Below are 288,358 nucleotides of genomic sequence, written 5' to 3'. Positions count from 1 at the left end.
AAATTATTACAGTATCACCTGTACTGCAATGCTATTAAACCTTTTTGACAAGGCATCTGAGGGATTTCATAATACAGCTGTTGAGGGCAAGAGCCTCTTTCTTTATCTGGCCTTATTAATACCCGTCTTCAAATGGTTAAGGGAGCAGAACCTCTGCTTGGGTCAAACGTTGTTCCCTGGAAGAGGCTATAGCAAAACCAACACTAAGCATGCTTGGACCTCATTGTGATTTCAAGTCCTGCTACATTTGGACAACCTTTGTTTTGTCTGTTACTCTTCTGAGATCCACAGGAGCTCTGTTCTGGCATTTTCCTGAGAGCAAGGAGCACCACAGGATGGACGGGGGTAAAATGCAGTCTGCTTCCAACTTTTTCCCTCCCTATCAGAGAAGCAAAGCAAGTATCAGTAATATTGCTGCTGTCTTGGACACAGGTTATGGCTACTAGAGCATGACGAAATGAACTGGAGATGAGAAAGGCTAAGCCCAAATGCAGTGGACTGAGCAGAACAAGGCACAGCACTAGTACTTCTACAGAGGATGCAGCAATGTAGTAAGGATGTTGAGGTGCTGGAGCGTGTCCAGAGAAAGGCAACGAAGCTGGTGAGGGGTCTGGAGCACAAGTCTTATGAGGAGAGGCTGAGGGAACTGGGGTTGTTTAGTCTGGAGAAGAAGAGGCTGAGAGGAGACCTTACCGCTCTCTACAACTACCTGAAAGGGGGTTGTGGCGACGAGGGTGTTGGTCTCTTCTCCCAAGTAACTAGTGATAGGACAAGAGGAAATGGCCTCAAGTTGCGCCAGGGGAGGTTTAGATTGCATATTAGGAAAAATTTCTTCACTGAGAGGGTGGTCAGGCATTGGAACAGGCTGCCCAGGGAGGTGGTGGAGTCGCCATCTCTGGAAGTGTTCAAAAAATGTGTGGATGTGGCGCTTCAGGACATGGTTTAGGGGACATGGTGGTGCTGGATTAATGGTTGGACTTGATGATCTTAAAGGTCCTTTCCAACCTAGTGATTCTGTGATTCTGTGATTCTGTAATATCAGCACCTAATAATTGGTGTCACAGGCATCTAGATATACAGTATTATGACATAGGTATGTTAGCTATTACTGTACCATGATAAGATATACCTTTGAAACTGTTAATTTAATCTCTTGGGCTTCTGTTTTATTTGTTTTAGTTTAATTATTTGCCCCTTTAATAAGTAGATCTCTAGCTACACTACTTGCAATTAGCTTACAAAATCCTGTCTTTCTAACAATTAGATTGTACCATTTTGGTTGCTTACAATAAGAGACAATGAATTTACGAAAAGTAAAGGCAACTTAATGAGCATATCACTACCATATCTCTGTCAAGAGAGCGGTACATTTTACTCCTTATTCTTGCATGCAACAAGATATTTGAGCTAGTAACTAGATATCCCTTCTGGGACACAGTGCTCCCTTGTAATCTTGAAATTGTCCCTAGTTCTGTCTGCCATTCCATTCAATCTACATGTGAGCTATGCAAGAAACTTTCCCACTGGCTCCCTAAAAAGCTGTACAAAATTGCCCTCACCATCATATATGGCGAGACATAGCAGGGTGACCTAGTGTGTTATTTCTGAGGAACTGCCTCTTAACTTTTGAAAATCCTTTTCTTTTGTTGTACAGCTGGTATATCAACAGTAGCAAAAACCCAAAACAATCCTTCTACCCCAAGAAGTCAACCCTCCAACAGCTGAGCAAATGCCAATAATATGATATTTAAAGTTTTTGCATATTTTTGTTGGTTTTTTTTTTCTTTCTAATCTATTGCAGGATTTTCATTTTGTTGCTCAAATTGGACACATAGATAATTATAGCTCTTGGTAGCTCATTAACAGCTCTGCCTTTAAATCAAAACGTTTAAATAATGAGTTGGTCTAATTTGATTTCCCTGTTGATTGTCAACAATTGCTTTTCTTCCCTCTCTTAATGAATGATTCTGTTCTTTAGTTGGGAAACTAGTTCCTGGGCTAGTCCAAGAGGTAGATCTTTCATGATTGCATATGCTTATGCACTTTTTTTTAGATTTGTCATAAATCATTATTTTATGTTATCTTAATACGTTATTCCATTGTAAGCTTTACGGAACTGAAATTTCTATCTATACTTACATATTTCCATGGATGTGTGTTCCATATGTTTATTGGGAAACTTATTCTAAATAGAGGGGCCTATAACAACCTTTTAAAACTGTATCTGAGGTGAAACATAATGTTGGTTTGCAATATATAGGAGTCACAGCAGTGATTAGTAATTTTATTTCAAATTATGCATAAACTGTATTTTTACAAGCATTGTATTTTTTAAGCTAATTTCTGAAATTTCTCAAGACCTCTTTCTCTTTGTAAAATATGAAGACATCCTTTGATACTTACTAGTGAGGTGAGCGAAAAGATGGAGCGATGACTCAGCAGCCATGCATGTTTAGATGTTTTAGAATGTTGTGGTACAAATACTTTCAGTTTGCCTCTTTCTGACTGAGGCTGCCGGAAATATAGACCACAATCCAGTAAATCTTGCTGCAAGGATTAGAGATGTTGTGGTTTGCCGTTGTCTGTCCTGTCTCACTTCTGAAAATTATTACCTGCATCACAGAAGGGGCAAAATGTTGTGCCTGAGCCATTTCAAGCTGTCTTTTCAGTGTCTAAACTTAAGCCATAGATGATTGTGAGTTTGAACTGAAACAGTAGGCTTAGCAGTGGGTAAGGTACAGTTACCTTTCTGCTGCCTTTGCTAGAAGAGCTGCTACTAGGGATGTGTAGGCAAGCCATAGCTATAGCAGGGATTGTTGGTGCTTGTCTACCACCACCAGTAGAACTGATTTCTATTGTTAATTTCTGCCAAGATGGCAAAGGTGTGGGGAAGGAAAGCATATGCTCTACTTAATGCAACTATGCCTTCAAAACTCTTGATGTCGGTACAGCTTTACTGAATGCAGACCGCTTCTGTTGGTTTAACTGTTTATACCATTTCAGGAAGATTATATAGCTGAGCTGGCAAGACAACTAGAAGCACATATTTCCTCTCCACTAAGAGGAACTCTGGTGAGACCTATCTTATAGTCTGCAGTGTAGTCATGTATACTTTCAAGAAGCTGTTGTATGTTCTTCTGTCTGTAGGTATCAGAAAAACTTGTATAGAAATGGAATTAATAGCAAAATTAAAATTAAAAAAAAAGTAAAAGTGCCTATGGTATTATCTGATAGCAACCTACTCATGTGAGAGAAATCACAGCAGCAAGGAGTAAAATGGAAAAAATACTTAGTCTCTCTCATCTGTTTAACTGAATCATGGTTTTGAGAATTTTGTCTGTAGGTAAAATAACTGGTTGAAGGTGCCCATTAATGCTCTCTATTATGACAATATCTGTTTCTCTATGTATTTCTTAAAGTTGTTTCTGGCCAGTGCGACTTAACAGGTTGACAAATTATCCTCTCTCTACAAGAAAGAAGAATAGAGTAAGGAGGAAAACAATGTAAATGGGAGATAAGGAACTGCATGTAGCCTTGAGTTGGGATATGGAGAAGTGCAAAGGAAAAGGTTGGAGAAATGTGGAACTGAAGAGAGGTCTCATACTACTTCACTGTAGTATGTGAAGAATGGAGGAAGAAATGGAACATGTGCCACAAATAGAACTGATGTGTATACTGGCACTTACATACACATTCATGTTTGGCAATAAAATGGTGGAAGGCACATAAAACTCTTTGTAGAAGGCTCCAGATGTTACAGATCTCTGAGAATAAGGACCAACAAATCATTATCCAGTGTTTTTTAACAGCAATGTAAGAAGAATTACAAAGACATTAAAAAAACCCCAACCAACCGACAAAAGACACCTTAATATAAGAGTTGGGAGTGGCTTTCAGGAAAATGTTTGCTTTGTAACTAAATAAAAGGGAAAGTAAGAGAACAAGTGTTGTTGATGAACTGCCTTTGGATTTGCCTAGACCTGGAGACAGGTTGTAAAAAGCCATTGGGAATCCACACAGGTTGTTTTTAATGAAGCACTAGAAACATTTTTTCCTATTTTTTACCAGTGCTAAATGCAACTCTAAGGGGTAGGTCTTCCAAGCTTCTCTGGTTCATGCGAAAGAAATACAATGGCAGTTTTATGCTTTGTGCTACTCATTGCCATTTAATGGGTATGCCCAGGCTGTGTAACTTCCAGTGGAGCTGCCGAAAATGTGATCATCAGGCCCACCTGCAGCATATACTAATATAAGACAAGCAAAACCTGTGTGAGTTAGAGACAGAATCATAGAATCATTATAGATGCTTTAATCTGCTCTTTCTCTTTAGTTCTTCATCAACTACAGTTCTGTTGAATTTGGTATACAGCTTAAATTACCATGGCTGATAGAATTGAAAAATGTCTAATAGTATCAAATTCCTTAAAATGGTTTGCTGTATCAGTGCAGAGGACTTTATCTTTTTACACTATTTCAGGAAACTTTGGAGAGTAGTTAAATACATGCTATCATACTCCCCTCAGAGAGAGCAGAAGCTTTTATTTACACTTCTCAATTCTTAGTGCTTTTGATGGGAAGGAAGGGTTGTTTCTCAGTAGCAGTTACTGTAAACCCTTTTGAGACCATCAATACTTTAATAAGTCATGGGTTCTAATAGGTTCTAATGAATAAAGCATTTTGCACTGTTTCCTATGATGTGCTGTACAAGCATGTCTGTTGTAGCTTTTGCAGAATTACTTTTTCATAGGTTAGATAAGCAAAACCAGTCCAAATGTTATTGTCACATTAAATTTCACACCACTATTTCTTCAAAAAATTATGAAGTTTAAATTCTTTGTACATTTCATTAATTTTATTAGCACTGAAAGGTACAGTTTTATAACTTTGGTCAGTATGATCAGGCAGATACAAGTTGGTGCAGAATTGTTTCCAAATGTTCAGTGCTCAGGCTAAAAGACACTTAACAAAAGCACAATTCCTGGAGAATGCAAATGGTTAGAGTGCTTTTATTGTTCATATACTATAGCGTTTGCCTTTTTCTGAAAATGCCATGTGCAAATACTGATTCAGTCTCAGTTAGGTTGGCCTGGTTTGTACTTTGAATCCTAAATTCTTACTGAGGGGCCTGGTGAAGAGGAAAATAATTTTCCTTAGGCTTGTGCAAATCAATTAAAAGTCAAAAAGGAAGACCTATGTTCTGTGGCATGTTCTCCTTCACAAAGGTACAGCTGTTTCACATGAAAAACAAGAGAGTAAATAGTGCTGCCCAGATAATCTGACTTCTGTGCACAAAGCAAAATGCCTATGAGTGTGATATGAGTAAGCTTTTCCAGGGTTAAAAAAAAGACAGATATATATGAAGATAGAGGAGATACAGATATATGTTTTTCTGTATGAAAGACAGAGATACTATTGTGTCCAGGACCTGACATCCCATCTAAGTATGAAGAAAAGCTTTGAGCAGAATCATTTATGCCTACTAGAGGGAGAAAAAGAATAAGAGAAACAGATTTTTTTAAAAAGAAAGAGTAATTTGTTCCTCTGTCAGGATTAGCAAATAAGTATTTCTCTAATACTAGACTGACCTTTAGAACTGTTAATTTTTAATCTAGTTCTTCACTTAGGGATACACGTTAGGCTGAGAATTAAATTTTTTTTTTTTAAATCAACCTCCAAAAGAAATTATTACATTTGAGCTCTTTGAGCTCTTCTATAGGCATGAAATAATGAGGGAGAAAATGTCTGTCCTTCCACAGCCTGTATAGTAAAGTTTTTCTATTTAACACAGTACTTGTCCTTGTATAGTCACTTCTACTAATTTTCCAGGGTAGAGATATAATGGAATTGCTACTAAAAGTGGGGTGAGAGCAGGGCAAGACAGGAGAGACAACTTGTTTGAGATGTGGATAATTTGGCTTAGTTCTAAGGGGTGGAGAGTTTTAAATGCTGAGACCCTTAAAATTCAGTGGCCTTGTAAATATTTGTCTAACTCAAAGTCTTGTAAAGAAAATTGCTTATATCTGATGAGGTCCAAAATGAATAAAATGAGAGACGGCCTTCAGAGAATAGCCTGCTAAGAAATAAATGTAGTCTGGTAAATTATTATATTGAGATAGTAGCTTAAAGTCATGCCTAAAGAAATGCAACTTTTACTTCAACTTTCCTTTCTCTTTCCTCTTTATTACGTTATTTACTCTCATTTGCTGACTGGACATAGTCCTGTAGGTGGCCCTGCTTGAACAGGGGTGTTGGACAAGATGACCGCCAGAGGTCCTTCCAACCTCAACTGTTCTGTAATTCTGTGATCATTTGATGTCCAGTACCATGTGCCTGTGATGCCCATTTGTCACCAGAACTCTCCTAGCATTCACCAGCTTCAGGTGATGATTAGTCCAGGCTTGTGGTCCTCAAAGACATTTTCTGTCTTATTTTCCCCTTCCAGAGGTGGCTGTTTTCTGCTTTGAGTGGGCGTTCTGGAGTTTTCTGCCTGTATTTATTATTTGTTTTCCTCTCTCAATCAGACCGGATGCCTTGTGTAGTAAGTAAGAAAATGGCAATCAGCCTCAATACAGTTCACTGAAATGGGTCTTTAACTTTCCCCCCCACCCTTTCCTACTTACTTTGTTGTATTTTTAATTCGTAATTCTTTTTAAATTTTTATTTTTTAATTTCATTTCTTTATCCTTTTTATATTCTCATCTGTGACTCAGACATTAGAAGACTTTGACAGTCTTGCTTAGCCTTACTTTGCATGTCTCATTTGTTCTGTCCCAATTGTTCCAGAGATTTGAAGCTCACTACTATCTTGCTATTATAGCTCTAACTGTTGAGACAGGAGCAGGTGTCTTGGCCGTCGTGCTTGCTGAAAACAGGCTGAAATGGGAATGTGGAGCTGAGAGAGATAATGGTTAGTATGTGAAGACATAAGTTTCAGTAGGTCTCTTCGTCCAAATACTAACAACATACAGATGCCATGACGTTTCTCTGATTTAATGGAGGGTAAGATTGCTACTTTCCCATCAGGTACTTGCATTATGATTGAGCTCTTCAAACTTGACCTGAGGATTTAGCCACACAACATTCATTAATTTTAATAGGAGTTAACTCCCATAAACTCATCCTGTCTCTCTGGGGTTAAATTTTGTCTTCAGTTACATACGTATAGTGTCACTGTATAGTTTCTAAAGTATTCTCAAGAAGAGAAAATTGTGTATCCAAGGCCAGGTTTTGGTTTAAAGACTGACTCTAGCTGACAAGGGTCCTTAACTGCAAGTGAACTGGCAGTGTACTGTGTAATATCTTTAATTTGTTGACAGAAGTAAATTTGCTTACTGAAAACAGAAATACAAATTAGATTATTTATGTGTAGTTGCTGCTTAAGACGGAAAAATGTATATTAACTTACTTTGTTCTTTCTTTTCTGATGCAAAGCAGAGGGATCATTTTCCAAAGTGAAACAAGCAATGTACAAACCTGTCTATGTAATCACTGTAATGATGTTGCTGTGACTAGGATTTAATTTAGACACTTTCTAGACACCTTGCAGAACTTCATTTATCTTAAATGTTTACTTTTTCCTAGATGCTTAAGGAAAACAATTTAACGTATAAAAGGGTACCATCAAGAAAGAAGTCTCTATTTGAATTCAATTAAATGTCAGCTTGTCATATAGTAAGTAGCACTGTGGGAGGACTGCTTTGTTGTGTAATTAAAATGGTTCATTATTAAGAATAAATATTTACAGAGATATTGAAATACTAGCTGGGATTTAAACATGTTTATGAACTGGTCTCTTGATACCTTCTCGAAGTTACTCCCTCCAGCAGCTGTATTAATTCCTACAAATTTCATTCAGATAGCTAAAATCAGTATTTTCAGAGAAACATGGATCACCCTGGCCTAAATAAAAATGTGTTTACTTACTCCAGTTTCAAAATTGGGTATTCATCTGGCATTTTATCTATAACATCAATAACAAAACAACACAGCTTTCCAAACCTTTGGGATATTGGAAACCAATTAGAATCTCTAGAGCCATCCAAAGTGTTGCCCCAAAATCTATCTGTAACAAAGACATGTCTAACTAGAAAGAGAAATGGAACGAACTCCTAAATCTGTCTGACACATAAAAGCATACTTATTTGCTCAATTTCTGTGAGCAAATGCAGATACTTACTTCAGTCTTGGGAAGAACAGATGTGGCAAAAACCAAAACAGACCAGAATGTGTCAGGGTTATTTTCGGTTGTATACAAGATGACAGTGAGGTCCTGGATGAACCTTCTGCATATCACAGGAAATACTTTAATATAAAAAGTCATAATCAGTGTCATAAGCATGGAAAAATCTATCTAATATATAGATAGGAGATACAGACCTTACAATATCTAAGAAAATATGTCTAACAAAACCAGGAAATTTGTTCCACTTTCTATTGGCAAGCCACCATTATTTCTGTTTTCTCAGGCTATATTCTGAGATCATATCCGTACCTTAACATTTGACTCTACTTGTTCTTGCAGAAGAAAATCCCTTCATTTAGGTGTGAACATGACCACATTAGCTTTGCAGAAAATAACTGTTGCAATATTATTTCTGTCACTGAATGCTGAATGAGATACTTAGTGCACTTATGGAAGTGCTGTAATGCTTGAGACCATGTTACTCTTAGACATTACCAAAGGAATTAGGAAATGCATGCAATTAATTTTCAGCTTCTTAAACAAATGCCCTAGTTCATCAGAAAAGACATGTCAGCTTTGTACCTCGATTTGTGCTATGTTGCTTAGAGATATTGTAAAATGTGTCAGGAAAGAAAAGTCCTTGAATTTCTTCTGCTTCAGTTGCAAGTCTATTACTAGAATGGGCAGAGAATTGTAATGCTTCATTGCTTTTGGCTGATGGAAGGGAATACAAGGACCTTCCTACTTTCAAAGTGGCTTTGAAATAGTATTACCAGCAACAAGGCATCAGTGGAGTTCAGCACTGTAAAGTAAAAATGATATTTAAAAAAATAATATAAAAAAGCAATTTTCTCCTTACTTTTACTTTATCAGCAGGAAACTCAGGTAACTAGCTCTCATTTTCCTCCTCATCTTCTGCAGCTTTAAATGAATGGGGTCATAAAGATACACTAATAAGCATAAAATTTAATAGTAAAAGCTTTATGGTAATCATCTGATTAAAGCAGACACTGCATGACCCTGTAGAATCATCATGATGAGTTACTAGCCTAGTGACTAGGAATAAACAGCTGATTACATCATTACACAAAGCTTCAAAACTTTCATGGCAGCTGAAAGTTTTTCATGGCAGTCTATCTGAAATACTTGGCCTGACCTTGTGTGAGATATTATACAGTGCCATTCCTGTGGGCTGCTAATGTCCTGCGGTTTTCCATTAAGCTAAATGAGAAAGTCTTGACCATCACAGTTTGCACCGTTGGGTCCATTATTTTTGCCCTACCGGTGATTTCCTATGTGCTTTATTACAGAAGACAGAACAGTTGAGAGGGTATTGTCCTGCAGGCAGCAATGACAAAGCTTATGCATTTACAGGTACAATGATACTTTCCAAGTTATGCAGTAGAGAGTGTTGTATGATTCCTGTTAACTTTGGTAGCACGTACATAATTTAATATTAAAAAATTACTCTGAAAAGGAGTTAGTATTATTTTATTGATGAAACAAAACATAAAACAGCATGCAGACATTTTTAGTTGCTTTAACACAATGTCTTTGACCCTAAAAGAAGAAAGCAGGTCTGTTATAGCTAGTCACATAAAATATACTGGCATGTGCTGGCAGACTAAAATGTTCATGCAAGTATAGCCAATATATTAAAACGGCTGCAACTATACAGAGTTCCTCAGAGCAGATCTGAACAGCATTTCGACAGGCATACTTCCTTCTTTTCTTCTGACAGGTACTAAGCATCTCAGTATTCACTGATGAACTGCTACCCTGTGAAAAATGTTGACATGTGACTAGCCTCATGTAGCTCGCTCTGACTTAATTCTGTGCATTTGTGTAGCAGCGGCAGGGCTGATACTGGGCGAGGTGAGGAATGTCTGGTAGTTCATCTCCTCAATAGCCAGCAGGGGAAGCTGCTGCATTGGTTTTCAGTGTGACTCACAACTATAAATGCTGGTTATTTTTAAATCCACAGATGAAAAGGTGAGGTTATCTTAAAATGAAAGACAGAATATGTATGTTTGCATGAAGGAGTTTTTGTCAGGCTACGCTTGGGATGACTAAACTACTCACAAGTGAGAAAGGAGGGAACGAGTGGTGCACGATGGAACAAACAGGTGCTATTTAATGTCTAAACTTAGTATGTCCTATATATTTACTTAGACTACCAAATAAAAGAGACTTCAAAAGCTGTCTTAATATAGATTCAGTGATTTAAGCAATTAGATGATTGCAGTCCTTCCTCCATGTGCATAAGAAAAGTAGAAAAGATGCTGGACTGAGCAAGCACAGGTTCTGTTCTCGGGCTCATAAGGACAGTGTCAGAAATTCATCTGGGCTCTGTTCAAAATATTTTTCTTAAGTGCATGCTTATGGGCTTCACCAAATTTGGCTTTTAATCCATCTGATGTTCAGTCTTTCATCTTTAAACAACAATACAATATTTTGCACTTCCCATCTCTTTCTTCATATTAAAAAGAGGTATGTTTTGATGGTCAAAAAGCTATAGTCCTCCAACTGGTCTGAAGTAAAAACAAAGTCTTAGCACATACTTTTACTTTATCCTTAAAGCATTATTGGGACCTTATGAGACTTCCAAGTTACAAGGACCTATAGCATGAAATTGATTATCAAAGAGAGCTGGAGACCAAGAGATTTTTGCCAAATTTGTCAGCTGAATTTCAACTGTGTATATGATCCTAAAAACAATACTTTAACTATTAGTACATCTTCTCAGTTTCTACCAGGACAGGATTTGTTATGAGTGTTATCACACTGGTAAACTGGCAATATTCCCTTCATGCCTTATTAATAATAGATGTGTCAGTGTGGTAGAAAAGAGGTTTTAATTGGGTATGTATAGAAGCTCTGCAATTAGAAAGGCCATTGTCAATTCTAGTATGAACCTTGCCTTGAGGTTATATTAATGACCCATGAAGAAAGTTTTCTTGTGAAATCTAATACTCTTGGTTTTGTCCAAAATAATGATATAGTCCTAGTTCGAAGTTAATTCTAATTCTAATGTTTCTGCTGGCATAAAAGTCCCTCAGTAGGAACCTGCACGATTGCTAGACATCTGAATGAAAATTATTTACTAGTTTAGGACTGACTCTTTCCTGTCTTTAGTTTCAAACAAATGCATTTTGTTCTCCAAATGGAAATTTGTTCTGGAGGTGCTTATAGATCTATAGAGGGGATTTACTTGTGGTTCTTTCCAAACTAATGCACTTGTGTAGCAAACAACAAAATACTCTGTACTCAGAGATTATGATGCTCATGACCATAAATAGCAAATGGCCATACATATTTATAAGTTCAATTCTACCCTGGTAGAAGCTGAGGGAATGGCCACAGTTTATCTCTCAAGGTGCTAGAATCAGTTGGTAACTTATGAGTAGTAAAGGGAAATTCCTACCCCATAGGCAATTATTTTCATGTTGCAAGCCCTTATAAGAATAAAGATGACTTGTATTACTCTTTTATATTCAAGGAGATTAAACCTTACTTTAGAAATTGATTCAACATGTATTTCAGATCTAAGAAAGACTGCATACTTATGTTTCCAGAGTATTCAAGGCACCCAGAAGTACTGCTGTAAAAAGCTTAAACATTTGTCTGTTGGGGAAAGCTTAACCAAAAAGGCTGAAAAACAAACCAGCAAACATTCAGCTGGTACAGCTTGAGAGTCTACTTGACACAAGTCATTGCATCTGTATCTTCTAAACTCTTTGCTCTTGTTCAAAATGCTGGAAGCAGGGAAATACTAGATGCAGGATGGTGGCAGGGATTTCTCCCTAGGAAAATATGGATACCATTGTTGGAACACTGAGTTATGGGATGGGCTCAATGTCCAGGCTTCAGAATTAAAGGCTACTTTAGAGGAACCATAATTATGGTGAAAATACCTTTATGCAAACTATTTAAGAAATTCAGCCTCTTTAGTTTATTACAAAGAAATGACCAAGATGTATGTCTTGATTACAGCCCATAAGGACCTCTAATGGAGGAAAGATTTTTTGACCGTTTATGTCTCTAAATTTAGCAAGTAGTAGCACAAAAGAACTAAACCTGCCATACAAACCTTGACACAACCAGGGTAAAAATAAGGGGTACAATGTCTTAAACTGCATATACACCCACAAGATAGCATGGTTCCCAGCTCCAAGTTGTTCTGTGAACTTCTCAGAATTTTTCTCCCAGTCATTTTTGGTTTGACAGTAGTGTTATAGGTTGGTAGAGCCTAATCTATTTTATATAGAAAATCAGAGAAGTGTAGTAATTCCTTCTTTCTGTTCTTAAGAGCCTCTGAACATAACACTCTGAACTAGCAAAAATTTTAGCATTAGCCAAATGATGTTTAGAAACAATCCTGTCACTAATTCCTTACAGATATTCCTAGTTCCCCATTCTAAAACAAAAATTGGTATTCATTTTTCTATCATATTATAAAATTTCTAGTTTCCAATCTCCTTTGCAGTATTCATCCACTTTCTATCAACTTTCTAATGAACTATCTGTCCAACACTTCCAACACACATATGGATGTGCCAGCTCACTATCTTGGATGGCTTCAGACAAACAGCCAGAAGTATTGCTTTGAATTCACTTTTTTAACTTCCGTGTTATGCCATATTTTATTTATAACTATTGTGTGCACTCCAAAGCCAACTACTTATATCCATTTCATATTGCTTACAGGAATATACTAGCCTTTCTTATTTTACCCCAGAATTCATCTGTTTCCTCCATGTGCTTCTTTCTACATCTTCTGTAACTGAAATTTCTCCAGCATATAAAAATGTTGAAGTACTCAGCTACACATTATACTTAGAAAAAAATTGTTTTTCACGTAGCCTTGCATAATTCTTATCCTTTTAATTTTTTTTTTTTAAACATTTTACTTTTTTTTCTAGGTAGTTCAAGCCACTGCCTGTTTTAGAGGAATACTGAAGGTGGTTTCTAAAACATCATATATGTAGTCAAGCTAGGTTAAATATGCATCCTTTCTTCACATTCTTCAGCTGTTCTCTTTCTATCTTCTGACTCTTTTGACATGAAGATTTTATTAGAAGAAATTTGTAAACTCATTTTAAATAAATCATGAATGGTTCCATTTACAGACCAAATGTTTAGCCGAAGGCTGAAAGCTTTAAGCAATAAGTTTTCCTTTGGAGAAAGAAGACCAAATGTCTCACAGGGAAGAAAAAGAATTGTTTAATTTCAGAAAAGATAGTGCTCAAAGGAACTTGAATCTTTCTGCTAAGTTCTAGCATTTCATATCTATAGGTTTCTTTAAAAAGCCTCAAATTCTCACCATTTGACTATTATAATTGATCCCAGCTATGCCTCTGGGATTAGTTCCTATAGACTTGATTTGGACGAATCACATGACTAGAAGCAGGACTGCACCCAGAGTCAGTAAATACCAGATGGTAAAATAGCCAAATACATTTGCAAACAGCTCCCTAGGCTAAATCTCTGCCTCAACAGCTGGAAGAGGGTATTCAATACGGTTACTGTATTTTTCTGTGTGAATACCAACTGCTACTGGACATTTGCTGTGTTTAGTGAATACTGGGAAGAACCTCAATGCGTATGAGTCTTGATATATATTTTTTAGCTTTTCATACATAGCAGATGTTGGCTGAAAACAATTAGGCAAAAAGCAAGTAGATTAAAAACTTCTTCAATAAATCATAATATAATTTAAATGAGAAAATTTACATTAGACATCTTCTCAGAATAATTATGAAACAATTACCTAATAATGAAGCTTCCAAGCTTTTTCTAACAGATGGTCAGAAGCTGAAATATATTGGATCATAGATAATCAGCAAATTTAATATGCAGGATAAATGCAGCAATCTATCATCCTGCTATAACCCACTGCACTATAATGTACTTGTTATAACTCCAAGATCAGAGGAACATTCCAGGGTCTCTAATTTAATATAGGAGTGACACAGGGATTCAGAGAAAGCATTTCAGAAACTTGTCTAAACTTGTAGCTTTACAGCAGCTACATTTTTTACTTATCCCACACTTAGTTACATCACCTTAAAAACAGTCTTAAGACAACTTCAGGACTCATTATGTTTCACATCCAATTTCTATGTATGTTGACATTCTAGACAGTGCTACCTACTTCTTGTTTTATATGAATTTTATACTAACTAACTCCTTTATAAAAGGCTAAATAAAAAGTAGGATTATGTATTATGTGTTAGCCAAATAAAGTATAGAATGTCATGGTGATGGGTTGACCTTGGCTGGACAACAGGTGCCCACCAAAGCTGCTCCATCACTTCCCTCTCCTCATCTGGACAGGGGAGAGAAAATATAAAAAAAAGCTCAGGGGTTGAGATAAGGACGGGGAGAGATGACTCACCAATTACCATCACTGGCAAAACAGACTCATCTTGGGGAAAATGCATTTAATTTTTTACCAATGAAATCAGAGTAGCGTAATGAAAAATAAAAACTAAATCTTAAAACACCTTCCCTGCACCCCTCTGTTCTTCTCAGGCTCATCTTTACTCCCGAGTTCTCTACCTTCTCCTCGCTGAGAGGCACAGGGGGATGGGGAATGTGGGTTGTGGTCAGTTCATCACACGTTGCCTTTGTCACTCCTTCCTCCTCAGGAAGAGGACTCCTCACACTCTTCCCCTGCTCCAGCGTGGGGTCCCTGCTATGGGAGACAGTTCTCTACAAACTTCTCCAGCATGGGTCCTTCCCACAGGCTGCAGTTCTTCACAAACTGCTCCAGCCTGGGTCCCTTCCATGAGGTGCCGTCCTTCAGGAACAGGCTGCATCAGCCTGGGTCCCCCACAGGATCACAAGTCCTGCCAGCAAACCTGCTCCAGCCTGGGCTCCTCTCTCCACAGGTCCTGCCAGGACCCTGCTCCAGCACAGGCTTCCCATGGGGTCACAGCCTCCTCTGGGTGCATCCAACTGCCCCAACATAGGGTCTTCCACAGGCCACAGGTGGAGATCTGCTCCAGTGTGGAGCTCCATGGGCTGCAGGGGCACAGCCGGCCTCACTATGGTCTTCACCACGGGCTGCAGGGGAACCTCTTCTCTGGCGCCTGGAGCACCTCCTGCCCCCCCTTCTTCACTGACCTTGGTGTCTGCAAAGTTGCTTTTTTTACATATTCTCACTCCTCTCTCTGGCTGCAGTTGCTGTGTGCTGGTTTCTTTTTCCCTTCTTAACTCTGTTATCCCAGAGGCGCTACCACTGTCGCTGATGGGCTCGGCCTTGGCCAGTGGCGGGTGTGTCTTGGAACTGGCTGGCACTGGCTCCAATAGACATGGTGGAAGCTTCTAGCAGCTTCTCACAGAAGCCACCCCTGCAGCTCCCCCCCTCACCCCCTGCTGCTACCAAAACCTTGCCACACAAACCTAATACAGTGTATAACAAAGTAATTTTCAGACTCAACTACTGATCACCTCATACAAATGAGGAGTTCTTATGCCTTCAGTATGTCTCATGAATGAACAGGATATTGCAGGAGTGTTTAGCTAGTCACTACCTATAAGTAAGAATACTTGAGCCAACTTCTATTTCATTTTATAGTCCTAGTCAGTACCAAGCTGAAGTTAATGTGGTAATGTTATTCTTTTACCTTCTGTATGCTAGCATCTTGATTTGATATAGTTTATACTTGTTATGACTAGCAAGCAGTTTGAATTTCCATGTCTGATTCTGCACTCAAAGCTGATAGTAGCAGTGTGTGAGTGAAGACAGCAATACATTACAACTTCATGAGCAACTGTTCTTACTCTGAATCATGCTAAGAACCACAGAAGGCAGAAACTAGTATGAAGAAAGATGAAAAACAAAATTCAAACTAAAGGGCTTTTAATTCAGTATCGGTAGCATTTCTGAGAGAAAGTTAAAAGTACATTTTTGTTAATTTGAGTTTTATCTTTAGTTTTGGCCATTTTAAATAGATTTGGTTTTCCCAGCTCAGCTATACAGTTTAAGAGTAACTACACAGTGTCAACCAGAAAATCTGAATAGCTTAGTCAAGTGAGCTGACATGGTGTTGCTGGAAGGCATGCCATATATTTCAATGGCAGTTTCTGATGCAGAACTGAAACAACCACAACTTTTACAGACAAATTTAAAAAACATTTAAAACCAAACTTAGAAATTCAGTTGTGGTTATCATTCCAGCAATGAGCTATTAAATATTGCAAAAAATCCAATAAAACTACCCTTGTCCTTAATGTGACCAGACTACATATGGTTGTATTATGGAATCTTAATGAGCAATGGGGACTAATTCCATCTGTGAATAAAGTAGAAAGAGTGCATTCTGGACAAGATAAAAGCCTTTGTAAAATCAAGGCCATGTAAAGATGATCTACTATTTCGTAAAGTTTACTTTCCTGTAAAACATAGTCAGAAACCTCAGCATGATCCTTGATGCATCTCCTGCATATACTGATAAAGCTTCAAGCCTACTCTTGAGGATCTACTAAATCTGAAGTCAGAATAATCCATTACTTACCAGTAAGAATAGAGTCAAATTAGCAGGGTGAGCATATAGTAGTGTCTATCTATATTCAGGTAATACTAGAGCTTGATCCCCTTGAACAGGGCAGCAGGGGAGGGCATAAGCAATCTGAAGTGTAGTAGGACAGCAGTGCTAGTAACTAGTATCTTCTGTTTAAGACCTGCTCATAGGATGTATAAATAGATCAGGACTAAAATAAGATATTCAGTCATGGTCTAATATTAGATGAAAATCATAAATACTTCATTACATTGATTTATTATCAATGAAAATATGTTGTTTACTCAATTGTGTTTTATTAATATTTATTCTAATCATGTGCTATTTATATAATATAAAATTATACACATAAAAATCTGTCATTTACTGATGGGAAAGTAAGTAGTTTTATGTCATCTGCATTATGCAAGGTGCTATTCTACTCCAGCTGTACAGTTACATAGTAAAGCCAAAAGCATAATCTAGACTTTTAATTTCCGTATTTACTAAAAAAGTGACTCTTGGTAAATCCTTGATTTTATTTTCTTGGTAAACTACATTTATTTGTTACATGGTATTATAATCACTTCTAGCAGGCATCATACATCATTGTGTTTGTAGGGTTTTTTTATAATATCTTAGGTCTATGAAAAGCAGATGCAGAAGTCACACTTCCTAAATGGTGTTTTTTAATGCATATGTAATGGACAATCAGCAAATAAGATGTTTAATGCACAGAATTATAGATGGCTTCAGAAAGGAGAAACCGCAGTCAAAATAATGATGTGGGTGTCTTAATCAGAACATGGGTTGGCTTTAAGCATGTACATCCAAAAAACATCTAAAAAAAGTCTCTTTTACTATATCCCTACAAGTATCCAAAATTTGTGGGTATCTTATGTTCACCTTTGGTATATTCTCTGGAAGCTAGCAATTTTCATTGCTTGCCCTGAACTTCCTTGATGTGAGCAATGAGATGCCTCTTCTGATGTTGAAATCCAGGAACCAGGGAGAATGAAGTCTAAGTCTCCTGAGAGCATCTAGTGAATGCATTCAAAGCATACCTAGCACAAGCTATTTAGATAGGGCTCCCTGAAAATGCCATTAGAATGACTTCATGTTTTTCAGGTGAAGATGGTACATAACTTCTGTAGTGGAGAAATCATGTGGTTCAGGAGGTGAGTGGTCTACCTTGCAGTTCAGTAACTAGGACACCTAGTAGATGAGTCCTGGTTTCCCAGGACTATGGTTGCTTTAGCCTGGTAATGCTTTAAGAGAAAATGATCATATCTATACATAGGTGAGTATCCCAACCATAATGATACATAATTATTTTGCTCTATATCTTTCTGATAGCATGAATGTTGCCTTTCTTTTTTAAAACTGGCCTAGCAAAGAAAACAATGAATAACATACTTCTGCTGTGACAGCTGTTTCAGCTTCATGAGCTTCCTTTCACGTCTTCAGAGGCAAAGATGTATATATACAAAGTGCTGCTTTTCCATGTAAGTCCTCAGGCATGAAAGTGTATGTTCTTAATTTTGAGATGATATGTCACTGCTTTTGTATAACAGCACTGCCATCTACACAGCTGCAAGATTGTTTCATGTTACTGCCTCACTTGACTGATACAGTCAAAAATACAGTCCAGCTTTTCCATACACTTTCTGACAGTTTTAAACATGCTGGAAAAGCACTACTGAAGGACCTCTATTGTATATTCTGATGAATGTCACCACTTCAGGCTAGTCTGGGCTTTGGAGCTCTTCTTTTCTTGCTTAATGCCTCGCGAGACAGCTAGCTTTTGGCACAGTACTCCTTGCAGCCCATAACCTTGCAGCATCTCTGACAGCTCCTTTTCTAAGTGCCTCGTACTGTATCCCATTCAGCTGCCAGTCACTTCTCTCTTCTGCAGTCTGTCAGCACGAAGCAATCCCAAGCACAGGTTAGCAATGACCAGTCCTGGGCCTGATCACTTTCTTCACAGTCAGAAATCCATTTGCTTCACGTAGGCATCTTGGGCCAAGGCCTAAGCCATGCTGGGGCAAAGTCTTTCTACTGGTCATGTAAAATTTTCAACAGATGTCCTATTACAGCCATGTGTCAAGGACAAATCCTGACTGCAACCAGTCTGGCACAGTTGGGTAACATCCAGATCAACATTTCTGTGCATTTTCATCCTCGAGGTGGTAGGTCTCATGACTCTGAAGACAGCAGAGGCAGGAGGAGACACAGATGAGAGGATTTCAGGAGAGGAAATGTCGGGCCCTCGCCCCCACCAAAGGCACACAAGCACACCCAGAGGTGCTGCAGTGTGTGCAGAGCAGCAGCCCATGGAGCCAGGAGTGAAGCAACGTCCCGCAGGAGCAGGCAGGGACAGAGGAACCAGCTGAGGAGCAGTCACACATGAGCCTCAGAAGAGTGTGGAAACCCCCTGGCCCTTCTGGGGTGCTGGTGCCAGTGCCCACACTGAGGTCTACATTCCTGTAGGCCCCTCGCAGCAGGAGTTCCCTGGTTCCTGGGGCTGGTGACCACCCCCTTGACTGCAAGGACTTGCCTGTGGTGCCCAGCAGGAGGGTGTCAGGGCAGCTCCTGGGCTGGCATCATGCAGGGCCTGTGTGAGGGTTTGCCACCCAGGGACAGGCCTAGCACAGCAGCAGTGTCTGGGGAGTACCCAGCCCTGCATGTATCCCTGGGATCCCTGGTGCCTTCCTCACCCTGTGGCCCCCAGCCCTGATTACACCACTGGCTCCCCAGTTAGAGAAACAGTAAGAATGGTAGGCTGGCCAAGAAGTTTTTACATAAATAGAGACATCCTCAGCAGACGTCATCTAGCTTAGCTCCTACACGGTCACTGGAAAGAGATACCCTGGCTTGTGTCAAGTACGGATGACTGGATCCTGCTTCAAAATACCATTTACAATGGAAATAATCTCACCCCATGGGGGAAATGTTAGAAAGGAACTTTACAAGGCCAGTGTAGGTTACATTTGAATAGGAACCTGAGTAGAGTGTTTAGTTAATATTAGCTTATCTAAACTAATTCCAACTGCTTGATGGTCCTCCCCATCACTGTATTTCTAAGCAGTGGCAGCACTGAGCTTAGTTCTGCAGCACTGAGCACTCAGCACAAAGTTCTCTTGAGACTCTGTGGTTGGCCTTGCCTTTGGAGTCCTAGGAGTGAGCATCACGATTGCTCATATCCTTGAACAGTAAAGTTTCACTCCTATATTGATTTATATGTATTCTGCTGAGGTGTTGTGACGGAAGTGAAAAGATGCAGGGGTAAAAACATGCTAACGTGGAGTTTCCAATTTCCAGATGTCATTGCATGGGTATGTTCAAATCTGTCAAATAACAAAATGAGACCTGTAAAGATTAATTACTAAAAGGCAGCAGTGGCAAAAAATTGTGCTGCTGTTTTGTATTTCTTACATAGGTTATGGCCAGCTGTTCAGAGGTTTGCCATGGCCTCAGTGTTTTCATTCCTTGTCTTCCCTGTACATCATTACTCCTGTAAGAATGAGGAATATAATACAGATGATTTAATGCTATTACCTGCTTCTTAACTGAGGGGGAAAAAAAAGGAAAATATTTACATAGATAATGAAGTTCAACTATTCAATTAAACCTAGCTGTAGCAGCAGAGGCAAATGAATTGGGTAGCAGGAACTGCTGCTGCATGAGAGGAAATCTGGAGGGAAGGGGATGAGCATGATGGGTTGAGCACTGCAGAAGCAAGCTTGGTACACCACCTGCAGGGTTTGAGAAGAGGAGGGGAGAGAGACATCTGTACATAGCAAAGGTTGACAGTTTTTATGAACTGGTAGAGTACTATCTGAGGAATGACCATGAAAGAATAGCATTTAAATTAGAGAAGAAACTGCATATTCAGGGACATACCCATTTGTGCATGGAAAAGCAAGTGTTAAGTGTTCAGTTAACACTGGAGGAGGTACTTATGTTACTGCAAGGCATGAGAAAACAAACATTTTGTTGCAGAAGCGGTAGCTTCTTCAAGTCAAGTAGCATTGTGAAACTAATGTAAAATGTAAAACACCTTCCTCTGTATGTGTACGGAGAGATAAAGTATATGTAGCTGCATGCAATTGTGCTTTACTTGATAATCTAAAAATTGTAAGACACATATTCTCATTATTTCAAGTGCTGCTTTTGTTTTTAAACAATTATTATAAATTTTGTACTGAACATTTTTTTTAAATAGAAATTCCAAAATGTTCTGGTTCATGATAGTTTAAATGCTTCAGGTTGCCTTTTGTACTATGCTGCTGAAAACATGTTTATATAGCTCAAAGATCAAGTCAGGACTTTAATAAATACATATTTCATATTAATGAAAATATTATATTCAATACAAATATAGGTATATCAGAATACAACATTTAGATGCTTTCACAAAAAAAATTTCTTTTTTGCCCCTTTTTCCACAAAACCTTTCAGTACTATGAAAATCACATTATTGCCACAAAACAGTACCTTGCAGACCTTTCTTTGTCTGCTCTTACAACTTCTGATCCTTCATTGTTCAAGAATAGTTACTTATGATCCTTTTTCATAATATGCAATATGAAATTGTGCAAAAGTTGTAAACTTCTTATAAGAATGATCTCAAGAATCAGCATGCATTAATAAATACTCCTTCATGATGTACCATATATTGACATTGAATGCAGAAAAATCAAAAGATTCTCTTTTACTCTCCTTCCTCAAGAAGGAGAAGTGCCTCTGTGAACTGCTGTAGATACTAATATCCTTCTATGCATCCTTAAATAACCGTGACTATAAAAAGCCACAGCCTAATCCTCTAGGTAATTTGCAGAAGATAGTGAAGGGCACTTCAACAGCAGCCGTATGCCAAATCATAGCACTTAGGAAATCTTTTCCCGATGTTTTTTAATAAAAAGGATGCATTCAGGTGTTTATTTTGTTTAATATAAAGCTTTAAAAACAGTGATACTGAAATGCTAAAGTTTCTGTTAAATTACTTAAATACATCCCATTGAGTTCAGAAGCAGGTTTGCAAGACACATCAAAAGTACAGTTAAAAAACAAAAAAACACCCTCTGAAAAATGGGATTCATTCCACTGCTTCACAGCATCATTTTATTTCATTTTTTGTGTTTTGTCTTTTTTATGGATCTTTGCTTGAAGCAAGCAGGAACTGTAATTAGCTAATTAAGATTCTAAGGCTCAAATATTATTGACCTTTTCTTTTTTGCAGTATTGGTTGGCAAGCATAAAAAAATTGTCTTCTCATCTACTTGAGGCTCTCCGGGGTGTGACTTCTAATTGCATTCTCAGAAATCATCACCCCTAGTAATCTGAATATAGGGCACATACCAGTTATTTCCTCCTTGCATGGTGTTTGCTGAGCTAGCAAGCTGAATGACACAGAACTGGGGAGGCTTGTGAATGAATACTAATTGCATAGGGACACATCTTTGTACTTACTCTCCCGACTGGTGTATGCAGGGGAGGAAAACTGCATTTGGTATTCCTGATACTTTGAGACGCATGCAACCTTTTCTTAAACGAACCAACCACCTCCCACCCTCTAAAGAAACACTCAAATATACATAAAAAACAAAGTAGAGACACAGACTGATGTTTTTCTCCCTGTACAGATCATCTTTGAAGAACCACTTTCATTATGACTACTTCATTTGCATTTTTTATAAGACAGTATTAAAATCAAGTGTTATATTACTGATGAAAGCTCAATGGCATACAGCTCAGACTGGTGTTTAGAGACTGCATTACCTCTGAGGCAAGCAGGCTGTTCCTACTTAAGAGAGTGCCTAACTTGTTGCAGAACCACCTGTAAATGTATAGTAAACCCATGGAGCTCAAATCATTTTCTTATCTATTCTATTGCCCCCAGGAGAGTCATTACTGCGGTATTTAGAGCTGTCACAATAGTTAATATGATCTAGGCATAGCTACTTGTTTACTCATTGATGTGATGTGACAGTTTAATAATAACCATCATAATCACGGGTATATAAGACCAGAAATATTTTTTTACTCCTATGGAGATGTTGTTTTCATCTTCTAACAAAGTCATTGTATCCAGTCCTTTAATTTATTACACTTCACTGGAGGCATTATAGGATATTTTTAGCTTTATCAGTAACTTAAAACCACACTGCTTTGTCTGTTTCCCCAAACAGGAAGAAAAAAATGGTAAAGATTTTTGTTTTTTCAGATGAAATGGGGTATTCAGTGGTAAAAAGTAAAAATGAAAATTCTCCCAAAAGGTGAAAAACAAATAAAATCAAGTATAAGGTTGTTAAAACCTAGAATAGGAATGAAAAAAATCTATAACACATAGATTCACTGTGACAAAAGCAGAACAGTTTCCAGCATACTCAAATGCACTCATTTACTGCAACATTTACTTAGCATTTTGTCTGTTTTCTATCAGGTTTTGATTAAATGGATGATTTTTAGACCCAGTCTGAAAAGACGGCACTTTGGTGGCCAAAGGACAAGGTTCCTATGGGTACAGATTTGGACAGTTTGTATGACTGATCCCAAACCTCCTCACCCCACCTGTCTTTTAATCACATACAACACTCAAGAGATGAGAAACTGTTAGACAGTCAGACAGTCCTTCATTTCTCTTTCATAGCACGGTGAAGCAAGAAACTCTCGAATGGTAACAGAGCAGACCATTGCATTTGTTAAGCTCTTAATCTTAGTGTCAACCAAAGCCTCACCAGATGAAATGAAGTTTGTCTCTTGCAGTTATGTGAACATTTGTACTGTAGAAGCTCACTTGAGATACTGCAGTTGGATCTTATGTCTATCCGTGACTGGCACATTAAAAAGCCAGAAATAAAGCCCTTGTGTGGCTACTCAGTGTGAATGAATTGACAGATCCATCCAGGAAAGAATTAAACTGAAGTCTTTAAATGAAAAGGCAATGAATTTATAACAGGATTATACAGCAGCTTGAATCAAGTTTGTACAATGCTGAGCTCAGAATTCAAAGAACAACAAGAGAGGGCACAAAGTACTGGCATTTATAATTGGCCAACCAGACTTCAGCAACACAGGAATTTTGCAACAGCAGCAGATTTCTTACATAGTGACAAAGACCGAAGAGGATTTTAGTTCCTGTGCTTCACCAGTTAGCTTTACTAAAAGACAAGTCCCCAAACTACGTCTAGTTTTTTCTGCTCCTCAGAACTTGCAGATGTTTTTAGTCAGAGTATTTTTTTTGGCTGTTCATGCGCATCAAGTCTGGCCTAAGGTTTGTGACAGTTTTAGACCAGTAGGATAAAGGCTATTAGCTGATCAATAAGCTGTAGTGTAAAGTTTTCAGAACTTTCCTAAATTAGGGGGGGTTTCATACCCAGAATGTTTACTTCCTTGTGCTTAGTCTATTTTAAAAGTGGGTTTGGGGCTTTTTTCACAATGGTAGGAATAGATTTTTAAATAGAATATTTTATATAGAACTTTGCATACAAACCATATCCCAGATGGTGCAATTACCAAGTTCACTGGGAAAATACAGCAAAGGGAGACAGAAATTAAGAAGTACAAGTTAGGAAGGAAAAAAGCACTTTCAGACAGGTTATGAAATGAGAGGTTGATGAGGCAAAAAGATACAGGAAAGCTGTCATTTCAGGTACAAGGTACACACTGCTCCAATTAAAAAAGAAAAAAGTCACATTTTATTGCACAAGCTTTCAATCAGAAGTGTTTACCCTTCATCTGTCATCTCAACGGACTATTCACATACTGTACTAGGCTATAAAATCAGCTCCCTAATGCTATAGAACATCTTACTAGAGATTAGACCTTGGGGAAGTACTCTCTTTGGTTGTTTCAAACAAATACTGCATACAAAAAGCTTTCCATTGTAATAATTAATGTAATAATTTTTGGATTTTCTATTGTAAATACATATATATTTGCAGATATATATCGATATAGACATTGAGTAACTGACCCTCTGCTTTTGGAAATGTCACTGTCACACCAGTCAAAAATGTGGTTTGGAAAATAGTAGTAGTTGCATCCCTAGAAAGTTTGCATTCATCCATAAGCATCCTGAAGAAGATCCATCTTTGACTACTTTTGAGTAGCCCTCACAGCAGGCATCTTTGACATGTCATTTCCCACAGTCTGGGATGCATCACAGGGTTCTTCTCAAACTTTATGTTCCCTACGGGCAGTTGCATTTGCTCAGGTCGTTTGAGAGGTGTTTGGAAGAAGGAGGAGGGATTGAACATCCTGGGCTTTGCAGAACAATCTCCTGTGTCCCAGGTGTCTGCTGTCCCAGAGGTAAACCTCTCCTCTTTCCTTTAAGAGCCTGGGCCACAGGCAAATCCAGAACTCCAGTGTCACCACCACCTTCTCCAAACTGACGTCCACCTTCATTAGTGCTTCCTAGACCACCCTCTCCTCCTCTAACAAGTCACATAATGGTTGTTTCATACAGCAGTTTTAGAGCACATACCCCATATTTTCCTCCACTATGAGTCCAGCTTGATCCATTTCACCATTTTATCTTCATTTGACCCCGGCCCCAAGCAACCGTGGTCTTATTCCTCATCCTTTCTTACTAGCACTTTCTTTCACAACATGCTTTTGGTCTTCAGTGGAATTCCTGGTCCGGGCAGCAGCTGCAGATCTAACTCTCTCATTACAGTAAATTGGAAGTAATCAAACCTGGTAAATGGAAACATATGCTATTATATTCTGAAAATACATGTCATTCAAAACGCTGGAATAACCTCACCACCATACAGTTTTTGGGAAGCTGAGGAGAGAGTACAGGTATTATTATATATTATTAAAGCTGTGGCCAGTTTTTCCTCTGTCCTCTCCCATACTTCCAATTTTTCAGAGAATTTGTGTTGATTTGAAAAAATGGCAATCTCAAAACCTGGGCATAGGGAGTACATAAATGTTCTGTTCTGTTCTGAGAGGAACATTCAGCCAAGGAAGTTAAGGCTGTGTTTTGAAACTATTAAATCTGTCACTTTAAACTGTACCTAGCCTCACTTTGACACTGATGAGGAAACTCCTGCTGCCTAAGTGTTTAAAGGAAATTATTCTCTTGAAGAATGTCAGACCCACTGCTTTAAATGTTGCTTCCCACTGCAGTGTTAATGAAAAGTCTGTTTGCCAGGATTATAAAAAAAAATCCATGTAATTCCTTTTCTGATGGACATATATGTCTTGAAATCTACCTGTATTTGCAGTTACCATATTAAAAATAGTAAGTGATGCTTTTCTTTCACTGACGACTGCATCAAACTTGTATGTGGTGGCACACCAGCAAATAAGCTTCAGTGAAACCAGTGGCATGTTTCTGATAATTCAGTGGCATGTTTCTGATAATTCAGTGACATGAGATTGAGCTTCAGTAATTTTATTCTGTGTCAGGCCTAAATGTTTAACAATTTTCACAGCAGTCAATCAAGCCTGTTTCTTTTTAGCTTGTTCTTTCTTTCTCTCTCTCTGGTGTAAATTGGGAACAGTCCTTTCTGAATTCAGAGGAGTTATAATAGTCTAAGGAGAGAATAAGACCACTTTTGTGCTAGCTTTGCTCTCTGACAACTGCCTTAAAATAAGCAAGTAAAGAATCAAAAAAAAACCCCAAAAACCCTCAACAATACTGACAGGGTATGATGGAGGCAGCCAAACTACTGAAAGTCAGAAATGCTGCCAGTCAGTGTGATGACAACTGTGAATATTTTTTTTTTCTTTGGCCTGATATATGGTCATTTTATCATGACTTCAGGTTACAGTTCTTGTCTAACATTATACAGTAGCCAGAGGTATTCACATGCCTGTTCTATATCCCCTTCACATACATAATTCTCACCAAGTTATTTGGGGAATTATTTTTTAGAATTTTGGTGGATTATGACTACTAATTTTGAAAAACAACGACTTGGCACTCATATTTTTGCAAATAAGTTAGTATTATGAGATAACATTAAACTTTCCTCATAATTTTTGGTATGGTGTCTCCTTGTTTATTTTTTATTGTACCATGGGCGCTTTTTCTTCGTGTGCATGGCAGACATGTAATGTATTTTGCCATTTTGTGATAGGGAAATGGAATAGGTGACCTTTCAGGGTACCTTTTTTTCATGCTTCCCTATTCAAAACAAAGGGAGCTTCTCAGTATATGCAATACACTTGCATGCTGTCTTCACTGTGTCTGCATTAAGATGAGGTACTACAGATAAAACAAGAATTTAAGAAGAAATTCATAAATATATGTACTGCAAATCTTTGTGGAAAAAATTGTGAATGTTGCAATATGTAGGTGTTACTCGTGTAACATAGCTGAATTTTAACTGGCTTCATTTCTCCTCTTCAAAAGTAGATATATGGGATCTTCAATTACATCTTTTAAATTTTCTAATTTATTTTCTAATTTGACAGTGCAAGTGCTTTAATTCTTTAATTAAAGTATATTTTTTATTAGATTTTATTGGCTTGTAAGACATTTTTCATTGTTAATCTCAGTTAAATGGATTTATTAAATGCTCCTTTGGAGAATATTCATACTCTCCAGGTTCTGCTCTTCCTCAGTGCATTAGAAATTGAGTTGGTCATTTAAATTACCTAGTGTACTGAAAAGAAAGAACGTTTCCAGAAAACTGATGGAGTGCATAAGCCACTTGCCTATGAAGTTTAGTCTTCTTTTTGTTACAACAGTGTCTCTTTTTGTACTATAAAAAGATAGTATGGTAAAAATGTCATGATGTATCTGATTCTGATATACTACTTAGGTATATGTAACTGGAACTTGATCCTCTTTTAACTGAAATCTGCTCTATTTTGTCAATCTTCTGTGCTGCTGCAGGCAAAGGAAGGAACATAAAGATAACCCCTCCATGTTGCTTTTTAAATTCCTGACTTTTCTCTAGGTTTTAAACTTCAATGTGAAATCTGCAGCACAACATCTTTTCAGCAAAAAGTCAGTGTCAGTTCACTATGAGGAGTAAATGAAAGTGTAATTGTTAAGTGAAAAAAAATTGCAAGTTTTTATTAGTGTGAGTGTTAGTATTCCAGAATTCCATGTCTCTCAAATCTGATTTTTTTTTTCTCTATTCTTGAAAAACTTGGAAAAGTAGCAGAAAATTCAGGACTGTCATAAAGTTTTTGACCAATTCTATTTCAATTACTATTTAGAATATCTTTTTTTTTCCAGTGATCAAAAGACTTTTGTTTTCAAACTGTATAAAATAAAGAACAAGTGATGCAAATTCCCCTGTGACTCTTGAGCTCACTGCACTCAGATTAATACTGGAATTAGAAGCACAGGAGATAAATTTTAAGTGACAGGATACAGAATCAGTATACAGGTCTGTGCTCCAGACATGTGCAAAATGGGCATATTAATCTGGGTTAGTACATGCTTCATTTTACTGAATATTTCAGTCTCTGTAGTTCAGTAATCAAACATTAAGTTTATGAATACTCAAAAAATACTGAAAACTTGAGAACTATTACCTTAATATCAGAATTTGTTAAAAAACTTTTATTACATTTTATACAAACCTGTTGCATCATCATTTTATGTCAAAGGATAATAATTAAAGTTACAAATAACTCTAGTTTAAACTCTTGAAACCAATACATCACATTAGCGTTTGTAATTAATTTCATAAAAAGTGCCATACAATGCCATTTCTTGAACTCTAATATAACCCTGCTTGGTTACCTGTTCAGATATCTCCTTCCATTTTCCATCAGTCAGGGGAAATATTCAAATATTACTTACAATAGCTAGAATAGTAGATGTTATTGTCCTGGTTTCAGCCAGGATAGAGTTAATTTTCTTCATAGAAGCTAGCATGAGGCTATGTTTTGGATTTGGGATGAGAAAATGTTGATAAGGTGCTGATGTTTTGAGTTGTTGCTAAGTACTCAAGGACAGTCCAGCTTCTCGTGCTGGCCTGCAGCGAGCAGGCTGGGGGTGCACGGGAAGCTGGGAGGGGACACAGCTGGGACAGCTGACCCAGGCTGGCCAAAGAGATATTCCATACCATATAACGTCATGCTCAGTATATAAAGCTGGGACAAAGAAGAAGGAAGGGGTGGAGGGACGTTCGGCGTTATGGCGTCTGTCTTCCCAAGAAACCATTACGTGTGACGGAGCCCTGCTTCCCTGGAGATGGCTGAACACCTGCCTGCCCGTGGGGAGTGGTGAACAAATTCCTTGCTTTGCTTTGCTTGCGTGCGCGGCTTTTGCTTTACTTATTAAACTGTCTTTATCTCAAACCATGAGTTTCCTCACTTTTACTCTTCCAATTCTCTCCCCCGTGCCACCGTGGGGGAGTGAGCGAGCGGCTGCGTGGTGCGTAGTTGCTGGCTGGGGCTAAACCGCGACAGTTATAATAGCACAGAATAAAAATGTCTTTCCAGATTACTCATTCTCTGTCCTAGCTTTAAACTGTTTTGATTTGGATCTGAGTTTGTTGTAGCTTCTGAACTTGCTTCCAGGATCCATATTTCAAAGGCAATGTGTACCAGAACCTGTACACAGGGGCAGAAATAAGTAACCCATTCATATTAAAACAAATCCGATGAAATGAATTTTATGTAGATTAATCTTGTTAGGTAAACCACCCTCAGACTGACAGATTTAGGAGTTTGTGATGGTGGTGGTGGGTGAGTGGGAAGTGTTCACAAGTATTTCAGTCAGTAAAAGCGAAGATATATTTCTGTATAATACCATTATATGTGAGACTAAAATGAATTATGGTACTAGAAAGCAAATAGTGAAAGTGGGTCATTCCGAGGTGCAACTGCTTAGCACCTTTGTTGCTCGCTTCTAAAAGCAGTAGAAATAATCAACTTTTATCTTGGTTTTATATTAGCATTTTTATGTTTAACATTAATTCCTCTGTTTTACAGAGAAGGAATAATATAATCTAGATACATTTTAAGAGACTATCTTCATCCTGTTGGCTTTTTATGTATTCTTGGTTTACAAGTAATCAGTTTATCACTGCTCTGAACAGTGAGGGTTCATGCCAGATCATCAGTGTACAAATGAGTTTAAAAGAGATGATTTCAAAACTGTCATATTGCATATTTAGTTCAGAAAAATGGCAATGGAAGCTGCAGAGAAGAGTAACAGCCCTATCACAGAGTGACCAATTGTGAAGCTGCTTTAACATTTCAAAGTAATAACATATTATGGGATTAATTTAAAATCACAGGCAAAATTTATAGGAGCTTACAGAAGCCTACATCAGATCAGACAGATAGATTTAATTTACTCTATTTATGACATATCTATATAAATTCTCCATATAAAATATTCTATCTAGCTTAGAAAAATGAATGTACTGGAGTATAGCGATATATGTCTATCTGTGGGTACAATATATTATGTGTGTACAAATAATTGCAATTTCAGATGTACTAGTCAAGACTGCTAATACAACATCCTGTCACATTAATAAGATGGTTTCAGCTAGCAGAGCTCCATTTTAAACAATTAAAAGGATGATTCCAAGACACATAGGATTTGTGCTCATGCGTTTTAGTAATCAAATGAAGACCTGAAGTTAGTAGACTAATTCCTCTTGAATTCTTTTACAGTCCAGGGGACCACTTCCATTTTGGGAATGGAAGGACCACCAGAAGTGGAAGTTAGGTGAATTGCCAGTTGGAGTTCTGTATTTCTTGAATTACTTGTAGAAGTAGATAAGGTAACTAGGGTCCTAACTTGGGTATCTTATTTAAAGTTGCTTAGAGTTCAGCTTGCAGAGCACAGCCACCAAACGCAGTTGTCTGTACAGCATTTTGTGCAAGAGTGTATAGAAGGGGCCAGCAGCTCTGCTGGAAACGACGTCGCTGGCTCCACAATGGGGTGATGTGCCATGGCCCAGCACCAACTGGAGGAACTTACCCTCTAACATCAGAGGCCATGGCTCAAATTGAGCTCCTGAGAGAAGTCTGCAGATCTGGGGCTGAAGTGGTGCCTGGGGCAGCAGGAGGTGATCCCATATGCAGGAGGTGCGTGTTGTGTCACCAAGTAATGGAGCTGAAGGGGGAAGTCAGCAGACTGCAGGAGGAAGGCAAGTGACACAAGTGGGAAACTCTCTGCTGCAGGGGATGAAAGCCCCCATCTGCTGACCTGACTGACTTGTCATCTAGGGAGGTTTGCTGCTTGCTAGGGCCTTGAATCTGGGATGTTGTAAAAAGACTGCTGAGGCTTGTCTGGCCCTCAGACTACTATGCCCTGCTACCCTTCCATGTCTGTACCAATGAAACTGCCAGGTGAGACCTGGAACACATCAAATATAACTACAGGGCACTGGGGGTGAGGGTGAAGGGCATGGGGGCCCCAGGGGTTTTCTTCTTGATCCTGGCAGTTATGGGGAAGAGCTTGAGGAAAAATGGATGGATGCTGTGGGTCAGCAGCTCTTTGCACAGCTGGTGTCAACAGCAGAGGTTTGTTTTTTATGACTGTGGAACCCTCTTCTAAGGATCAAGGACTGCCAGGAAGGACAGGATCTACCTGTTTAGGTGAGGAAGAAGCATTTCTGCTAACTGGTGGGTGTAGATGGTGAGGAGAACTTTAAATAAGGAACAGTGTAGGAGGGAGAGGATGACCTGCAGTCAAGTGAGAAAGTGGTGAACTAGGTTGATAAGCAAAGTGTGCAGTATGATGTGGAGAAGACAGGCCTCATAACCAATTAAACGGGGCTGAAGGGGCCCCAGTTCAAGTGTTGCAGGCTTTCAGAGCAAAGAAAGCCAACAGCATCCTGGGCTGCATTAAGAAGAACACTGCCAGCAAGCAAAGGGGCATGATCTGCTTAACCCTGGTGAGACACATCTGGAGTGCTGGGTCCAGGCCTGGACTTAAGTACAAGACAGGTATGGACTTTGGGAGTGAGTCCAGCGAAGGGCTGCAAAGATGATTAAAGGTCTGGAGCATCTGACAAATGATGGGAGACTAAGAAACTTGGGACTGTTCAGCCTGGAAAAGAGAAGGTTTGAGGGGATCTTACCAAAGCATACAAATACCTGATGAGGGGAGTAGGGGAAATGGAGCAAGATTCTTCTCAGTGGAGCCCAGTGACAGGAGAAGAGGCAATGGGAACAAACTAAAATACAAGAAATTCCATTTAAACATAAGAAAAAAAACTTTTTTTTTTTTTTTTTTATGGTAAGGGTGTTCAAACACTGGAACAGGTGGTCCAGAGAGGTTGTAGAGTTCCTATCCTCAGAGATGTTCAAAACCTGACAGGACATGGTCTTGAAGAACCTTTCCTAGCTGGCCCTGCTTTGAGCATGGATGTTGGACTAGATGACCTTTAGCGGTGCCTTCCAACCTCAACAGTGATTTTGTGAATGCCTGAAGCTGAACGGGATAGATTGGAGCCTCTGACAAAAAGATATTAAGAGTAAAAGGAGGCAAGAGACCACAGTATGTACTCCTTTTCACAAATTTACCAAATATCTTAAAAAATAAATAATTTGAGGGGTTTTTCCCCTCAATATATATCAATATATAAGGAAATTACAGAAACTATTCTAGATAGCACCTCCTGGAATTTTTCATTTTTAAATGAAAAAAAAAAAAAATTAAGCCGAAACCTCCTACTGAATGGTCTTCTGTTTTTATGGCCTTCTGAAGAAAACAAAGAGATGGCTCTGACATATCTAACACACAGATTTCTGACAGAAACTTGCCTAGTTTCTAGCTAATTCACGGTGGGATTCACAATTCCCACACTTCTAAATCCACAGCTACAGCACAACAACATCACATAACGTTGCACATCCCTTGTGCAAGAAACAGTAGTTTGGACTGCCTTCACAGATGAGAGGGATACAGGTTAGTAATCCTGAAACCCTGTCTTAGACCTCAAGTCCTGAACTGGGGCTTGCTATGACTACATTGAAACATCTATGGGCTGTCCTCTGGAAGAAAAGACATACAAGAAAAGTCTCAAGCAATGTTTTCCAGAGGAAATTTATCATGTTTTGTGAAATGCAGGTTTGATATAAGACTAATTAATGTTGGTTTTGCAAAAAATGACATTTTTCATAGTTTTTAAATGATAAAGACCTTTTAGTTTACCACATCTCACATAAATAACAGATTTATTTACTTATCAATTTGTATTTATCAAATAGTCTAGCTGAATAACACAGATAAATTCTACATAGTTGTGTTGTTTCTAGGTGGCTATCATTCAGTATATGACAAAAATTAAACTGTAGTCCATTCCTGCTCAAAAACATCTTAAAGAGGAGGAGAATGCAAAAAGGGCCATTGGAAAGGCTTACAGTATTCTTATGTTACGTATGTTACTATATTTTGTTGAGAAGCTTATAATGAAGCAGAGAAAAAATGGTAAGAATATGACTCTTGGACAACTAACTATAGTTTAAACTTTCTTGGAGTGAACAGTCATGTTAAGCTGTAGCAATAGTTTTGACATTTGAAGAAGAAATTAAAGAACAGAAGAAATTTAAGAAATGTGAAGAAGAAATTTAATGAACCGAGGATTTTAAGACATTAATGTACATAGAAAAACAGAAGTGTTTGGCTGTCGAAGCTAACAGAAGATCTGTTAAAAATTCTCTAATATATAGAAGATCGTGTCAGCTCTGAAGTACCGTGTTTCATTCGAGTAGAGAACTGAATTAACAAGAACTGTTACCAAACCTACACATAGAACTTTCTAACTATCTTTGAATCACTTTGTTCATACAGCTGGAGCCCAGCCTTAGGGTGGGGGAAGGCTGCAGTTTGGGCGTGGAACAGAACATACTGAGGAAGTACTCGGAAGTGGAGCAGGCACAGCTTGCACTGCAGGCTGAGCAGCAGATTGAAACCTAGCCTTGCTGATAGAGGCTTAAAAATCCCTGTTTTGTGAGGTGTAGCTAGAGGAAGAGTGAAGCAACTACCTGACAAAGAAATTACCTTGGATATATGAAACAGAACTGTGATTTAATTAAAGTTATACTTCAGGAATTAGGAATTGGATGGTATCATTTTTCTGTTTGATTGTCTATCTTCTTTTCTCCCTCCATAAAATGCTGTTAGGTAAGCTAATTGATCAGTATTTGTGAACAGACAAAATTAGCTCACCAAGTACCAGAAGGTTTAGCTTAAGTTTTTGCTCAGCTTCTGGTTCAAGCCACTGTTTTGTCAGCAGACTTTTAGTTAAAACTTAGGCTAAGTTTCTGCCAATCCAAATCTGAGAGGTGAGTAATATATCTGGATCTTCTGCAAATCGCTTAGCTCTTTGGTTCCCATTAAAACTGATGATGAATCCTGCTCCCTTTAGAACTTTTGGAACAGTGGGCACAATTGCAGAGAAATCCCATGAACAGGACCTAGTTACCTCACTTCTACCAAAATGAATGGGAGGTAAGAGTTTTTAAAAATCTCCCTGATGTTTATTTGTGTCTTTAGGCATGTAAGTGCCTAGCAAAGTTTATCTTACAGAATCTTAAAATCATTAAAAAACTCCAAAGATATACTTTTCTTCTGATAAATAACCAGCAAGCGTCTTTGAAGTAAGATGAGGAAATGTCCCCAAAAACTGAAATTATCTGTATACCCCTAAAAAGATAGACATTTATCCAATATTATGACAAGTAATAAAGAAGGGAAGAATAAGGGGAGGGAGGAGAGGAAGTGTTAATTGTAAAATTAGTAATTTTTCATTGAGGGAGTCTACCTGCAGTCTTGCCTGGATTACTGTTGAATCAAAAATTCCAAACAGGGTAAGTTTGGACCCTCTAGTATGCAAATACTCTCCTGGGGCAACTGCACTTGCACATGTTATGCCTTTTCAATGAAATGGGTAACTGGTTTAATTTAGTGAACAGGCTGATGCTTTAGGCATACTGCTCCGCTGGTTTGCACATGATTCCAGCTTTAATACTTTTCTCAAGTTTAAATTAGAATTTTGACTGCTGCTGAACTTTTGAAATTACTTTATCTGATATATAATTCCAGTAGCTCAATGCCAGTAAAAACGCTAATTATTACTTAAGTCCAAATGTAAGTTGAGTTTGTGAAATGCAATAAAGTCAGATTTTTCTAAGTATTTTTATAATGTCCTTTTGCAAATGTCATAAAATTTTAAGATACTAATAATTCTACTACTTGACAGCATTATGAATTATGAACAAAGCATATTCTCCTTTGATTCCTTTTTGAAGGGTGTTTTTAATGCAAGTAATAAGCAAAAGTTTCAAGTTCTTAAAATACAGTTTCCTTGGTCAAACTGGCTTTATTAAAAACAAGGCAAGTCGACCCTGAGCTTCCACAGAGTCATACATTCAACATAAATGAAAAAAATTAAATTGACAGAGAGACGATGAAAGTAAGAAGGGTATATGTTTTTAATTAAAGACAATTTTACTGTTGCTGTAGTTTGCAAGAAACAAGCAAAAAAGGGAATCAAAAAGCAGATGATCTAAATGTGATTCATAGTGGTTTTGTTGTTAGCTTTTTTAAAATTTGATACCAAAATAGTTTACCAAACACCTGAACTATGACAGTGATTGTATTAATGCCTTCTGATGTCTGTATTCAGCTATTTATTTCATTTAGACCTGGGCTGGATAGGGGCTCATGCTGGTGTATTTCTGTGTGCACTCTTCTGGTTTTCTCAAAAAGTAAACTAAAATGCAAAGCATTTATGCATCACAAAGAATGCTAATAATCAATGGTGAAGAGGTTGGCATTTTTCTCTCTGGTCTGAGAAAAGTGGTAACATCTGCCTCAGATCTTAGGCCAATATTGACTACATTTTAAAATAAATTTGTATTCTTTTTATTTCTATCTGAAAACCTACCTGAGTTAAATCTGTGCATTTGGCCAATTTGATTCAAGTATTCCTCATCTTCTTCCACACTAAAAAAAGCATTGTAATTGCAAGTGTTTCTAAGTTACCTGCCTTGCATTGGTAACTAATCATTCTGTCTCTTTCTGGGACTTGAGACATACTGTCAGATTCGGTGTAAAACAATGCTTTTTCTTGGGGTAAGGCACTCGGCAATCTCTTTAACCTCCCATCACACAAAAGCCTCTGGCCTTCTTTTCTCTCTCCAGTAATTTATCACCATTTTCCCCACCAACAACTTTTGGGCACTCTAGACTTTTCCTTCAATCCTGAGGTGACATGGCAGAAAGCAAGGAACAAAAACTTAGCAAAAGAAACTTTTCATCATGTACCCATTTCACTTTAATCTCTTGAGAATTAGCCAACTGACTGACCCTTCCTATCCCTCATTCAATCTTCTCAGCGTTTCATTTCAGAAAGAAGTCTGTATGTTCACTTCCCTCACTTCTACTCTGCTCTTGTGAGACCCCACCTGGAGTACTGTGTTCAGCTCTGGGGCCCCAACATAAGAATGACATGGACCTGTTGGAGAGAGTCCAGAGGAGGGCCACGAAGATGATCAAGAGGGCTGGAGCACCTCTCCTATGAAGGCAGCCTGAGAGAGTTGGGGTTGTTCGGCCTGGAGAAGGGAAGGCTCTGGGAAGACCTTGTAGCAGCCTTCTAGTACCTGAAGGAGGCCTACAAGAAAGCTTGTAGGGAGAGGGACATTCTAGAAGGGCAGGTAGTGATAGGACAAGGTGTAATGGCTTCAACCTGAAAGAGGGTAAATTTAGATTAGATGTAAGGAAGAAATTCTGCACTCTGAGGGTGGTAAGGCACTGGCACAGGTTGCCCAGAGAAGCTGTGGATGCCCCTTCCCTGGAAGTGTTCAAGGCCAGGTTGTATGGGGCGTTGGGCAACCCGGTCTAGCTGAAGGTGTTCTTGCCTATGGAAGGAGGGTTGGAACTAGATGTTCTTTAAGGTCCCTTCCAACCCAAACTATTCTGTGATTCTATGATACAGCCTTCTGCTATACCACCCAGCAACCCAAGCCATGAATCAAAGCTCTGTTGCACACGGTGCTGTAAAAACATATATCTAAAAGATTATTTCTAACCCCACAAAAAAGATAAGGCGACAAACAGCCAACAGACTTTTGTAGACGTTTTACTTGGTTTTGGTGCTTTGTAGGAGCACATCTTTTGTACTTTGGAGACAATAAATTAAACCTTTTACTTGAAATGGGGCCCAAAAAGATATTCAGGAAATAAGAATGAAAGGAAGTGATAATTAAGAAACTGTAAAAGGAGTGTCCTTTTGACTGAAATAGCTTGAACTGATCACAGACAAAAAAAACAGACTACTTTAGAAAACAGCCTGGTAACAAAATTAGACTAAAATTTTGACCTAATCTTCCCAAAGACATGCAACAAGTTGCAGATATCCATTTTTCCTTTAATATCAAAGAAGACTTATTTTAGTGATTTGATAATAAAAGCATGACTCACATAATGTTCCTCATATTCACTCCAAGGTTTCCACCTGAAGAAGCAATGATACCTTTAATGTTTTGCATGTTAACATGTAAAACTTGGGTAAGACGTTAAGAAAGAAATCATCAATTTGTGGTTTTCGGAACTCAGCATTAAGAATCCTTTCTTTCTGTTAAATCTGTAATATTGTATTTTATTTTGTGTTTCTATTGTGTGGTCATTTGTTGTATTATATAATTAATATTTTCAGAAACCTTTGAAAGTATTTCTTTGGAGAACTTGGCTTCTTTGGATAAATTCCTTGAGCTCCTGATACGCAATTCATGTCAATAAATCAGCAATGTGCTGCTTCTATATGATGACAACTGTCTTTCCTTTCAAGTGCTATGTTCTAATCTTCTCCCTGACATGGATGATTTGAGTCTCTCCCTGTTATTTTTGGGGGCTTTGAAGAAGGAGAAACATCCACAGGCTGGGTTTGTAGTCAAGAGAAACTGCTGAGGCACTAGATCGGTTGACATTTTCCCAGTGAATAGTGTAGAAGGGTTTATCAACAATAAGCGTGCAATGTAAATCTGTATTGTTTATATTTAAATATGTATTAATCATGAAGTTCAAAATGGACAGTTTAGGACAAAATGAAGTTCCCAGCGTGATACACGCTGATCACAGTCTGTCACAGCAATTAATGGCAGTCAGATGCAAAGGGTCTTAATTACTTAGTCAACTTTCAGGAGAATTCCTGAAAGAGGAAAAATTAAATCAATGCCTGGCAATAGTCAGAATAAGCTTTAACAATAAAGAGTAAATTATCTTGACATGGGTAATGTGAAGCTTAGAGGAAGATGGATTAGTAGTAAATTAGTAATTAAAAAATTTCTTTTCATATTTAAAGTGTTATTGAAGTTTTTTGTTGTTTTGATACAGAATGAGGTTGTTGACGTATCTCTTATGAAAAATTAGTCATAAATATTATAACTTTCAGTTCAAGAGTGGTATGAATTTGACTGTTAACCTTCCTTTCAGATTTACTCATAAATGCTCTTTAAAATATTTATTCCTATCAACATCTTTCAGGGCCACAGGGATTAAGCTTAGGTCAAGTAAAAGATTTGAGTTTTTGATGTGGTTATCATGAAAGCTGCTTAATTTCTGATAACCTGTATTAGATCTAACACAGTTTCATAATCCCTCAGCCTGTGACAAGGTAAATTGAAAGTTATGATTTAATGACCTGATAAATGCACAAAAATATTAGTTTCTATTTTCATTACTGGAAGAACAAACAGCTATTTGTCTACTTTGTTTTGGAATACTTAAGATGTTTATGAACTCCAGCAGACTATGTATGCCCCAGCTAATATTGTTTTAATACCATAAAGCTGCCCTGGAGTGAAAATAACCATTTCCATGGCAGCTTACTGGAAAATTCTATTTAAAACCAATTATCTATGGTTATTTTCAAGCTTGTAGATCATTCATTATTAATGGATGAGTTAATTAAATTAATTTCAGTGAAAATGTTGAGACAGAGTGATTCCTGTTGAGATGATATGCCAGGATATGCCAGGAGATGTCTGCTTCTTCATTAATTTTGTCTTGACTGAGGTTAGGTGAATCCTCTGAGAGTCTCTTAGCAAGCTTTAGTCCTTTAGGTGAGAATCAATTTCTACTAAAGGCAGTCTTGTGTGTAACGGTGATTTGTTTTTCTCTAAGCACGAACAAGAAATTAAGAGTTACATTAAGCCTTCCTATATACTAGCTGCTTTTAATTTGTTAAGCATGAAGATTAAAGTTGCCTCCTTGTGCAAAATGTATCAGGAGCTGCTGCCCTTGTGTTTTCTGGTGAGTAGAATAGATTTTATGACCTTGAGTTAGGTTTGTCCACTGGGTGCATATTTTAAGATTTTCAGTTGCTTCTGTTTCAAGAACAGGTAAGTAGAAGCAATGCAAATTTTTATTAATAGGAGAGGAATTCCCCTGAGCTCCAGCTGCTCCAGGCTGTCAGAAAGGTCTGAGCAGCGCTGTGCAGATATCTCACGATACCTATTAGAGAGCTTTCACCATTCAAATTTCTCAGCTTGCCTTGTACAGCTGGACAACATGACCTAATTATTTTTTCATATGTTTCTCTGTTCATCAGGAAAGACACACTGACAGCAATTTAATTAGGTGTTGAAATACTTTTCAGTAGTGACCAGAACTGGAGATGTGCACAGTGGCAGCGATCTTCTGCCCTCCTTCGTGGGCTCAGTCTGTGTATGGATTGGGATCACATGAATTTTTATTTTTATTTCTTTCTTTTATTTCTTTTTTTTAGTGAATGAAGCTTTTCACAGAGCATGCTGGAAGTCTGACTGTGTGCCAGACAGAACTTAAGACTATGTGGTCTTGTTCTATGGTTGTGAGAGTCAATACAAGTACTTTTAACTCTTGTTTGTCAACAGAGGGGATGGAGGAAGTTCCTTTATTCTGAGCTTCCTCCAGCATACAGCCTGCTGGAGAAATATGGCCAAGCAGGCTACACACTAAAATCAGTTTTGGAAGCATAATTCCTTTGTATCACAGAATCACAGCACGGCTGAGGTTGGAAAGGACCTCTGAAAGTCATCTTGTCCAAACCCCCCCACCTCAAGCAGGGCTACCTAAAGCTGGTAGGTGGTCCTAATTCCCAGGACCATGTCCAGATAACTTCTGAGTATCTCCAAGGAGGGACACGCCATAACCTCTCTGGGCAGTCTGTGCTAGTGCTCAGTCACCCTCAGTAAAAAATTCATAGAATCATAGTAACATTAAGGTTGAAAAAGACCTCTAAGATCATCAGGTCAACCCAATACCACCATGTCCATTAAACCATGTCACGAAGTGCCACATCTACATGTTTTTTGAACACTTCCAGTGATGGTGACTCTACCACTTCCCTGGGCAGTCTGTTCCAATGTTTGACCACTCTTTCAGTAGAGAAATTTTTCCTAATATCTAGTTTAAATCTCCCCTGGTGCAACTCAAGGCCATTTCCCTCTCATTCTATCGCTAGTTACTTGGAAGAAGAGACCAACATTACAACGTCTTTTCAGGTAGTTGTAGAGAGCGATAAGGTCTCCCCTCAGCCTCCTCCAGACTAAACAGCCCCAGTTCCCTCATAAGACTTGTCCTCCAGACCCCTCACCAGTTTCGTTGCCCTTCTTTGGATGTGCTCCAGCACCTCGCTGGCGACACTATTTCTGATCCAGGCCAGGATACTGTTGGCCGCCTTGGCCACCTGGGCACACTGCTGGCTCATGTTCAGCCGGCTGCCAACCAGCACCCCCAGGTCCTTTCCTACCAGGCAGCTTTCCAACCACTCTCCCTCAAGCCTGTAGCGTTGCATGGGGTTGTTGTGGCCGAAGTGCAGGACTTGTTAAACCTCATACAGTTGACTTCAGCCCATCAATCCAGCCTGTCCAGATCCCTCTGCAGAGCCCTCCTACCCTCCAGCAGATCAACACTCCCACCCAGCTTGGTGTTATCGGCAAACTTAGTGAGGGAGCACTCGATCCCCTCATCCAGATCATCAATAAAGATATTGAACAAGACCGGCCACAGTACTGAGCCCTGGGGAACACCGCTTGTGACCGGCCACCAGCTGTATTTAACTTCATTTCACCACAACTCTCTGGGCTCAGCTGTCTGGCCAGTTTTTTTATCCAGAGAACAGTACACCTGTCTAAGCCATGAGCTGCCAGTTTCCCCAGGAAAATGCTGTGGGAGACAGTGTCAAAGGCTTTGGTAAAGTCCAGGTAGACAACGTCCATAGTCTTTCCCTCATCCACTAGAGGAGCCACCTGGTCATAGAAGGACATCAGGTTGTTTCTTGATGTTCAGGAGGAACCTCCTGTGTTTTTCTACTTCTTCAGAAACCTAGCAAGTTTCTGTAGAAGCCATTTATCTGTTTAACAGCATGCTACAGCAGAAGTGGTTATAGAGTTAAGTGAACTCTTCTACTTGTATTAGCCTGAGGAATTTCACTGCAGTTTTAAACAGTGTGACATATCTCTATGTTCACTTTGAATTACATATAGATGAGCTCTTTTCACATAACTGTGAAAGTAGTACATAATGCCGTAATATTAATTCACTGAAGAGGCGGACTTCACATCTGCTTTTGAATACTGTTGCCACATGCTTAATTAATACAGAAGGATTGTAAACATGGAAGGTAACCATGAAATGGAAGGCATATAAATGTGTCAGGTTTTGAGATCTTCATTGTGAGAACATGTGCTGCTGCTTTAAATTGCAGTCAAAATCTCTGCAATTAAGGTATGACATACTTTTCTAGCAATGACGTTATGAATAATAATAATAGTAATGTTAGAAGAATATGATTCTCCTACAGAATCACATGATTTTTGGGTCCACCATATAGATCATGAAGTATCATGCTTGAATTACAGGCTGTTAATTTCACTTTAATTAGAAAATCACCTTAATGTTCAGGTCCAGTTTTAATGACAAGGAGCTTTTAAAGCTTCCATTCATTTGGTTTTACTTATTCAGTAGTCAGATGCATTTAGTTTTAAAGCTTATTCATCTATTATCACTTAGGGACAGCAATATAAATCAGTTAAAATCTACTGTATATATTAAAAGCATTTGCTCATTCAGATTTTTTAGTGTTTTATTAAAATCTATTTTAAACTGATTAACAGGAATTTATGTATGAATTTGTTAATGTGAATGGAGATAACATTTAATGAAAATAAAGCTCCCAAACATTTAACTTAGATAAGGAGTCATTTAATGAGCTTCTTATAAAACCCAAGCTACTTAGCATAAATAATCACATTATGATTTATTGCACTTTTGCATAGTTAAGGAAGCAACTCAAGAAGTGATTAATTTATGTTCTTAACTTTAATTTCTTCGCAAAGTAAATATTTTCTCATTTTAAAAAAACCCACTGTTTTCTTACATTGATTGTTGTAGTTATTTTTCATAATAGAGTCACAAATTCCAACCAGTCTTCTATCTTGGCCTTTAAAATAAATGACTTCAATAGATAAAAGCACTTAACTGCACTGGAGTAACGGATGTTATGAAAAAAAATAGAAACAGTCACATCCATTTAGAGAAACTATGCTAGTAGCCGGAGCACAAAAATAAGAAATCTGCCCAAGTAATTTGTTCTCATGGGTATGTGATACATTAATAGCCAGCTTAAAGTATCTGAAAGACATCCACCTCCTGCAGAAAACTATGCTTGTGGTAGCTGGAAGTGTTTCTTGATTGCATTCTCCTACCTATAGCAACTTCACATTTCACAGAGGCTTCTTATGCAAACTGGAAAGCTTAATACAAATTCATCCCTAGAGATTTCACAGTCACAGAATAGTTGTTGAGTTTGGAAAGCACCTGTGGAGATCATCCAGTCCAAACCTCCTGCTCAAAGTAGGGCCAACTAGGGAGCAGATTGCTCAGGATCGTGCTCTGTTATGTTTTTACCATCTCCAAGGATGGAGTCTCCAAACCTCTCTGGACAACCTGTTCCCGTGTTTGACTCTCTCATAGTAAAAGTGTTTTCTTGTGTTTAGAGGGAATTTTCTGTATTTCAGTTTTTGCCCCTTGCCTCTTGCTCTTTCACTAGGCATGACTGAGAAGAGTCTGCCTAAGAGTCTGCCTCTCTTCTCTTTGCTCCCCTCTAACTGATACGACTGCATTAATGAGATGCCCCTGAACCTTTTCTTCCTGAGGCTAAACAGTCCCAGCTCTCTTAACCTTTCCTCATCTATCAGATGCTTGAATACTTTTTACACCTTCATGGTCCTTCACTGGATCTGCTAGAAGTATGTAGAGGGCTTGCCATTGTCTATCCTTTGTACCAAAATCCATCAATATTGTACAGGCATTTTGTGTTTCCTCATTTTCAACCATTTGAGTCTGAAGTAGCATATTGAATTTTTCAAAGTTTAGGTTTTGTTGCATGTGATGCTTTCTGAAGGCAAAAATTACCAGAGCCAACTTCAAATCTTCATAAGCACCTTTATTTTGGTATTATTATTATTTAATAGATTATTAATGGGTTTAAATAATAGCATTTAGTTTATATAGTGTAATTTAGAAATGTATATAGATTCATACCTCTGTAGGTTACTGACTTGACCTGGAAAACCTCTTAAGTCCCACCACTGTTTTAAATCACCTATCTTCTACTAGAGATAGTGAAAGAGTGAAATAGACTGTTGTAACAGGAAATAACAAACATGTTAAAAACTGTGATAACAATCCTACACTGTCAAATAGCTGTAATTGACCTGTGATGTCTTTTCTTTTACCAAATGTACTTGCTATGTCCAATGTTGCTTTTACTTAAATTATTCAGTAGTTGAAGGCGTATCTCTAGTGAGTTAAAATTCCAAATCCCCAAATATTAATTTATGACAAGGATCATCAACTTTAGCTCAATTTAATTTCAAATCCCAAAGTGTGCATTGAAATTTCAATGAATATTTCTAGTGGTAATTACTCAATTTCTATATTTATAAGGGAACTGGCACCTCATAAATATCACATTGTGCTATTATCTCCATATGTTCCTGTTCCCTCTAAATATAGAAAATCAGCAATTAGCACCAGAAAGATTCATTAAAGTTTGAAGGTAGATAAATAGCAAGTAGGAATGCCATTTATTTATTGTAATTTACAAAGCAAAGAACATCTAACTGCTTCTCATTTGATTAATGTGCCCCATACCACCAGTTACACTAAATACTTAATATGACTGAACTACCACTAGATAAAATTCATACGAGTTAGTAAGACAATATGCTAAATAGCTTGTCAGTTTTGGCATGGCACAATACCTTCTTAAGATTTGATTAGCCTCACCTCTAACATCAGGACTGCAAAAGTGTCTTAGAGGAACCTTTTTTCCCCCCATGACTAGGACTTGATTTTTTCAAATAGACAACAAAACACGAAGTGCACCAGGGGTATACTTTAGATCAGGAATGTTGTTTCTTCCTTTTTTTGAGAAGCTGTCTGTCAACCTCTGGAAGAAGGGGCAGGAAACTCACGAAGAGTACAAGGATCTCGTTAGGTCAAGCAGGGACAAAATGAGAAAGGCAAAAGCCCAGCTAGAGCTCAGTCTGGCCACAGTTGTAAAGGATAATAAAAAATGCTTCTACAAATATATTAACAACAAAAAGAGAGGCAAGGAGAATCTCCATCCCTTACTGGATACGGCGGGGAACATTGTCTCCAAGGACGAGGACAAGGTTGAGGTACTTAATGCCTTCTTTGCCTCAGTCTTTAATAGCCAGTCCAGGTATCCTCAGGGTATTCAGCCCCCTGAACTGGAAGATGGGGATGGTGAGAACAATAACCCACCCATAATGCAGGAGGAAGCAGTTAAGGACCTGTTAAGCCACCTGGACACACACAAATCTATGGGGCCTGATGGGATCCACCCAAGAGTACTGAGAGAGCTGGCAGAGGAGCTTGCCAAGCTACTCTCCATCATTTATCAGCAGTCCTGGATAACAGAGGAGGTCCCAGAAGACTGGAGGCTTGCCAATGTGACACCCATCTACAAGAAAGGCCAGAAGGAGGATCCTGGGAACTACAGGCCTGTCAGCCTGACCTCTGTACCAGGGAAGATTATGGAGCCGTTGGTCTTGAGAGTGCTCACAGGGCATGTGCAGGACAACCAAGGGGTCAGGCCCAGCCAGCATGGGTTCACGAAGGGCAGGTCCTGCTTGACCAACCTGATCTCCTTCTATGACCAGGTGACCCGCCTAGTGGATGAGGGAAAGACTATGCACGTTGTCTACCTGGACTTTACTAAAGCCTTTGACAGCATCTCCCACAGCATTCTCCTGGAGAAACTGGCGGCTCATGGCTTAGACAGGTTTATTCTTCGCTGGATGAGGAACTGGATGGATGGCTGGGCCCAGAGAGTTGTAGTGAATGGTTTTAAATCCGGCTGGCGGCCGGTCACAAGAGGTGTTCCCCAGGGCTCGGTTCTTTATTGATGATCTGGATGAGAGGATAGAGTGCTCCCTCAGTAAGTTTGCAGACGACACGAAGCTGGGTGGGAGTGTTGATCTGCTGCAGGGTAGGAGGGCTCTGCAGAGGGATGGATCTGGACAGGCTGGATTGATGGGCAGAGGTCAACTGTGTGAGGTTTAATAAGGCCAAGTGCAGGGTCCTGCACTTCGGCCACAACAACCCCATGCAACGCTACAGTCTTGGGGAGGAGTGGCTGGAGAGCTGCCTGATGGAAAGGGACCTGAGAGTGCTGGTTGACAGCCGGCTGAACATGAGCCAGCAGTGTGCCCATGTGGCCAAGAAGGCCAACAGTGTCCTGGCCTGTATCAGAAATAGTATGGCCAGCAGGAATAGGGAAGTGATCGTTCCCCTGTACTCGGCACTGGTGAGGCCGCATCTTGAATCCTGTGTTCAGTTTTGGGCCCCTCACTACAAGAAGGATGCTGAGGTGCTGGAGCATGTCCAGAGAAGGGCAACGAAGATGGTGAGGAGTCTGGAGCACAAGTCTTATGAGGAGCGGCTGAGGGTACGGGTGTTTTTCAGTCTGGAGAAGAGGAGGCTGAGGGGAGAGGTTATCGCTCTCTACAACTACCCGAAAAGGGGTTGTGGCGACAAGGGTGTTGATCTCTTCTCCCAAGTAACTAGGACGAGATAGGAAATGGTCTCAAGTTGTGCCAGGGGAGGTTTAGATTGGATATTAGGAAAAATTTCTTCACCGAGAGGGTGGTCAAGCATTGGAACGGGCTGCCCAGGGAGGTGGTGGAGTCACCATCACTGGAAGTGTTCAAAAAACATGTGGATGTGGCGCTTCAGGACATGGTTTAGGGGACACGGTGGTGCTGGATTAATGGTTGGACTTGATGATCTTGAAGGTCCTTTCCAACTTCAGTGATTCTGTGATTCCGTGAAATCATCAAATCAGTGAGCCACCTTTACTGAGAGATGAGTCAAACTGGAAGGTACAAAACTGAGAAAATTGGATTCATTATACAACATAATCTCTCCAAAACACCCTTTGCACATACTGTTGCTCTGCACTGCTTGCTATGTAGAGCAGATGATATGAAAAGTTTGCAATACCCATCCAGATAGTGTTAAGTATAAAGATGATTGAGTACAAAGCTTTAATTTTCTCTAAGAGTATTCATGACTCCCTTTGCACCAAAGCTGAGGGCAGGTGATAAGTCTAAGCAGCATGTGTAAAATAACGTATAAGCAAGGGAATCTTAGGGTTAATAAGCTGCCTTTCCTACTCTTTAGCCTTTCTTTGACAGTGCTTTGATTTATGATTTGGAAGTCTTTCCACACAGCCTCCACTATTAGTGATGAATTTGAAATATAAAATTATTCTTCCCTAAGCAATTAATTTGACTTTAAGCAATACACTCAACAGAAAATATTAAAAAGAAATATTGATTATATAGGTTCTTGGAAATTACTTTTTTTTTAAATGAAAATAAGTATAAAGAAACATTTAGAAAATCCTACTGTAATCTCAGACTGATTTTCATACTGTCTTAAGGTTTGTTTTCTTTTTTGCCAGTGTTAAGGCTTAACATGCACATATTCATGTGTTTCTGAGGAAATCATTCAAAATTAAGATGAGTTTCACATCTCATATAAGACTGTACATTTAAGTGGTATATGGCTGCTTTATTTACATTAGACCTCACTTTTTTTCCTCTGTGTGTGTAAAATTACTATATATACTAATTATTGTGTGTGTTGTAAATTACTATAACAGGTACCATGTATGAAAAGTTCTACATTTGCATCTTTAAAAATGTGGTGTGTTGACCCTGACTAGATGCCGGGTGCCCACCGCAGCCACCCTATCACTCCGCACCTCAGCTGAACAGGGGAGAGAAAGTATAATCACAGAATCATTAAGGTTGGAAAGGACCTTCAAGATCATCAAGTCCAACCGTTAATGAGACACTTGTGGGTTGAGATAAGGACAGAGGGAGATCATTCAGCAGTTACCATCACGGGCAGAACAGACTCGACTTGGGGAAAAAATTAATTTATTACGAATCAAATCAGATGAGGATAATAAGAACCAAAACCAAATCTTAAAACACCTTCCCCCCTGCCCCCCAGGCTTAACTTCACTCTCTCAATTTTCTCTACCTCCTCGACCCACAGCAGTGCAGGGGGACAGGGGAATGGGGTTTGTCATCAATTCATCACACCTTGTCTCTGACGCTCCTTCCTCCTCAGGGGGAGGACTCCTCACTCTCTTTCCCTGCTCCAGCCTGGGTCCCCTCCATGCTGGGTCCCCTCCATGGGGTGCAGTCCGTCAGGAACAGTCTGCTCTAGCCTGAGTCCCCCACAGGGTCACAAGTCCTCACAGCAAACCTGTTCCAGCCTGGGCTCTTCTCTCCACAGGGCCACAGGTCCTGGCAGAAAACTTGCTTCAGCGTGGGCTTCCCATGGGGTCACAGCCTCCTTCGGGCATCCATCTGCTCTGGTGTGGGGTCCTAAATGGGCTGCAGGTGGAGATCTGCTCCAGCATGGAGCTCCATGGGCTGCAGGGGGACAGGCTGCCTCACCATGGTCTTCACCATGGGCTGCAGGGGAATCCCTGCTCCAGTGCCTGGAGCACCTCCTGCCCCTCCTTCTGCACTGACCTGGGTGTCTACAGGGTTGTTTGAGAAGCTTTGTGACAGCTTCTTTCACATATTCTCACTCCTCTCTTCTGAGTGCTGTAGGTGTTGTGCAGTTTTTTTCCCTTCTTAAATCTCTTATTGCAGAGGTGCTACCAACGTTGCTGACGGGCTCAGCCTTGGCCAGCAGCAATGTCTGTCTTGGAGCCTGCTGGCATCTGCTCTATCGGACATAGGGGAAGCTTCTGGCATCTCCTCACAGAAGCCCCCCCCTTGCAGCCCCCCTGCTACCAAAACCTTGCCATGCAAACCCAACATATTTTAAAAAATAATCTTTTTGGAATAAGAGGATCTTCCAGATAACATGCTTATCTGTGCTGAACACAAATGATACTACTTATGGCTGGAAGTACAGAAAATATTACCCACTGATTATTATAACAAACTTCTTTACCCAAATGAGCCTGACTGCAAATGTCTGTAATGGTAAAACAGACTAGAGTTTGGGAAGAATGGGAATTGAACCAAAGTGCTTTTGTAATAGGGGATGCCGGTGTGTGAAAACTTTGCCTAACTGGAGTTAGTTAGGTTTTTAGGCACCATTGTCAGCCATCTTACACCAGGAAAATCTCTGGTATGTTACTGAATATTTTGTTGTCCTTCATTCTGTGCAAGAATCCATTTTAGGACAATTACACTGAGAATGTTTGTACCACAAAACCATAGTAAAACAACATCAGCACTCACTCTAATTTTATCTGGCTAATTCGTGTGTAAAACAATATGGGAAATAAGGGCATATTTTCATGACTCATTAATGATATGAGACACCTAACTCTGCCTCCAGTTTTTGATGGAAACAGATAGCCTGGCTATCTCCCAGTTCAGGAGGCAGTCAGTGTGCTCCAAAGACCACACAAAGAACCTCGATGAACAGAGAGATTCACCAAAGGGGAATCCATGACTGTTGCTTATTACATAGGAAGGAAGAGGATGATTTGCCAATAGCAAAAAAGAACGCAGCATCTGCGACCAGAATTCTAAAGGGAACAGACATTATGATGGTTTGAATAGGTCACAGCAGCAGCTCAAACTTAATTTTTATATAATGCTTAAGAATAATACAAGCTTTGTTACAGATGTCTGTATTAAATTTATCTGCATTTTATTTGTAATTAACTTTTGCTTTCTGAAGTGACACTTTATGGCACATATTTGATAAAGCATAATACTTGCATAACATAAACATTTCCACACAATAATTTTATTTCTATGACTTATCAACGTTGTTCATGCATGCTTAATATTCTCAACAGATATTCTCACCTCAGCTTTTGAGAAGGTGTAATACACTTAGCATTTTAAAGTAGAATAAGCAGAAAAACTTATAAAATGGAGGAAATTTAAGCATTTAGTACCAGACTGTGAAGCTAATCATATTTAAAGCAGGTGGTGACAATAAATACAATTTTGCTGGATAAACTAAGAGTAGAGTCTACTCCAAAGGAATTGGTACATTGTATATGCTTCCAGAAGCTTTGGAGTGTGTAATGATGTATGGACCCATAATGTACTGCAGCACTCCTCAAAATAAGGATAAATCTTGATATAACTTAACATTACAACTTGAAAGGGAGTAAATACTTAGAACCATTGTATAACTTTCATCCTTACATGTAAATCATGCTTTTGGCATTAGAGTATTTTATTGTGCATCAGATAAGACTGCCCCTTTACTTTGCTTTAAATTTACTGTCTTTTTTTAATGCACTGCTGAAGGTGAATAGCTGTCAAGAATGATACATTAGCTAATGTCTAAACGTATTCATACTGAGAAATTGAAAGACAGTTAGTTAAATGCAGCTGGACGGCAGAAAATAAATGACAGAGTTCTCAGAGTGTCACTTAGAATTTCATGGTTGTCAGTCATCAGAATAAATTCCAGTGTGCCTATAATTGGGACTCTAATTATATACATAAGAGGAAAGCTGGTTTTCTATTTTGGCTCTTAAATTTTAAAAAAATAAATATCTTTCAGTATTAACTCTTCTTATAACATTCATATATGTATGAGTCATCTGTACTAAGCTTATCATATCTGAGTGCTTTAAGGATGAATGCTCATATTTAAAATACTGCTTCAAGTCCATTATAGTTTAATTACTATTAATTGGTGTATTGTCTGGTAGTAGATGATGAATTAGACTTGTTTATTCATGATTCTGTAGGAAGATTAAATTAAATCTTTTAATTTTCAATCTCTTACCAGTAAACGTGGTTATATTATTACTGGCAGATACCAGATACTGTTTCTACTCTAGGTGCAATGCTAATTGCATTAGATCTCACAGATGGCTGCAGTGCTACAGAGTAGAAGTGTTGGAAGTTCCTGAGAAGTCAGAGGATTCAGCAGTAGTTATTAACCTAAATGTCTCTAGCTGAAGTGACTTAACACGTGATGAACTGCTGGTTACAAAATGTTATGCAGCCTTACCTCTGTTTCTGATGATTATTACCTTTGTCAGGATCTACTGCACTTTCCTCCACTGTGTCCCCGTCCTGTTTCATTGCAACCTGTGCTGGGTGCCCAGGTGCCGGCAGAGGGGCCGCAGGGCGGCCCCTGCGCGGCTGGGCCGCGGCTGCCCGGTGCCCGACGCGGCCGGTCCCAGCCGGCTCCGGCGGCCCCAGCGCAGGGCCCAGCTGAGCCCCTCAGCCCCGGGCGGGCGCCGCGGGGAAAGCCTGGGGCAGAAAGGGCACAACGCTGCCCGGCAGCCAGGGCTGAGGGAAAGGCTGTGAGAAACAGCCCCGCCAGCCCCGAGGGGAGAGCGGGAGGAGGGCAGGGGCTGCTCCGGGCGCCCCGGCAGAGACGCCCCCGCGGCCTCGGGAGAGGCCCCGGCGGGGCGGGCGTTTCCCGGCAGCCCCGGGAAGGGCCCACGCTGGAGCGGGGGAAGGCGTGAGGGGGAAGGGGCGTTAGAGAGGGGCTGCTACGGGCTGACCGTAGCCCCCTGTTCCCCATCCGCTGTGCCCTTGCTTTCTCAGGGGAAAAAGGTAAAGGAGCTGGGTGTGGAATAGTGAAGTTGAAAAAGGGTATATGGGGAGGAAGATGTTTCAGGTTTTGTCTTTTTTTCTTACTATCCAACGCTGTTTTATTTGGCAATAAATTAATGTTTCCTCAAGTCCGGTCTGTTTTGCCTGCAAAGGTAACTTATAAGTGATCTCACTGTACTTATCTTGACCCCGATGAGCTTTTACATCCTACTTAACTACCGACCACACAAACTAAACCATTTTCATGTCTGGGGCCCTTCAGAGTTTCCTCCAATGCAGAAGCTTGACTACGCTGCCTGTTTCAAGGCTGTGAGAACCTGCAAGCTCAGCTGCCAATGCTTCACTAAGCAACCATACTCACACAGGTATTGTTGCTGAAGTGGGATATGATGCAGTAGCAAGCCATTAGTCTGCTCTTGTGGCCAGTGGTCGAACTGCTGGTGTCATGTTAGGTTGGCCAGGTATTTTTTGTGCCCCTGGTCCTACCTCTATAGCAGCTCCTGCCCATACTTACCTTCCAAGCAGAGAGGTCATTCAAGGAACTGCTTCACTTGGGTCTCCTGGGTTCCTTCTCAGTCCCCTCATGAGTTGGTTCCTCCACAGACCAGTCGCAGTCATGATGGATCTGCACAGCATTGGCCAGAAGGATTGTGCAGCTTTCTGTGGCAGAGGTGGCAGCAGGTAGCAGGGACTGCACTGCTCCTCTTGCCTTTTCTGTCATGTTCTGTAAAGAAGGTGGGAACGAAATGGCCACTCCTACCGTCAACACTTGCATGATCTGTGGGGAACTGTGGAAGATTTGAAGGTAGGTGGTTGTTGGGCATATGCTATTTAACAGTACACCCTGATCTAGCTGCAGGCACAAGTGACAAGTGATTTTTTTCACTGACATCCTCACAGCAATTTTGTCAGGTCAGAAATGTAGGGGCTTCCTTAATCTAAGATTTGTGTGACTGTAATGCTGTTTTTCTATGCACTAATTCCCATGTGTTAATTTTACTAGGTGTTGACAACCTTGTGGTGGTATGAATTTTTTAAGAGTGTGACAAGATACATTATAAGTTGTCTAGTCCTAGGGTGGGGAAGTAATTTGGGGCCTATCCCTGACTGGCAATGAAACAGTATTATAAATGAGGAGGTGGTATATCATTTTGTGGCATAGTGGTTTTTGTAGAAGAATTTTATGTGTGAATGCAAAGGAGGAGAAAGATGTTGTATGAGTCAATGCTGAAAAATGTATCAGAAGGCCTGTACTGCTTCAGGAAAACATCTATGCTTATTTCAGCTACCCGAAGTGGGTGCTGTGGAAAGGCACAGACTTGAGAAGTCCTGAGACCCTGAACGGTCAGATTAATAGAAAGCCCGTAACTTTCTACCAGTGGTGGAAAAATAAATGTATTGGTGTTCAACCCTTATCACACGCAACAGCCTCTTTCTACCCAACGGCTTATGACTTAAGTACCTTGGGTTTTTTTCAGTGCTCTTGATGGTTATGACTATGTAAACAGACACAATTGAGCTAATGCTCTTAGAGGGCAATGTCAATAAAGATATTTAGGCCTATACAAAAATTGTATAATAATTCTGTTTAGAATTCCACAGCTTCTTTCTAGCGCAACAAATTTATAACAGGAAGTTCTTCAGCACTATTAATGTAGAACTCTTGAAAAAATATTTTAAGCCTTAATTAGAGCTTTGAAAAATTACATCTTTAAGTTAAATATGCTTAGCTTTCATCTTCCTAAAGAAATGTTCAGCTCTGAAGTAATTTGGTTGATTTACAGTGCACATTTTAATAGCAAATCTATTATCCTGTCAATCAGGACTTTCCATGTTTTCTTTTCTTTGAAGCAAATAAAACATTCCAAATTAGGTCTACTTAAAATATTGGCAATAAAAGGTGGGATAAAACTTTGAACAACTGCAGTTACTACTAAAAGGCTTCTCGTACAGTTTTCCAAAGGTATTGTTCAAAAAAACTTAACTACTTCATCTGAGCACTTCTGAGGTTGTATGGAATACAGTGTTGAACTATTCCTTCCCTGTAAAATTAAAAGACAAATAAAAAACTTGATTATTTTTACTTCATTGACATTAGAGTCAATACTCCTCCCCCGTTGGGGGGGGGTGTTATACTATCCTGTCAAAGTAAATGCACACATTTTATCAAACAGTCTAATAAAATGCAGAAAATTGTACTACTGTACTCTTGGTAGTAGTACCTTTTTTAGTACTGTTTCACAATTTTGTACAACTAACTTTGCATGGTATGTACAGGGTAAACTCAGAGGTGTGCCTCAGCATAAGTCAGTAGGGGATCATGTCCTAACCATGTGTTGAACTTCATTTTGAAAGACAGTGGACAGTCTAACCTGGGTCTAGCCAAGAGTTTAGACAGATGATTAAGACAATAGATTTGCTAATTTTTCAAATGTAAGTATATGTTTACATTCTGTGCTGTTTTGGATCCCAGCAACTGGAAAACTGTCAAAACTTTACAGTAGCTAGTCCTTTAATATTCTGTGCTCAACGTAAGATTTTGTTGCCAAAAAATTTGATTTGATTTTTAGATACAATATTCACTGTGTGCTGCTTTTATATTCAAGTGGGGAAAAAAATATATGTTAAAAGTTAATGGACATCCTGGATATGCTTTTAAATTTTAATTTTCCTCATCTGTGCCCCTTGGGCTCACCATGACTTTGGCAAACATAGTTCTGTTTTGCATTTTGCTTTTGTTTGCTACAGTAAACTTTTAGTAAAATTAGTGGTTGACCGAAGAATGCAAACCGATACATGCCAGCTCATTGCAGATGTAAAATGTTTTACAAAATGTGAACTCAGATGTTATGATCTGATCTTGTTTTCTAATTGCAAGGAACAATTTTAGTGGAAGAAAAATGTGCTCTGTTTGGCTGAAAGAAAAAAGTAATACATAGTAAGGCTTAATATAAACACATGCTTAATTCTGCTCACATGGATGACCATTCTAAATTTTTTATCACTGACAGTGGTCAGTAGTAAACACCTAAGGAAAAAAGAGACAGAGAAATTGCATGGTAATAGTTTCCTAGGACCCAGTTGTGCAGATGGAAGCACTTTCTGACTTAAGAACTTCCTGAGGTCATATCCCTGTTGCTGTTCTAATATCATTAGTAAGTTTGTTTCCCTCGCTGAATGTATTGGGTTGAAACTCCCAATGGTTTCAAAAGGTTATGGCTCAAAGGCATGGTCAAAGAATTTACATAATAAGCACACACACATATTTTGTCTAAGTGTGTCAACCTAGGAGTTTTCCTGGATTATTAGTGACAAAGTTAGATTTGAAACAAAAAAAAATACCTAATCTTATCAAAAGAAAAACATTGCTTTTGTTCAACACTGTAATTTAGAGCTAAGAATCAAACAGCTGGTGCATAATATGCTAGTTATAATTTGAATTTCTTTTACCTGACAAGATGGTGGAGGGGGAGAGAAATTTAGCTGTTCTTTTCTACATAGTCTCAGTGGAATCCAGAGCAAAATGGAAATGGGGACATTTAGCTGGAAGATTTTTGCATACAAAATAAATGGCAAAGTTTTAAGGGCACATGCATTTGAATACTATAATCAAAATGTCATTTAATGCAAATTCCAAAAGTAGTATCAACACAGAATTATAAATTTGACAGTGAAGTGCGTTTCATGAATAAATAGTTAAAGAAAGGTTAGGAAATTGCTGTCTCTATCATGCTTCTGTTTGCTCTTCAATGTTCCTGCTTTTTCCATTTGGTAAAAAGTAGGTGGTGTTGTAATACTTCTTTTTTTTAGCTACAGGCCACAAGTTTTCAGTATTCTACAGATATTCCAACACATCATTGTCCTCTTAAAAGGGAGAAATAACTATACATGTAAAAATATGCAATCAAGAAATTACACTTAGCCATTAAAAGAATATTCAGTAAAATCTCTTGTAACTGGGAAGTGAAAGGGGTTTTATTTTTAAGCTTGATAAAGTGTGTATTTTAAGATGTGAAAAGCAAAGTAGACCCATCTTAATTTCATGGTAATACATTCACTGGAAAAGGGCAACATTTTAAGGTATATTTATATGTTCCATCTGTGTTGAATTTTTCTCATTGGATAAAAGACAAAAATAAATGAATCATAGAACCATAGAAACATTTAGGTTGGAGAAGACTCTTAGGATCATTGAGTCCAACCGTTAATCTAACACTGCCAAGTCCACCACTAAACCATGTCCCTAAGCACCACATCTACATGTCTTTTAAATACATGCAGGGATGGTGACTCAACCACTTCCCTGGACAGCCTGTTCCAATGCTTGACAACCTTTTTGATGAAGAAATTTTTCCCAATATCCATTCCAAACCTCCCCTTGCGCAACTTGAGGCCATTTCCTCTTGTCCTATCACTTGTTACTTGGGAGAGGAGACCAACACCCACCTCACTACAACCCCCTTTCAGGTAGCTTTAGAAAGACATAAGGTCTCCCCTGAGCCTTCTTTCCTTCAGGCTAAACAACCCCAGTTCCCTCAGCTGCTCCTCATAAGACTTGTGCTCTAGACCCTTCATCTGCTTCGTTGATCTTTGGACATGCTCCAGCACCTCAATGTCTTTCTTGTAGTGAGGGGCCCAAAACTGAACACAGGATTTGAAGTACGGCCTCACTAGTGCCGAATAGAGGGGAACAATCACTTCCCTACTCCTGCTGGCCATACTATTGCTGATACAGGCCAGGATGCTGTTGGCCTTCAGGCTCATATTCAGCTGCCTGTCAACCAACACTTGCAGGTCCTTTTCTCCCAGGCAGCTCTCCAGCCACTCTTCCGCAAGCCTGTAGCATTGCATGGGATTGTTGTGACGCAAGTGCAGGCCTTGGGTCACACTGACCCAGCACTTGGCCTTGTTGAACCTCATACAGATGGCCTTGGCCCATCGATCCATCTTGTCCAGATCCCTCTGTAGAGACTTCCTACCCTCAAACAGATCAACACTCCCGCACAACTTGCTGTCATCTGCAGACTTACTAAGGGTGCACTTGATCCCCTCACCCAGATCATTGATAAAGATATTAAATAGACCTGGCCCCAAAACTGAGCCCTGGGGAACACCACTTGTGACTGGTTGCCAACTAGATTTAACTCCATTCACCACAACTCTTTGGGCCTGGCCATCCAGCCAGTTTTTTACCCGTTAAAGGGTATGCCCATCCAAGCCATGAGCAGCCAGTTTCTCCAGGAGAATGCTGTGGGAAGTGGTGTTCAAAGGCTTTACTACAGTCCAAGTAGACAACATCCACAGCTTTTCCCTCACCCACTAGGTGGGTCATAGAGCCTGTCATAGAAGGAGATCAGGTTAATTAAGCAGGACCTGCTTTTCATGAACCCATGCTAACTGGGCCTGATCACCTGCTTGTCCTGTACATGACGGCTCTCAAGATGAACTACTCCATAACCTTCTGTGGCACCGAGGTCAGGCTGACAGGCCTGTAGTTCCCTGGATCCTCCTTCTGGCCCTTCTTGAAGATGGACTTCACATTTGGTAACTTCCAGTCAACCTCCCCAGTTAGCCAGGACTGCTGATAAATGATGGAAGGTGGCTTGGTGAGCACTTCTGCCAGCTCCATCAGTACCCTTGAGTGGATCCCATTTAGCCCTATAGACTCGTAGTGTAGCATATCACTAACCATTTCCCCTTAGATTAGGGGACGTCATTCTGCTCCCTTCCCTGTCTTTCAGCTCAGGGGTCTGGGTACCCTGAGAACAACTGGTGTTACTCTTAAACACTGAGGTGAAGAAGGCGTTAAGTACCTCAGCCTTTTCCTCATCCTTTGTCATTATGTTTCCCCTGCATCCAATAAAGGATGGAAATTCTCCTTAGCCCTCCTTTTATTGCTAATGTATTTACAGAAACATTTTTTATTGTCTTTTACAGCAGTAGTCAGATTAAGTTCTAGTTGGGCTTTGGCTCTTCTAATTTTCTCCCTGCGTAGCCTCAGAACATCCTTGTAGTCTCCTGAGTTACCTGCCCCTTCTTCCAAAGCTCATAAACTCTCTTCTTTTTCCTGAGTTCCAGACAAAGTTCTCTGTTCAACCAGACCAATCTTCTTCAAAAGATGCTGGCTCATCTTTTGGCACATGGGGGCTGCCTGCTCCTGCACCTTTAAGACTTTGCTCTCGAAGAACGTCCAGGCTTCCTGGACTCCTTTGCCCTTCACGACTGCCTCCCTAGGAATTCTGTCAGCCAGACCCCTAAACAGGCCAAAGTCTGCCCTCCAGAAGTCCAAGGTAGCAGTTCTGCCGACACCCCTCCTTACTTTTTCAAGAATTGAAAACTTTATCATTTTGTGATCGCTGTGCCCAAGACAGCCTCCAGCCATCACATCACTCACAAGTCTTTCCTCTGTTCACAACAGGTCCCGCAGGGCGCCTTCCTGAGGTGTCTCACACACCAGCTGTGTCAGGAAGTTATCTTCCACACATTCCAGGAACCTCCTTGACTATTTCCTGTCTGTTCTATTGTATTTCCAGCAGACATCTGGTTAAGTTGTTGAAGTCCCCCAACAAGAACAAAGGCTAGTGATGGTAAGACTTCTGCCAGCTGCTTGTAGAATATTTCATCTGCCTCCATCCTGGTTGGGTGGCCTATAACACAGTCCCACCATGATATCTGCCTTGTTGGCCTTCCCCCTCTTCCTTACCCATAAGCACTTGACTTGGTCATCACAATGGTTGATTTCTATACAATCAAAACACTTGCTAGCATACAGGGCTACCCCACTGCTTCTCCTTCCTTGCATATCTGTTCTGAAGATTTTACAGCCATCCATTGCAGCACTCCAGTTGTGCAAGTCATCCCACCATGTTTCTGTGATGGCAGCTATACCATAGTTTTCCTGCTGCACAATGGCTTCCAGCTCCTCCTGTTTGTTGCCCTTGCTGCATGCATACATGCACTTCAGTTGGCTATTGATCCTGCCATCTTTTTTGGGGGTGAAGCCCTAATTCCTATGTGACTATTCTCAGGTGCTTCCATGGTTTCTAACACATTGTCAGTCCTTACATCTTTGCTACTGCGTGGATATCCATCCCCTACCTCCACTGAAATGGCAAAGGTGCTGCACACATGAATACAGGGGCATTTCAAATGTGCCCCAGTGTACTCAGCACATCATCGGGCATGACCTCACAAGCACACCATCTCACAAACATTGGTGTGCCGCCCCATGACTTACCTCTAGCAAGCCTGCTTTTATCCCCTTCCCCCTTCAAATCTACTTTAAAGCTCTTTCAATGAGCCCTAACTCTTGTGCAAAGATTTTTTTCCCCTTTGAGAAAGGTGTACCCTGTCTGTTGTCAACAGGCATGGTGTCATATAGAACGCCCTGTAATCAAAACCGAAAATTCTGCTGGTGACACCAGTAATAGAGCGAAGTATTGATTTGCTGGCTATTCTCGTTTATGCCCTCATTATTCCCTGCAACTGGAAAGATAGAGGAGAACACTACTTGTGTTCGTGATCCCTTAACCAGTTGTCCTAAGGCCCTGAAGTGTCTCTTGATTTCCCTCGGACTTCTTGTTGCAACTTCATTACTACCTACATGAAAAAGCAATAATGGATAATAATCCGAGGGCTGTACCAGGGTAGGAAGTTTTCTCCTGACATCTTTAACCTGGGCCCCAGGTAGGCAGCAGAATTCCCTAAGAAGTGGGTCAGGTCTGCATACTGGGCTTTCTGTTCACCTCAGGAGAAAGTCTTCTATGAAAATGACCCATCTTTTTTTCTTTATGGAAGTGGTTTTAACACAGGGTGTAGGCCCACTTAACCTTGGCAACACCTCCGACCTAGATGGACCATCATCCTTGTCATTGCTTGGTTCCACTTGCAGAGCCTTGTACCTATTGTACAAGGGCACCTGGGAAGGGGGGTAGTCACAGAGGAGATGCGCCTGCTGCGCCGGGCAGGAACTTGTCGCCATTGCCCCCTGTCCCTTAGGTCACTGCGTTCAGCCAGGTGGAGAGAGGATGGGGGATCCTCCGTATCTTGTGTCCTGTCTGCCTGACAGGCCTGTCCCAGGGATGGCAGGGTGCAGTTCCAGTAGTCTGTTTCTCTTTAACTGTCCCTGATACTCGTCAACCTACTCACCTCCTCCTGGAGCTCCATCGCTCCCACAGGTGTGCTCCCTGCTGCCGTCTGGTCCTGCTGTAAGAGCAGGGCACAGGCTGCAGCCTGGCACCTGGGTGGCAGCGTGTTCCCACCGGAGCTCTGCCTGCGGAGCTGCGTCACTCACAGACGTGGCTTTCTGCTGGGTAGATACCATTGCTCCCCGGTGGAGCCGGTAGACTTACAGCACTCCTGCACGAACTGACACCCCCTGCTTGTTCACGCTCCCCAGGGGTTTCTTTTACAGGTGTGGGGGCTTGGCCAGTGTTGCTCCTGGTCCCGCCCAGGTCTCGTCAACCACTGTCACACGAGCTGGAGGCTCCTGGTGGCTCTATCGTCTCCCCTGGGGTTTCCCTGGTTCAGGAAATGCCCTGTGCACTGTGCTGGAGTGCTCCTCTGGCACCGGAGTTGCTCCTCAGGGGAGCTCTTATTGAAAGTTCACTTGATGGTGGTGTTGGTATTTATTTAAGGTTGAACTAAGTTTGGGTAGCACAGAGCAGGTGCATGTGGATAACCTCTGCAGCCTTTTCCCCCTCCCCTTTCTGTGATATGAGTGTGATCAGTGAGTGTGTGTGGGACATGCAGAACTGCCTGAGGGGACATTTGCTCCAAAATATAACGCTGTTATTTAACAGTTACAAAGTTTGATTAAGATGACTGTCAGCCAGCTAAAACGCTATCCAGGGAACTACCAAAGAGCTTTTGGAAAAAAAAGGAGTCAACTTGAAAAGCACTATAAAAGAAGCATGGTAATTTGTAATGGGAATGGAGAGAGAAGAGGTTAATAGAGCAGCAGTCACACCCTGCTTTGAAACTGCCGGCAGCCGCCCAGCAGGCATCGAGATCTGTGCCTGGGGCTGACGATGCAGCCTCCCTGTGGGGTGCCAGGAGCAGCCTGCACCCAGCTAGGGCGGTGAGTGTGGGGTGCAGCAAGCGAGAACCCACACCTTAGGGGGTGTGTGGGCACTCGTGGGGTGCTCCCTCGCCAGCATGTGTGTTAGCTGGTGGTAGGAAGCAGCAGAAGTACACACAGAGCTGGAGCACCCACATCTCCCACAGGAAGGGCGTGCAGTCATGGAAGCCATACTGTTCCCCAGTAAGGGTGTATGCTGGTAGACCACAGTACCAGGTGAAGGCTGTACACCTGTAACTGCATGTGTGGGACTAAACCTGTTTGGGGTGAGCTACAGAAGGGTGTTGAGGCAAACAATGACACAAAGATCAAAACAAATAAGAATTTGCTGCTGTGTAGGTGTATTTTTAGATGTAACTCATGTATGTATGCAAGAGCTGGATAGTGTTGAAATCTTTCTAAGGACAAAGCATTCATTACTGTTGTAGAGGCAGTGATGAGATTTTTAACCCCATTGAATATGTAGCCTTCTGGACTTTAAATCTCCTACACAGCTGTCTGTGAGAATGTGGACTCCACAAAGTAGGTGCTTATTGAGTAAGGAAGGCAAATTACCTCACCTGCTACCTCTTCTAAATATGCATTTTATTTACTACTTAGCAGGAGGTGGTAATAATACATCACCCACCAGAGAGGTGGGTAAGGTGGGTTAGCTTTGATCAGCAATTGCAAACTGTTAGACTCTAGCATTAGAGCTTTGCAAGTACTCTGGTTCCAGGAAGGGTGTTTCAGTGCCTCTGGTTGTACTGGCTGACTTCTGGTAAATGCATGGGTAAAAGAACACAGACAAAACACCTAGAACATATACAAATCGTGCTTTCAATTGTGTATTTAATGTAGTACATTATTTTTGCAAATCTCCATGACACAATGCATAAAAGAACAATGGAAGGAAGTAAACAAACAGGAACAATGGAAAATGAAATGGTAAAGTTTTGGATGGGCAAATCATGATAGTATGTGATATGAATGAGACTTACAAAAGAGTAGTATCAGTAATGCCCATCTACAAGAAAGGCTGGAAGGACGATCCTGGGAACTACAGGTCTGTCAGCCTGACCTCCGTGCCGGGGAAGATCATGGAGCGATTCATCCTGAGAGTGCTCACAGGGCATATGAAGAACAACCAAGGGATCAGGTCCAGCCAGCATAGGTTCATGAAAGGCAGGTCCTGCTTGACCAACCTGATTTCCTTCTATGACCAGGTGACCTGCCTAGTGGATGAGGGAAAGGCTGTGGATGTTGTCTACCTGGACTTTAGTAAAGCCTTTGACAGCATCTCCCACAGCATTCTCCTGGAGAAACTGGTGGCTCGTGGCTTAGACAGGTTTACTCTTTGCTGGGTGAAGAACTGGCTGGATGGCTGAGCCCAGAGAGTTGTGGTGAATGGAGTTAAATCCGGCTGGCGGCCGGTCACAAGAGGTGTTCCCCAGGGCTCGGTTCTGGGGCCGGTCTTGTGGTCTTGTTCAATATCTTTATTGATGATCTGGATGAGGGGATCGAGTGCTCCCTCAATAAGTTTGCAGATGACACCAAGTTGGGTGGGAGTGTTGATCTGCTGCAGGGTAGGAGGGCTCTGCAGAGGGATGGATCTGGACAGGCTGGATTGATGGGCAGAGGTCAACTGTATGAGATTTAAAAAGGCCAAGTGCCAGGTCCTGCACTTGGGTCACAACAACCCCATGCAACGCTACAGTCTTGGGGAGGAGTGGCTGGAGAGCTGCCTGATGGAAAGGGACCTGAGAGTGCTGGTTGACAGCCGGCTGAACATAAGCCAGCAGTGTGCCCATGTGGCCAAGAAGGCCAACAGCATCCTGGCCTGTATCAGGAATAGTGTGGCCAGCAGGAGTAGGGAAGTGATTGTGCCCCTGTACTCGGGGCACAATCACAAACACCATCTCTGGAAGTGTTCAAAAAACGTGTGGATGTGGTGCTTCAGGACATGGTTTAGGGGACATGGTGGCGCTGGATTAATGGTTGGACTTGATGATCTTGAAGGTCCTTTCCAACCTAGTGATTTTGTGATTCTGTGAGAAATAGTGTGGCCAGCAGGAGTAGGGAAGTGATCGTGCCCCTGTACTCGGCCCTGGTGAGGCCGCACCTTGAATCCTGTGTTCAATTCTGGGCCCTTCACTACAAGAATGACGTTGAGGTGCTTGAGCATGTCCAAAGAAGGGCAAGAAAGCTGGTGAGGGGTCTGGAGAACAAGTCTTACGAGGAGTGGCTGAGGGAACTGAGGTTGTTTAGTCTGGAGAAGAGGAAGCTGACGGGAGACCTTATCGCTCTCTACAACTACCGGAAAGGGGGTTGTGGCGATGAGGGTGCTGGTCTTTTCTCCCAACTAACTAGTGATAGGACAAGAGGAAATGGTCTCAAGTTGTGCCAGGGGAGGTTTAGATTGGATATTAGGAAAAATTTCTTCACCGAGAGGGTGATCAAGCATTGGAACAGGCTGCCCAGGGAGGTGGTGGAGTCACCATCTCTGGAAGTGTTCAAAAAACATGTGGATGTGGCGCTTCAGGACATGGTTTAGGGGACACGATGGTGTTGGATTAATGGTTGGACTTGATGATCTTGAAGGTCCTTTCCAACCTTAGTGATTCTGTGATTCTGTAAATTAAGGAATATTACAAAAGTGAGAATTAATTTTACTGTATCTATGCTGAAAAAATTACTTAATATTCTATAATGTGTCATGCTTAAAAATTCCTTTTAAGTTGACCTTAGCTGAAGTCAAAGACTAATCTCACTAAATTTTCAATTAGTTCCTGCACACCGACAGTACAGTTACATAGAAGAAAAACAAGCCTAAAAATCTGAACTTCCACAGGTGTTTTTAACTAACAGCTGTTTGAGGTAACTGCTTTGTTAAATGCTTTCCACATTAAAACATGTGGTTCTTTTTGACTTTTTTCACCCATCACTCTGTATTTCTTATGATCTGTACAATTTTTTTTTTTTTTTGTTCCAGTGTACTCCCTTTAAATGCTTTGAAGCATATAACACTTTTTCTATTATTCTTCAAAGAAGACAATTTTTGAATGGCCAACAACCAGCATGGACTAAGGTCATAGAAAACTTTCCATTTGCTTCACAATGCTACTGTGAGTCTTGCACCACAATGAGTGAGTCTCAAACTTTCAAGTTCTGATTTTATTGTTGGCTTTGGGGACTATGCTCCTTTCATCATAACTTTATAATGAGGTTTTTGTGTGTGTGCATGTCTCTAACCTTTTAATACTGAACAGTAACTGCTTCATACTAGTTAATATGATTCTTCTGTGTTATCAGCTGTTTCTAATAGAACATGTCATGAGTGGTCCTGCTTCCACTGAGAAATGAACATCTCAAAAAGTCAGAATTTATTGGGTTTTCACAAGAGCCATGCTAGAATTTTTTTATTGGCAACTTTTTTTTTTTCTGTTAATACTATGATGCAGTCTACTTTTATATCTTGAAGTATACATTTTCCTTGCAAAAGATGTGATAGATGGTGATTGCATCAGTATTTTTTCTGGTCAAACTAATAATACTAACACCTAAACATGCATGACTGCAGGGCCAGGGATGCTTTAGTTTCTGTTCTTTTTAACATTCCATAGCAACAAGCTAAACATTTTTCAAATGCTGGTGAGGTAAGATGAGGGAAGTATTTGAGGGTGTTGTATCTCTAAAAGAACATAAAATGAATTATTGAGAGAGTCTTAGTGTTGGAGGCATAGAAAGCCAGAGAGAAAGTGAATATCGAGGTTTGGTCCTTTGATCAGTCCTGGCAATTGAGCAGTTTGTAAATTATACCGATATCATAATTAAGTGCCATACCGTAGAGAGTTTGGTATCTTTCAAGATAATGAAGTGTTTGAAAAAAGTCAGAAAAATGAAATTTCATAATTTCTGTAGTAGTCTGTGTCTTAGAACAAGCCTAGGTCACTCAGAAATACAGTTTGCAGGAAAGATAACAGCAAGGGCCAACTAACTGGGGTGATCTTCCCATCACACTATAAAGCACAGCCAGTGTCGGAGACTGAGGTAAACAGTGAAAGAAACATCATTTACTAATCTGTCCTTTCTCCTTTCTTCTCCATAAAGAGCAAAACAACAGAAGGCCTTATGATTCTAAGAGGGATTGTAGAATAACTGACAAAATGCTTTTGACAGAATTTAAAAAATTAAGTAAATGTTTTCAAAATAACTTTACATATTTCTGTAGATCACACTATGTAAGAAATACCCAGACCTCTTCTCTATACAAAACCAAAACCAGTGAAAAATCTACATTCTAAGAGTTATTTTGGTCTGTTTGAAGTTGTAGGAAAAAAACAAACAAATGTAAAAATGTTATATATTCTGCTATGAGATGCTGTCCCAAGAGGTTTTGAGCTTCATGAAGAGATTGAAGCATTTTGAGTAAGTCTGAATAGCTTAAAAATAATGAAGTTTAAATCTTTACGTTTATTTACAGCTTTTCATTATCGCTTCATTATCTTAAAAAAGTAAACTTAAAACCCAAAATGTGAGAATTTTGTTGCCCATACTTATGTAAGTGTAGCCTGCTCATGGCTCCTCTACTTAAGTATTATAAACCACAATTCTGTTTGAAGATGAATGTGCTATCTGTAGTTACTGAATGATATTACATTAATCAGAAAATCGAAAGCAATTTTTTTCCACCAATGGCATATATTTCTCTGGAGACAAGATACAGGAAATATGCTTTGACAGTGATGAGAATATGGAATTCACCTTTATCTTAACACACATTCAGCTTGGCCACTCAGTTCTCATCTTGCCATATTCTTATCTTGTTTTGCTTTTGTTGAACCCTTTCAACTCCTCCAGCTTGCAGGAGAATGTGATTTTACTTTTATGCAGCCAGACAGAGCACACAGATGTCATGCAAACAGGAAAATACAGTTTAGATATTCCCAGAGCATGTGTGATGAAAGGAGGGCTAAGAGAACCCTGAAATTCTTGATAGATGTTTTAGGAAGTCATGCTCATTAAAACTTGGTATAACACAAAAATGTCAGTCTTTCTTCATGCTTTAGCAAAACTTTAATACCAGAATTCCTTGCTAAGGATTCATCGTGAGATTTTTTTTTTCCTAACATTGCATAGTTCAGCTTGTTTAAAGAAAGTAGTCGCCCATGCAGCTTATACCAATATCTTCAGTCCTTACAAACCTGAATATAATTTGTGGTAGAGGAGCTGATAATTCTTACAAAAACTATCATTGTTAGTGATTATTTACGACAAACTATTTTCAACATAATATCACCAAGGAATCACAGTTGTAGATTGGGGCTGTACTGTAGTAGTTACTGTGAACAAAACCTAGACTAAGTGGACAGTCAAATGTAGAGATAAAGTGATACATACAACTGAATTTACAACATTAGTTCTTTTAATGTTCATCTAGACTCATATCCTTATCCCACTGTAGATGATGATAAAACTCTGATATAACTGAGGAACTGATCTTTGCTTACTGGTTAGTCAACTTCATTACTTATGGTGGAGTATTTGATTCTGTTAGAGAGGTCAAAGGGTTTAATCATGGCAACTGTATGTATCTTGGGGTTTGGGGGCCCAGTCTGTATGGCAAGCCTACTCTGTATCTCTGTCTTAGTGTATAGAACTTTAAAAAAGACTATAACATACAATTAAAATGAAACAGCATTTATCAAAATAAATGGAAAGTAAGTTTTTTTTTAATATCCTGTTGAAGAGGATGTCTGTTTACCATGCTCTTCTTCCTAGTTTTTCTGAAAAGAAGAAATTTTCCTAGCAGTTAGCTAATAGCTTCAAATTACTGAAGGGAGAAGTGATTGGAATGATCTATCCACCATTTGGTTGGTCTTGATGATCTTAAAGGTCTTTTCCAACCGTAACAATTCTGTGTATTCTGTGATTTATGCACAGGACTTGCATGTACTCTGTTGGTGAGTTTGGAAATGTAGAGGCACTAGAAGGCATACAAAAAATGAGAAATTTAATGTTGGTGTAGTAGGATAAGGGATGTTCAAGGAAATGTTTAGAAATTCCACCTCAGTATGCCTTTGTAATTTTTCTTTTCCTGGCAGTGAGTTTTCAAAAGAACCTAAACAATTTAAATACTTAGCTACAACTGGCATATAATAAAACATGAGAATCTTGTTTACCAAGATTGCTTTAAAATATCTTTCCTAATAATTTTAACTGGTAGTGTTTAATGGTCCTTTCTTGATGCTTGTACATTACTGGCATGCCTTGAAGATGGTATTTTCAAACTCTGGAATTTTCCTTTCATTAGTTAACACAATTTTCTGTATGTACATTTTAAAGATCAATAGCAATAATAGCCTGTCTTGAAGCCTGATTTGAAGATGATGGAGCCCCCATTCAAATTACAGACAAATATATCCTGTGCCATCTTTCCAGATAACTTATATCCTGGATGCCGTTGACAGCATTTGTCCAAAGAAATGCTGGTCAGAAGCTTATATATTTATGTAAACTTATATAATTAATACATCTAGTTTTATTCCACTTTTCAAATTGCATGGGGTAGTGCAGTTTGTCACATTCTACTGGATAGTTAATAGTAGCAAATCTTGGCTTTTAAAAGTAACAATTCTGTGATTATTGAAAAAATAAAAGGGATCACTAATAAAACATTGTCAGTATTCCACTTCAACACACAAACTAGAAACTTGTGAAAAGTGCAACAGAATATAAGAAAATGTGGTGGCTGTCTTATGCATTCATATACGTGTTTCACAAAAAAATTGGCTGAAAGGAAGTAGTTACAATATATCTGTGGAGAGTGAATCAATATCAAACTGTGGCTCTAACTAGGCAAGACTGCTGCAATTCAGAGTACTAGAAGTCCACAAAATCAAAGGAATCAAAATGTGTCCATGTTTTATATTATGGTATGTTAACTGGTAAAACCATAACTGAATAATTCAATATTTCTATGTTGAAAATAAATGAATAATTATTAAGTTTATATTTCTTGACTCCTATACCTGACATAAAACAACTCTCTATCACTGGTATATTCAAATCCAGTAAATGATGGATTTAACGCGAACAATAAAATTGTTGGATTTAGATCTGTAAGTGTTACTCAGCTCAAAAGTCATCAGTATATTTTCAGCTGAAATAATAAATGAGATGATAGACTCATTTATTTTATCAAAGTTAGAAAGTATATTCATGTATATGCTGCAGGAGAAGAAACAGAAGTATATAAAGGTCCGATTTCCACATGATTCAGAGAGAAGTGGATGTTTAGTGACTTATCACAAGCTATATATAAAGACTACAGCAACACCAGAAATGTGAATGCATTTCCTGCCTCACAACATGGTTCAAGTTGCATGCCATCAAACTTATTGACCTAAAACTAACTCAGACAATAAATAAATCACAAACCTAAACCACATTCCAGCTACAAGCCAAGGAGCATGTAAAATAAACTTGACTGCAGTTATTAAACTTCAAGTCTGTTTCAATAATTAATATTAATTAACAGATTAACTACGCTTTAATTCCAAATGGAACATGTTAAGCCTGTTTAGGACACTTAATGTGTTTATCTAACTGAATCACTATACCAGTACTGGTACCAAGCCAGTCTCCAAGTGTAAGGAATTCAGAGAAGGAGACTAAGAGTGCTTTATGGATAAAGACAAAACTTAGCAGCAGGATTTGAGGATTTGTTCAAAGCTCATGGTGCTTCCATACTCAACGTCCTTATCTTGGAGGCAGATTGGTTGGTTGGCAGATCCTGGTTCCATTCTTCCAGAGGTACCTAAGCAACTGCATCACACATTTCTATTGAGCTACATGATTAATTTGAAGAAGAGTCTTTGAGCCCTTCTCAACATTCCCTAAGGGGCAGGAAATATTTCTCTATAAAACATTTAAAAACTTTCCAGGATGATGGGTGTGGCATTCACATAAAGGTAGGATGTCTGGGTTTAGTAGAAAATTCTGAAAGCAAAACAAGACCAAGGGATATCTGCCCCATCTTCACAAGCACGTATACTGGAGTACACCATGGTCTGATGGTTGAGGAGCTGCCCTACAAGGGATGTATGTGTGTTTAAACCTTCTCAGGTGGAAACGAGTCTCCTACATTCTTGGCAAACACAGTAAATAGCAGTCATAAAAAGAAATAAAACTATCCTAGAATATTTGGGGGGAATTTTGGTAAGAAATTGTGGTGGGTTGACCTTGGCTGGATGTCATATGCTACCAAGCCACGCTATCACCCTCCTCCTCAACAGGACAGGGGCAGAGGAAATAAGATGGAAAAAACATGTGGGTCAAGATAAAGGCAGTTTAATAAAGCAAAAGCAAAGGCCACACATGGAAACAAAGGAAAACAAAAGATTTATTCTCTACTTCCCATAAGCAGGTGACGTCCAGCCACTTCCCAATAAGCAGGGCTTCAGTAAGTGTAGCAGTTGCTCTGGAAGACGTCATAAAAAATGAATGGCCCCCACTCCTCTTCCTTTCTCTTAGCTTTTACTGCTGAGCTGACATCATATGGTATGGAATATCCCTTTGGCCAGTTTGGGTCATCTGTCCTGGCTGTGTCCCCTCCCAAGACTTGCCCACCCCCAGCCTGCTGGTGTGTGTTGGGGGGAATGTTGGAGAGACAGCCTTGATGCTGTGCAAGGACCACCCAGCAGTAGCCAAAACACCGGTGTGTTATCAGTATCTTTCCAGCTACCAATGCACAACACAGCACTATAAGGGGCTGCTATGGGGAAAATTAACTCCATCTCAGCCAGACCCAATACAGAAATAATTTGTTTTATTTGTATTTCATAAAACCCGCATAATTTCATTTCAATATTATAAACTTAACTTGATTGGTTAATGCAGAGAATGTAAAAGAAATTACTGGCACATACACTGGTTTTCAAGAGCAATAACAAAATAATTCAGGTTGGTAGAGGCATCCCGAAGTCATCGGACTGCCACCCCTACCCCAGCTAAAAGTCTTTAGCTGGCATATTTTTTTTTTTAAGTGCTTACCACTGAAATAAAACTTGCATTTTATTTCAGAGAATGCACTTGCTGGGTTTTTTTTCATTTTCAACTGGACTGGTTTTTACAAGTCTCTTGTTCTTTACTGCCTGATTTAGTGTAAGGTCATTAAATGGAATGAGATCACAACCATAACCATTTGAGATTTCAGAGGAGTGGAGTCAGAAGCCTTTTGCTTATGTTTAGAAATCCTAGTATGGAAAGCACCACTGACATCATGGGTAGACATGTTTAGATAGCAATGACATACAATGCTATCCCAGGAATGTTCTTGTAGTCAGTTCATGAAATTTATCATTTGACACAGACACTATGTTTATGACTAAGTTATTTCAGGAGTTCCTCAGAATAGTAAAGGCTTGAGCCCTAAATCACCACTCTAAATCACCCTAAATCACATTCAAAATATGTAGTAATATACACTAGAGCAGCATGTTAATAAAGTGTTACCATTCTGATCTGAGAGCATTATGTGCTTACTTTACATGTGTTACTGATGCTTGCACAATGCCCATAGGAATGATGATGGAAAAAGGCTTTGCTGCTAGTTATATTTGTAGGCATTGAAGACTGTGGGCTCGCACAGTATTTGCAAAGCGTTCGTTTCAGACCACTCACAGACTAAGAATTCAACAATTCTGAATGACATGTAGGGCTTAGTAATTGCATATTCAGTTGCCATGGATAATTCAAAATCAGAAAAAAATAGGTCCTATCCGTAGAAAAATTATTAGTAGGAATTCTTTTTAAATTACTGCTAAGAAAACATGCAATATCCTCAAACATTACTGTGCTTAGCCTATCAGTTTCTTACAAAACATGTGTTTGTGTCTGAGTAACAGTGTTGTTCAGTCATTAGTTCCTGGAATGTATGAATGGCAATTTTTTTACACAGAAAAAGGAAAATAAAAAGAAGTCAAAGGTGAAGCTCTTCGAGATTTGGTATTAAGTAGTAGGAAGTGATAGGTTCACAATGCTTAGGAAGAAGAAAAGCAGAATAAAAATAATAGACTTCAGAAAGGTGGACTTTAACAAACTCAGGACACTTAGAAACAGATTTAGTGAAAAATGAGGAGTCAGCTGATTCCTAAAGAGACCTTATAAAGGGCATAAGTGCAAACTATCCAATTACAGAGGAAGAACAGGAAGTATATTAAGAGATAAATGGCCTAAACCATAGGATCATACAGACTATGGAAACTAGGTCCGATAGAAGCTTCAAAAGATAAGAACAGTAGCTCACATATGTAGGAACAACACTGGAACAGATACAGCTCAAGAAAATACAGTTAGGAAGTGACCTGCAGGAGTGTTGAGAAATCATTCTGCAAGTACATTTAAGGAAAAAGAAAGCCAGGATGGCAATGGTCAATCAACAGGGGAAAAATACCTTGTCTTTCCATCAACATTCCCTGAAATGCTCAATTACAGGCATAGCTGATGACAATGACAAGTTCTTACTGCCAAACAGAGAAAGAATAAGCTGGAGCATACTTGGAAAAGAATAATCTGCCGAGATCTTTTGGCCCTGATGACATGTACTTTAAACTGCTTTAAGAACCTATTAAAGTAATGTCAGAATTGTTGGCCATTATTTTTGGGGGTGCATGAAAAATGAATGAGGTGTTAGAAGACTGGAAAATGAAAAATATTGCAAAGTTTTTAAGAGGAATGGAAAGAAAATTTGGGAAATTACTACTAATTTATTTCCATTTTCTGCTCTGTTCCATCCTGTCTTCTCCCCTAAAATACTGTCACAATCATTCAAATGATTTGTAAGATTTTAAAAGATAACGAAGTAACAGCTAATGTGGATTTAATGTTTTATGTATAGTGGGGAATCAAAAGATACTATCTGTTGTGACCTTAGTAAGACTTCTGAAACAGTTTCACATATTTTCGTAATTAAACTTCACAGATATGGTATAGATAGTGTTATATCAAAACTGATCACAAGATGGTATTTGAAGAGCGATTGTCAGTGGAAGGAGCTTTACTTTTGAGTAAAGTTCTTCAGTGGATCCTACTTGAATTCTAGTCTATATTTCATTGATATCCTGGGTGATGGAATAGCAAGTATACTTATTATGCTGTCCTGGTATAAACTGCAAGCATATTGCAAGTCTGTATTATAATTCAAAGTAATTTTAACAACAGGGAAAAAAGATTTTAAAATGTATGATTCAATTCAATAAAGACGATTACAGGCTTCTACTTATGGATTGTAATATCAGGTGCATGAGTACAGAGATAGGAGTTCTACATGAGTTGATTAGATAGCAATTCAATATCAAAGGATCTGAGGATAATCCTCAGCAGATCATAAGCCACACATCAATCAGTGGTGTCATGCTGCTGAAAAGGAGAACACTGTGCATCATGCTGGGATATGTAAAAGAAGGACAGCTCACAAGAAATGCTATGTAATTCTTCTGCTTTGTTCATCAGAAATGAAACCTTAGCTGGAGTATAGTAACCTGTTTTGGGGAGCATTTGGACCCATCAAGAAAGCAGCAATACTGCAAATAGTTCACAGGAGAAAAATTACATTATAATCAGAGACCTGGATAATTTTTCTAGTGAGGGGAAACTCTATGATTTAGGATTGGTTCTCTGAAAGAAGACTTAAGAGTATTCCAATAAGTAAAATACTTCTTGAAAGAGAAAAGTAGTTGTCAGTTCTCTGTGTTAATGTTGTTAGGACAATAGATAATTAAAAGCTTTAAATCGCAGTTTAATTTGCATGTTGAAAAAATAAACATAATCATATATTAGAATAGGCCAGTTTCAGAGTCTGTGAAGTTTCCACTGTACAAAATTTTTCAGAACTGGGAAGAAACATATTGCACATAATTATACTTCTTTCCATATTGAAGGAAGGAGATGAACCAATGATTTCCTGATATCCCTTCCAGCTTAGTTTTAGAATTCTGTTCTCATTAATTTAAAAATTGAGAGTTTATAAATACGTATTTTTTTTTCTATGCAAATGAATATCAAGAAAAAAGTGGTAGAGCAAACTTTCTGGTATAATTATGACACTCCAAGAAAAAGAGAAACTGACAGTTATTTCCCCAAAGAGCAGGTTTTTAAGTTATCTAATTGATCTACATTTGCAAAGAAGCATAATTAAATCTTAGGGCAAATAAATGCATTCAAATCCTGTTAGAAAATAATGGGATTCAGGTGTATAATTTCTCAACTTCTACACACAGTTTGAAAATACCCTGAAGTCTAAACATAAAGGTATCCGCAGTGACAGAAACAGAGTTTAAAAACAAACATTAAAGAGTTCTATATCTGTTCACAAAACAAAATGCCACATTTCATAAAGACCTGCTTCAGGTGTAGAAAGAAGGGGAGCTATTTTCATACCCAAGAGTCTTTCTCAACAACCAGACAAACTCAGTAGGCTGAATCTGCCCTGAAGCAGATGACACCAACTTAGCAGTCACTGTTCAGTTCAGTGGGAGACCTCAGCTCACCTCTGGTTGTTAATTAAAATGATTGATTAGCTCTGTTTAGCATCAAATAAATTTTAGCACTGTAGAAAAAAATTGAACTATCAAAAAACCTTGTTTTTTCTCTTGTGATGTGACAGTTCTGTGATTGAGCTGATCCAACATATACTGCTGAACGGCATAAAACCATAGAAATTATTATTAAGTGTTTAAGTAATGTGGTATTTACATGAATTAAATCAGCTAATTAAGCAAACAGTTAAGAGCTTGCAATATTAACAAGTAATTGTACAACAGACATTTATTGAAGTTTGCCCATAAGTTTATGTTATAGGCATTTTAATGAATTTCCTAATTGTACTGACATATTACACAAATTAGGATCAGACCAAAAATGTGGAAAAAGCCCTGGACAACACTAATTCAAGCTTCTTAAGCATTTATGGATAGCTTAAAACAATTCTCATTGATTTAACTAATTATATTTGCTACTTAATCTAAATGGAATACTTCATTGCAGCCTGAATTGCAAGTTTTATTGGCAGTTATAATGGAAAATGTTATGCAGATAATTGAGAGTTATAGAACTGTTGATACAATGAGACTTACAAAAGATTATATACAACTTTTATGAAGCTTTAAGGTTGAATTCAGAAGGGAAAACTACTTTATTTGGGTCACAGTATTGAATACTACAGTAAAATTATCAGTGTTTTGTCATAGAGTTTAAAGCTTTCATCTTAGTCTTTTGATCATTTTATATCAACAAGGGATTCATTACATCATGGAATAAAAGCTGTTTGTGCAGGTTTTATGTCATGGGAAAGGGATCATATTTCTGTGTGCTAATGAAGAAATTAAAAGCTATTGATTTAAGAAAAGAAAAAAACCCAAACCCTGCCTAATTTCCCTCAGCTGTCACACTTTCCTCTTACTTCTGCACCGCCTGCTACGTATTCAAGAACAATGGAACATAATTGTATTGTTCTTTCTTCGGAAATTCAGCATGTGCCTGTTGTTGCGTGATGTACTTCTCTTTTTATAAGAAATGAAAAAAGAATGGAACTCCTGCATGTAAACCAAATCTTTTAAAAATACCTATTTTGGCATCTGCTTGTCCTTAAGAGGTTCCTGTCTACTAGTAAGTAGTTTTCAATATCAGATTTTTTCCTGTGTCATGCATTTTCCTGCTCTCCAAAGAACTCAAGAAATAAATTTCTCATAAATCTAGTATTACTCTATTGACACGAAGTGCTAATATATTTGAGGAGCTGATGAATAGCAAAACAAACCATAAGAGCATTTATTTATTTAATTTTGTTTTAAAATACAAATACAGTATTATGTATTACAATACAAACACAGCATTACTCTCAAGTGCCTGAACGATCAGGCTGTTGCCTGTTGGGAGGAAGGATACTGAAGGACTGTTTATGTATAAATGATAAAGAGCGCTATACTATAAGATATGCCATGTCAATGAGAAGAACACTTGAACAGTGATTGGAATATGTTGAAAAGGAACTCATGGTTTCCCCCTCTACTGTGAGAGTTCTGCTCTGTAGAACTAAAAGATTAAGAAAATGAAATTGTCTGGGAAGGACAAGTGCCCTGTCCCCCAGAAAAGGATAGTTATGCTTAGTATCAGGCATACTTTCTGGACATAAGTGACATGGGTTTAAATTCTGTCCTAAATAACTCAGGCTCTGTTCTGATTTTTCCTAATTTGTGCTCAGGGATTTTTGTCCATCAGTCTGTCATGCAAAAGGAGGCCTTTGGAGCTGTGGTTCATATATGCAGGGAGAAGCCATGAAAGGCCAAAGCTTGATTAGAGTTGAAAGTGGACAGTGATGTTTCAGATCACAAGAATGGCATTTTAAGTGTGTTAATAGCAAGAGGAGGTCTAAATAAAACATTGGACTGATATTTGTTCAACATGATCATCTGATTAACAGGGATGAAAAAGAAGTAGAGGCATTCAATGAGTTTTTTGCCTCAGTCTTTAATAATACTGATAGAACTTGGGCTGCCAGGTCCCCTGAGTCAGAGGACCACAAGTGTGGGAACAGTGACTTTCCATTTGTGGACACTGAAATTGTAAGGGACCAGCTGTAGCAGCTGAATGTTCATAAGTCCATGGAGCCTGATGGAATTCATCGCAGACTACTGAAGGAGCTAGTGGATGTTATGGCAGGAATCTTCCCAGTCATCTACCAAAGGTCTTGAGAGTTTGGGGAGGTCCTTGCTGACTGGAAGCTAGCCAGTTTATTTCAGTCTACAAAAAGGGCATGAGGGAAGACCCAGGGAACTATGGACCTGTTAGTCTAACCTCAGTTCCTGGAAAAATTCTAGAGAAGATTAAGGGTTCACAAAGGGAAAGTCCTGTTTAATTGATTTTATATCCTTCTATGATAAGGTCACGTGCCTAGTGGATGAAGGGAAGGAGGTGGATATACTTTTTCTAGATTTTAGTAAGGCTTTTGATACTGTCCCTCACAGCACCCTTCTAGACAAGTTGTTCAACTGTGGGATGAGGTCATTCACAGTGCACTCAGTGAAGAACTGGCTGAAGGGCAGAGCTGAGAGGATTGTAGTGAATGGGGCTACCTCTGGCTGATGACCATTCACCAGTGGTGTTGCTCAATTCTAGGGCCAGTCCTACATTTATCAACTATCTGGATGCAGGAGTTGAATGCACCATTAGCAAGTTTGCTGATGATACCAAATTGGGAGGTGCTGCTGACTGTCTTGAGGGACAAGATGCCTTCCAGAGGGATCTAGACAGATTAGAATCTTGGGCTATGACTAATGGGATCAAATTTAACAAGTCCAAAAGCCAGATTCTGCATCTAAGCCGGGCAAAAGTATAAATTGGGGGAGGTGTGGCTGGAGAGGACCCCCGCAGAAAGGGATCTGGGGGTGCTGGCCGACAGCAGGCTCAGCAGGAGCCAGCAGTGTGCCCTGGCAGCCCAGAGGGCAAACTGCATCCTGGGGTGCGGCAAACACGGCATAACCAGCTGGGCAAGAGAGGTGATTATCCCCCTGCATTCAGTGTTGGTGCGGCCTCACCCTGAATACTGGGTGCAGTTCTGGGCCCCACAACTTAAGAAGGCTGTGAAGGTCCTTGAATGTGTCCAGAGGAGTGAGTCAAAGCTGGTGAAAGGGCTGGCAGGAATGTCCTATGAGGAGCAGCTAAGGACTTTGGACTTGTCTAGTTTAGAGAAAAGGAGGCTGAGGGGTGACCTCATTGCTCTCCACAGAGGAGGGGAAGTGGAGGGGGAGGTGCTGATCTCTTCTCCCTGGGATCCAGCGATGGGACGCGTGGGAATGGTTCAAAGCTGCACCAGAGGAGGTTCAGACTGGACATTAGGAAGCACTTCTTTACTGAGAGGGTGGTCAGACACTGGAACAGGCTTCCTAGAGAAGTGGCCGATGCCCCAAGGCTGTCAGTGTTTAAGGGGCATTTGGACAATGCCCTAATAACACATTTTGACTTGGCCAGCCCTGAACTTGTCAGGCAGTTGGACTAGATGATCACTGTAGGTCCTTTCCAACTGAAATAGTCTAGTCTATTCTATTTTAATCCTTGGATCTTGAGATGAAAGCATGCCCCCCACCCATGTTCTTTAACACATGGTTCAGATAACCCCTTCACAGGAAAGTTAATAGCATAAAGTCCTGTGTGGACAGTTTCACAGAGTAAGGTATTCAAACAGCAAAGCAGTGGTATGCAAAGTGATAGGCTTGTCTCCTAGTTTTGCTACTGTGTAGTTTAGATGGGACCTCACTCAATACCACTGGCTGTGCTGAACTGTAATCTGAAGTAGTCACCATATATTGTGAATGGAAGAAAGATTTAAGTTTATGGATTTAAGTTTTTTATATGATATGGCAGGCAAGTGCGTAAGTTACAGGAGCTACAAAGTCTACCTGCTGAGGTTCATTAGTTCTTTCCTTCATGTGAACCTTATTTTGTCTGGTGCCTCTCTTCCTCATCTGTAAAATGGGAATTAGAAACAAACAGGACAGGATAGTCTCACAGGGGTGGGGCAGGGGTAGGGGGACAACTGTGTCACTGCCTAGGAAAGACAGTTGCCTTATGTATTTCTTGAGCTCTCTTCTATGATAGGTTAAATATCAGTTTTATGAACTCTTCCACTATGAATTATAATCTCATAGAAGGTTTTATATCCTGTTCTCTTCTGCTTTTCTTTCCCTTACCTCTTGAGAGAAATGGTGCATTAGACAGAGCTGGCTAGGTCTTTGAAAAGAATGAATTGCGTTTGCATCATGACTCTCAGAACAAAAAAACTTCTTTTGTCTCACTGAAAACATTATTTTTGTAATTAAATCATATAAATAAACTGATTTTATAAGCTAATGACTGTTGCCATAACTTGGTTCTTAACGAGGAGTCTGAGATTATAGCTATAATGTCTTCAGTATAACGGAATTACAATAAAATACTGGAGAAAACAGCTTCTTAGGAAAGAAAAGGATTTGAGATTGAGTCATTCAAACTGTTAACTGTCTAAAAGCAAAGGGTCTTTATCAAAACATTTTGAAGGATATTATATTTCAGAATAAGACATCTAAAGAGCTACATACATTACAGTTAGTCATGGTTGTGGATGACTGCAAGTACTTTACCTTTCAGTGAATTTCAATCTGTATCACTCATATTGCAGATAACTGCTATGCTATTGGATTTTGTAGGAATTGACTCTGTGTTTTTCTTTTGAAATTTTATTTTGGCTCTGAGAAACCTTTCTAAATGACAATTTAATGGAAGAGAAATAAGTTCTTGCAAAGTAGTTCAGTTTTCAGGTACTGAAAAAACCTTAAAAAACCATCCGACAAATAAAACCCTTGCCCAAAGCTAGTGTAAATGCTTGGAAATGTTGACAAGCAAACAAGCTCTGGAAGAGATACATTTTTGAAAGCTTTATGCTCACTTTTCCTAGTCAGACAATCTTTGTGCAGCTTTAACATTTGCAGTTATTCTTATATGGCAGAGGAGGCTCTATAGTTTCAAGGGACATGAAAGTTCCCCTTGGCCATGCCTGGCACCCTGAACCAGGTTATCAGGCTTCTGCCCCACTCTGCATTAAAAAGGAAGACACTTCTGGCAGTGTCAATAATTCAAAATCCTGCAACTGTTTCATAAAAGTTTGAAAGATTCATTCTACTTAATAAGTTTCTGTATCATACTGTCTGTTTCATGCTAGCCGCAGCAGGTAGAAAGAGATAATTTCAGGGTCATGAAGGCTGAAAAAAACCCTCACCTCATAAAGTGGTAAGAATTAAACATTTAAAAGGTTGCCTGTCAATATCAACCAAATGAGCTAGATCCTAAAGTTCTAAAAATATGTAACATTTTGTTTCTTAGAACTTTAAATTAATAAACTTTAGAATAGCATTTAGGAATAGATGATAGGAAATGGAAATTTAAAAGCATATTATTTAACATGAAATGTGTAATTTTTCTAGACTGTTATTATTGACAGAGGCATAGAATAGATTTTCCATTTGACATTACTGAAAAATGTTTTAAAACTGAGAGCAATTTCACTTAGACTACATATGGCATGTAACCTGCTTCATCAACAGAAAGCAGTATGATCCAATTTATTGAGTGGTAAATATTTTCACTTGTGCATCTGCCTTCACAGGGATTTATCTTAATGTTTCAGACCTTTTGGTACAGGGTAAAGCTTTTATAAGTCTATCTGCTCAGAGGAGAGGTATTGATTATGCAGAAAATGTTACTCACAGTTACAGGGATTCAATAATAACAGCAAATACTGGTGGTTTAGTTGAGCTGGACTTTCAGTAAAGGTCTGATGAAACTTTAAATGTTGAGGCTACCTTAAAGTGATTTATTTCAAAACCAGGTAATGAAATAGAGTCCTGACTACAGACTGAACTTTATAAATTGACATTATATCCCATTTATATACCTTATAAACTGAGAACAGTTATTTTATCTCTTGAATTATTTCTAAACATTGTTTGGCATTTCTTTTTAAATATGAATCTTTCTACTTGACTGAGACTCTTTTCATTGCATGTAATTTTTCTACTCTATTTGACACACAGTGACATTTCGAGGAGAAAAGTCAAGATTCTTAATAATTTAGTACGATAACTTCGATGTCTCTAAGTTGACAGTGTTTGAGGGATACATACTGCCAGCTAGGGGTGATTTTGTCTGCACATTTTGATTGTGTGCAGAAAATAATGTCAAGTATTAAAACTTCTGTAGTTTAAAAAAAAGAAGAGAGAAAGTGAACCTTCCAGAACAGCTATCTGTAAAACTACAAGCCATGCTGCTTGGTTTATGGAGATGGACCTATCATTGGATCAGGAATGGTAAACTCTGTTTAGTGGCCCTGCTGCTCATTTTTTATTCCTTGTTATTCCAGATTAAATAGTGGTGCTGGAGCTTGAAATATCATCCTAACTAAGAAATATCATAAAACAGAACAAAATAGTCAAGTATGTCCTGAAAATATATATATTTTTTACATTCTTTGTCAAAATTAAAGGCAACACATTTTTTCACACTTGAGACCTACAGATGACTGTTTCAAAAACTGAACAACCCTTTTGAAATTCAGCAGCTTTGGATGGTATACATATTTTCAGATAATAAAAACAGACATTAATTTCAGAAGTCTTTTTTCTTCCCAATAGTCCTGAGGTATAAATCCTTTATAGCCTTGTTCTACCTCCAAAAGCTCCTTATTGCTGATTTCTGTGTCTTGTTGACATTTGTACTTATTCTCTGAAAATATGGACTGTCTGAGAAATTTTAAGGTGTGTGGGTTTTCTGAGGTACAAATATACAACACATATAATTCTTTTAGTGCATTTTTTTTCTATCTGCATTTACATATTTAAATACTATCAGAGAAGGGTTGAGTTTGTTTATGTTGGCACCAGTTGGATTATAACTAAGTGAAACTTAATCTAGGATATATAATAAGTAACTATAAAATAACTCATATTATGACACTCTCTGCAGTGTAAGAAGTAAAAGTCCTTCATATATACAAATCATAGTGTTCTGGAAGATATTCTTTAAAGGGAAGTCCTATGACAAACAAACTACATTATTTCTTCTCTAATATTTATAATTTACAACGTGGCGCTATATTGTAGGAGTCTGCACATCTTTTGGCTCTAGTTTGAGCCATCAATTCCACGTATACAAATTTATAGGTGTGATTTTATAACTGGTACTGGCAAGATAGTGTGGAATAGTGAAGCTGGTTGTAAAGCTGACAGTAGGAATCCATAAAGGTCCATAAGTGTAGGACATGAGCACTTAACTGAATATACACTACCATGGTTGATGTGTTAGCAGTGCTACTGATTTTCAACAAAATGGATCATTAAGCATCTCACTTGTATATCATGAGAAGTATAAACAAATTCTACTGCTTGTGAGCATTTATAGTACTAGGTAAGGTTAGAAACACGTGCTATCTTGAATATTGCAGGTATGGGGGTGGTTTTTTTTTGCTTCCTTTAGTATTCATTTCCAATATAGAGCTTAATTTTGATTATAAATTAAACCCTCAACATTAAAATATTTTTTCTCTAAAGCTGAACAACCCCATATAAATCATTTCAAACAAATACCATTTGTGTCCTATTTTTAAATTGAAGAATTTAAAACAGCATTCATTATACTTTAAGCAAGTTTCATCAGGAAAGTTAGAATAATCTCAAAAGCCTTCTAATTCTTCAAAATAAAACAAAAATGTCACTTCTTTCACAGTTAGCAATCATGACTGTGTGTTGGGGGGTTGTCAGTGATTTAGGAACTATGAATCGAAATTTAAAAGCGTAAGCTGACAACTTTCTGAGGACATTTGAATAAAAAGTATTATTCCCTTTACATTAGAATCCATTAGCCTCTTGGTTCTCAAAACCACAGGTAAACAGATGATGGAAGAGCTTTAATAGTCTTTAGCTGCAAAACTGTGAATAAATAATCAGCAGATTATAACAGCTAGAACATTCCTGTTCAGAATGCATGTGTTTCTGGGTTAAGAAAAACAAACCTATTAATTTCTTTACCTCTTAATCAAAATTGTACTGTTTTTTTCCCATCCTTCTTCATCTTGTCACTTGGAAACTAACTATAATTATGGAAATGCTAGGGCAATTAGAAGTTGGTAGCTGGTGAAACCCACTTCTGCTGCTAGTCTGAAAGCGATTATCAGCCCATTGTTTTGTGGTGCTTGAGGCCAGATGTTGCACACTCTTGGCTCCTGTGGACTTCAGCAGCATGTGTGGGAGCACATTGCTTCTGAAGGTTGGGCCAATACTGCACTGAAAAGTCTAGTATCAGTATTACACTGTTCTGTAACCTCTCTTGGATTATAAATCTCTGTGTCCTTCAAGTTCTTGTTCAGATGAGCATGAGTTTGTCTAGAGGAGTTGTGCAAGTGCATTTTCAGGATGGGATAGCTGCCTTGTCCTTTGGAAAGGATGAATTATAAATGAACCCAGAATGAGGGTGGCAGGCTGCTAACCACAAATAGCTTAATCTTGACATTTGGATTTTGCTTAGCCTTTTTCCTGTAGGTCCTGATGTTGGGAGACAAGTCCAGTGTGATGATTTCTTTGTAATTGCGTGTCTTGAAGAGAGATGCAGGAACATACCACTAGCGCGCAGTACTGCAGAGTAAGTCTGTCATAGGGGAATTTCTGTATTCTTGCTTGCAAAATAAAGATACAGCTGCTATGACAGGTAGGACCAAGTCCTGAGCGAATCCCATCTGACAGAGCCACAGACATAGGCCACCTGCATGCATGTTGAAGATCATCAGGCCTCTTGGATTAGCAGATAGGACTTGTCTTGACATATCAAAGAAAGCTTTCAGCCTATTTTGTCCTGAATTTTTATGCAGAGCTGGGTTTTCCTTATCTTTTGGAGAGTATTCCTGCAGCCTACTCATTTGTCATGCAGAAGAGACAGAAGGCAATGCTAAGTTCTCTAGTGAGCATGTGTTCGTCATGATGCAGCCCCAAGAGGCAAACCTTTCTTTGTAAGCAAGTTCTGTGGGCATGGAGCAGTACCATACTTCAGAGCTTTTCCTTTTGTTTCATCAGGACACATTTGAAAGAAGTTTGAAGTCCTTTTTGTTACATGTTATTGACATTACCATGCCACTAGTGATTAGATCGTTGTCTTCAAAGTTACAGCCTACGAGCAAAACAGCTTGAAATGAAGCTCTCCATTATGGCATTGATGATTTTTTTCAAGTATAAGAAGTTGAGGGTAATTCCAACTTGTTTTATATTTCTTGAGGAAGACGTTGAAAGTATTTTTAATTACATAGACCACCTTTATACTCAAACATTTTTTTAAAATTATTGTTATTGTTGTGATAGTTCCTATTACTATATATGATGAAGGCCATACTTTAGAAATATGTTACAGGAAATACACCATGCAAACGAAAGGTAAAATAGTTCACTTCGTTTCAAAATATATACTAAATAAAAATGACATTTCTTTGCAACAGTTTTGGAGGTATAGACTTTCCAAGTAAAATCTTAAAATAATGATAATCTCTCTGCCATCATATGAACAGCTAAGGTAGGCCCTCATACTGCACAGAAGCAAAATGACAAAGCTAATCAGTCACCTGTTTCATCTGAAGAAGGCATCACAGATACTAGTGAAGCATTCAGATTACACAGCCACCAGCTAAACACAATTCCAGTAATTAATTTAAGTGTCTAAGGTAGTATCCAAAACACCAATAAACAAAAGACTGCATCCTAATATATTACAGCATCCGGAGTACTGGCAGGCTGACAGCAAGGATTCTCAGTCATTTGAAGAACAGTAAGAGTGGGTAAGTAACAGAATAATTCCCCCATTTTGCAAAATAAATAAAATTAAGTCATTTTGGACATATATTTCCTATTAGAGAATTCATACCTCTACTTGAAAGTATAATAGTGGAAAATCTGTGTGAAGCAGTTCTTCTGAGATACGCTTTCTTTTTGTAGAGAATTTACATTGCTTAAATTTTACATACACATGAAATCACAGTTCCAGATGAAGCACTGGTAGATCTGCCATATTTATCACAGGAGTTAACTCTTACCTTTGATGCTTCTTGTCCTACTGTGTTGGCTATGTGAGAAAAAATATTTAGCTCTCAACAGGGTCCTGAAGATGTTTTTGTTTCACAAGTGACTCTTTAGACTTTTGTTGTAAAATAAAATATAAAGAGATTCACTGTCATAGATGTGAACAAATTACTGCTTTGGTTTAGGCACAGCAAAAATTGAAAAAAACACTATATCTGTACTGGAGGACAGTATACTTATAGTATATTAACAACTAGTGTATTGGAAGAAACATTTTGGAGGGCACAGCCACAGTTAATTTAGGGCTTGCTGTATATTCTGTACTGTTCCCCATTGTCATGAAAGACTACTGTGCTTGAAATTCTTTGTATTTGGCATATTTGTTTAGGATTTAATTCTGAACTATCTACATGTATAACTTTAAGCTTCTTTCTATATCTAGCACATGCAAAATACAGTATCTCATAACTAAGCAGCATATCTTGGTAATTGCTTGGCTTAGTAATTCACATTTTAAAACTTCCCATAAAGGTAAATAAAATATACTATAGAAACTGTAAGTAGGCCATTGTTTACTACCGTGGCTAATCTCATTGTCCTCAGTGGAATTATTCATATAGGTAAAAGTAGTATTTCCTTGGGTGGTCTCATAATCAACCATAGATAGATAAATTTGGCAGGCCTTAAAGATGAAGAAGGCAACATAAGTGAAAACAATTAATATTACTTTATCGTCACCACACTCTCATGGTCAGGGGTCTGTGTATGTCTGTGTATATTGCACACAGATACACACATGTATATGCTAAATTTTCTTAGGAATTACAGAAAGGAGACACGCCAAGGTTTCATACAAATAAATGAGTAAAAAGACACGAAAAATTAGATTTCCTAGTTCCTAAAGTAACAGTTCTTGCTGAAAGGAAATAACTGCTTTAGGTTTGAAAACAACTCAAAAGCCAAAGCGATCAAGACAGAATTTATTGTCTCTTCCAATCTTTCTACTCACTCTGGTAAAGTACATTTGACAGAGAAACTTCTGTGCTAACCACATAAATACCAGGAATGGAATTACATTCCCACTGGCATCAGTCACTTCAAATCAGTGGGGAAAAAATGTTTCTTGAAAACACAGTAAATCTGAACATGTTGTCCTCTGCTTCTACTCTTCTTTTGCTTCAGTAGAAGTGGAGGGCGTGAAAGATGTCCTATGAATCAAAGTTTGAGTGAGTTCTGTAAACAAGAATAGTGAGCTGGCAACGGAAGCCAAAAGCACTTACTGCTAGTTGTTCTGAAGATATAACATGGTGTTTGAGTGCTTCCTAGACCATTGTGGAACAGAATAATATAAATTATTAATGTGCCATGTGACCTGTAAGATAGGTCTAAAATAAAACATTTTACTTATTTGAAAGAGTTCAAAAGAAAAATCTAATATCTTTTCAGAAAATTCTTAGAATTTGATTAATTGCTTTTCATTTAAGGAATACAAAGGCTAGCTTTAGACATACTGCAGTATTTTCAAGCCTCAAAAACATTGTTTTACCCCAGCAAAGATGTTACATGTCACTTTTGTTTTACTTTATCTTCCTGCTGATTTAAATTTCCTTTAGCTTGGTTTCTCCATAGTTCAGTTACACCTGAAGAGAGATCACTGACAGGCAAAGTATCAATCATATGAACAACATTTCATGTAAGACCTTACTTTCTAGTTCCAGCAAGGTTTTGTTGAGGTGACATCTTCACTACTTAACTACATCAACAAAAATAAAAGAGTAATAGAGTGCTCACCTGTTGTCACTATGTTTTAATAACAAACAGTGATGGGACACGATTGCTCCTGGAGAAGAAAAAGGAGCAATGGATTCTTTCAAAAATACAATGCTTTTAGGCAGCAGTCGCATCAGAAATCACACAGCCCTGAATTTCTGGACTGTGCCAACTGACTTTCCACATGTAAGTGCCTCAGTAGGCGTTATCATTATCTATCTATTAACTATCCTCATTAGGATAGGAGAAAATATTGGTTCGATCATTCTTTCACTTAAGTTCTGGTTAAACCTGTGAAAGTCTCTTGCATGGTCTCCTTTGCCTCCTGGTTAGGGAAAGGAGGAAGGCGGCAGCTCTTTTCCTACAGAAGAGCCGGTCCCACTGCTGGTTTCTCTTCTCTTCCGCGGGGGTAGAGGGAGGTTCTTTTATCTTCTTTTCTCTCCTGACTTTCTCTTCTCCCTCACTGGTAGAGAAGAAAAAAAAAAAGAGAGACGAATAGTGGAATTATATTGTGGACATTTTTCATTCTGTTCAGTGGCTAATGTTAACCCAAGGACTAGGAAGAAAAATGGAGAACATTTGGAGAACAATGCATTTCCTAGTGATGCTTTGCCTGCTGTTAGTTGCCTCGCTTGCTTTGCATTTTTCAGCTCTCAGTGGGAAAGGCAGACTTGGGCAGCTGGAAGAGAAAAAGGGAGGAATGCTGCATTTCCTGATAACCAAAAAGAGACAGAGAAAAGGGAGTCTTTCTGTTCTGGTCATGCAGGGAGTGGTATACATTACCACAGGAGTGACAGTGTGTGTTAGACACTGCTACTATCTGGTTCCTTTTAGCTGATTGATTTTTCCAACACCAAAGCACTGCTGTGTTGCTAGATCAGTAAGTAAGCTTTCGATGCTTTCCATTACGTATTTGCATTTGCAGCAAAACAGGCCTGCTAAGCATGGGCATCTGTCAAGGCTGATCCTGTAATGTGTAGGTCACTTTTATTGTTTCCAAGAATTTTTACCGTTACAGGTATAGAGAAAAACAAGTTGGAAATCCCTAATTAGAATATTAGGTACTATTCCCATCTCTGCATATTAATAGCAACACGTTAATTTTTTTTAGAAGTCAAGCAAGAAAGCAAAGTATCTTCACCCAGTATAATAATGTGATCTAATATTCTTTGATAAATGTTACAATTCTTCATTTAGTCTGGTCACTATTGTCACAATTGCTGCATCTCCATTTCTTGCCATCTTTCATGGGATTTTTTCCTCCCACATTACGGTAAATGTTGACTTACATCTATATTTAATTTAATTTAAATGCCCTAAGGTCTTCTTGGCATATGTTGTCCTTGGAATGTTTGCTTATGTTTTGTTGCTGGCATAGGAAGGCATATTTCTCAGGCCAGTCTCACCTGTAAGGTTAGTTTCCTCCGTGGCCAAACAGCTTTGGTAGTAGCAGGGTTTAATTAGCATTAACATCTTTTTTATTCTTTTGAAGTTCCAAAGAATCCCATATAAAAGTTAATCAACAGGTTTAGTGCCGCAGTAATGTGGCACTAGGACGTAGTGCCATAGGATGTAATTACTCAGTAGATTGATAAGATTTGAAAATATTAAATGTTACTGATATTCTCAAAATATACGCTCATGCAGTCCCAATTGTCTATTCCATACTGATGTCTCAACAGCGTAAGCAGTTAAAATTCATGCTCTCTGGTTGAGAGAGCAAGCAGGCCCTTGCTGATCTGCGCAGAGCTTCTTACAACATTCATCACCGGTCAGCATTAGTGAGCGCTCGCGGGACTTGGCCTATTGCCGTACGTGCTGTGTAGCCGGTGAAACGGAGCACTCCACCTGGACGGGGAAATGTCCACCATGTGAAAACCACCCAGAAATCCTCATAACCACATATGACCACGTCTGCTTGTCTAATGTCACAACTCCCTGATACCCTAAGGATGGTCAAAGCCCCGCTTTCATGAGCAACTTGTTGAAAATTTCTGATACTCATGAATGTAGGTAACACATTGCAGCGAATACGGAGTAGTTTCTGCTGTCTGGGAAGAGGAGAGCAGACGTGGCATTCTGGGAATGCTGTCTTTTAGTTACGGAGCAGGAACAGAAGAAATTAATGAGAAAAGGAAAAAAGTGACCTTCAAATACTTTTCTGATCAGTAGAAACACCCTGTGTGCATCCTTCTGAAACTGTTGCTAGAATTTCAGTGTTGTCTTGCCAGATTTGAACAGAAACGTACTTTCAGCAAACATAGTATGACTAATTTTATGAACTCAACTGGAGACATTGCCCATTAGAGAAAGCAACTTTTCATGTCAGATTTGTGATTTATGTGCCTGTTTTGGGGGCATAGTCGCAGAATTTGAAAGTGCCCCATATGACTCCAGAGGTATGATAATCAAACCGGGTACAGGACGCATACCATTATACCTATCTATAATCAGGCTGAAGTGTGAAAAATATCCTTGTGAGATGATATATATTCCTTGTTCCCTTACCCAGCAGCAAACTAAGTTATGAGGTTAACATAACAAGTAAAAAAGGTATACTTTGACCTTTCTATACAACTGTTTTAGAAGGAACTATTTGTTAACTGCCACTGGGATTGAGTGCTCCAGAGCGTGTTAAGCCTTGCCAGCCCACTGGATCCACTTCCGTGGATCAGAGGCTGAACATGACAAATATGCCTATCAGTGTATTCCTTGGAGCTACATGTGTTTCTGTATTTTCAGGATCAGCAACCTCGTTAAGTAAGAAGTTATGGGAAGTATGTATACAGGATGTTGTAACAAACTGTTGTTGCAATATAGGGTTGAATGTTTCATTTATTTATTCATTTGGGGGAGAAAGGAGGACAATTTATATTTTAAACAGCTTGGCTATAAATATAGCGTTATGCCAAGATAAATGGTTAAATCAACGGTTATAAATTTTATTTTGGCATTGCAGTAAATTGTGTGTATGCTGTCCTGAATGTATGTGTGAATTAGCATTTTTATGCATTCATAATGATGACCTTTAGGTTTTAAACTTTTGTTAGGAAATAGTCCTCCCGGAATGTGTGTAGTTTTTACCAAGTCCTTACTGAGACATGAACAAGTGAGGTCTGTGGCATCTGTTCCCTACAATTTAATCCAGCATTTTGTACAGTCTTAGAAATTGTAACACACCATCTTTTTAAATTTTCTGTCAATGCTCTTTTCAACATTAAATTCCTTTTTTTTTTCCTGTAAAACACACCTTTCAAAGAGGGAACTGCTGTTGCTTATTTAAAAGTAAAAACATTGTCCTTGGGAGGGAGGAAGGGGTGAATCAAACAAAAATACTTTTTTTTTTTTTGTGCATCAGGCAGTGAACTGTTCTGATGTGCAAAAGAGTCCTCTTTTTATTGTCTTCCATTGGCTGGGATGGATGGATTAAATCCAGGGCCTCATACACGACCCCACCAGTACTTTACACTGAGCTGCACTGTTGTGCTTCAGAAAGCACACTTTTCACAGAATATATACTAATGATAACAGGTAACTATACTGGACATTAATTTTCTTACTGGATGCCATAAATCTGTCACATAAGGATAATTGGGCTAATATTTTTCATTTTTACATTGAACATATTAATAAAAATAATAGAGCTTAAACTGAGCCTCATTTCAGCCTTGTCTGTCAAGCAATCAAATGGGAAGAAAATGAATATAAAGGTTTTTTTAAAAAAGAAGAAACACTTAAGAAAACACTTAAAAATCTTTATTATACTAAAAAGATGTGTGTTAGGAATCTTGTTATTTGAGTTACATGTGGAACACTTGAAAGGTCACATGTATTACTGATGAGCTCATTGATTATCATTAAAAATATTTGTCAAAGTGTGAAACAAATACTTATTTATTTTCAGCGTATTAGCTAAAACATTAATTATTTTCAGCTATTATAACATCCTAATGAGGAACTAATATTAATTCACATAACAAAGTTCACTTTTCTGTGAGACACTCATGGAGGTAATTAGTAGACTCCATTCATTAATATTTCAAATCTCATTAAAAAGTAAATGGTGGGAAAAGTTAGAAAAAAAAGTTTGCATATTAGGGGGTATTTATTGGCATTTATCGTAGTAAGTAAAGTGGTCTTCATTACTTAAAAAAATATAATAAATAGTCATTTACTTTTGTGAAAACAGCTGGTTAAAGGTTGTTATGTTTTTTAGCGTTGCAATCAAAATGGATGATTCTTTGTATAGATATCATATATGTTATATACATATAGAATTAATTCTCAGCACTACACTCAATGGAGTACAAAGTTGAAGAGGCTGTAGAAAGGGTTCCTGTTCATCATGCAGCCATGTACATGCAGGAGAAGTACCTTGAAGTAAAGGGCTATTTCTAAGCAAAAAGATACTACCCTACAGATTTCCTCCAACAATTTAGATGGGTAAGGTTACCACAGGATCTTTGATGATGACTCTGATGCTCACAGACTGGGTATAAAGTGGCAGTTCAGAAAATAAGAAAATGAATATTAATAATCAGGTCTATTGAAATGTTTTCATATGGACATCCTTTACACCTTCCCCCCTGCTCCCTGCCCCAACCTCATAGGCAATGGTGAGCAACTATTTAGTCTCTACTATACATTTGTACCTCTTTCTTATTTTTGAGGCTTCCATGGTTGGGGGCATAGGACCACAGAGTGGCCAGGACAAGAATAGTGCAAAGGGTAGTTAAATTGCACAGATGCGAGAACTAATCTGGGCCCTGATGCTGAATCGGGGACCAGAAAACACATCTGTATCCACAGCTGCCATAGTGTGGATGCACTGAGTCTCTCTTTGTGGGCTCTGATCCTTGATCAACCTGTAAATTTAACTCCTGCAGTAGATGCCTGTGCACTCCTCACTTCTTTTTTTCTGAGTTTTGCCTATGTTTGTATTTTGCCGACCCCAATAGCTTTTTCTTATTCCTGTCATCATTTATGAGGTTCTCTGTTGCATCCTACAGGCATAAACTGTCCAGCCAAATGCAATCATTTAGATTTCACTAGGTGCCAACATTATATTGACCACCTATTTGCCAAGCTATTGGAGGAATTCTACATCAATTTTTCAGTCTGGATAAGATTACGTAAGATCTGATTTGTATGCTAAAAATTAACAGGCTTCGAAGATAAACTGTTTTCTGCTATCATTTTAATGTAATAAAGAACCAAGGTTTACTTTGGCATACAGTGCTTGACCTTCACGTGTATTAGTCTATTTTTTCCTGTCTTGCATGTGTCAGGTCAAAACAATGCATATAAATATGGAAATGAAGGAAGAAGGTAAACAAAAGGAACAAAGTGAAAGACAAAAGTGTTAAGAAAGTGATTTATGTACATTTCTGTAAATATGATTCCAAATTAAACTGTTCTTTTGATAGCATTTTAACACACTTTCTGTCATTTTTTTTTACTTATGTCCAGAAAGGTTTGATGATTGTTTCATCTCAATCTTTTTATATAGGTATAATAGTTGGATTAAATTTGATCAACACTTACTAACATAGTTTGGTGGGGTTTTTTTTCAATTTATTGAAGGTTAGCTTCTCTATAAATGAGCATTTATTTCAAAGCATGTGGCAATAGAAGGCACTAGCTTTTTAACATAATTTCTAAAATACTAAGAATATGAAAATTGATGTCTTTTCATTTCTCATAACAAGTCTTGGAATGAAGTGTTTCTTTTCACATTTCTTAGGATACCAGCTTTTATATATATTCTAAAGTGCCAGTTTCAAACAAAGGATTTATATGCCAATTGAGGGAGCAAGCATACTGTAAAATAAACGAGTAGCTTTTTTTTATCATGGAAGAGCACAACATGCCTTTTCATTTGATAAGCACAAAAAGAATCATTTGGAACATATGACAAATATGGCAAAACACCTGAAAAGTAAGAACAAATAGCATCACAATCAACCCAGGTACTATAGAAAAGATCAAATCAATAAGGGACTTATGACCCAAAGTGGGGCTTACCGAGTTTAGGTGCTAAAATGTTCATTGTCAAGTGTTTATTCAAAACTCCTGCTCAACTGAAGTCCAAGCCTCAGGGTGTCAGAACTCCAAAACCTGCTGATTCCCTTTTTCTTTCAAGTTTTCCAAGCACGTAGAGTTGCACCTCTGCTCATCCCATGGAACATCCCAGGCTATGTAGCTTAATACCAGGTTCCTCCTACTGGAAAACCCTGGCATTTCTTTAAATTAGTGTGCCAGTCTAGAATGTGTCCTGCAACAACCACTTAGGAGAAGGCCTGCCAAAGAATGTATTTTTGATCAATATTTTTATGCCACCAAAATTGTGCTTATGACTCAGTCTACCTTTTGCTTAGAAGAGTGGTTACATGCTCAAAGACTTAATTTCAGTTGGAAGGAAACATTAATCAGTAGCAAAGTCAGATTCTTTTTCTATCTTCCATTTCTCTAAAATGCCTTTTTTTTTTTTTTTTAATGTTGACACAGCCTTCAAGAAAGGGAGAGAAATATAACAGTCAGTATAGAGTATATCCTGGAAGTTAGGGCAATATCTGGTTAATAAATATGGATTTAAAGTACCTTCCAGACTACTAAAGCAATTATACCGAGGTCTCTCCTTTCCTCATTAGGTGTTTTGCCTGTTATACTGCATGAAAGGAGAAAAGAGGTGCATGGGTTTCAAGAAGTGTTTGAGCTCTACTTGTGTCTTTGAAGGAAGATACATAGACCTGTGAATCTGGAGGATGGATCACAAGTGCAGGATTTTAGGCTTGTTCTCATACTTTTCGTTTCCTTATGGATAATTCCTAGATGATGCTTTGCTCAACTCAGTGGCTCTTCTGGATCCCATGTAGACGTTTACCCATTAGAAGGAGCGGTGTGTGCTGTGCAGAGATGCTTGGCAACAGGACTGTGTAGTCCACCCTGGGCCAGTGTGCAGAGTTTGGAGATTAGAGTGCCTAACTATAAGCACTGAGTTACTTAAATGAATTTGGATCTACTGCCATCTTCAGTGCAGGGTTCTGCAAGGTCTCCAGTGAGACGCCTTTTTTTTTTCTTTTTTCTGTTTTTTCTTCAGGAGCTTTTTTCCTTGGCCTTTGTAGATCATACAGTTAGCAGCTCCTAACTGTGGGTTGGATGGGTACACTGAAGAAAAAGTCTCTGTTGTGATTCAAGCAAAATGTACATTATATGTACCCCTAAGTGCTCTGTTCACCTTTTCAAAATATTTCCTGCAATGAGCCTGCCTGTGTTAGAGCAATCAAGACAACCCTACTTTTAACTGGTTTTGGTCCAATATGTTGCTTAGTATAACCAATTGTCTTTTTATCCCACCCTTCCATTGAGCATTGTTTAGGGTAAAGATTATTTCTTCTTGTGTTTTCACAAAATACTAAAACAATTACATGGGGGATTTTACATATTCTTGTAAAACAGGTAAGGATTTTTATAGTTAAGGTACTGCCACCATTTTTGTGACTAAAATGATAATTACTGAGGTATTAACTTGAAAACCAAAACATCTCTGGTAGGGTTGCTTAAAATGATATTTCAGTTGGTGGCTCAGAGTGTATGACACGTATGTGGAATCAGTCACTGAGGGAGCGACCATAGCTTCAACAACATATTGAAGATTCTTTCCACTGAAGGAAACTTGTCGTTAGAGTCAAGGCATGCAGTTGATAATGATTCCTCCAAGTACCCGCAGTAAAGAGAGATTTCACATCTTCGAAAGAATCCCACTGGTGCTGTCTAACTTCTGCTTGTCAGGAAAATCACTAACTTCTCTAAGAGAGTTTTGGAGTTCACTTAGAGGGTGATGCTGTGTTTGCAAATAAAAAGGATGGAGCAGAGAGAAATTTATGTTTTTCCTCTAACACTGAGTTTTCACCACTTATTTCTGTTCTGCAGTAATCTCTTCTTTCCCTTTAACTTCATCTGATGTACCAAATACTTTGGTTACCCATACCTGGATTTGGTTAAATATTTCAGTTTAATATAATTTCAATGGCTATTCCAGCAAGCAAAAAAAAAAAAAAAAAAAATGTTCGGCAAACTGAGTTCACAAGTAAGAAAGTTATCAAAATTATGCCATTAGTTTGGTAATGAAGTTAAAGAACAGTTCATTTGAAGAGATCTCTGCTTGTGCCAGACAGCTGTTCACACTAAATGGCCATAACGCCTATAAAGTGACAAAAGTGACAACAGTTCTGCAATGACCACAGCATTTCTGTGTGTGAACCTTCCAAGCTGCAGATCAAATCTGGTGTAACTACACTTGGGTCTTGAAAAAACATGTGGAGTTCCCCGAGACAACATTTATGCCAAGAATTTCTGCATTCTCCATTCTTTCCTCAGTGCAGTTCCTTGTCCTACAACATAGCATACATATTTTTGCATTATCCGTGAGGTACTATTTCCAGACTCTTTATTCTCTTTATTACACTACACAATTGAGACTTTTTTCTTATCTTTAAGAACAAAACTGCTCTAGTATTTCAAAAGTAAAATGTGCAACTTTTGCTTCTACATTACTCAATTAGGTATACTTCCCAAAGGTATGTATCTGTAAGTATATAAAGCAGTATGTTAGACTGAAAAAAAATTTGTTTACAGATGACTAAAATTTATTATTTTGGTTCATAGGAAATACTGATTATGATTTAATCTGCTTGAAAAAAAAAATCTTTAAATAATTCTTACTAAACAGAAGTTTTGTAAAACAGATTGACAACAAAATACCTGCCTCCAGTCTGGAGAACAAATCTATTGTTTTTTTGTCTCTTGACTAATGTGAGGCTAATGACTAATTAGGCTATAGAAACTCACCTAGGAAATGCTGCTTGGAAGGGTATGGAGACGGATTCCCAGACTTTAAGCCTAGCCCAGGCTTCCCAGATTCCAGCTCCCAGTTTCTGTAGCAAAGAGCCAGAACACCCTGATACCTTTAGTTCTTGGTGAATCTCTAGGTGCTTCCAAGCCCGTGGCAAGGCTGAGGGGCAAGACCTTTGCAGCTGTGTGCTCCTTACCCTGCAGCACTGAGTTTGTGTGGAGGTTGCTCTAAGATGGAAGTACAGGAATCTCCACCCAAAGGAAGCATGGCAGGAGTGCTGCCCTGAGGCAGCTGCTCTCCACGCTCCCAGGCACTGGAAGTGCTAAAGGCATCGCGGTAGGGACAGTTTGCTGGGCAGGTTTGACATAGAGGTTCCGTGGGAATCCTGACTTCTGATTTGCCATAAGTAAGTTAAATTGGAAATATTTCAAATGCAACACTTCTGTCATTTACTAAAGTGACATCTTTGATAACAATTGTTTCTCTGAAAGTTCCCAGCTAGTTTTGCATCAATGCATCCCCTCAGTAGCGCAGTGTTCAGATGGTACATTGCTGTCAGTTAGCAGCTGATCTAGAAAGAAGAAATTATGAAGAGCTGCTGTAGAGATGTTGGCAGGTGCTGTTTCTAGACTGGGGAAAGAAGGTGACATCTCCTTGTATCCAATACCTACATTCCACTGACAGTTTTCCATGGAAATGAGGCTTGGACGATCACACAGTATTTCTGTCTGCCTACCAAAGGTACTGTTCATGATTTTATTTACTCCTTGCATACTCTTGATGTAATTTTGCTGTCTTTTCCAAAATTACTGATGGGTTCTCACATCACAACTTCATAAAAAATTTTGGGGTTGGTTGGTTTTTTGTATTTTTGCCTTTTTTTTTTTTTTTCTCTCTTTTGATATTCAGTATAATCCCTGAAAAATGAGTAGTTCTGCCTGGTTTGCTTCTCTCTGAGTTTTGGATGGAGGTCCAAACTAGTTTTGTTTCACATTTTGCTGTGAAACCTTTAGATTTTTAATTTGACTCCCAGGACTGCTCTAAGATGTGAAAGCAGGCTTATCCTTGCATGATTGCTGTTGTCAGTTTGTGGAAAAATTAAGGGTAAGCCACATTCTGCAGCACACCTGTGAGGGAAACAGCATCCTTCTTTTCCTGTACAATCCCAGTACTACCATCTTCTGCAAAACAGGCAAGGAGGGATAAAAGCGTCAATGCTGTGTAGTTCCTAAGGCTGAGAATCAAGACTTGTCTTTTATTTCCAGCTCTGTCACTGACCTGCGGTGTGAATTTGTGATCCTTTCTGTAAAGAGCAACCTCGCGTGTTTGGAGTCTGACTACCTTTGTGTATTTGTCAGCAATCTCCGCTCCTGCCCGGTGACAGGTTGCTGTACAGAACAATGACATCTTTCTCCCAGGCTTAGGCAGAGCTTTTCCTCTTTGCTTTTTGATTAGAGGCCTTTTATGGCTCCTAAGCTTCCTCTGGGACAGAACTCCCAGTACAGGGCTGCACTTTAAAGGGCATAACATAATTCTTGATTTTAAAATGAATGTGATTTCCCTCTAGCCAAGCTTCTCAATATCCTGACAGAGCCCAAGAATGTCAAAATGAAACCTAACAGAAAGAGAGAAGACGGCTTTATTCAGACAAGCAAGCTCCAGTGTAAAGCCAAAAACAATGTACTGTATATTAGCTTATACTAAAAAAAAAAAAAAAAAAAATTGTGTCATATAAGACAATATATTACATTAGAAATATCAACAGCAAATTTTTACATTTATCTTTTTAATGCTTACTTTAAAAATCTTTTGGTGTGAAGAAAAGCAATGCTAACATTTTTTTAAAAGCAGCTGAAACACCTTTTCTAATTAGCTCTAGAGAAAGGGAGTCATGAGGTGAGATTTGGTTATAGTTTTGGCTGTGTTTCTCTACATTACATAGAGTACACACAGATTCTTTTTGTTTGGAAAAGCATGTATGGTCACTCTTCCATCTGCCTGTCCTTACTGGCATGACAAGTGTTGACAGTCATCAGATAATATAGAAATTAGCAGGTAGTATGGGTATAGATGAGAACATATGATAGTTTTAACTGGCAATGAATTTTGCTTAAAGCATTCCTTATTTAATGGATATAAGTGAGTTTCATTTTCAAGTATATTTTGGATGTTGACACCACTTATTATAGCAGCTGGTTCTTTGTCAAATTGGATGATATTCAAAACAGGATTTTGTTGTTCTTTTTCTTCTTGCCATCTGTTGCTGTTACATTTTTTTCAAGAAATAGCTTCTAAATGAATTAGTTCATACTGTAAATGTGCTAGTTTTATGAAATATTTAAAATTAAAAGCATAAGGAAAATTATGGTATAACCTAGTTCTATAGTATAATTTAATTCATATAGAAATTTTCTATTAAAAAACAACAAACATTTCTTTTTAGATATGTTTGTTCAACTGATACAGCTTGTGACTTAATCTTATAAGAAATCTGATCACTTACAAACCTGTAATTCAGTTTGTTATTTGAACACCAGGCAAATTACATAAAAGATGTGATTAAGTACTGAAATATAATAAAATAAAAACAAAGGAAAAATATGATCCTCAAACCTGTTTTTGTTATACAACCTGTATGTAGTCCTTTTATACATCTTACTGCTCATAGGAGTGAATGTATTTTTATCATTAATATTAGATGTCTTTTTACTTTGTTAATAAACCTTACTGTTATAGGTGTCTGGTGCTTTGGGAAGGATTTCTTGTGTTCCTGAAGCATTTGATAAACTCTGTTCTTTATATAATATTACCTTACCAGGCCAAAGCAATCAGAACAGAGGTTATAATCAGTGGTAATAAAATATAGCTTAGAAAACTTCATTTGATTTTTCAAGGTCCAGGTCTGCAGTGTTTCCAAGTCTTCTAGTCTTACTAAAGTGGGAAGCAAAGCTCTTTTCAAACAGAATTAATCTTTGTAAGAAATATTTGGCTTCTCAGAAACCGGTTATTTTATTTTAAGCTTTTAGAGTCCATACTGCCAATTTCTGTTTCTCTGAAACAGCTTTTCAATCTGCATCTACAGTCTGCCTATAATGATATACCTAGTTAGTTCAATGGTTTTTTTTTTTGGTAGGGGAGAATTGTTGGGGTTTTTTTGGTTTTGTGTTGTTTTTTCCCCCCCCGAAGTGTGATTCTTGCTTATTCGTGTATTATTTCATTACGAAATTCTGTTCACCCAGCAGGGCTTTTCACTATGTGAAAGCAAAATTATTATAGCTGTAAACTATTACTGATGCCATAAGGAGGTATGAATTGCCTTCTACCAAAGTTTTTACTATTATGGGGTATAACATTATTTTTAAGAGCAAATAAAATCTATCATCTTTTTGTTCTGTGTCTGAAGTGCACTAATAGCCACAGTAAACTTTCAGGGCTGATGACTAACTGAAGCCTGGAAGATCCAGCCCCACAGACTTCAAAGTGTGCAGAGTGAAGAAATATTTCAGGGGAGCCAGGAGGGAGGCATAACTTATTTTCTGCACAAAAACCTAAACCAAAAGATACCTAAATAAACAAACACATGCACAGAGAGAAAAAAATCCACAACAAAACCAGGAATTATAAAGAGGTTCCACGCTTTTTTTTTTTAGTCTACAGGTTTTCAACCTAATGCAAACCATGAACCATGTTAAAATCAAATTTTGAAAAGTCAGAGTGTGCATATTGTTGTGATGGTAATTTAATTGCTGTAATTTGCTTGATAGTGAATGTGCTCATTAACCAATGATCATGCTTTTACTAACAAAATCCTTCTGTATTCCACTTCTCTGCTGCAAAATTCAGCTATTTTTCAAGGTCTCTATTATGACTTTGGATTCTCTGGTTAGTTGGTAGACTCAAAAGGATAGTATTTTTACACCCTAAGGCCTACTGTAGTACATTTTATTTTCTTGTCAGAAGGTTTAGTCATTAAATAATTGGATAAACTTACATGTAAAGAAGGAAATTATGTTTCTGACATTTATTTTTTAGTAAGAGACTTGTTTATTTCCATATGTTTAAACACAAGGACAGTGAGTAGAGAAATCAAACTAATAAAAATTATCAAAATGAAGAAAACAATAGACATGTAGAACACAACCAAATAGGAACAACAGTGAATTTATTCAGTAATTTTACTTGCTCTCTAACTCACATATGTAATTATTTTGATCTTTCACACATGGAAGTATTTTTTCTAATCTGTAAATGCAATTATGTGCTGTATTTACTTTTATGGCTGTGTATGGAATTCATGCACTGGTCTCCATGAAGGGACTTCTTACACAGCTATCTGATAATAAATGTGTACCTGTTAATGGGTACATATGATGATATGTACATACCTGAAGTAGCTTCACAGCTGGCTTCATATTATATTTGCCTCAATTAAAAAACCCAACAAAATAACAAAGACTTTTTTCTCTCATTGCTTTTCCCTTAAACTTCTAAACACTGCCTATGGCAAGAAACATGTTGAGACATCAGGATATGTTTAAGTGGGGTCATTCTGAATAACTTTCAGTTATAATTTCTTATTCAAAGTTCTTCATCATAATCATAATTCTTTTTGATGGGCTGGAATGATGGTGATTGAGCTAGATCACAGGTCATTTCTGGCAGTAAATTTTCAGTGTCTGTGGAGCAACAGATACAAAAATGTTTGAGAGGATCTATCTTCTCTTAGCCAGACTGGTTATTTGGCAAATGCATGTATATACTTTTGATGTGGCATGCCACTTTTCTGACTTGCCACTTCATATTTATGATGCACAGCAAAATGCTTAATCATTTAATGAGGACTCTTGTCATGGTAAATCAATTAATATAAAATGAAATGCAATGTAGCATGTCTAGACACAGAAATACAAAATACAAAAAACATAATATGCTACAAGTTTGACATGATTAAGTACAACACTGACAGCTAGCAGAACATGTGCAATAAAATTAAAGGTACTATTTATGAAAGACAAGAGGGACATTCTTGCTCTTCAAGCACTTTCATGGATTCAGTATATTACAGAATCACACAGAATCAGAATCACAGAATCACTAAGGTTGGAAAGGACCTTCAAGATCATCAAGTCCAACCATTAATCCAGCACCACTGTGTCCCTTAAACCATGTCCTGAAGCACCACATCCACATGTTTTTGGAACACTTCCAGAGATGGCGACTCCACCACCTCCCTGAGCAGCCTGTTCTAATGCCTGAACACCCTCTCGGTGAAGAAATTTTTCCTAATATGCAATCTAAACCTCCCCTGGTGCAACTTGAGGCCATTTCCTGTCATCCTATCGCTGGTTACTTGGGAGAAGAGACCAACACCCACCTCACCACAACCCCCTTTCAGGTAGCTGTAGAGAGCGATAAGGTCTCCCCTCAGCCTCCTCTTCTCCAGACTAAACAACCCCAGTTCCCTCAGCCGCTCCTCATAAGACTTGTGCTCCAGACCCCTCACCAGCTTCGTTGACCTTCTCTGGACACGCTCCAGCACCTCAACGTCCTTCTTGTAGTGAGGGGCCCAAAACTGAACACAGGATTCAAGGTGCGGCCTCACCAGTGCCGAGTACAGGGGAATGATCACTTCCCTGCTCCTGCTGGCCACACTATTTCTGATCCAGGCCAGGATGCTGTTGGTCTTCTTGGCCACCTGGGCACACTGCCGGCTCATGTTCAGCCGGCTGTCAACCAGCACCCCCAGGTCCCTTTCTGCCGGGCAGCTCTTCAGCCACTCCTCCCCAAGCCTGTAGCGTTGCATGGGGTTGTTGTGGCCGAAGTGCAGGACCCTGCACTTGGCCTTACTAAACCTCATACAGTTGATCTCAGCTCATCAATCCAGCCTGGATATGAGTTCTCCGTTTTGGGGAGTTTTGGTACATACAGCACTGGGACTGAACTCAGGAAACCTGGTTTCCTCCCATATCTTTCACAGCATTGTTGGATAACGGTCACAGAATCACAGAATCTCAGAATCATTAAGGTTGGAAAGGACCTTCCAGAGCATCAAGTCCAACCATTAACCCAACACCACCATGCCCCCTAAACCATGTCCCAAAGCGCCACATCCACACGTTATTTGAATACTTCCAGAGATGGTGACAATCATCTGGTGACAGTCGCAATATTTAGGGAGTGTATTCATGCTCTTGGCTCTTCTGTTTGAACTGTAACAGCTGAAGAATGTCCTCCAGCAGCTTAGATTTAGTATCTGCCTAAAAATTTTAACAAGTATATGATTTTTGAGTTTGTTATACGCCTAACTCCTGGAGACCTGAAGAACCGAAAGGGAATTCAAAATTTTCCTCAACTGCCTTGAGCTCCTGATTTTCAAAGAGCACAATTTGTTTGGAGTTCTTTAATTTTGCAAGATAAAGTTCCATTTCACTGGAATAATAAATAATGTCTTTTCATATTACGCATTCAGTTAATTCCTATCCTTGTTCAGTGGGAATAAGATCACCCTTGCAAGCCCAGATTTTCATGCTTTTACTTTCTAATGTCTTCTGCTTTCCCTTCAATATTAACATTATTATTTCACTTCACCAATTTATGTTCAATTTTTAATGAATTTTCCATTTAATATTGGTAAATTTTTCATTCACTTCTACTGCAACTTTGTCCAGTTCTCTCTCTGGAAAAACAGGGATAGCTTTCATTCTTTCTGTATGCTCTGCATGTCAGCAAACACTTGCAGGTTTTTCAAGTGATGTAATCTATTTGCCCTTAGTCTACATGTCTGTCACATCCCTCTTTTCAGGTTTTCATTTCTCCCCTGTCTTCACCAAGCCACCCTCCACATAGCAAACTTGCAAAATTGGGGCTTGGGGATCTATATCAGTCAGAAATTCATATATTTTTCCCCTTTGTCTTTTGTTTGAAAACATCTCTCTCTCCCCTCTCTTTTTGTAAGGTGTGCAGTGCCACTTTTTTTTTTTTTAGTATCATAGTTGTCCTCCCCTGCTTACATTAACTGAAAACTATTAAAAGCATCAAGTGCCTCAGAACTAGTAGTAGGCACTTTCCACCTGTCAGTCTTTGCCAGCATTCATTGAGTGCAGATACATCGTTTTTTATATATCTCGGGGGAACTTTAACCTTGATAAAGGTTGCAAGTACACCATTCCCACTACCTGGGATATTATCTTAGTTTTACTACTGGTGCTGTGTATCTTTTAATGGCCACTCAGAGCAGTGGAGACAAACAAAAATCTCCTTCATTCAGTGCCTGAATGTAACTGATACATGATGAGTAACAACTTTGCTAAACATTTTTGCCATAATTTTATTAGCATATATAAAAAGCCATTCCCAGTGATGAATAGACTTTCAATCATGAACAAATTAAACTCAGTTTAAAAAAAATTAATATGGAAACATATTCTTTTATTGTGCATAGGATTGGGTAGATTACATATTTTTCCGTATGAAACGTTAACAGACATCTATCCTGTGCAATATTAACTGCAGTGGAAAACTCAATATACAGTCTGTTGGTCATAAAAGAAAATCAGGAGGCTTAAACTCCACCAACACAAGATCAGCATCATAACAATATGTGTCAGAGATTGATGTCAGATAAAAACAAAGCAAAGGAGCACTAGCTGGAAGAAAAGAGAGACAGAGAGGAGCAGAGACACGTTTGATGTGGCAGGAACACGAGCAGAGCGTGTGGTGGCTCTTTCTCAGTAGGAAACAGGGTGGAGGCAGTTCAGAGAAGCCCCTGGAGGCATCCAGCAGTGGCAGGTGACCGTTCCCACACCAAAGTGAGCGCAGGGACAAGGACTCCTCCAGTTTGCACAGTCGGTCAGCAGTGAGGAGAGAGAAAGCAGAAGCCTATGTAAGCTGCTCTTTGTAATCAGGCAGACTGGACAGATACTTTATTCCTCTCCTGTCTAGGAAGAGCGGTAAGCTTCATTCCTGGTGTTGTCTGTGCAATGTCTTCTTCCACTTGCTGCAGAGCTGCCTTGCCTCTGCCAGGAGCTGGGAGAGGGAGGTCGTCCCACTGCTGCTACTCCTGGGGCACATGACAGCCGCACTGTTGCCAGGCTGGGTGACCTACCACAACGAGGTGTCCTGAGACAAATCGGAAAAGTAAAAATAATGCCAGCTCCTCCTGCTTGTCTGTCTGCTACGAGACAGAAATCGAAGTCCTGTATAGTCTTCTCTGAATCCCCCTGGCAAGGGATGTCGTGTTGCTATGCTGCACAGGAAACAAGAAAAGGGGAAAGCTGTGATCCTGTCATGATCGTTTCTGTGGCTCAAATCTTGAAGATAAGATTTAAAATAAAAAAAAAAACAAAAACAAACCCAAAACCAAACAACTCAAAACCAAAAGCACACACTACCCACAGCCCCCCAGGAAGACAAAAATAAAAGGTCTGACACCTTCTGTCAGATGACAACTGGCACAATCAGTTTCCTCAACAGACCTATCAGATTAGCCATGCAGGTGTGTTTCCCTTAAGCCTTTTCGCTGTTGATTCCCTACTTAGGTCCTAAATGCATGGGAAGAGTAAAAGATGGGAGAGGGTATATATTCAGGAAAGTGGAGGGGCTTATAATTCCCAGCTATATTAGGATCAGGTACAGTCTGGCCCTAAATTGCTCAATTGATTTGCATAAAAGTAATCGATATTACCATAAATAAATATTCCCAGGCCTCTTAAACAATAGGCAGATGATTAGCTGAATTTACATTATAGCAGAAATTACTTTCGCGCTAGAGCAGTGGGACCTGTAGAGCAAAATGTACTGTTCTTGACATGTTTGAAAAACACTTCTTCATGAGCATGGGGCGGGGAGGCAGGAAGTGGGATTAGCAAAACTAAAACATGAGTCAATCCTTGACTTCTGTGAGAAAGCATAATCTCACTCTTAAACTCACAAGTTTATTTTTCAGGATATTGGCTACCATTCATTATAGTGTTTTGTGACATTACTGCATGGTGTGTATGAAGTAACTCATGCATCTGAATTTTGTTTAGCAAGCCCTGCGTTATTTATCAGCATTAGGCATTGCACTGGTTACCTTTTAACTACAGGAAGAAACATGCTGAATGGTGTTTTGGCCATTTTTGCAGCATTTATGGTACATCTATTTCATGTGTAAATCCCTGTGTTAATGTCAATCTCAAAATGATCACCTGCCTTCTTCTGAGTATAAATTAATGGTTTTCCTTATACCAATAGATATACATGTAGATTCTATTAAATGAATTGATGACATCTTATAGCAAAGAAGTAACAATTACAGAAGAAAAGATTTTTAAAACATTTTCATAGCTCATGTGCAGCTAAGTAAGGCCCTTATTCAGGCATGGAATTTACCTATATTGGCTATGCAGAAAGTGATCCCTCTTTCATGTAGTTTGACTTGACTACCTGCAGCTTTTTCTTGACCATTAGGAAATGTAGATCTTCTTTCCCACCTTGTGTGACAGGTAACAGGCTTCCTTCAAGTACATGGGCTGAGGCTTTCAGTATGTCTTTATAATATACAGGATTTCTGTGTAATTTAAATGTTATCATTTATAGAAGCACTAAGCCATTCTTGGAAGAGGGAGAGATCAGAAAGTGTATTAACTATCTCAGCTTTAAAATAATGTCTTTCAAACTGCATAATTCTGGGGACAAGAGTTAAAATCACGAAGACATAGGTCAATAAAAACTACCAAGGATTATTTCTTTCAGAGTACCTGGTTTATCATATCAAGTATAATTCAATGTCTCTGAGGCACAAATAGATACCTCATTGAATATTCGGAAAAGCGTGATCTAAAGATAAAGATTAAATACTGAAAGGGAGAGGAGGGTTTATGCTACTCTTTCTTATGAAGGGGTATGAACTGCAAGACAATAGAACAGGAAAAACATGGACATGTTCTTGTCATACTGACAGGTAAAAAACAGACACTTAAATGTAAGTTTGTATTGAATCACTGGTCAGAGTTATTAGTTGTGTATGTACAATGAAGCAGAAGCCTGATTAGCTCCACGACCTCTTTCAGAAACTCTCCACTAATTCAGTAAAGTGCAGGACACCTCTTGACAAATGTACAGGACAAAAGTGCAGGACACCTCTATTGACAAAGGTACAATATCTGGGCTTTGAGCTGTCTGTCTTTGCCTAACTCTGAAGGCAACTTCAATTTGTTATTTCCACACCTCTCCAGTTCCCACCATGACACTAACTCCAGCTATCCCCCTGGAAAGTGCTCCCCAAAGCAGTTGTATTTATTTCCTTGTATTTGCTGAGGTTTTAACTTCTTACCTTGATCATAATTTTCGTATTGTTTTTTGTTTGGTTTGGTTTTGTTTTCTGGAAACTAAGTAAATTTTAGCCTTATTTAATGGTCTGTTGGAGACAAGACCTGAAGAATGACCTTTTTGCTTGCCAGTCTCATTTCCCAAAAGAATTTTAAAATCTTTAATCATCTTCTCTCTTTTTCAGTTCCTTCATTCTTCTGAAGCAAATATTGTTGAAAACAATAAAGGAAAAAGTTAGTGTAAAACTACATTACTTTAATCACTTAAATGTTCAGCTGGGAATCCCAGTTAAGGGAAAAATGTAAATATTTGCTTGGAGTTCATTTGACACCCTCGCTGATGTTACGGCTTCCCCTATTTTGTAGGCCAGCCGTAACTGACAGTAAAAACATATGAGGAGAAGATTTCTACCTCATCTCAGGAATGAAAACTTTAGAAACTTATGATAGTAATTGTAAAGAGTATGCCATCAATAAGATAAATAAAAGTAAAAAAGTAAAATTGAATTAATTTGCTTCAAGGAAGATAGCTAGTTTGAATGGATAAATCATTGCAGAAGCACTCTTGAGTTCCTAAATTCTTTTAGATATAAAATTTTTTAAGGTTAGAAATGAGGACGTATCATCATAAACCCTATCCTTAACACTGCTGCCTTTAAAGTACTTAACCTCATATGTCAAAGACACATGCAGAAATTGAGAGGGTTTTGTATGAAAAAAGCAGCTAAAATGTTGGGGTTTTTTCAGTGATAAAAATAACAATGATTAATTTCTTTACTATTCAAAAGCTACCAACAGGATATTTATATAATCATTGTTGACTTTAACTATAGAAATATACATAGTTTCAAATAAAATCTTGTTGTACCTCATGTAGGCATGACATTTTAATATGCTGTGACATGTATATATACCCTACAAAACATTAAAAGTTAATATATTAGGAATTCAGAAATCTCAAGTGAAAGAAGTAAACTTGTACCCTTCTAGGTGTGTGCATACTTACCTAATGAACTAAAACCTATTATAAAAGAAAGAAATCAAGAGACTGAAAGAAAATATTAAAAAATAAGAAAATACCAAAGTTATTGCGGTACAGTCACCTTAGAATTTCTAGCTTTGGCAACATGTATGTTTCAGATATATCTTTTATATTCAGTGGTCTCAGTCAAAATAATTTTAAAACAAAACATCAGAGCTATGTCTAAATATAAAGCTTGAATGACAATAAGTATACCAGTTCTTGTCTGGAAGGCAGAGGAGGACGTTCTGGAAACTTTTTGCTTCAAAGGATTTCCAGTAACTAGGAGTTCAGTACCACAGGGTTCAACATCTTCATTAATGATCTGGATTATAGGGAAAAATGTATCTTCAGCAAGTTTTCTGATGTTACAAAACTGGAAGGAGTGGCTGGTATGCTAGAGGGTCGTGCTGCCATCCACCTCAAAAGGCTGGAGAAATGGGCCAACAGGAACCTCATGCAGCTGAACAAGGGGAAGTATAAAGTCCTGTACCTGGGGAAGAATAACCCCATGCACCAATATATGCTGGGGGCCAACCAGCTGGAAAGCAGCTTTGCAGAAAAGGACCTAGAGAGTCTTGATGGACATGAAGCTGAACATGAGTCAGAAATGTGTCCTTGTGGCTGTATTGGGTTTATGTGGCAAGGTTTTTGGTAGTGGGGGGTGGGGAAGGGCTGCAGGGGTGGCTTCTGTGAGAAGACAGCAGAAGCTGCTCCTGTGTTGGGCAGAGCTGGTTTCAACTGGCTCCAAGATGGACCCACTGCTGGCCAAAGTTGTGCCAGTCAGTGATACTGGTGGAGCTTCTGTGATAACATATTTAAGAAAGGATAAAAGATGCTGTGCAGCAGCTGTGAGAGAGGAATAAGAAAATGTGAGAGAAACAGCTCTGCTGATACCAGGGTCAGTGAAGAGGAGGGGGAGGAGGTGCTTCAGCCTCCAGAGCAGAGATTCCCCTGCAGCCCATGGTGAAGACATGGTGACACAGGTTGTGCCCCTGCAGCCTATGGAGGACTGTGGTGGTGCAGATATTCACACCACAGCCCATGGAATAGCCCATGCTGCAGCAGGTGGGTATGACCTGAAGGAAGCTGCAGCCCCTGGAGAGCCTGTGCCAGAGCAGGCTCCTGGCAGGAACTGTGGCCCATGGAGAGAAGCCCACATAGGAGCAGGTTTGCTGGCAGGACCTGTGGCCCATGGGGGTGCATGCCAGAGCAGTCTGTTTCTCAAGGACTGTCCTATGGAAAGGACCCACGCTGGAGCAGTTCTTGAAGAACTGCAGCCTGTTGGAAGGACCCACATGGGAGAAGTTTGTGAAGGACTGTACCCCGTGGGAGGACCCCACACTGGAGCACAGGAAGAACATGAGGCAGAAGGAGCAGCAGAGATCATACAATCATAGAATCTTTGAGTTGGAAGGGACATTTAAAGGTCATCTAGTCCAACCACCCTGCAGTGAGAAGAGACATCTTCAACTAGACCAGGTTGCTCAGAGCCTCATCCAACCTGACCTGGAATGTCTCCAGGGATGGGGCATCTACCACCTCTCTGAGCAACTTGTGCCAGTGTTTCACCACCCTCATGGTGAAAAATTTCTTCCTTAGATCTAGTCTGAATCTACCCTCTTTTAGTTTAAAACCATTACCCCTTGTCCTATGGCAACAGGCCCTGCTAAAAAGTCTGTCCCCATCTTTCTTATAAGCCCTCATTAAGTACTGGAAAGTAAGGTCTCCTAGGAGCCTTCTCTTCTCCAGGCTGAACAACACAACTTGCTGAGCCTGTTCTCATAGGAGAGGTGTTCCATGCCTTTGATCATTTTTGTGGCCCTATTTTGAATTTTGGTAGTACATTCAATTGTACATAGTGGCAAATGGGATGGTAGCCACTGCTCTCACTGCAACCCAAAGCTGAGTCGATCAGTGCTCTGTCACTTGTCTCCCTGCTCTTGTCTTGGTGCTGAACAGTTGACCTCAGCCCATCAATCCAGCCTGTCCAGATCCCTCTGCAGAGCCCTCCTACCCTTCAGCACATGAACACTCCCACCCAGCTTGGTGTCATCTGCAAACTTACTGAGGGAGCACTTGATCCCCCTCATGCAGATCATGGATAAAGATACTGAGCAAGACCGGCCCCAGAACCAAGCCCTGGGGAACACCGCTTGTGACCGGCCACCAACGGGATTTAACTCCATTCACCACAACTCTCTGGGCTCGGCTGTCCAGCCAGTTCTTCACCCAGAGAAGAGCACACCTGTCTAAGCCACGAGTCGCCAGTTTCTCCAGGAGAATGCTGTGGGAGACACTGTCAAAGGCTTTACTAAAGTCCAGGTAGACAACATCCACAGCCTTTCCCTCATCCACTAGGCAGGTCACCTAGTCATAGAAGGAAATCAGACTGGTCAAGCAGGACCTGCCTTTCATGAACCCATGCTGGCTGAGCCTGACCCCTTGGTTGTCCTGCACATGCTCCACGAGCACCCTCAAGATGAACTGCTCCATGATCTTCCCCAGTACCAAGGTCAGGCTGACAGGCCTGTAGTTCCCAGGATCCTCCTTCTGGCCTTTTTTTGTAGGTGGGTGTCACACTGGCAAGCCTCCAGTCACCTGGGACCTCCCCTGTTAACTAGGACTGCTGATAAAATTAGACAGCAATGTGTCCTTGCAGTAGAGAAGGCTAATAGCATCATGGGCTACATGAGGCAGAGCGTTGCCAATGGATCCTTCACATCTGCTTAACTCCGATGAGACGCAACTGGAGTGACAGGTCCAAGTCTGGGCTCTCAAGTGAGAAGTGGAAATGCTGGAGCAGGTCTGGGCCATGAAGATGGCTGAGGGCAGAAGCACAAGGCATGTGAGGAGAGACCGAAAAAGGCTAAAGACAGATCTTACTCCTGCCTACAAAATAAAACTAATGGAATAGTACAGAGAAGATGGAGCCAAACTCTTCTTGAAGATGAACAGTGATAAGCCAAACCGCAGTGGACACAAGCTGGAACGTGACAAATTCTGATTAGATACAAGGGAAAAAATTCCACTAAGAGAATCATCAGACACTGGAACAGGTTGCCCAGAGAGGCTGCAAGCCTGTGTCCTTGGAGATACTTGAAATCTACCTGGACATGATGCTGGGCAACTGCCCTAACCGGATTTGCTTCAAGCAGGTGGTTTGAACAAGATGACGTCCAGGGTCCCCTTCCAACAGAAATTATTCTGTGATGCTATGCTTATTTATGGTTGTTATTTTTATTATTTTATTATTATTATAATTATTATATTGTATAGTATTACAATGAAAGGAAAGCATAGCTGAGTTGAAATGCAGCACTGAAGCATACAACAACAATTCTCTATTAGGGCTTTTATGCCTCCTACGAGTCTCTCATCCACCCCTTCCTAAATTACTATTTTTTGGAGCATAAAAATAAGGGAATTTTGCAGTTAGAAGCCAGTGAATACATGCAACCACCCAGGAATGATTACTGCTCTTTGAACGATTTTTTGAAAATCGGTATTTTAATCCAAACACATTTTCTGAACAAAATGCCATCAACTTACAATTTTCATTTGCATTAAAAGTTGAATATTATTAGCTTATTTCTCTTAACTTGTCTGGAAGGAAAATATTAATTTGGTTTGTGCAGATGGATTGGGAACAATTTTACCACACCCTATTAAGCTTTCTGTCTGCTTCAGACATGGTGCACAGGGGATGGATTACGATTTCATGTTCACAAAAAAAAAGCTTAAATGTCATTCCTCCCAAAACTGATCAAACTAACTAAATATAGATGCTGCTGTAACCTTGAGCATGTACGAAAAAACCCACTCAATCATATTATATGCATTTTTTTCTCTCCTTTTTTGCTTCAGATCTCTTAATCTTCAGTCCAAATAGTTGCAAGGAAAAGGATGTGCAATATAGCAATTGTTTATGCCTTCTACTAGGTAGGCACACTCTGTAACTCAACATTCCTGAACTGCCGTAGTGTGTTTCCTTACAGTGTGTTTACTAACCCTTTAAACCAAATTTTATTTACAGCAGCTCAGCTCTTGGTAGTTTTGGCGCCTCAGTAAGAAGGTTTGCAGGGACATAGAACGGAAACCTGCCATAACTAATAATTACAATCTCAAAGACACCAAGGAGTAAGCATTTGTGTGATTAAAAAAAAAAAAAAAAGAGGGTAGACTACAGCCAAATGGAAAACTGAAGCATTACTCTACACAGAAAGTAAAGGCAGAAAATGGTTCATTTACTCTCTTTCCATTTGCACAATAGTAATAAAAATGCCAAACAGATTGATTTTCAGGCAAACTCTATGTTGCAGTAAAGTCAAGATTACAAGAGAAGATATATTAATACAGCATATATTTCTTGCAATACTGCATTTTTACTTCTCTTTCAAGGATATTCCTGTGTGTATGTTCAGTTTAGTTTCAATTGTGTACTGCCATCTAGTTTTTAATATTGACAAGATGACATGCATTTCTCTGAGATAGCTGCATAGAATTTGCATTTCAAAATTCTATGTATTAAATATTCTTTCCAGAGTGATTAAGACTTTATTGTCAGAAAAATTCCACACAACTGAAAAAAGCAAAATATACCTGTTCCAGTGAACTGGTTACCAGATGCCTTGTTTGATTTATGTATTCTAAAACTGTTATAGGTCATTTATATTTTCTAAAGCTGTTATGGACTCAAAGAGCTATGAAGACAGAACACAGCAGAAAATGTCACTGTTTGGTGTTGCTTTTTCCCAGATGTATCTCAACATTATCTCAACTAAAATTTGATTGGCAAATCTAAAAGTAAACCATTTTTTCCTAAAGATGTCACAAAACTATATTTTTTCCTCCAAAAAAAAATGAAAGGAAAAAAGCAAAAAAAATAAAACAAAAACCCCAAAGGCAAAAGAACCCTAAACCAAACTCCCCTCCCCCAAACCATCCAAAAAGCTCCTAGAGGATGACAAAAATCGAAGCATGCAAGAATTATTAGTCCAAAGACAGAATGAGAAAGAGGTAAGAGAAAGCTTCGTTGTAGATATGTGACGGAAAGGACCTCCCCTGTAAAGGCTCATCCTGGAGTTTTAGAATTGATTATTCTATTTAAGAAAAAATGGATCAAATGTGACTGAAGTAAAGAACCTGGGATCCTCCTAATCAGTAGTTTACAGCATCATATCCTTTCTTTCTTGCTCTCCTGAGCTACATAAACTGTTTATTCTTAGGTGCACAACAGCAAATCTCAGCAGGAGAATGGGTTTTTCCCTGGCTATTCGTGGTATAAGTCTGCGTACAACCATCCCTCCCCATCACCTCGCCCATCGCCGCAACTCCCCCTCATTAAAATCTAAAGCTTTTGAAGTTCTAAAGTTTCTTGACTTAAGTTCAAGAGTTTCTATTTCTCAAGTAAATGCACTAATCATCATGCAAGCAGATCCAACGGTGACCCACTGTATCTCATGAGCTAGCAGGCTGCACTTCAGAATAGATTCTGGAGTCCTGAATCCCAGCTGGATGAGAGGGTAAAGGACAGCCTGAAGCCAAGACTGGTTTCAGCTGGGATAGAGTTAATTTTCTTCATAGAAGCTAGTATGAGACTATGGTTTGGATTTGGGATGAAAAAATGTTGATAACGTGCTGATGTCTTCAGTTGTTACTAAGCAGTCAAAGACTTTTCAGCTCTATCCCAGCTGAAACCAGGACAGTCTCTCATCAGTTGGCTTCCCAATCTGTGTATAGCTGAGAGCACACATTTCTTAATAATCTATACTGAGTAGCCCTATGAAGGCATACAGTCAATAAGAGATCCGTGCTTCAGTTAGGACTCCTCAGAGATGCTCCTCAGTTGCTCCTCAGAGGCGCTTCCCTCTCTTGACCAAGACTAGGAAGCCCATGGGTCTATCTTATGTTTGGAGTCATTGTGTTGAAACTAAGTACCTATCTTTCAAGCATTGTGAATCTTACATATGGATCCTTGAGATGGTCAGAATCTGCCCCATGGTATCTGCCACATGTCAGCTTTTTTTGTCTGATGTGATGACTATGTCCTTATTCACTGTGAGTAGTCCCATTAAAATAAACAAAATCACATAGCTATTTTCAGAAGCCAGTCTACAGACAACTTCTGTTATTATTGAAAAGCTGGAATAACTATTTCCAGATGGAAGGCCCTCATTGCGTTTGAGTGTCTATTGTTTTGCACTCTCCTTCTTTCTAGCTACTGCTCACAGTGTTATTAAACAACTTCATATTCAAGGACATCCCTCTAGAAAAGGATAGCCAGATACTTCTGCCATAATTGTCCAGAAGTGACCATCCTATTGAAGAGAAACAACTAACAGGACAGTCTATTCAGCTCATTCCCAAGAATGGAAAGATAGAGCCCTGAATATTTGCAAAACTGGGGTAAATACCGGACCTGCACTGAAACAAGACCTAATGTTGGTAAATAATGCTGATGAGTATATTCAAATGAATACACACAGTCTTAAACCAGCATATGTTATGACATTAGCATGTTTTATGTAATGTTACGAATCAAATTAAATACTGTACAATACTGAACAATGGCCTGTTCATGATAATAGGCATAAAAATGCCTAATCAAGGCTTCAGTTTTGAAAATTTATTACATTTTAACCATTGATTAATCTGCACTTTTTTATGACACTACTTTTTCTTCAAGTTAATCAAATAGCAAAATGCATAACTCCATAAATTTTAACTTTCTAAATAACTGCTTGTTTTCTTTTAGGTAATAATAGTATAGAAATCCCTGAGATATTTAAAGTTGGCAGTTGTCCTAGAGATACATCTCTACATGCTGTAACTTTCTATATTCATGGACCCTAACATCAGTATACATTCACGTTTTCATGTTGTCCTCTTACTGGAGGCAGAGAAATAATTTAATTACACAAGCCAGTGTCTCTTAATGGGGTAAGGTTACATAGTCAAGGAGAGAAATTATTGCTAGTTATAAAAAAAAAAAGTGTGTTTAAACCAAATTGAGTTATTTAATGAACAGCTTTAGAAAAATGGATAGTACCCCATCATGCCACTTAAGCATACTGAGTAGCTCAAGGGGAAGATGTTTTGTGTAAGCTTTAATTAATTTCCACTTTCAAATCCCCAGAGACACCAAAGAAAAAAAATCTGACGTGCTGTTGACAGTATACACAGGTTCCAAGGACATTTGATAAAAATCAAGTAGTATGATAATGAAAACACATTTTTATCAGGAACTTTGTGTCACATTCTAAATATGTGCATATGAACCTATGATTATATGGGCTTTTCATTGGTATAAATTAATACAGACTTTTTTTTTTTCTTCTCTCCAGTCAGTATGATTTGATTACAGTAGCTCAAGTTTTACCTCATTATGTACCTGTGATAGCTAGAGTTTTGGAACTGTTCCACCTCTTTTTTTTTAAGGGAGTACACTAAGCCAAAAGTGTCTAATCTCTAAGGCTAGGTTTTACTGGAACTTAAACAATACGTTAGAGCAGAGAAACTCTTTATGTACAGAAATCTCAGATAAGCTGTGTGAGCAAGACTGAATAAACCAGATTAAAACAAATCTTACCACTGCCAATTGTCTCCCTGCAAGGTAATCTTTTCCACCAAACTTGATTTCAGTCCAGCCAACTTTAGAAGTTTCATTGGTCACAAGGACTTCACAGTCCCCTCACATTAAAGACGTGTTAATTTTGGTTTCTTAAATAAGCAAACTGCTCATATGCTAGGTAATTTTTCTTACGACTTGTTCTCTGAAAACAGGAAAATAGTTTTAATGGGGGGAAAAGAATAGATTCATACCAGCAGCTAAACCATCAGCAATCTCCAGTATGCTAAAACTCTGCTTAGTTTTTCCTTCTCTCTCCTTCCATCCTAACTTTCAGTAAGCCTCTTCTGCCTCTGAAGGCTACATACATCAATGAGTTTAGCAGTTGTCCTCAATAGTTCTGAAATTCCTGTCACTTCAGCTCAGATTTTGAGGGACATATTTTCAAGAGGAGGGCTTCTTATGAGGAGGTAGAGATTCCTTCCATTTTTCACTTTCTTTTGGCTTCAAAGTGCATGCTTCTTCATAGTGTCTTGGGAGAGTCCCTTAGCCCCCAAAGAGTGCATTCCTCCAGCCCTGCAACTCTGCTGCATTCACAAGGTCAAGGTGGGGGTGTTGAACTTTGGGTTATCCTCTTCCGAAAAGGGGCTTCCTGAATGTCAAATGACTTGGTCTTTGTGGCACATCCTTCTAAAGTCCTAGATGCACCTTGAGCTGCATCCAATGGAGGGCATATGCTTCTCCCCAGCTTTTAACACAATGGAGAAGTTCCAGTGCTAGAAAAGTTCTTCACTGAATTATGGCAAGGGTACACAGAACCTTAAAGACCTTCTATGTAGGTTGAACCCACCCCCTTGCATTTGATTCATAAAGAGAGAATCAAAATAATTGGTACGTGTTACATATTCTTATTGGAATAGTGGGTTTAAAAAAGGTAACATTATGCCTATAATGTAGATTTCAGTATGTTATTTCCTAGCTTTAACACTCAGTGAAAGACAGCTACAGCAACAGATACAAAGCTGAAATCATGCTGGCAGGATGAGCCTTGTATGTTTATATAAAATAGTTCCATAGAAATCCTGACACCTCATAGCACTTTTCACAGAAGCCTGTTATTTACATAATGGTATACCTAATGCCTCCTCTATCCTCCAGATTTTTGCCTTAAAAATACAGCTCAGTACCAGCTAATACGTATTTAAGTATCAATTGTATGGGTATCATTCAGAGCCATGCTATCAAAATGCAGGTAAACACATGCCTGGCCATCAAATACATTAATATACTATTCTTTTTTTTTTTTTTTTTAGAAACAAGATTTTCATAAGTAGAAGTTTGTAGATTTGTGGCCACAAACTCCTTGAATACTTAAGATTAAATACCTTTACATTACAAAGTATGTTACTCACCAAGTAGCAACTTGCTTCTTTCAGTTTTATTAGAATTCAAATGATTCTAGTAAAGGGAGTTTTAGCATAGCTACAACAAATCCTGTTTTATCCAGTTCTGCTTGTTGCTCAGAAAAAGTATATTTTCCCAAAAATAATGGAGCAACGTATTATTTTTATGCACCTGGCATAGAAAAGTACTATTGTGTTTGGTCTCAAAAGTACTAAATTTCTATGTCAAACTATATAATTTCTATTTCAACCATAAAAAAAAATCAAGTTAAGGTTTGTCAAGTAAAATTTTATTATGCAGTTATTGTGAAATGCAGACCTGTGGTAGTTGTAAGAAAAAACAATGTCCTTGTAAATCTTTAACTCTGCTACTGAATATAATTTTCTGTTTGTACGGATTCTGCAATTGACTGCTATGCCTTAATCTCATTCCATAAAAGAAAATAAGTATTTTGAGGAAAGAGAGACCATGACAACTGCGAAGGAATACTACTAATTCAGATAATGTCTAATCCTGTGAAACAAAGAGCACTCTAATCCTCCTTGATAAGAACTGACAATTCTAGGCACCATCTAAGGATACTCAGTACCTGGCAGAATTTTACCTAGTGAGAGAAACAAAAATAATGCCTCTCCTTGACAGTGAAATGAATTTAAGGACATGACTATTCAGAAGAGTAATTTAGAAAAACCATTATGAAACATTGTCTGTTAAATGAATGATGATCTTATGTGCAAACAATATTTTCAATATATGACAAATTTCTGGCTTTATTAGTGCTAAATAGTTGAAAATTAACTACAAGTTTTAGTGTGTTGTTTTTGCATCACAGAATGACTATATTTCATCCGGAGAACATATTTAGAATCACAGGATCATAGAATGGCCCAGTACCTGAAAAGATCATCTAGTCCATCCTTTTGTGGGAAAGGGAGCCTAGATGAGATTATCTAGCACCCTGACCAATCGCGTCTTGAAAACCTCCAGCGATGGGGCCTCCACCACACCCCTGTGCTGGTTGTTCCAGTGAATGATTGTTCTTACTGTAAAAAAATCCTTTTTTATGTCAAGGTAAAACTTCTCTGGGTGCAGCTTATACCTGTTGCCTCTTGTTTTCTCTGTGTGACTCCTTGTGAAGACAGAACCTCTGACCTTTTTGTAGTCACCATTTAAGTACTGGAATTCTGTGATGAGGTTCCCCCAAGCCTTCTCTTTTCTAGGGAGAAAAGACCTGTAAACATACAAGACATTACATTCAAGAAAGGTATCAGATGAAGTACAGATCACAGAACACCTAGGACCAAGGGCTTAGCCTTCATGAAAAGTTTGCTTAATTACTTTCACAGGTGTGATGCTAGACAAAAATATGTGACATAAAGACGTCTCTGCACTTAGTGATTTTCTAGATAGTATGTTACGGGTGTTAAAGTTTTAAGCATTTAAAGAATAGAAAAGGTCTGATGTCTCTCTTACTTTCAACAGGGTCCTTGAAAAGAGATCAAAGAGTGGAAAAACTCACTGGAAAAATACAGATGGTCGCGGACCTCCTCACAGGTCATATTTTAACCCCTGTAGCAATCAGTGGGCAAAAGAGCAAAAGAGAGAAAACTCCTGGGTTTAGTAACTGAAGGGAAAAAATAAGAAAAGAAAATACCAAACAAGTGATGCCAAAGTAATCACTCGGCACCAGCAAAGTGATGCCCAGCCAGTCTCTGAGCAATGGCTGCCTTAGAAAAACTCTACCCCAGGTGTTTTGCTGAGCATCATGTATGGAATACCTCTGTGGTCAGTTCGGGTCAGCTATCTCAGGTGTGTACCCTCCCAACCTTTTGCCCACCCTAAGGCCACTTGCTGAGGGGGCAGAGTGGGAAACAGAGAAGGCCTTGATGCTGTACAAGCACTGCTCAGCAGTAGCCAAAACTCTGTTCTGGTCACAAACCTAAAACACAGAACCATATGGGCTGCTATGAAGAAAATTAATTCCATCCCAGCCAAACTCAGTACAATGTCAAAGACCTTTGGGACACAGGACACAGAACCAAAGTAATTCTCCAGCTATAAGTTTAGAACACTTATCCCCTGGTCCTTGCAGATTTTGGCATACAGTCTAGAATTAGACTAGGATGATGGTTAAAGCCCTTGGATTACTTTAATGGATGAAGTAATTAAAAATATTGTTTAAGATAAAATAAATAAATCTGGACATTGAGCATTAAAAGACTACATAAATAGCTTAAAATGCTAGTATCTGCATTTTTAGGGGAGCAATTTATAAAGCAGGCAACCTTAAAATGCAGAAAACCCTGAAGTACAAAAGCTGGTCAGCTGCAAACCAAAACCAAAACATGACCCAGGGGAAAATATGAAGAACAGATGCACCTCCAGCAAAACGGCAGATGTGTTGTAAGTAAAACCACATCATTATACACATCTGTGCAAATCCAAAAGAATGGATGACATTAATGAAGAGCTCAGATTATGTTTCAGAAGAAGCACTCGGTGTGGCAATGCTTTCAGCAATAGGCCAACTGGCTAATGTCAGCAGTTCATAGACATGGTCCACGGGGAGAGATGCCAACAAGTTAAGATTAATTACACATGAATATACAAATTACTATAATCCTTACAAAAGGATGGATGTAGGCAAATATCACTGAACACTTTCCTGCCTATTCATATCCACTGATTGAATGCACTGTTATGCATAACCACAAAAAGTATGTAAGCTTATTCATAGTAAGTGCAAATACAGAGAAATAACAGAATTTCTGTGTGCACACTGGGAGAAGTATCACTTTGTACTTGCCTTTTGTTTGTATCACATTCTTAACCCATTATCAACCGACACTGTCAGAAATAGGACATGGTTCTATAGAACTTGGATCAGGTCCTTATTTAGGTATTTTTGTCTTTTTGCACAGCTGTGATCTAATGCCTTAGTTTCAAAGAATGTCTCTACTTCAGGATCCATCAAGTTCATCAGGATGGTACAAAATATTCCCAGTATGGGGATTGCATTAATCTTACAGCAATTAGATGGAGAGGATAATAGAGAGACATATTTTGCAGCATAGAAGACAAATATGTGTAGAATAAAAAAATACAGCACTAAGGACTCCACAGACAGATGCCCCCTATCATAATTATATAGCAAGGTAAATGATAATTTAGTTATGGGGGTTTCAACTCCAGTTCTTAAAGTACAGTGATTACATATGACTTGCACTTTATTTGGGTATTTTTTCTGTTTTCTTTTGGCTGTGTTTTGTTTTGTGGTTTTTGGGGTTTTTTTTTTTAATAGTGTGCTTCTAATTCTCCTGGTTTTAAACAAAGACATGGAAATGTGACTGTTATATGAAAATGTCCCGTTACAGGCTTAAATTAAAAAAGCAAATATAAAGTTGCATCATGCATTTTTAAAGAACTTAGTTTAGAAGTAGTCCTCATGATTTCTTGTATTTCAAATATACGGTGTTTGAAAAATCTCCACTGATCTGAGAAAACATTTAATATTTGGGATTAGGATCAGCCAAGAAGATCCTTCTCTAAGCCTTCAGTTAAGGATCTTACAAATTGTTTAACTACAAGTTGTGTTTTGTTCAGTAATAGACTACATTTGACTGATTAGGAATTCTCATGGATACTGAACAAGAGTATGAAACTGTTACATACAGCATAATTATACATGTTTCTAGGTTTTCGTCCTTAATTTTAAAAATAAATATATTTTAGTTTTTAAAATGGAAGATTGTCCTGTTTTCAGCTGGGATAGAGTTAATTTTCTTCATGGAAGCCAGTATGAGGCTGTGTTTTGGATTTGGGATGAAAAAATGTTGATAATGTACTGATGTTTTGGGTTATTGCTGAGCAGTCAAGGACAGTCTGGCTTTTCATGCTGGCCTGCCAGCGAGCAGGCTGGGGGCACACAAGAAGTTGGGAGGGGACACAGACAGGACAGCTGACCCCAACTGGCCAAAGGGATATTCCATACCATGTGATGCCATGCTTGGTGTATAAAGCTGGGAAGAAGAAGAAGGAAGGGGTGGGGGCACATTCGGGGTTATGGCGTCTGTCTTCCCAAGACACCATTACGCGTGCGGGAGCCCTGCTTCCCTGGAGATGGCTGAACACCTGCCTGCCCATGGGGAGTGGTGAATGGATTCCTTGCTTTGCTTTGCTTGCATGCGTGGCTTTTGCTTTCCCTGTTAAACTGTCTTTATCTCAACCCATGAGTTTTCTCACTTTTACGATTCTCTCCCCCATCCCACTGCTGGGGGTGTGAGTGAGAGGCTGCATGGTGCTTAGTTGCTGGATGGGGTTAAACCATGACAAAGATTAATACTGGATTTCATCTGAGGTTAAAATTCAACATAATTAAATTGGAGAAATAATTTTCAAATTGTGGCTCAGTTGTTTTTAGACATTGAGAAAATATATTTTGCGAACTTTGCATAGATGTTACCAGTATGTAACACCCCTTGAATCAAATACAGCATTAGATGGGGCTTATTATTACAGTGGGTAGGACTGTGAACTGATTTTTTTTTTTTTAATTTAGATAGGGAAGGAAATAACACCTACCCATTGCTTTGTTTGATTTTGACAACTACAGGGAAAAAAGGAAAAACAGTGTACCCCAAATACCAATGACTCCACATAGCCAGAATTAACCAGAGACACCATTGACAGATAGAAAATAGAAAAGGTCAGAAAATAATGAAATCTGCACTGCCTCCTAAACCTGGCCTGGGGTCCAGAGTCAAGGTAAAGCAATGCATCAGAAAATCCAGTAAGAATTTGAACCCAGAATATTTCCTTGACAATAACTGTGGCAATATTGTGCAAAATTGGAAATCCCTCTCTGCCATAGTGTATAATTTATTAAAATATTGGTCAGCGAGTATAGGACAGTTCAGGATGGAGCCTGCATTGGCAATATGCCAGAGGTCTCCTGTAAGCCTTCTCATGGGGTTGAGGAGGAGCCTGGTGGTGCATTACTTAGGGGATGAACTACCTAGCTGGAATCATAGGTCCTTGGAGGTTGAATAGTTGTGCTGTAAAGCATTCACAGGTAAACTGAACCAAGCAAAAAACATCAGTAAGAGAATTAACTATGTAAACAAATGGAAGAGGTGCTGAATTTTATTCTGGTACCACAGTTCTGCTTTCAGAGTTTGAGCTGACCAATTTTATTAATGATCCTTCACCCATGTATCAAACCATTTCCTCCTAGGAGTCACCCTGGTGATCATTCTCAGGAAAGCCCACCAGCTGCTGTTGTGTTTGGTTTGTGCAGGGTGCCAGGCAGCCGCTTGCAGCGTGGCCCACTAGAGCCCCTGTGGATATGATACAGACAGTGGGATCAAGTACAACCTCAGCAAGTCTGCAGGTGACACCAAGCCAAGAGGTGCAGTTGACATGCCTGAGGGATGGGATGCCATCCAGAGGGACCTGGACAAGCTTGAGGAATGGGCCTGTGTGAACCTCATGAGGTTCAACAAGGACAAGTGCAGGGTCCTGCACCTGGGTCAGGGTGACCCCTGGTATCAGTACAGGCTGGGGGATGAAGGGATTGAGAGCAGCCGTGCTGAGAAGGACTGGGGGGTACTGGTGAATGAAAAGCTGGACCTGAGCTGGCAATGTGGGCTTGCAGCCCAGAAGGCCAACCATCTCCTGGGCTGCATCAAAAGAAACATGGCCAGCAGGTCGAGGGAGGTGATTCTGCCCCTCTACTCCACTCTGGTGAAACCCCACTTGGAGTACTGCATCCAGCTCTGGAGCCCTCAGCAGAGGAAAGACATGGACCTGTTGGAGAGGGTCTAGAGGAGGGACACAAAAATGATCAGAGGGATGGAAAACCTATCCTACGAGGACAAGCTGAGTGAGTTGGGGTTGTTCAGCCTGGAGAAGAGAGGCTTCAGGGAGGCCTTACTGCAGCCTTCCAGTCCTTAATGGGGCTATATAAGAAAGATGGGGACAGAGTTTTTAGCAGGGTCTGATGCAATAGGACAAGGGGTAATAGTTTTAAACTAAAAGAGGGCAGATTCAGACTAGATCTAAGGAAGAAATTTTTCACCATGAGGGTGGTGAAACACTGGCACAGGTTGCCCAGAGAGGTGGCAGATGCCCCATCCCTGAAAACATTCCAGGTCAGGTTGGATGGGGCTCTGAGCAACCTGATCTAGTTGAAGATGTCCCTGCTCATTGCAGGGGGGTTGGACTAGACGACCTTTAAAGGTCCCTTCCAACCCAAAGATTCTATGAAGTCCACCACAGGCTGGTCCTGCGTGCTATCTCAGGAGGTGGGAAGGGCTGTAACTATGCACAGTCCCAGCCTATGCATCTGTGAGGTAGCTTTTATTCTAAACATAACTTAGAATTTCCTGTTCTTTCTCTTTTCTTGATCTTTACTTTCTCTTTCAGTTCCCTCTTGCTTCTTCTTTTGTGTTTTTTTTTTAGAAAACTTCTTTTAGTCATATATTGTCCCCAACAATGCACTTCTTCCAGCCTACTGAGGTCATAATTTCTAACTTTTTTTTTTTTCTGCTTTAAGACATAGCAATTAGGGCCATGTATTGTGTGTTTAGATATTGAAAAATGAAGAGTTACATACTTTCTTAAAAGTTAGCAAACCATTTAATTATAAGCATAAAATGAAGCATTTTATTTAAGGCAACTCCACACATACTCTTCTTGCTTCCTGACACAATTTTAGTTTGACAGGAAAGAGTGAGATCCTGTTTCCTGAATTGCTCTGTTGTATTGGTCTCTGCTAATAAACAATACTGTTGCAGAAAACTCCTTCTTGCCTTAGACAGACATGGCACACAGTTGTATCACATTAAACTGCTTGTGCAATTTCATTTTTTATAACATTGACAATGCCATGTCAGAAAAAAACTTTACACTACACAGTGATAGTAACGGGATATTGTGGAGAACAACTGTAAGCAGGAAACACCACTCCAGTTTTCATCGTATCTTTGATATCTGCTTTTTTGGAAGTAGTGGTTCAGAAATGTACTATGTGCTTTGTTATTTAAACCTTTAATTTAGGGATGGACAAACCAAACAGTGTATTTGTGGAAGAACATGAATTTTAGTTGTTTATAATCAGATAAATATCGCCAGATAAACAGAGTCATATGGTACATTTGGCAAGGAAATGTAAAAATTGAATGAGTAAGAATAATGTTCAACCAAAATGAATCAAGGGTTCTAGAAATGACTGAAGGAAGATAAATTTTCACAATACAGACAAGAAATGAAAAAACTCAAGGGTTCATGACCACAGCCTACAAATAATTTCAATGTAACAATAATAAGGAAAGGGAGAATGAATCACTGAAGGTATATGGGACTTTCAAAACATAAGCCAAAATGCATAAAGAAACCAAAAAATAGGAGGTAATTTATGCATCAGGCAAGTAGATAGTTCAATGCAGGTTAAATCAAGTATCAGTATGGTTTTACTTGGATAACTTTTAACTAAAGGTCCCTCCTATAAACAGGTGAAATTAAGTCTAGAATAAAGCAGAAAAATCTTAAAAGGCTTATTCTTATTATAATAATAGACAAATTAATAAATTGTTCTAAATTAGATGGTGAGCAATAATTAATCAATATTTCAAGTAATGAGTCTATGTTTTTCTTATTCTTATAATAATTATTTGCTTCTTTTAAGGAGCTCCAGTTATCAAAAGCAAATGTGATCTCCAGACAATCTTTTTTGCTTCTTTTAAGAAGCTGTACCTATAAACAGTAAATACAATCTTCAGCCATTTTTTTCTGTATCTGTATTTTAATTAAAGATTTGCTTCTTAAGACTTTTCTTCGTATTTTGTGAAAAATACTGAATATTAGATCTAAAACTTAGCCTTCTGTTGTGGTTTAAACCCAGCCAGAAACTAAGCACCACACAGCTGCTCGTTCACTCCCCCACAGTGGGATGGGGAAAAGAATCAGAAGAGTAAAAGTGAGAAAACTCGTGGGTTGAGATAAAGACAGTTTAACAGGTAAAGCAAAAGCCGCGCACACAAGCAAAGCAAAACAAGGAATCCATTCACCACTCCCCATGGGCAGGCAGGGGTTCAGCCATCTCCAGGGAAGCAGGGTTCCAGCACGCGTAACAGTTTCTTGGGACGATGAAACGCCATCAACTCTTAATGTTTCCCCCACTTCCTTTCTCTTCCCCCAGCTTTATATGCTGAGCATGACACCATATGGTATGGAATATCCCTTTAGCCAGTTTGGATCAGCATCCCAGCTGTGTCCCCTCCCAACTTCTTGTTCACCCCCAGCCTCCTTGCGGGTGGGGTGGTGTGAAAAGCTGGACTATCCCTGACTGCTCAGCAACAACTGAAAACATCAGCACGTTACCAACGTTATTTTCACCCCAGATACAAAACGTAGCCTCCCACTAGCTGCTATGAAGAAAATTAACTCTATCCTAGATGAAACTAGGACATCTTCATCTTAGCAAAAAGAACTGGTCACTTTGATACCTAAACTATGACTATGACTTGAGGTAAAAGCATAACTAATCTGCTAATTTTTCTGCTCATTCCAGGCCATACTGTCCTCTGTATCCAGTCTCATGAGTTTGAATACTGAAAACTCTTAAATATATTTATCCTTACAAATTCCTGCTGTCTTACTACCTCAGATCTGGGGAAAAAGAAGCAAGGTTAGAAAAAGGAACGTAGATCAGGGTTCACTGAAGCTTACATCACCTACTTGGGTGCATTAGCCGGGCACAAAGAATGGAGCCCAAAGCACTGCGTCTAGCACCTATGTTCACCATCAGATAGCTGGGAAGAGTTGCATGTTACATAGCTGGCTGATCATTTTAGATCATACCTAGCAAGAGGAGAGCAGTTCAGGGTTATCCAAAAGGCAGTGTTAAGGAAAGAAATCCTAAAAGAGAAAACAAAGACAGCGCATGCTAGTAAGTCCACCTAATGGTTAGGTGGCCAGGAGACATGTGGAAGACTGAGGGTCAGGGATTCTGCTGGATGGACTGCAGATGCACTCCTTCCTGCTCTCAGAGGAGTGCTGTAATTTCCAGAATATAAACCATTATAAAGGGAGAAATGAAGCTCTGCTAACTCCTTCCCATTGAAGTCGTTCAGCTCTGCAGAAAAGAACTAAAGGTTGGGCAAGAAAGTAGGAGGGCAGTAGCAGTGAGTTGGATACTTAGGTTTAGGGGGTTTTGGTCAATATTGTTTCTCAGTCAAAGAGATGGAGTGAGAATGCCTGTGGACTGAGACCTGCAGGAGAGGAATATGCCTCTCTGGCCATGACAACGTGTCAGCCATGTGCCAGGAATATCAAGAATGAAGGACTTTTCTGCACGCTCAAAAGCAGAAGTGGGTTCCAAGGCAAATTAATATCAGTGCCTGATGTGCTTAGACTTGTTAGGTTATTTGCAATTACAGTTTTGAACTTATGCAACTATTTATGTCTGAGACCTTCTTTGAGAACCTGAGTCTAGACCTAGGCAATTTGCCCAAAATCATATTGAAAGATTTGCCGGAGTACAGATTTGAAACTCCTACAAGTGCTAGACAGAAGTTCCAAGTAACAGAAACAGCTTTGTTTTCTTACTCTATATGGTAGCTTGTGCTGTGTTTATTCCACAAAGATGCCCCTCTCATGAGGTTTTTATGGAGTTACATATCCACTAGGAATTAGGAATTCAAAAACTTTAATTCTGACAAAAGCTTTCTGGCCACTACTGAGCTAGACATAAATCATCTCACCATGATTGACATAAAAAAATGAATTATTTTTGAAGACATTAACTACTGCCATTGTTATTCCCAATATGGTTCTAAAATCTGTATGACTGAACATATAGACTGGTAATATCAGGAAGTGCTAACCATTTCTTGCTCTAGTAATGTTATATTGAGAATTATTATGGTAAACTTAATTTTCAAGTGAAATATTATCAGCCAAAAGAGAGGCTTTTTTCCTTTCCACAGAAAAATTAATAATATAATGACCAGCTGCTTTGCATTTTCAGGCAGAAATCTACTTTTCACATTCTTTTCTCCTTCAATTGTGAAACATATTTGATTTTAAGCACGGAAATCCTTTTGTGTTCTCTCATAGGAATACATATTTTATAACACTGGCAAAACAAGTCTAATGAGAAAGAGACATTTTGAAACATTAAAATTTCACTTGAGAGCTAACATTTTCAGAACAAATTGGGTGGCTGACAACTGTTTGGTCTCCAGATCTCAGAGAGAGTTAAAAATTGTAGTCGCAGGATAAGAAGGAAAAACAATTAACAGAGCTTGGCTTGAAGCTCAGCCATTAGTTATAAATGCTTGTTATGAAAACCCATGTAAAGGATTCATTTTTCAGTCCCTGTAGGTATTTTGCCTGTCTTTCTTGCTTTTTACCCGAACCATGATAGTTCTTTGCCTTGAAAATGATTTGAAATATGGATGTCAGTGTTTCACCTGAATGAAGTGTTAAGTTTCTGTTTTGGAACTGGGAGAAAAAGACAAAGGAAATTGTTTAAGTTCTACCAAAACAGCTTTAAAGGCTACTCAGGAAATTATTTTTTATTGAAATATTTTTATAACTTTCCCATGAATTGCAACAGTGCTGCTGTTAGAAAAACAACAACAGCAGAAATATATATAACATAAGCCAACAAAATGTTGATGTTGGTAAATTAAGACAAACCACTTTTCACCATTTTCTTTTGCTGTCTCTTTTTCTTTTATATCTGTGCAGTGATAAAATATGAACAATGACTATTAAAAGGTTTGGTAGTTCCTTTTTCTCAAAATCTGAAAAATAATTTTGTCACAGGCAGCGCAAGATATGGGAATAGACAGGTTCAAGCATCAGAAAATCCCTACAGGTGTTTGTATCTTACTCTTTGCATTAAAAAATCTGTATAGCTGTTTTTATCTTACTTGTTGATCCCCAGTGAACTACTTCAATGCTCCGCCAACATTTGCTGTTGAAATACATACATGTCTCTTTCATATTTGCTGTTAACTTCTTGCTACCTTGGGAATGGAAGTAGGTACATAGATTATAAATCCACTGTTGTAAACTCGTTTATAGTACTTCTTGTACTTGTACTTCTGCAATGAAACTCAGTATCAGTTTTTAGGAAAAAATAGAACTCAAATAATCTTGATTTTAGTGTTCACTGATGAATGATCTAACAACAGTTTGACAAGAAGTTCCAATCATTCACACTCCTAAAAATTTTTGTAGTCTGATTTGGTCTAGTTTTAGCTTCCATTATCTTCTTATATGACACTGCCTGCTAGATTTGAGAAGCATTTTATTATACTCACAATCTGATCAACTTTTTCTTTGATAAATTGAGAAGATTGAGCTCCTTGAGGTATTTGCTACAGAAAAGTTTCCCAAAACTTTAATTGTTCTTGTGGACTTCTGAGCTATCCCCAGTATTTCAAAATTCCAATTGAGCTGTGAACGTTCGCAGGCTTGTAACAATTACACCATTGCCAAAGATAAAGAAAGCCCATTGACTTAATGTTTCATCTTTTCCTATTTGTCTGTGAATTGCTGTAACACAGAAAAATAAGTTCTACAGATGAGGCATCATGATCTTATGTTTGCTTTTTAGGGATACAAAATCTTTCACAGCATTTTGTATATCCAGGCTTCCCTGCTCTGGCAGAAGAACTGATCAAGCATTTCAAAGCTGTATTTTACAAGAAAAATAAAATTTCTAAAGCTGAAACTATACATTATCATTTAACTATTTAACTTTTTTTTTAAGTGTCTTCAACATAACACAGAATTTTAGGTTCTTAGAAGAGTTGTGTATCAGTAATCTTGTTTTGACACTGCTCAGAATTTTAAAAATCCAAAATCTATTCCCTGCTCTGCTTCCTTCAAAAGCTGGACTTAAACAGAAACACTACAAAAATATCCAGAAACATATTTTATCACAGCATTTGTATTAAATCTTTAGCTTCTACCTAGAAATGGACTTAAACTGATCAAAAGCATTCTAACTTTCTTTTTAATTCTGCCAAATATTACCTTTTTTTTTTCTGGAGTCCCACTCTTTCTCTTCTTATTTCTTCAGCAGTTTCAAGCCCTAATTATTTTGTGGCCATCAACCTCTTTCCCTCTTCCCATTTTTAGTATCTACATAGGTGGCATAAATAATCACTGCAAAATATGACCCAAAAGATTACACCCTAGTAGTTTTAGGTTAATGTCATAGAAGAATGTCTTTATTTCTGTGTTTGCTCTCTAGGTTATTTTGAGTACATCGTTAGAGAAGAAATTTCGCCCAATTCATCCCTTATCCTAGTTTTTTTAGGTGATAGTACTGAATGTGACAGCAAGGCAATAATGACAGGTATGAGAGATGAGACATAAACAAATATTCAGTTTGTTGTAGAAAGTATGCTAGCTGGCATTATAAAATTTCTAACTATATCAAACTACATTTGTACTTGAATTCACCAAGTTTTCTTGCTTAGTTTCTTAATATAGCCTCATTTTTTCACTTTGTGGATGATGACAACATATGTCTTTCAAGAAAGTGGAATTTTTTAAGATTATTTGTTGATTACTCATAACAGATATAGAAAGGTATTCTGAACAATTTTGTAAAGAGATTTCCTCAGGTCAGTGAACATTTTTTCCTAATTATTTTCTTAAATGTTTGTCTGAAATAGTTATTTTAGTTTTAATTTTCAAAGTACTCTAATATAGCCTGTTACAGTATATCTTCTTAGTATACAGTGTGATATGGGTGTCTACCTCTTGGAATTTTATTCCCAAGTCACAATTTTGTGAGTGAATGCAGCCTCAACTGAAATGGTCAGTGATATATTAAATTTCTTAAATATGATTTTAGCATTTGTAACGTATCAGGTCAGTAACATTTTTTTCTACCTCTCTTTCTACAAGATAGTTATAAATTTTACTAACCTCATTGAATTTCAAGGAAGTGTAAATAAAAGCATAATTATGCCGTCCCTTAAAGTACTCTAATATCCTTTAGATATTATCTCATCATAACACATTATAAAATTATCATAAGCAAATTATCAAAAAGCATAAAGAAAACATAACTGGTTTCGCGTGCAAGTTGTATGTTATAAGCTAATAGAATAAACATAGGACTTAATAACACAATCTAAAAATTGGGAGAAATCAATAATTAAATCATACTTAGGTATATATAGCAAAGTAGTTTGAAGATAGTAATGTTAAAGTAATTGATTATGTGCTCTTTATTAACTTCAAATGCTGGTATTTTAAGTTTACATTGCAGTTTTAGACATTTTTTCTTAAGAAGTGTGAAGGGGATAATCAATTGCATTATAATGGTGTTTCCATAAAATGCAAAAAAAAAGTTAACATAATTTATACAGAAAAACTAATTGTGTCTTTAAAGGCAGCTACATATGATGGCTGTTACTTCATTATTAGCTATAAATGTGCAGAGGGTGAACGCCTGGCACAAGTATGCTTATGCATGCACAGGTCTCTTACTCACTGGGAGTTGTATAAGTGCTTAGATGTGCGTGGCTGACTTACTAGCAAATAACCACCCACAAAGTAACATTTTGTGTCCGAGCATGAAACCCACAACTAAACTTAATAACAAGAATCATAATATCAAGGATGTGTAAAAGTGGCGAATCTCAACTTGCACCACAAAGCCAGATTTTAAATAGATCAGAAACTGCTTTACTTACCACTGAGAAGCATCAGGAATGGTAGGAAGGGAAGCCAAGGATGCCCAGGAAGAGATGAACATGACAAATGCTCTCAATTATGCTTATTAAGTAGCTGTAAGGAACCAACAGAGCATTACAGAATTTCACCTCATAATGAACAACTTGTCCTTCAATATTATGAAAGATAATTTTAGTCATATTTAAATCCATTAATATTAAGACTATCTGTCAGTGGTAGTCTGCTTCAGCACGTACATCTATGCATAAATGCATATATTTCTTTGTAATCTAGAAGCAGAGAAACAAGCTGCATTACAAAATCTACTTTATTATTTCATAGTACCCTCAGACTTGCCACTAAATTTAAATGAGCTTCATGGGATGCAAAAGAAATAAAGCCACCCATTAAGAGGTCAAACCCATTTGATTGTTTTTAAATTCATGAAATGGTCTGTTGCCTATTTCCAGAAGACTCATTTGCTTTCTAAATAAATTAAAAACCCTTGAGAAATATGTGTCAAGCATGATTTTCTCAATAGGGTCCAGCAAAAACGTAAAGGGTTATAATTTTACTCAAGAGAGGTTTTAATGACCAGGTTTTAACTCAGCTTAAAAGACAACATCAGACACCAGGCTGATTACTATCCATTGCCCTTACCCCACCCCACCAAAAGGCAAAATATTATATTATAATCAGTTCTTGAATTTAACAAGTCTGGCTACTAGGATAAGCTACTTTATGGAAGGAAGTAAGAGATGAATGGCAAGCCGTTAAGGAAATGTATTGGAGGTTATATGCAGGTATATACAGAAGTGTGGAGGAGCAAAAACATGCAATAGTTGTTTCAATTACCGTCACTGTGCTTGGGCTGGGTACAGGCACTGAATGCACATGGTGTTTTCACAGAATCATACAATCATAGAACGGTTCGGGTTGGAAGGAACCTTTAAAGATCACCTAGTCAACCTCCCCTGCCATGGACAGGGACATCTTTCACTAGATCAAGCCACTCAAAGCCCCATGCAACCTGACCTTGAAAGCTTCCAATGATGAGGCATCCACAACTTCTCTGCGCAACCTGTTACTGTGTCCCACCACCCTCATCATACAATATTTTCTTCCTCACATCTAATCTAAATCTACACTCTTTCAGTTTAAAACCATTGTCCCTTGTCCTGTCACTACAAGCCAATACTACTATGTTGTTGATGAAGGTATTAAATAGTATTGATACCAGTATGGACCCTTGAGTGACACCACTCATTACTGGATTTTTAAGAGTGATTGCACTACTCCTTAGCTCGGGCCCAGGCATGAGCAGAGCACTCCCGTTCCAGTGGAGCAATGGAGGAACACACCTCCCCTTCTTAGGAGGGAACTTTCCACCCTGCAATAGCTTCCTGTGACCAACATCTGGCAGATACGTGAAACATCCAAGTCCCTCTCAGAGTGCCCTATAGTCATTTCATATCAGTGAACCACTGCTGGAGGAACACCAGCCTAAATCCTGATTTACCATAACTCTAAAGCACATACTTAAACTAAAGAGTTTTCATAGTTTTCGGGGATAATCATAGTGCTTAAAGCAATGTAACTGCTTTGGCCTATCTGGCCACAGGAGTGATACCTAAAGCTGACTCTTTCAACAGGCATACAGAAGAACACAGAAGAATTTGACAGGAAGTTACACTCAGTTACGTGTTACTTTTGGGCATCTTTAAGACACGTTGTTGAGAAACCCTGCCTTCTTTTTCCAGGTTATAGATCATGAGCTAAGTAGGACTTCCATAGTCAAATTTGCCAGAGCAGTTAATGTTTCTTTAAACACTGTAATAATCCCTGAAATTATAAATACCCTTCACATTAGGATTACTAAAGTGCTTCTGTTATTGCATCTCAGTGTGCAGAGAAATGTGGGAAGGGTATATAATGGGGTTCGCTGTTAGAATGAGGGAACGAAGACAACTTCATTTCATTCCAAATACCAAGCTTCCTGGGTAAAAAAGCTGCCTCCTTCAACGTCGGCATGACCGTTCATAACATTTAAATTGGTCATTACTCCTAATCTGGTTGCAGAGGCAGCGGTTTGATCTTTCAGTAGCAGAAGATTCTGGTCTGGTGTGCATTCATTGCACACCAGAGTTCCTCTCTGACCCATTTTGTAATCTCAAACCAACACAGCCTGGAGGAGCAAAACGTCTCTCCCACAGTTCCAGAGTGACTTCAAAGCCCGCTTCAAGACTGCAAACTTTCTTAGCCATGATCTTCAGGTAGATCATGAAGGTAGAATAATCCTTTGCAGTATCAGAGAGGAGACCAGAAGTGATTCTGAAAATCTCTACTCTGTCATGTACAGTGTATTTTTGTTTTTGTGAAGCCATCAGAACAGCTGGCTGTTTCTTGACTTTTGCATCAGACAACGCAGGTTTTTCCATCAATTCAAAATCCAGGTCAGCACACCACGTCAGAGTTCCTTTTTGTATCAGCAAAAGTAATGCAGCTTACCCTCCACCCTTGACTTGCATTTGCTGAGCTGCAAAACCAGTTCAGGTATGAACATGACCTAAACAAAGCGTTCTGCCCCAAATATGCATAAAAAATGCTGAACATAAATGAGGATGACTAGTTTATTTTTACTTTGAATGTTACAGATTGAAAAAGGTATATACACCCAGACACCAATTAGTTAGGAACTGTTCAAATGCCAAGAAAAGTTAAAAATGACAAGACCATGATGAATTCTGAAGGGAAAGAGAGAAGTATTTTTTGTTATAGTCTGCAGTGGAGTTCACTCAGAGGCATTCCCTGAATTGGCACTAGATCATGAGAAAAGCAAAGAGTTAGTTTTCCCAGTACCCACGAAGGAAACAAGAGCTGCTATTAAATACCTTAAACCTCAAAAAAGGCTCCTGGGGTTGACAGTCCTCTGCCTGTTTTACATTTTTTTATGAAGATACTATTTCTACTAAACTCCTAAGATTAAGCTCAGATTTTTAGTATAAAGCCCCACTTGGCTTGTTCATTGAACTGTTAATTATTTCTTTAAAAAAACCAGCCAGGATACATTCAGCTGACTGAAAAAAATAAAGAAAAGAAAAAAAAAATCCATAACTTTTATAGAAACCTACGTGCTGTGTTTTTGCAGTGATGTTGGATGCTATAATGCAGAGTATTTTTTATTCAGATTAATTTATTCAAGTGTATAATTCTGTGACTATAACTGAATTCACAAGGGCAGCTTAAGCTAGAAAAGGTATTTTTCTATGTTGTAAAGGCAAAACCACCATGTTTTCAAGTGTTTTGACTAGAAGCTAAATCTCACTGATCTCTTTGTATAATTATAGTAGAACGGCAACTAATATATGAGACTGATCTTTGTAGGATACTTACCAAATTATCCTCTCTTTCACATTCCCTATTTAGTCAGGAGACACTGGATTTGGCAATCAATTACAGGACGGCTGATGTACTTTGGACAGACCACATTTCTGGTCATCTTTTTTTCAGATTCTGTTCAAGTGACACCTTGCTGCTTTACTGCATCAGTATATCAAGCAGGTAAGGCGTCTTTGTTCAACTCTGTCTCTCTTGTCTGTGTTCCAATCCAGCTGAGGCTACCACAAAAGATGCCAGATAACAGCTAGTTAGAAATCAGGATCATGAACCCAACAGTGATAATAAAGAGGGGAGGAGAGCTGGCAGGACTAAGAACAAAGAAGATAAAACAGGACACCATCTTGAACCATTCTAGTGGGATTCAGTTTCTTATCAGTGTTTGTCTCAAATTCTGAGTAAATCAGCAAAAAAGGGTGAATTTTCACACATACTTCCAGTTATTAACATGCAGGAGATAAAAAGAGTTTTACAACACTTTTTACAAATTAAAAAAAAAAAAATTGCATTTTTATTCTGTATGGAACATGAAAATGTAAGTCTCACTTTACTTTTTGCTGCACATAATCTGCTCATCTCCAAACAGGAAGTATGCATTATCATTTAATACTCAGAGGAATTAAGTATTTTGCATTTATACACCAGGGAAACTGAGATGATTTATATCAGATGTTCCAGATTACATTAGTAAGAATAATAATGTCTCACAGCATTATTTGATATAAAACTGTCCCCTCTTAGGACCAAATAAATGTTGCTGGCTCAACACCACTGAGAAGGTTGCAATAACTTCTGAGAGATTCATATTTCTTCATTCTGAATCTATTAAAATGCAATATACTTGGGATGAATATATTGGGGTTTTATTTTCAGTGCAATGTACAAATATATACATAGCATAAAATGTTTTTTACAGTAAATTACCTATGCCACTAATAAATTTAAAGAAAGGTACATATGGATTTTGGTTTTTATAAAAAAGTTTGCTCTAGTTTTACCTCTGCACTATCTTTCTGACTTACAAATTAATGCATTTTAAACTCAAATAACGAGCACATTTTTGTCCCTGAAATAGATTTTTGTGCTTATAGTCAGTAAGAAGATGTCTTGGTGCACTCTTAAACCAATCAGAACAACAAAGGTAAAATAAAAAACTGTACCAATAATATCACATAATGTGTTTTTTATTATAACTACCAACACTTTGTCAAGAAATGTTTGATTATTTACATTATTTAATCATGATCAGCAAATTCTATAATTTCATCTAAATTAGTGTGTCACTGCTAGAAAGAAGTACAATACTTAGAGCTGAAAAATACCAGCTAATTTTCTAAAAGCACCAGAGTTACCATGTACCACCTTTTTACAATTACAAATTACTTTCTTATTCTGTGACTGTGCATTTGAGTAGGTGTGCTTGTTTTGTCTGGGACAGAGTTAATTTTCTTCATAATAGTGGTATGATGCTATGTTTGGGATTTGTGCTGAAAACAGTGTTGGTAACATAGGGATGTTTTTGTTATTGCTGAGCAGCGCTTACACAGAGTCAAGGTCTTTTCTGCTTCTCACAGCACCCCACCAGCGAGCAGGATGGGGGTGCAAAAGAAGTTGGGACGGGACACAGCCGGGACAGCTGACCCCAACTGACCAAAGGGATATTCTATACCATATGACGTCATGCTTGGTATATAAAGCTGGGGCGAAGAAGAAGGAAGTAGAGGAAAGAGAGTGGTGGCTCTTGTCTTCCCAAGACACCATTACGCGTGTGGGAGCCCTGCGTCCCTGGAGATGGCTGAACACCTGCCTGTCCATGGGGAGTGGTGAATGAATTCCTTGTTTTGCTTTGCTTGCGTGCGCGGCTTTTGCTTTACCTGTTAAACTGTCTTTATCTCAAACCAGGAGTTTCCTCACTTTTACTCTTCCGATTCTCTCCCCCATCTCACTGCAGGGGCAGTGAGTGAGCAGCTGGATGGTGCTTGGTTGCTGTCTGGGGTAAAACCACAACAGTGGGCTAACAGAATATCAGTTTTCATCTAAGTAGCTTTAAACAATTGCCTGATTTGTGCGTTCTTTTAAATAAAAAACAGAAGTGAGATACAAGCTTTAAATCAGTTTGTCTTTTTTTGAGAGTTCAACTTATGGATGTTTGTATACAGTAAGGACAACTCAATTTACAGCAAATTGCCCTTTTTGTGTGTGTGTATAAGGTTGTCTGCACACACACAAAAAATCAGGAGTCAAAAACCAAGCCATCAAAATAATTGAAAATAGAATGTTTGTTTTAGCTCTGGGTATGACATTTTACTTGAACTGCATTTGTGTGCAGATTTGTGGTGTGTGCAGATTAATATTTTTTGTATATGGCTTGAATGTCTGGTGTTTTTTTTCTACTGTCATCTGTTACATTTGTGTGAAAACAGCCAAATAAAATATTAACTGTTTGCTGACAGCTTATTTAGAGTATTGTTCTTAAGTGTAGTTCAAAACAGATGTCTGCATACAGGATATGTGTAAATGATATGCTCGAGAGAATAAATATACTTTGTATCTTTTGAATGCCTATGTATCATTTAGTAGTTTGCTACGTTCCCAGCTGTAAAACCTGAATAAACATTTACACTATTCGAAAGTATTAAAGTAGGCCATATGAGGAAGCTTCTGTGGCTGGGAACAATACACTTTCTTCAATGTTAAGAGCAGGGATACAACCCAACCCATAAAATTAAAATATCTTACCATCTCTCTCATTGTTCTTGACACATGTCCAGGCAAAAGGCAGTGAGAAGAGATGGATTAAGAAAATCACACTTTACAGCATAATACCCCCCAAGGTCCTCTTAGACTGTCAGGAGAAATTAGTCACATCAAAATGGTAAATCTAAAATCTTTATTTTAGATTCAAATTAAAAAAAAAATCTGAGACTAATTTTAGACTCTTTAGATTCTAATTTTAGAGTGCCTTGAGTCCCTCAGCTGACTTCAGTAACTACAACACTACATAAAGAGAACAGATATAGTTCAGCAGTCGAATGTTTTTAGTAAGTTACTACCTTGACCTGTGGTTCTTGAAGGAGTAGTGCAATACATAATTTGAAGGCTAGAGACAAAAAAGGAAAAAGGGTACAACCTATTACTATCGCTTTATCTAGTGCTTCATACCACCTCTGATGACATTAATTGTTGTATCTTATAACTGAGATGAACAATAAGGTTTTAGCAGACTTCATCCAGTTACTAAAATTTCTTCCTTTTTTCCTCTTTGCAAGCGAGAGCAGTGGCTCAAGACCCTGCTTGAGTTGGGCTTGGCTTTCATCATTGCTGTCTGTCAACTACCCCAGTACCTTACATGGATTCAAATAAATCACAAGTATGAAAGGACAGCCTTTTGTGATTGTTGTGGATTAACCTTGGACGGCTGCTAGACAACCACCCAGGCACACCCTGTCTCCCCCTCCTCAACAGGAGAGAGAAAGACAGGAACATCACTTGCCAGTTACCGTCATGAGCAAAACAGACTCGACTTCGGGAAAATTAACCTATTTTCAGTTAAAAATAGAGTAGACTGATGAGGAAAAAAAGACAAAAATTTAAAACATCTTCCCCGCACACCCTCTTCTTCACTCTTGACTCTTCTACCTCCTCACTTCAAGTGACACAGGGGAACGGCGGACTGCAGTCAGCCCGAGGCAGCCCCTCTCTGCGGCTCCTCCTTCCTCACACTGTTCCCCTGCTCCCGTGTGGGTCCTTACCACGGGCTGCAGTCCTTCAGGGTAAGCTTGTTCTAGCGTGGGCTCTCCACGGGCTGCAGCTTCCTCCCGGACCCACCCCGGGGGGGCCTCTCCCGGGGCCGCGGGGGCGTCTCTGCCGGGGCGCCCGGAGCAGCCCCTGCCCTCCTCCCGCTCTCCCCTCGGGGCTGGCGGGGCTGTTTCTCACAGCCTTTCCCTCAGCCCTGGCTGCCGGGCAGCGTTGTGCCCTTTCTGCCCCCGGGCTTATAGAATCTCAGGAAACTGCTAAAAAGGGAAGAAATCTATGATAAAAAAGGATGGTGTATAGATCACCGTAGTAGCTTAAAAATTAATTTAAAAAATTTTCAAAAATACTTACTATAGAAAGTTAGAAGAGAGAAGCAGAGAATGAAAGCAAGGAACCATAATGTTTTATTACTTTATGAAAGCAGCTATGTCATTAGTTCAGAGCTTATGCCTGTTCTTAATTTCTAGGGGTTTTTAAAATTCGCAATTTTCAATGATGTTCAAAATACTAAAGCAACAGCATTCGTAACTTGTCCAGTTACTTAGTCCATAAGTAATTAATACTATTATCAGTCAATAAATGACAGAGGAGAACCAACCCCCTGGAGGGAGTTCTCCAGCGCAATGTGGGAATCTCATCTGGAGTTTCTCTGAGGAGCCAGGGATATCTCCAAAATTATATACAGCAAACTGGGAGGGTTAAGTAGTTATTCTCCTTTTACCAGTTGCCTTTGTCTAAAGAACTCTTGAATGAGGATCTTCTGCTACGACATGCTGGTTTGCACATCATTTTCAAACATGTTCTTCATGAAAAAAACCTTTGTGTCACAGTAAGTATGCTGTGCATATTGTAGGTTTAAAAGCATTTCGGAAATCATTTAGAAGGGTGTAAAATATTAGACTTTTACTAGTCTTCATGTCATACCCCTAGCAGAGCCAAATGCCTTCATTACTCTGGGTGACACAGCACCGTGTAGAAGCCCACAGTGAAGAAATTCCTAAACCAGCACAAACCCCCACTGGTACCCCCTCACAACATAGTGGAGCTCAAGCTTGAGACACAAAAGCATTAAGCACCACCTTGGAAAGATATTCAGAGGAAAACAATGAACTTTTAATTTACGGGATTTAAAAATCTCACACTGTTCAGTTGTATGTGGCTTGAAAGATGTTAAGAACTTTTTAAAATTGTCTAAAATGGATTCTATTTATTAATAGAGGAAGATAATATGAATATTTGATGTGATGTCTTCTTGACTTCTGGAAAGTGCAGTGTTGCTCTCTGGGAAATAAGTATTTCTTTTACATGAAAATACATAAATTGACCAGTTTTAATCCCCAAAAGTCATAAACCGCAAAACATTAATGTCCTTCTCAAAATTAATTTTGCTTCTAATGAGCTTCCTTTCAACTCTGTTTCCAAAAGGGCTGACAGTGTAGTGGGTAAATTCATGGAAAAGGAAAAAATAAGGCTTGTTTCTAATGAATGTTAATTCTAATTCTAGTTCTAAAGGTATTCTAATACCATTTAAGGTATTCATGGGATACAAGTTAGAGATGGATTAATGGTGAGAGGACAGTAAGTATAAACAGTGTATGAAAAATGTACTTATAGAACTTGTAATGCATTATGCACAATTAAAAAAAAAAAGACTGCCCAAATCTTTATTCTGCTGAAAATACTTTAATCTGCTTTCTGAATATTTATTACAGTATGGTTATTTAGAAAATGGAAACCATTTCAAATCCAACATTTTGTTTCTTAAACAAAGCACATATATAATTAATATGTTTTATTTAAGAAATTAAAAAAAATCCTATACAAATGATAATTATAACATTACATTCTGGTTGTGCGTCACCCAGCTAAATAAACTGAAAGACATCAAGTTTGAAATTACAGTTCTGTCAAAAGGGAGATTTTGTATTTTTATGTTTATGTATTTGAAAAAGTCTTCAAATTCATCGTTTCCTGGTTAACTGCTGGAATTTATTTTAACATTTTTCTTACATAATAGCTGGAATTTTCAAAGGTGCTGAAGAAAGATGCATACTCATTGAGGTTTAGAGTTCACACCTAACTTGTATGGGGTCCTTTGAAATTCCTGTCTGTAGATACTATAGAATTTTGTCTGCAGATATCATAGGAGTCCTGGTGAGATCTTGAAAACCAAAATCCTCACAGTCATCTCATCATAAAGCTCCATAGTTTAGAAAGGAAATTATGTTTTTATCTGGGAAAAGAGGACATTAATGGAGTTGAAAGTCTGAACACTGATTGAAAGGAGTTTTTACAAAGAACACTGGAAATGGCATTTGTGCGAGTGTTCCATGAGGGGGTCCATATGTATAACCATTTCAAGGCAGCAATCATGGTAAATCAATACACAGTTTGAAAGAGCTGGGAAAAGGAGGGGGAATAGTCAAATGACATCTACGGAACCAGGAATATTAAGTTTAATCTGCAGCAGTAACTCTTGTGGGAATTTATGATGAGAAACAGCAGTAATTATTAAAAAGGCTTTGTGGAGTGTGGGATTAGTTTGAATGAAAAAACGATTATGTTAGTGGAATAAGCACACTGAATTTCACAGCATAATGTAAACTGTCAGGTTTGTGGTATTTATTTATTTATTTATTTGATTTATTGTTTGAAATAATGCTATTTGCACTCATTTCCAAGAATATTTTAGTATATTTTATTTCACCTAGCTTTTGCTGTGTTTTAGCAATGCCAATACAATAAATGCAGCTTGGCCACCATGTCCTTTATAGATTTCCATTTTCAATTATTTATAACTCAAGTGAGCAGAAAAGGAAACATTATTCACTCAGACTTCACGTACTGTGCAAGTAGATTTTTGAGTAGTACGGGTCTTCATCTTGCGGTTTCTGCAGTTGTGCTTTCTCAGTCACTTGTGCATTTGCTTTTTCTGCACACAAGAGTCTTTTAACAATAAACATACACAAAACTGCTAACATCCTCCTTGTAAAAATCTACAGACAAAAATGTAAATAAGGTCAAGAACTGAGTTTAGTTTATAGATATATGTATACCTGAATAAAAGTCTTACTTGCAAAAATTGGAATGGAAGATCAGCAAAATTTTCAGAGGAAAGTGATGATTTGCTGTGTTTTCCTCTACCAGTTTTAAGTTATCTGTAGAACTTTTGTTTTATTTTCAGGATGTGCCAAGGACTAAGTATCTGAAAATCAGCTAGTGAAAATTAAGAACACTTTATTGCTCATACTTTCTGTAAACAATCCTAGGTGCAATTTTTAATTGGCAAATTCTGTTGTTGCTTTGGCAATAGGAAATGTTAGACTCAGGTAAGGAAGACATAAATCAGCATTACCTTGTATCTTCATGAACAGAATAATTTACTAAATCTTTACAAAAGTTACGAGTGAGAATAAGCATGGTCCATAAATGTATTACCTTAATGAAGTGACAAACATTTCACCATTGTGTCAGGACTCTTCTTCATAGAGCTAAAGATACTTAATAGGCAGGAAGTGAGCAAAATTCTGATTTGGCACCATTTAACAGGTTCCTAGAAATACTGAGGACACATTTGACCAATGAACCATGTAAAGCAGCCTGAAGACTGATGTGTTTCTTCTTTCTTGAGCCTGATCCTGGAAGTTATTGCATTATTCACAATCTTACCTGTGAGACCTGAAATCCTGTCACAGAGAAAAAACTAATTTGGTTTGATAGAAGTTGGATCTGGAGTATTTATTTCCTAGTTATATTTTACATGTTTAAAATGATTTGAATTTTTGTTCCAGTATTTTTCTTTTTTTTAACACTGAACTATCTAAATCACTACCAGCGTTAGTTAAGACGTAATGTTTCTTTGGGTACTCCTTTTCCCTTGCTATAAAAAAAACAGGAATGGTGTTTTCCTTTTCCAGTCTTCTTGTTTAATACAGTTAATATGATCACACCAGTTCTCAATTCTGTTAATTAATGAAGCTGAACAAGAGACCAATGTATGGCATAGGCATTAGTATTAGACATAAAAAATGCAAATATGAAGAAGGAATAGATTTGGAGGTAAAGACTGCTTTTTTAATGATTAGGTATAACATCTACGACAAATGTGTATAGGAATCAAGATTGAAAATGGCAAGCTGTTGATCTTAGTAATTTATTAACCTAGATATTTTAAAATAGTAAAAATTGCCTGTAATAAACATTTAAGATAGATGCAACAAAAAATCTGTCTAAAGGGTGTGCATGTCTCTGAGTTAAAACAAATCTACACTGGTTATATTCCCATTGCACCAAGAAATAGAGGCTTGGGACCATGAGACATTTTCTTATCAATGGGTATTTCCCCAAAATGACAATGAGTATTTTCCCCCCAAGAAACAGCTAATGAAACACTTTAATAAATACTGGTGAAAAACTAAAGGATTAGGAAAAAAACCCAACTTTTGGCACACAAAATGTGATTACAGTTAAACAAGATGCAGAGGAATAATCTAATGTATAGAAAACCTTCTGCTTTCAAAATAATAGTTGCCAGTAGATGAGGAAGAAGAAAAGTGAAAGAAAGGTGAGCAAAATGTGCTACTGAGGCTCTCCTTTGCATACCCACCTCCTCCTCCTTTTCCATCCACACCTCTTGCAGCCAACTATAGCAAACATACAAAAATAGTGAAATGTGGAGAGATCAGAGTTTTCATTTACTTGTGGTGGCATATATGAAGTCTTCTGTACAACTTCCAGTTGGAAAAAAGCCAACTATCGGAAGATCATGTATGGAGCTAAAAGCTTTTGATAAAGCTTGGTTCAGGCAAAATAATGCCTAAAGAAAGCAAACATCCTAGAAGTACCTGAAAATGCAAAGACTGTACTTTCACATTGCCTTGAGTCCTGAGCTTGGACTTAGTCCACCATATCTGCTCTCCATGCATCTGTGACTTGCACTTCCATTTGAATCTCTCTGAGCAGGGAAACTTGAGCACACAGCAAACATATTGTGCTCATAAAAGTGTGAGTGCAATCCACTTAAACCATTTTATTGTGATGTTTAAACTAAATGAAGAATAGGTGCTAAAGCAGTATTTACATAATCTAAAAGGATTTTACCTTCCCGAGACAGAACGATTCCTCCTGAGACATTTGCAAACTGTGCATTATTCCTATAGGCCATATTTCTGGAGTGCTCTGGATCAAACCTTCCCCAAATATATGGCACATATGGAGATATAACTCTCAAAAGTCATCATCTGTAGAAAACAACAATATTTTCCACAGATAGCTGAACCATTTGGCATTCTTTTCTAAGAAATGCTCCCGAAGATTTTTTTTTCAGGTTTCTTCTTTAACTAAAAAAAAAATAAGGAATTCAAGAAGAAATGCCTACTCGCCAGAACTCAAATGGTGAATCTGTAAGGAGGTTTAAAAATGAGAGAGTAATTGCATCCCCAGCTTGAGGCACTTTTATACTTTCAGACCTTTCTTAGACATCAACTAGAGTTTTAGCAGGTCTCTTAGAATTCCATCCTCATCTTGCTGTCAGACCTACTTCATCTTCTTTAGCTACAGTTTCTTCCCCTTCTCCTTCAGCTGAAGTTCTCTCTTCCATTTTGATACTTAACAGTTCAATGCCCTACTTTCACTTACTTTCTGTCCCACTGGAAGTATTTCCTCTTTTTTATCCTTTCTTTTTTTAATATATGCATTTGCCCTTTTCCATCTTCTTCATGAATTGCCTCAGCTTGGGTCATCACCTTCTCCTTCTTTCATTTTCTGATGTTCACCTTTCACTGTGATGCACCTATTCTGTGCAACTAGTACAACCAGCTCGAGAAACAATTTTTAAAGAATGTTCCATTAAAGAGCAGTTGTTAGTGTACCTGGGTGTTGTGGTTTAATGCCGGGCAGGCAGCTGAGCTCCACCCAGCTGCTCACTCACTCCCACTGCAGTGGGATGGGGGACAGAATAAGAAGGGTAAAAGTGAGAAAACTCATGGTTTGAGATAAAGACAGTTTAACAGGTAAAGCAAAAGCCACGCACACAAGCAAAGCAAAACAAGGAATCCATTCACCACTCCCCATGGGCAGGCAGGGGTTCAGCCATCTCCAGGGACGCAGGGCTCCAGCACGCGTAATGGTGTCTTGGGAAGACAAAAACAACACTGAACATCCTCCTCGTCCTTCTTCTTCCCCCGGCTTTATATGCTGCGCATGACATCATATGGTATGGAATATCCCTTTTGTCAGTTGAGGTCAGCTGTCCTGGCTGTGTCCTCTCCCAACTTCTTGTGTGCCCCCAGCCTGCTCGCTGGCAGGGCAGCATGAAAAACAGAAATGGCCTTGACTCTATGTAAGCACTGTTCAGCAATAACTAAAATATGGGTATCTTATCAACACTGTTTTCATCACAAATCCCAAATATAGCATCACACTGCTACTATGAAGAAAATCAACTCTATCCCAGCCAAAACCAGTACACTGGGAATATGGGTTTCTGTGAGCATACCAGAGAATAATCAGTGTTGAACATGACTGGAAACATTGTAAGACACTTAACACATTAATAATGAAATCCTTTAGTGTATGTTGTAGCATGAGGAAACTATGTGCTCCATGTTCAGTTCTTCTAGGCTTGATCTCTGGATAATAACAAATACAACCATGAGATCATTCTCAGGGTGAAAGTAGAGGCATACTCAATGATGAAATGTTTTCTCTAGGTGTAGCCAGTAAATATTGAAGCCATCTGATTTCAAGTTATATGGCCAATTAATTGAACAATTTGTTGGCAACTCATTTTACGGAAGCAAAGCACGTCTAGTCATTTATTCTACCTCCATCTCAAAGCACTTTGAACTGTAACAATTGGCATTAGTGTTGCTTTCTTCCTTTCAAAAAATTAAATCTTTAATTAGCAGGAAAAGTGAACCATATACCATGGTTTGCATTAGTCTTCAATATTAATAAGTCATTTAGCAGCCATAAATAATAGATGCAAATAAAAGCTTTTAGGTGAAAAAAAATCTATTGAACTTATTGTACTTTAAAAACACGACTTTTCCCTAACTTTTAGCCTTGACAGGCTTTAAAGGCACTTTCAGTCTTTCAGTTTCCTAACCAGCATAAAACATTATTCCCAGGGCCAGTCTGGTTTATTTAAATTTCAGTGACCAAAATTTGACAGCCAGGCCTTATCTGCTTTTAAACAACTCAGTAGCACTAAAGCTGTCATTTCACTGTATTTATTAATGTTAGAGAAAGAAGGATCCTTTTCAGCTAGATGATTCCTTGTCTTTATGGATTCATATAGAGAAAAGTTTAAACTGAAGTTAAACAGGGTACCCTTAACCTTATTTTGTATCTCTAAAAGAAGAAAAAAAAATGTTTACCACATAGTATGCTGTAGATTACGTTGTCCTTAATTTGGGGCTAAAGCATTCAGCCAATTGTATAAATCACAGGACACTTGAATGGAAAGTTCCTCATTCTTATGTATCGCTGGATGCTGAGCTGTCACAGTCAAGGGGACTATTGAGAATGCCTCTTGGGTTTCCTTCATTGCTCTCAGGAAAGCGCACATCTGAGGACACCTCTCGAAGATGTTATGTTACAGCCCTTGGCACCTGTTAGGAACAGAGCTAACTCCAGTTATTCTCTGATCTTTCTGTCTCTGTCTAACCACGTAGAAAATATAGATTACAAATTAAAGCTCAAACAATTGCAATATTACTCACCTCTGTGCCTAATCAAAAGATTAAATAAATGGCTAATGTTTATATTTGACCACATATGGACAAAGATATCAAATACAAGCTGTTTGACTTTCTGTCTTCTTAGACTGTCATCATTGTGGCATGAATGTCAAATGTTATGTTAATGGGCTTCTCTTCGGTAAACACAGTCTCCAGTGGTTAAAATTTTAATACTATGTGCAGGTGTCAGGATTTTACAGGTGACTGCTGCTGTATCATCACTATTGAAATCAATCAAGGTTGTTTTCCCACTCTGGTAATTCAGTTTTCTAATGAGTTCATGGCCAGCAAAAACAAATGTCTGAGATGGAGCATGAGATAGAAAATGACACATATGACTTTTGAGCCTTCCAGTTACATCTCATGTCTGAAACTTTAAGTTAGTGTAACTAACACTGAGTGCAGTTCAAACAGAAGTAGAACAGTTCGTTCTGATACTCACTATGGGACGAATTTTGAAAGCATGCCAGATCCATTCTAGCTTGAGCAAGCAGTGTGCAAAATGGTACATCATTTAACCTACCCACAAAAACCAGAAAATAGCAGGCACATACTTAGGAGACTAATTCCAAAGCCAGTTGATGGCAATTGGAGTCTTTTCAATTGCCTTCAATAGGTTTTACATCAAACCCTGAGTGCACTAAAAAAAGATAAGCTAAAGTTGTATTTTTCTTTTACTAGAGCTGAAGGACTCCTTGCATAACTTACTGTGTTAATTAAAAACAAATATGCTAAATAAATGAAATTACCTGAACAAATCTTTCATTATGCAGACAATATATAGAACTTATTGAACAATTTATCACTATTTATGCATATGTATGTCTTACTGACATGTTTAGAAAATTTTCAGGGCTTTTTTTTTTTATTTATGCACATGGTACTACAATTTTGGGACTAGTAGGTATTGTATAGGACGAAAAAATACCTGCATTTTTGGTGCTTGCAGCTCTTGAAATAGAGAGTTGTGCAAGCTATTTAATAGTGGTTGTTGTTGTAAGATGAGTGTCTAAATATCTGTTTTAAGGAAAAGTAAGAAAAGACTTTCCATTTGTGGACACTGAAATTGTAAGGGACCAGCTGTATCTGTTGAATATTCACAAGTCCATGGAGTCTGATGGGATCCATCCCAGACTACTGAAGGAGCTAGTGGATGTTATGGAAGGACCCTTCTTGATCATCTACCAAAGATCTTGGGAGTTTGGGGCGGTCCCTCCTGACTGGAAGCTAGCCAGTGTTATTCCAGTCTACAAAAAGGATGTGAGGGAAGACCGAGGGAACTATGGACCTGTTAGTCTAACCTCAGTTCCTGGAAAAAATTATGGAGAAAGTTATACCAGGTATTTCTGAAAGAAATTTAAAGAATAATGCAATCAGGCACAGTCAATATGGTTTCACAAAGGGAAAGTCCTGTTTAACTAATTTTATATACTTCTATTGTAAGGTCACCTGCTTAGTGGATGAAGCCTCATCTTGCATACTGTGTGGAGTTCTGGGCCCCACAATTTAAGAAGGATGTGAAGGTCCTTGAATGTGTCCAGAGGAGGGAATCAGAGCTGGTGAAAGGGCTGGAAGGAAGGTGATGGATGTACTTTTTTTTGGATTTTAGTAAGGCTTTTGATACTGTCCCTCACAGCATTCTTCTAGACAAGTTGTTCAACTGTGGGTGCACAGTTGAATGTCCCATGGTGTGGGACATTCATGGTGCACTCAGTGAAGAACTGGCTGAAGGGCAGAGCTGAGAGGGTTGTAGTGAATGGGGCTACCTCTGGCTGATGACCATTCACCAGTGGTGTTGCTCAGGTTTCAATTCTAGGGCCAGTCCTGTTCAATACATTTATCAACGATCTGGATGCAGGAGTTGAATGCACCATTAGCAAGTTTGCTGATGATACCAAATTGGGAGGTGCTGCTGACTGTCTTGAGGGACAAGATGCCTTCCAGAGGGATCTAGACAGATTAGAATCTTGGGCTATGACTAATGGGATCAAATTTAACAAGTCCAAAAGCCAGATTCTGCATCTAAGCCGGGCAAAAGTATAAATTGGGGGAGGAGTGGCTGGAGAGGACACCTGCAGAAAGGGATCTGGGGGTGCTGGCCGACAGCAGGCTCAGCAGGAGCCAGCAGTGTGCCCTGGCAGCCCAGAGGGCAAACTGCATCCTGGGGTGCAGCAAACACGGCATAACCAACTGGGCAAGAGAGATGATTATCCCCCTGCATTCAGTGTTGGTGCAGCCTCACCCTGAATACTGGGTGCAGTTCTGGGCCCCACAACTTAAGAAGGCTGTGAAGGTCCTTGAATGTGTCCAGAGGAGTGAGTCAAAGCTGGTGAAAGGGCTGGCAGGAATGTCCTATGAGGAGCAGCTAAGGACTTTGGACTTGTCTAGTTTAGAGAAAAGGAGGCTGAGGGGTGACCTCATTGCTCTCCACAGAGGAGGGGAAGTGGAGGGGGAGGTGCTGATCTCTTCTCCCTGGGATCCAGCGATGGGACGCGTGGGAATGGTTCAAAGCTGCACCAGAGGAGGTTCAGACTGGACATTAGGAAGCATTTCTTTACTAAGAGGGTGATCAAACACTGGAACAGGCTTTTCAGAGAGGTGGCCAATGCCCCAAGACTGTCAGTGTTTAAGGGGCATTTGGACAATGCCCTTAATAACACGTTTTAACTTGGTCATCCCTGAACTGGTCAGGCAGTTGGACTAGATGATCACTGTAGGCGCCTTCCAACTGAAATATTGCATTCTATTCCATTCCAATAATGCATGTCGGGGTGAGGACCAGCTCTGTGTTTCGTTAGTACCTAACACAATAGGGTCTTCATGGTTGGGATCCCTAGGCATTAATACAAAGAAATAAATCCTGGTTCTTTGCTTTCACCCCTGCAGGAAGATAAAGGAAATTCAAGTCTAAACTCTCTCTGTTTCAAAGAAGTATTTCATAACCTTCAAAAATTCATTTTAGCTCTTTGTATCTTTTATATTCTAATATACATAGTGAGTCATTCCAATTGCTGCCTTATAGTGATGTTATAAATGTTCATTCATTAAAGCTTTAAAATCCCACACTTTGTCTATATACATACATACATATAATGTCTGTATTTTATACAGAAACATATAAGTGACTACATGAGTGTCACAGAGTTATCATGTGCCTTGATAAAGACTATGTCAAAAGTGAAAGTTAAATCCTATATTCAAATTCTGAGAAACAATTGTATGGCTGTTAAAAACATTTTAACTTTAATGAGATAATGGATAAGTTTTAATACTTTAAAATTACTTTAATGTACTTCTGAGATCTAAAAAATTATATAAGTGAATCCCAGTCAAAACTTAAAAACTAATCTTTACTAAACTATTAGGTTTGTCAATACTCAAAATAAAATAACCTGCCTGAAAATAACATGCGATACTGTTGTATGTTTTATTGCTGTGGGTGATGGCCTTACAATACTGAGTACTGTATGCTATATATGATATAGTAGGCTAATTAATTTAGTGGGACGTATTTGGAAAAGATCCATAGTAAGTGAATAATATATATTCAGGATAGATGGATGCAGAGGTGGTAATAGAGTATAAAATTTTCATTAACATTCATTGTGAGATAATTGTATTCCTTGTAAATTAAAAAGTCACAAGTGAGTTCATCTTTTTCAAAATTGGTGAACTAAACACTGCCACATAAAAATTCTCTTAGAATTTCTTTCCATCAGAAACTATTTCTAGAATTCTTTCAGACTATTTCAAATGTTTTTATTTGAACTCTTATACACACATCTTTTCAATTCGATAGCTTCAATATTATGAGTCCAGCTTGATAGACCTTGGAGGCAGAGTAAATAATTAAGTATTAAAATCTCAGAAAGAATGAAAAAAAACTCTGGTGACAGTAGTATATGCATATTAGAATGTTCTATCCACCCACTCCCTTCCTGCGCTCTCCATTTACCAGTGTGATTGTCCTCTTCATCAGTTTCACGACACTAGACCATATATGAAATGCTTTCTTTTTGCTGGTCTAGTATTCAACACTGAATACCCTACACTGCAGAATGGTTTGTCTTTTAAAAAAGTGGAGAAGATTTATGTGGCTGCTGTGTTTAAAAATATGGAACATCACTGAAATTTGCACACTGGAAATGGTGTTTGAAGTAGCTTTAGAAGGAAAGCTTTCAGTTAATGGAATGTGAAACAGATGATCAAACGGAAGAGATAAACCTACTTCATTGTGTGATCCCATTAGCTCTTACATAGACAAGATATATAACGAGCACTCTTACCTTGCTTGAAGTTGCTTTACATACTGTGAAGCTTGTTCTTTTTCCTTTTGCTATTCAAAAAATTTCAAATATGACATTAAATATTTGGACTGTTCCAAAGAGCAATAATACGTAAGATATGAAGATAGTTTTCCCAGATGTTTTTGAGTTGCATAAGTAGAAATGAAATTACAAAAAACACTTTAAAGTATGTTTCAAACATGGATGTTGTGCATAGGAGTTAACAGGATGTGTGTGTTAGTTCTAAAACCTTGATCATTTCTAGATGTCAAACAATCTAACATTTAAGGAACTGATAAAGGGGAGAAGATCTGCTAGGGACTTAAAATACCAAAAACCTATTGAAATTAGACAAGTCCATAACTTAATTCAGTGTGTGCTTAAGTGCTGGTGTGTAACAATGGATCTATTATGTAGGATTATATTTATTTTCTCCTTTTGTTGTGTGTGGTTTTGTTCATGAAAGTCTATCATAAACTCACAAAAGAAAATGTGAAAAGGACCAATAGCAGGAGGCAAAAACTTGACTACTTCACTTAGATATTAAAATAAGTAGCAATCAGGAGGATTCCTAGCCACCAGAATAAAGAAGAAAGCACGTGATAGATCTCTTGATGTGCTAAAATTAAAACTGGATGCCTTTCCTCTAGTGATGTTTTAGCCAGATACACATTAAGAAGCATAGTTACTGGCCTCAATATGGAATATATTTATTTGGTAGCTTAAAATCCTAGAAACCTTTCAATTCATGTTATGATCTGAATCTTACAATATTTAATCTCTAACATAAGGCAGAGGCCAACATCTGATCCCTTCAGTATTTACAACTACAGGTACAATTTGCACTCCTGTTGACATGGGACACTGAATGTGTTCTCTACTGGAGGACATAAATGTTAAGCAAATACCCTCTCTTATGAATTCAAATTTACTTTCTGTAATATCACAGAATGAATAAGGTTGAAAGAAAGTTCTGGAGATTATCTAGTTCCATCACCCCTCCTCAACAGAGATTCAGCCACAGAGAGTTGACCAGCATTGTCCAGTTGCTTTTGAATATCTCCAAGGACAGACACTCCAAAACACCTTTAGGCATCTTGTCCCAGGGTTCAACCACCCGCACAATAAAAAGTATCTTCTTATGTTTAAATGGAATTTCTTGTATTTCAATTTGTGACTATTCCTTCTTGTTCTGTCACTGGGCACCGCTGAATAGAGTGTGGCACAGTCGTCTTCTCCCGATCAGGCATTTATACACATTGATAAGATCCCCTGAGCCTTCTCTTCTCCAGGCTGAACAGCTCTCTCAGTGTCTACTCATATGTCAGATTCTCCAGTCCTGTAATGATTTTTGCAGCATTTTGCCAGACCTGCTCCATACAAAACAGTATGTCCAACTGTCTTGTACCGGGGAGCCCAGAACTGGAAACAGTAGTCCAGGTGTGTCTCAGCAATGCTGAGCAGATGGGAAGGATCACCTCTCTCCACCTGCTGGCAATGTTCTTCCTAACGCAGCTCACAATGCTGTTGTCCTTCTTCGCTGCAAGGGCATATTGCTGGCTCATGTTCAACTCAGTGTTCAGCAGGACCTCAGGTCCTTTTCTGTAAAGGTGCTTTCCAGCTGGGTGTCCCTCAGCATAAAATGATGCCCGGGCTTATTCCTCCCTAGATGCAGGACTGTGCACTTCTCCTTGTTGAACTTCAGGATGCTCCTGTCAGTCCCTTTCTCCAACCTGCAGATGTCCCTCTGGATGGTGGCACACCCATTTGATTTATTGACTGCTCCTACCAACTTTGTATCACCTGTAAACTTGTTGAGAGTGCACTGGGTCCCATCATCCAGATCATCAGGGAAGATGATAAACCAAATTGGCCCCGCTATCAATCCCTGGGGTGTGCCATTAGTTACTGGCCATCAGTGTGACTTCATGCTGCTGATCACAACTCTTTGACATCAGCAGTTCTGTAACATAAATGAAGATATAAATAAAAGAACACGTAAATGTTCTTTTATGTGGTCTGCAATCCATCACTTTTTTAGTGAGGATGTTGTTGGAGAAAGTGTTGAAAACCTTACTATAGTCAAGATATTCATCCACCAAACCAGTCTTTTAGTCTTAGAAGTCTATGAGATTCTCTAGGCCTTACTTAAACCAGATTTTTCCATAAATTATCACTGCTTTTATACTCATACCAGATGCACAGATACAGCAAGAACTTTTCTTACTTAAGTGAATAGTCATAGAAAATGTTTAAAGGTATCGTTCATAGTAGTAGTAGGATTTTTGGTTCTTTAAAAGAAGCTACATGTAACTTGACTTTACAGACATAACAAGGTGAATCTGGGAAACATAATACTTAAGAGGATCCTTGAAATGGCAGTTTGGGATGAACAAAGAAGCAGTTTATGCAAAACATTTCCCATAGCATAACAGATCCAAGAAAAACAGTTTGCTGTGGGTTGTTCCTGGAAAAGAGAATCTGAGCAGTCCTTTGGGCATCACCTGTTTTTGGAAGGGAGCAAAATAAATCGTGTAGGCAAGGAAGGTGGAAAGAAGTGCCTGGAATATTGCCCCAAATCAGAAAAGACATGCACTGTGTCAAATAAAAAGCTTATTCTATAAAGAGTTCCCATCAGTGAAGAAAAAAAAACAAAACCAAAAAGACCCCCCAAAAACCCCAAAACAAAAACCCCACCCACCCCCCCTAAAAAAAACCCAAACCCCAAATCAAAACCAGCCAAACAAAACAGGAGCTATGCTCAGGAAACAGGAACCAAGTCAGTGGCTGTATCGCAGCAGAGAACAGTAAGCTTTACACAAGATTTACTCAAAGCGGGGTAAAACCCTACATAAACATTTACCCATTCCAAGAAGATTAGAAATCCCTTCCAGATAAGGACAGTTAAAACTGCTTTGACTATCCTCATCCACATAACATAAATGTTAATCCCCTTCATGAAACCATAGCTGTTAGCTATGCCTGTTCAGAACTCTCTGTGTAACCTGGTAGATTTTCAGGCCAACATTAATTTCAGTTTTTAAAAAACTAAAATTAGATACATGCTTGGCAGAATAAAAAATAATCAGTCTTGAGGAATGATTGATAAAAATGGAAGTTTTTATATAGTGCTCAATTTGTTTTCTCAGCTGACACAGGTGCTATAATGATACAGTGAAGAACAGAAAGGAATATAATAAAGATATGTAATGCATAACAGTTTGATGGGTGACTATTTTCTGTTATCAGACCACGGTCTCAAGGGATGGAATAGGATTAGCAATTATTTTCTCTTTGACATTGCAGGTGGAGTATCCACAGGTTGCTGGATTATTCTTGCAAGGTTGGTGAAAGTTTGGTATTTGCTTTGGGTATTTTTTGATTTAGCATATATAGTCTTCTGAGTTGTCAAGGGCAATTTATGATTTTTTTAGAAACGATGACTGAAGAGCTTTCTGTTTCCTTGCAGTTTTCACCAATAATGAAGACATTTGCAATGCAATCCATTTGCATGATGGCAATAACAATAAAGAGTAGTGAAGTAATGAAAATATAATGGCCTAATAAAATGGAGTAAATAGTAGTAAAGTTATCTATTCAAAGTTAATAACAATAAAAGAAAATAAATAATGTGTGATAATAATTACAATCTCAGGGTATCTAGACTAAGTTAGTAACAATAACTATGTCCATAGCTTTAAAGACATCTTTTGCTAGTATAAAAATTCTTATTATGTTCCTGTATTTGGTAAATGGTTTTGCCATAAATTCTGCTTCACAGTCTAAATGCGCACATATCACATGTATTAAATATTGCAAAGCATATCTACACAGTATTTATAGAAAGAAGAATAAATATTAAGTATCTCTCAACTTTCACAGGTATATGATTAGGAAAATCTAACCACATATCCTGCCTAATGAATTCCTGGTGAATCCCTGTGTCTTGTTTTATGATGAATAGGGTCTGAGCTTTGAGGAGTTTTCTACCTGAAATGTGAGTGAACTATAAAGAATGTGGTTTAACACCGTTTAGGCAGACAAAAGACAACGGTGTCTTCATCTTACATACAGCATGAGATATAAAAAATGTTAATACAGACAAGTTGACAAATGGCAGGTGGGAAGATGGCAATTGTGACTTAGTGGTTGAGGGTTGAGTTTCTTTTGGGCAGCGTCTGGATGGACCTACAGAAAAACATACCCAATTGTAGGAACTGTTGCAGCAGCTGGGGAGAAGCGTTGGCAAAGAACGGGAAGAGCTGTGAGAAAGGGACCACACTTTGGGAAACAGATGGAGCTGTTGTAACATTTCTTCAGCCTATGGCTGAACGGAAGCAAGTGCACATAGATTTGGGCCTTATTCTCAGGCAGATTCATGGAGCTGCATAGAACACTGTGCAGACACAAGTAACAGTCTTCTAATGCTCAGTGAACTGCAGAGGCAGGAAAGAAAGGACATACTCCGCGGCTACAATAACCAGCTCCTTCTCTGTCTCTCCATTCTTATATCACAGAGGGAAGAAGAGGCTGAAGAGGAAAATACAGCAAGATGGCAGTGCAGGGAGCAAAACTGAACATCACTGCTGATATCTCCAGTCTCTTCTTGCCATTTTGGTTTTTCACAAAAGGCATCTTGCCTTTAGTGTGTTATTTCACTTTTTTTTGGTTTTGATTAGAACTACAGTTTTATTTTTGCTTTGGTTTGCAAATCATTGTCATGTCTACATGTGCGTTACAGATGGTTGCTCTTCTTAAATTACTTCTGTTTTCCTCAGTTTATTGAACTTTCCTGTTTGCGAAAGGTCTTACTTTTACCCACTCAAAGTTAAAGAAAGGGGAAGCTAAAATATTTGGTTGAAATACAATAGTAAAAGAAGCCATTCACAGATCCTACTGAATTGATGCCCAATTAGTCAAAAGTAGTTAGCATAAAGAGGTACAATTAAAATCACTACCCATGTCAGCAGGCAAATCAATATGTACCTATATAATCAGTTAGTTCCTCTCAATCCATAAAATTAATCAAGGACAAAATGGCACTTACTTCACCCAAGAGATGCAGTGAATGTTCAGAGCAAGTAATTTTGAAATAGCCAGAGTGGCCAAGCAATTACTCTTCAAGACTGTCATGTGTGACAGGGAGGTAAAATTACTTGGCATGCCTTTTTCCTTCAGCTTTCTTCATCTGTGCATCTATGGGTTGAGTGCACTACTGTCTATTTTTCTGTATAGTCTTTTCTAGCTTTGTAAACATATCATAGGAATAATGCCTTTCATACATTAGCTTTCAAGCAATTTTGAAAGCAAGATTTTTATTATCTTCAGGTTTCCAGATACGTATTTACAGTCAATACAAGCAAGATGGAGGTTTTATATCTCTCCAAAGTGTAGGGAAAGGTATTTTTACATGTACCAGAATAATGTCCACTGCCAAGAAAACTCTAGGAAAGTAAGGGATGTCTGGTATCTTTGGTTCCACCTTTTCAGTGTTTCTTATTATAACTACCTGCTCCTACTGCTGAATGTAGAGGAATTAAGAGGAAACAAAGTCATACATCTTCTGGTTCCCTCTGATACACTCTGGCTGCTGGGCTGGATTAGGAGGAAAAACAGTAAACCATTACAAAATCACCTGCACCTTTCCCTTTCTAGAGGACTATATTTTGGCTTGAAGCTGTAGGTATAAAATAGAGTTTAGGATGAAAACATTATTTTTTGTTTGAAACAGGAAGCCTGAAGAGGTGCTAATTCCAACGGTCAGCATCTTAATCAGTATGACAGGGACTGCAGATCTGATCTGCGTAATATTCATGTGGTGCATGGAGTAGTGCCATGTGAGCTGGGTACCTGAGATTCACTGCTGCTGTTCCTACCTGCTGAGGGTTGGCACAGGGGCAGGCCAGAAAGAAACTTGCACAAGTGAGGTTCACAGTTTTCCCACAATAAAGGGCATCTGCATTTTTTTTTCTTGTGCCCCACTCCACTCCCCACTCCTTGCGGATGCAGTCTCTGCCTATAGACACTGAAATCTGGGGTGCATATGTGGGAAACACATCCCTTCTCGGCAGACACAAGTCAACTCACAGGAAGCTTGGCCAGAGTGGGATAACTGTGGCAGAGGAGATCACTGAGAGGACTTCCAGGAATATTGCTAGAGGAAAACCTCGATGGTAACTAAGAGGGAATCCATGCAATTGGGCTGCACCAAAAGGGTTACTGGAAAGAGAAAAAGCAGCAAGTCCCTCTGGTTCTTGTGAGTCACCATGAGACAAGAGACGACCAGTATTTTAGAGTTAAGACCCATTCAGCATAGAAGTTCCCCGCAGCAATGAGTTTCCTCTTCTGTTCTCTGTGCAATTGTAATGGGGCTGGCTGACTAGCTCTCAATCATTACCTGGCCACAGGGAGCTTAGAAAATGGGTAAAACAAGTTGAAATATTACCTTTAGTGAAACCTTTACTTTAAGGAAACCAGTCATAGTATCAGTCTGCATGCTGGCATTCTCACTTTACTGGCTTGAACAGAAGTACGTTTTAACTTAAACAGCTGTTAAACAACAAAATGTACGTGTAATACTGGGATCTTACAATAGGTGTATCTACTATTTTCGTCAGCGGTTGTGTTCTCATGACAGGCGAAGGCATTTACAAGCACCCAGGTGATTTAGGAACATATGCTCCATTGACTTTATCTTTCTTTGCTCAATCCTCATCTAAATGTTTTTGAAATACTGTTCAGTTATGCAAGAGGCAAGAAATGAGATAGAAGTAATAAATAAAAAAAGACCAACTAAAACCCGACAAATAAGCCAATATTCAAAAAAATGAAGTGGCAAGCTTTTAAAAGTCTCTGATAAAGAGGCTGAAAAACAACTGCTTTGCAGGAATCAATGTAGATACTTAAGGATACTAAGGAATTAGCTTAGGAATTAACTTTCATTTACTGAGAGAATGGATTAAAATTGAAAATCTTACACCAATATTTTTAGTCTAGGGAATGTTACTGTGTCAAATAGCCCATTTAATAATTTAGCTTCCTTGTTTCTCTGTGAAAAAGAGACATTTTCTGAGAGGATAAAAAAGTTTCATTATACAGAGTGGTCAGTATAGAGAAAATCAGTAGCTCTGAGAAAACAGGCAGGTATTTCATTATTTATCTACAACTAGTTTCTGACAAGGTAAAATCATACAGTGTCACCTCTGTTATTCATCTTTCCCTGAAGGTTAAGCATATGACCTTTAAATCTTCAGACAGTTTAGATTAAACTATGAATGAAAGTAACAAGTTTATATTTGCCATATTTCCAACAGGACAAATTGCTCAAAGTGGCTTGTACAATTTTTGCCCTAATTTTTTAATCTTACTGAAAGATATTTACCCACCAAATTAAATTAATAAGTTTTTCTTGAACCTTACTCTCTACCTTGCGGACTGGAATAATACCGCATTCATATAAAGAAATTGTCTATCTTTACATTGGCACTGGGTGGATTTTTTAGCTACGTTACTCTTTTGAACAAGTAGAAATCCACATCAGGGTCTAAGAGCAAAAGCAACTATTAACCACATAGTTGACACGTGTAACAACAGTGATATCTCTCATTGGGGACATTTCAGAAAGCTCTAGGCTACCTCACTCCTCCTGCATATAAAGCATATATGCATAAGGACTTGGTGCAGAGAAAGTAGTGCTCTTTAAATTCATATCCTACCTTTCTTCATGGTAATATTCCCTGCATATTTCTGTATGCAGAGTCAAATCATACTTCTTTCTTTGTTACGCAGTCCCAAAACAAGCTTGTGTCCTCTTGAAGTTAAATGACTGATACTGAAGATGGTTACCTTGATGGAAGCAGGTAGATGGAATCTGAACCTAGGCTAGAAACATCATTAATGAGAATGAAATCACTGTCTCAAAACCACTTGTCATGTATATTTTCTGTAAATATTGCCTCCACTTAACCAGTGCATTGTGATGATTTCAGGACTTGAAGAAGAGGATATTGGGGGGGAACAGAGAGTGGACATCGGGGCATGAAAGGGGAAGAAGAGAAAACAGATTCTGAATGAGTTAAAAATAAGCATGCTATTCTGGAGAGGTTTTGAATATCCCTGCAGACTTCTTTTTCTTTGTCTCACTTGTCTTGAAGTCATGTAATTTATTGGTTGTGTAAGCATTGTTTGGAAACAAATCACCGCATGAGAACAAATCCCAGGCACCAATCTGTCCAGGATTTGCACTATGGAGTGTGTTGACGTATGTGAACATGCATACATACGTACATATAATGATCTACAGATGCTTAGCTTAGCTTTTGGTTTGGTTTTAACATTTCCTTGTATATCAGTCAGAATCTAGGAACATGAAGTGAAGAGAGATTTTCAGAAGAGGAAAGCACCACAAATTCTCACCGACTTTCAGTGGGAGCTGTCTTACCCTTCTCAATGACTAAGTATCTTTCTGCAACGTGTACAGCTGTGTAAGCTATTCAGTGTGCTCCCCATATTGGCTACTTGGAGTATTATAATTCTAAGATATTGCAGTAATGCAGTGAGAAAGGTGGGGGTTTTGTGGTTGTTCTTTTTAATTTATCAAAATATTTGTAAGCCTGATGCTGATTCAGAGTATGTGCAAGTTCTCACGGGTACAAGGCCACTATGTACTGCAGATTTTTTCCCAAGGATAGAACAATGAAGATTCTTCACTACCTTGTCTCACACTTCATCCTCAGGAGACTCCTAAAGGCTTCTGGCTGTTCCATACACCTCTTCATCTGAAATTCCCTCTGCAATGAAAAATACCCACCTTGCCATTTGAGTTGTGAATGTACTGCGTGATGAGAAAAAACCCACCACATTACGAACTTTTGAAGGAAAGATTAGTTCTTCATTAAGTTTATTCACAACATAAAGAACAACGGGATGTCAGTCCCCTGCTGAAGTCTCCAGGCACTACCACAAAGCCAAAAATGCTTTAATAAAAAAAAAACTTACTGAGAAGAGAAGGTGAAATTTACTGACCTGCAATATATTAGTTTTAGATAACATGATCTGACAGATCTTCTCTACTTACTCTTTAAAAATCAATGAATAAGAAATGTTTTTGTAAAGGTAACTATTTTAACTATATTTGTCTCAAAGACTCATCATAAGCAAATTAATGATAGTTTTATAATAATGTCAGATTCTCTTTGTTAACTATTATATTTTAAAATGACAGTATTTTGTGTTCTTAAATTGGCACTATACTGTAATAGTCACACTAGCACTTCTGTCTTATCACTGGAAAAAGTGACTACTTAGGCACTGAGACACGAGTTCTCCAAGTTTGTACTTGTCTTACAATAGTTCAAACAGTTTTATTTCCACTAGGTGGAGCATTGTTATCACAGCAGGAATTTTTTAGGTTAAAAAGAGGTTTTTGCTGTTAAGGAAGAGAAAAAAGAGATTGAGCTGGAGAATTTGGATCCAGATCTAAATAAATTTTTGTGACGTGTATGAGGGGTAAAGTATGCAAACCTCTGTATTCCAGCTTGATTGGTGTGCCTCCTTATCTTGTGAATTCTGTCTCCCTAGTCCATCATTATCCTTTCAGGCTTTGATTGAAAAAGTGAATATTTTAAGATAAAAGACATGGGGTTCTGAGGCTTTTTAGCATTTCCAGGTGGAAAAAAACCAAGATGGCTGCTATGGTGCAGATTTCTGTGTCTAAAGGATGGGTTGGCAAGAATTGAAATTAAGATGTTTTAGAATACTATATTTAATTACTAGTTTTGTAAAAATGTAAGAAATTGTATGCCATTTTGCTTCTAACAAACTCCAAAGGGAGTGAATTTCAAAGCTAAAAATTCACTGCTAAGAGGTGCCTCTTTTTAAACAGGGCAGGATGCAACTGAAACTGGAGAAAGGGCAAGAGCAGCTTATAGAAGAGTAGCCTGGCTGACACTTCTTGGTTAGTCCAACCTGTGGGAATTCAGAGCCTTAAGAGATCACTATTAACTTTAACTGCACAAAAGTGCTCAGACAAATGCAACAAATGTGTGCAAGACACTGATGCTATATTCAGTTACAGCGAGAATTGTATATGGATACTCATGGCTATCGCTGTTGACACATGTCCTCTTGTGTTTTCAACACTACTCTTAGCTGAAATCAGCTGAATATGAGTGGTGGATCAGCTGTTTCTGCTGTCTCTGTGATGGAGCTTCATACCCACAAGAAAGCCTTGTGTAGGCTTGTACCTTTTCTTGTTGCTTTTTTTTTAGTTGGTTGCTTCATTTGTAATTGTTAGCCAAGTACACAGGAGTTAAAACACTTTGCAGATGTGTGTAACTATTTAGGGGCATTGAACCTAGCACTTTGTTCCACAGGAAGGTACGAATGGGTCTGCAGTGCTGCGTTGGGTCACAGTAGAATTTCCGAAGGGATGAACTTGGCCACGCCGGGACTTTTAGTTTCCAGTAATTTCAATCAGAAATGGCACCTGCAGCAGAAGAGCAGTCAAGAGCAGCTGTTTTGGGTCATGTTGTTAAATAAGCCGTTCTGCATGCAGCAGCTGGTGACAGGTAGGCTGTTACAGCTGAAGCAGGCTGGCTGCTCAGCAATGTAGACAACAAGTTTCTGTTTGCTAATACTGTGCATATGTATGTATGTATGTATGTATGCATGCATGCCTGTACATGGCATTGAAAAATCTGTGTGCAAATAAATGCAAATTAACTTAAAGCTAGTTGGCTCAGGTATCAGTAGCAGTGTGGACCTCAGCCTTGGCTAGCTGTTCAAGAATCAATGCACTGTGTTACTGAAATGTATCTGAAGACCTGAACTGATAGAGCACTGAAGGCTTTCCTCCTTTGACCTTGTGACTTTCCGACTCCAACTGAAGGCATGACTTAATGTCCATTAGAGAATACTTTGTCATGTTTATAATATCCTAGATATTTGGTGTGAGTATCCTTTTATAACTCTGTGTGTGTGGATCTTCTTAGGGTAAAAGAATAGTAATGAAACAGTAGAGCGAACACAGAGACTGCGATGTAATAATTTGTAAGCTCAAGCAATATAATTTATTAATTACATTTCTCCTGCATGTTCTTGTGTCAGTGGGAAAAAAAAGTTTAACAACTTGAGTACTGCTTCAAATGGGTCTTAGAACAGGCAACTTACATCTGCATTACGACTCTATGCACAACATGGGTCCATTCTGAGGGGTGACTAACTAGATTGTCAGTACTTTAAATATAACTTCGTTAAAAACACGTATGTTTGGTCATCAAACAGTTGACAAAATGGTAGATATCAACCAAAATTCTTTTATTTGGCTCCATGCACTTTTCTGGGTTATTAATTTCTACAATTTACCTGACAGCCTAGCATAATTTTCAAATGGTTTCTTCAGTTATGGCTTTGTAACTCACTTAAATTGTCCTAACCTGCAGGAGAATATGTATTATATATTGTGTAAGTAGTAGCTGAAAAAAATTAACTAGGTACAGATTGAATTCAAAATTAATATTTTGCCAGCTGAGAGAAGCCCATTGTGAAGCTTTTCTGGAGTTATCCACAGAATAAAAAGGTTGATAATACACAGTATTGTAGAAGCTTGTTTGGCCCCCCGGCTTTCAAATCAATCATGTTATTAAATCAATAATATAATTTTTCTTTGTGTGAGACCTAGTGAATAATAGGTTAAAGAAAACACTCCAGTTTCTGTAGCCAGTGGGGTTCCTGTCTGCATAGTGTTTTTCTCATTATCTAATGATAATTGAGAATCATTTTGTTTAATGACTTGGTATACAATTAAATCAATAAAATGTTTATGGACATTGTTAAAAGAGTGAAGTACCTTCCACCTATTGAACTATAACTGACAAGTTGAAAGTTAAGTGTCAAACACTATAACAAAATAGACTGCCATTTATTTTTGTCTCTGCCAATTCTAAATGTGTCTTAGAATGTGTGAAGTCTGTGTGATCTATCTGTTAGCAGGACAAAGGGACAATCCATATGTTAATTTATATCATAAAGATACCATATAGGAAACTGCATCAATATATAGTCTAAGGAGGTTAAGTCAAACCCAGTTTTCACACACAATGACTGATCAAGTACAAATTTTACTATGAGGTTGACAGATTGCATGGGGCTGTTAAAAATGTTAGATGTTACAGTTTAGGGGGACCATAACAGTCTTTTTTGGCTTTATAATATACGACTCTATAGACTGGTTTAGGTGCTACTGAGTGTTGTCTATGGGACAAGTACTATAAGTGGTGGGTTTTTTACTCTAAGAGTGCCCTACTTCATCCTAGCTCCATGCTGGGAGAAAAATTTCACTTGTATGTCCAGCTTCTCTCAAAGAGACATGAACTGGAACAAGTGCAAGAACAAGAAGGGAAATGTTGCTCCAGTAGATCCTCTCCTGTGTATGACGAGAACATCAGTATTTCAGCATACCCCAGAATGTGGGGACACAGTTGTCATTACCATTTTCCCTTTTTCTTCACCCATTGTTTACGTGGATTTATTTGCAGCTCGCATTTCCCTTTCTAGCAAGAAAGTTATTTAATCAAAGCCTTTTTCAATTCATTAAATTCTGGGCATTTAATTCCAGAATTTTCACCCCCAAATCCATCACATTTCTATTTTCCCCTTTACCTTAATCTCAGTCAGGACTGTTTTCAGCTTTGAAGACGTGACTGCTTCAAAGAACAAGGAACAGATAATTTCCCTCTGCGCCACTGGTCAGGGATCCCATTTCTCTGGCATGTAAAGGAAATGGCTGACAAGGAAGCAGAAATTTTTCCACCAGGTGTTTTTGAGACTAGGTGATGAGATAGTCAGAGAAGAGTTTTTCCATCTTTATGCCTAAAACATGGGAGCATCTTGTGCGGCTTTTCTTTACCTCTTCTACTTGCCCATGGTTGTAAGTCAGTAGAGGGCAGCAGTACACATGCCCACTAACCACTTACTGCACTATAATGTACATTTTCTTCATGTCTTAAAACGGATGGCTTGCTATATTTATGATAACATTTATCACAGGACACAGAGTTCATCACTCTGGAACAAACCATTTAGTTAATCTTGTCCAATAAGCGGTTGACAGTGGCAGTGAATAACTGATGTCTCAGAGCAAGCATAAAAATAAACAAGATGCACTCAGCCAATTGTGCAGTACCAAATCTCTGTAGGCGATTAGCTAACACCCTCAAGCATGAAATCTGATTACCCTATTATCATCTTAGCTTGCATAGGCATGGATTCTTAGCAATGCTATTAGTTATCCACTCCTCTTTAGAAAGTAACTATAGTGTTTGCCTCAATGAGTTCCCGTGGCAATGATTTTTACAAACATATTATGCAAACTTTTTTCCTTTTGATCGGTCTTGTTAACTGAATTTCAGCAGCAGAAACATATGTTCATATCAAAAATACAATAACTGATACTTGAATAGATACTTAGTTAAAATACATTTTTAGACTGAAAATGTAGTTAAACCTTAATTAAAAGTCATAAGAGGATGAGTTTTTGTTAGTAATCATGATCATAAAAATAACAGAATGTGGGGATTCTTTTTCAAAAGAGAGAGAAAGAGCTTTTCTCCATGTCCTACAAGGACCAAAACTCATGCTACTTTTAAAATGAAACCTGAGATTCTCATGTAGTCACATGGAACTGAGCGCCAGGGATTTAAGATAATGATGAAACGGGGCAAGACTTGCAAAATTCTGCAAGTTGATGGCAGTGAGTTTATAATAGCTACATAAAAGGGAGCCCATCCTAAGATACAATGCCCTTGAGAATCTTAAATACATTTAGTAGTCCTAAGCAGGCTCGATCGATTAATCACTGACAGTCCTACCAAAGCAAATACGACAAAAACCTAACAAGACTTACCATCTGAACAGCTATAGTCTCTTGACTTCAAACCCTTTCCTCCTCCCTTTTACAAGCAAGATGGGAGAAAAGATATGCCTTGAAGAACAGCTTAGAAGAAACTGAGACTGCTGTGTAGTCAAACTTCTTATATTACTGTTGATGAAATTTGCATATTCGGACTTCAAAGAACGGGATTGATTGTCTGCTGTTTGGCCACTTTGTCAGAGTATGACCATGACTTACCACCCCCCACTCCAAATCACCCATGGCCTACTATGAGTTTGGACTCACGCATGGTTAATGTGGTGGGTTGACCCTGGACGCCAGGTGTCAACCAAAGTCGCTCTATCACTCCCTTCCTCAATGTCACTACCACTGTCACTGACCATCACTTGGCTGGTGGTGGGTCAGTCCTGGAGCCGGCTGGCATTGACTCTATCAGACATAGGGGAAGCTTCTAGCATCTTCTCACAGAAGCCACCCCTGCAGCTTCCCCCCTGCCAAAACCTTGCCGTGCAAACCCAGTACAGTTAATTACTCTTTTCACAGGTTTCCATATGCTATATCTTCTCCCTTAAATGACAGTGGAAAAGCACTTTACTGTAGACTTTACTGTACTGCATAAATCTGGCATAATTGTCTACTTTAAAGAAGCAAGGAAGTGTCAGATGTCAGACTGCATGTAATGTCATAAAAGGTCCATGCAGAAAAGGCAACAGTGAGTCAAGCATCTGGCTATAAAAATCTGGGGGGGGGGGGGTTGGTTTGTTTGTTTCCTTTTTTTCCCTTTTGGTTCTCCATGAATGCACTGCTAAGACAGTTCAGAAAATAGGTATGAGAATGAAATGGGAAGGTCTATTCAAATTGCACAGGAAGAGAGAGCACCAGCATGCTGAAATGAAATCTTCCCCTCTTTGTACCTGTACTTCACAGCAAAAAGAGAAACTGACAAAAACAGTGGTTGCAGTATCCCAGAAATAATGGAGATACTCCCAGATGACAAGCTGAAGCACATTAAAGAAAAGGGGAAAATGAACAGTGCACATCCCTGTTTTACCTCCTATACATCACTGCTTTCCGCAGCACAAATGTCAGAAAAGCAGACACAGTCTTATTGCTTATTCTTTGGGTTACTGCTCCCAGAACCATATGTATTTCACATTAAACAGTTTTAGATTAAACACAAAAACACTCCTGGGTGCTGGAGACTCCTACTCTACCACCTGTGTGTGCTAGGCTCTGGGGTACGGACTCACATGCTCCTTTTCTCACCTTGCCACAGTGAATATTGTCTTGTGGTCAGCTGTTTGGACCAGAGTATTTACTTTTTTTTCGTTCTGAGAGCACACATTACTGGGAAGACACAGCTTTCTAATGTCCACTCCACACTGCTCTCTGTCATTATTTGTTATATGTATGTTGTCCGATTTGGTCTCTTTACGGCCTGACAGGTAGTATTACATCTGTTGCCACAGTAAAATTCCATGCCTGCATGAAGTCTTAGTTTCTACAGTGTTGTCAGCTACATACTTAAAACTTTGTCCTTTGGTCTTTGCCACTCTGCCTCATATTATAAAGTTAATTTTTATAGTCTTCTCCTGGAATGGTTTTGATTCTTGAGGGGGGGGGCATTTTGTTGTGTTTGGGGGTTTTTTGGGGGGGCGTAGCCTTTCCAGCAACATAGAAATTGGCGTTCCGTATTAGACCATAAGATCTTTCCATTAAATTTCAAGTCCGATGCTGCCAGCTGGAGAGATATTTCAGGACCTTGGATTTACACATAGGTCATATTTTCGCTAGTCTGGCCACTGCTGCTTTCATTCTGGACAACTAATGGGTAAAATGACCAGACTGCTGATATTTCCAGCAGTAGGTTCATTTCTCTATGTCATTTGCTACTCCACTTCGGAGCTTGCTGAATCACAACCAGGGTGCTGTCTGGTTCCTCTTCACTGGAAACCTGCCTGCCTCAGACTCTGGTTGCTATGGAGTTACTTGCTGCCTTTCAGTCTGGAGATGTCTGACTTCTTTGGCCACTTCTACCTGTGGCATTTGATTCTTGTATTGATGCCTTTGCTCTCAGCCCTGTGACCTGGATCCCTGCGTCCCAGCTCCTCCATATGGCTGCTTTGCAGCTTATGGATCCACTCCATTTCAGTTGTTAGTGTAATGGCTTTATTAAGCAGCACTCAGCCCCCTTAGGCTGCAGAACAGCTGTTACAAGGGGACCCTGGTTGAAAGAGATGTGCATTCCTCAGGAGACGAGGCCATGCATTTCTAAACAAGTAAGGATTTATATAGACACAGAAGTTTGTTTTAAAAATACTGTTTGTTTTTTTTTTTCTTTTAATGATTGAACTTCAGATGGAACAAACAGATACATAGGAAGGACATAACACACAATACAGAATAATAAGTGGTAACAAAGGGAGTGATTTGAGAAGAAAATTGAAAGCTTATTTTTTCAGTTCTGTGGCTTTGGTAATTGTCTTCAAGAATGTAAATGCATTTGATTTTTTTCTGTGGGGAAGAGATTTCTTTTTAACAAAACTTACACCATGAAAAATTTTTTTTTTTTTTGTAAATAATGACACTTCGATACTTCAATTTACGCCTTGCATACCAAATAGTCTCATCTTTCCATTATATTTCATACTTGTGCTGAATGGTTTTCATTTGCTAGCTTGCTACTGTAAATGAAATTCATTAATCTGAGGCAAAAGTAATTATAACAAAGAACATAAAATATCAGATTATTAAGATGGTATCTTTCTCTGTCGAGATGGGTTACTTCACTCCATTCATCATCTTATAGAAACACTAAATTACTTTAGAAGGAATGTGTCCTGAATTTAAATCCGAGGACACATATAAGAATAGGTCTTGTACTTAAGAGAAAGCGGCACTTAGGAATGATATCTGCAGTACGCCTGGTGTCTTAAAGGCTGACTGTTAAACGTCCAGGTATTTCACTTCTGTTTTAAAATGTGACTCTCACATTGAATCGAGATTCACAAAGGTGAATTTTATCCCTGCCCAGGGTGCCAAAATAAAGCATGAATGGTGTGAGGATATTCAATATGTTGTGGTAGCAACTGGTTTCAGTGTGGGGAATGACCAGTATTTCAACCTCTACCTTTCAGTGAAAGGGAGAGGATCTCCTCCACGGTCCAGGAGTACCCAGGGACTGCCTGATTTCTTTGAATTGCCTCAAAACCGGGCAAGGGGACCCACTTCGCTTTCCCTTCCTTCCCTCCGTGTCATGGCAGCGGTCTTTTCAGCCTCCCCACTCTCCTCACAGCCGGAGCAAGGAGGCAGAGCTCAGCAGCAAAGCGCCGGCGACCTGTAAGCTCGCTGTGCCCAGAGGGCGGCGGGTGGCCCCGTTCGCCATCTTGGAGACGACAAGCGCGTGCGCGTGTCTGTACGCGGTCCTGCGGTCACAGGAGCCTCTCTTCATGGCAAACACCGCAGCTGAAAAAAACCACATACAATGTAAGTTTCTGTAACCTTCTTTATCCTCTGATTTATTTGGATCCTGTGTGTGTTGCATATATAAGCATTGCACAAGACACTTCTTTTTCCTGTACTTGGCAGGATGTCAGCAATGGCATGGACTTTCTCACTGCAGTGGTAAACTTCATGCTTGTTTCACATATCCCATAAAATCTGATGGAAAGATACCCCAACACACTCTCTAAAAACGTTTTTAATTGTAGCTTTCAGTAAACCAAAAAAGTTATTGTTATTCTGTGAGTCTTAGAAGTAAAAAATAAAAGTCTCACAAACATGGCATTTGTGACAGATTTATTTACTACCTTTCTATGAATGTGTAGTTCAGTATTTTTACATATCTGTACATACTCAAGCATATTTTAAAATTCAGATGTATGCCCTTGAGATGTGTACCCTTGAACTTGTTGCTAAAACTGACAATGCCAGGAGAATATCTTCAGAAACACTTGACTGATATAATTTTGCTGAAAAATCTTGCTCTTTTTTTTCTAGAATTGAGACTTGTTTTTTTACAATTGAAATAACTGCAGGAAATAGAGTGTTCTGCCCTGCCACTTGACTGGGACTAATCTAACATTATAATCTACTTGGAATTAAATCCTTTTGTAGAAACATGGGTATTTATATGGAGCAGACTGAGAAAGTCATGATATGAAGATAAAAGTACTTCACTTATAAGAACATACTCAAAGGAATATGCAGTGCAACGCTGGCAGAGAATCCCTTGTTTGTCAGAATTTGCTAGTTCAGAAAGGGATGTGCAATATGATAGGAAGTAGTTACAGCTAACGGGAATCTTGACTATCCAAAGAAAAAATCATCATCTTGTGCAGAAATCATGAGACTCTAAAAAACTGTAAAAATCTAATGGTTCTTTGCTTCAGCTTTTAGTTAATAAGATGAAAAAAAAAATTGTATTTGATATTGAAGCTGAAATTCTAAATTCACATGCCATATCAAAAAGAACAACAAATATCATTACCATTAAAGTAGCAAGAATAAACTGTGTGGGGTAAATTAAGTCATCCAAAACCAAGATGCTTTGTTTTTTTCCATTGAAGTTCATGTGCTATAACAAATTCTCAGTGATATGCTATGGAATTAAGGGATTGCTTCACAACAAAAAGAAAAGTGTGGCTATATTTACATTTTTGTGGACTCTCTTGATTTTAATTGTCCCTGTATTGAAAATAGAACCAGAATGCAGTTAGTGTGAAATCTTTTTATCTGTAGGCAATGCTCTGTTAACTTCCATTTTCTGCCCCTGATTGTCAAGAATAAATGGAAAAATATCAACAGTTTCCAGTGATAGTTCAGCCAGGCAAAAATCAGAGCATAGTCCCCTAAGAAGTCCTGAGATTGTGACATCTGTGTCAGCCCAAATCAACTCCTCAAATTTTTTTTATAGGACAAACTGTTCTGAGAGTTCAAAAAGTTTATGACCTAGAAATGACATACTTCCTTGTTTTAACCGAGTTTCATGTTCAGCTGAATATCCCTGTGTTGCCACATCACTGCATACTTCATGCAATCCTCCTCCTTTCGTGTGCTATATGACATGGCTTTATTAGACAAGACATTTATTAGTGTCATAACCTGTCCAGGAAAATCTGTGGCCATAAGAAACCCAAACAGAATGTATGTGTAGCACCATGGCATCACTAGTACACAGAGCTACACATTGAACGACTCATAAGAAAATTATATTCAAGATGGATGGTTTAAAATATTTTGTTTATATTCAAATTTATTAATCAAAACCAAAATATTTACTCACTTTCAATCAGAAAAAATGAAAACCTCCAAGGAATTTCCACAGAGAAATTTTAATTTAGAAAAGACCTCATTTACTGTTCCTAACCTAACTGCAATTTCTTTGTCCAGCTTGTAGGTGTCACAGTACCTAGTTATAAAAACAAAATAAAATCAAAAACTATGATTGAAACTGTGGTGCTAGATTTTTATGGAACCTGTTGAAAAGAGGAGAGAACCTCTGTCTGCCTCTGGCACCAGATCCTGCTCTGTGCTGTCAGTAGACACTGTTGCTGCTGGGTGAAATGGAGGCAACTGTCAGGCTGAAGGGACTTTAGGGACAGTGGAGCACAGTGTATCAGAAAGTGTGGTCTGTAAACATGCTGTGGACCAGCCACATCCTTGCCAAAGGAAGGCCAGGATTCTTCTTTTATTTACTTTTGTGTATAAACACTAACAGTAATAAGTCTCTACAGGATTTCCTGAGGACGATGTCAGTCCCAATTTGCTTAGCAAAACAATGGCTGTTAATTTTGCTGGAAAATGCTTTTAACTTCAATCTGTCAATTAGAACAAAAAACAATATCTAAGCTGACTACCAAAACTTGAATCACTCTTACATGTAATGTAAAGTTGTACTGTGTTACTGAAATACATCTTTAAATTTACAATGCGATACATTTTCTTTTAGTCTTTCTGTCATACATACAAGTCTTAAGGGAAAAAAAAAAAAAGAAAGAAAGGAAAGATTTTGGCCGAGGAACCTTCACTTGTTACTGAGATTATTTTGAGAACAAGAGGTTTTTTTGGGTTTTGGATTTTTTGCGGGTTTTTTAGCTGAGCAGACTGAAAAACTTAAATTTCCAATTTGGTGGTTTTCTTCTGTATCATTTTTGGGTGATAATTTACCACATGATGACTCATCATCAGATGAGTCAGATACAACCTCAAGTTGCTAAGCACTCTGACAAAGCATTTCAACACACTCCTCAGCCTAGATTGGTTCTAGAGTACTTGACTTCAAGTCCAAAGACCGTAAAAACTGATGACAGAGGATAATACCATAATCATAAGGAACATTGTAATATAGAGTTTAGTTCTGGAAAAATATTAATGTATGTATGAAACAAAAAGATTCACTTAGATAAAACTACCACACTTTTAATAAGGATTTAATAAAACCAAGGAAAAAATAAGATAAAGGTTACAATCAACTCCACTCTTTTGTAAATATTCAAGAAGGCCATTATTTTTAAGCATCATTTGTTATTATCTCCACACCATTGACAAATAATTATTGTGGTCGAAGCAACAAGGAGCATTTGCGATGAAATGCTGACAAACATCTTAATTATAAATCTCTGAAGATCTGATTCATATTAAAATGGAAATTAAATTTTAAAAGGCTAATGCTGGACTCTGCAGTCTGTTATCGTGCATCCTAAATACTTACAGTTTGACACAGATCAAATGCTTCATCAGTATTCCAGAGAAGATTGCCTTTATTTTAGTTGAGAAAGTAACAGCCTATTTGCTTAATATATATATATTAGAGATACTACTGTTTCAGTAAAATGGATGCCACTGGAAATGGCATCTCTGCTAAAGCAGCACTGAAACCACTGCCTCACACCTGAGATATTATTCAGCATGGATGTGTCGTACAGGTCACACTGGCATTCCAGCAAAGGGATTACGTGTTGCCTGTGGCTAGCTGTGTGTCATTGGATTTTCTTTCTCTAATTCATATTGGATATGCTGACTCTGAGGGCAGAGATTGCTCTGCAGTATGCTCCAGAACCTCCTGGTCCCTTCCTTAGCCAGGCCAGGTACTTGGCCAGACAATGCAGTGGAGAGTTCCTCCCACCCCAAATCTGGTCCCAGCAACCAGGATGCACTCCTAGTTCCCACAACTACAGATACAATTATTCAAAAGATGGTATAATTATGATAACAGATTTCAAAATAGGAATATTTTTATAGAAATAACAGCTTTCACCAAAGTAGTCAGTCACCTACATATACCTAGGAAATAGTCTAACCCAGCCTTCTTGTACTCAGTTCTTTACTAAAAATATTATGATACCTTGTTTCAGCAGTCCTGAAAGACTTAACAGGAAGGATATGACATACACAGAGCTTGTGTCAGATTCAGACCATTACCCTCAACGTGTATATTGTACCATGCAAGATCCAAGGTACAAACGAGTCATGCAGACTTAGCAATGGAAATGACCTGCATGACTACAGTTGCACGCTGAAATGGCTATCTGTTGGAGACTGAGATATCTTCATGTGGAAACATTACATCTCTGTAGGGAGCTCGGACCCTCTTTCACTGAAATGGTGCTAGATGAAAACACATGCCTCAAATGAGTGCCAGGTATTGCATGCATCAGCATTATATATGAAGCAATGGACCATAATCTGGGGCTCTTTCCATGGGTACGGGGGCAGATGATATTATTTCCCCTAAAAATATTCAAATTTTCCAAAGGCATATCTTCTAGAAAGAACTGGATTTTACTTGGAAATCAAAACTCTGGAGACAATTATTTTCAAAAAAGAAGCGGTGTCGTTTGCATTCACAGCTTCATGAGGAGATACATATTAAATGTTCCTCTTTGAGTGAAACTTTCAGTACTCTGTAGATTCTTAAGAAGTATCTTTAAAGAAATATCAAGCATAGTCATTCAGACAGGTAGATAATTTACACATCTTCATGGCATGTGTCATTTTCTGTCTTAAACCAATCATTCATTCAAAATAGATAGTATATTATAATTCAGGAAATCCTAGTGAAGAAGACATTATAATTAACACTCCTGAGCTGCAGACTTGCCAAAAGAATAGCTTTGTGTTCATATAAATCAAGACAAGATTTCTTTCTTTGCAAGTCATTCTTTCCTCCTCTCTCTTTTCCTCATCTGAAGCCAAAATTTTCCAAGCAGCTTGTCATCAGATGTGTCTAAAGTATGTGTATCCCTAATGGGTGACATCTGATAAATTCTTTTCAATGTCTTACAGTAAAGGGCATCTGCAGCAAGCAGCTGCAATTTGTTTGATGTTTTTCATCAAGGTTTCATTAACAACAAATGGCACATACCCAGGATGTGTGCATATTATCTATCTTTGAATATTCTTGATAATAGGGCATAACATTTTTTATACGCTTGGATGAGATTACGTAGAAAGGACCAGTGTTTGACAGGGCAATAGGGTTTATATAAAAATATGTTAAGCTATCTCTTCATTTTAAGATTGGTCTTCAGAAGTTTCTTTAAATTGTTTGAGTTCACATATTGTCAACTGAGGCAATGTTTTCTGTAGAAAGACTTAAATAAGAAGTGAGAACTTAGAGGGAAGAGAAAGTTTATTTTCCAAATGGGAAGCCTAATAAGAATATGAGTTATCTTAATGTCTGACAAGCCTTGCAACCAATATTAATGAATGTCATTATCAGTTTTTCCTGTCTAGATTCACCTGTAGGCAAAGTGACCAGGGAAGGTGTGTTAGAACACCTAGACTACATACTGATAGCATTATATAGTGCTTTGTAAAGCTAAATCAATAATTTGGGAACCATAATTTCACTACCTGAGATGGTAAACTGATGAAATTCTACAAAGACATGTGCCAACAGACTCTGTTTAAAAAAAAATCTTTGATTCAACCATCGCTTAGCAGCAAATTTTATTTTCTTATCCTCCCATTTGATATATTTTTATATTATGACAGGCTTTACATATTTATTGCTTAAAGAGTAACACTTAAAATTAAAAATAGACTGGTAAGGCCTTTCTGGCAATACTCACTGGATTATTCAGTTTTCTCAAATATTTCATGAGAGATTTGAGAGTGTCTTTGGTCTTTTCAAATGGCAGACTCCTAGAGATTTTCAGAAATTATTAAGATGTTATTCAGTTATATCATATTTCTTATCAGTCTCATGGCAGTGCTTCACTGCTTAGGAGTTAAGCAGTACGTATTAACAAATTCTGTTTAAGACCTGTAGTCTGAGTGTTTTTATTTGCTGTCTCTTTTATTGCCTGATATATTGTGATTCTCCAGTCTGAGACAACAAGCTTTCAAGCATCCATCATCTCTGCACAGTCACATAGTACAGAGGAGACTTAGTTCGGATTATATATCAAAATTCAGGGAATCATGGCATGGGTGGGATTTACACAGAGCATCCACACCCTTAACTCACTTCACATAAACCCAAGCAAAATGTCGATTTTTTCTTACACAATCAATGTAAGAAATCCAAAATAGTGAAAGGATTCCATTAGCACCCTCTCTCTGATAACTGAGGTGCCCTTCAAATAGACACATGCTTTGTGAAAATGAGTAATTATAAAAGACTTAATCAAAAAGCACTTAGCAGATGTTATCTCAAGCACTGCTGTTACATTTAAGTGCATCTTCCAAGTGGGCAACATCAGCAATGTAATTATCTTGTAGGCAAGGAGAAAATTCACTCCATGTTAATCTAAGAAGTGTTTTTTGTACTTCAGCACTTACATGTTCTCCAGTGACTGGTTCATAACAGCTGATGAAGGGCAGATTTATTTTAGGGGAATGAATATGGAACAGGTGGAGTTTCTTATCAAAGGTCACTAAAAAGAACACCACAAGCGAGCAGTGGGATTATCTCATAAACCAAGTCTGGAATTATTTTGGTATGGAGGCAGGCAAACAGACATAGGAAATCAGTATGTCAATCTTTTTTCTTTATTCTGTGCATTATGCTGGCAGTGTTTTTTTCCTGTACTGGAAATGGAGAAGGTTCAATCTCTGCTGAGCATTTTAATAGGACAGAAAAAATATGGTTGCATTGGTTATTCTGTGCTTACTTTTTGCACTATTAGCTGATGTCTTTCTGGATGCTGATCTAGTAAAAGGAGACAGAAAAGCAACTTCCTCTACATGAGGCAGTATTCTGTCCTCAGATCTGTCAATTTTATTCCAAGCTGGAGTTTTTTCTATATAGAAAAGGTTGAATGTTTGTTGTGGAATGAAAAGGTTGTATCTGTCCATGTGATAATTCACTGACATGAACAATGTTCCAGATGTCTGAATGTTCAGAGTGTTCAGAATGTTCTTAAATGTTCACGTTTTACCTGTTAAAAACAAAATATTTTTCATTCTATGATGTTTTTTACTCATGTGTTTGCAGAATCCTGGGTGAAGAATATTAATACTTATTTTATCTAGATTGATGAACTGAGCATTTCCTCTGTCCTTATGACAGTGTTAAAAAAAACCATCTAGCTGGAGCACTTATATTTATTGAATTAAATTATTAAATTTTTAGAGGAAAGGAGGCCATGACTCATTCACGCTTCATACTTAAATGTCATCTTTGCACTATAAACTTGCTTTACTTAAAATTGCTGTATGCCTTCTATTTTTTATTCGGATAATTTCCACTCCATCTTTAGTACTTTAAGAAAGCTTTCTCAGAAACGTAATAAATTCCCTTTTTTTTCAACAAGAGAATGTGTAGCATGCCTGTAACCTTATTCTAGTTTATGGCATATATTCTTGGTTATTTTTTTAATTCACTGGCTTTCATATATCTTCTAAATAACACTAAGCCTTCTGTGAGGTCAGTAATTCTTAATATTTTCAAACTAGCAGAGAGACTATTTCTGACAGACAAAACCATTTCTTCACTGACAGTGTTTTTCAGAATGTTCAGAATCCAGATTATGTCACTCTCTTGTTATTTTGACTTCTTCACTGCCAGTACACAGATGTGCCTTTTGATGAGAAAGAGCTTCTTTGCCAACAGTCTGTTTACTGTGTAGGTTGAGGAACTCATTTACCTTTCTCTTCATGATACAGATTTGCACATCTCCACCTGCACAGGAACTATTTTCTTCAAATGGGTTCTTGTTCATTTTCCTTTCATTTAGGTACTTGCTTTTCTTAGCCAAAATTTGTGGCTAATATTAAATCACTGGGAGCCTCACTGACTTTCTCTAGTCAGTGTCATTTTATACTTGCACTTTTGACAGAACAGTATTCAAAAGCTGGTTAATGTGGTTGTGCTTACTGTTTCTGATTATACAATATCTGCATGATCTCTCCCTTGCTGAAGGTTTCAGTAATGCCAAAACTGGAATATGACTGTGAATCCCAGAAGAAGATGCCACGAATTTATGTCCCAAAGTGACATTCAATTGACATATGAATCTTCTGACTTTCTGTCAATTACTCATGTCTTTCATGCATATTTGAAAGATGTATGTAGGATCTATCTTCACTGTCTAATTTCATAGACGAGACACTTAAGCTTCAAATCTGCAATATAATATTGCGTTGATTATAACTTACATTATGCAAATGAGAGAGATAGTAGCAATACATAAAAAGCCCACTCTTGTGTTGTGACATCAAATTTTAGTTCACATAAAATAGCGACTCTGTTAACACATACAAACAATCCTCCCTGACTCAGAGTTTGCTACCTCAAATGATAGTTGTTACGATTGCTTCATTGCCTATAGCTCTGAGTGAGTCAGAGAGCTAGGAATGGTATAACCGTAATGAAAGTATATTAACATATCCAATCCAAAAACATATTAACAGAAGCAATAACCATCCTCCTGAACAATTCCTGGGATGAGATTCTCAAATTCAATTTATTTCTCATGGTCTAAAAAAATACAAAAATGCTGGCAAAAATGCTTATCTGAATCTGAGCACTTAAGTATGGTTTCGTTATATGCTGGAAAGAACACAAGTTCAAGTAAGGTATTTTTCCCTTTTGCTTGTCACTTGTATAATGAAGGGATAGTTTTTGACCGTTGAAGTAACAAGTATTTTTCATGTTTGGCCCGATTATATTTTGTCTTGGAAGAAGAGTTCTATTTCACAACAAATATATGTTTCCCATGTCCTAAATTATTGGTTTCCACCTTCCAAAGGTATTACTTTACAAAGACATCATTTTTCTTTGCAATAAAAATTACAGGAGGTGAGAGAAGATGTTTACATAGTACAATGAAAACAATCACTAAAAGGAGTCTTACCGGGTGCCAAGCTTGGTGAGAGTGCAATTGCCAGAACGGCTTAGGCCTATTACAACCATCTGCTGACTCGTTTTGAAGGCAGTCTTTTCCTAAAGTCTCCAGAAACCACTTTTAGTTGCAAAATCTGGTTTTTTGGGGACAAAAAAAAACCAAACACAAAACCCCCAAAACCCCTGGTCAGAATACGTTTGCCCTACTGTCTGTTTCTTTGAGTTTCTTGGCTCTGAAAGCCACAGAGTGACTGATGTCTTGTTGGTGACAGCCCTGCAAAACCTGAAGGCCTGTGCTGCTGTAGGTGAGAGCTGCCAGGGGCATCAGGCGCCCCGTGGGCAGCAGCGGGGGCACAGCAGGCCCCTGAGAAGGAAGAGCCACAGCAGCTGCAGCAGGCCTTTTTTCTCCCCGGGCGCTGGCGTTGCTGTTTTGCAGTGTCTGGCCGCCAGCCTGCCCTAACCAATTACTTCTCCGTTGGCCTGCGCGCAAAGCTGCCGCTGCCGTGGATCTGTACGTCTGTGGCAGTGTAATAGCAAGACAGGCCCACTTGGCTAAGGTCTCGTCAGGGACAAGTCACAGACGACTGGGACATTAACTGTGTCAGGTAAGTGCATATGCAGGGTGACGAACTTCACTCGACTAAGTCACAGCAGCCTTCTCATGGCTGAGCTTCCAAACTAAAAGCAGATGTCAGGGGTCACGAGATCAACCATGAAGTAAGTGGGTTGTTTATGTATCTCAGGATGTGACGGCAAAGAGCAATCCGTAGGCCAGTTACATGGAAGAGCGGTACAAGCCCAATCTAACTGAACAGGGTGAAAAATTCCACATGGAGATCTTCAGGAGGTAGGCATGCACTATCTGTTTTGAATTTAGATCTGACATCGACCCAAAGCTTCTGTTGAAGGGAACCTTAGATACTACAGATTTTTTTTAGGGGAAAAAAACCACAGTCATATATTTTAGGCAATCAGTTAAAAAATATGATTACACATCCTTTTCCTTCCAGAAAAAATGTGATAACTTATGGCCTGCCTGTTTAGTGCTTCATAAATCACTGTTGTATTTGATCATAAATGACACATAAAAGGAAATGATGGTTTAACACTTTGTATCTACTTTCATGTTGCATGTGAGATTCCTCTCCAAAAAAGCAGAATGATAGTGTCTGGCAACTATCTTCATGACAAAATTAACAAGTTCATATAAAATTCTAAATCAAGCGAACAGACTGTTTCGGCAGGTGTTTGTATGAGGTAATACACTCCAAGAACATAAAAGTGCTTGGTAAGGATACTATACACTGCTGTTAGTGTCATACTGGTCAAGAGAAGTGTAAATGCATCTGAAGAAAGGATGAAAAAAAATTAAAAGGAATGGAACAGCCATGGAAAATCTGCATTATTTGGGTAAACAAAGCTTTTGTAAGCTAATTCAGGTGAATGTTTATGCCTTTACATATTACGGTAGCTTCATAACTCAGTCTTCAGAGAACAGGCTTAGCTCTCTGGTGGTGACTTGCATTTGGAAACTAAACTAATCCATATGTTTAATGCAGAAGCTTATTTCATACAAGTGAGATTTTCAACTTTTCACATGATATGTTTGAATCACTAATTGCTAATTGCAGATTCCCTCACTGTTCTTTTTAGTGACATATTTGTACCAGCCACTGAAAGATTACATCGAGAACATCAATTGGTGCATAAATATTTATGAATATTTAAGTGGAATAATCAAGTGTAATAAACTCTCCAGAGATACTGCTGGTATCTGAAGTGAATTTTAAGAATCATATAATGTGTACATACGTGCTGTGAAAAAGGTTAACATTTGCCTTGCCAGAGTCCCTCTCTTATTAGAGGAATTAAATTGCTTTTGAGATTTCCAAACAAACTTTTAATTTAAAACACTTCTTGAGGTGGAGAAGAGATCTCTAGGCTAGTAAGAATAATTTTACTCCTGGTTTACTTCTTAAGAGAGAGCAAGGACAGCTAGCTTGTGACTTAAAATTTTGTTAACACTGCAGGTTTTTTCTTTCAGAAACACAGAGCTCCTTTGATTTATCATGGTTTTATTAACAGCAGAGGATAGTAGGCAGTCCTGCTCAGTAAGAAAACTAAGCACAGCAGTAGGCACCTACAAGGCACCTTGTTCCACCCCATGAAGAAAGATACTTGCCTTTCAAGTGGAGAAGACTTAAACAGTATAAAGTGGAGAGAATTGTTCTTTATTCTTTCTTCCCTTTAGAAGGACAGCAAGATATTGCTGATGGATATCTAAAGGAATTTGTCATTGTTGTTGCTAATTGTGTGAAGTCATCCTGTTACTTTTCTTGGACTGAAAATGATGTATTGATTATGAAATTTTATGTCAGAATATCTCTGGCAACTCACTGGCTGCTAGGAAGCATAATTACAGGTAACAACTATATCATGTTATATGTAAAATACAAAATTGATTCTGCATCATGACAACATTTATGGAAAACTTTATGGAAAAATATTTTTTTACATATTTTGGCAGAGGCAAAGAGCTGCAATGCAGATATAGCCAATCCTGCATATTTTTTCTTGCTGCCAGCATGCTTAGTCTCTTCAATTAGTTATTTTAATACTCCAGTCATTCCAAAATCTTTCTATTTACTTGTTACTTCCAGACCTGTCAACTTTTAGGTTTGACAGAAAAAATTGTAATGTCTGCCTCCCTCGAAAGAGAGCATTATCCAGGAATCCTGTCTTTAGGCTTTGTCATCACCATTCCTGGACCACAGCTTTGTCTAAGGACTTGGACTAGACTCCTTTACATTTCTAGTCTTACATTTTCTAGGCTTGCCAATGTGACGCCCATCTACAAGAAAGGCCGGAAGGAGGATCCTGGGAACTACAGGCCTGTCAGCCTGACCTCTGTACCAGGGAAGATTATGGAGCGGTTGGTCTTGAGAGTGCTCACAGGGCATGTGCAGGACAACCAAGGGGTCAGGCCCAGCCAGCATGGGTTCGTGAAAGGCAGGTCCTGCTTGACCAACCTGATCTCCTTCTATGACCAGGTGACCCGCCTAGTGGATGAGGGAAAGACTGTGGACGTTGTCAACCTGGACTTTAGTAAAGCTAAAGACAGTGTCTCCCACAGCATTGTCCTGGAGAAACTGGTGGCTCGTGGCTTAGACAGGTTTACTCTTCGCTGGGTGAGGAACTGGCTAGATGGCCGAGCCCAGAGAGTTGTGGGGAACGGCGTTAAATCCGGCTGGCAGCCGGTCACAAGTGGTGTTCCCCAGGGCTCAGTTCTGGGGCCGGTCTTGTTCAAAATCTTTATTGATGATCTGGATGAGGGAATCGAGTGCTCTCTCAGTAAGTTTGCAGATGACACCAAGTTGGGTGGGAGTGTTGATCTGCTGGAGGGTAGGAGGGCTCTGCAGAGGGATCTGGACAGGCTGGATCGATGGGCAGAGGCCAACTGTATGAGGTTTAATAAGGCCAAGTGCAGGGTCCTGCACTTGGGTCACAACAACCCCATGCAACGCTACAGGCTTGGGGAGGAGTGGCTGGAGAGCTGCCCGGTGGAAAGGGACCTGGGGGTGCTGGTTGACAGCCGGCTGAACATGAGCCGGCAGTGTGCCCAGGTGGCCAAGAAGGCCAACAGCGTCCTGGCCTGTATCAGGAATAGTGTTGGCCAGCAGGAGTAGGGAAGTGATTGTGCCCCTGTACTCAGCACTGGTGAGGTCGCAGCTTGAATCCTGTGTTCAGTTTTGGGCCCCTCACTACAAGAAGGACATTGAGGTGCTGGAGCGTGTCCAGAGAAGGGCAACGAAGCTGGTGAAGGGTCTGGAGCACAAGTCTTATGAGGAGCAGCTGAGGGAACTGGGGTTGTTCAGTCTGGAGAAGAGGAGGCTGAGAGGAGACCTTATCGCTCTCTACAACTACCTGAAAGGAGGTTGTGGCGACGAGGGTGTTGGTCTCTTCTCCCAAGTAACTAGTGATAGGACAAGAGGAAATGGCCTCAAGTTGCGCCAGGGGAGGTTTAGATTGCATATTAGGAAAAATTTCTTCACTGAGAGGGTGGTCAGGCATTGGAACAGGCTGCCCAGGGAGGTGGTGGAGTCGCCATCTCTGGAAGTGTTCAAAAAACGTGTGGATGTGGCGCTTCAGGACATGGTTTAGGGGACATGGTGGTGCTGGATTAATGGTTGGACTTGATGATCTTGAAGGTCCTTTCCAACCTAGTGATTCTGTGATTCTGTGATTCTGTGACTGATATATTAGACTTTAGCAGCATGACATTTAGGCTGATAAAAATCTTCTTAATCTAAATTCTGCAAGTGATTCCCTCCAGTCTTTTGGTTCCAAGAAACTGATACTCCTCCCTGCCCCAATCCACAAAAACTTCCATGAATGAAATATAAAACTAGCAAATCATTTGACTTATTCATGTGTCACTCTTTATGAAATCTGTTTCAACGTGCTCTCAAGGCTTTAAGAGTCTTGAATATTATTTCTTTGAGGATATATAACAAAACGGATGGCCAAAATATTCTGATTCAATTTTGGCAGTTCTGGGCTATGATCTTGCAATGAACTTAGTGATGACAGAGATCATTGCAGAAGTTGGGGATCAAGAATTGACACAAAGTAAAAGCTAAACAGATCAGGATCAGTGGTGTGTATGCAGCAAAGTACTGATTCATGTGCTTATATCCTATTAACTGTCATTTAATACTGAAGTGATTTGCTGAGTTTGTCCCTGGAAGATTTGCATTTCAGCTCATGCAAAACAGTAAGCACCACAGGATGTTTCCACTAGTCTAACAAGAAACTGGTAAAACATTGTCATTCAAAATGAGCCAGATCACTATATCAAATAAAACATAAAATGTTGAGTTTTTCATGATAATCATATAATCCATTTTGCACAACATTCCCCCCTCTGTAGTTCATGCAAGCAGTTATTACAGGTAAGGTACTCAGAGGAAACTGTCATGGCTTGTGCTATCCCTATTCACTGAGTAAGAGTCTTCAGCATCCAGAGCTTGGTACTGCATATTCCATTACCATTAAACACACAGAGATAAATAAAAGAGCTCTGATGTTCCATTTCAATTTTAATTTCTAAAGGCATTTCATAAAGCTCTGTAATGCATGTTCACCCAGTGATACTGATTCTCTTTAAATACCTTTCAATATTAGTAGTGACAGGATAATCTTTTTTTCCATTAAAAATATTTTCCTCAGTGATAAATAATCAGCTTCAATGTCAATTATTTTGACTCCATTTTGTGAAGAGATGGATAACCAGGCACAGTTAGATACTTAGTTGCAGAACAAGTTCATGTAAATGTGTAACTTTATTCTATTAGTATGCATCCCTAAATAATAAAAAATGGATATTTGTAACTCTTTTTTTCCTGCTCTTCATATAGGAAGAACATAATTTAATGTGTTGCTTTAAAAGAAGGGAACAAAACTACTTATTAACTAGGCTTTTAAACCTTCATTTAATTTATCTTTTCTCTTGGGCCATAAAATAACTCATGAAATATGAGAAATTAAGTATGACTAATTAATCCCCATCTGATGTTTTTGCTAATATTATTACCATATTAATTAACTAATTACCCTAACATTGCCAATGGTAATAAAATGAAAGCAATACTGCAGCCATTCTTGTTGAATTGTAGTCTGGCAAACCTCATTGCATTTAAAGTATTTCTGAAACAACATATAATTCTAGAGAGAAAAACAAGGTAAGAGTTGCACCCTATATAACATCTATTTGTTTGACAACAACAGAAAATCTAAACTGCAAGGCAACTGCAAGGCAACATGCTTCTTATACTGATATGTACAACTTTGGATAGTGACAAGAAAATAATAATTTTAGTTATAAAACAAGGAGGAAATGTCTCAAAAATTCAGCACATTGCAATTGAATAAATGGGTAGGTAGATAGCTAGGTAGATAGTTAGATATCAGTTAGGTAATCGGAGATTATTGTGATGGGATTGTTTAGAAGACTGACAAACCAGGCCAGTATTCAAACTTTACTGACTGAATTAGTAGCACACTTCTTGCTAAGGCTGTACTTACAAATTATTAGTCATGGTCACCACATATGCAAAACTGTTAATCTTTTATACCTATGTGCTTATTTATCTGTGAGTATACAATAACATCTGTACAGTTGGTAACAACAGCTGTGCTGCTTGGTGGTTTTAGTCACTGATGTCCAAGTGATCAGGCTGGAGAGTTCTTTGATGAAAGGCCAAAACCAAAGTGGTTGTGTCTTCTTTCTTCTCTGATTTTCTGCACTTATGTGTGATATGTTAATGTCATTTCCCTCTTCCCAAGAAGAGGAGTCTAATCTGTCCCAACCCTGTTCATCTAGTTTCCTTTGTTTTGCCTGTCATCCTTTTGTGTATCTAGCACATCCTATCTGCACTCCTTTGTACTTACCTTTCTCTCTCTTGCACTTTTGTGTTAATTGGATGGCCTTTACATGCCACCATACACCTCTTTGCTTGCCCCTTTGGTGGTCATACTGGTCATACACTTAGTAAAATGCTTATACATTGTGTCTGACTAGGCTATGATAGGAAATACAAGCATACTGTTGTTAAACTTTTTTAGTTTGCTTATAATCAGATTAAAGACAAGTTAATATTACTTACATCCTTATCAGCACACTTTTAATTTGTAAGTATTTTAGTTACAAGGGTTAGGCAGCGGAGTGTCAGCTCGTGTTGATTGCTACTGAAGACATTTTTCTATGATAGCTATGCAAAGTGTGTTTGGTTAACTCACCTCAACGAAAAATGAAAAAGTGTTTAGGTGTATTCAATGTCTGAGTTCTGAAATATAAGATTATTTTATTTCACTACAGTATTGGCAAAATAAAGAGGACAGGAATAAAGTTTAAAAACAGTACTTTTCTTTGACTAACAAACATCTCTTAAAAACTACTTTTTTCTCTGCTTACCTCCACAGTGTTAACATTAGACTTGGTTGTAGTTTTAAACTTGTAGAGGTGGTACAGAGCCTTTCTGATGAGTTCAGATTTCTGGCCTAATAATCTAAACTGAGTCCATGAAAATAATCTGTTTGGTGCAATCCTACAAAAATGAAGCTGTCTCAAAGTGAGGTTTGTCCTGGCACCACTTAATGGTTCCATGCAGTCTTCACTCAGGACTCCATCCAAGCAGTTCCCTATCTGTGTTCAAACTGCTCATACAAACAAGTACTCACCACAGTGTGAAAAGATCAAGACACTAGAAAAATGTTCACTGTTTACTTCTCAGTTTCAAAGCTCTCTTCTGAAGCAACCTGAATTTCAGCAGGACCCCCTGAAGTGGGTGATAGCACATTATCAACATAGAACACATGCACTACATTAGTCATGCTACGATAGCATTTAAACTGCACTTGCTTATCTAAAGAAAAAAAAATCATAAATCTTACCTTAAGCTTTCCCAGAACTTTCTGCTTCTAGCTTTTTCTCTGCAAGTCCACATTTACTATCTTTTTTCCTCAGGTGCTTGCTCCCACTGGCTGATATACTGCCTCCACAGGCACATAGCAAATCTTGCTCTAAATGAAATATTTTGTTTGGGTTTGTGTTCCATTCTTGTGGACAGCTAAATGAAAATCTTTGAATAAGAAGTGTTATTTTCCTTCATTAAGTTCTTCAAGACACCCTGAGAGATACTCTTCTGTGCTAATGAATGCATTCATCTGAGGACACCATGAAACAAAACGCCACAGGAACGCAGAAAGCAGCCTATTCTCTAACTGTTCTTTAGGATAACTTATGTGAAAATATGGGGAACGTTGACTACTTGTTTGTGCAAAGCTGCTTTGTATTCCTTTGAGGTGTCATGGTTGAATCTCATTCACTTACAGCATTGGGAATTGTTTGTGAATACATCTAAGAACCAGGAAGTAATGCAAGTTAATTTAGTCTTACATTATAAGATACACAGATTATGTATTTACAAAGTATTTAATTCTTTAATCAATGATTGTGTTGTTTTGCACTTTGAAAGTTGGTATTAAAATGCATTGCTTTTGAAAGGTAGAAATTGTTTACAAAAATGTATTTATTAACTTATTTTCTCTATCTTAAAATTGAAAAAGCTATTACCCTGCCCCATGGGCATTTCCAGAGGAGTTGCCATTTCACTCATCAGCAGTATAGTAGATGCAAATTGACTCAAAGATGAAAAACTATACTGTAGCTAGCAAAGATCTTTTTGAAACTCATGTCTCTTGAATGTCATCTCCATGTTCTGTTTATTTCAGTTAGAAGGATTTCTAAAATGCTGTTAAGAAAGTTCTTCAACTTGTTAGATAACATTTGAAGTAGTTTTTATTGACTGCTTGTTACTGGACAATGCTTCTATGGTTGCCAGTAAGATACGTACCACATGTTGGTTGATTAAACCTCTTTAATCTTCCTAATATTGTGAAGAATGCAAAAATATCTTTAGCAGATTGAGGGGAAAAAATTAGTTATTATTAGAGCTGTTCAGCAGAATAGTGGTCACTTCCAGGTTAAACATTGACTTTTCAATCTACTTGCCAAGAAAGGTCTGTAACTTCCCTTCCATGCCATATAGGAAACCATTCCCTCCTGTCCATGTTATGGCAGAAGAACTCCTAGAAAGTATCTCACTGGGTTGGACAAGGGGTCCAGTTAGCTCAATATCAAGTCTCCAACAGTGGCAAAAAAGGTGTCACTACAGAGAGCGTACAAGCTTGGAGGCTCTACGCAGCCTATTTCCACCAAACTTAACACTATCCTCAGTGTAGGATGAGAAATGTCAGAGGGCACGTACACATCCACCTTGTTCTCTTACAACCTATTTATAGGCCTGTTGTCCACAAAGTCGTTTAAACACTTGCTGAACCTGCTGGTACTGTCTACCTCCAAAATTTACTGTTGCAACAAGTCTCATCAAATTGCTTATTGTTACATAAAGTATTTACTTTCATGTTTTAAACCATTCTCCTGTTAGTTTCCTCTAGTTTTACTGTTAAATTTTCAATCTATTAATCTGTTTATGATTTTGTAAATCTTAATCCTACCTCTCTCAGCTGTATCCTTTCCAAACTTAGCTTAGCCTTTCAGTCTCTGTAAAGCAGCTGCTTCATTCCCTTGACCATTTTGGTTGTCCTTCCCTGAAACACCTCAAACTCCTCTATGCCCTTCTTGGACCAGAACTGTACACACTACTCAAGAAAAGGACAAAACAAGGTTTTATTCAGAAGCAAAAAAACCTCCAAACTTTTTATTTTTTCTGAATAACCTTTCTGACTTTATCCAACATTTTTTTGTCTGCCACAGCACACTGAACTAATGATTTCAGAAAATTGCTAATGACATCTCCAAGATCTCTTTCCTGAATTGTAATTGCCAGCTCTGACTTCAGCTTTACTTAGATATGACTTAGGTTCTTTTCCCTAGATGTGTTTCTTTTCATTACCTACATTGAAGCTTACTTGACACCTTTTTCTTGAGATTCTACCTGGTATCCCTCTGACAGGCAATATAGGTCAAATCCAGGTACATTTAATGAGAAAGTTAACTTGTGAAATTCTTTTGGATTGAATTTTAATGGGTTATTGTTTAAATGATGCAGCACATATATTTAAGACTTTTTTTTATTGCAGTAGTCACTAATATACTCACTTTTAAATGAGCAAACCATACCCAGCTAATTGTAAGCAAAGGTACTTTACATAGTTTTCCTATAGATGTAGTATACAAGGAGACTTGGTTCTTCAGCATATCAAAACAGAAGCTTTGTTTAACTGTAGGCTTGTAATTCTCCTTTGTCTTAGGAATAATTTGAGTTGGAGGAATGACAGTGTTTTTACTTGTTGATAATGCCACACACAAACCAGGCTCTCAATTAATTTCCCTTTCCACTGGTCATACAGAACCTCTTATTAATCTTAATATTATTTAAACTCATAATAGTGTTGAATGAAATGCAAGTATTTCTAATGATTGTGAACTCTTCAGTCTTTCTCACACTTAACACACACAGACCCATTTATGTCTGTGATCCCCTTTCTCTTGAGTTATTGAAAATTTATCTAAAAGAGCGCTAACAAACTCACCACATACTGCAAATCCAGCAAAATCAGGATGTTCTATATGCTTCAGTGTGTCAAAGGCACTCTGACAGACACTGTCCAGTGACCAGTTCCTCTTTCTCTGTGGATGATGCCTTTTCAGGACCTGACAAGTATCACTCATGCACAGGACCAAATGATCCAGAACTGCTTGAGCTGCAAATTCACTTAGCAGTGATATATCTCCAACCAGAAACAGGGTAGTAAGTGAATCTAATCTTATTTACTCCAGGCATCTTACTTAGCTGCTCCTAGGTTAGGAGCCTAGGCTCCCTAGGTAGGCAAAGATTCACTGCACTCAAGGCTAATCCCAGCCTCAACAGTGAGAGTGCCAGCCCTACCCCTCAGAATGACCAGCTGTTCCTCCTGGAACAGCCTCCAAAGGAGAAGGAGGAGAGAATAATTTTTTTTCTAGTTCTTCTTTACATGGTAGGTATGTTCTCAGATCCAGCAAACACTTATAAGTTGCAATTATTATCAATAGCAAATCTTTGCTTGAGACTTCTTTGTTATGGTGCCAAATTCTGCTTCTGTACGCCGCTGTAAAACTGGATTATCACACACAGTAAGCTCATGGGGAGCAGAATCTGAAATATGCTTTCAATTACCTGGTGTTTTTTCCTAGAGAAGACAGTACAACAACCTTCAATATTAAATATGACCTTTCTATTTTCTGAGTTTATGAATGGAGATCGTCTCATTCAGTAGCTCCAGCTATCCGTAAATTATTATATGACTGAAAAAAAAATTTCCAAAACCTTTGAATTCACTTAGAAGAAAATCACTAAAGCTTAGATGACAAGGGTGTTGTATCTATGAGGGTAGATGCAACCCTGGAAGATGAGCCTAGAGCTCCCAGCAGCACACAATGCACTTAATTGTGCTGGATAAAAAAGCTTTTAGAAAAGGAGATAATAGGTCTGTTGTTTGTTTCAGAACAGTTCTTGGAGGCCAAGTGTCTTGAACTGTCACAAAATGTTGCATCCATCTTATCTATTAACAGATTAGGGAAGACCATTTCCAGATGCAGAAGTTTGAGACTGGAGTTCACTTCTCAGGGTTACAGGTTTTAATGGACTGACTGTCACTGATAAGAAAATGACGGAGGAGCACAATGTTCTTGCAGTCTCATTAGCTGGATGTATTGTGTGATGTTAAAGTTACCAACCTGCAGAATACTAACACACACCATCTGCAAAAGAGTGAAGGAGAAAGCAATTTAAAGTTATACATGAAACTTTTATACTTGAGCTGTTGATTTGAAATAACAGTTTGCAGTGCTTTATTTTTTGCCATTCTGTGCTTACCTCTTTTAGGGTACAGTTCAGTTGGTGTTAATAATAATATACTAAAAAAAAATCCTCAGCAACAACCAACCAACCAAAAACCCTGCAACACATACAGAAACAGAGTATTTCTTGGATGTGTTTTCTTGTTCCAATGATACATTTTTTTACTTTTTTTTCCCCCTTACACCAAATATTTCAGTAATGTTGCCTTCTTTTTGAGAAGAGGATGTGAAAACACCCAATAAGGAACAAATGGGGATTCACTCCTTGCAATTGCTTGATTGCCCAATACAGTTATTAGAGTGTAAATATGACATTTTAAATTTTTTACCTAGGGGAAAATCTGACCAAAGACTCTGACCTTTAGTCATTTACATATTTGCAGTAATTCCACCACTGATATTTTTTAATTGCCTGTCATATGTATTGTTAAGTATGATGTAAATACCCCTCCATACGTGTCCAACCGAATCAGTAATTTTCCCATGAAGTTAAAACACTTTTTATGTAATAGAAACTTCATTTGTAATTTTTTTTTTTTTTCTAACTGGGATGCAATCTGGCAACTCTGCAAAGGAAACACAGACTGAAAAACAAGAAACACTGTAATATTTATGTTTTTTCCCCTCAAACCACTCGTATAAAGTGTGGCAAACCAGGCATTTCAGGCCGTGACACTTTGTAATTATTAGCTAAGAACTGTCTGTGATAGTCTTGTCTCTGCATCAACTTTAGTACAATTTTGTGAACAGGTTAGCGTATGTTCTTAAGGACTTTGCTTCTATGGTCATGTTGGATCTTCTGTTTCATGGATAAGTTAAATTCCCTCAAGAGTCTGCAACCATTTGATTCTGGCTGTTCCTTCCCCTGACAGATGTTGACATATCCAGTACACATGTACCTTCAGATGAATAATGCACACGTGCTAGAGATCACTACATCCTAGCACTATCCCAGCAGCAGCAGCCAATATACCTTTACTCTGCATGTGGTTCAGGAATGACCCATGGGAACGTGCTCAAATAAGGGAATAATACTCAGGTTAGAAGCAGATAGGGAATTTAGTGTTCTTTGCTGATAGTTTAGAAGAGCTCTGAGTCAAAATGAGGTATATAATCCTTTGTTACCATAAAAAGGAGGAAGCATACATCTGAGAATGCAACCCTTGAGAAAGCAGGGGAATTTGTGCAACCAGCTCTCTGTGGGGCTCCTAGCATGGTCAAGTGCTGTTTTGAACCAGAGGATTTTAAAGGCTTACCCATAATCTCTGCAGATGATCCCTCAAAACCTTTTAAGCATGTGGTGAAAAATTTCTTTTAAAAGCATTGTAGTCCACTGTCTCTGGGGCCAGCTCAGATATCTGTAAATACTAAGTTTGATTTTCCATATGTAACAGCCTCAATTGCACACACGCATGCTCATCTGCATGTCACAACTCTAAAAATATAACCTTTTTTATAACGCAGATGGCTTTGATACAGAAATGGAAAAATTCTGCACTCGAATTAGTGAAATCAAACATCAGGGTACAAAAGAATATATTAAAGCACGCAAATATTTGTTTACTTTCCTTATAGGTAATGTGAGAGCTGTGGAACCACAATTTAATTTTCCCCTTTATTCTCATGTGCAGAACTGTATGTTCTGTGTCATGCCAACATGAGACTCTAAAGTTTAGCTTTCTAGATTAAAATTTCTCTACCATTTGATTTAGAGTAGAATGACTATCTACCTCTGTTTTCTAGAATGTTCTTAGTAATGTCTGGGGCTTTTGCCATCATAACCAGCGTATTGAATTAAAAATCACCACCCTGCACCAGTACAGTGTTTATACTGGCATTTCTGACATAGTAAGGATTCATTAGAATAATTTGTATTATATGTTGTCAGAATTACCAGCAGACTATAGGTCTTCAGAACATTGCTTTTACCTTTTTGTTTGTTTGTTTTGTTTTGTTTTTTTAACCAAGAAGGTACGATAAGATGGATTATTTTTCCCCGTAGAAACAAAATAAAATGGGAGGTCTTATATATGTAAATGTCACAAAAATCTTACCAAATACATGACAATTCTCAAATCACCTTTGTTCCTTGAACTAGAGAAAATCCAGTTCCGCAGTGGTCACAGAAAAGAAATAGGGAAGACTTAGGAAGCCTCTCCATACCTGTAACACAACCCTCTTCTCTCGGCAAGCCCTTTGGTTGTCACACGCAGGACACTGTACATTTGTGGAAATTTCACAGCAGACTTGCTTCTCCCAAACACCAGAGGACTGGAGGAAGGATTTTTCCCTCAGAAACCAGTACCTGAAGGATTTTTGAGCCTTAAGTATACAATAGAATTAAAATAGCTAGAGAAGCGGAAGACAATATTTTCAAAACTTTGATTTTTATTACTTATCTGTGTTCAGAATTCAATGCGTAATTTAGGGGAGGCTTCCGTTAGGGACTGGTTTTCCTATCCCAGATGAAAATGCTGTGAGTTTGAGCAGGGTTTAAAGCTAAAGAGAATCAAATCTATTAAGTTTTCTGGAGGAAAAGCTAATATATAAAAGATGTTTATTCTGGATGATTTGTTTGATTTGTTTGACTGCAAACCACAGCGCTTCCTTTGAGTATTATGAAAAGTTCCCAAATTTCCTGAATTCCTCCTTCTTTTGAACTTGCCTTTCTGCCTCCTTCTTTCAACTGAATTTGGTTTAAGGTTTTCAAGGGCACATTCACTGTCTTTTCTTTGAAGTGAAGCTTAAGTCCTTAAAGTCTTAAGTGGTGAGAATTTATTAGTTAGAAGGAGTGGGAAAAAGTAAGAGTTTTCTGATATTCTAATCAAAAAATGTTACAAGCCATTCCCCTCACACACACTTCAAATGAAAAACTTTTATTAGAGTCTTAAACTTGAAAAATGCTGACAAGCCTTATTCTTAAGACTCAACTTTTGTATTTGTACTCTTGTTTGTTTGTTTTAAGGATCTTTGAAACGCTTGTGGGATTAAGATGAAGTGCCTGTACTGAATGTTAATTGAAAATGGTCACTGCATTCTGTTAAGTAAAAATCCCAAGTTAAGCATGATTAAATATTTCAGCTTTACAATTGCATCTCTGGATGGCCATAAATACATTTTGAAATCAAACCCTTGGTTGGTGATAGAAAGTGATTTACGCCTGTCACATGTCAATGACGGAACTTTTATGAGATAATTTAAGTTCTTTTTGTCTCTAGCTTTGAAAGTATTCACTCTCTTGAGTGCTTATTATGTTTTTGTTTGCCTATTGTTTTCATGAAAGATCAGTTAATTCAGAAAAAGAGGTTGGTTATGCTCTAAAATGTAACAAACCTCACTGCATCATGTTTTACCACATGGTAGATGTCTTTCAGTGAGAAACACTTATGAAAGAGTATTTATGTGAAAATTGTCCTTTAAAACATTTTTCCTTTTATTTTTGCATTCTAAATTGGTTACATTTTTGAAAATATCCCTCATGTCTTTAAAGGAAGGAACTCAGAAATGCTCTGAGATGTTGTCGCCCAAAGTACAGCTGCAATTCTAATTTCCCATTCAGCTCATTTTTTTTTTCTACAATCTTGTTAGCCAGTTCCTCACTTGACAGGGAGGGGAATAAATACATCCATTAACAGTATTTAGAAATCATGTAAGAGCTCACCATATAATAGAAGGAATACTTATATGTGATAATTCTACTTTTTAATCTCTTAGCTAGTCTGTTGTGTCTTCTTGCTATTGTAGGCCCTTGCCAGTTACTGGAATAGCCCAGCACGTTCTGGCATCTGGATTTCCAGCATGGCAGATATTTTATATGCTTCATGAAGCATCGTGACAAGCTCTTGATGCTTATGAAACTCCATGTCACCATGAGCAAAGCAGCCCCTGGCAGATATCAGTGGTGAGCTGGTTCCTTGCCTTTTTCCTCAGCTCACACTTCATTCAGAAGGAAAGTGGAATTATCCCAGCTTTTAACGCTGGTCAAGTCATGGTGATCTAACTGGCTAGGATCACTCTGAAGAAATATCATCAATGAGGTTTTTTAAAATCTTCATTCTGTGGACATTCTGCATAAATTTTGTGAACAAAGAATTGTATATGGTACATTCATCTGAGGGACAAACAAAATTTTAACCTGCTATCTACATGCTTGAGAGTACATTATGTTTTGCTAGCAGGACTGAGGAAAAAAAAAATCCATTTTTAAGCCACTATTAATTATTCTTAGGCTAATATCAGTAAGAGCAACTTCATATAACATGATTATTAAATGTTGATTTTTAATTAAGAGCTATTTGCAATATAAAAGGAGCTTTCATCTGTGTAGAAAGGGTGATTAAAATATTTTAATTTCTACTATTTGCACTCTTCCATTTTTGATTACTATCTTTTCTTTTACAGTGTATTTTTGCAGTATACAAAATTCAAGAGATACTCCTTTATAGCACCTTTTTAATAGTTACTATTATAAAAGCTGGGCACATTGACCCTTATTAATGTTGTATGTTATTTCACACTGCGTGAAGGGACCAGCTAAATTTTCCCTGCCGAACACAATCAAAAGCCTGTTTGTTTAGCGATTATTATTATAATAAAAAAGAGTGAGTGAGAAAGCAAGAGACTATTTATATAACAGTGCCTGTGCCTATATCACAGAGGCCTGTTTTCAAAACAGAGCACAAAGAAAAAACCTCTCAGCTCCCAATGATGCTAATGGAAGTTCTCCAGCTAAAATCCCCGAACATCCTTTTGAAAACGTACCCCTAATGTAGATAAAAGTGTAGGTTTCAGCAAAGAGAAAGTCTAGCAGGATTTATTTTGCCCCTCCTCTCATTCTGATACACTATCTTAGGTGGGCTCTGTGAAAATTCTGCTGAGAGATGTATTTATGTTCTTCCTACAAAAAAACCTCTTTTTGGTTCAGAAATAAAAGGAGGCTTCATCAGCTCTCTTTCTTCTTTTTTTTTTTTTAATCCTGCCAAGCTGTCGTTTCTTCTTTCTGTGAAGAGGGTATCTACAAAGGAGAGATGAAACTGTGATATAAAGTACTGTCATGTTTGGGGGAAGGGAAATCGCCTAGTTCAGACCTTGGAAGCTCCAATAGGGAACACTCTGGGACAAAAAGCTTCCTGTCTTTATTATTCACTTGCAGAAAAAGTCTTCAGTAGGTTGTTGAAATTAAGTAGATCTGAGCAGGATGCTCTTCATAACGTGCTGGGGTAATCTGCAGTGTCAATTTTTGCTTAAGAAGACCAGGCCACCCACTGGGTCTGAACTCTGAGGAAATAGTGGGTCAGAAGCTAAATGCATACTCAGAAAAGAAAGCTAATTTTCTTTAAACTTACCCCCCACATCCATAGGAGCAATAGACCAATTTCCAATTTGAAAATAATTTTGCATGAAAAAGTTGAGACAGTTTTTCCACTCAAGAAGGTTTTTTAAAAAAAATCATGTCATTGCTCTTTTAATGTGCTTGATAAGGTGATATAATTTCATTTCTGGTATCAAACTCACTTCTTATTATAATAATTTCATTAAATTATATTCATAATTTATATGAAAATATACATTTTATATGTGTAAAGCAATTATTTTAATGTTTAAATTTTCATTTTCATAAGACATCTTAAAATTTCAGCTTTCCACTCCAATTTGGAATGAAACTAGCCTTCCAGTTGGCAAATTTTCCCTGGAAAAGGTAAATCCTGCTGTTTTGGCTACTTCTAGTCTGTATGATGGGGTTTTGACTATCTGTGCCAAAAGAGTAAAGTCCTGGGATTTACAGAATAATTGATTATCTCAACTGAGAAGTCAGAAAATGTATAATGATTGTGAATAGCAGGAAGGAAACCAAAACAAAAATGTCATATTATTTTGAAAATAAATGAAGAGGAATGTGTATTTTTAATGTCATAGAGCTTTTAAAGAGTACATTATTGCAAGATAAGAGTTGATTCATTCTGTTTACATCTCGTGGTTAATTAGTGCAGATTGTTACTGCTCAGCATAAGAAATATGATGACCACATTTTCAAATAGAGTTGTAATTTACCGTAAAACAAAGCCTATGTATATAAAATAAATTAAAATTGAATGTGTACAAATAAATATATATATATGATATTATATCTAATTTCTTTATTATGTCAACATTGTACGGTGGCTGAAATCCTGACATGCAACAGCCTGAAACTATGTTCATCTACATGTTGTAGAAAGCTTCAGATGGCAAAATCAATCCACCCTGCATACTTCTAGGGTTACCGCTGCTGAGTAAGAAGGATTTATTTGAAAAAGGGAGACAGTTTACAGTATATTAATTTTTTTTAACATTAAATAAATACCTTTCAAATAAAAATTCATAAAATCATAGAATCATAGAATAATTTGGATTGAAAGAGACCTTTAAAGATCATCTAGTCCAACCCCCCTGCAATGAGCAGGGACATCTCCAACTAGATCAGGTTGCTCAGAGCCCTGTCCAACCTGACCTTGAACATTTCCAGGCATGGGACATCTACCACCTCTCTGGGCAACCTGTGCCAGTGTTTCACCACCATCATTGTGAAAAATTTCTTCCTTAGGTATAATCTGAATCTGCCCTCTTTTAGTTTAAAGTCATTACCCCTTGTTCCGTCGCAACAGGCCCTGCTAAAAAGTCTGTCGCCATCTTTCTTGTAGGCCCCCCTTCAGTACTGGAAGGCTGCAATAAGGCCTCCCCAGAGCCTTCTCTTCTCCAGGCTGAACAACCCCAACTCACTCAGCTGTTCTTCATAGGAGAGGTGTTCCAGCCCTCTGATCATTTTTGTGGCGCTGCTCTGGATGTGCTCCAACATGTCCATGCCTTTCCTGTGCTGAGGGCTCCAGAGCTGGATGCAGGACTCCGGGTGGGGTCTCACCAGAGTGGAGTAGAATAGTAGAATCACCTCCCTTGACCTGCTGGGCACGCTCCTTTAGATGCAACTCAGGACATGGTTGGCCTTCTGGGCTCTGGCTCATGTCCAGCTCTTAATCCACCAGTAGTCCCAAGTCCTTCTTGGAAGGGCTGCTCTCAATCCCTTCATCCCCCAGCCTGTACTGATATCAGGGTTTGCCCCTACTCATGTGCAGAACCCTGCACTTCGTCTTGTTGACATGGCCCATTCCTCGAGTTTCTCCAGGTCCCTCTGGATGGCCTCCCATCCCACAGGCATGTCAACTGCACCACTCAGCTTGGTGTCATCTGCAAACTTGCTGAGGGTGGACGCGATCCCACTGTCTGTCATTGATGAAGGTATTAAAGAGTCCTGGTCCCAGTACAGACCCCTGAGGGACACCACTCATCACCGATCTCCATCTGGACATTGAGACATTGACCACTACCCTCCGGATGTGACCATCCATGCAACTCCTCATCCACCCAACAGTCCACCCATCAAATCCATATCTCTCCAGTTTATAGAGAAGGATGTTGTGGGCGACCAGGTCAAAGGCCTTACAAAAGTCCAGAGAGATGACATCAGCAGCTCTTCCCTTGTCCACTAATGTGGTCACTCCATCATAGAAGGCCGCTAGATTGGTCAGGCAGGACTTGCCCTTGGTGAAGCCATGATGGCTGTCTCAAATCATCTCCCTGTCCCCCATGTGACTTAGCATAGCTTCTAGGAGGATCTGCTCCATGATCCTCCCAGGCACAGAGGTGAGGCTGATGGGTTGGTAGTTCCCAGAGTCCTCCTTGCTACCCTTTTTAAAAATGGGTGCAATGTTTCCCTTTTTCCAGTGTCCAGGGACTTCACCTGCCTGCCAGGACTTTTCAAATATCATGGAGAGTGGCTTGGCAACTACCGCAGCCAATTCCCTCAAGACTCTGGGATGCATCTTGTCAGGTCGCATGGATTTGTGTATCATCACGTTCCTCAGCTGGTCTCAAACCTGATCTTCTCTTATAGTGGGAGGGATTTTGTTCCTCCAGTCCATCCCCTTGAGAGGTGTGGGAAGAGAGACTGCCAGTGAAGACTGAGGCAAAGTCGTCATTGAGTACCTCAGCCTTCTCCTCATCGTTTTTTACCAGTTTGCCAGTCTTGCTTATCACAGGGGGGTACGCTTTCTTTGACCTTCCTTTTCTGGCTGACATACCTGTAGAAGTCTTTCTTATTGTTCTTTGCAACCCGTGCCGAAGTTCAGCTCCAACCATGCCTTGACCTCACTGACCCCATCCCTATAGAAGTGGGCAGCGTCCCTGTACTCTTCCCAGGACACCTGTCCCTGCTTCCACTGCCTGTGCATTTCCTTCTTGCCCTTCAGTTTGACCAGCAGGTCTGCCTTTCCTCCTTGAAAGCATACATTTTAAGTTTTTTTTTATTTGTAGGCACACTTTCGAAATAAGATTTTTAGGTGATTTTGGAAATATAGACTGTAATTTTCTTTTAGAAAACCTTGCTTTCATGAGAGGCTGGAGACAGTTACGTACAAAAGGCAGAATTTTTAGCGTATGCTTTCTTGTTTCTGCTTACAGTTTACAGAAAACAGCCTGTACCTTCCACAGGTCACCACTATAACAGGAATGCCTATTAGTGAAAGTGCTTTTTGTCTTTGTTTTTATTTCCCTTTCCTCAAAAGAACACAGATCTACTCTTCAAAGTGCAGACCTGCATTCATTTTTTCTAGTGATAGTGTATTTGGCACTCAAACTAGTTGCAGATCATCACCTAGATGTGTCAATCTAATCTACTGAAGTTTTACTTTTTAATTATGGAAACTGTCCTTGATGAAAAAATACTCACTGCATGGCTGAAGTAGAAGCAATTTTCCATTATAAGTCCTGTACTGTTTTCTATTAATTTTAAATAAAATAAGTTCCTTGATCATTTACAGCATACATTAAAACATATTTAAAAACTGTAAAGACAGTCAGACTATTTGTAACAAATGTTTCAAGAGTACTCTCAAAATATTTAAAGTATATTAAAACATGATATTAAGCATTAAAACAAGAAAAACAAGAATACTTCAGAACTCCAACAGTTGCACAGTCCAGCTGTGTTCCAACCCTATAACAAGTTGAGACCTCACAGTCCTTTCTTCTTTCCTCCTTCTCTCTACCTCCCTGACTCTTCAACTAGATACAACCAGAGCATCTAACTTTACTTAACTCTGCCAGATGAAACTACAGCTGACTATAAATTATCAAACGTTCACACAGAGCTAAGCGGCACAGAGCTAATGGCACGTGATTTAAAAATATACACACTACAAAGGCATTGAAAGGCATTTAAAGGCATAATGAAATCCACATATCCTAGTGGACCTTAAGTATTTACTCAGGATAAGGAGAGACCACAGAGTCGCAGAATCATTAAGGTTGGAAAATACCTTTAAGATCATCAAGTCCAACCATCAACACAACACCGCCATGCCCACTAAGTGGATCAATTTTGATGGTGGATCAAAAGCATTCTCAAAGGCAGTTTAAGTCACAGCAAATTGGAACTCTTATGAGTTGCTAAAAATCCCTAATTCTTGAGGAGGTCTCACTGCAGATGGGCCACAGACTTTCCACAAGCGACTAAACATAAGCAGTATATTTTCTACTATGTAACTGTCTGAGGGGGTTGGTTCTTCTAAATTGCAAATTAATGACCAGGACAATAGAGTTATATACATTTAATTATCAGAAAGAATTATTGAATCCCTGCCAAATTTCTAATACTCTCATGCTTCAACTCCAGACTCAGGGGCTAAGAGTCCTTACAGTTATATGCTATCTCTCAGTCTACCCTGCGAAAAGCCTCGAGGATAATCAAGGGACTGGAATATCTTTCATCCAAGGAGAGGCTGGGAGAGCTGTGACTGTTCAGCCTGGACAACAAAGGCTAAGGGGGATCTTATTGCGTATACGTATCTGGTGGAAGGGAATGAAGAAGAGAGAGTCAGACTTTTCTCAGTGGTATCTAGTGAACAGACAAGAGGCAATGAGTACAAGTTGAACCACAAGAAATTCTACAGCTAATTTTTTTTTTTTTTTTTTTTTTTTACTATGAGCATAACCAAACACTAGAACAGGTTGTCCAGAGAGGTTGTGGAGTATTCATCCTTGGAGGTATTCAAAACTCAATGACAAGATCCTGGACAACCTGTTCTAGTTGACCCTGCTTGATTAGGATCTCCTGCTGTTGGACTAGACAATCTCCAGAGGTCTCTGCCAACCCCAGTGATTCTGTGAGTCTGTAATATTGCAGCTTATAAGTTTAGGAATAAAATCCTGGCCCCAATGGTGAAAGTAGAAATTTTTTTTTTTGGCATTGACTTCAAGCATTTTATCCAGTATGCTAGCTTTTCAGTAACTTTTTCAAAGAGAAAATACATTCTGCAAGCTTTTTTACTTTTCTTCTCTGGTAAACAATGATGTATCAGCCTGGTTAACTGAAGCAGATAGCTTGATGTTTACGGTCTTTAGCTCTAAGTGGACTGGATCTAATCTTTGTGGAAATATGCCCAATTTTAATTTATGGAAAACTTATCTCTATTGTTTTGATTTGCTTAATCCAAAATCAGTCATCTTCACTGAAACTCAACATACTATCTGAGTAGGGCAAAAAAACCCCTTGGTTTCAATTCACAGAAATTCCTACCAATTTTTTCTTGACTTGCCTTTGAGAAATATTATGAACTTTTCATTTTCAACCTGTGCATAAATATTAACATTCTAAACTTTCTATCACCAGAAACTGTGACAGTCTTTTTCCCCCCGTTTTCAATGTTACAAAAGGTCACCTAAAATAATAATGTGCTCACCACCTAATAACAGAGTGCTGTGTTTTCTTAATGCTTCTTGAAACTTCAGGTCAATGACTGACAGAATAAGGTTATGAACCATGCCTTCTCAATGCACATCTAAGCACTGACAGAACCTGACAGCAATCATTAGTAATGACAAACTTTAACACCTGCCATCTTACCAGGTGGCAGAAATACCACACAAAAGAAAAAAAGATTGTCACCATCCCTGAAAATAAATGTGAAATGAGAAATCATACAACTTGTCCTGGTTTCAGCCAGGATAGAGCTGGTTTTCTTCACAGAAGCCAGTGTGAGGCTGTGTTTTGGATTTGGGATGAGAAACTGTTGATAACGTGCTGATGGTTTGGGTTGTTGCTGAGCAGTCAAGGACAGTCCAGCTTCTCGTGCTGGGCTGCCAGCGAGCAGGCTGGGGGTGCCCGGGGAGCTGGGAGGGGACACAGCCGGGACAGCTGACCCAGACTGGCCAAAGAGATATTCCCTACCATACGACGTCATGCCCAGTACATAAACTGGAGTTGGCCGGGGGGCGGAAATCGCTGCTCGGAGACGGGCTGTCGATCGCCGGGTGGTGAGCAATTGCTGTATTGGGCATCACTTGTTCTTGTACATTCCTTTGTCGGTAGTATTATTGTTGTTATCGTTGTTTCTTTCTCTCTTTCTGTCCTATTAAACCATTTTTATCTCAACCCACGAGTTTTTTTTCCCAATTCTTTCCCCCGTCCCACTGCAGGAGGGGGAGTGAGTGAGCGGCTGCGTGGTGCTTAGTTGCCGGCTGGGGCTAAACCACGACACAACTCTCCTCTGTTCCAATTGTTACAGGGAGAGTGGCAATTTCCTCCCGCTCAGGTTGCCAGCCCAGCCTTTTTTACACTGCTTTTCAATTCTTTCTGTTAATTTAAAAGAGAGGCACAAGGTGCAAATGAAAACCACCACTTTTATGTAAGCAAAAGATGAAGTGTTTGGATCGAAGTTGTTGATTCTACTTCAAGAATTGGGATGGCCAATCCCTTGAGAATGAAATTAGTGAATCTCTGTTCATTTATACGTTAAATGCTTCTCAATTAATCAGTCATCTCCACTTCAGGACCCTGGGTTTATTTTATTACCTAGAATTTTCCTGGGTTTTCCCCCTCTTTTTAATATCTTATTTGGATATTTAATGCTTAACATTGAGAAGCAACTAGGAAAAAATCTCTCTTTGTGGGACACAGATATGAATTAGTAGAACAGCATTGCTCAAAGAGGACAAAGAAAAAGTCCGTCCCATATTATTTTGCTTTTTATTTAATAAAATATAATATGATTTCCTCAGCATAAATAAATTATCTCTGTTTTCCTCAGTTTCTGCCTTATAATCAACCTTCTATGCAACTTCATGCAGATACAAATTTCTAAATTATCCAGCTTATTTGGATAATGGGATTCAATTAAATTTGTACTACAGGGGTTCTTCTCTGCATGCAACTCTATTTTCCATAAGATTTTTAATTTTTAAAAAACAAAAGAACCCCAGCCTTTTAAATAAATACAACAGACCCAGCTAAATCAAAAGGAGTCTTTGTATAGAGTACTGCCACTCAACTCACTGGAAACCTTATAAACCATTTCATAACTCTAATTTACAGTGTTTTTTTTGTTAGTACTTCAAATCTTTGAAGAACATTTCACTTGAAACTTTGTCTTATCCCATAGATATTCAAATCTGGGCTTTTGCATTAAGGACAAATGGTACCAGTAAAGAAACATACTGTTACAGAATGGCTATATGGAAATGAGCAGAATCATTACGAAAAACATTTTAATACTTACCTTCTGTTTACAAAAGTGATAATCTGGTCTCTTGCATGGTTAACCCTGCAGTTTTGCTCTATGTCCTCAAGCAGCTCTTGATATTCTGAAGTGACAACTTTCTTACAGACCACAGGCACTATGTGGTCCCTATCTGAAATAATAAATTTGGAAGAACTTTTTTCCAACTACACTGTTAACAAACAGATTTTAGAAATATATCAGCTTATAAAAAAATAAAATGGTACTGTAGTTACAGTAAATGTGAGTAATAGTAATGACAACACCTCTCTTCCTTTGCCTGTATCTCTTCCATTGCTTATATTTATAAATTTTTCTGATGAACAATGATTAACTCATTGTTAAATTTTACTAGAATTGTATTTGTTGAGACAAAAGCGTGGGGAAAAAGGAACATTTTTTTCATAAATTTCAATGCTGTTATTTCTTAACTTACATAAGAATACAATGTGAAAATCTAATGATTTTTCACTGTGCCAGGTTGTATACTTTTTCCAGTGTTTGCCATTTAAAAATAAAAGTTATTAAATACTCTGTACATTTAGGCATTTGTGTTACTGTTTCTAAAATCTTGCCAGGTTCTACCTTCTGATTTGCCATGCTTTTTGATTCGATGTAGGAGGTCATACGGTTGGTATAGTGTGGTGGCTGCTCACAGGTGAGTCCATGGGATGTACTGTTATCTGCTTCTTTCTCTTTCTCTGTAGCTAATTTTTTTTTTAAAAGTACTGTAAGAATTACTCAGTGAGATTTTTACTGATAATATATTTTGGAGTCTGAATAGATACTTGGTTACATCAGTGCCAGAAAGGGAAGACGTCCATATGATTATTCCATGTTCTTATGCTGTATACATCAATAACTGCTTTGCTTTCCCCAGTTATATAATTAACTTCTATAAGTGGAGCATATCCTTTCTGAAAACAACTAATACGTAGGAAGCCTAAGCAGGATCTTAAGACTTATTGTCTCCTCTTCCACTCTTTTCCTTCATTTAAAGGCCAATAATGTTGGGATTGCTATATTTCATGGCTACATTACACACTCTCGTTTTTCTTTTCTTTGACATTTTATATCCTCTTTGCATACTGTGACTTTTGAGTGGTTACGATATTGATTGTTCAGGGTTTTTTTTGTACTACTACCAGCACAGAAAATCTCAAGCTGAATTCAAGTATTTTCCACTATCAACTCATTTGTCCGTTCAAAGAGACGAGATCTTCTTGTTACCATCTTAGGCTATTATATCATAAAAGGACAAGAGGAAATGGTCTCAAGTTGGGCCAGGGGAGGTTTAGATTGGATATTAGGAAAAATTTCTTCACCAAGAGAGTGGTCAGGCATTGGAACAGGCTGCCCAGGGAGGTGGTGGAGTCACATCGGAGTCACCATCTCTGGTGATTTTTTATTTTTAAATAACATGCGTTATTTAAAAAATAGCTCTCATGCACACTGCAGTAAATTCTTCAACCCTCTGTTTGAAGCACTTCATAATAAGCATACGATTTGTCTTCACTTTCTATGGCTGTTTTTATTCTAATTGACTGCACTGATATACTCTCGGATCAAGCATGCAATTTCTTTAAGCATGGCTGCTTTGCACATTGCCTGGGACACAGTGACCTTGTCTTAGTGCAGGGCAAACTAATGTGCAAACCCAGGTTAGGTAAGGAAAAGCTATTCTTGATGTCCTGATCTAGAGATAGCCTAACTTTACTGCAATAGCAGAGAATAGCATATGTCTGGGTGGAAAATTCTGTATGCAGTAAAATATCTCCATCATGGAGATGATCTTTTTTACAGTTTTACAGGGTATGTATGGTACATAATATATTTCATTCCTTATTTTCCATAAATAAGTAAAACAAATCATATAAGCATACTAAAACATATTTTCAAAACAAAAATAAGTTCCATTTTGGTTTTTACTTTTCAACAAAACAGAAAAAAAAATTTTGAGCTACACTAAGAAGAGATTTCTAACAAAAAAAGAAGTCAGTAATTAAGTATTAAAAAGAAGATGTTGTAAGATATAAACCAGAGTTCCATTGTTGATTAATGATGAAGTGGCATTAATATGAAACAGCTAAAACTGGAGTAACCAAAGCAGCTAACTTAGTGAAATGGTGGCAGTTTTTATAGGTGTGGTTTACTTAATCATCTGGATGTTGTTTCAGCATTTCTCAGTGGACAACTCTTGGTAAAAATCCTTACAGGATATACTTAACTGTGTGAAAGTAGCAAAGTTGTAAGTAAATTCCTTTTATATCTTTCAAAATAATGCTTGTGTACTGCCATTCTGACATGTGCAGGAGCTGGGGGGTGTTACACAAACAAAAAAGGTGGGAAGTTCAAGGAACCTGGCAAAGCACATGTTGTTTATCCGCTTGATCCTCTCTCATTTTAAAGGTCACTTAGTATTTCACTGACAAATCAAGCAGAGAACAATATCTCTTAAAAACTGAAAAAACTTAAATTGATGATGACTCGTTACTTAGATAAATGTAATGAAATAAAGACCGAACAATTAAGCTGAAGCAAAGGCTGTGTGTACAGATTGTGGAGATGTAAACTTGCAGATTTTGCTGAGGCTCTTGTGCGCAAAGTATTTACTGAGCTAAATCACAGCTCAGCTGAAGTCAATAGGAGTTTATTATAAGTCCATTATCTTCCTCAAAGAGAAAGAACAGGAAAATAATATAAAATTTAAGTATGTTTTAAAAGTAAAGTAGAATATAAGAAATAAGCTTCTGAGAAGTAATAGAACCAACCTGAATTCTTTCTAGTAAGAAGTTGCCTTCTTTCCTCTGTTGTTTATAACATGTTCCTAGTAATATCCCTGTTGCTGGAATGCTTTTTTACATTTTTCAGCTGCTCAGGATTTCCTGTATTGTGTTCCAATTTTCCTTTCATGATTGGATACTAGATCTACCCTGTCAAAATTATTTCTTTTATTGATTATTCTAACTCTAATTATAGCATGGGACACATATGGATTTATTTTATTAAGACTATCTGCAAATAAAAGCTTCTGCATTCCCTAGAATCATAGATTTTTGCTCTGCTATAGGCATTAATCACATTTACAGGTTTTTATTGACTAATTCTCCCCCATTTTACAGTTGAAACCAAATAGATATTGGTTTGGGGACTTGTTTCTTCTAAAAGCAATCTAATTGAAGAGCATGTCCAGCTGCAAGACCAAGCTTAAAGTATTAGTCAGGTGACATCTATTTTTCAAATCAAATATATTATTGAATCCTTCTAAATAAATAATGAATACAAGTTTGCATAATTTTTTTTTTCTCTTTTGTTAAATTATTTTGTCTTATTCTCTTCATACTTATGGGTTCCACAACAAAGTGCTCCAGGTAGAAAAAAAATCTTTAAATGATTAATACAAATTGTAGCTTATTCAAATAAGTTAAGTTATTCCAACTGCACAAAGGGTTTTTATTAAATATTCATTTTCTTCTACCTGCACTGATATTAGTAATTTAAGTTTGGCTATACTGTAATCAATTACAGTGAAACATGCTGTGAGAAAGTGAGCCTAGCACATTAATTTAATCTATTTTAGCTACTTCTGCTGTCTCTGAAATAATTTCTATGGTTACAAGGCATTTGTCAAAGATTTCTAAAGCAAAATATCCTGTGTTGCTGATTTTTCTCTAAATAAGGCTAGCATTTTATTATTCTCTCTTGAAATACCTACTTTGGGATTTTTCTATCTCTAAACGTTTCTCACTTTGTAGAAAAGAATCGAAACATTGTCATCAATTGACATTTTCTATCCACAAAATACAGGGTAGCTGCTTGTAAAACAGATACAAGAAACATGCAAATGTTTATAAGCAGCTGGGAGAACTTGACGTGTCTCATGTGAAACATCAAAGTACTTGGTTTCTTTTCACCCTTTCAGGAGATGTGCTGACAGATTGCACCATGGCTTTTAGAGCTGTAAGAGCTTATTTCTAGTCTGAGACGAATATAAATTTGTACCTATAATGTCAAGAACGGAGGAAGGAAAGGGCTGGAACTGTATTCTTTTCATATGAATCCATACCAGCTTTGGTCCTGCACTTGATACAGCTCACGTGTGATCCCAAGTAGTAGAAACTTAGAATAGGAAGAGATATCCTCTTGATAGCTGAATGCAATTGGCATCAACCTTATATAAATTGGTTTTGTGAGAAATAAAATCATCATTTGAGAGAAAATAATACAAGTTGTTCTGAGACTCCAGTATGAAGTATCACCAGTAGCCTAAAAATAGGCCATGACTACTGCTCACGGTAATCTTGCATAAATTTGCACTGCTGCCCAAAGGGGCAATCTCTGCCTCTTGTACTTGCTTTCTCCTTTATGCCAGAACAGTATTCATGAGTTTAAATGGCAAGCTGGCTCTAAACCCCTATTTTGTGTTAGAGCCCCCACAAAAAAGTCATGTAGCAGTCACCCTAATTGAGATCCAGACTGGAATGTTGTTCTTTTGTCCTTTATTTACAAAAAGACTGAAACTCCATCCTCAAAATTAGCCTCTCTGTGGCCAGAAAAATACATAGAATTTATTTTTCTCTATGAGAAATCATTAAATATTTTCAAGTTTTTTTTTTAATTTATTTTCATATGTATATATGTCTTTACCATGGGGTAGTGACAGTATAGTTATTTACTTGTGTGATGGCAATGCTGAGAAATCCAGTTCATGATTAACTCTGCAAATGTGACTATGACTATAGGAAATCATAGCACAAGCTAGGCCAGAAGGTACCTCTGGACCACCTAGTCCATTCCCTGTTCAAAGCAGAGCTAACTCCAAAGTTAGCTTGGATTGCTGAAGGCTTTGCTCAGCTGAATTATAAAAAAAAAATTAGAAGACTCAGATTTCATGGCCTTTCTGGGCTCCTGTCTCAATGCTTAACCACTCTCATGGTGTTTACTTTTTTGCTTATCTAGTTGGAATTTGCCTTTTGCAACTAATGTCTGAAGTCTGTTGCTTTCTTCTCCACAGCAACTCAGCAGGTAGTTGAAAACAGCAATTCGATCCTCCTCTGCCTAGTCACGTTTCCTCTGCACTAAACAAATCCATTTCCCTTTTTTTCTCCTTGTCTATCACATGCCCCAATCCCCTAATCATCTCAGCAGTATGATACTAATGAGTATATCACTGAAAAAGTAAAGATGATCAAAGAAGAAAGAGGAAACTAGAAAAATAAGCAAAGTGATCGAGGTAGTACTAGGCACAGACCTCTAGTTGGAATGAAGAACTGCTAATGTAATATTTTTCTGGAAAGAAAAAGCTTAGCTACTTCAAACCTTTTTCTGAAGAGAATCAGCCATGAAGAATTTAGACATTAACTCCCAGATTTTGGGCAGCAGTCTCTCTCCTTCGCAGAAACTTGTTAAACCCCCAGTTTTGGTATAAAGAGCTCACCATTGTCTCCAGGACATTTATATGGAGCTCAAATTCCTTGAAAGATTAGGAATCGAGAATGAGGCTTTTCCTAATCTTGTTGTGGTTATAGATTAAAGTCATTGCATTTCAAAATAGAAGAACTAGAATTTTTTCATCTACTTAAATATTACACAGTTTGCTGGAAGAAAGCAGTTACAGAAAAATAAGTTGATAGGGAGAACAAACTCTTTCAGTATAGGAGACTAACAAGACAAAACTTGCTTCTTTTCATTGTGCAAATTCTGACAAAATAAAAAACAAAACCAGCCCTCCCAACCCTGTGTCTAATGAAACAAGCATCAAATGTACCTTCCACATGTTAACTGGCTTTTTGCCTAGATTAATGTTCATGCTAGAGATGTAAAAGTAAATGAAATTTTTAATGAAAATTAATTCTTTCTTTGCATTATGTACACAGAGCTATGGCTCTGTTTTGAGGTCAGGTGATAGCAAGCCTTTGAATAACAACCAAAATGTGACAAGAATCCAATCCTAATAGTAAAAAGAGCAAATAAAACTGGAGCACATTTATAAAGTGATGGTTTTAGCTGCTCCATTGAATATTTTTTGAAATACATGGAATATGGAAAAGAACATTAATTCATCAAAGAAAGCTTGTAATAAAGTACTAGCTTCACTTAATTTTTATTTTTTTTTAAATTTAAACAGTGGTGCTTACCATTCTAGGTGAATGTATATATTCCCAAGAAGTAAGCCATGATTTACTCAACTGCTTCATTAATCTGAATGATGAAGATATTGTTAAAAGGCAATAAGGACCACCACTCTGTCACTGGAATTTTAGCAGCAGCCACTGCAGAACATACCACCTTGGGCATATTCATATTCCATGATTTGCCAGTTTAACTTTAGAGGCAATTTCCCAGTGGATTTGTTACGATTAAGAGTTTCCACAGATGCAAATGTTCCAAAACCTAGGCAAACCATTGTTACAAATTTTCACAGAAGTGGGATCTAAATTTGCTCATCCTGGTAATTTAGAGAGTAAAACTGATAATCATAGGTTGAGGGTTAAGAATTTGTTGGGATTTTCAAAGACATTCTATTGCTGATACACGTCTACTCCTATTTGTATCAATAGGACATATACTGTCATCTCTTGCGCTGGAACAGAGGAAATTAAATGTTGAATACTTTGGAAAATACTATAAAGTACTCTTATTTCAACATTTCTGTTATTTGTGTGATTTAGATGCATTACCAAAAATCAGAAAAGCTAGGCCCCGCATGTTTTCATCAAGCAAAACCCTGTTTCAGTGCAAGGGGAATTTTGCTTGGGGAATAAAGTCAGAACTCAGCTCTCCATTTTCCAGAATAAATCTGGTTATTTGAATCACTATAAAAATAAATTTTTTTTTTTAGAACTAATTAGGACTGTATAACATGCAACATATTAAACTTGGATTCTGTGGCAGAGTAGAACATTTTTTTCTAGATATATAGATTTTCTACTGTTTTATGATTTGAGCATCTTTCTTTTTAAGCAAGCAGTTAATCACACAGTCACATAGAATGCTGGGCCACAGTCCAGTGATCACAGATCAGTTTCTTTCCCTCTGGTCACTGGCAGTGAAATGCAAGCTGTATGGCAAGGCAGGCCACTGCCTTTACCAGTCTCTGGGTGGTGCACCACAGACTCTGGGGATGCTAGTCCTCAGCTGCACCAGTTTTTAACATCTGCAGATGACTCTTGCAATGGGTATGCTTCGTCAATTCTTATGTATATCCCAGCAAATGATAGCAATTCCCTATTTTCTACTTCAATTACTCTGTTTTTGGTCACTGAATCACTTGCAACGGAAAATGATTTTGTGAACTAATGGAGATCTCATGGATGTCACCTGAAGATTTTTCCACTGGCCCCAATAAGTTATCAAATAGCTATATCAATTCGTACATGAATTATGAGGAGTTCCTTGAAAGATCCTGGCAAAATATATCTTCTTTCAGTCAAGATGCAATCTTGAAAGATGTCATTTTCTGTCAGTTTGAGGTAAAAGGTTCTGCATCTTTTTCAGCAAAAGTGCAGAAATTCACCCATGGGACTTGACCTGAATGCGGCTACGAATCTTGATTTAAGATTACTAATTGCTTTATGACTCAAACTCAATATGAAAACACTGTGAAAGCAAGGGGATTTTTTGCCTTTTCTCTGGCATTTATACACTGTGAGAAATAAACAGCTGGGGTAAGCAGCAGGCTTTTCAATATGTTTTATTTATTTATACATAGAACTTTTAACATATGTCATATTGATGGCATTTACATCATAATGTATGTTGTTCCTTATAGCTGTGCAAATTCATCAAAAATTGCCTGAATATCTACTGAATGTTAAGGCAGGAACAGCTTACCAAACTTTTTTTTCCATCTGGTTCTTATCCCGCAGGCTCAGCTTTTCTGCATAAAGCCTCAGTGAAGGAAATGTATGTTTTAAAATGTAATAGCCTGCCTCTGAAAGAAAGCGTTTTCTTTTCTCAGAAAGAAGAAATAGACATGAGAATTTAGTTTGTTCCAGCCATGAGGACAAAAAGAATAGAAGGAAAGCATCCACAGGGAGAACTAAGTAAGAGGATTACATCTAGATTAAATCAAATACATTAGAAAATCTGTTTTTGTACAACAAATACAGGTTTTTAGTTGTACAGTACCATTATAAATTTTTATATGTATATATTCAACAGAGTTATTGATATAGAAGTTCTGTTCTTCAGTTTTATGGTCTGTAACATGTTAAGTCTTTGCCCTTCATTGTGTGGTGTCTAAGATGTGGGGTTACCAAAGCCCTCAGCTGTGTGGCCATAGTCTGATAATTAATATCAGGAAATATTATACTGGGCTTCTACTGGTGTAGGATTGTAGTCAGTCCATGCATGCTTCACTCGTTGGTCCCAGGGCTGTTAGCTCCTCTAGCAAGGTTACATGCTGTTGGAAAAGTCCGCCTACCCATCCAAATTAGCATAAACAAGTACTGATTTGTCTGATCTTTGACATTGTTCCAGGTGTGTTTATATCCACAAAAGTTTTCCATTTGATTTTGTTGGGTCTAGGTCAAGGCTGCTCCATACCTACCCAGACAAAATCAGTTTCAATCAAAATTGCACATGTTCAAAAAAGTGGATGGTTTTCATGCTCAAACGACAATGTACCCAAATCCTGTGTCCTTGAGCTTACTCACAGTCCTATAATGATGTGGCTGAGTGGAATTCTTCCGCTGATACAAAAGAGTCCACATAAATACAGAAATAATATGAAAATACATGTATACTATAATTCAGTGTCATCATCAGGAAATTATAATGAAATTGGTTTCTCTAATGAAAATTAGCTAGTATGCATCGCATTTAACAGAAACCAGAAGATATTACTGGATCCAGTAAAGCTGAAGAAACGGTCAAAATGATGGCATGTGAATTTTTCTTGTCATAAATGTAAGAAAGCATCCAGTGGAGACAAAAAACATTGACATTCATATATTGAATTTGAAATTTATCAAAAGAATGATCAGTGTGCCTTTCTAGATTGCTCAGCAAAAATGTTTTCTCACTGTGCAGTGGTAGAAATGAACCACAGAAGGACTAACGAAGAACAGATAAAAACTAAAATGAAAAATAAATAAATTAAAAAACCTGAATATAGTTTACATAATGTAGACCATGGAAAACAAAAGCATAATCCCTCTTGGAATACTGTGCTTTGTTATGGACCTGAAAGATATATATTCAAATAATAGAAATAAACATGTTTGCAGCAGAAGCATGATAAGGACTGTCATACAAAAAGCAAATAAAATGACTCTGAATAACTTGATTTGAAACAGGACAAGGAAGACACAGGAGAAAATTAAACAATTCCAAGAATATAAATGGAATCTTGCTGTTCTAGAACAGTAATAATAAAACCTTTATCTTGCTGTTCTAGAACAGTAATAATAAAACCTTTCAGTTAAGTGGATGTATTCATACTTCAGAACTTGTTTCAAAAAACTGTATTTGTGGCACATGATTATTTTGTGGAACTTTCTGCCACAAAATTTCATTAGGCCAACAAAATTTAGTAGTATACCAATATCAGTATACCACTAAAACACAATAGGGTTTATGAAAAAATCTACAGATAAATCATACCAACTAAAATATTAATTCCCTGAATTACTATGACTTAAAATGTACCTTGTCTTCTGATTGTCAGAGGAGAAACTTTGGATAAGCATAAGTTCAGCTATAGCTGCCTATTTTGAATTTTCTTCTGCTTTTCTCAGAAGTAAGTCCTGCTGACTGTAAAAAGACACAGAGCAATGAAAGACAGCACTTAGTCCAAAAGGCAATTGCTACTATGTCTTCTTTTTATTTTTTAAATTATTAGATCTAGGTAAGATACATCCATTCAACATTAATTTTTAATTAAAAAATGCAATTTTGGTGGCATCCAGATGCTAAATAAAATTAACTAGATCTTGCTCTGTTGTGCATTTAGACAAAACAAGAACCAAGATAAAATAGAAATTAATTTACTTTATTAATTTCATTTTACTTTTATTTAAAAAAAAGTTTACAACTGCTTGATACAGAAATGAAAGGTCTCCCTTCTGCTCTGAAAAGAGCAAATTATGTTTTTTAAATTGCCAGAATGATTATCTGATATTTAACATGTTGCTTTATGATAGCTCTGTGCCCAGGATTGCTCCTGTCCTGTAACCACGTGCTCTGCAGGGCTAGATGAATGAGGGATAGCAAGGGCTACACATTTCTTATTCTAAAAGTATACTTTTTTACAGCCACTTAATTGGCAAGGATGATAAACAGGGCAGGACAACAAATGTATATTAAAAACATTTGCCATTTCACACTGCACACTTACTCAATCATGCTGTAGGATAAACACCATAGGTGATATTACTAGAAGTAAGCAAGGAATTTCTCAAGTACACTTTGCAGAAAAAAAAGGGCATTTAGATATGTATGCAGCTTTTTTTTCCCTACTAGTCCATAAAGAAAACAATTCCTTCTTGTGTCTATGGTAATAGACTAGTAAAAAATATTTGCTTTGGCTAAGCTGCCTGTAGGGATCCTACAGGAATGATTTAACTGTAGCCGGAAAGCAAATAAGAGCAAATAAGTTTCATCAGATGCATGAAAATTAAGTGTAATCATACCTTGATTTAGTTTGTGAAATTTTAATGAGGGACTCCATACAAACCTCAGAGGTACATCACTGCTTTAATTTATTAACTTTAATTATTATTTGTGATATGAAACAGATGTTTTTCTTGGTAGCCTCATCTACCTGAATATCACTATGAAACATATGCTAAATGACCACCTTGCAATTAGGTCAAGCGATTAAGATGACAGCCAGATGGTTGTTTAATCTAAATGAACAATGTTAGGAGGGTTTTTTAAAGCATGTTTAGTAATGCTTATAGTTTTTACATATTATGTTATTTCAAAGTCTGGCTGATAGCCTATTGGTATTGATTAATTTTCAGTGCACCAGGGGAGGATTAACGTTAATTTCCCTATAGCAGCTCCTGTTTGATATGAAAACCTTTTCCTTTTTTTTCCATTTTGACTCTTGTAATGGCTGTGGGAGAGAAGAGCCCTAAGGAAAATGAGTATATTGATACATTATTTTAGAAAGGTAATGAGCAAAGTTCATCTCCATGAGCATGGGAGAGTAATAAACATTCCTTTTTCAGTGGCATAGAAACTTATAACTCACATGGGAGTTGTAGAGCTGTCAGTCCTACAGGTTAAAAAAGTCATTACGCAGACTGTCTGCAGGATCATGAGGTTGACCTCAAAATTAGGAAACTTAAAAATTGTTTTCAAATGTTTGTCAAGAGGTTTTTGTTCTTGCTTTTTGGTTTTGTTTTGGTTTAGTTTGGTTTGGTTTTTTTTGTTTTGTTTTTATGGAGACATTAATTTTGTACGGCTTTCAATCTGAAATTCATCCTTAAAAAATCCCATATAGATACAAGTTTTCAGCACTGTTTTCATTCAAACTTAGTTTGCTCTTTCTTAACCTGTGGACCTGCTGCTTTTATATTTCTTTCAATATCGCTTATGGTTACTTGTGACTGAAAGGGCTGTTGAAATTTCCTGAACATTCCTTTGTCAAGGCAGATTTTGAGAATGTTATAACTGTATCTGGCATTTCCAAATATGCAGCTGAGAAATGCACAGCAACACCAGACAACTTGGAACTTCTCTGGAAATGACAAATATTAATCTGATGGATGTAATTATATATTATACAAGCAACATGCAGTTGCTCTGTACATCTGCAGTATGGTCAGCATTTCCTAAACAAAGCACTAGGGCCATCATTCACCAATAGGAACTACAGGTATATGTGTCCAAATGAATCAGAATTTACAGAACATACACACCATTGTACACGTACATCTATATCTGCTGAGGTTTTAGACTAGATATTAGGAAAAATTTCTTTACTGAGAGAGTGGTCAAGCTTTGGAGGAGGCTGCCCAGGGAGGTGGTAAAGTCACCATCTCTGGAAGTGTTCAAAAAACGTGTAGACATGGCACTTCAGGATATGGTTTAGTGGGCATGGTGGTGTTGGGTTGATGGTTGGACTTGATGATCTTAAAGATCTTTTCCAACCTTAATGATTCTGTGATTCTGTGATTCTGTATTCCCAAACATATATTTTAGCACTCTCCCTGCCGCCACTGTAAAGACCATTGGAAAAAAAATAAGGGAAACATTAAATTTAACCCAGCAATGCATTTTTCTCTTTTCAATAAAAGTAGACAAATTAAGTCATTAAACTGGGTTTCTTGAAACCAGTTCCCCTCTCTTTCTGATCTACCAATAACATAGTTTTGTCCTAATATGCAAATATAAGCCTGAACCCATGGAGCAGAAATTGTCTCATTGTTAATCAAAGCCATGGTTTAATATGATTTAGAGCAGTGAAATAATGCTTCTCTGTGCAGCTTGATTGCTGGTACTGACATCACCACTTTTATTACTTTCACTGCTTTGGAAACCAATTGACATTCAGTTCAGAAATAACTGTTCAGCCAAACTGTCTGTTCAGCCAAACCAACTTCAGTGCTTTCCCTGTGAGCTGACAGCTGGCTTGCAACAGATGATGATGAGTAATCAGCTGATCGTGGCTGAAAACAGAACCATGCACCTGGAACCATCTCAAACTCACATTTCTATTACATTTGCAATAGTTATGGAGGCCTCAAGAATTGATATAATATCGTCATATCTTGGTTCAATATTAGCTTTGGGAAAAGTGGTTACTTCCAACTGAATTTGCATAGCTGAGTTCACCTATGCATATCTGGGAGACTCTTCTCTAGTTCTGAACATTCAAGCATTCGCACTATCTTCAACATCCACAGATTTTTTGTCTGGAAAATGTTTCATCAGACTGAAATAAAATAAAGATAGTTATCATCCGAGATTAATGTCTCTACATTCAAATAAGAAAGCTTCCCATATGCTTGGTTCACCAACCCAATCTTTTGCTTTCAGGATTGTTTTTCATTGCCTCTCACAATGTTCTCCATAAGTATAAATCTTGGTGATATTGGCATAAACGTTTATGTCTTAGCCACTGAAATCCTTGTATTGAATAGTTTTTTGTAAGAATTGCACACATGTAAAATAGGGAAATGATGTATTAGCTGATTTTGTTTGTTGACTGTCAAATAACAAATGGAATAACAAGCTTTTCATTTTGTGAGACTTGCTCAATTTCAGTGGTTGGATTGCTGCAGCTTATGCCTACTCACGTATTTAGGAGAAGTAGCAAACACCACCCACAATTAGATAGCTAAAAAAGATCAGCATACATGCCCCACTATGTGATATACACACCAAAAAAGATCTTTGTGTTTGTCTGAAGTGTAGAAAGAAGCAGCCTGCAAAAAAAGAATTCTGTGATCATCAGTTATCTAAGGACATTATGACTGAGGGAACTGCTAACTGACATTATTTACATTACGTTGTTCATATGGTATTAATAGGGGTTGTTATAGTATATGCTACTAGGGTTCTATGTGTAATGTCCCTCTGTAAACAAGCAGTAGGCATGTGTCTTTTGAAAATCAAGGAGTCTTTCTTGAAGTTCCAACTGGAGGTTACACCCCAATTGTGCTTTGTAACAAATATTTATCAGGAAGTAAAAAGTTTTATGGGAAGGTTCTGTCTGAGAGTTCAGACACATGACTGCTAGTGAAGGAATTATTTTTTCGTCTTTCAGATTGTCAGATAAGATATTTCATCTGGCTGTTTTAATGGACTTACGGGAAAAAAAAAGCAGCAGTCTGTGACAGCCTTTATGTTTGATTCTCTTTTGTTCCCACTGGTGTTACACTTCTTTTAGAGGAGTGGGTTTTGTTGCAAAGGGATTTTATCAATGTGTAAAATACCTGATGGATGGGAGTAAAGAATGAGGAGCCAGATTCTTCTCAGTGGTATCCAGTGACAGTACAAGAGACAATAGGCACAAATGGAAATACAAGACATTACCTGAAACATGAGAAAAATGTTTTCAGTGGGAAAGTGGTCAAACACAGGTTACCCAAAGAGGCTGTGGAGTCTCCATCCTTGGAGACATTCAAAAACCAACTGGGCCCAGTCCTGAGCAGCCTGCTGGATCAGACAGTCTCCAGAAGTCCCTGCCAACCTTATCACTGACTCTGTGACTATCATGGAAGGACCTCTGCTTTGGAGTAAATTGCCCTTTTTCTGGGAAGCAAGCAGATCTGCTCAAGGAGAGGAACTTGTAGAGACTGTAGGATGCTGAGAGCAGAAGACGTGAGACAGATAAAGTCCGCATCTCACAGAGGGCCTGTGAAAGAGGAGAAGGGAGGGAGTATCCAGTAGCCAGGCTTCACGGACCAGGGAGAGGAAACTTCCTAGAGTGCAAATACTGGCACTCTGGGCTGGGTTTGGTTGTTACAAATAAACCTATGCATTTCATTTTAATGACCTCATCACAGAGGTGATATTTTAGAGGTGTTCACTTTCAGATTTATATAATCATATATTTAAATTCTGGCTGCTGATGCACCAACTACATTATGAAGTCTAATCATCTCTTCAGACATGTGCATATCATCGTCTATACATCACAAATATAAAGCCACTTACTTTCTATGACCATTTAATCTATTATTGCTTTATCTATTATCATTTTGTGTCATATCCAGAAGCTTTCTCAAAAAAATACCATGAGATTTTATTAAAAGGTTTTCATCACATCAGTAGGGAAAATTGGCCTTATGAATTTGTCTTAACTCTTTCAGTCATTTTGAAATACCAGGATATGTTTTGCATGCGAACAAAGCAGCTGAAAAATGTTTCAATCAACCTCTGTAATCAAGCGTATGTGTTATGCTTGTTCAGTGTAATGGCCTCACAGTGATAGCAGATAACATACAGTACTGTTTTCATTAGAGTATTCCTGTTTTCTTCTTTGTTTTGAGAGTAAAGGAAAATTTAGCATGTCATCAGCATGCACTGAGGTATTTTGAAGAACATAAACTGCTTTGTAGTGACAATGAAGAAGCTTTGCTCTCCCTCAAAATTATCTCAATACTTCTTCAGTGAGAGAATCCCAACTGTGTGAAAACTTCCTTTGTGTACTTAGCGGAGAGCAGATTGTACTTAAGAGCTGAACAAACAGAGGAAACAAAGTGTGCTGTCACTATCTCTAGAATATAGAGAATCATTGAAATACATCAAGACAAGATGAGCAAAAATAAAAAGGTCTCATTTTCCAAAGATATTTTTGGCAATAGTGTAAGTGACAGCTGATGACAAATTTCAGGAATAGCAATCCTATGAGAAACGAGCATTATGTCATTGCTGTGGGCAGTAGCAGAGAGAGCTCAGTATTGGAGCTGCCTGAACTAGATTCCAAAGTATAACATCCTCTTTCTAAAACACACTTCACCTGTGTTTTTTATTGCTCAGTGAAGTAAGAATAGAATCTTCTCACAAGATTGGAGAATGAAAAATGCATATACAAAAAAGACACTAAAAAAAAGCCAAAAATACTTAGCAATTGTCGTGGTTTGATATAGCCACTGTATGCCTTCAACAGCAGCACAGAATATGGTAGAATGTTATATATATTAGTCTGGAAATCAATTGCCTCTCACTTTTCTTTCTCAGAGAACCACAGATGTTTTTCCATGATTTTATGCAGACACTTGGACAGTAACATTGCCATAAAAAAACTTACAGTAGATGGCTTTGCGCTTTCCAAAAATGATAGGATTCAAATCACAGTCTTTCAAGGAAGTATTAAAGTATCATGAGATCATTTTATCTAGCCTCTTTACTCAGCCCCCTCTTTTTCTTTCTTAAGAGTTACAAAGAAAACTGGTGAAAGGTGCAAAGAAGATGAAAAGAAGCAAAGAGGTGCCCTTACAGAAAAATGACTAATCTCAGCAGGAAAATGGGGTGAGACTGCAGCAAGAGCAGAGATCCTTTTCAGAAAAAGAGGACAGCTCTTGAGCCTTCCCTGGGCAAAAAAAAAAGAGAAGATATGAGGAGAAACTTTAACCGTATGTTGGCTACCAAAGGACAGGGAAAAACAGAAAGAGAAGGATGTCAGGCATCTGGGGCTGTCAAGAGACTAAGGAGAACAAGTTGTAAGTTAGCAGGGAGGGCCTCCTTACTGCTATAATAACCTAGGGTAGCCACCTTCAGTGTGCTATCCCGTAAGAATCTACTTTCCCCTCCCAATAACAGCTCTCTTGCCTGCTCATGTCGGGACTGTTATGAAATCTATGAAATATTGCTGTTTCTCATCTCTTTTTTTCTTCCAAATTAATGTTCACAACTCTCTTTCCCCTTTAAAATTCTCAGTCCTGATCCTGCTTCTTATTTTCTCCAGCAGATACGTCTCTCCCCTTGCACCTCCAAGTTTGCTAACTTACATGATTTGAGAGACAACCCTGAGACACTTGTGCCTCCTTTAAATCTTCAGGCATTGGAATCACATGTCTATTTAAAAAACTCAGTTTATAGCTTTATTTTATTTTATTTTATTTTATTTTACTTTATTTATAATTGGATTTCTAAAAGCTGGGACTGCAAAGAAAGAATTCATCAGGCAAAAATAAAGAGGGTAGAAATAGAGCAGAACCCAAAAATTTTCTTATTTTAAAAAATGGGATTTTTCTTAAAATGGATGTCACAGTATTTGGGCAGCTTAAGGCATAGGTTGGTTTTTTTTTTATTATTTTATACTGCTTTGCTTCCCACTGCTGTTATAATTTTCTTCGTGTATTCTTGTTTAATTTCCCTCATTGTATTATAATGTGGTCCTAGCATTCTTCTGGAATTTCTTTTTTGATCTACCATATTTTCTTTAGTTTGTCTTCTTCCTCTAACCTCTGTTGGAACTACACAACACCATTACACAACATTAGCCAGGACTGAAATAAATTCAAGAAAATCAGCAAGCATGCTTGATAAGAATATTGATTATGAAATACAACAAAAAAAACCCGCAGGATTTTTTTTTTAATTACTCAAAACTTTAAGATATTTATAGTAATAATGTGACAACCAACAGTTTTGGAATTACAGGTTCTTTGCAGTACTGGCTGAAAGGAAGAAATTTTGCTCTGTCATAAGAGAGAAATAATTTGGTCTTTACTATAGCCTTAAGTGGAAAAAAAATATAGCTGGGGAAGCTATACAATGCCAAAGCAACAGGAACTTAAAAACATTTCATTACATAATAAAGTAGGATCCATTTCCATATCTGGGCAGGAATATCTTAACGTTACCCTAGCATAATTCAGGAGTGAAACCAATAAAATGCATTCAGACTCTTGGCCATTTTCTCAGTTTTTTCAATTTACAGTGAGCCTTAACATGCTGACAGAAATTGGGTGCCAGCTGAGCTGGACAGCAGTAAATGCCGTTATCACCCAGCCCTGGAATAAATGTGGTAGACCAGCTATGCCTGTGCGGGAGCAGCAATACCTGACTGAGAAATGGGGACACACCTACTGACGGCACCAGCTTCAGCACACTGATTTTCTTCTATTGCCATAGGTTACTGGGGCCCTTAGCCTGCTGAGATTTCACCCATGTTCAGCAGTTCCACCCAGAGTCTTTACAACAAAAAGACGTAGATGGTTGGCAAGGTACGATACCAAACACCACTCTTCTGAGCTCTGTGCAACGACTTGCACTGGGGCTCATCAGAGTGTGTAGTTCGTGCATGCTGCAGGAAAATCTAGAAAGTCACTTTCTGTGGAGAGCTTCAATCAGGAACTTGCTTCAGAGGTGGACAGCTGAAATATTATGTAGACAATCTTAACTTTAATCAGTGCCTGGATATGCTAGTTTGGAGTGGATACTTGAAGATTAGTTTCTTGTATCTGAGAACATGCATATGGATCCATTACACTGGAATACGTACAGAACAAGAAGAGAAAAAAAAAGAAAAAACCCAAACTAACAATTATTTTAATATACAGAAATTGTGCTAAGCATCCCCTATCACAGTCAGTTGTCTTTTTGCAAATTTTTTAAAGACTTTTTAAAAATGAGGCCAAATTTAAAAATTCTTTGTCAAATAAGAAAGCTGTCACAATTAGTTAAGTTTCCATTCAGTAATTTGATTATTATATAAAGATATAAACCCACCATAAAACAAAACCCTAGTTTGCATTGGAAAGTTTATTTTTATTTTTCCTTTTTAATAAAAAAACATTACTAGTTGTCAAAAAGGTTTTATGAACTATAGTTTCTATTCCTGGGTGTTCTTTTCTTTAAAACTCTTTGTAGGATTTTTAAAAAATTTATTTTAGGATTTGGAAGTCAGTAGGGACTCTACCTTCCCGGTGTCTGGAAAGTTAACTGTTTATTATAACTGCAGTATTACCATAATCTAAATACTTACACAAAAAAAGACATTTTTGATTGTAGAACAATGTTTAGCATGTCAGCACTTAAACCAAATTCTGTTTTTTAATAAAACTTAAGCAAACTTTTTCCTGTTTGGCACATTATGCCAGATGATATGCAGTTTTTATGCAAGATTCATGAGGAGAACACTATTTAAAGTATGCAAATGATATGTAAATATGACCCTGCTTTCTGACAGAGTCATTGATGCTCAAGGATATCCTGCCTTCCCTAAATGAGATGCAAAGAATCAAAAATGCTCCCAAGTTCAGCAGCTGCCAAACTCCACGTCTAGTACAGCAGCATCTAGCTTTCCTGGCCCTGCAAGCTGCAAACCCAAATCACCACGTCTGAAAACCAGGAGACATTTATTCTGTAACTAAGAAGGGCAGACATGTCCCTGTGAACGGTTCAAAGGTAGAAGAGAACCAAAGGTAGAGGAGACCTCCCTAGGAGATCTCACTGCTCTATTACCAGAGGGAGGTTGGACGCATACCTTGATCAGTGAATGACCTTTTGATTTCATCTTCAAAAGCGCCTTGTGTCTTCACATAGCTGGGGATTTGGATGAGGCAGAGGCCCGTGTGCTGCACTGTACTGGCACGTTATGCACCCCTGCCATGGAAGCCTCACTTGAACTTACATACTGCTCTTGAGCTTCCTCCAGAGGTAATACTTAAATGAAAGTGGTAATGACCTGGCCAGCCAGTCAACAGGTATGAGTTATATTTAAAATAAAAACTATGAAGAAAAGATCTTATAATTCTAACAGTTACGTTTACCTGTCTCTGATGGTTTTGGCTGGGGTAGAATTAATTTTCGTCATAGCATGGGGTTGTGTTTTGGATTTGTGCTGAAAACAGTGTTGATGACACAGGGATGTTTTTGTTATTGCTGAGCAGCGCTCACACAGAGTCAAGGCCTTTTCTACTTCTCACCCCACCAGCGAGCAGGCTGGGCGTGCACAAGAAGCTGGGAGGGGACACAGCTGGGACAGCTGACCCCGGTTGACCAAAGGGATATTCCATACCATATGGTGTCATGCTCAGCATATAAAGCTGGGGGAAGAAGGAAGGGGGGAATGTTTGGAGTTACGGTGTCTGTCTTGCCAAGTAACTGTCACGTGTGATGGAGCCCTGCTTTCCTGGAGGTGGCTGAACACCTGTCTGCCCATGGGGAGTGGTGAATTAATTCCTTGTTTTGCTTTGCTTGTGTGTGGAGCTTTTGCTTTACCTATTAAACTGTCTTTATCTCAACCCATGAGTTTTCTCACTTTTCCGATTGTCTCCCCCATCCCACTGTGAGGGGAGTGAGCACGTGGCTGTGTGGTGCTTAGTTGCTGGTTGGGGTTAAACTTTATCACAGGATTCGTCTGCCAAATCACCATTATATAGGCAAAAGGTAAACAGCAACAGCACTAATAAGCAGCAAAGTATAGTTCTGAACAAACAGGACTGACATCAAAGATTCAGTGTCCATAAAGAAGTTTAGAAGAATGGAGGACTGGAATAGTTGTGACTCCTCAGTGTTAATAAAAGCAGTAATGCGTAGTGTACTATGAGTGTTGACAACATATTATTTCTGTCTTTCTCACCTGGAATTAAGGATGCAACAAATATGACCCAAGATACTTCTGAGTGTATAGGCTAGGTACCAGATACTGTGCTTGTATAGCATTGCTGAAGATAATAGAAGTCAGCTCATTAACCTCCTCAGAGATTCTTCTGCTAAATATTATATGAGCTGTTTTATGTGTTCATCTTCTATGTCTCACACACTTCATACAAAGGAAATGTAAGCAGTTTCTCCTTCAGAATATATTCAATATTTTATGTGCTGAACATACAGAGACTGACTTTATTCACTTCCCTTTTTTTTTAACATAACATCATATGAAGTAACAGATAATATGGGAAGTGACTTTATCTTAACCATCTCATTGCTTTTCCAGCAACCACATACAATTTCAGACTGTGTTGGCAATATTTTCTATGTGATTTCCAAAACTCAGTTCAAGTGTAAGAGAAATTGCAATTATTTACTGACATAAATGAAACTACAGTAATTACTAACTACTTCATTTTTGCTGTGAATTGTAAATAAAGATATTTACTAAATTATTTTACTCATTTATTAGTCTGTATTCTTTTTAGTTTCCATCTAGAAACTACAGGAAATCAAATATGCAGGTAATCCAACCATAATGTTTCAAAAAGTCATAGAATAGAATCATAGAGTCATTAAGGTTGGAAAAGACCTCTAAGATCATCAAGTCCAACCATCAACTCAACACCACTATGTCCGTTAAACCATATACCGAAGTGCCACATCTACACGTTTTTTGAACACTTCCAGTGATGGTGACTCCACCACTTCCTCAGGCAGCCTGTTCCAATGCTTGACCACTCTCTCAGTAAAGAAATTTTTCCTAATATCCAATCTAAACCTCCCCTGGTGCAACACAAGGCCATTTCACTCTCATTCAATTGCTAATCACTTCTGAGAAGAGACCAATACCCATTTTACCACAACCCCCTTTCAGGTAGTTGTAGAGAGCAATAAGGTCTCCCCTCAGCCTCCTCTTCTCCAGATGGAACAACCCCAGTTCCCTCAACCACTCCTTATAAGACTTTTTCTCCAGACCCCTCACCAGCTTTGTTGACCTTCTCTGGACACGCTCCAGCACCTCAATGCCCTTCTTATAATGAGGGGCCCAAAACTGAACACAGGATTCGAGATGCCACCTCACCAGTGCCGAGTACAGGGACACGATCACTTCCCTACTCCTGCTGGCCACACTATTTCTGATACAGGCCAGGACGCTGTTGGTCTTCTTGGCCACCTCGGTACACCGCTGGCTCATATTCAACCAGCTGTCAACCAGCACCCCCAGGTCCTTTTCCGCCGAGCAGCTCTCCAGCCACTCTTCCCCAAGCCTGTAGCGTTGGATGGGGTTGTTGTGACCCAAGTGCAGGACCCGGCACTTGGCCTTCTTAAACCTCATACAGCTGACCTCTGCCCATCGATCCAGCCTGTCCAGATCCCTCTTCAGAGCCTTCCTGCCCTCCAGCAGATCAACACTCCCACCCAGCTTGTTGTCGTCTGCAAACTTACTGAGGGAACACTCGATCCCCTCAAACGGATGATGGATAAAGATATTAAACAAGATCAGCCCCAGAACCAAGCCCTGGGGAAGACCGCTTGTGACTGGCCACCAACTGGGTTTAAGTCCATTCACCACAATTCTCTGGGCTCGGCCATCCAGCCAGTTCTTTACCCAGCAAAGAATAAACCTGTCTAAGCCACGAGCCGCCAGTTTCTCCAGGAGAATGCTGTGGGAGACGCTGTCAAAGGCTTTACTAAAGTCCAGGTAGACAACATCCACAGCCCTTCCCTCATCCACTAGGCGGGTCACCTGGTCATAGAAGGAGATCAGGTTGGTCTAAGCAGGACCTGCCTTTCATAAACCCGTGCTGGCTGGTCCTGAATCCTTGGCTGTCCTTCACATGCCCTGTGAGCACCCTTCAAGATGAACTGCTCCATAATCCTCCTCGGTACAGAGGTCAGGCTGACAGGCCTGTAGTTCCCGGGATCCTCCTTCTAGCCTTTCTTGTAGATGGGTGTCACATTGGCAAGCGTCCTGCCGTCTGGGACCTCCCCTGTTAACCAGGACTGCTGATCAATGATGGAGAGTGGCTTGGCAAGCTCCTCTGCCAGCTCCTTCAGTACTCTTGGGTGGATCCCATCAAGCCTCATAGACTCGTGAGTGTCCAGGTGGCTTAACAGGTCCTTAACTGCTTCCTCCTGGATTATGGGCAGGTTATTATGCTCTTCATCCCTGTCTTCCAGATCAGGGGGCTGAATACCCTGAATACCTGGTCTGACTATTAAAGACTGAAGCAAAGGCAGTATTAAGTACTTCAGCCTTGTCCTCATCCTTGGTGACAATGTTCCCCCCTGTATCCAATAAAGGATGGAGATTTTTCTTGCCTCTCTTTTTGTTGTTAATCTATTTGTAAAAACTTTTTTTTGTTATCCCTTATGACTGTGGCCAGACTGAGCTCTAGCTGGGCTTTTGCCTTTCTGATTTTCTCTCTGCATGATCCTTGTACTCTTCCTGAGTTGCCTCCCTCTTCTTCCAAAGGTGATAAACTCTCCTTTTTGCCCTGAGTCCCAGCAAAATCTTCCTGTTCAGCCAGGCCGGTCATCTTCCCCCCTCCCAGTTCTTCTTACGGCACATGGGGACCACCTGCTCCTGCACCTTTAAGATTTCCTTCTTGAAGACTGTTCAGCCTTCCTGGACCCCTTTGTCCTTCAGGACTGTCTCCCAAGGGACTCTCTCAACCAGTGACCTGAACAGGCCAAAGTCTGCCCTCCGGAAGTCCATGGTAGTGGTTTTGCTGACCCCTCTCCTTACTTCGCTCAGAATTGAGAATTCTATCATGTCATGGTCATTAAGCCCAAGATGGCCTCTGACCATCACATCTCCCACCAGTCCTTCTCTGTTTGTAAACAGCAGGTCAAGCGGGGCACCTCCCCTGGTGGGCTCACTCACCAGCTGTGTCAGGAAGTTATCTTCCACACACTCCAGGAACCTCCTAGACTCTTTGCTCTCTGCTGTGTTGTATTTCCAGCAGATGTTCAGTAAGTTGAAGTCTCCCATGAGCACAAGCGCTAGCGATTGTGAGACTTCTGCCAGCCACTTGTAGAATGCTTCATCTGCACACTGGGCAATGCCCTGTTTACCATGACCACTTACTATGCTGAATGCACATTCAGCTTGTGTAAATTGTGCACTAGAACTGCATGGATCTTGTAAAATGTTACATATCCACAACCCATTTCCATATAACAGACTTGGGTCAACCAGGTACACACACAAATTCAGTGGTTACTAATCTTAGTCAAACACCAGTTTTGGGAAGAAGCCATGGATAAAGACAAACAGAACCCCTCCTCCCCCCCACTTGGAGAAACACTGGAGAAACATTTCTCTAAGCTATTTCATCTAATTCTTTCTCCCACTTATCCCCACCCCAATATATTTAATTGAGAAAACAGATTCAATTCAACTTAATCTCCACTTCCCAAATTTTCTTAGCCCCTTTATGTATTTTGTTTTCCTGTAAATTTAATATACTAGTGCTTTCCTATCCACAATACTGGCTTTGCTCCTCAGTGAAATTCAACCATGATGGATACTCCAAAAACTTCTACTTCCTCTGTTACATCTAAAAGCAATTTCCACTGCCCTTTTAATCTCCCCCCTCCACCTGTCAACACTATTCAAGAGGTGGCATAATATTGCATCAAATCTAAAATGAATGAAACCAAGCATTTTTACATAATGCTTCAGCTGCTCCTCTGTTTTTAATATAATTCACGTTACTGTATTGTCTGAAGGACACCAGATTGCCCAGCAATGTCACTGTCTGTCTTACCTTAAGGGAAGGACTGGAGGCAGCTGCTACTCTCACTTTTTCTTTACCTCCCCTGCTTATCCTAGAGATGCAGCAGTGAGTGGAGGAATGAGGAGCCAAAAAACCTTACTTAATCCAGGAACAACACTCAGTTTTCTTGCCCTTGTTGAGGGCTTTAAGAGCACTTTTTGGGACAATGTACTGTAATTGTCCCCACTGCAAGGTGAAATCCCCATGCAATCTAGCTCTTGTGCATCTTTGAAAGAGACAGTTCAGTACCACCCTGCCCCTTGAGTGTTGCAACTGTCCACTACGTTTCAAATGAGTTTACAGACAGGGTTAGTTTTTCTTCCATTTAATCTACTTCTGTAACCTCTTAAAAGCAAATAAAAAAAAGTTCTCAGTGCTTAATGAAAAAGAAAAAGCTAAGTATGAGCTTTGTCGCAGAACTAAAGGAAGCTAGGAGGAAAAAATTCAAATTTATTTTTTGTGCCACATTCCCATTTCCATACAAAATTTACACAGCATGCAGTAAATCAGCATAAAGATAAACTGTTAATACACTTTCCTTGCAAAGGGCAGACATTAACAGAAAGTTTACTTGAGGCCTTTAAAATTCTTCTCCTATCTTCCACTCTCTCTGGCTCTGAGACCTCAGGGGATGTAATACCTTAAAATGCAGCTCATCTTCAATTAGCAAAGAGAACATATGTACGTTCTTCACTGAAATCCCCAGGTATCGTGCAATGCAGTTCACTTCAGATTTTACAGTTAATTAAAGCCTCATACACATTTTCTGATTCTCCAGCTGGCACTGGAGAGTTTTAAAGCTTAGACCACTTTAGCTATTACTCTGCTAAAAAGCTTGCTAATAAACATTAATGTCCATGTGGCATTCTTGCTGACCAATACACTGTAATGGAAAGTTTGTAACTACTGATCTCCTTACAACAGAGAATGAGAAGAAACATGTTGCAGCAGGGACAAGTTTGAGCAGTCTACTTAAAAATAATCCCCCATAGGAATCAGTAATCAGAGTTCACTGAGAAAATGTACCTTGAAAATGTGCAAATACACCTTGAGGGGAAGCTGGAAAACATTTCCAGGTTATAACCTTGGAAAATAATAAGAAATAAAGTCCCTTTTTCTGAATAATATACTTGGACCTTGTGTCAGGCAGATGTGACTTGCTGAAATTCATAAGAATAGATGGCATACTCTTTGCAGAAAATAAAGCACTTTGTCTTCTGTACAACCCCTTTCAATAGTCACTGAATGCACAGTATGTGTTCAAACCTTTCTTTCTTATTTAGTGTTCTGTGTAAGGAATATGCATTTGATAGTAGCCTCACAGCCGGTTTGATCTCTTAGGATGAAGACTCTAATTTATAGAGTGTTTAGACTCTAATTTAAAGAGTACTCATTTTTTTTTTTTTTTGGTTTGTTTTAGTAGACAATTTCCCAGTCTGTTTATCTTCAGAAGAGTAATTCTGAATAACTTAGTCCTCTTTCCTCCTTTTCTTTCTGCCTCAGCTAATATTAATCCTTCTTTTACCAGGTTGTTCCAATCAGCTTTCAAATCTCTCAGCCTCTTTTCCCCCCTCTGATTGCTCCTCCTCTTTTCTCCACATTTCTCCCATCTTCCCTCAATATCCCCCTTCTTCGTCTTTTTAACATTCATGCACTTCTGAACTTCCACTGGAGTGAAGGCCCTTGATTATGGCATAATCTTGTGCCTTAAAGAAGTTATTCTCTGAAGAGTGACTTTGTGAAAATACCACTGCACTGTGATTCTCCAATGCATCTTGATGTGTTGAGATCTTCAGATCAACTGTGTTTTTGTTACTAAAGAATATATTTTTATTCCTTACGTTTAAAAAGAGCACTGTAGCTGGGTGATTGCAGGCACCAGTGTTTATGAAATTAATTCTTTAATTTATCCTTTTTTTTTAATTGAAGTTGCTAAAAGATAAAGTTTGCCAGGCACTTTAAGTGCCTGAAAGACATAATGAAGACTTGAGTCTTCATTCTGTTTCTACTATTGTCAAATCTCATCTTTGATCCTTGTATAAGAATCACAGAATCACAGAACCGTTAAGGTTGGAAAAGACCTTTAAGATCATCAAGTCCAACCATCCAGCCCCACCGTGTCCCCTAAACCATGTCCTGAATAATTAAAGGCAGAATTAGGGACCATGTCATCTCAAAAGTGAAAGCCTTGTGCTGCCTTCTCACCCGAGTGGCCTCTAGGGCCATAAGGAACTTCTGGGTTTTTTTTTAAATGGATGAGGAAACTGTGAGAAAATTAGCCCAGACATACAGTGCTCATGGGCGTTTTCCCCGTCTCTGTTAAGGAACCTATCTATCTACAACAATCTTTCTGCAAAGACCCTGGGGAGACAAGTCACCAGCTGTCAGTGTTGGTCGCAGAACAAGGGTTCTGCAAGAAGAGGAATGCACATTGCAAAATAGATTTGCATTCCTACATATCCCACAAGATCCAGGGGCACCTAAAGCCACACTTGGCTTAACGCTCAGCCTCTTTGAAGTTGAGAAAGGTTATGACAGAAGAATGAGAAGGATTTTTTTATACTTGAAATATTTCTATTTCTTAAAGTGCCAAAGTAATGTATTAATAATTGCATTGATACACAAGCGGGATGGTAATCCACCTTACTCTTTCCCGATTTTAATGGTTTTCTTGTGGTAAAAGGGACGTAAAAGGATGTATGTTTCTGAAACAATTCTTTTTGTGTAGTCTGCATATACTTGACTACTTTGGGAATGCTGTTCTTCATAATTTCTTTTCAGATAAACCCACTTGTTTAAAAGACTGGCAATCTGAAAAATCACTTGCCATGGGTACTAATGTCCTGTGCAACCTTGCTGGAACATTTCCTGAATATGCATTAGTTTCACACTATTTCTGTGATTCCAAGTTCAAATGGTTTATGACAATTATTTTATTTTGGTCCCTGTCCCTTACATAGTCTCCTTCAGAAGAACCACGTATATTTCTTTGATGTAGAAGGGGAACCAAAAGCTAAGAAAGATTCATGGCTAGAAATGTCAGATGATATAAATCAGCATATACCTATTTATTGCACTGGATCTTTGCACATTTAACTTGACATGTTTCTACATCTTCAATAACATGGCTTCATTTAATATTCTAGGTTATTTTTTGTAACTTGTTGTGGTGGATTTGTATTGTGGGTGGGCCTGTTTGCTTTGTCTTTGGATGTATTTTGGAGCTGAGAAACCACACTATTCTATAAATTTGAAATTATTTAAATAAGAACAACTTTTGCACAGCAAAAATGACGGTACTCTGTAATTTCCTTTTTAATGAAAGCTTATAGCTCTCATCTGTCACCACATAAATGAAATGGCTTGTACAGCCTGGCAGTAGATAACTAGTGGCCCATTGCTGGTCATGGAAATAAAAAATCCAACTCTTTAATTCTGCGATTACTTCCAATCAGAATAGCAACCCACTGTAACTTGATAAAGTGAAGTGGAAATGTAGGTGAGCTGTAAATATTCACCCTTAACAAAACAACGAATTTGTTACATGGGTGTCTTTACAAGGTCAGGAGAAAAATTGTAAAACCACAAAACTTTAGATTTCCTGTTAGTATTATACAGTAGTATAATCTCTTACAACTCCTCTGCCACAGATTAAGAATGCTGGGCAGGTTTATTACAGATTCTCATTTAATAGCCAATTGGGAAGGAAGACAAGGAATGGAAGTACTGTATTTTCCATATAAAATGGGTATTTTTCTGCTCACTCAGCTATAAAGGTATCGCTGGGTAAAGAGAAATTGCAGAAAGAAATGTGTTCCTTCTCTATCAATCCATGACAACCTTTAACCTACATATATGAGAGCTGGAGCAATTGCTGCACCAATTTTCCTATTAATCTCTGTTGTGGTTTAACCCCAGCCAGCAACTGGGGCACCACACAGCTGCTCGGCTCACTCCCCACCCCCTGCGGGACGGGGGAGAGAAATCACAAATAAAAGTAAAACTCGTGGGTTGAGATAAGGACAGTTTAACAGGTAAAGCAAAAGCCGTGCACGCAAGCAGAGCAAAACCAGGAATCCATTCACCACTCCCCACGGGCAGGCAGGGGTTCAGCCATCTCCAGGGAAGCAGGGCTCCATCACGCGTAATGGTTACTTGGGAAGACAAAAATAACAACACTGAACACCCTCCTCTTCCTTCTTCCCCCAGCTTTATATGCTGTGCATGACGTCATATGATATGGAATATCCCTTTGTCAGTTGGGGTCAGCTGTCCCGGCTGTGACCCTTCCCAGCTCCCCGGGCACTCCCAGCCTGCTCGCTGGTGGGGTGGGGTGAGAAGCAGAAAAGGCCTTGACTGTGTGTGAGCGCTGCTCAGCAATAACAAAAACATCCCTGTATTAACAACACTGTTTACAGCACAAATCCAAAACACAGCCCCGTACTAGTTACTATGAAGAAAATTAACTCTATCCCAGCCAACACCAGCATATCTTTGATTTTTCCAGATTCTGGGGAAAACATGAGATTTTTCTTTAAGAGTGCATTCTGAATATTGGGGGGGGGGACGACACACATTTCTTTAATAGAAGGCCAATGGGTAAAAATCTGTTTAACTTGGTGGCAACACTGGAAAAATGGGCTAGGTCCTAAATGCTGCAGATACTTTTTATGCATGATATATACTGAGTTTTTCTTTCTCAGCAGTTTTTTGAATTAACATATTAATTTTAGCATTTTAGTCTCTTTTGGTAACTGAGTGTGAAAGCAGTGAACAGATTAGTGGAATTAAGAAAAACAACATGGGTAAATACTAAATGATGAAGAAAAGCTTATGTATCATTACAGAATTATTAGACCTGCAATATCTCAGGACTAACCACCAGCAGAGAAACACATTCAGATCATTAAATTATGCTTTATTATCTCAAAGTCCAGAAAATTTCAGGAAGTGTTGTATGTAAATTGTGCATAATCTATATTAACTGGTCTTAAGTTATATTTTTAAATCCATAATTATGTCAATGCAAACATGCCTACATTTTTAAGATATACAGGAGAGGATTTATGATTTAGGCTTGGATTCATCTATATCAAATCCATTTGTGGATGATGCCTTTAACAGCTCGGTAATGCTCTGAATTGCCTCTGATATATTTAGTAATATACATGGGTTAAAAGACATATTTTAAGGGAGTCTATGTGATTGCTAGTGTAAACATCAGAGGAATGTGAAGCCAAAGCTTTTTTCTGAAAGAAACAGTTATTTTCTGTAATTTGTACATGCAGGTATACATTTTGGCAGGGGGTTCCCCCCCATCATTAAGCAAAACATCCATTAGATCTGGAAGGATATATGTGGGCAAGAGAGGGAAAAGTTGCTTGGAAATCAGTCACTGTGAATGTCAGTGTTTTGTCAGGGGTAGACAGTCATCTGATAAAGCTTAGCCCTAATCTGCTCTTCCTATTCCTACTTTGGTTCTTCGTTTGTGTCTGTAATAGCTCACCTGCTTGCCACTTCGAGTTTTCATGTTTAAAGAAAAAAACCAACGTGGTGCTTTTAATAAATCTGTGATTTATTTTTTTTAATTTAGGGTTACCTTTAGATATGTGTTATATGTATTTTAAGATTGTCTTTAGAATATTGGTCAGAGAATAGCAAGGCAAAGGCAAATTCAGTTAGAAAGTGGTATATAATATGCCATGTACTTCATGGATTATAACAAATCACTAATAAGAAATAATATGTTAGAACTTATGGTTCTTCAGAAAATAATACATGCCGGTGACTTCTTTTTAATCTTTACTTTTAGGCCCTGCTTTAATTTTCCCTTCACAGGTAGATTTTCATGTTTGTTGAAAAGGATTACAAATATTTCCATCATCACCCAATTAAGCATTTTAAATCTGTGCATTTTCTGGGGGTTCTAAATACTTTGTTCCACTGTTCGTCACAACACTTTCAAAAAATCATAATCTGCGCGGAGAGAAATTGAAGGTGTTTTGTGATCGGCTGTCATTATAGTTTCTCTTATTCAGTTATTTAACATAGATAATATGATTTTATTTTGCAGTGAGACGGATTCAACAGCTTTGGGTACTAAAACATACATAAATTTCCATATGGTATATGTCAATGAGAATAGGCATAGCTGAGAAATAAAAACATGAGGTCAAGTTTCCTTTGCAGTGAAATGAAGGCATGCGGTCATGTTTCCTTTGCAGTGCTAGCTCTGAAGGAGACCGGGTAATAGCTAAACTTAACAAACATGCCAGTATGTTTAGACCTTAAACATTAGTTACAGTGAATAAACAGAGACCCTTCTCATAAAAATTCTAATGTTTTCTTCTTGTAAATGTACCAGATGTTGAGTCATATAATGTAGGAGGTTTAGCATTAATTATTTAGATCATTTGCTGTCATTATATTCCCTTATGTCATACAAGTCCAGAGGTAATAAATAAGACTGTTAATTGAAGATAGAGTTTTTCTGAGAAAAACAGCTTCATACCATCTTTGTTTAAATCTGTTAGGAAAACACAGCAAAATCAGGGGTGGGGCGTGTTTTTAAGACATACAAATGCTTATCTACAGATCGTGCAATTGGATAAAGAAGATGTCTGCTTCTTTCTGGGATGTCTTTTTGATGGCATTTCAGATTAAAAGGGTAGATCAAGAGTTTCCATATCTCAGAGTAAAGATCACTCAGAAAGAAACAAAGACTTGCCCTTCACTGAGAACGAAGTCTCAGCCACACAGGGTGCTGGGAGACTGCAGGGGCAAGAACAAAGGGCTGTGTTTCTCTGATCCGTGTCAGAAGGCTTAGTGGATAATTGTTTTAAGAAAATGGTCATAGACTAGACTGAGGCTATACGGAAAAGTAGATGATGGGAGAAAGTCAGGGATGGTCGCTGAAAGAAATTACTTGTCATAGAACCAAAAGATCACCTAAAATATTATGAACTTGATAAAATTATAATTTGATTGTTAGATTAATTTTATGTGGTAAACTATAAAATCTCCTCTCTAGTCATTCTTTCATATGCTACTTCGATGAGATAATTTCCCATATTTGGTGGGGGAAGAAGGAAGGAGAATAAAAATATTGTACCTTTTGTGTCTGACCAGGCATCTTACTAAACGGAAAATTCAGGATTGGCCTTCACTAATGCATATTACTCAACAGAATACGATAACAGTGAGATTTCCAACAAGGAAAAGAAAGAAGAAAGGGTTAAATGACAAGGCATGTTTATAAGAAGATTGACCTAATATTCTAATAAGCACTACTGCCCCAAGAAAAAGATGAAAAAAGGCACTTTAAAGAAGAGTTCAGCTTTGGAAAGAAAAAGAAAAAAAAAACCCCCAACATTCTGCAGCTTCCACTCAGACTTTTACAATCTGTCTTCTAATTTATACAGTGTGAGTTAAAGTTACAAGCATAAATAGGGCACATGATATACCTTTTACAGAACATATCAAAGTTCACAAGAAGCCAGATTTAAGGCTTATGCAAAGATACACAGTAATCTATTTCTGAAATATTCCTTCGTCTCCCTCTTAAAGGAAAATAAAAAAGGCAAACAGCTATTCTGGAATTGAAAAAGGATGTGCTCCACTTCCTGAGAAATAATGTTAGTTGAATGCAAAACTGGTTGCAGAACCTAATACGGCTTAATGTCAGAGCCACAAATCACACCAATGGGATGTTCTACACATATTCCAGAAATATATTTCCACCATGTTGTGACAATGATAAGAGCTTGTCAAGCTAAATGTGATGGTATAGTTGGTGTATTGAAACAGTTAGATGCGACAATTAATTATAAACAAAAGCTTTATGAGAGGAAAATGAGGGAAAACCTGATAATGGATATTGGAATGATAAAATGTTGATTACTACGCTAAGTTTTATGTTGAGCTCAGCATCTCTTAAAGTAAGGTTAAGGACAGTGAGGACCCACAGGAGCTTCTCTGTCCTTCAATATTCCATTAAAAAATATGAGGGTCACAGGTTATAATGTACTAATAAAGTCTTTCTGTCATCTGTCCCCAGTAGAAATGTATTATCTTAAATGAACATCTAGTATTCCTATTGAATTTAATTACATTCTTATTGCATTTATTGAAATACATCTGTAATCCTCTTTGTCAGTATTTCAAACACTACCTCAGAGGCTGTTGGGGTTGGGAGTTTGGTATGGATTATGTTGTTATTGGAATGAACAACAATGGATCTTGAATTTTCTCCTGCTAGCCCCAGTAAGATTCATATATTAGCACATATTTGGTATATAAATGTTACAGCTAAGTAGTAATAATCTATTTTTTTCTTAATGTTGGCAAGTTCCTCTCAGAAATGTTATTTATATCTGATTTATTGACGTCTTTCATTAGGGTGTGATCCTGAAGAACCTGTGAGAAAAAAATCCTATTAAAATATATAGAACTATTCATGTTATTAAGAATCATTCTTTTACTCAGTACTTATGTAATGAGCAGCTTACAGGGTAAGGCCCAATCTGCATGAAAGGCTTTTCAGGTAAATATGGAATATAAAGAACTGAAAATATTAATTCATGGAAAAATTGAAGATGCTAATTAAACTATGTGACTAAAAACTGCACAAAGAGCCCTAAATCTGTCACTCAAAAATCCTTGATTCTCAACATGTTAAAAAAAAAAAAAAAATTACCAGACTCTGTAGATTTGTCAAATCTAAAAACATTACCATTTTACAAATAGATTATGTTTGCTTTAACACCATGTTCTGATCACAAGACACCATGCTGTCCATATGTTCCATTTTGACAATAAATGAGGCACTAACTCTTCCTGCTTGTAGTATTACGGCAGATGCTACTCTTACCATGCCTTCTTGTGCTGCCTTCAGTTTTTGTTTTGCTTGGGGTTTTTTTCTTTCTTTGCTTTCATGAAGATATTTTTTCAAATGTCTTATCAGGAAATTGTGATTTAAGTACATAAATAGGGTAAGGGAAACATAAGGGAAAAGGAAAGGAAAGGGGAAAAGGAGGAAGAAAAAAGGGATAAGAAGGAAGAGGGAAGGGTAAGGGAATGGGAACAAGAAGAAGGATGGTGATTCAAGACAAGCAAAAATTAATTCCTTAACCAAGGAATCTCTGTTCTCACTGTAAAGATAACAACGCCTACATTCTGGCAAATGCATCTAACAGTGTTTTCTCATGAAAATAAATCAATAAAAAAATAACCATTTAAGCAGCTACACCAGAAGGTGTATAGATTTGAAAACCTCCTTGACAATTACATACTACTGTATTTTCTTCCTTGGATCACTGGAAAACCTAATGATAATAAGAATATTGTTAGACATATGGCACAATTCAGTTTTGAGGTTTGATGGCTTCCTTAAGTATAGAGACTCCTTGGTTCTTGTTTGAGTAATTTCCTTCATAATATGCATAATACTTATGGTTCTCAAGTATGAAAACCTTCTTACTCAGAAGAACTGAGGAAGATATGAACTTGGAAAAACAAAAAAGAGATATAAAAATATAACAATGAGGAATGGTAGGAAGATAATGGAAGGTCAGTAATAAGTGATTCAAATACTGAATCACTTGCAAAGCTTGTTGAAGGCAAGGGCAATTTTTCCATTCATTTAAAGGAACTTTGGATGAGGTCCAGAGAGAAAGAAAATGAGAAGAAATGTAGTGTCTGGAAAAAATAAGGATTATATTAACAAATATCGACCAGAATATTATAAAACTTTTTATGAGAATGGAAAAAAAATTGGAAAATAATTGCAAGCAATATAAGCACACTAACACTTTTTTACAAAAAAAAAAAAAAAGTTTTACTAAAATCCTTACTGCTTATTTCATCATTTCTTCTGTACCAGTACAAGAAATAATGTTTACAGATTTAGTAACATAAACATATTTTAGCAATATGGTCACTTTTATAATGTTGTTAACTAAAAAACTGCTCCTGATCTCAAAGTAAGACTGGAATTTTTTTTTTTAAGTTCAGTAAGCATTAAAACCAAAGAGAAAAAAACCCTCCTTAATAGTTAGAAAGAAAAATCTTATAGGAAAAGGTGGAAAAAGAGAAACATAAAATATATGGAAGAGGAGACATTCTGAAAAATGTGTTTTGTTTAAAATAGGGTATTTTGATACTTCCTTTTTATGGTGGCTTGTTCATTTTAATTTCTAGAACCCTGTACAATGGTTTGGATTTTGCGTTATGAATCTTTGTGTTTCAGAGTCTTATTTTTAAAAATATTATTCACACATTTTAAACATTTTTTTAATGACAAAGTCACCTTTAGAACCAAGTTGTCCTATTCTGTTATATTTATAAAAGACAGATTATGTAGCTTTAAACTTGCATATGAAGGAATCCTGCCTATCACCCTATAGTGATATCTTGTGGAAGAATTAACTGCAGGAGGTAACAGTAATGTTTCTACCACCAAACCCTGTCACACAGCTCTGTAGTCCACAGGGGCGTTATGAAAAAGGAATGAAGGGTAATATTAAATTGCCCAGAGACCAGCAAGTCTGTTAGGCTTTGGCCCCAAAGTCTGATTTCACGTGTGATATCACAGCGCCAGGACAGCCCTGACGTGAGTCAGCACACCCATGACAGGCTCACATCCCTCTAAAGGCAACACTTGTGTGGCTTTTTTTTTTTTTTTTTTTTTTTTTTCTTTCATGAGCACTCCAGGCTGCTAGCAGATGGGGATGGGGCTCCTCAGGGCAGACACCCACCCCACTGCTGGCGTGGAGGCTTCCCTCAATTTGGGATAGCCAGCAAGCAAGAGCCACTTCTGCTGGCTGAGGCAGCCTGTTTTTGTCATCTGTCTGAACCATCTCCAAGGGTACAGTAGCACGAAAACATAGCAGTAAACGTAAGACACCATAAAAGCAGGTAAATTTTAGTTGGTGACTGTGCAGATGAAGTTATCAAAGAAGTGATAATGAAGAGGCAAAAATGCCTTACCCTAAACTGATCGGTACTGTTTTGTGGGAAGATATGATCAGAGACACCTGTGCCCTTTGGAAACTGAGACAGTGTCTAGACTTCAGCACAGTAACAAGACAGTAATTCAAATGGCAAAATGCGGAATGCTGCTCCTGTAAAGCTGTTCAAATCAATTAAAAAATGTAGATCAATAATGTCAAATTAAATTGCTTAGAGATTATTTAAAGGCTTCTCTTTTCTCAGCAGTCACGTGTTTAAGGACTGTCACAAGTTGTTCCAAACATTATGAGCATCAACTCAGCAAAATAAATTTATTATTTTGCATGTAAAAATATGCTAAAATAACAGCTACATGTAAGTAATATTAATTCATGCCCTGACAGCTGCATAGCTAAAAAATGAATAAAGCTTGTTCACTCTCGTCCCAACCTGCCCTCTACTTAGACTGTTCTGGAAAACTTGACTCTGCCTGGGGCACATTGACAGTCTTTGATTTTCTCAAGGACTCCAATGAAGCCAAGATTTTCACTTCTTTGTTATGCTGTCAGAAGTGTTGGAAGGGGTTTCTGTAACCTAACATCTGACCTTTCTTCTGACCCTGGTGCTTTTCTTAATATTTTAGGCTTTCCAACTGTTGTAGTCAAAATACTTGTATTATGGTTCCTTCCTTTTCCTTATTCTTGGCAGAGTACTTTCCGTATTTATCTGAGACTACACTTCTGCAATGCTGCCAATTATTATTATTCTCATTATCATAAACCTAGTTGTTATGGAGTATTTCATTATCTGTTTTATGAAGGGGTAATACAAAGCTGTCAAACTTCACACATCATGACTACCATCTCCCGTTAATTAATAAAAACGCTACTACCTGCTTTTATTTTCAATTATGCTAACCATTCATGACCACGTGCAAAATTGCGCTTCCTTTTCCACCTGGGGCAGCGGGCAGAGGAGAATTACAGACTAGATACTAGGCCTCTAAGAGTTAGAGAGAAGCACTGCTGATGCTGTGGGTGAGTGTGTAAGAGGATGGGGAGGGATGATATCCAAAACACGGAGGACAGTAAGCACTGCAGATGGAATATTGGGATCTTTTTGCGCACGTGTTTAGGATGGGACTTGACCATTACGAGATTTCATATGTTTTTGGATCCAGAAGTTTTTCTTAAAAGTAAAAAAATAGAACAGAACAAAACAAAACCCTATAGAAAATTAAAGTTCTCAAAGTAATTATTTCAGAAAATCTCATGACTTCTGAATAATTTCAAGACTCACAATACTACTTTAGATTTCTCTTTTAGATCACGTGTGATTGATGTTAATGTCACTAATTCTGTTCTATTAAGTTAAGCAGCCTTTGTAGGAGACAGAGAAAAAATTAATCAATTTAAATTGAATCAGAACTACTGCAAGAGTAGAGAACAGCTTTCAACAAAAGATAACTCTTGCAGTTACTATTTATGAACCAAGATTACATATTATTCAATCTTGTGCCAGTGTCTTGGCACTTCTGTTAACAGGTCCCTCACACTGGTTCAGATTTCCAGGGGTATTGCCTAGAGTAGACAAAAACGCTCCTTCAGCTTCTCATGGGAATCCTTGAACCATATGTTTTGCCCCTTATCTGGTTACCATTTCTTGTTCAAGTGTCATGAATACATACACATCATGAATACATTAAATAGATTATTCTTCTGACCTGAACCTCCTTGTACAATTAGCACAGAGACATGATTTTATTAATGTAATTGCATTTCTACCACTCTAAAATCTCCATTGTACCATATGTTCTGGTGTACAAAACACTTAATGTAAGACACTATCCCTTGGTACTGAGCCTTCTCGTTTCCTTCTAAACAACGTGGTAGAATTCTCAGTATTATATAAAAAAAGTTTCAATGGATGCCTTATGAAGTTGCATGCAATTTTATGTCTGTGAGTATCTCCGCCTTTCCTGTTTCATGTAAATGCTTTCATGCTAATTCAACTGCTCATTCAATAAAGCTTTCCAAACTGAGAAAGACAGTGCTTTTAAGATAGGAACAAAACCTTTAGTAGGGCCTGTAGTGATAGGGCAAGGAATAATGGTGTTAGACTAAAAAAAAGTATGTTTAGATAGATATAGGAAGAAATTTTTCACCATGAGGGTGATGAAACCCTGGCACAGGTTGCCCAGAGAGGTGGCAGATGCCCCATCCCTGGAAACATTCCAGGTCAGGTTGGACGGGGCTCTGAGCAACCTGATCTAGTTGAAGATGCCCCTGCTCATTGCAGGGGGGTTGGACTAGATGACCTTAAAAGGTCCCTTCCAACCCAAACTATTCCATGATTCTATGATTCTACACTGTATATCCCTAGAGTTTTCAGGGGCTTTTTAAGACACTACTTTGGTTTTTTTCCTTCAGATAGCCTCTGGATTCAGTTAGGGATGCAGGCCAGCTAAATATTTTATGTAAGTATATGCAAATGTTTCCTGTCATGAATGCAGGCAAGGTATTCTAAACTCAGGAAACATTATCCAAATCACAGAAATTCAGATCGTGACAATGGGGATTAATAATTATATGTACCATGCAAAAATATTGATAAACTTCTAAATTATGAGTTTATCACGGTTACACTGAAAATCCGTTATGACAGAACGGCTGTGTAAAAAAACAAATGCAAACCAGACAGGAACCTCTCTCCTTTTTCACTGTCTCAACTGTAATATCCATCCTGTGGAATCTGATACAGTGAAATCTCATACAGAACTCTGATCTGACAGAGCTCCTTTTTTTTTCTTTTTAACAAGCACTTTGGGTATGTACAAAAGTAAAATTAGTTGGGAAAACCATGCTTGTACTGTTTTTTTCCTCCCATTTGCTATATCCTTTTCCTTTTTACAGTTCTTTTTTTAGTCGTTGTAAATATCATTTGTCAATGTACTCATCAGACTTGGAGCAGATTGGAAATTACTAAGCAGCATCACCTTGTCAGAGCTGAAAGGGGTCCCTAGCCATAACATGTCTGATGGTTGGTAAACATGAAACACCAACCTCACTCCACTCTGAGGGTTGTTTCTCACACTATTGCTGTTCAGTCAGGCAACCTGCAGGGAGTAATTAAGGCTGTGAAAGCAGCAGGAAACCATTTTACCAGGCTGATATTATCATTATTATTACTATTCCTCTTACTATTTTTATTATTTCTTTCCTCCCTGCTTTAACAAAACAAGTTGCTTCACTTGTCCCTGCAGCACTGGTAGTCAAAAACAGTGAGGTGGAGGCAAATCAAGTAAAGGTCAGTCCTGTTAACCAGAGAAAAGCCTCGGGTTACCTGCTACCATGATCATAATTAAGCAGTGTATCTTGGAGCTAGTTAAAGGTTAAATGAGTGGAAAGAAAGGGAATAAGTGTGCTGAAAAACAAGGAAACAGAAAGGAATGTAATATTTTCAGAAGGTCAGAGGTGAAACATGGCATGATTAGCTGTATGAGTGCACAGTCACAGGGTTGGAGAGCCCTCAAATGGAGTGCAGAATTTCCCCAACAATTCTGAAGTCGGAGACAGCTATTGCTATATGGAGAATAAATTAATTCTACAAAAAAGTAAATTATTGTGTATTAATACATTAGTGCACCAGTTGATTAGACTTGATAGACATTATTAGCTGATGAAAGGACATTTCCTTTTATGTGTCTAGCAGATGGCTTCCTGGAGCTTGAACTAGCAGAGGAAGGCAACACTGAATTACAAATACATGGATTTGCTAAAGCAACAGCTAAGGGGACTGCAAGTTGTCCCTCTATACACACAAATATAAACACCCTGGTTTGTATTAATGCAGTCTGGCATGTACATGCTATCCTAAACCTGTGAGGTCTTATCAGTTATGGATTCCCACACACACATCCACCCTCACAGAATAGCTGTGTCCCCTTGTGTGCTTCGGCAAAAATACCGCAAGGCAGAGGACTATTGTTTGGTTTTGGTTTTGGGGCCAGTTTTTTGTTTTGGGGGAGATTTTTTTGTTTGTTTCTGTTTCAGTGAATAAAAATCCCTAAGTAATGACTTCTTTGAGTAGAATACGACAATCATGCTTTCTTTTAACTGGTCTTGTGCTGCATGATAAATCTTGTTCTAAAGCATAATCCTAGTGGGCCAAGGAACATCTATGCATCATTTTTTTAATCATCTAGATATATACATGTGCTGAGAACCCCACCTAGGTGATATGCTCAAATGCCAACATCATGACTGACAAACAAACAAACAAAAAAGCCCGAACAGAGCTAAAACTACCTAAGGTACAGCAATGCAAATCATCAGAGCCATTACTTGCAAACCAAACACCTCCCTACTAGCAATATTAGCTATACCTGAGATGAGCTGCAGCTAAAGAGATGAAAAAGTGAAAGGCATGGCTGACATAAAATTTTCTGTGCTTTAACTGAAGTGACAGCGGGAAAGACCTCTGTGGAAAGAAAGGGAGAAGAGCTAGGGAGCTGCTGAGAGCAGCTGGGGAAGGGCGAAAGGAAGAATCAGATTGCAGTCAGAATCTGCAGTCTTTGGGGGAATTTCTTCCTACCATAAGTCTGCAATCTTTGGGGGAATTTCTTCCTAACATAATTGTATAAACCAAGGCTGGGCTGTTGCAGAAAAGAGGTTCAAGATCATTCTGCTCTGCTGTCTCTGCTGTTCAACCTTTTGGCATTCTGCATTCCATCTCAGCTGCTTCCTGCATCCCCGTATGCTCCCCACACCATCCCTTCTCAAACATATCCTGCGCTTGGCTTCCAACAGCCCTTTCCCCCATCAGCATGGCTATGAACCCTTCTCTGTGTTCTCCATGCCTTCCTGATCTTGTAATAAGAGTTAATTATTCTTGAATTGAAGGTAAATCTGTATCTTCAGGTCTAGACGTGAGCAGTTTAGAGGCACATACTTTGAAAGCAAAGACTTTGCAAAGCTAATTTGCACCTGAAAAAGTACCTTTAGCATGAGGCTGAATCACGCTTCTATTTTTTTTTTTTTCTTCTTTCCTCACAATCTAGACATTTTTTGGTGCAAGTAAGTAACTGTACCAAGTTCCTTCTCTAGAAATAACAATGTTTCTAACATCACATAAGAGCTAGTTAAAACAGTTTCAGAAAGTCACATAATAGTTACTATGTTTCCAATAGAGACCATGTCCTTAAACAACAGATTTTTCACTGGCATCACAGCAACTTTAGGTTTTTTTCATTCTGTACCTAATGTATAGATATATAACCACTGACTTATAGTCTAATGTGAGGTCAGGAATGTCTTTTTACATATTGTTAAATATGACAGATTATTAAAAGACTATTTGATAAATATATGTTTAACCAGCTACATGCTTAATCTGTATTAATTTACTTATACATCATTAGAAGAATATATAATTATTTAATAACTGGAAGCTGAGAAATACAGTAACAAAGTTAAAATACATAAAATTTAGGTAGTTTTACTTTTGAATTTGTGTGATTTAATGTTTATTGAAGGAGATAAACTTTGATGTATATGACATTACCAGAGATTATATTCTCTGCATTTTAACCATAATACTACTGCTATTATTAACTTTTATCACCTTAGTCTCTTGAAACTAGAACAGAGTACAAAACCCTCACTGTGCTCAAATTGTCAAAATTATTGAGGTTGCCCTTTGTTGGGTAATCTAATTATCGAAATATGTCCTAGAAAAGAAATATCATCAGCCCCATTTTTGGACAAAGCTTTGAGGCACAAAGACGTGAAAAAACTTGCCAAAGAAAATCTGAATACCAACCTCCTGAACTTTTACTATATTCAGATCTTTTCAGGCAGAATTACGTGGGTACCTTGATAAAAAGGCTGTTCTTCCCCGTGAGAGGCAGAGCAAACACTTCCTTTGTCCTGCTTCTCCAGGTGATTCAGTTTTACCCTGAAGTTGTCATGTCTACCCACATCTTTAGACTTCTGTTAATGCCTGACGTGTTTACCCAGTGAATGGTTAAAACTACTAGTAAATAATGATTAGTTGGTTAAGTTCATGATGTGGACATGAGTCCAGTGTTAACAGGAGGGATATAAAACATTCTACGAAGGTCCCTAAAGAGCCTTGTGGAGAGATTAAGCCTTTTGATTACTATCAATCATCTGTTATCACTGTAGGAGAATATAGTTAAATTATTTTTCTGACATGAATGGAAAACTTTTTTTTTTATTTTCACGGAAAAGCTTTTAGAGTCCCTAATGCAGGAATTATCAGAGCTACTTTCAGCACATTTTAATTTATTCATCATTTAAATGTAACAATTAAAAAAAAAAAAAGCCTCTAACTGATCCTCTTGAGATTTGCATAAGGCTGTTAAATACACAAACTGTCTCTCAGCTGAACTCCTGACTTTTAAGTTTCTTTTATCCATCCTTTTTTTAACTATAGCTCTATCCTGTAGGGAAAAAAAAGACTCCAAAATTCCTGCATTGTTGTTGAATATCATTTTAAGAGAGGCTATATACTACCTATCCCTGATAATAAGAATACAGAGATGCAGTTTCAAATGAACTTTTAAAATTTTTCAGAAGAAATTTCAGAGGCAAATATAAGGTAGCTTTTCCTTTTTCTCCAAACATGAACGTCCCTCTCTTTCCACCTTTCACACAGCTGAGCTTCAGAGAAGTGAAGGAATGAGAGAGAGAGAACTACAGTGGCCTGATATGCAGGACAGTCAATATTAACTCCTGGATTAGTGAAAGGTTTAAGTTTCAGTATTTCATGAGCCGTCTGGCTTCAAACGGATGCTTTATCACATTAGAAAGAGGAGAGTCTTCCCTTGCAATGAGCGATGGTAATTCTTCCGCGGTCTGGCAGGCTGCAAGATATTGGGTCATAAAATCATGACACTGGAAAGCAAGCTTAGGTAATATTTAGAGGCCTGCACTGTTTGTTGTTTATAACTTTTCTCTCCTTCTCACCCTGCAAAGTTCAATCCGAGGTTCAGTTTTGGTATAGAGCAAACAAAGAATAACCATAAGATTAAAAAAGTTGTTAACGTTGTTCTGATGAAACACGCAACAGAAGAAAATTAAAAACAATGCAAATACAGAGGTGTTAACGTTGCTTTATCTTTCCTTTTTGGAATAATGTTGACTTAACACATATCTCAAGGTATATATGAACAAACACAAACATACATGCCTAAAAATTATATGCCTCCAGCTACTACCAGCCAAAAAATGTACCTCAAAATAGATTCAGACTTGAAAGATCTACTTTTCAGGCTCATAATTCATTGAAAAACATTTGAAAAATATTAAGGTTTCACATCTTTAGGCAAAAGTTAAAGAAGAAAAGTATCCTAAGAAGACAGGACAGGGAAGTAAATGTGGTAGCAAGAAGAGATGAGAGAGAAGCAGAAGCATAGAACAGAGGGAACCAGAACATTCTTTTGCTTCTTAAGTGGGATTTTTTTCTGGTAGCACCAGGAGACATTAAACATGGAGCCTTTTCATTCTGTTTCGGCAACACTGCTTTGCAGCTGACAAGTACACTGGAGTGTACAGGGCATCTTCTTTTTCAAAACTGAAGGTAACGAGATGGGAACATTAACAACTTAGATTTTAAAGTAAACTTCTGGATTAACGAGAAGCATAAGATACTTCATGGCAAAGGATATTTTACTGAGATATGAAACACACATGATAATATGAGCTTTAAGGAAAGTGTTTTCTCAGCCACAGAAACTAGACGATAATGAAACTGGAGCATGATAATAAAATTTAAAATTAAATATATGTTATGGTAAATAAAAAAAATGCAAGTCCGTTCTTGCAATGCTTATTATTTATGTGATCAAATTTTTACATATAATATACAGATATCAGGTATAAGAAATACAAATTTCTATATATACTCCGATAGCTAAATTTAAGACGTTAAATATGTTGTTATTATGTTGTATATGTTTGAGTGTAAACTCATATGGACGCATTTATGTATGTGTACAAATATTAGATTAAAAGACCATTACATTTAAAAATATTTCAAATATTTTTTTATGTGGATTAGATATTTATCTAATTTATCAGGTCTTAATCTATTTATCAGGTTTAGATATTCATTCTAAGTCACAATAATAAGAAGATAGGCTCAATATATTTGAAAATGTAGTAAACCAAGTTCTGTTCTTGCTACCACTGATAAACTTTCATTTAGATACAGAATTTCTCCCCGCTAATATATCTTTAAAGACTAATCAAGTAAATCTCTTTAATAGCATTAAGCCTCATTTAGAAAGTCCACAATCCATCATTAGCTGTTTCTTTGAAACTGGTTGCTAAAAATGTAGTTTCAGAACAGATGACCGTTCAAATCATACATGTGCATGGAATAACTGGTATGTCAAAAAATGACAATTTTAGACATTACTCACAAATGAACATTAAGATCAACATGATTTAAATATTTGTATTTATATGAGCACTAACTATTAAATAGTAGCCTGATCTTTAAGAAAAATTGCATCTAACACCAAAATTGAAGAACAGGCTTTAAGATTCAGTCACTAATCTTTATAAAAGGGCAGAAAGAAAACAAAACAAAATCCCTTGCAGTCACATTCTGTCATTCTCTTTCAACTATTCTTCTGGTTTTCTTCCCCTTACATTTAATTTTATTTCATTATATGTAGCAAGACTAATTTTTCAACAATACATTTTGATTCTGCTCATTTATTTTGCCCCACTTTAACCAGTAACTATTTTTGCCCCGAAGTATTTTGTAACAGAATTCATTTTAATTTGATTTGTTTTATTAAGCTAAGGTTTTCCAATGTTTTAGATGTAAGGGAGATTAAATTCTGTCACTTTATCCTGTGAAGTCCAAAGGTCCTGCAGAATACTTAGATTTTACTAGTGATATGTGAAAAACAGATATGCTTTTATGAAATAATATGAAATGATTTTTTGCATTAAATTTCACTTTTTCTAACAATGCTTATTTTTTTTATGTTTCGATGAGTGTAATTTTCACCTTTGCTCTATAGAAAGACAATTGTAGGAATTTTCAGGGAAAAAAAATTCACCTGAAAATTCTCATAATGAAAATATCAGACTAGAACAGAAGTCTAGTTTTTTCCTGTGGGTTTTTTGTTAGTTTGCTTTGTTTTGAGGTTTTTTTTTAGTTGGTAAGTGATGGGAACAATCATATAGAGACAAAGAGAGAATGTATTAGTCCTAGACTCCTGTCTTACTTCGATTATGTGTCCCTTGTTTTGTTTTTTTATGTTGGCTATGTTATATGGTACATAACCATCTCAATTTATCACCATCTTAATTCTTCTAGGAAGATCAGAGGAATGGAAAAGGAGAGCGGCCATTTCTCTTCACCACCTTCTCTGCAGATTGGCTCAGTGTTCCAGTAAAGAGGAGCTTAGCTTTGCATCCGATGACTGGTGCCAAAAGGCCCTATGTAAAACAGTCACCTAAACAGAAAAATAGCTGAACAATTTGGGCAATATGATGACAGGAAGAACAGAAAGGAAGACTGGGGTTAGAGACAGCTCTGGCTCTCTGCATGCTATGTGTATCGGTGCCTTACATGTCTAATAAAAAGGTGTCAAAAGTTTTAAGACAGAAATCAGAGTATGATTTAATAAGCATAACAGAGACTTAGAAAAATTATTCAAGTGAAAGTGATTTCATATTAAATGGTGTGAGCTATTTGGGAAGGATTGTGTTAAAAAAAAAGAGGAGTTATTCCTTTACATATCAAGGATGTGACTGTTCCCACTGAAGTCCAATATGCAGGGCAAGTTAGAAATGAAGAAAGTCTGGCTAATACCAGAAAGAAAGCTCTAACAGAGCTGGCAATATGCAGGGGATCTACTATAAACCTTGAAACTGGAAGCAGCTGAACAAGGCTTACCGGTGATTTCCAGCACAGGATAATAGTGTTAATTAAGAAACAGAATCTGCAGGATTTGTAACTACAGAACCAAGCTTAAGAAAAATAAATACCTTATTTATTCTGTTCTCTATTTGGTATGTGGTTTATTGTATCATACCATTTGTGTTAGATGAATATGGAGTAAGATATGTTTTATGCATCTTGTGACTTTATAAATATGGCATATATTCAAAATATTAGATAATTAACCCAAAACATTGCTTCCTTCAGGGCAGCAGACCCCTGTATTGAGATGACTGAGCTTTATTTACCAAATTTACTAAAGCATACAACTCATATTTCCCTGACAAGCAGTCTCAGATAGTTCAAAAAGCTTAAAACTGTCTGACTTATTCTCCTCTTGTTAAAGGTGATTTAACTACGGAGGCTTCTGCTGAAAAACAAAATAAAAGAGTACAAATGCTATCTGGCAAGTTCTTGTTACTCATCAGTGATGACTTTTTGATATAAAAAACAGAGAAACCTATCTAGGTGTGGTTGTCAGTTGGAAGGAGCTAGTTAAGAAGGTGGAGATGAGGGGCAAGACAGACAGAGACCCTTGGACAAGGGTAAAAGCATAACAGTAAGCCAAAAGCAGACATCTTCAAGGAACATCCAGAGAATGCAGGTGGAAATAATCACCTACAAATACACAGGATGTGGTACAACTGGTCATGCTGTCTAAGAGGAACCAGACACTACAGTATGTTGTGGTCAAACATCGGAACAGGCTGCTCAGGGAGGTGGTGGAGTCACCATCACTGGAAGTGTTTAAAAAACGTGTAGACGTGCTAATTCAGGATATGGTTTAGTGGGCATGGTGGTGTTGGGTTGGTGGTTGGACTTGATGATCTTAGAGGTCTTTTCCAACCTTAATGATTCTGTGATTGTGTGTCACAAAAAAGGCAGAAATCATACTCAAATACACAAACAAGGGGGATTTTGCCTGTGAAAAAGAGAAAATGATCCATCTGGTTTACTACACAAGTTTGTAAGATATTGGTCACTGGGGAAAGTACTGCATTCAGCCTTGGGAATCCCCGGCTGGGCGAGAAGTAGATGACTTAGAGTACTGAGAAGAGGAATAAGAATGAACACATGCTGAAAAGGTGTGATGTAGGTAAAAAGGAAACTTTTCCTGTAGGAAAGGGAAAAAAACCCACAACAATTACTTGATCTAGAAAAGGGTAGACTGAAGAAGGTGAGGAAAAGCCATCATAAGAGTTTTCAGATACTAGACAAGCTCCTGCAAAGATGAGTGTCCTCTGTGACCTCTCTGAATGGCCCTCTAGAAATGTGTGGTACCACGTCTGTGATGAATAGAATGAGAAGACTTGGGAGAAAAGTCATTGCAGTAAAGGTCATTCAGGTGAGAACAAAAAAAATCTTCATAGCAGTAGAACACTCATATGGATTTCCTGGAACTGTCATGACTATGTTTGATGAGCATATCTGAAATGACACATATATTTGGTCTTAGCAGGTACAGGGGATGGACAATATTACTATTGAAGCTATTCTCAGATTTATATTTTTGTGATTTTTCTGGATTGAAAGAGGTTCCAAATGGAATAAAGCTAACATTTATATACAGCAAATATTAACAGATACATGAGATAACCAAAAAATGCCCACGAATCTCACTGAACAAAATTCTGTAGTGTTATTTTCCAGTCCTGTTGCACTCGGCGGGGCCAGGGGTAGGTAATTTTGGTGATCATCGGCATGATAAGTAAGAGCAGCGACAACTATTCTTTAAGGCAATTATTTACGCTTTATTAACCTGTAGGTAACGGAGAGTGTGGCAACTGGCCAAGGGTCCTAAACTTAACATGATAAAGGAGATTAGCGGGGGGGAGAGAGAGAGAGAGAGAAAAAAAAGATATCACCACCCCGGGATCCAGTGTAGTCGTAGTCTTCTTAATGCCAGAGTGGTGACGCACGCACTAATGGCTGATAAAAACCTGTGATTTTGTACAGTTTGTTTCTGTCAGGTAGCACCCTTTAGTTCATTCGCAGTCTAACTTTCCAGAACCTTCGTTTAAGGGGGTGGGGGGTGGGGCATAGAGGGTCTCTAGTGCTCAAGCCCCTCCCATTCTGGAGTTAACTGATGATTGACCTTTTGATGCACCAGTTACTCTCGAGGCAGTTGGGAAAAGCACACCAACCTGCCTATGCAGAACCTGTGCTCTCTGTCCCTCGGATGGCTGGTTTTGCCACATCTGCGTACTCTCTGCAGTCATGTATCTTTCAAGAACAATGACTGAGACATGACCAGTCCTTCATCTGAGAGATTAACTAGTCACATTTCCAAATGATCGTGTCACTATTATGGGTCTACACGCTGCATGTATAGGGTCCACATATCTTAGCTGAATCAAAAGCCAACCAAGAAATAATGGAAATTTAGAGATATGCAACCAATTAAAGTTTATAATATGGAATTACATAGTGGACTATTGAGACAGAGTCTTGTCCAGGATAATGTAAATCCTACCTACACACAAAGGAAATCATGCTGCTCAACATTATTGAGTTACATGGGCCTCAGCAGTTTGCCACAACAGGTTTCAAGATGGAAATGCTTTTTGGAACTCTTCTAAAATCTATACATCCCACCCTGGACCAACTTGTTTGTTGTGGCTGAATCTTCATTTTCCTACAGGGGAAGATATAATTCACTATCACTACATGCCATCACTGGTTCCTTGCATCAGTGAACAAGAGAGCAGTTGGGGAAGAAAATGTGACTACAGAAACACTAAGGTGTTTGAAGTGCCCTGACTTCCTCTACTGCTTGTTCGGATGATGTGTTGCCTTGGGAATGCACAAAAGCAATAGTTTCTTTCCTGCACCTGTGATCTGCTTCACACAAGGAGCACCGATTAGCTATCAGGGAGCTATGAATCATCTCCCAGTTCTGTTGACCAGTTAATACTCACTTCAGGGGGAGGTAACATGCCACCGATGTGCTAATGTACACCAGAAACTTATGACCTACCCATTCAGACAGCAGTAAGCCATCCCTCTCCTGTACCCTGCTTCTGAAATACTCTCTGTGCAGAACCCAGGCAGTTGGTTCCATCAGCTGTAGAAGCGATGACTTTTCCACTGGGAAGATGCTTTGGTTTTGCTCCTTTCTGACCCAGTTATGTTTCTTGAAGGCAGATGATATGGCTGCATATGTCTAAAAAGTACCCGCTGAACTTCTAACAGACCGTCAAGGACTCTGAGCAGTCAAGGTCTGCTGCTAATGGTTACAATGGGTAACAGATGCTCCCTTTGGCCCACCACTTAAAGAAGGGAGAAGGAAAGCAGGTGACATTGAAAAAGGATGCTTGCTGGTGCAGAAAAAAGAACCACTGCTCTTAAATGGGAAGAGACAGACTGCTGCTAGGGAGAAATCTGTAAAGGGGGCCTGAACCTGGATCCAGCTACTGCAGCTGGTAACATGGGACCACCCTGTTCCAGAGGTAGCTTTGCTAAAAAATAAAGTAAAAATGACTGCTTAGGGCTAGGAGTTCATAGGTACGTAGTATAGTTAGCTGCCTAACAGCTAAGAGTGTTAGAAGTGTTACCTAACAACGTTAGCCATTACCACTGTTTATGTCATGTCATATGTCTCTGAAAATCTCAGCCTTATTCAGCATCAGTATGCGGTCTTGTGAAGCACCAAATACGTGAAGCAAAGCAGCTGAGGCATTGTGTCTGTTATGTTTAAATTCAGAAATGTTCTAATTATTTACTAATTAAATCTTATTAATTGAGGAATACGTGAGAAGAACAGGGGCTCAATGGCATTTTACATATAATACTCAAGTCCTTTGCACTTAATACCTTGATTTGTTCTAACTTTTCCTTTGTCCCTGCTGTCACCAACATGCATTTTAAAAGCTTGCATGGGATATATTATTTTTGTTTCCATGGCAGCAATAAGACTGATCACTCAGATATAGAAATCTCCATTTATTCTGAAAATTGTTTCCTGGCAAGATTGCCTTGGATCAGAGTCTTGCAATTGAATATACAGGAATTTTATCTTTATTTATATCACGTATAGATTTCTTTTCATATGCAGTCAACTACAGAGACAACTACAGGCCTGCTTTCTGGGCTATCAAATGTACTAGCTGATGCTTTTGTGAGCTGCAATTTCTATCTTGAATTATGAGTTAACTATTTTGCTGGCCTTTGGACTAGTATAACCACATTTTTGGCTGTGCAGCTTGTAGCATTTCTGTTTCCAGCAAAATGAATGCAAATTTTGTTACTTCAACAGAGGAAAGCAAGAGCACATCTGCTATTTAGTGTATTTGATCATTTTAGTTGAATGATGATAGACTTTGCAGAGAATTATTTATCTGGTTTTGTGGATTCATCGTGCAATCAGTTATTCAAAAAGTTACAGCTGATATTTTTGTTGTATTTATGTTGGGCCCCATTTTATTTTATAAAGCTCTTAATTAATCTTGAAATCAATAAGGAAAAGATTTCCCTTGCCTTGCTTGCTAAGACATCTATTTTATTTGTAATTCCTTCTTATCCTTGATTAAAATTGAAATCAGATAGATTTGCCTGCAAGCATGAGGGAAATCAAGTTCAGATACCTGAGTAGAAGTGAAATTGGACGAGGAATAAACGCTCTAGGTAAGTGACTGCAGTGAGATAAATGACAGAGGTGTGGGTGAAGAAAGAGAAGTTCTGTAATGATGTCCTCAGTGCTTCCTGTGGTCAGCAGCTCCAGCTTTTTTTCATTCACTCTGTAACCTTTCAACCTCTGACTCAGTAATAGGTTAAGCTATGAAATGCCACTCATTTACATAGGGGTAAAATATTCAAATTACTTGCTAAAGGAGCTTAAAGCACTATAATTAACCCATCACAAAATATAATCTACCACAAATGCTTTTTAAAGTTTAAACTACTAATGACGCTCAGCATGCATTAACATTTTCCCCGTTTTTTATGTGTCATACATCAGTGGTTAGATAAACACTCTGATTACCATCAGTTTTATGTCACTTTGAGAGTCCAAGTTGATAACTGCCATTAATCAGGATCCCAGCGGCACAGCACTTGGAGAATCTCTACCACAGAGTTCTGACAGCAGTGACCAATAAGGGACATAACACGTTCTGGTGAATACAAAACAACATGTGCCTCATTGCTTTATATCCCCATACCATTTCAACCACAGAAAACCACCAAGAACCATGAATATTAGGGAGGCTGTTTGTATGCTTTATACTCAGGACAGTTTTTTCCCTTGAGAGCTAAACCACAAACTGAGTGGTTTCTGAGTTTAATCTCAGTTTGAGCTCAGTGATTAAACTGAGAGTGTTAGTTCATGTTCCTTCGTATGGTACCAACTATGATAAAAGCCCTCTGGTCTGGGAGGCCATGTATTTTCTAGCCGAGAGTCAGAGAGAGATAAACTGTTGCAGGAAAAGTAAGCTATGCACTAGTGAATAGTTAGGAAAAATACCAGTATTCTCAGATATGGGAATATCACTATCAGGAATTGTTCATAACAGAATTTTTGCGCTGACTCAGCCATTTTCACAGTATTATCAGTTTGACAATGAAACAACAACTGAATATAAAGCTTCTGAACAAAACAGGAAATTCGATATGAATTACCTCAAGCTTCATTATTTTGATAGCTTGTCCGTGATTCTCTTTTTTGAGGGAGGAAGGGAGGAACTAGTTTATTCTTCTTTGGACATTGAGGTTATATTACTGACTCTACAGACTACACATACAGATGTTCTGAGCTATCAGATCTGTCGTGATTTGTCTATAAGAAAATGGGAATTCATTCACATGCATTTTGGTGACTACCTGAATGTCTATATACATGCTGTAGTTCCCTTAACATATGTCAAATCCATTATATATTTAAAAGACATTTTTTCTTGTTCTCCAGCCACTTCTTCAACAATTCAGATGGTCCTATTAATAGACCACTGAGGAATGTAGAAACTGAAGCAGTTAGATTGATGCTTCTCTGTAAATCAGTTATACCAACATTATTTAATAGGGGAAAGTCAATCATTATTAAAGTAATTGAATAAATTTGGGGAGACAAGATGAAGTAAGATCTTGAACTTTATTATAACTTCAATAATGTGCCATGTTAAAGAGATTCTTTATGTAACATATGTAAAAATTATTCTACTTAATGATAAAACTTTTTATTTTATAGACATAAAGTATCATTCCTTAGTTTGAACTTTACTGTTCATGTAAGATTAATGTTGCTGCATGCAACATGAGCACTAAATACAAAAAATATGAGACAAACTTGCAGATTTCAGAGCCTTATGGAATAAATTTATGGGATGCATAAAAAAGCTGAAGAAGCAAGTGAAATTGAAATTCATTGTCCTCGAAGGTGTTTAAAATGGGGATATATGTCGCTGTGAATACAAACTGACTTAGCCTATATTCAGTCTTCTTATTTTTAGACAGGATCTTCATTTTTTAATTTTTAATATTTACAGCCATTCTTCTCCAGTTTATGTGACTGACCTTCTTTATAGTTCATTAACGTAGAACTTTTTATTGTCTTTTGAACTGACCATACTTTTGCCCTGACATAAAAAAACAATTTTCAATGGGCCTATGATACCGAGGAGGTCAGACTAGATTAGTGAAAGGTCTTTTTTGGCGTTAAAAACCTCTTATGTAGCAGTTTTTTTGCGGGAAATGTCATAGCAACCCTGTCTGACTGCATGTTATTAAATTAAATGTTATGACTATTTAAAGCTAATTTGCTTCTTAAAAAATACAACTAAATAAAAAATACTGCATTTAAACATATGAGGCAAATTTTGAGCAATCTATCTTATTCTTTTCTGACTAGGTTTTTACCTACTATCCACAGTGACTATCTTTCTTGCAAGTATATGGTAAGGGATACATTTCATGTGTGAATCATATGCCCAGGCAAGAAAGGCATGTACTTTGTTTATTGAAGTAGTTTCTTGGTGAACATTTCTGTTTCGGTTTGGCTTTTTTATTTGGAGCTCTTGGTTTTTTGTAATATGGTGTTTTGCTTCAAGTTCGTATGTAGCTACGCATTTGTTTAGTTAGAAGGGTAAAGTTAGAAAAAAACCCACAGCCATGCCTATCACCTGAGTAGAAAGTGCTAAAACATGTAACAAACTCCTAGGAAAAATTGTGTATCGGTAAGCTTAATCTCTTTTATAAGACTACTTTTTCCCCCCCGGATAAAAGGGGGTCATGCCAGTCATGACCTCTGGCCTGGAGGGAGTGTTTTTCACTGTCCTGAGCCCCAGATGTGTAGTTTTGTTGGTGATAAAGGCAAGGCCATAACTTCAATTCCAAAAAAACTACACAGTGGCACTCACTTTTTATAGCCCTGTCCTCTCCTGTCTTACCTTGCTCAGATTTCTTTTATTCATGAGCAGATCTCATGTAAACGCTGGGTCACGCCTGAAGTAAATCATGTGGCTGCACATTGCAGCAGGCAAGCAGGCTTATACGGCACATCCCCAGGTCTCCTGAAGGTTACATGTATATTTTAAGGATATATTGGTATTTGGTCCTTGTGAGAAGCCTAGTAATAGGATATACAGGATCCTACTACAACACAAGAGGATGGACCTTTAATGGGGGGACTGAAACCATTTTTCCTTTAGAGAGAGGTGGTAGGATCTGCTAATCAATCAGATCAAACACTATAAAGAGGATCAGGAAAGGAGAACAGATGTTTGCCTTTTTCTACTCACTGGATGGATCATCCAGCAGTGCCATTCTGCTTCATTTCCTCATCCTGGAATGAATCCCAGTTGTGCCAGATGCAGATAATTAGGTGAATACATGTAAAATATGTCTTAAATCATAGCTTATATGCATATACAACTTTCCTACAATATGAAAGGCAGGCATTTGGCTCGCTTCTCTGTGGGTATGCTCATTCTGCAGCTGAAATCTGTGTGCATCGAAGTTACTTTTTGAGCTGTGAATTCAGTGACCCTACAACTGAAACAGTGACAAAGGTGCAGGTTCCGAGTTAGGAATGATTAGCTCATTTCCTGTCTCTTTCCACTATACCACAAAGTATGTTCTTGAAAAGTAAATGTACATCAAATAAAATGTATTTTAAATGTATTAAATTGTATTAAATGCATTGTAAATTGTATTTAAATGTATTAAAATGTATTAAACTGCTTCCTCCTGCATTCAAAACATTATTAACATTTCAATTTTAATTCTTCAGTATTCTGAATCATAAGGCAGAAAACATGATATAAAAGGCTACATAAAAATAAAACGCTATTGCTCAATTCATACTGCCTTCACTGTAGAGTGCCTCCTGATTGTATTTTTCCAAAAATTTCCCTTTAGAAATTAGAGTTGGAGAATTCTTATATTTTTTTAAACTGAAGTTCAGACTACTTCAAATGTAATATTTAAAATACTGAGTGGGGAAAAACACAACAAAACTCTCAAAAAACCCACAGAACAAAACAACCAAAACCCCTTAGATACTGAAATTTTGATTCAGTGTAAAAATATAGTCATTTTTTCCTGAAATTTTCAACAAAAGGAACTATGAGATGTCCTCACACAAAATCATAAGAAATATACCACTTCAAAGTCTTGCCAAAACATAAAGATTTTTTGAAAGCTTTGTGCTTGTATTTGTTTTGATAGTTTTTGAAATATCATGTTTTGACTGTGACAGTATTGTTAAGTGGTTATTTTTTTCTCCTAACAGAGATATCTATTATAAGTACTAATAGTTTTCATTTTAGTTTGCCTATATTCAAAGACCTTTAGGTATCTCATGTAAGACTATTTATAACCTTGCCAAAGACATGCAGTCACCTTTCAGTGCATTCTGATGCAGGGTAATTAAGCACAAACATTTGACACTGTTTTTCTTTCAATCCAAATCACTTTACATGTCTGAATTACCAACCACAAAACGTAAAATGTATTCTCCAGTGATCATTCCCATTCTGCCTAATCTGGGTGCTAGAGGATTTACTGAAATTTCCTGTTAGAAAATTCTTGGATTCTATACCTGTGCATCAGGTACTTCTGTGCTATCCAGTTTTCTGCATCTGTGGGTGCTCCCTCAGGAAAAAAGAAATCCAAGTTCAAATGTGTCTTCTGATGCTTTAGCTTGTGTTAGTTGTCTGAAACAGTTAGGTATTTCACAAAGATCAAATTAAAAGGTGACATTTTCTAGCTTTTTTCACTATCTGTGCTAAATATTGTTTGAGTGCACCTTTGCCAAAACAGAGGATTGGTCTCACTGATCTTAAATGGTGTGAGCATTTTGGTTCTAAATATTACTATCGGTTCAACTTGGATTGCTTGAAAATATAAGTTTTCAGCACGCAATAAGTTTTCTGTGTGGACGCGATCACCGCCTCTGTGGCACTCCAAAGGGCCGTTTGGTTTTATTTGGCTTTACCAGTGCTGTTAAGCATTGATAAGCAAAACCTTAACTGAAGATTTATATGGAAACCATCAGAATTTAAAATCACGTACATGGACAATACTGTTGGAAATACTATCTATCAAGTGATGCATATGTTACACTTTCGCTGCCCTCTCTCAACCACCATTGTTAACATATGGGATCCTCTGCAGCATAACTTATGTATTTTCTGTCAAATAACATTCCTGTATGGTCATTTTCCCCCAACCCTAGTAACTTGTTTCTCACACTTGCTATGGTATTTCACCTTTGAAATAACACATGCTGCAAAGGAATTGAAAAGAACAGGTTTTTGTGTTTCAGCTGCTGCCAACCAACTACTCATTTTTTATTCTGCAGAGTGTGGTAGATAAAAAACATTATATACCATGTTTTCATTTCTGCCCCTTGGGGTAATCACCATCTGGTAAAAATTGATAGAAACACTGCTATTTTAAGTACAGTAGAATACTAGTTTTAACTAAGTTTGTTTTAAGATCCAATGTCTGTTAACACCTGATAGGGCTGTAGCAAGTTGTAAAAGATTTAAAAAAAATCACTAACTCTTCAATTTGCCATGTACAGTAGAAAATATTAATTAATTGAATAATATTTAATATTATTATATAACAATATAAACAATACAATATAATAATAATAAAATTAATAAAATAATTAATAAAATAAACCCACAATGGCTAGTTTCCTTTTAGGGGCACACTCAGGTATTCCTGTACTTCCCAAGTCTCCCTCATTTCTGGATGTCTAAGGAGCAAATTGTAATCGATGTTACTAATAACACAGCCAACAGAAAGGACAACATGCAAACAAAAGATTCAACTATGCCTTTCACTATAGAAATCATGTATTTGGTAGCAAGGTGCATTAATACACACACTTTCTATATATATGTATAGAAATATAGGCAATGGATTTCAGAATTTTTACCTTACATTTTCATAAGGTAGAGATAGAAATCAGTGAAGTTTATGCATTTTCACCTCTTCACATTCACAGGTAGTATTATTGCATGTATCTTGAAAGCTGAACAAAACTATTCATTGTGTCTGAAGGACTCTATGAGCTATTCCTCTACATATACATTTGTCTACACAGGCTATCTGTGGGAAAAAATCAAGTAAGTTTCCTCTAACAAATGCAGAGGACAAAGCTTGTGATATCAGCTTAGTAAAGTGATAATAAGTTAAAACACACTTTTACTTTATTGAGGGAAAATGCTATCACTGTAGTGATACTCTGCCTTTCAGCCAGAGTAAAGTATCCTGGAGCATTAGTAATGAACATCACACTAACACTTCTAGCACTTGAACTTTTGCAACTTATGTTCAAAACTGCTGCAAGTTTGGCAACAAATACCAATAAGCTGTTTTGAACATCCTTCTATTCTGAGCAGTTGGACCTTTAAATCAGGAGTGATTGATTCTGAGCAATATATAATTGCATTAAATGCAAATATAAATGTAGAGGTTAAAGTAGGCATACACGTAAAGCCTCACTTTATGAAGTGTTGTCCCATCACAGACTTTATAACATGTCAACATGACTTATCTCTATCATCCTGATGTTACTAGGTCTTGTAGTCCTTTATCCTTTAAAAAAAAACAAAAACAAGAAAACAAACAAAAAACCCACACAAAAAACCCCCACAAAACCTCAGAAACAATCATAGAGAGCAAGAGAACAGAATGGAGAAATTACTTCCCAGCAGTCACAGAAGTGAAGGTCAAAACAGATATGTGAGTGCAAGTCTGCCAGGCCCTGGGGTTAGCATCACCACTGGAGGAGCAAGCATCCTCTGCAAGAGAGACGGGGTAATGATGATTGAACATCCACTCTGTAGAACACCTGCATTTTATAGCGTGCCATGACAGATTTTTTCACCTGGCTTTTATCAGGAAAGCTTGATTTTGAAGCTTTTGTTCCCTTTATTATTTGCTTTTTGATTAAACACCACCCATTGTTATATATTCCGAGAAATGGTGGCCCTGCAGCAGTTATAAATCAATAGCTAGATGTGGAGGAATAGGGAAGGAAAAAAAAGAAAAGGGGAAAAGTTGCTTACAGTTAAGTGAGAAAAAAAGTTAATAAAAATAGGTCAGGCAATTTCAGTCCTTTCTTATATGAAACAAATGGGCTAATCTTAAGTAGGAGTCACATATCAGTATCTTCAGTGTATCTGGGGCTCATCAGGAAGTGGCATATAACTAGCAATATAAAAACCTTTTTTTCACCGATATCAGGAAGAGTTTGCAGGATAATAGATGATCCTGCAAAGAATTTGTATTACATCTGGTTTTTTACCTAGGATTGAATAAATATTGCAGAAATTAAACTGATTTGTTATCCAGGTCATGTACTCAATAATGATTAAGCTGAAGAAAGTGTATATGAAGAGATCAGAATTTTTGTTAAAAATCTGTAAAACTGTAATCTAAATAGATGAAAAAAAAAAAGAAAACAGAAAATGAGTGTTTTTTTCACCTCAACTTCACCTCAACTTTAGTTACATAGTTCCTAGAAACAGAACCTTCCATAATATAATGAAACAATGTCCAAAGTCACTCACTTAAAAAGTCCACAAATTAAAATCCTACTGAAACTCCTATTTAACTGTTTGCTGTAATTAAACTTATCATGCAATCATTTTAAAAAAAAAGGAGAGGAAACTTTCAGATTCAGGCAGATAAATAGAAGACATTCAAGCAGAACAAAGTTACTACCCAGAAAAGATTTTGCTAGTTGCATTTGGATCACAAGCTATAGCAACTGTTAGCATGTGTCACTGCCTCTAATGGTATATGGGTTCAATCAGAGCACATAGAATGCCAGATGGGACTGGAGGAAGCTGTCAGCAGAAAGAAACTATGCTCTCTGATTTTTGCATTCCTGTGCAAAAAGCCACCACTATTGTCAGTTGTTTTTATCTGTAAAGCCAATGCTTTTGTTATAAATCTTGGTGTGATCTGGGATTACAAAGCCAGCAAGCACCAGATGGCTGAAGAGATTCAGGCCAGGTCTACAGCCTCCTGCCAGCCCTGTTTCAGCAATCAGGAATATGCAGAAATATGATCCCCATTCAACATGTCTGGGTGAGCAGATGCTCTTCACATGTAGACACAGTAAGTACACTGGCAAAACTGTAGCATGACTGAGGGTACAGATGCTTGAGGAAGGTAAGGAAGAAGATTTTTAGACCAGTGCAAAGCACAGCATTGTTGAAATAGAGAATAGCTGTAATCTGCAATCACAAATTAACCCTAATGTAGTCATTGGTTTAGATGGTAATGAATATCAACACCATGTCAAGATTACTTTGTCATTCATTAGGCAGCTGCTAATATGAAATTATGTCTTTGCTCAAGCAGAAGAAGAAATTATCTTGACCACTGAGAAAGATGGCCTTTCCCCAAAACTTTGAAACCTAAATTTCTAAGAGCCGCAAGAAAGATTAAAACCACTCCATGATGAACACACCCACGATCTTGTGAGAAGTTTCTGCAAAAACATGGAACTGAACAGAGTTTGCCTAAATACTGTTTTAGTATCCTGACACAAGGCTGTTTGCCACATCTACTGACATGCAAGTAAGTTGAAATTGAATGTCTCCTTCACCCTTTTTTTTGTGCAGGTGGTTCTTAATTCCATGATCTGTGAGGATATCAAATTATTTCTTTTCAATAGAAAAAAAAGTAAACCCGTCATTTCTCTGAGAGGCAATGTAGATTGTGCTACACAACCACATAGGTCTTATCCAGTGATAAATCCCAGCAGAGTGAACTCCCATTTGTCTGCAATATGTCATGCAGTCCCCCTGGTAACTGAAAATGTCTGATGTACTTTAGCTTTTCCTTGCTCTTCTCTAGTCTTCTTTATAGACCTCCACTCATGCCCTGTTGTGGATTGCTGTTAGGAGGTCTTGTGGGAAATGTGAGATGAGGGTGCAGAAGAGGAAGGGGAAAAAATTATTGACCACCCAATAAAAGCTGTGAGGTGTGAAATGATTCTTTAACCTTTGTGTGCTTGTTTATTAGAATCGTAGAGCATCTCAAGTTGGAAAGGACCATAAGGTCATCAAGTCAAACTCCCTGTTCCTCACAGGACTAAAATTAAGCATATGACTAAGAGCACCATCTAGACACTCCTTGAACTCTGACAGGCTTGGTGCCATGATCACTTCCCTGGAGAGCCTGTTCCAGTGACTGACCACCCTCTAAGTGAAGAACTCTTTCCCAATGTTCAATCTAAACTTCCCCTGATGCAGCTTCATTCCATTTTTTTATGTCCTACGGCTGGTCACCAGAGAGAGGAGATCAGCACTTGCCCCTCCACTGCCCTCCTTAAGGAAGTTGTAGACTGCGATGAGGTCACCCCTCAGCCTTGTCTTCTCCAAGCTGAACAAGCCAAGCGACTTCTGCTGTTCTTTGTAAGTCTTGCCCTTGAGACCTTTCACCATCTTGATCACCCTCTTCTGGACACACTGTAATAGTTTGATGAGGTGCCCAAAACTGCACACAGCACTCAAGGTGGGGCCACACAAGTGCAGTGTAGAGTGAGACAATCACCTCCCTCAACTGGCTAGCTATGCTGTGCTTGTTGCACCCCAGGACACGGTTGACCCTTTCGACTGCCAGGTCACACAGTTGACTCATATTCAACTTGCCATCAAACAAGTTGAATAAACCCCCAAATCTCTTTCCACGGGTCTGCTCTCCATCCTCTTGTCCCTCAATTTGTATGCATGACCAAGATTACATCATCCCAGGTGGAGAATCTGGCACTTGCTCTTGTTAAATTTCATATGGTTGGTGACTGCCCAGCTCTCTAGTCTCTCCAGATGTCTGTAAGGCATCTCTACTCTTGAGGGCGTCCACAACTCCTCCTAACTTAGTATCATTGGCAAACTCTACTTTATGTACATTTGATTTCCGTGTCCAGATCACTTATAAAAACATTAAAGAGCACTGGCCCTAAAACTGAGCCCTGGGGAACCTCACGGGTGACTGGCCGCCAGCCTGGTGTAACCCCATGTACAATAACTGTTTGAGGCTGACCTGTCAGCCAATTGCTCACCCAATGTATTATGGACGTCAAACGAATTTGACACACCCAGCTAATATTAAGCTATTTTTCTGAGGAGTTTCTGAATCCAGTAGGCAGAAAGAGGTGGGGCTGCTCTAGCTCCATGTCCCTAGGTCCAGTCAGTAGTGAGGCTGAGCACAAATCCCAATAGGCACAGCCACACTGCACCCAGTATACACACATATACACAGCTGGCCACACAAATTAAGACAGCCAAAAACACTCATACAAACACAGATGGCACAAATGGACTAATCTTGTCCATGTCTATGGCAATTCAGGTTGAAGGTCCATAAGTGAGAAACAACATGTATATATGTCCTACCTACTAAGGACAGGAGCCAGCAGCTCTCGTGGGAGATGCTGACAAGGCATGGGCATTGCCAGACCAATGGTGGCCCACTCTCACATCTATAAAAAGCAGCCTGGGGAGCATGAGCGACCAGGTGCACTGCCAACAGAGTGGGCAAACAGAGCGTGGCGTGTCAGCCAGGGTGTGGTGTGGCAGTTTCTGTGGCTGCTCTTGCGGAAGGGTGCACAGGAAGGGTGTAATTGCCATACCAGCTCAAGAGGCGTGTTGAATTGCTGGTCATTACGCTCTCAGGGGGAGCTTAGCTACGGTGTGAAGCCATGTCCTCTGCACTCACCAGAATACATGTGGCAACCCAGACAGAGCTCCATGAAAACATGCAGACACCGGGGTCTCAGGCTGCAGGGAGTGCCAGAGCCTCGCACTGGTAATGGGTGGCAGCAGTGAGAGCAGCTGTGTGAGGTGTGACTGGGTGGATGATCTACTCAGCCTGATGGCAGAGCTACGAGAGGAGGTAGAAAGGTTAAGGAGCATCAGGGAGTTAGAGAAAGAGATGGACTCATGGAACCATGCTCTGCCTTTCCTGAGACAGAAACAGGAACAGCCACCAGAAAAAAAAAAAAAAACAAGATGAAGAGGATCTTTTACCCTCCTCCCACCAGGCTGAATTCAGTAGCTTAAAAGAAAGGAGCGAATGGAGGCAAGTCCATGATCAGGGTGGCAGGCGAACCCCCTCGTTGCCCACGTCACTTCCCCAGGTGCCTCTGTACAACAGGTATGAGGCTCTGGACACAGAAGGCCAGTCCATGGATGATGTGGACAATGGTCCAGCTACACTGCGGGTGTTGCCAAGGTCAGAAAGGCCTACTCCCTGTATCACGACCATCCCTAGGAGGAAGAAAATATGGGTTATAGTTGTATGTGACTCCCTTCTGAGAGTTACATAAGGTCCAATATGCTGGACAGACCACTCTCTTAGGGAAGCCTGATGAATCCTTAAGGACTGGGTTAAAGACATCACTAGGATACCTCCTAGCCTGGTGCGGCCCTCAGATTATTACAGAATCACAGAATCATTAAGGTTGGAAAAGACCTTTAAGATCATCAAGTCCAACCATCAACCCAACACCACCATGCCCACTAAACCATGTCCCGAAGTGCCACGTCCACGTGTTTTTTGAACAGTTCCAGTGATGGTGACTCCACCACTTCCCTGGGCAGCCTGTTCCAATGCTTGACCACTCTTTCAGTAAAGAAATTTTTCCTAATATCCAATCTAAACCTCCCCTGGCACAACTTGAGACTATTTCCTTTCGTCCTATTGCTAGCTACTTGGGAAAAGAGACCAACACCCACCTCGCCACAACCCCCTTTCAGGTAATTTTAGAGAGCAATAAGGTCTCTTCTGAGCCTCCTCTTCTCCAGACTGAAAAACACCAGTACCCTCAGCCGCTCCTTACAAGGTTCTCCAGACCCTTCACCACCTTCTTTGCTCTTTTTTGGACAAACTCCAGTACCTCAATGTCTTTCCTGTAGCGAGGGGCCCAAAACTGAACACAGGGTTCGAGGTGTGGCCTCACCAGTGCTGAGTACAGGGGCACAATCACTTCCCTACTCCTGCTGGCCACACTATTTCTGATACAGGCCAGGATGCTGTTGGCTGGCTTGGCCACCTGGGTACACTGCTGGCTCACGTTCAGCCAGCTGTCAACCAGCACCCCCAGGTCCGTTTCAATCAGGCAGCTTTCCAGCTACTCTTCCCCAAGCCTGTAGCGTTGCATGGGGTTGTTGTGACCCAAGTGCAGGACCCGGCACTTGGCCTTATTAAACCTCATACAATTGGCCTTGGCCCATCGATCCAGCCTGCCCAGATCCCTCCGCAGAGCCCTCCTACCCTCCAGCAGATCAACACTCCCACCCAACTTGGTGTCATCTGCAAACTTACTGAGGGAGCACTCAATCCCCTCATTCATATCTTTGATAAAGATATTAAACAAGATTGGCCCCAAAACTGAGCCCTGGGGAAGACCGCTTGTGATCGGCCACCAACTGGATTTAACTCTGTTCACCACAACTCTCTGGGCTCGGCCATCCATCCAGTTCCTCATCCAGCAAAGAGTAAACCTGTCTAAGCCACGAGCTGCCAGTTTCCCCAGGAGAATGCTGTGGGAGATGCTGTCAAAGGCTTTACTAAAGTCCAGGTAGACAACATCCACAGCCTTTCCCTCATCCACTAGGCAAGTCACCTGGTCATAGAAGGAGATCAGGTTGGTCAAGCAGGACCTGCCTTTCATGACCCCTGCTGGCTGGGCCTGATTCCTTGGTTGTCCTGCACATGCCTTGTGGGTGCCCTCAAGATGAACTGCTCCATAATCTTTCCTGGTACTGAGGTCAAGCTGGCAGGCCTGTAGTTCCCCGGATCCTCCTTCCGTCCTTTCTTGTAGATGGGTGTCACATTGGCAAGCCTCCAGTCTTCTGGGACCTCCCCTGACAACCAGGCCTGCTGATAAATGATGGAAAGTGTCTTGGCAAGCTCCTCTGCCAGCTCCCTCAGTACTCTTGGGTGGATCCCCTCTGGCCCCATAGACTTGTGAGTATCCAGGTGGTGTAGCAGGTCCTTAACTGCTTCCTGCTGGATTATGGGGAGTTTATTGTGCTCTCCATCCCTGTCTTCCAGCTCAAAAGGCTGAGTAACCACTACTGCTCTTCCGTGTGGGTGGAGACAAAGCTGCAATTCAAAGTCCAAGGGCGATCAAAAGAGACTTCAGGGCCTTGGGACAGTTGGTAAGGGAATCTGGTGCACAGGTTATTTTTTCCGCTCTCATTCCAGTTGCGGGCAGCGACATAGGAAGAAACAGACAGTCCCAGCCTATTAATGTATGGCTCCGTGACTGGTACCACTGCCACAATTTCAGCTTTTATGGTAATGGGATGGCCTACATGGCACCTGGCTTGCTGGCATCAGGTTGGATTAATTTTCCTCAAGAGGGTCTTCGCTCGTGAGCTAGCAGGGCTTATTGGCATGGCTTTAAACTAGACTTGAAGGGGGGGGGGGATAACACCAGTCTTGCTTGTAACAAGCTGTGGAATGACATGACAAGGATAGAGGGATGGGGTGCTAACAAGGGCACTCAGCTTATTGCACAAGTGAAAGACCTCAAAGGAACTAAGGGGTGTGCAGCATGGGCAACAAACAGGAGGAACTGGATGCCACTGTGCTGTTAGAAAGCTATGATCTGGTTCTCATTACTGAAAGCTTGTGGGACAAATCCCATGACTGGAGTGCAGCTATCGATGGGTACAGGCTGTTCAGAAGCAACAAGCTGGGAAAGAAGGGCAGAGGCATTGCCTTCTACGTCAAGAAATGGATAGAATGTGAAGAGCTGTCTCTGAAGAATAGCCACGAGCAGGTTGAAAGCTTAAGAGAAAGAATCAGAGACTAAGGAAACAAAGTTACCTTGTGGTAGGTGTCTAATACAGGCCATGATATCAAGGGGAGCCTATTGACGAAGACTTCTTACTCCAGCTACAGGAGGCATTGCACTTGCAGGCTCTTGTCCTGCTGGGGGACTTCAACCACACCAATATCTGCTGGAAAAGTAACACGGTGAGCTGAGGGACATGGGGCAGGTGAAGAGTAAAGTCAGGAGCCTGAATTTTAGGAAAGCAAACTTCCAACTCTTCAGTGAGTAAGTCAATAGACCCCCTGGGAAACTGCCCTCAGGGGCAAGGGAGCGGAACAGAGCTGGCAGATCTTTAAGAATGCTTTGCATAGAGTGCAAGAGCTCTCAGTCCCCAAGTGTAAGACATCAGGAAAGGAAAGCAAGAGGTTGGCATGGCTGAGTGGAGACCTGCTGGTCAAACTAAAGGGCAAGAAGGAAATGCACAGGCAGTGGAAGCAGGGACAGATATCCTGGGATGACTACAGGGACGCTGCCCAGTTGTGTAGGGATGGGATCATGAGGGCCATGGCGTGGCTGGAACTGAACTTGGCAAGGGGTGCAAAGAATAATAAGAAGAGTATGTCAGATATGAAAAGGTAGGTCAGCCAGAAAAGGAAGGTCAAAGAAAGTGTACCCCCCATGATGAGCAAGACTGGCAGACTGGTAAAAAGAGATGAGGACAAGGCTGAGGTACTCAATGACTTCTTTGCCTCAAACTTCACTGGTAGTCTCTCTTCCTCTTGAGGGGATGGACTGCAAGACGGGGGTGCGGGGGGAGCAAAGTCCCTCCCACTTTAAGAGCAGATCAGGTTCAAGACCACCTGACGAACATGAACATGCACAAGTCTATGGGACCTGATGAGATGCATCCCAGTGTCCTGAGGGAATTGACTGATGTAGTTGCCACGCCATTCTCCATGTTATTTGTAAAGTCCTGGCAGTCGGGTAAAGTCCCTGGAGACTGGAAAAAGAGAAACATTGCAACCATTTTTAAAAAGGGTAGCAAGGAGGACCCTGGGAACTACGGACCCATCAGCCTTACCTTTGTGACTGAGAATATCACGGAACATGACATCCTCCTCGAAGCTATGCTAAGGCACGTGGAGGACGGGGAGGTGATTGGAGACAGCCAGCATGGCTTCACCAAGGGCAAGTCCTGCCTGACCAACCTAGTGGCCTTCTATAATGGAGTGACTATGTCAGTGGACAAGGGAAGAGCTGCAGATGTTGTCTCTCTGGACTTCTGTAAGGCCTTTGACATGGTCCTCCACATCATCCTTCTGTATAAATTGGAGAGAGATGGATTTAATGGGTGGACTGTTGGGTGGATGAAGGGTTGCTTGGATGGTCGCATCCAGAGGACAGTGGTCAATGTGTCAATGTCCAGATGGAGATCGGTGATGAACTGTGTCCCTCAGGGGTCTGTATTGGGACCAGGACTCTTTAATATCTTCATCAATGACAGACAGTGGGATCAAGTGCACCCTCAACAAGTTTGCAGACGACACCAAGCTGAGTGGTGCGGTTGGCATGCCTGAGGGAAGGGATGCCATCCAGAGGGACCTGGACATGCTTGAGGAATGGGCCCATTTTAACCTCATGAAGTTCAACAAGGCCAAATGCCCGGTCCTGCACATGGGTCAGGGTGATCCCTGATATCAGTACAGGATGGGGGATAAAGGGATTGAGAGCAGCCCTACTGAGAAGGACTTGGAGGCACTGGTGGATGACAAGCTGAACGTGAGCTGGTAATGTGCACTCGCGGCCCAGAAGGCCAACTGTCTCCTGGGCTGCATCCAAAGAAGTGTGGCCAGCAGGTCGAGGGAGGTGATTCTACTCTTCTACTCTGCTCTGCTGAGACCCCACTTGGAGTACTGCATCCAGCTCTGGAGCCCTCAGAACAGGAAAGGCATAGACCTGTTGGAGCGCATCCAGAGGAGGCCCACCAAAATGATTAGGGGGATGGAACACCTCTCCGATGAAGAACAGCTGAGCGAGTTGGGGTTGTTCAGCCTGGAGAAGAGGAGGCTCTGGGGAGACCTTATTGCAGCCTTCAAGTACTGACGCAGTGCCTAAAAGAAAGATGGGGACAGACATTTTAGCAGGGCATGTTGCAATAGGACAAGGGGTAATGGCTTTAAACTAAAAGAAAGTAAGTTTAGACTAGGTAAAAGGAAGACATTTTTCACAATGTGTGTGGTCAGAGGCTGGTACAGATTGCCCAGAGAGGTGGTACATGTCCCATCACTGGAAACATTCAAGGTCAGGTTGGTTGCAGCCCTGAGGAACCTGATCTAGTTGAAGATGTCCCTGCTCATTGCAGGTGGGTTGGACTAGGCGACCTTTAAAGCTCCCTTCCAACCCAAACTATTCTGTGATTCTATTATAATAGCAGTCCCTAGGCACTCAGCCTGTTTAGCAGTTGTTCCGTGCTGCAGCAGACTCTCTGACCACATCAGTCTCCCTGCTATTCAGTCCATATTTATGGCCACTCCAGTAAATGGCTCCCCAGCCACTCATCTTACTCGCTGTGTATCCCAGCTTGATACTGGTTAGCGATCATGCACTGGCATACATACCCACACAATAGACACACACTCTGGTCTCTCCAGCCTCTGGCACCACAGACACACAGGCCTTCTGACCCCTGTTCCCATGGTAGTTGCCAGAACTCATACACCCATATACACACATGCACACAGCTAGAGCCCTTCACCCAGGAAAACAGCTAGAAATGGCATCAAACAAGAAAATAGAACAGACTCCGTTGATCAGGTACAGAGCACAGCCAGACCAAGATACTTCCCAGCCACCTGTTTACATGTGACCAGTCCCTTTTATGCCTTTTTTCCGTTGTCCCACGCTTGTTCCTCCCCAAAACGCCTTGGCCTTTCCTGCCTGTGATGCCTCCCAGGGTGACACGTGGACACTGTTGCTGAGGGTCTCCTGGGTCAACCCTAACAGGAGCTGGGGCTCGTGTCTCTTATGGGGTTATTTGGGATCCTCCACTTGTCATTGTGCCTCTTTGCTCCTTTTTGTGTGGCAGGATGAGCCATAAATCACACAAACACACTTTTTAAACTTAAAAATACAGGTTTATGACTATAGATGGTTTGCCCCAGTCCAGACTAAGATACTGAATAATTTTATAATTGTCTTAACAGGACTTATCAAGCTGCCTGGCTCTCCAAGCACTGTTTAACAAAGCTGTTATCTTCTGTTACAACTAGCTCTAGCCACTCTGGGTAGGAGTTGTAAATCATCTGGAAATGCTCTTTACCTAAATCCGATGTAATATATTGAATTGCATATAGAAACACACTTGTGCATGTATGTGCTAATGTCCTTCAATAAACAGCTGAAATGTTGTAGATGATATTTCTCCTGTGCATTATATATTAATGGAGGGAATAGTACTATCTCAGTTACAGGTTCAGAAGGGAGAAAAGGCCGAAAATTTTATTGAGTTGTCTTTGCAAATCAGAAATACACTGTGGGGGGTCTCTGTCCACTCTTATCTTCTGTAAAAAAGTGGAGATGATGTACTATCCCAGATATGCATTAACAACTGAGGTAGCAAGTATACATATATTCCATTTAATTCATCAACTTCTTTCCAACAGAATATAATTCAGGAGGATGGATGTCCTGTCCTAGTCAAATGAAATACCATTTACAAAGCTTCTTATGTATCCTATCTCAAGGGACAGGGCTGTTATAAAGAGAGGCCTGCCACTGATTAAGTTTTAGAATATTTCAGTACCAAGACAAAATAATTTCATATATAATTTGCATTACCAAGACTCAGAGAAAATCCAGAGTCTTGTGTGGCTTAGCTAGTACCCAATGCAAACAAATTAAACAAAATTAATTTAATTTTGTGATTATTCCTTAACAGGAAAAAAAAAATAAAATAGGTTCATATGAAAGCAAAAGAGGCCATCAGTGTCTTGTTTCGATACCTTGGACAATCCATGCATATCCACACATGTCATACTATAAAGTATCAGGAAAGATTTAAGTCAATACACTGCACAATATAGATGATACCTAAACCAGAGAATGTAATCCTTACTCCACTGACACCTGCAGGGAAACTCAGCTAGCTCCAGAAGAACTGAGACTTCACACAAAGTATTAAAGAGCAACAGAAGCTCTTCAGTGCGGCACTCTGAAAAGTAGCATATGCAAGTCCTCACTACACTGTTGTACCCTCTGCTACCTTTTTTTAAAACAGGTCCCACTTACAAAGAGTATGAGAAGGGAACAGGGAGGAAGTAGTGCCCAAATGTTTCATGAGCTCCTGAAATGGTTTCAGATGATTACTACCATTCACAAATGCTTTTAGAGAAAGTTAATGAAAAGGCAATGTGACAATCATTGCTTTCTCACGTCAAAAAAATAAAAATCCTTTCTACACAGTCTGTCGTTTAAGGAAATATTCTTGGTTTGTATAAATTGCCACAAATGCCAATTAAACTATACTGTTTATTCTCTCTCATTTTTGCTTAGGTAACTTTGAGGAGAAAAAAACCCCCAGAAATCAGTTTTCCCTGATTTTCTGAGTCCTACACAACAACTTTTCTCAAAGACTCATTTTATATTCTTTTTTTAACAATAGTGGCACCCTTATTTTGTCAGAATCATCACGCTGACAATCTAAACTCTAAAGAATAATGAAACCAAACACCAAAAGCCAGCACAATGATAGTTAAAGTTTTGCTACCCAAACAAGTGCCATCCTTTTATAAAATAATTAGAATAGTTACTGATCTCCAGAGGCTGGGTTTGATCAAAATTCCTTACGGTATATATATATATATATGTATATATACAGAAACCAACACATATATACGAGGGCCAAAATTTGACACCTATGAAAGACATGTTCCATGTCCGGGCAATCCCAATGAGTGAGGCAAATTTCAGCTGAACTAATATTTGCTTATACGTAAGGAAAAGTTTCAAATGCAGAACATCAACAAAGCAAGTTGGAGAAGACAATCATACATTACACTATGCAGTTTCACACAGGAGGCATCACTGGCTACATCACCAACAAGTTGAGAAAATTAAACAGGCAGAATGAAGAACTGTGGATTTATGTACATCCTACAAATTTTACAGTGGAATAAGTCGTATGACACAGTAGGAGAGCTTTGCAGTAAGTAAAATTTTTCAAAGAAATTATTGCCTTGGACTTAGAAAAAGATTGGACATGTGTACCAGGAAAACAATGCCTGCATCTACACTGATGAATTAAATTATGACAAGGCTACTTCTATACACAGGAACTTGGTCACTTAAGTTAAGAGTTCCTACCATTGTTTTGGCCTACACTCTCCCAATGCCTAGGTCTTTTTAGGGAATTATCACACATTTGCAGGCACTTTGCTTGTGAATGTATCCATGATAATAAGCATGGGCATGGGCCATTATGTGTCAATTTATCTCAGAAAAGAGCCTCTGACATATTTTCTTTAATAACATAGTCATAGATGCTATAATTCTTACTTTGTTCTTTATTTTCATACACGGTTCATCAGGGAGCAATCATATGATCCGGTTGTGTGGGTTTCTGCCTGTTACATCCTACAGTTTTCAGCAAAATTCAAATTAATTATCTGAATGGTAAGTAAATCCCTACAAGTTTAATAGAAACAGACAAATGAGTAGAGAAGTAAGACCTAAAAGTGCCCCCTTTTATGGAAAGGTAGCAATACGAATTTACCCTTCACTGACACTGGAGAATCTGCATAACAGATCAACTTTGAGAAACAAAACATACAAAATTTGGCTCAATTTGCATTTCTGCTTAGTGAAGGGTTCATTGATTATTTGTTCCAGTATCTTTGCAAGGAACGGATTTAGACTGTTCAATTTTTAATTCCCTGTTTCATTCTCTCCTTCTACCCTTACCACTTCCAGGCATTTCCCTCTCTCATGCTGTTTGGGATTATTTCCAAATCAAGACATTCTTTGAGATTCTAAGGGTATGGTATTTTAGGGAGCTATAGGTAAATAACAGCTCTTGGGTAGACAGTCCTGTGGTAATTTAAGGGAAATTATGAATATATTTGAGTGGTGGTGTGTTCTTAAGATGAATGGCACTAATAGTCCCTGTACTGTTCTGAGCACAGACAGCTCAAATCTGACAGTCTGGGACTCTGTCTGTGTTCACATATGATTTTTTTTGGACTCTTCGCTCCATACTCAAGGTCTATGAGTGATGTAATGCTTAATCACATATAGCATGGAAAAAGAGGTTTAGAAAGGATAGCAAGAGGCAATCTACTTAATTTTCCTGTTCTGACTTTGCCTGTGTTGATACTGAAAGACATTCATCTGATCTATTCTTAGAGATCTTTGCAGCAGAGAATGTACAACTTGCTGTTCACCTTTCTATAACCTGTGCTGAGTAACTTCTAAAACGCTTTTTAAAGTGAATATCCACATAGCACTGTGTATTCTGGAGATTCTCACACTTTCAGTACCTCAATTATTAGCTCCTCAGAAATGAGCTATTAATTTTAATATATTCTGTCTGTTGGGAAAAAAGTATATCTTTTAATATTACTAATACAAGGACAGCTATTATATTGTTGTAAGTCCTGAGTAACTCTTGTAAGTTTACAATTGTGGAACTGATATCACCATTTACAAAGGTATAAATGAGAAAAAACGGTGGCCCAGAGATCTTGAATGCCTAATTCCTTTGTGTGCAGCTATTTGAATGCATGTTAAAAAAACCTGTCAAGAAGTTTTCATAATTGCTATCAAAGTGCTGTTTTTCATTGCATTTACCTCACTTTGGCTATTTATTATGGACATCTTATCTATGGGTCCTTAAATCTAGAAAAGAAATTAGAAATGTAGAAAGAAATTAGAAATGTATAAAGCTGCACAGCGCTCACATTTTGGGGAAAAAATACATTCAACCTACATTTGCAAGTGCTGAGACAGTTGTCAAAGCCCAACAGGTGTACTGATCTTCAAGGATTCATAGGATTTAAATTACTTGCTCTGGGGGAAACCAAATGTGCAGGAGACCCCCCAGGGTCCCACTGTCTAATTAAAGGGAGCTTTCTTCTTGATCACCCTCATGTAAATATATAACAAGCCATCAGACTAGAATCATTCTGTTTACACATCATCTGCCAGTCAGGAAGATCAATGATGAGAGCAAACACTTTATGTTTATTTGCTGAATACATTGCAGATCATCTAAAAGATTTCTTTATGAAGAGTTGGATCTCCATATGCAGGCTGGGAAGCCTGGAGCAATTCTGAATTCTCTTAAGATATAATTTTCAACAGGGAGATAGATGCTCAAGTTAAAAAGCTCTAGGAAACTTAATTTTTGGACATAATAAACTATTTTATTCTGCATGTAGAATTCTTATTGTTGTAGTCATGATTCTTTCCAGAACCAGAGACAGCATAAACAGTGTTCCTTTATGGACAACCATACACATAATAAAGACTTTAGCACTATATTTTTAAACATGATGCTATTAGCATCAGCCATTGAACTAAGTGAAAGCAGAGCACTCTCCAGTATAATAATGAGATGAAGCAAAATGAATTTCCAGTGGCAGGGTAGTAGGATCTGTTCTGAAACAGCACTGCAGTGAAAAAATGACATTAATCTCATAAGTCACCAGAACTGCATATGTTGGCATATTTGCCTATGTTTGAAAATAATGCCTTTAAACCATTTATAAAAGAAATAAAAGGCTTTTGGGATAGATCAGGAAGATAATAGTTCTAGTGAGAATTTTATAAATGGTCATATCACAGTTCTTATTTTGGGGGACTTGCTGTACATAGAGCTACAAACAGCGAATATTCATTTGCTTTTGATTGCTTCTCCAACTGCCTTCCGATTCACTTTATTAGTTTAACTTTATTTCTGATTTTATCATCATCATCAGACTTCAAGCTGATTCATGATACTCTTCTTTGCTTTTTATATTCCTTTTTTCATATAAACATGAGTTTTTGCTTTCCCAGAACAGCCAAAAGTTTTTCAAAGGCGTGGAAATCCAACAAGAAGTGAGGCATCTTTTGAAAGAAGCTACAAAGGGTTATATGAAGTATGAATGATACTAATTAGATCGTGTAACTTTAAAACAGTTTGAAAATTTGTGAACTTCTAAAGGCAAGATAATCTCCTTTCTTCCTAGTTTGCCTTTTAACCTTCAGTGATTTCTCTTTATTCTCTGTCTGTAACTAAAGAAGTAAGCCCAGATGAATATACACAGTATTTAGCATTTTTATTGGGGAGAACTGCCAGGTCTTTGATGTACGCTATTGTTAAATTCTTTGCTTTGGTATTAGAAAATGTGATTCTTACACCAAACTTCTACTCTTCTTCCATACGTCGTGCTTTGTGTTAGCAGAGAGGCTCAGCTAAAACAGAGGACTATTTCGTTGGTGAGGAAATTTCCTTAAAGGGTATAAGCATTTACTTTTTTATCATCAAATAAAACAGGAAGTACACTTACATATTTTTATGTGCACAGATGTTTTAAAAGGTAGCGAGAAGGTCCCTGGGAACTGCTGGCCACTCAGCCTCACCTCCGTGCCTGAGAAGGTCAAGGAACAGATCCTCCTAGAAGCTATGCTAAGGCACGTGGAGGACAGGGAGGTGATTTGAGACAGCCAGCATGGCTTCACCAAGGGCAAGTCCTGCCTATGGTCAGTCTTCAAATAGATCGGGTTCCTCGGGGCCTCAGCCAACCTGACCTTGAATGTTTCCAGCAATGGGACATCTTACCATCTCTCTGGGCAACCTGTGCCAGTCTCTCACCACCCACATTGTGAAAATGGGCAACTCCAACATAGTGGCCTTCTATAATGGACTGACTACGTCAGTGGACAAGGGAAGAACTACAGATGTTGTCTATCTGGACTTCTGTAAGGCCTTTGACATGGTCCTCCATATCATCCTTCTGTCTAAATTGGAGAGAGATGGATTTAATGGGTGGACTGTTGGGTAGATGAGGAGTTGCTTGGATGGTCGCATCCAGAGGACAGTGGTCAATATGTCAATGTCCAGATGGAGATCGGTGATGAACTGTGTCCCTCAGGGGTCTGTATTGGGACCAGGACTCTTCAAAATCTTCATCAATGACAGACAGTGGGATCAAGTGCATCCTCAGCAAGTTTGCAGACGACACCAAGCTGAGTGGTGCGGTTGGCATGCCTGAGGGAAGGGATGCCATCCAGAGGGACCTGGACATGCTTGAGGAATGGGCCCATTTTAACCTCATGAAGTTCAACAAGGCCAAATGCCCGGTCCTGCACATGGGTCAGGGTGATCCCTGATATCAGTACAGGATGGGGGATAAAGGGATTGAGAGCAGCCCTACTGAGAAGGACTTGGAGGCACTGGTGGATGACAAGCTGAACGTGAGCTGGTAATGTGCACTCGCGGCCCAGAAGGCCAACTGTCTCCTGGGCTGCATCCAAAGAAGTGTGGCCAGCAGGTCGAGGGAGGTGATTCTACTCTTCTACTCTGCTCTGCTGAGACCCCACTTGGAGTACTGCATCCAGCTCTGGAGCCCTCAGAACAGGAAAGGCATAGACCTGTTGGAGCGCATCCAGAGGAGGCCCACCAAAATGATCAGGGGGATAAAACACCTCTCGTGTGAGGACAGGCTGAGCGAGTTGGGGTTGTTCAGCCTGGAGAAGAGGAGACTCCAGAGAGATGTTATTGTAGCCTTCAAGTACTGAAGGGGTTCCTAAAAGAAAGATGGGGACAGACATTTTAGCAGGGCGTGTTGCAATAGGACAAGGGGTAATGGCTTTAAACTAAAAGAAAGTAAGTTTAGACTAGGTAAAAGGAAGACATTTTTCACAATGTGTGTGGTGAGAGGCTGGTACAGGTTGCCTAGAGAGGTGGTACATGTCCCATCACTGGAAACATTCAAGGTCAGGTTGGTTGCGGCCCTGAGGAACCTGATTTAGTTGAAGATGTCCCTGCTCATTGTGGGTGGGTTGGACTAGGCGACCTTTAAAGTTCCCTTCCAACCCAAACTATTCTAAACCACTTCAAATTTATCTGTAACTCACAACATGTGAGCTCAAGTACCTTCCAAAGTGTTTCTACTTCATGCTGCAGTCAGAAGTGGATGAACAGCAAAAGAAAAAGTGGCAGTACCACAGTATTTATCATACTATATCTGAGCTGATAAAACTTGCTGAAATGATGAACAGCCTTCATGCAATATCACACAGGCTTATTTTTTCCGACTGAAAATCTGTCTGGGTGCATCTGCTAACCATGCATAATGCAAATCATACTACTTGGAAGTCAATGCACAAGGTGTCCTTGATATTTCTCTGAATTTCAGTAACGAAGTCTTGTACCATGCCATTCATTTCCTGGCTCTCTTACCTCTAATGTCCCTCTCATTTGTGCCTCTTTTGGTCACTTCTTGCTGCTGTGACACGTTGAGCCAAATTTAACTCACTCTCTTAGCTCACCTGTTTTGACTGGGGATCTTCTTCTCATATCACCTATATATCTGATTGATTGGGTCAAACTATCATCTTTTTGCCTTTAGCATTACAGTTCTCATTTGCTGGTCTGAAGGAGTGTCATGGTTTAACCCCAGCCAGCAACTAAGCGCCACACAACCACTCGCTTACTTCCCCCATGGTGGGATGGGGGAGAGAATCAGAAGAGTAAAAGTGAGAAAACTTGTGGGTTGAGATGAAGACAGTTTAATAGGTAAAGCAAAAGCCATGCACACAAGCAAAGCAAAATAAGAAATTCGTTCACTACTTCCCATGGGCAGGCAGGTGTTCACCCATCGAAAGCAGGAAAGCAGGGCTCCAGCACGTGTAATGGTGTCTTGGGAAGACAAATACTGTAACTCTGAATGTCCTCACATTCCTTCTTCCTTCCCCAGCATTATATGCTGCGCATGATATCATACAGTATGGAATATCCCTTTGGTCAGTTGGTTCAGCTGTCCTGTCTGTGTCCCCTCCCAACTTCTTGTGCATGCCCAGCCTCCTCGCCGGTGGGGTGGTGTGAGCAGCAGAAATGACCTTGGCTCTGTGTACTACTCAACAATAACTAAAATATCCCTGTGTTATCAACACTGTTTTAGCACAAATTCAATAGCTTCTATGAAGTGTATTAACTCTATCCCAGCCAAAATCAGCACAAGGAGTCTTCTGAAATCCTTATTTTCCTAGCACCCTCCTCATGCATGAATAGTACTGGAGAAAGCTTTACCTCTTCAAATGATTCTTCGGAGCATTGAGCTGTGCTGAGTCCTGTAAACTTCTGATTAACCTTCCCTTCAGATGTTCATTTTACTGTATTCTTTTCATACCTCGATTTTGAATCTGATCTTCTGTGCTTACAGATTTGATTTAAGAAAGCTTGATTTTACAACATGAACCCCATAAAGGTCAACATTTAACAACATTATTGATTTATACCAAAGGTTTTCATTCATTTTCTTGAGTAACTTACACAGGCTAGCAAAAGTTACAGCAAATATTCCTGTTTTTCTTATTCACTACTTCTTTTGTGTGTAGTTAGCAAGATACCCTGGCATGATTGCTACATCAGTCTCAAGTGAGCCACACGTTCCATCTCCTTGTACCTGTGCTAACAATACCAAAAGGGACACTGGGCTATTCCACCTTTTCATGTTCATGATGAAGGTGAACATGATGGGGGGAATGAAATAGAGACCCTGCTTAAGAGACCCAGCCTAAGTTCAGCTTAGAAAATACTCACAAAAAGGCCGGCATTTGTCTACCTTTCCTGAACTGTGATGCAATTTTAAGACCTAACAAGAGCCAGTCAGCAACACGATAAAAAAAACATGTCCTAAAGCAACCTTGAAATAAAGTTCAATAATTTGGAGTGTTGAGAATGAAACAGGAAACATTGTTGAAAACTGTCATTAAACCATAAAACAATTGACACTAGGCTTAGAACATCTTATTAGGTGTGATTATATCCCAAATAACAAAATTAATTTCACATGTCATACTACTGTGTTTAAGTCAGTTACTGACTGCTAGGTATGAGGAACTGATTTAATGCATACAGACCATTCCACAGCTGTTTATTTAAGAGTTTCTTCTATCCTCTTGCTACCAGCTACTGTCAGACAGAATATTGTCTGCGGATCAGATCCACTAGGGCGATTCTTATGGGCCTAGTTTAACAAACATTGATTTATACATGCGTTTTATGTATATTTACAGAGCCTGGGATTAAACATTTATTTTGAAGTTTTACAATATCTTTCCTATAGAGGAAAGTGAGGAATAATGAATAATGGCATGGAGCATGAAACTTTTAATTGACAACTCCAATCTAACTAATTACAACTTTTCTTCATCTACTTTCAGAAGTCTGTGAGGATAAAAAATCAACTTTGAGCTCACACAGTTGATTGCAGAAATGGAAGATACACATCTAAGGAACTCGCTGGAATGACATCTCATTGTGAGCCAAGCACAGAGGACAGTCTCTGACCCAGAGAGAAATATACGTTACAGATGCTGGAGAAAATATGACTGCAAGTTATTTAGTATTATTATTTAATTAAAATTCCTGCCAACAGACTGCTAATCTTCCTTGAATAAATTTGTTGAATATTCATATTACTAGAGGGGATTAATTATACACTATACAAGCTGCCTCTATAAAACACTATTATAGACTTTCTTTATTCAGATAGCTTCCAGCTCCCTATTATGGTGCAAAAGCATGTATAAAAGGATCCCAACTATACAGCTGTCACAGCTATAGGAATAATTGCCTTTTTTCTCTATGCTGATGTCCCAACTAGGGGCACAGAAATGGGAGAAACACTCTATGGCATGCCTTGGGGCCACCAATGTGGTCAGTGTTTATGATGGTCACTTCCAGCTCTTGAAGACAGGCTTCCTTCCTAAAGAAGCTACACCTGTGCAACCCTGGGTATCTGTAAGGCAGGATGTGACTGGTTTTGCATTTAGACTCAAGAACAAGGTGAGGTTTGACATTCACTGGTCCAGCTATAGTCTCTGACAGGTCCCTTGGTTACCTGTATTTTTGAATCTATGACGTAACTTTCACAGAAATTGTGCTATAGGATCTTGAGTTTCAGTAACAGTTATCACAGAATCACAGAATCACAGAACAGTAGGGGTTGGAAGGGACCTCTGAAGACCACCCAGTCCTACCAAGGCAGGATGACCTAGGGCAGGATGCAAGGGAACATGTCCAGTTGGGTTTTGAAGGTCTCCGGAGAAGGAGACTCCACAACCTCTCTAGGCAGCCTGTGCCAGTGCTCCATCACCCTCACAGTAAAGAAGTTACTGTGTAACCCTCACAGTTAGAGAAGATCTAAGAGAAGATCTAAGTAAGAAGATCATATTTTTCTTTTTGAGAAACTGAAAAATGGTCATTTTTAAATCACAATATATCCATGAGGAAATTCAGCTGTATAGTTTGCATAGCTTGTTGATGGTTTTGATTTTCTGCACTGAAACTAGTAGATGAGTGTAAAAGTAACTCTTATGCAATCAAAAGTCATTGTCCTACATGAACTTGTATATTTGTGTACATTTCCCAAGGCAAGTAGTATTAGTGACCTCAGTAGGAGTACTGAAAAGGCAGGATGACCTAGGGCAGGATGCAAGGGAACATGTCCAGTTGGGTTTTGAAGGTCTCCGGAGAAGGAGACTCCACCACCTCTCTAGGCAGCCTGTGCCAGTGCTCCATCATCCTCACAGTAAAGAAGTTACTGTGTAACCCTCACAGTTAGAGAAGATCTAAGTAAAGTTGTGATTCTTTGGGAAAGTAGAGTCAAGATACATATATTTTTTGTACGTACAAACAAAATAAAATACAGTCCTTACCTGTATATATTTTCCCGTCAAAGGTGAAGGATAAGTTTGTTTTCTACAGTACGTAGAATTTTTCTTGGTATGTGACTAAAAGTATGCATAATCACATGATCTCTGATTTTAAACTACCTGAAGGTTCTGTTATACTATTTCGGTATTAATTACAGCATTTCAATGAACTTTGTTATTGAAGCACAAAAAGCTGATATAATTTTGTGTTATTGACCTGGTCATTTTATTGCTGGTTTTAATCATTGTCAGCATGACTGCCTTTATGACTTTCAATGCGGGGAATATCCTGCTGCAGTAGACCAGGAGTCAGAGTGCACATCTGAGCACAGCTAGAACATTGTCTAATGTTTTGGGCAGCAATGCATAAATCTTAGTAAAACTGAACATTCAGAATTATCCCTCTCTCTTAAATAAGTGCTTACATATGTTTGTATATTAAAACCACATAAATGTATAAACACATATTTGTATATATGTATACTTACATATGCATAAACCACACACATATATACATATATATGTATAAATATGATGATTTACAAAAATACAAACAATCCTGAATACACTGAGGACATTTCAGATTTGAAGATTTCATTTGGAAAGTTACCAGTAAATATCCAGATGTCACCTTCAAGAAGCATTCAGATGTGGCAATGTCTGGCAAGTTTACAAACTTCAGAGATACTGTGGTTTCGGTGGGAAAAAGAAGACACATCAAGCAGCTTTATCCCAGCAAAATCCACTCATTTGATGGTATCTTTAATTTAGCCCTGCTGTTGCACTATATCTAACCCATAAAACGAAAAATAAATAAAGCTGAACTTAACCTTTGTTGAATTTGGGAAGATTTTGGATCATTCTACCTGCCTGGTAAACACTGTTTGTCATAAGAATTTGAATTGTGGAAATGCTTAGTTAAAGGGACATTATAAAAACTTTTCTAAAAAAAAGCATGTGTTTGCAGTGTGTATTGAGGATAAACCATGTAAGCCCTCTTATTTTGAGGTTTGAGGAGGAAGGGAATCTCGAATCGTCGCTCCAGGTGAGATGGGAGCCTCTAGGTGAGGGCACGCAGGAGCTAGCAGCGAGACCCGGCATGCCGTTACCCGCCAGTCCCCTCTCTCCTCCCGCGGGGGAGAGGAAGGGCGAGGGGGCTGGCGGCCCTTAGGCTCCCCTTCCCACCCCCGCTGGCACCCGCATCAAGCTCTGCGCTGGCACGCAGGTGCTGGGCCTGCCGCTGCCAAAGAGCGTTCCGCCAAACTCTGCCCTGGGGGCACGGTGGGAGAAGCGGGGCACGGCAGGGGACACGAGCGTGCACATTCTGGGCCATGGCACAGTTCCCGGGGCACGCTACGGAAGAGCTGTCTTACCTATAGCCGCTCACGCGCTTGCTAAATGTTGTGAGGACGCAAACGTCATTTAGACCTACGGCACTTCTCATTCGGCAAGCTGCAACACCCAGGGAGGAGGTCAGCCCTTTGCAGTTATTTCACTCTGAAGTACCTGTGCCGGCGTGTTCAGTGACACACACGCAAGCGTGCTGCAGTCTGAAACAAAGGGGCAGTTCAACAAAACGGGAACGAAAAGAAACAACGTGGGCGATATTGCATGTTTTATTTCAGTCTTACAACGCTAAACTTAGCAAAATTATTACCCAGTTGAAAGGCAGTAAGTATGCTTAGTAAGAATTAAATATTAAAAAGTTAATAATTAAATAATTAAATAAATAAGTTACTTTCCTTTAAACTTGTAACAATGGGCCCAGCCTGTGAAGTCTTGGTTCTGACCCCAGAGGTGCTCAGGGAGTTGAAGCAGGAGCGGCCCCAAGACTGAGTCATTAGCTGGTGCTGTTAAAAATAGTCTTGTGAGCGTTTTTTTCTTTTTGAGAAACTGAAAAATGGTCATTTTTAAATCACAATATATCCATGAGGAAATTCAGCTGTATAGTTTGCATAGCTTGTTGATGGTTTTGATTTTCTGCACTGAAACTAGTAGATGAGTGTAAAAGTAACTCTTATGCAATCAAAAGTCATTGTCCTACATGAACTTGTATATTTGTGTACATTTCCCAAGGCAAGTAGTATTAGTGACCTCAGTAGGAGTACTGAAAACGTAAAAGTTATATGATGTGGGTATTGAGAATGTTTGCTGCACTAGGACCAAAAGTACTTCACAGGTTTGGTAATCTTACGATTGCCTAATGCACGAAACTCAAAATCAATTTCAGATCAATGTTTTTGACCCTTGTGTTCCAAAAACTCACATTGGAAGAGGAAAAAAACCTTAAAAGGTTTCATTGCCATACATTCTGCAACTCCTAAGGCTTTCTACCTAGTGATGGATGTTCAGCTCTTCTGAAAATCAGAAAATAAGTCATCCCTGGTGGGCGTAAGTGTTTTTTTTTATGGTGCACTTTTGAAACAATACACAACACGCTTTGAATTATCAGAAGTCAGCTAAAAAAATCCACTGCCCTTTATCTCAGCTTTTTTTCCCTCTCATTCTCATGCTTTAATAAATCAGACTCATTTAGAGACCAGTAAGGAAAGTGGAATTCATGAGGGCTTCTCTGTATTTACAATACCATAGCTTCATGCCCTGGCAGCTCAGTGCCATTCTTCAGAAATCAGACAGCAAAGCAGAGATTGATTTTCTTTTCTTAATTGCATCCCTGCCAAGACCCTACTGGGAAGAAAACAGAGGTACGGACTCAGGTTTTTTAGATGCACTGACACAAGCTTATTTGTCAGAGATCAAATCTCTAGTGAACAGCTTGCTGCAGCTTTTCTTTCCAAGACTTTGATAATAACATCAAATTGATGTTGCATTGGTGTGCACTGAGACAGCAAAGAAAACTGCAAAGATATTTGGAAAAGTACAGCAAAGGACAGAAAGAGAAGAGGAAAGAAAGCTGATGTTTTTAAACAGCTTAAAGACAAATGTGTAATACTTCTCAAGATATATTGCTGAGCAATATGCTTTATCTGGCATAATGCAGCAAAACTAATTTGTGAACAGCTATACTGTTGATTTGTTTCCTCTAAAATTTAACCTTCTGTCTGTAGAACAGAATTTCAAGACATTGAAAGGGGGTTGGACTAGATGACCTTTAAAGGTCCCTTCCAACACAAAGATTCTATGGTTAATGAAACTCTTGACACTCAGGAACATGGTTAAAAAAATCACAAATTAGCTTGGATTTCAAGCTAGATGTTGTCATCTTTACACAGGCAAAAAAAAATCCATAAGCAAGAATTTCTTTGGCACGGATGAAAGACTAGGGCATCTAATTCTTTGAATCAGAGAGGTACATTTTTTACTTTCTTAAGTATGATTCTGACAGCAAGAGAATCTTGCCAATCTTGAGAACACTAGAAAGACAAATGCTATGCCCACTAGCTGCTAGCGTTTATGAAATACATAATTCCTTTCAAATATATTTTGCCTTTCTCCTCTTCCTAGCATCCCCTGCCCTTTTAGAAAATGGGGATACCTACCTAGGCAAACTGAAACTCTTGTCTCTGCACTTTCAAAAATATGCTATAACCACTAGATTTTGCCCTCTCAACTACTTTGAATTGTCCTGCTGCTAGTTAACAATACTAGTCTCAATGAGTCAGAGAAAAGCAAGCCTGAGAAAATATCATTACTGTTGCCAATTGCCATTTAAGACTACAACTGCAATTATGAGCCTCTGGCCACGTTATTGTATCCAGTATCTGTGACAGGTTTCTATGCCTCACTAATCCCTATAGCACTTAACGGTAAGCAAGGGAGTGGCAGAGGGACTGTAGCCCAGATGCGGAAGAACCAAAGGCAACAAGGAGTCTCATGCCTCATCCCTTTTTTCTGCCTACTCCACATCTCCTTTTTGTCCAGCTTTCATTCTGCAAGTCCCCCTTTGTACACAGTGTGTACCAGACAATGGTTATTTTAGTATCAGTAATGTAAGACAACAATAATGTGCCTTTCTCTTAGCTGAGGGACTCAGTGTTTCTGTGAAGGAAAGACTTTTATTATTGCAAACGTAAAATTTCCCACTTGGTGTATGCACTAATTCCAACTAGGTATGTAAACATACATGCACATGCATATGAACAACACGCTCTCGTAACCAGTGACTCAGTCCAAGCAGATACATTTTCTCAACCCCCCTCAACAGACATGAAGGCTATAAAAGCAAGAGGAGGGAGAGGGACAAGCTACCAAAAAATAAGTATTCAGGAACTGTCATCGAGCACCTTGAGAGCTTTCACATGCTTACACAAGCAATTCAAAAATGCGACAGTATTGCAGATATGATCCTGTTGTGATTTAACTCTAGCTGGCAACTAAGCACCACACAGCCTCTAGCTCACTCCCTGCCCCCCCATCAGAGGGATGGGGGAGAGAAATTGGAAAAAAACAGTAAAACTCATGGATTGAGGTAAAGACAGTTTAATAGGACAGCAAAGGAAAGGAATAATGATAACAACAACTATGAAAGAATATACAAAACAAGTGTTGCGCAACACAACTGCTCATCACCCACTGACAAATGCCCAGCCAGTTCCTGAGCTGCAGTCACCACCCCTCCGCCAACTCCCCCCAGTTTATATACTGAGCATGACGTTATAGGGTACGCAATATCCCTTTGGCCAGTTTGGATCAGCTGTCTTGGCTATGCTCCCTCCCAGTTTCCTCTCCTCACTGGCAGTGCATGGGAAGCTGAAATGTCCTTGACTTTGTATAAGCACGACTTAGTAACAACTAAAACATCAGTGTATTATCAACTTTATTCTCATCCTAAATCAAAAACATAGCACTATACCAGCTACCAGGAAGAAAATTAACTGTATTCCAGCTGAAACAAAGACAGATCCCTTCAACCTACAAAAATAAATCAAAAGACAGCAAATGAGTTGACCTCAAATACTTCAAAGATCAATTTAAAAATTCAAATTTTTGATAAATACTTTAAAGAACATAACAAATGCCATTAGAAAGGGGACTGTGTGTCCTCAAGACTATGAGAGATGCCCATAATTCACTTTTGTCCAAAATTTTGTTTCCATTTCTTTGATTGTGAAAGCGTCATGGGTCCTTCCCATTTTGTTTTTCAACACTGCCATTAAAATTCATGAAAATGCAGACAGCATCTGCCAAATGTGACCCACATTTTTTCACAATCTCTTTACTTCAGTGCAATACAAAGTCAAAATCATAGTATACATGATCCAGTTAACAGAGGTACTGCATAACAAAGTCCTAGGGTGGAAACACCATCCTCTACAAGTTTTCTGACTACAGAAGAAGAGCACTTGAAAAATATCAAAGTACACTTTAGTATTTACCCACTTACATGCTTCTTTTTGCTCTGGAACAAGTGTTTCCTGATGGCATATAGTTTTGTTTTGTTGTTTGTTTGTTTGCTTCTTTGTTTTTAAATATAGTGCTTCTTCTTCCTCTTTCTCAACTTTAGTTAAATTTACCACTTCAGGAAAATCTTCATGTCATTCAAGTGGTGGAAGAACTGTGCTGGTTTCAATATTTGGCTTTTCACTCAGGGAGCCTGTCATCACTGACACAAGCCCAAAAAGATGAGGTGCTTATATAAGGTTGAAACAATCTAGGGAATCAGTTCCGAACACAAATACACAAAATAACTCAAATTGGTTAAATCTGATTAAATAAAAATTCTATCTGACTCTGCTTACTTAGCTATTTTGATAGGCAATTAAGTAGAGACACCCCAATAAAGAGAAACAAGGACAAGAAGATGTTTAAGGTGGTTAATGATTAAGAACATAGAGTTAAATTGCTTGTCATACATTGGAAAGTCAGCTTGTTTTTCACATAAAACTGAATTTTCTAAAATGAGAACTTTACTCAATATTCCAATCCTTGTTAAAAACTTGGCTTTCAGAGCTGTTTGCATTAAATTCAGTCATAGTGCATCAAGGAGCTCTATAAAACAAGATGCCTTGTTAAAAGGTTAGCCAAAAAGATTCTTCCCATCTTTAGCCTTGATCTGATTTGGTGGAGTACCTTAATAGTCTCCTAAAAAATAGCACCTGGATATTACTTTACCTTCAGCCTAAAATTAACGCTGAACTCCACAGGGAACAGGAAGTAATTCTTTCTTCTATTTGTCTACTTAGCTTTTCAGCACAAATAAAAAGGGAAACAAAACTCAGTCTCAACTGGAGCATCTCCAAATACTACATTGCTTAGTTCAGATGAGCAAATGTATTGGTTTTATTATGTTCTCTGACAGATCTTGAGTAGGCCAGAGCATTGTTCTACAAGTTAGCAGAACACATAAGAGATCTATAAACTTTTTAAAGTAGAGAAAATATAATCTCGTCTTCATAATCAGGGCTTGTTTCCTTAGATTTCTAGACATTTTATGAAGAGGAATTTCTTGAGCCACATTCAGAGATATCTATGAGTTAGACAGCCATGTAGGTTCACATTTTCTCTTATTCCTAATAAATGATCACCTAGTTACCACATACCATTTCTTTATATTGTAGGCAAGTGCTCTTCACTGCAGGTTCTTAGTGGTTTTGAAAGTTGTTTCTTTTCACCTGGGTGTATTGTAGTACCATCTTTCTCCTGCAGAGGACATGCATCCAGTAACATTAATCCATGATCCCAAAACAACTTTGAATAGAAAAAACTGTCCTTGCTTACAATAATTTTCTCTGTCAGTTCACAGAACCAACCTGTGGCAAACAAGCACAAAAAAGTGGTAAATAACTGGCGTTCAGAGTTTGGTATTCATCAAATTAGTTCCTGTGAAGTATAAATGTTCTAGTCAATCTATTGCTTTTCCACCCTTGTAAGCCTGTCTAGAGATTTCGGAAACTGTGTACAGCTGTTTCCACAGGACTGCGGCGCCCATCTTCACAGACATTAACTGACAGTCTCGTCTCCAACATCATTAGCAAAATCTTATTGTTGTAGCTCTATAGACCTCATCATTCAACAAAGGAAATTGTAAGGTAACAGATACCTTTCATATTGATTTTGATGAGAATTGGATCAGACCTTGATTGTCTGGTAGTTAAAATCTCATTCTCATTGCTTGCTTTGTACCAGGAGCTCAGTCAGTTTCCTTCCGTTATTGACTTGCAGAGTCTGTTACAGACTGTTTAAACATGAGTCAGCACAGATGTCACAATGAGGTACTTTTCACAATGCATCTTGGGATTTTTGGCAGACTTAAGCCGCCCTGATGTTTAATGTTCTGTGCTCTTTTTTTAAGTTTAAAATCTCATGCTTCCTAGATAGTGCACCACAATTACGTTAGGGACTGATTCAAAGTCCGCTGTGGTCACTAGGACGCTTTTCATTTACTTCATTAGGATCCGAAATAGGTTCATAATCTTTTTCAGGCTCCATGTCATGTTTTGTGACCTGGATTTTGAGGTCTTACTTATAAGAACTTTTAAGTATAAATATGAGGTAAATGCATAAAAATGTAGATGGCAATGCACTGATACAAACTAGACATAAAATTATGTCTGAAGACAAGTGTTGTGGACCCCACCCTGCTGAATGCTGGAAAAAAATATTGTAATCGACATCTATTTGGAAATACATTAATCTATTTTTTTCCCAATTTTCAGAAGCTTTTTTTTTTTTTAAAGGATAGTACATCTTGTCTATAATTTATTTTTAAAGGGGCTTTAATCTGTTAAAAGGTCTGAATAGCATAATTATCAGAGTTGAAAGTGTGTTTAATCACTTTTTGAAGAGTGAAGTGGGCTTGATGGATTTCCTTTAATTAAGCTTTTCAGATGAGTCAGACAATATAAATATTTTTGGAAAATTCCCTCTATTATGTTCTGCAGCAGGTAAGTTAGGTCAGTAAACATTTCCAGAGCTTGAATTAAGAGGGCAATATATCACTCTGTACATTACAAAAGGGAAAGACTTATTACACAGAGAAACAGATTTGTGCAGCCAGCTTATTATCACTTTATAGTAGATTATACTTCCATCTCCACCAAGATGAGCTAACCTCAAGGATCCTTCTTACTAATAAAAAATCACAAAGATAACGAGAGATGGCATTTTGATGACATAAACTGGAAGAAAAGAAAAAGAAAAAAGAATCCAAATATAGTTCTGAAAGTGGAAAAGGCAGCCTAAAAATCAATAGCTCATTAAAAAAATAAGTACCAGAATAATTTTGTATTTTTTTGAACAATGCTTATTTTTATCAGTGGAAATGAGTATGGGCATCATTTTGACAATATCCAACCTATTTAGCCTCCTGGAATCTGATGACAGAAGGTGTACGGGTACTGCTATATGAATGTTTTGTACCAGCTGTCTACTCAGTAAGTAGTCAACACAAAATTTTACACTCTGATTTGTCATTTACTGGGAAAGATCTGTGACTACAGCCAACGTTCTTTCTGTGATTCTTTGTCCTTTGTTTTAATGTGAAGTATTTTATTTTTAGACTGTGACATTGATGTTATACTCCACTGACTGGCTTGGGGTTAAAATGTATACCTATGATTGAGTTTTTCCAAAAAAAGGTACACAAAACATTCAAGTGCATTCAGCAGGTACAAAAACTGAGCATTAAATGATAAATACATATATTTGAATAGAACCTATTCACAATAAAGAAACACTGCATCAACCTCTTTATTTAGAGGAAAAGTATTTTAATGATAAAATGTAACACATGCAAGGTATATATCGCAAGTATTTTCTAAGACCACTTAAAAAATCAGTATAGTGTGTACTATCATGGGACTAGTAATTATGTGGAAATGGGTTAACAAAAAACAATTTTAAAGGAAATCTTAGGTGGTAATATAGAAGAAGGAATAATTCCTAGCAAATTATTTATTAGACAATTAAATATCTTTTTTGGCTTGTATAATTTGTGAGCAGACCATAGCTTTCCCTAATGAATTGTTTATTCACATGTATTCAACAAATGTCTTCCTAAAAATTTTTCTTTATAGACTGTACATCTTCAATATGCACTTGTTGATTGCAATTGACCCAAAAAGTCAAAGTAAATTGCTTCTTTTCCCTGATTGAATGTCCCCATAAGACATTTTCACCGAGAGAGTAAAATTCTGGGAAAATCTTCAGATAAATATAAACTCTTATAGTTGCACTTAAATGGATATAACTGGAATGGTTTATATATACTGAGCATCTGGCCTTTGACTTTCAAAGGCACTTGTAAACTTTTGCAAACCTTGCTTGCTGATGTGTTCTTGGAATTTAAGCACAAAAATAAATCAAAACATGGTGTAATTACTTCACTGTTACATTTAATTAATATTGGAGAATTTTTTCTCTGTCTCTTAATGAGTACTGCAAAATATTTCTTTTTCAAGACCATCTTTAAAATTTTATCTTGAGTATCAGCAGGAATAAAATAATGGCAAGAACTCATCACATTTAGTGTGTGACTTCCCTTTTACTCATGGCACTGGAATAGCAAAAACACCAGGAAAAGAGAATGAAGGAAGGATTGTACCTATATACCTTTGATCCAGACACCACAGACAACCTGTAGCTTGATAAACAATTCAGTTCTTATTATATTTTTCTGCATTACTCCACAGAGAAATATGTTTCAAAGACAGTTAACTTGACTTCATCGTTGTTCATGAAGAAGTATTGTTAACTTCTTGAAAAGGTTGTCTCAGAGGTTCATTAGTCAATCAACAGAAAATACATATAAAAAGGATTAGCAGCCCTTACAATCAAAGGCATCTACTATCATGCAGATAAATGTGTTACAAATAACCATTTTACTAGATCTTCTCATGTACTACTGAATTTACAATAACTCACTAGTATTAGTTTTCATAGAAGTTATGTCCTGATTTATTTAACTTGTTAAAGACTTCCATTCAATGTGCAATTTATATTTGTTAAACAGACCTTAAACGTACAGGCCCATGCCCTGGAATATGTGTAGAGCAACCATTTTCTAAAGCAGAAAAGAGGTAAGGGGCAGATGAAGGATTTACAAGTAAATATTATGAATTTAGCTTTTAAAAACTTTTCTTTATACATTTTCATTTTTAACCAGAAACAATACAGTTATGTAAAAGCATGGAAAACCATGCAGAATGGCATTCATATCAAAGAAAATTTTCCCTCCCCCCAATGTTTTAAGGTAATGCTCAGTTGTTTGTAATCAAATTTGAAGGCATATCTTCAACCTACTTCATTTTCTATATTATTTTCACTAGAAAAAACATTCCATGTTACTTTTCCTCAAGCAATTACTACAAAATAAGCTGTTTCTCTTTATGAAAAATCTACTGTCCATCCAGGCCTGTGGGTCCTAGATTGATTGGTCGTTTTTTCTACATAGTTATATACTTTGTTATAAATGACACATAAGGTAGACTTTTAATAGAACTAAAACCACAGCATAGATAAGTTTTTAACCAATATCTAACTGATACAAAAGAAGGCTCTCTCATTATTTTCATATAGGAATAGAACTTAGATTAAGTGATCTTCTAATGTCAAAGGAGTTTTTACTACTTCTAGGGAAAAACAAAGGCAGTGAAGAACTACAGAATTTCATCCATGAATTTGTGCCTTCCAAGACTAAAGCAAGAAAGCTTAGCTAACTTTATACCTTTACCCTTTAGTTCCCTAAAACAATATTACATTTTTCTGAGGTAATGATATTTGCTCTTGACATCCTCCAATAGAAAAAAAAAAAAATATTGTACTGGTTCTGGCTAGCCTAGAGGTTAATTTTCTTCATAGAAGCTAGTATGGGGCTATGATTTGGATTCGTGCTAAAAACAGTGTTGATAATGTAAAGATGTTTTCATTAGATAATGTAAAGATGTTTTCATTATTGCTGAGCCTGGCTTACACAGAGTCAAGGCCTTTTCTGTTTCTCACCCCATCAGTGAGCAGGCTGGGGGTGCACAGGAAGCTGGGAGGGGGGACAGCCAGGACAGCTGACCCCAACTGACAAAAGGATATTCCGTACCATATGACATCATGCTCAGCATATAAAGCTGGGGGAAGAAGGAAGAGGAGGGTGTTCAGTGTTGTTATTTTTGTCTTCCCAAGTAACCATTACGTGTGCTGGAGCCCTCTTGTCCTAGAGATGGCTGAACCCCTGCCTGCCCATGGGGAGTGGTGAATGGATTCCTTGTTTTGCTTTGCTTGTGTGCGCGGCTTTTGCTTTACCTGTTAAACTGTCCTTATCTCAACCCACGAGTTTTACTTTTATTTCTGATTTCTCTCCCCCATCCTGCTGGGGGTGGCGAGTGAGCCGAGCAGCTGTGTGGTGCTTAATTGCTGGCTGGGGTTAAAACACGACATATATCTACTGATAATTTTAGTATTTGTGTCTTTCATATTTCAGTATACTTTTTCTCCAGAATTCGTAAGCATACAATATCTGTTACTTTTTTGCTTTGTGGCTTTTTAAATACTCAGAATTATTTTCCAGATGAAATTTTTCATTCATTGAACCCAATGACAAAGCTTCATTGTGATGGGTTGACCCTGGCTGGGTACCAGGTGCCCATCAAATCCCCTCCATCACTCCCCCGCCTCAGCTGGACAGGGGAAAGAAAATGTAATGAAGACCTGTGGGTAGAGATAAAGGCAGGGAGAGATCACTTACCTGTGCCTATCACAGCTGGAACAGACTCTACTTGGGGGGGGGGAATAATTTATTACCAATCAATTCAGAGAAGAATGATAAGTAATGAACCCTAAATCTTAAAAATTCTTTCCCCCCAGTGGTGGGTTGACCTTGGCTAGATGCCAGGTGCCCACCAAAGCCACTCTATCACTCCCCTTCCTCAGCTGGACAATGAACAGAAAATATAAGGAGAAACTTATGGCCTGAGATAAGGACAGGGAGAGATCAGTCAGCAGTTATCGTCACGGGCAAAACAGACCTAATTTGGGGAAATTAGTTTAATTTATTGCCGATCAAAATCAGAGTAGGATAATGAGAAATAAGATCAAATCTTAAAACACCTTCCCCCCATCCCTCTATTCCTTCTGGGCTCAACTTTGCTCCTGATTTCTCCACCACCTCCCCCCGCAAGCAGCACAGGGGGACGCGGAATGGGGGTTGAAGTCAGTTAGTTCATCACACGTTGTCTCTGCTGCTCCTTCCTCCTAAGTGGGAGGACCCCTCACACTCTTCCCCTGCTCCAGCATGGGTTCCCTCCCACAGGAGACAGTCCGCCACCAACTTCTCCAACGTGAGTCCTTCCCACAGGCTGCAGTTCTTCATGAACTGCTCCAGCATGGGTGTCCTCCGTTGGGTGCCGTCTTTCAGGCCCAGACTGCTGCAGTGTGGGTCCCCCATAAGGCCACAAGTCCTGCCAGGAAACCTACTCCAACATGGGCTCCTCTTTCCAAAGGTCCACAGGTCCTGCTGGGAGCCTGCTCCATCAGGGCGTCCACGGGTCACAGCCTCCTTCGGGCATCTGCCTGCTCTGGCATGGGGATCTCCATGGGCTGCAGGTGGAGATCTGCTCCACCATGCACCTCCATGGGCTGCAGGGAGACAGCCTGCCTCACTGTGATCCTCACCACAGGCTGCAGGGGAATCTCTGCTCTGGTGCCTGGAGCACCTCCTGCCCCTCCTTCTGCACTGACCTTGGTGTCTGCAGAGTTGTTTCTCTCATATGTTCTCACTCCTTCTCTCTGCCTTCAGTTCCGCACGTTTTTTTCCCCTTTCTTAAATATGTTATCCCAGAGGCGCTACCACCTTTGCCAATTGGGCTGGCCTTGACCAGAGGTGGGTCTGTCTTGGAGCCGGCTGACATTGTCTCTATCAGACACAGGGGAGACTTCTAGCAGCTTCTCACAGAAGCCACCCCTGTAGCACCCCTTTTACCAAAACCTGGCCATACAAACCTAATACATTCACATTTTCTTAAAGTCCTAAATTTAGGGCATTTTTGGAAATTAACCAAAAAATATTTACCACTTGTCTTTGAAAGTGTGATGTTAATCTGCTTTAACACACTGTTGAGGAGATAGAACTTGGAGATATTCCACAGAGATACCTCCACATCTACATCTTACAGTATTTGTTTAAAGGAATGATTTATCCAATAAATTTCACTGTAAAGATAATTAGGTAAAATAGTTCAAAGAAACATTTCTCCCCAGATTACAGCTTTCTGTTCTTGAAATAAATATATCTGTTACAGAATGACAAGTGGATGGATCACTTCCAGGAAATTCTACAGATCACTTTGGAAAGTGTACAGAAGTGCCTCAGTGACATATGTCTCTATTACCTTATGCACCTTATTACCTTATTTCAGATTCCTTTGGTTTGAACCATCTCACTTTTGTCACCTTAATGCCAGTCAGTAACTTCCATTTTTTCTTATCAGCAATAATCTTCCCAATATACCAAGTACAAGAACCTTACAAACAATATTTGTCATGTCAGTCAGAAAGACTAGTGAGTACTGAACCTTTAAATCCCTTTGATATATTTGTAAGTTCTACCCTACAAACTAAGGGTTTGTCCAAGCCTTTCTTTTTATCATCACTATTTTACCCTGTTAAAACAGAAATAGAAATATCTTAAAAACAAACAGCCTAAATTGTCCACTAGCATACTTCAGAATAAATCCAGTGCTAAAATCTTTCTGTACAGCTGAGAGGTACATTGTCCTATTACTTTTTGCACCACGAACTTGTAATATGGATGAGTAGTTCTTTAAACTACTCTCATGCAAGATTTGCACAGTTGTTTCTGAGAGAACTGTAAATTGTTGTTATAGAAATGATTCTATTTGTTAAATTCAAACACAAACCACCTTTTTTATTTTGATTTGGTCTTACACATCTATTTAGATAAGATTTTGTTGTTTGTTTTAACATTCAAACAGTGATTTGTCATTTAAAAACTTATACTACTAATTCATAAATTCAGTGAAAGCCCTTTAAGATCTGTATTGTTTAGTCATTCTATGAATAGTACAGTAATAAACCTATTGATTCAAGTTTAGCACTTAGCTAAAAGGCTGTTATAGTGTTGACAATATTTCAATAGGTCAATAAAATAAGGAAATACAGGGTAAGTCAGTCAATAAATTTAACAATGTCAATTTGTTTGCACGCCAAACCTCCAAATCAAATGTGCATGCAAATAGCTCTATTAAATCTAAACTGGATTAAGAAGAGAAGATACTTAAGGGTATAATGAAAATTGAAGCTCTTCTTTAATTATCTGCATAAAGTGCATCACCATCAACATAAAAAATACAGTTACTGCTCGTTGGGTAACAATGAACTGCTTAACCAATGACAATAATAGTAAACTCCTTTTAAGATTTATGGTCACAATTCAGCCAAGTACCTAATTTCTTGTCTAAATTCAAGTAAAAGAATAGCCTGGTTAAAGATAATGGAGCAAGCTATGTAGCTGTTACAAAAGACGAATGCTTAAGAAATGCATTTCATATCATGGAGGAATTGCATTCTTTTCTTTTGATTGTGTATCTTGTCAATAAGTTAACTTTCAAAGTCAATGTGGATAAACATTTAACCACTACCTAAACATAGACATCAGTCCTGCAGGTGAATCCTTTAATGTCAAAACCCGCATCTTTGGAAACCTAGCAGAGAAATCTTTGAAACAAGCATTTGGGTGGGAGTGTGCAGGGAAGGAGAAAAAGAGAAAGATAAAAGAAGATAAAGGAAGAATACATGCTTATACTTTTTATTCTACTGTTTGAAGGTAACCTGACTAGCTTTTGAGTTTAGTATCTCTTTCATTCACATTTATGAAGTGCAGTTCCCTATATTTCCACTAACAAACCCATTGTGTAAATCTGAAGTGGCTACATACTTGATACCTCACTGACAACTATTAACTAGTTCTTGTAGTTAGATGGGCTTCATGATACTTTGCTTTGCATATACACTGAAGCAACTACAGGATCAGAATGAAAAAAAACTGAGCAAGAAGATCTGTTGAGCTATAGTTT

This window comes from Phaethon aethereus (genome assembly GCF_964289735.1).
Source record: "Phaethon aethereus genome assembly, chromosome: 2".
In the NCBI taxonomy this organism is placed as follows: domain Eukaryota; kingdom Metazoa; phylum Chordata; class Aves; order Phaethontiformes; family Phaethontidae; genus Phaethon; species Phaethon aethereus.
Note: the sequence above shows the minus strand (reverse complement) of the source record.